At 40.4% G+C, this 257,149-nt stretch overlaps 4 protein-coding genes across 5 annotated transcripts; 3 read left to right on the plus strand and 1 right to left on the minus strand.

The window, feature by feature from the left end:
• Window positions 1-10,168: 10,168 nt before the first annotated feature.
• pskh1 (protein serine kinase H1) lies at window positions 10,169-21,690 on the plus strand. Its single transcript, XM_080504351.1, has 4 exons — window positions 10,169-10,374; window positions 12,393-13,086; window positions 13,511-14,440; window positions 17,678-21,690. The coding sequence occupies exons 2-4, from the start codon at window positions 13,018-13,020 to the stop codon at window positions 17,993-17,995; spliced, it is 1,317 nt and encodes a 438-aa protein (XP_080360477.1). The 5' UTR covers window positions 10,169-10,374; window positions 12,393-13,017; the 3' UTR covers window positions 17,996-21,690.
• Window positions 21,691-23,150: 1,460 nt separating this feature from the next.
• On the plus strand, window positions 23,151-50,556 carry mbtps1 (membrane-bound transcription factor peptidase, site 1). 2 transcript variants are annotated; one of them, XM_080505139.1, is made up of 23 exons: window positions 23,151-23,302; window positions 30,435-31,004; window positions 32,285-32,551; window positions 34,556-34,771; window positions 35,968-36,078; window positions 36,321-36,430; window positions 36,567-36,683; window positions 38,025-38,092; window positions 39,063-39,165; window positions 40,325-40,476; window positions 42,192-42,353; window positions 42,867-43,011; window positions 43,202-43,390; window positions 43,634-43,806; window positions 43,914-44,029; window positions 44,590-44,746; window positions 46,650-46,774; window positions 46,869-46,946; window positions 47,252-47,392; window positions 47,525-47,656; window positions 48,342-48,468; window positions 48,938-49,068; window positions 49,733-50,556. In XM_080505139.1, exons 2-23 carry the CDS (start codon window positions 30,827-30,829, stop codon window positions 49,951-49,953), a joined length of 3,219 nt encoding a protein of 1,072 aa, XP_080361265.1. In that variant the 5' UTR covers window positions 23,151-23,302; window positions 30,435-30,826; the 3' UTR covers window positions 49,954-50,556. The 2 variants fall into 2 exon arrangements, with proteins under 2 accessions (XP_080361265.1, XP_080361264.1); XM_080505138.1 differs by having other exon boundaries at window positions 23,151-23,293; window positions 30,427-31,004.
• Window positions 50,557-57,732: 7,176 nt separating this feature from the next.
• On the plus strand, window positions 57,733-73,985 carry slc38a8a (solute carrier family 38 member 8a; the record flags this gene model as incomplete). Its single annotated transcript, XM_080504268.1, has 10 exons — window positions 57,733-57,930; window positions 62,856-63,054; window positions 63,357-63,513; window positions 64,419-64,523; window positions 65,961-66,018; window positions 68,243-68,357; window positions 68,534-68,681; window positions 69,636-69,838; window positions 69,920-69,971; window positions 73,883-73,985. 10 exons carry the CDS (start codon window positions 57,733-57,735, stop codon window positions 73,983-73,985), a joined length of 1,338 nt encoding a protein of 445 aa, XP_080360394.1.
• A 5,876-nt stretch (window positions 73,986-79,861) lies between these two features.
• necab2 (N-terminal EF-hand calcium binding protein 2) lies at window positions 79,862-209,994 on the minus strand (the record flags this gene model as incomplete). The annotated part of the gene is made up of 13 exons (XM_080505106.1): window positions 79,862-79,890; window positions 80,547-80,638; window positions 81,319-81,396; window positions 89,839-89,951; window positions 110,395-110,451; window positions 117,559-117,638; window positions 129,821-129,945; window positions 130,315-130,451; window positions 155,611-155,708; window positions 156,180-156,205; window positions 162,510-162,618; window positions 203,820-203,844; window positions 209,668-209,994. 13 exons carry the CDS (start codon window positions 209,992-209,994, stop codon window positions 79,862-79,864), a joined length of 1,296 nt encoding a protein of 431 aa, XP_080361232.1.
• Between the last annotated feature and the right edge of the window lie 47,155 nt (window positions 209,995-257,149).

Genomic DNA, 257,149 nt, shown 5'->3' on the forward strand with positions numbered 1-257,149 from the left:
GATTTATCAGATGCATGGCCTTACTTTGTTATTTCACATCTCATTTATCTTGCCGTTGTACAGAAAGCCCAACCAAATAAACAGTCTTTTGAGTATTGCGTCAGGATAGCAGGTCAACAGTTAAACAGCCGGTATGTCTCTGATTGGAAACTACAACCCATACCTACACAATGGTGAACCTCATTCAACATTCAGTGCTGATACTTCCAGCTTTCTCTTTTAAGGGCAGAATAATTTACTTCTGTTTATGTGTTGTCATGTGCTGATCTCAGAGGCTTCGTAAATCCATCAGCAAAGATTAACTTTGCATCCTTGCGAGATATGTTTATGCATTGCCTGTGCTGTACATGGGTCAGGTGGGATCTCGCTGCTGCTCGCCGGCTCTTGTATTAAGACTGTCCTCAGCAGAAGAGAAAGAGAGTTACTGAATGCGGCACTGCAAGGGAAAGGCTTGACATGGTGGGAAATGTGTTTATTTGCTTAGATTGATAGCAAATTAAGGTTTGTAGTCAATTTTATTTTATTCAAACAGAAAGAATAAAAGTACGACAACTTTTATGTAAACTTCTGTGTTTTTCTGTGTTCTATGTGTTCCTGTGATATTCACATTGTTTACAGTTCTTCTTTGGTATTTTATGAATTCCCTCATGTATCTTGTTTCATTTTATAAAGTTATTTTGTCATGATCTGGAAAACGTCACTTTTCTGTGGCGTTTTTTGTCTGACGTGACTTATAGTCTGGAAAATCAGACAAATATACGTCCTTATGTGCCATTTATAAATTATACAATTCATTGAAAATTATTAAAATCACAGAAATCACCTCACCTCGTCTATGTACAACATCAAATCAGACAAATCTGTCACTGGAGTTCTGACATTTTTTTTTTTAGACATTAACATATACCACTGTTCCAACATAAAAATATATATTTTTTAAATCAAGATATAACTTTTTAGAAGCATGAATTAAAAGCAAAATTACTTTGGTCACTAAAAGGTTCAAATATTGTGTAGCTAATCTATGAAGTCGTGCAAGTAAGATGTAATGAGTTACTTGTGAAACAAACCCTTGCATTACTTCCCCTTAAGAAGGTTTGCTTTATTCATTTACGGTGTAGTTGTTGCCATGACAACAAACGAGTTGGCCATTTGCTTGATTAACTTGAAAGTGTTCATATTTGCACCTTTTTTCATCATCCTAATTATCATTTAAACCATTAAATTCATATACAAATTGTTCTTTTCTGCATGCAATACAGGGCATTTTAGATGATAATGATAAATTAAACATTAATAATCACATGCTCTAACCACACTCTCATTTACTCACAGGAGGCAGCTTAAATTAACATTTGCTTCTCATTTAGCCAGATTAATTGTGTCATCGTTGCTGCTACATTACAGCCTCCTATCAGAAATGGAATTCTATTCCAATCAGATGTCAGTGATGTTTGATATTTTCCTTATTATGCATGTATTTGTGTCTCGGGTTGTGCTGGCTTGGTTATGAGCTTGGGGGAAAATTTGTGTTAAACTAGTTCAGATTTGTTTCATGGGAGAAAAATAGAATCGTAAAAACCTTGATGTGTCCTGACTGAACTATTGTTTTGTTATTGTCTTTATTCAAAGCTGACAATATCCTTTCCAACTCTAGTTATTCATCTTCTGACTGTCAAACACCCCCCCACCGCCGCCCCGCCCCCTCCTCCCTGTTCTACTTCGGAACAGAGCAGAGCAGCCTTTATTTGAACCATGATGCTTATTTATCAGCTTTCGTTCAAACCTTCTTGCTTTCTTTTTTTATTTAATGGCTGCTTTATCTTTTATTACACGGGGAGGAAAAATGCACAACTTTCTTTTATAGGTCCAATTTGTGCTGCTTCTTCGATTTCCACTCATTAATGAGATCATCCACTTATAATGGCATTCTTCCACTCCTGTGGGGAATCCGCTCCAATCAAACCTCAGCACATTTGAATCTCTCCATTCAGCAAGACAGCGTAACTCAGAGCTGCAAAAAGAATGGAGTGTGAACTGTTCCCAAACAAGTTGAAATAATCATTCTCTAATCTCACACTAAGCTCTGTGTTTTGCACTCTCCTGATAAGTTGGTGCTCCTGGGTCTGGCAATTTGTACAACCTCGAAGGATTACTCTTTTACATCTAATTGGCCCATGAAGTGAAAACAAGAACGGGATCATCATCAAGCAAAAATAATCCTTCCTTCTTACATCTGCAATCACTTTATTGCTGGTTGATAGAGCAAAATTCATCCCCAAGCTTCTTGTTCAGCTCTGCTCCCCACTTCCAGTCTGGGAAAAGTTCATTTGGAACAGCGTGCATTTGAAGTTATCGTCAGACAGTTCAGTGTGACAGTTGTCCTGCTCGGCACCTTCAGGAATTGGGCGTATGGACCAGTGGTGCAAGGCCATTGTGGCTGAATGCTTCTAAGTCAGAATCCCACCGCGACATAAGAAGACAGAAGAACTTCAGGCAGTGTTGAGGAACCACAATCAGACCGGTGAGGAGACGTCGGGCTGAAGCCGGGTCACATGATGGTTGCTCATCTACATTTGTGAAGAATCTGGTGCTAAATCATTTGACAGCAAAGCTCCCTCGCTGAGTTCGAGTGAAAATCATCCTTGAATCCAAGTCTTTGTTGTCCTCAAGGTACTGGTCCCACAAATCATTTTGAAGATTGCAAAACATGTTTTGTTCAAATCTTTTGGTTTGGTGGGCTGCAACAAACCAAGAAAAAAAAAAATTCTGGTTCAAGTCAGGGTGTAAATACCGCATTTGTCCATTGAGACATGTTCCTTTGCGGGTCACATTGTCACATGACAGTACAAGGAATAACATGTACTTTTTTTGTTTGTTTTGGGGTTTTTTGCATGATTCTCCTTGTGCTTGAGTTTGGTTAGTTGGTTGGTTGGAATGTGTGGTCACCTGTCTCAATGTGCTAACATGTGAGCAGTCCAGGATTAGCTCTACTTTTTCTCCAATGTTAGTTATCTTAGCTTCCATCCCTTGTGATTTGTAACCAGTACTGAGAATGTATGAATTGAAGGACTGTGTCATGTCTTTTTGTTAGAATGCAAGCAGAATTTAAAAAGAAGATATAAAAATAAAAGATACGCTCAATATTTTCTTAGTCATCATGTATTTTGTATTCTTTAAGGAAACGAATCTAAGAGTTAAAAAAACTAAAAACTTAAAAGGATATTATTTAGAATATTTTGACTTTGATAGTTCACAAAAGGGTTTCATGTGAGCTTTGAGGCTGTCTCTGAGAGTAAACTCTCCAAAGGAAGACAATGTCCTAAGTCAGACATGATTTGACTCAGTGGGTCGCTGTGGTGTTAACAGAATGACAGATACTGCTTCTCAGAGTTTCATTTACCACCTCAGCTGGGAAACAGTAAGGGGACAGAAATATTGATGGAGGCACTTTCTGAAATACCCTGTCGCACCTGACTCTTCGCTCCAAGTGTGGTTGTGGATTGTGTTTGAATGACAGATAATTTCACCCGGTCTTACTTCAATTTTCGACCTTCTTGCAGCGCCATCCACATTGCGGTTCACCTGTTTCTATTTGGTGCACGCACTGATAAACGTGTGTAGGTATTTGTTTTTAATAAATCCATTTAAATTCCAGATGTTAATCCAGTCACTGTGAAGACACAAAAGTAAAAGTTTGTGACTGTTTTTTTTCCCCAAGCTCTTCATACAAAACTCTCCAAACTGCACTTTAAGGAAGCAGTGGAGCTGATGTACGAATACCTGAGCAAACGTGTTCGTTCCACACATTTGTTTCTGTAAGGCGTCTGCTCTATTTATCTTAGTCTGCCTGTGGATCCCTCTGTGACCGCCTTTCTACTCCTGTCTCCTAAGCCGAATGCTAATAAATTAACACCTACCCACTGTGCACTGCCTAAGGACTTCTTAAGTACTTCATCACCACAGTTGTTTCTCATTCACTTTTACGAAAGTGATTTATCAGGCCTCAAGTTTAACTGGAGTACCTTGTTTCTTTTACTTAAGGGCATCCACGGTAGTGCTTTGTGCAGCTATTTCCTCTCCGCAGAGTTATTATTGGACGGAAGTTGGCTCAGATTTGGCTGCAGATGTCACTGTGTCTGTTAGCTGCATAGCCAATATTTACCCTCAGCATTAAACCCTCATTCACCCGTTGGTCTGTAAAGAGTAAATTATCTAAGTCGCTTTTGAAATTTAGCAAACAAGACATTTCAGTGAGTGTATTTGTTGTGTCATTTGAATAAGTCAGAACAAATATGAAGAAGATACTGATGCTTTCAGCTCAAAAGAAAAACAAAACCTATTCATGTGTTGTGAATTTCAAATGTATCTGTTGTTTGGCTTCAATTATCGATACAGACATGGGAGCTTTAAAAACAGGCCAGATCCAGATTTCTTGTTAACTTTTGTTGACATATTTAACCAGAGGTGTCTAACTACTCCAATTGATTTTAAGTGCAGCAAGATTCGTCAAATGAGAGTTACTCATCCTTATGTTTGTGCAACTCCAAAATGTCGCTTTGTTTAACTGCAAAAAGGAACAACATAAAGAATATCATTACAAACAGGTGTCTTATTTTCAAAGACTTTCTTTTGAATTCTGCTGCATTCAAAAATGCAACAGTTCACACTGTGCCGCAGTTTTTAATCTCCTATTTCTATTTAAAGATGTGAAATCTACTAGTGTTTCTCTACAAACTGATGTAATAATGGCAAATCCTCTTGCTCATCAAGAGACACAATTTCTGCAGCCTCCAGCATGCACATTTTTTTCGAAATCGAACCACATAGCGTGGCTTTGATGGTGATGCTATTTCACGAGCAATGAAATGACTTTCAGTGCGCTGTCACCAATTGTAAAGCTGGGGTCGCAGTGTTGTTATCTCAAGTAACTTTAAGGCATTCCACTAAAGCAGTCAGGAAGAAAAGCTATTTTACTGGAAATTTATTGTTTGCTTTGTTTTTTGTTTTTTTTATGTTTTTGTTGCATACTTTTGATTTGAACTGGACTTGAGTAACTTCTGGAACAACTTTGAACTTGAGAGGAAAATTTCCAATCAACCTTATTAAAGTTCATGTTGTCCTGTATCTGCATACCAGTTGTGTGCTTTGGTACTCACGCTGTTGTCTTTTCCCCGAGTCTCTGTGCAGTAATTGTCATAATTGTCAATCGATTGACAGTTCTGATTGTGTATCAAGAAGAAGTTGAAGTATTCACCCAGGTACTTTAAGACATCTCCAAACCAACTGCCATAAAAATAAGTGAATAAATAAATCAATGACTGCAGCAGACATTAGCATTTATTTACTATCGGCAAGATTAGAGGTTCCCAACCCCGGCTCTGGGACCCCCTTGGGGTTGCTTGAGATCACAGGAGGGGCCTAAGGCTGTTCCTGCTCTGAGGTTGTCAAAATTTAATTTGCACATGTCAGAAAAAACGCAGAATAAGAAGCTTTCTAGACAGGAAGGCAAACTTGTGAACCTGCTGCTTTGATATGGCGCTGCACTGTGGTGTAGAAGTTTGCATTCCTGCCTCACATTAAGAAAATCCTCGGTTTGAGTCTGGGGAAGGGCGGGGCATCATGGTCCACAGTTTGCATGCTGACCATGTGTGTGAGTGTGATTTTCTCCACTTGGATCAATGGCAGTCCCCTGAGACTTGGTACAGACTGAAGACGGATACATTTCGGGTGTATCTGCCTTTGCTTGGCTTCACTGTAATGTTCTGGCACATCAGACATTGAAGAGGAGCCCAGAGCCTTTCTTGAGGGCGATCTGGTGGGACAAAGGAAAAAGAAGAAAGGTTGCGACTGACTCAGCAAGATGATTATGGAAGATATCAAAGGTGTTTTTAGATGTCTGCAATTCAACAGGGACCAAATAAGAATGAAGCTCTGACTGTATCTGTGACACCTGCCCTGTAGATGCAGAAATAGAAAAAAAACATAATCTGCTCACAGTATTCCCCTAGAAACTAATAGCTTGCCTGCGGTGGTCATAATATCCTTACAAGACGCGAGTTGTACCTTCTGATAGCTTTATCTCCTGTGTTGCCAGTATCATGCAATATTCCTTGAGGGAGTAATGCGCCTTTGGTAATCAATAGTAAGTGTACTGTGACCTGATTGTACTTTTGGCATGCAGCAGCGGTGTCTCTCTTTTTTGTTTTTTTTACCTCTAAGCCCGACTCTCCTGGGGAGTACCCTGCTGCAAAGGGGGGCAGATAAAGGAGAGGAGAGGGTGCAGAAATAGCAATATCCTTGCGCACAGATCGTACCTAACTCAGGATTGTCATTTTCTAGAGTTCTTCGTTTTCGTCCCACAGCACCGGACTGCCTGTAAAGACTCGCAGTAAACTCACATTGGCTCCGCTCACAGGAGCACATGGCGCACACTGGCACACACCAGAGCTGCTCTTCTTTTCCACAAGCATAGACGCACAAATGATGGGCGAACCATCATGGGGATATTAATGGAGTTGAGGACACAGATGGAGTCAATTGAGCTTTTAATAGAGCGCCTCCTCTTCCACTGTACGGATAAATAATACAGCAGTCAGCAAATTTAGATCTAATAGATGATACTGACCTTTGTGAGCGGGGAGGATGGAGAGTGAGCAACGGGACAGAGGAGGCGGAAATTGAGGGAGATGCGGGTAAAGGTGGAGGAAGTGGGGTAGGAGTGGTGATGCGGTGAGGCGGGTGGTGGTGGGTGGATACACACAAGTGTCAATAGAAGCGAGGTGCTCAGACAAAGCATCTTAATCAGAGTGCGACAAAGCGGTGATCAATCACAGGGATGACGATGTAGCAGCGAGTTGCAGAGCCAGAGAGGCCCTGACCTCAGCTGCACTGCAGATGGGGCAGGAGCGGGAGAAGACAGGCAGCACGAGCCCTCTGAGACTCCCCTCCTTTGCCGCTATCTTCTTTCTTTGTCTCATCTTTGTCTCTCTATCTCTCCCTCTCGGGTGCCTTGTGTCCTCCTCCATCGCTCTGTATCTCCCTCTTTCCATTTTGATTACTCTCTGCTGCTTCATCTCTCTTTCTATCGCCCCCCCCCCCCCCTCCCCCTCCTCCCTCCCATCCTTTCTTCCTATATTTCTGTCTGGTACCCACCATCTGTCATTGGTTGTCTTCCTCCGTCACCCCCACAATTCTCCCCCACTCATTTTCACTCCCTCAATCCAATTCAAGGAGCTTTATTGGCATCATAAGATGAATTTTACTGTCTCTCTGTCTCTCTTTCTGGAACATTTGTCTTCCTATTACTAATCCTCCACATTTAACGCCACTCCACAAAATTCTGCTGCATCCCACACTGTGGTCGGTCCGCATGAGGCCTGGGTGTCGTGTCACATCCATATTGGATCAAGGACATGTCTATTTTATTGCCTCGCTCATGAAACAAGCAGGGTGAATGTTGCTCACCCCAGTATAGTGGACACATGCAAAGGCATAGTCAGTGCAATAAAGACTCTTTAAAAAGTGACTTTACAGTTTCGAGGTGGCCCTGAAGGGACTTTTATGCATGCAGTGACACCATGTGGAAAAACTTTGCAACAGATTTGAACATCGGCATGTGAAGACGTGCTGCTTATGCTGCTCCAACTCCCAACTTCAAATTGATTTTTTTTTTTTTTCAGTGAGCCTTCAAAGTAAAGCCAATATCTAGATTTTAGCTTAGAACACACCAACCCCCATATAATGGAAACATATGTGAATGCAGAGAGGCAGTTGTGAAAACAAGGCCTCCCACTGGACTCTTTTTTCAATTTCATATGCAAGTCTGCATTACATAAAGTGGGTTACTTGAACCCCAAAAGAACCCTTAAGTCTACCAGGGGTCCCAAATAGTTGCCCATTGGGACCCCACCACATTAAGAACTAACAAAATAAGCTATAATCTATAATATTCATTGACGCAACATCACAATTGTTCTCAGATGTGCAGGGAAGGCTTGAAAACTGGAGCTGGAGCATCACAAATTCTCTAAGAAGTTCTGACTTAAGGCATGATCTGTTAAATCGAAGTCCTCCTGTGTCGAACCTCAACTTGTAAATACACCTCTCAGATTTTCTAGTAGTTTTCCAAGGCAGAAGTCAGCAGTTTTGTCAGAGTGACTTCTCTCTGGATGCAGGAAGTGACGGTGAGGGCTTAATGGGGTCGAAACAAGCCAGGGGAAGGTCGTACAATCTCTCTCTCTCTCTCTCTCTCTCTCTCTCTCTCTCTCTCTCTCTCTCTCTCTCTCTCTCTCAAAAAAGGGAGGGGGGTTAGTTGGAAGAAACACATGTTCAGTTAGACACCAAGACACAGGAAATGGAAGATTTGGCCTTCAATGTAAAATAATCGCAAACCATGCACTCTTGAGCTTGGAATTGACAAAAAGTCCCACTAAAAGTAAGCTTCTAAATATAAGCTTCTAAAAATAGCGAGCCCATGGACGAAAACCGGCCTGTAAGAGGCTACAAATGGGCACACCAAATAAATGCCAAAAATGTCCAAAATACGTAAAATATGGTTGTTGTTTTTTTTTTTTTTTATAACAAATTTCTTAAGAGTCGTGGACACAACACAGCACTGAGAGCAGAGCTGCGAAGGTTTGATTAAAATTGGATTTATGGTGACATTGTAGTCATTTCCCAGAGTAATTGCTTGGTTTTGTGAAAATATTGACATTTGTGCCACACCAAAGAAAATCTTTAAAGTTTAAAATTAGATGTTATTGTGGCACTATATCAGACATTTTAGATTTAATATCTTTGTGTGATTTATGTGATATATTGCTTGTTTGTGTTTTTGTCACATAAACTGGGAAATGGGTTCTTCCCAATTTGTCACTATTCCTGTTCCCAGATGGGTGGTTGCAGCAATACAACCTCATGAGGTTGGCTTATTACACAAATACTAAACGGATTTCACTTATATAACACTTTTACTCTGATTTAGCAGTCCCCAAAGTGCTTTAAATTGTCTGATTCACCTATATGATATGTGAACATACCATTGGAGGTGGCTGCCATACAAGACGACGAGTCCGTCCAGTGGGAGCAGTTTGGAGTTCAATGGCTTGCTCAAGGACACTTTGTCAAATGGACAGATATGTGATTCAACCTGGAACATTCTAATCGAGAACAACCTGCTGTACCAATTGAGCCACCACAAAAGCTTCACTACAAGAACCTCCCAAGTTTAGGTCCTTCAGTTTTCCAGCCTCCATTCACAGAACCCCCCCCCCCAAAAAAAAAAAAAAAACAACTACTCAATGCAAAAATTTCTAACACTCACCCATCAACGAATGCAATATAAAGATTATGGATTTATAGCTCAATATCCTTAATTCTGAAGCAAACTGCATTGCTGTGACTTTTGAATTAATGGTGAATTTTACTGCTAATGAGAGGTGGCAGCTCTGCTTTAATTAGACTTGAAGACATTTGATGTGTTTGGTCCAGTCTGCTGATGAAGTAGCTTTAATCACTATGTAGATTAATTTTTACTCTGTAGGTCATGAGTGTCAAACCCATTTCAGTTCGGATCGGCATACAGCCCAGTTCTATCTCTAAGATGATTGGATAATAACCTTCAATAACGATAAGCCAGATTTTTTTTAAATCTTTTACTTCACTGCAAAAAATATGAAAACACATAAAAAGTTTTTCTTGATCAGCTTATTTTGAACATGTAATACAATACAGAAGTGTTGACAGCTTTTCTTAAAAAAAATAGATATCAAGTAAACAAACGATGTTTTAACAAGTGTTCACAGCTTTTCTATAGATATGAGATCACATAGACAGGTAGATAGATAGATAGATAGATAGATGGATATCAAGGGCAGAATACATGTTTACCAAGTATTCACATCTTTCTTCTCATCTATATCAAGTCACAAAAAACAAAAACAAAACTATTATCACAAGTGTTCCCAGCGGTCTTATTGTGAATGCGAGTAGCCGGAAGAAGCGCGCCTCCTGCGAGCTCTTGCCTCCTCTCTCTCCCCGGCTGTGGGAAGGTGGTCCTAGTTGGGGGGAAGAAAAAAAAAGTCACCGACTGGGGCAACTCTGATTGTTTTTGTTAAAACTCCCTTCACAGTTTAAAACTGTGTTACAAACAGAAGACGACGGAGTTTGTTCTGGAAAGGAGACATGGAGCTTTAGCTTGTCCTCCGGAGCGAAGTTGGGAAAGAAGGTGAAAATGGAGAGGCCAGCTGAGTGAGTGAGGGAGAGAGGGAGAGAAAGAGAGAGAGAGAGAGTGGGGTGAGGAGGCTGGCTTTGGGAGTCCTGCCCTGCTGCTAGCAGGCTACTTAGCATGCTCACACTCTTCTCGCTTCTCCGGTAAGTCAACAGGTCTCATTACGAAACTTTTAAATATTTTTAAAGTCAAAGTTTGTTTGTTGAAGTCGTCGGGAAGTGATCATCGAAAAATATGGAGGATCGCTAAAACAAAGGGGAAAAAAAAAAAAAAAAAAGCTTCAATCTGCGGGAAAACATCTACATGAGTAAGGCCTGTTGGTTTCTTAAAAAAAAAAAAAAGCAGTTGTTATATATACTTTCTGTAGTTTCTTCGGTATAAAAACTTCCAGCTCGACATTGAAGTGACCATCTGTGACAGTGCTAAAAGCATCTTCTTGTTTTCTTGGCCATTTTTAAACATGTCTGATCACTTTTTGGCTGAGACAGTCACACAATCTGCAGTCAGCGCGTGAATCCCAAAGTAAATCTGTGTGTTTGTCGAGATTTAAGATTTGACTTTTAGTTTGAAAAGCTAGGTAAGAGCACTGAGCGCTCTTCCTCATTGCTTGGTGGAGTTTGCATGTTTCCCCCATGTGTGTTATGTGTGGGCAAGTTTACATTCCCCCAGGCATATTTGTATTTGTGCAGGCAGCAAGCGTCCCAAAGCAGTTGAATCAGTAAATCTTTTAGCTCCTTTACTTAATGTGGCTTCAGGATTCCACAAGCCAGCCTTCGCAAAGGAAAGACTGATTAGATCCAATTTTATTTCTAATAGTGCCAAAAACAACTGCGTAATTTCAAGGCACTTTTACAGAGAAAGACCTTGCAATTCCAAATGTGCAGGTTGAGGCGATGGACTCTTTCTGGGGTTCAGGGATAGAGGAGAGGAGAGAATAACAGCTTGTGGGGAGGGATTTTCTATTTAATTCAACATTCACAGGAGGCTTGGACCAGAAACTTCCAATTCCACTGCCATCAATGAATTGATAAGGGATGAACTGTTTGAAAAAATAATAATAAATGTAGAACCCAAATCCAGTCGTCCAGATTCAACTGGTATCGACTCCAACCTCTTGTGACCTTACGTTGGACTTGACAGTTATTCAATCAGAGCTACATAGCTCACAATGTTGTGTCTTCATTCCGTGAGATTTACGTCCGCGAAAATGTTTCCATACGTCAATTTCCAGCACTTTATTTGTCCCTGAGGGACAATGTAAAGCATATTGTGCAGCATGAAATTAAAGATATAACATTCTAGACAGACATGTAACATTCTGGATATATAAAAATACAACATGTAAACATAAAAAAAACAATATTAAACCAACATATATACAGGGCATTTTTTTTTCTCCTTTTCTATTGAACCCATTTCTATTGAACCTCCCAGACTGGGAAAAGTCAAATTTATATTTGGCTTGAATGGAGTACCGCATCACTTTTACAAGCATTGTGTCCTGAAATGCTTGTAGTTTTACATATATTTCGATTTGTAGCGTTTTGGATAAAACACATAGGCAAGAGGGGTCATTGGGTCGTCATGAAAGTTAAGGAATGAATATATCACACCAGTATGAAATGTTCTTTGATTTCAAGAGCAGTTTGAGAACAAAGCTGCTAAAAAAGAGTGTGTGTGAGAGCGAGATTGGGCGGGATGCTTCGGTCGCGGGACGACCGGTCTTTGAGGATCTTGGTTAGGTTAGTTAAGGTGGCATCATCACACCTATTACATAGAAAAAGATCTTGCAGCAGAGTTTTTTGTTTTTTTTTTGTACCGAAATGCTTTCCTTACGGATCCTGCCCAGATAAAGGCTTTCACATTCAAGACCTGAATGACTTTAAGCCAGACGTTGCTACAACCAAAGTATAATGGACCCTTAGACGCGTCTTTGCGAGAACATATAGGATTTGGGCGTCCCAAGACAGATTGGATGAAATCATTACACCAAGCAGTGTCGAGGGCAGAAATGTGCCAAGATGAGTCTGCTACTGTCTGTAACTGCTTTCTATAAATATTTCTATCTTTCGTTATAAATAACCTGCTCCTGCCATGTTTGCTTTGGGGGTATCTACACAAACTTGGTTTCATATTTTATCGTGCGTTTTGCATTTCACAGCTTCCCTCCGCCGTGCGTCTCCAGCCTGCGAGTCTCCAGGGGAGCTGCTTCATCTGTGGCAAGACCGCTGCTGACATTGCAGCTTTTCCCCAATGGATCGAAGTATAGTTGATGATCTTCTTTTCCGCTGAAGTTCTGCAAGAGACCCAAGGATAACTTCCCCTTTTCTCCTAAAGGCACCCCCCCCCCCCCCCCCCAAGTTAAGCTTGTTTTACCGAATCTGTGTTGCCCCCGGGGTAAAACCACTCCCCCCTCCCCCCGATCAATCAGTTCTCTGAGCATCCATACCGGCTGCATGTAGTCAGCTTCCCTGTCTATTGCGCTGTGTGAGATGGGGCCCCGCTAGAGGGTCTTCAAGGGGCGAGAGGCGTTGGAACGAAATGCATTCATGAACTCTTGGGGAGTTTTCAAAGTGGACTCTGTCGTCTTCATAAACTGTGCTTGCTGATGCCAGCTCGCCGGAACTCGAGTGGGTGTGATCAGCGTTCTTCACGAGCCCCCTGTCGCGGCGCGGGCACGGCCCGGATGTTGGCTGTCCTGAGCTCGTCGAGTCGGCTGCTGCGGTGATGAGGCAGGGCTCCTGGTGGCCTGTGTGGCTGGCTGGGCAGCGGCCCCGCGTGATGTGATGGGGTGCCGGAACAGTAAGGTCCTCCCTGAGCCTCCAGGGGACGTTCAGTTGGACCTGGTCAAAAAGGTCAGTGAAGAACACCGTCACTGCTCATACCAGCACAAACACAATTCTGTGAAGTGTTTTACACATCACAATCAATACTATCCTTCTAATAGTGTTTCAATATAACTTAAATGGCCATTATTTGGTCTTCGGGCCACGTGGAGCTGGTTTGTTTCTGTTCAACCAACAGAAAAGCAGGTTTATAGTAAAAAAGAAATTGAAGAATGTACAGTTTTTGAATCGGATGTGCAGAACAAATTGCTGTCTTCTTCAATTGAACTTTAAATCATTATTACCAGACAAAACAATACAAAAAAAAACGCCCAAAAACTAATTTGTGATGCGGTGAAAGATTGATCAAGATCATGCAACATATGTCTATTCTAGGACGTATGAAGATCGAGCAAAGTTGATCTCAACTTGTCTGTCTTCTTTTCTTCCCCAGGTTGATCCTCCCCCACCTCCTCAGACTGATATCTATAAGCACTTCATACGAGGCGATGGCACCGGGAGCAAGGTGGGTGTGGTTGGCGGAGGAGCTGGGGCGTGCGACAAGGCCGACTTCGCCTTCCCGCATCAGGCCCAGGCGCAGGCTGCCACTCCCACTGCTTCAGCCCCGCCACCGAAGGACCCCTCCGAACTGTCGGACCCGCAGCGGAAGAAGGTGGCAAAGTACCGAGCCAAGTTCGACCCGCGGGTCACGGCCAAGTACGACATCAAAGCCCTGATCGGCCGCGGGAGCTTCAGCCGGGTGGTCCGCGTGGAGCACAAGAGCACGCGGCAGCCGTACGCCATCAAGATGATTGAGACCCGCTACAGGGAGGGGAGGGAGGTGTGCGAGTCGGAGCTGTGCGTCCTGCGTCGGGTTCGCCACACGAACATAATCCAGCTGATGGAGGTCTTCGAGACGGCGGAGCGCGTGTACATGGTGATGGAGCTGGCCACCGGAGGGGAGCTCTTCGACCGCATCATCGCTCGGGGCTCCTTCACCGAGCGCGACGCCACGCGAGTGCTGCAGATGGTGCTGGACGGCGTCAAGTACCTCCACACCTTGGGGATCACGCACCGGGACCTGAAGCCCGAGAACCTCCTCTACTACCACCCCGGGGCCGACTCCAAGATCATCATCACCGACTTCGGTCTGGCCAGCAGCCGGAAGAAAGGAGACGAGTGTCTGATGAAGACCACCTGTGGCACGCCGGAGTACATCGCCCCCGAGATCCTGGTGAGGAAGCCCTACACCAACGCTGTGGACATGTGGGCTCTGGGCGTCATCTCGTACATCCTGCTGAGTGGGACCATGCCCTTCGAGGACGACAACCGCATGAGGCTCTACCGGCAGATCCTCAAGGGAAAGTACAGCTTCTCTGGAGAGGTGAGGGCTTAAATCTCGATAATGTTTGAAATCGATCCCTCACACATGGCGACAGATTTTTCACGTGACGTGATTCAAACGTTTGTATTATCGCTCATTTCACGCCCAACTTACACATTACTTTTCACTCTTTTAACTTGTCTCTAACTCAAAAGTGTGCGCGGAATAATGTATCCTCTATCCGTTTATCCAGTTGGGAAGAATGCTGAGTGGCCAATTCCTTTGTTTCATAGCGTGGGATGTTAATGTTGCCAGTGAGGTTTTCAAAGAGGCCCTTGGTTAATGTTTGCCCCACATACAGCCACTGGAGCGCAAATAATAGCTGAGCAGTTTTGTAATATTTAATGAGAAGCAGTTGAATCATCTCGAGTTGTCCCCGGGACGGGTCCAGATTTTTGACATCTCCAGTGTCCTGACAGGTAAGAGAAGGTCGGATCGGACACAGTGAATAATTGAAGTCACTTCCAGGGAAGCCAGAGTTTCAGCTGAGGTCCGCACATACTGGAGCAGGGCTGCAGGATATTCTTGGAGTTGGTAAATAAGAGCTTTTCACTACAGTTGACCGTCACAGGGTTTTTTCAGGGTGATGCAGTGGGTGTTGAGTTAAGTTTGCTGGCTTTGGTGTTGCCCGAAAGACTGCAGATTGTAAATAAAGGAACATTATGTCTTAAAACAACAGAACAGTTACTATAAATATTAGACAAACCCCCAGAAAGCAACACTTTTACCAAAGAAGATTCAATAACTTCTGAATGTCAGTGAGCATATTTAAGGTCTCCTCACGCACCTAAATAGACAACAGACTGAGGTAAGCTGACAGGTTGTAGGTTCAATTGCATGCGTTAAACGCCGAAACCTCACACTGCTCCCAATGGGTGGCTGAAGTGCCCCACCATTGGTGAGCGAGTGTGTGTGTGAATGTCATTAACAATGTAAAGCAGTTCAGACTCGATGAAAGCCGTGGAAAAAAAGATGCTACCTGAGTGAAGTTTACTGTTTGCTGTGGCATCCGTCCTTGAAAATCCGGATTATGATTCCTCTTCGCCCACAAACACGTTGCATTATTTATCAATGAGCAGCGGCTGCCCTCCTGTCTGCCCTAAGTAGTGGAGTCAAACCAGATTTTAGACGGCAAACTACAACTGGAGCAGCAGGAGTTTTTAAACTTATCGGGGGGCTTTGGGGTTTTTTTTTCCCCACTTTTTGCCAAACAGAGTTGCTCACCGCAGGTATTCGAACTTAGAAGTAGTCCAATGTTTTTTCACCCCCTGATTTCAGCTGCTGGTGTGTATTTTTGATTGATCGTTGGATTTGACTTCATAGTGTTTTATTATGCTGGTGTTGGTTACCTATAACTGGCTTCACTCCCATGTCTCACTTCAGGTTGAAACAGTTGAGACATTATTATGACACTGCCATCTAGTGGCCCAAAGGGGAAACACTTAATGAATAACCATAATGAACGCTGCTGTTTTTACTTTTGTATTTGCAACGGAGCCGTTTTAATAATTCTGTCTGCACAAAATATGTATCTGGTATTTCGAGTCACATTATGAGACCAAAATCAGAGATTTAAAACAACAATGCATGCTTCTTCCAGTATTTCAAACATGTATTGAATCATCCAGCAGATGAGCAGATATTTGTTTTGTCAAAGCCACAATTCCCTCATATTGTTTTATTCAATGTACTTGCGATGATGTTGGTTTGCTGCGTTTTCGTCTTTGCCTTAATCGATGCATCATATTACCAATTTCTGGCACATAATATGCTTAAAGCTGGTCTCTACATACATAAACTATTGGCTTCTATTTACTTAAGGCATACAATTGTACAAAATTGACATTTTAACTTGGTTTGGTGACGTTTCATGAGAGAGTCAAACCTTTGAGTGAGATTTTCCCATTTCTTGCTTCAGGGCAAGAGCAGAGGAAGGGAATAGAGCCAACGAGGCTCTATTCTGACCTGCATTTGGGTACATCTGTATTTTCCTAAGAAAGGCCTTTTAGAGAGCCGTGTCCTGAGCAGAGGAGCTGCGGTGGAGCCGGCCTGAATGCTCTTTCCTCAGGGACGCCGGTCTTTACAGCCGCGATAAATAACGTGCACATTTACAGCTGCAGATAGAAGTGATCACAGCCCGGACATTGTTGTAGGTGGGGGGGGGGGGGAGAAATGTGTGTTGGAGGGTTATATATGTGTCATGTATCTTTAGCCAGTGCTGGTGATTTACCTGCTGTGTGCAGAGAAAGGAGGGGGGATGTTGGGGGAGGGTTGTGCCGGTTAGTTTTTCGACGGGGAGACCAAAAAACACAGCTGGTTGCCAAGCAGGACATCATGTACAAACTGTGTGTGTGTGCGTGCGTGTGTGTATTCCCAATTCCTGTCTCGGTAGGGGGTCGAGTTTGACTCACTACCAGTCGCTCGCACTAAATAAAGAGTTAGAATCGCAGTGAGACTCGGCAGCAGGTCACTCTGGTTTTTGATACGAAGCACACGCGACGACGTGCAGACGAGACGCTTCCAGGCGGTTTCCAAACTGGACAGAAATCAAGTTGACGAAGGACGTCTGTTGTCGATTGCGAGCCCGTTAAAGACTCAAACCTCTGACGTGGGCAGATGACCAAACTTTTAGGAGTTCAGAACTTGGAGTACCATCCATGGCGAGTACAGCACGTCCTGAGCTTCAGGCTTCTGCTGCCATCTTGTGTTCACTCATTGAAACCAGCGGTTTGGATTTCAGATGCAACACAGAGTACCATAGCTGTCTCATAAATATTAGTTTTGTGTCGATATTGTGAAGTTTAATTCTTACCAACCTTCTTCTGCGTAGCAAGCATGATGAATTTTGCACATTTCACCATTTTATTTACTTGCTGGCTTACACTTTTGAGCAGACGGCACAACAAACTTGACAGTTTTTTGGATTTTTTTTTGTCATTTCTATATATTCTGCTTAATATTGTCACAATATAGAAGTTAAACCACCATTAGAATTTCAGAAAATGGTGAATTATATTGTTTCTCAAAGCAATAGGCTTCAGAAAGTGTTTGGAAAAAAAACAGTTCACAACCAACAAAAAAATCAAGAAAAGAACAAAGTCAACTAAGTAAGGGAATAAGATAATAAATTACAATGATGACAAAAAAGGAAAGTTCTCCTCGGTTCTACTATTGTATACATGCGCTGAATTGTTTTGCGGTTGTGTGCTTTGACCGCCTCTCTTTTCCGCCTTCCAGCCGTGGCCCAGCGTGTCCAACCTGGCCAAAGACTTTGTGGAGCGCATCCTGACGGTGGACCCCAGCGAGCGGCTCACGGCCGGCCAGGCCCTCAAGCACCCCTGGGTCGTCAGCATGGCGGCCTCGTCCTCCATGAAGAACCTGCAGCGCTGCATCTCCCAGAACCTGCTGAAGCGCGCCTCGTCGCGCTGCCACAGCACCAAGTCGGCGCAGTCCACGCGCTCCAGCCGCTCCACCAAATCCAACAAGGCCCGGCGGGTGCGGGAGAAGGAGCTCCGCGAGCTGAACCGCCGCTACCAGCAGCAGTACAACGGCTGAACTCTCGCCGCCGCGGCGACTCGCCGCTGAACGGTCACTGAACTCCTCTCCCGACGCACCCCAAGAAAGGGTCACGTCCTCTTTCAATCTCTCCTTCACTTTATTATTTTAATTTTAATTACTTCAACCAGGACGATGCCTTCCACTTCTTTTCCTCGTGTTCTTCCAATCCCTGTGTTGCTACGTATTTATTTATTATTGTTGTCGTGATTATTAGTCTTCATACAAATGGTCACTGGATAATGGCCTTCCACGAGGATCTGTTGAACAGAGTTCTGGATGCTGACATTTCTTACCGAGAAAAAAATGGATTCTTTTCGAGGAGGGGAAACAAACCGATCCTTCCCTACTTGGCTCATTTCTGATGGGGACCAAAAAAAAAAAAAAAAAAAAATCAACAAATTGCTGTGAATTTCTTGTACTATTTGTACAGACCGTGTCTTAAGATATGAGTAATCATATCACACTGCTACATAATTGCACCCTCGACGGCCAAAATGAAGGCGTATCTCTGTAGGTTATGCTTTTCCTGATCTTGCCATTTATTTCTTCCGTTTGTGCTCAAAAAAAAAAAAAAATCGTGGGATGATCATGAAGCCATTTGGTTGTTGGTGTTTAATCCTAAATGTGTCACGTTGGACAAAAGTAAGCCACGCGCACCAGTGATTTTCCTTCCCTTATGAAGTCCCAGATGTTAGTCCGTCCTGATCCTCCCTGTTACTGCGGTGATTCATTAGACTGCACGGTATGTAGCCGTCAAGTTCCGCTATTGCTTTTAAAGGCACTTTTCTTCTTTTTTTTTCCGGCGGGGAATTACCTGAAGAGAGAAGAAGTTACACAATTCTTAACTCCCATCAATTTACATCCGATCATCACAGTTTGGGTAAAAATAGGTCCGATTGAGGATATTTTCTTCCTTCCGTACTAAAATAATTCATTCATTTAGCAGCAGTAGTGGTTCAGATCACAACACTGCTCTTTAGCAGGCACTCATTCTTCAGCTAAAATGAGAAAAGCTTAATGCACTCTCGCCCAACAGTCAAGAAGGTGTCTGAAAAATATATCGCAACAGAAGAGCGTTTAAATGCCGTCTTCACGCTCTGCATGTCGACACGTTTGGCCGCGTACAGATGCACTTAAATGCCTCTTGTCGTGGAGAAATCTCGGTGTGGAGTTGAAGTTGGGTAAAGGTCCTCCAGTTTCAATAAACTCGTTTTATGGTTATTTTGAAACAAAATAACTTCCGAATGTGTTGGTATTTAGCATCCCATAAAAGTCATGGCAATTTAAATTTCCACAACACGAAATGCAAAAGCCACAATGACGGTGAGAAAACTGCAAGTTGTTTCAATGGACTCTGACAGAAAGAGCTTTCTCTTTTATTATCCAGCGTCTAAAAGCTAGCTAATATCCTTCATCTTGTCAGTCCTGCCTCATAATTGCATTAACATTTAAAAAATGTTTTAATAGTTTTTAAACTTTCCTCCTTTTCCTGTAAAACCAGTGACTCATAATCTGTAAGAAGCTCCAATCCGGCCAAACCACCAAACAAATTTCTTATTATTAATAATATGTTTGCTAGTAAATTATAAGAATAATAACACTGATACCCAAACTGAGATATTGGTGACTCTGCTATTGTAAGCTAGCTGACTAGCGTTAACCTCAAAGCCATGAGTTTCTGAAAACAACAAAAATGCAATATTGAAACAGGTTATTTTGAGATCAGAGGTCGTTTTGGACATTTCACTGTATTTTGCAGATTAAAATGGGCTCCATGTTGATATTGTACTCATTTTCAGTTGGAAATGTTTGGTTTTGCAAAAAAATATTGACATTTTTATCAGATGCACTCCACACCACAACAAAGAAAAACTTTGAAATTTAAATGTTATTATGGCATTATTTTACTGATCTGGTTCACTCAAGAAACAAAGTTGTCTGTATATGACCCCCTAACTAAAATGAGTTGGACACCCCTGTTCTAATGGTTTGATTGTTTTTTAAGCCCCACCCCCACCTTTCTAATGAATATGTAATTGTCATTCAGCCAATCGGTTGCTATAAATGCCATACTTGAAACACTCCTTTTAGTTTGAAGACATTTCACCAGGGAATGCATAAACAAATATATTAATATAATTTCACTGTCTTTATAAGTGCAATATGTCATTTTTTTTTTTTTTACCCAAAAGTGTTAAAACTGTTAAATGAGAACATTTTGGAAGTTTGTTTAACCTCGTATTCGGCTTAGCTCATCCCACAAATGCACACTCTTTACAAATTTGGCACCATGTTTATATCTACTAAAATAAACCAGCTTTACGATTGTATAGGATTTATTCCCATGACGCCAGTGATGTGCGATACCACTTTCCAGTCCGAGACCAAAATGCATGAAAATCGGCCGAACGAGCGAAATGACTTCACTTTGATGAATAAATAGAAGAAACATTTCACAACTTGGACATTATTTCAACGTCACAATCGACTCATAAACAAACATGTGCTCTCAGATGTTCTCTTTCACTCAAGTTGTGGCTTTTGCATTGTTTGGCCCCTTCTGGGCCACCGTACACCATCAGTGTTGGGAGATATTGTGACAACTGCACAATTCAGGCACGTGCTGATAAATTTCCCTCCGAATATAAAAATCTAGTTGTTTTTTTTTAGTAGCTGGTTGCTTTAAAGATGATTTTATCCAATTGGGTAAAAGAAAAACGTTTTAGGAGGTCAAATACAGATTTTTTTTTTTTTCTTTTTTGCTCAGTTTTTTCTCTGATGAAGCACTTCATGTACAGCGTTTGATTGAACTTTGTTTATTGAAACCTCACTGTGGGGTTTATTTTGTGTGTGTGTGTGTGTATTTTGGTCCTTTCAGAGTAAATCCAGTGTTACAGAGCCACCTCTCTCCTCCCGTTGCTTCATTCGTATTTGTCTGTGATCTTTTCCGCGGAGACTAAAAGTGTGCTGTTGTTGTGAACTTTTTAACGTGTACTGGAAGCCCAATCGAGCCATGAAAGCTGACCTCAGTTTTTTTTTTTCTTTCCTTTTTCATCTTTTGGCTTTCTTGTTTGTTTTCTTGATGTTGTGCCTTTTTCCTTTTTCTCTCCCTTTTCCTTTGTCTTACTGCTGTTGTCTCCTTACATTCCACCTCCTTGGATTAAATTAATCTTTCTTTTTTTTTTTTAACAGACCTTAAAATGTGGCGTTTTGTCAGTGTGCTCAGATTGTGCCAAAAATGTATTTTTTAATTATTAAATTCACACTGCAAACTTAAAAAAAAAAAAAAGGTTCATGGACACTAAGGAAGCAAATTTAAGGGGGATTTGTCTTTTAAAGGTGCCTTATTGTCTGCAAAATACACTCGTAAATTGATTTTTGTCAAGGGCCTGATAGTGTGTAAGATAAACCTCAATCGCAGAATTGTAGTCATTGGAATTAGAAGGAATTTCATGGAGTGCCTTATCGTGTACCATGTTCAATGAATAACCAAATTTACCGAATGTCAGCACACTCGTGTAAAAGTGTCTTCTTTTGTGTTTTTATATATTTTTGACATGTGATTTTTTTTTTTATATATATCTATATATAAAAATGCTGTTGTCCTAAATGAAGTAGCCAACTCAACACTGTTAGCTGAGAACAGTTGTGTCATCTTGTTATTGTGTGTCGAAATAAATGATAACACTTTGGATTCCCCTGCCATTGACTTCCTTTCTAAAAAAACAAATGAATTTTGTATGTCAATAAAGCACTCAAAACCTGAAGTCTTACATCAAGGCTGTCTAACATACGGCCTGAGGTTTAAACCTGGCGGTCTGGATGTTGTAGCTGACCAGTCCAATCAAATTCAAATTGAATAATATTTAGTACACAAACCAAAGCAATGCAACTGCTTTGTTGTTGTTTTGAACTATTTTAGCTCTTTTAGCAGTTTCAGTTCATTATTTTTTTCCCCATTTTTAAGCTTATTTATTTCAGAAATTTAAGTCATTTTAACTTATTTAAAGCTTTTTCAGCATTTCTCCTTTTTGTTGTAGTGTTAGCTATTTCTTCAGGACTAAAGAAGCACGTGTGGCTCCACAGCCACAATCTGCAAACGCCTGCTTCAGATGGACATTCTCTGCAAATGGTAAAACAACCTTTGCACTGATTCCCAAACCTGACTATAACCTCTATTAATTCATCCATATCTTATTAATGCCTCATCAGACTCCTGGTCATGGGGGACTGAAGCCATTATCTGGGCAAAAGCAGAGTATATATGGACACACAGAAGCAACAAATCTAATTATAGAGCATCTAAACAGGAAACACTTTTAATGTCGCTTCTTTTTTTCTTCTTTGAATTGATTTGCATACTAATTTTTTATATTCATTTTCCAGACTTTATAACTCTGAGGTAAGAGTAATAGCCACTTCGCCACTGTGCAGCACTTCAATTTATAGACGTTTGTATAATTCATGCATGCAATCTAATTGCTTTGCTTTGACTTTAAATCTGGCAGATTTGTTTTAACTGCTCATGGTTCAGACTTGTGGGTGTCACTTTACCTGACATGCAGAGGCATAGGCAAACTCGACTGGGAGAGAGCAGAGATGGTAGATTATAGCACACTGCTTTTTTATACCAATCAATAAATCAATCTTTACTCATAGAGCATTGTTTTGTACAGTAAAATGTAGCACAAAGAATATGATTATTTACTGAATGTATCCCAAACATTTCTCAAGGTTACATTTTTGTGTTATGTCCTCAGTCTGATCTGCATATAGTCCAACATAGAACATAATAATGCTCCCTTTAATTGCCATGTCTGTAATGGCCAGGAACAGCGCCTCCAAGTGGCAGAAACGCTGAAAAGCCGCGGAGGATGGGCTGAAGTTGCAGCTGAAGGCCCGCTGTGTTGCCAGGTTTGAGAATTAGCGTCGCACAAATGCACATTAGAAAACACTGAAAACGCATATTATAAATACTTTAACATTGTGTCACTTCATAAAAGTCAGTAAAATAACTTTTAAAACACGATTAAAATAAAAGTCTTATTTCTAATTGCTGGAAGAGTGATTTCGACTTCGCCAAGAGCGCGATATTTTTCCACTAACCTGGCGCCCCCGCCGACCTGAACCAGAACGTCAGTGGTCTGCGGCTGTAGCGTTTTTCGTGAGTTTGCTGTTAGCTTTTGTTCGAGGGGATCACACCAGCCACCAGGTAGCCGCTAACACCTGAATCCTCGGACATTATACGACACACAAGCGCGGACAAACGTGAAGTCCGGGACACAGCTGAGCTCGGTGAGTGGAGTTTACGCACAGAACCAGCAGCAGACAGTGTGAAGATACTGCCGAGCTAGCATGCTAACGATGCACTACATGTGATACACGGGGGCTGGAAAATAGATCAGCACGACTGATTTGTTTACGAAAATCATTTCCAGGGGCTGAGGTGTCTCTTTTAAAGGCATTACACTTCCCAAGTAAGCTCATTTATTCGCAGCATTGCTTGTATCTTTCAGCATCTACTGCTGCTTAACGCTGATCAACTCGAGGGTACATATCTTTGTTTTTGCCAGCTGGTTCCGTTAACTAATGTTGTTATTCAGGTCCCTTTTGTCGATATTTTGTCGATCGAGCTTCATTTCAATGCTGTCTAACATTTGAAAGGATTATTATTATGTATTTCAATACTGCGGACGCTCCAGCTGTTATACCCCTGCAATGTAAACTACAAGTGTGTGTTTTGTAGTGTGTTTGGTTTGCTTAAGGAGTTAACACGCGACGTGTGTGTCATTAATAACAGCTGTGGGGAATTGTCAAGTTGTGGGATGTAAAATGCAGCAGATTTGCAGCAAAGGAAGCATGAAGAAGTCATAACACAAGATGTGATGAACTTCTGCATGTTCGCACTTGGCATGTTTTGTTAGAACATGCCAAAAGCCTCATCTGAATATTTTAGTCTGTATACTCCAGATTTATTCTTCTCGTGTGTGGCTTATTTTTTACTCTAGTTTGATGCTTTATAGGGTAGAGTCACACATGTTTTTGTCAGCAAAGTACCAAGAAGCACAAACATGTGGAAGTTCAGATTTTAGAAAATTCATATTAGGAAACTCTGAACCTTCTCATCATATTCAAATAGTAATCAAATGTTTTAGCTTTGCTGCTATTTATATTCATATTAATATTTTATCTTTTTGTTAAAATTGTGCAAATTCAGTTTTCTAAACAGAGCATTCTCTGAAATTGTGCAACTCCTGCCTTCAGGGCACTTATAACATTTAAGTATGTGAAGCACATTTTGTTGCAGGTTTTATTCTGTTTATTTTGTCGATTTCTTTTACTAATTTATTCCACTTGCACTCTGTAATTTTTGAGTCAAGGTTTATGTGATCCCAGTCTAAATCCCATCGGCTGTATTCGTGCAGTGATGAATCATAACTTCCAGTAAATCTCACTGATGGATTGTTTGAGATCTTAATTTTTTCCCGAATGTGTGTGCCGTTTCTTCTTATTTATTAAGCTGCTAATCCTTTCTGTGTTTTCATGCATTTGTTTGGTTATCATTCTTCTGTCAATTTGGCCGAGTTATGATCTGTGAGACGAAGCAGTACAGATCCGTGCACGCTTTCAGTACACTCCCCGGTTGTCATAAAATAACTATTAAGAATTCACAAAAGAATAAACCCCGAAGCTGTAAAACTTCCTCAGTGCAAGACACTCATCACATTTAATAAGTCATGCTCTTTAGTGGCTGTGGAGTACTTTATCCTTCAGATTTTATTCTTATGACTTTCATTTCTTCTCAAAATGCCTTGGTTTTCTCAATGCAGTGTGTACTTTTTGTGTTAAACCCACTCAAATTCCCTTTGACTGTTTCCATGAGGGAATGAATCATAACCTACAGTATTTCTCTCAGGTGGATAACAATATGCTAAATCTGTCTTCTTTCCTTTGTTTGTGGGATGGGTTTTTTTCTTAAACATCTGATCTTTTGTCTCGAGGATGCACACCGTTTTTTGTAAACGATTTTGAAAGTTGTGTGGTTTGTTTTCATCAAATCAATAACTACAACTCATAATAGAAGCACAAAGACCTGAAATAAAAAAAACACAGAACACAATAAATCCTGAAGCTGCTCGATGTCCATCACATTCAGGTCCTGTTTACATGACAACGTTTCCCGTGAAAACACACAGTCTTCGACAAAGTCAGATTCCGGGTGACTTGTTCACATTCCCCTGTTTGATCCGGACCAAAGTCCTCTTTAGGAAAAAAAAACGCTTCATTTGGGCAATGTGAACATGCCCACAAACTTCAAATACTCTGTCTTGGTTTCTTTGCAAATGATCTTTCTCTCAGAAGCGAATGTGAACGTCACCCGATCCAAATGAAGGTGTGAAAATTCTTGGCTCCCCTCCATCCCAAGTGACCCGAGTCCCGGACTATCTGAATGTGAAAGATGCCAAAATACTATACTCTGGAGGTCGCCAATGTTGTTATTGTTCATCTACTCTCACATTTGCAGAATAACTACTTATTACAGTGGTGGTGTGCATGTGCAGTAGCAGTGTTTCACAAAAGTTGCATTGTCCACCATCTACACAAAGATGGAGATGGAGCATTCAATATGTTGGATTCACTCCCGTTTCCAGGGAACTTAAGCATTTTGGAAAAGTTCCACCTTGGAAGCCATTGTCAAAAAGTTGCATTTTCGATGGCTTTCGATGACACCTTAAAACACGACAGGTTTTCTATTTTTAACTTGAACACGAGGCCTCAAAGGAGTAATGCAATTTGATGCTACTGATCCTCACCTGGATGTTTCATTTAATGTACTTTGCTGTCACGTTTCTGTCAGTTTGGCTTTTATGTGAGGTACTGTGCACCCCTGTGTGAGAAACTATTGATCAGATTCACGCTCTTTTATCTGAAAAGTAGCTGCAATTCACCAGAGACTCATAAAGACTTTAAAATTCTGAAAAGAATAAAAAGAGAACCTTCGTAACTTTTTGCCGCAGGGCATGCAACATATTTACCTTTTGAAGCAGGTTTGACTGTTGCATATTTGAGCAATTTATTCAATATATTACATTACTATATTCCATATATAGCTCACGTCCATCCCCATGAGCTGCAGTGACGCTGATGAACGATTGATCTGCGCTTGTTTGGGGGATGGGTTTGCTTTCTAGCTCCTGATCGTTTTTCCTGGCACTTTCTTGCCATTTTTTGTGGTATGCTGTCATGTTGACACAAGTGGTCCCAGCCTGTCTTTTACAACCCAGCCCCTAACCAGTGGGGACTATTTTTACAGCCCTGGGTCTGAAACCAGGAGCCGTTGGGACCTGCATTGTTGTTTCATACAGATCCTGCCCTGAACCGGAACTGGTGATTGATCCCTCCCTCCTGTTGGACTAGACCAGACAGAAGGCGTTTAATTATATTGTCCACACCCATATCATTTGCGTCTTCTCATATCTGAAGTGTATATTTGCTCTATCATTACCACTCGGTGGGGGGGAGACTTGTGACCACACACATACAACAAAAGGATGTGTGGGAGTGGAAAGTTTGGATATTGTAAAAAAGATGGAAATGGGAGACTTAAGCTGGCTTTGTGTTGTTGGTATGATACTGAGAAGGTGTAGCGATGTCCTTTCTCTTCAAAGCACTTATTTTGAGGCTTTATACATATTGTGTCCGGATTTTAAAGATTGAAACAATAGAAGAGCTTCACTCCAAAGGTGTAATATTATATTATAAGTGTTTTATTGTCCTGCAGCAATATACAAGGTTAAAAATACTCAATTCAAAACATTTCCGTTGAAAATGGCTAACTCCTGAAGCTTCTCTTCCATCTGAACCTAGGGCGACATTGAAAGAGAGTTTGTGGTTTGATAATTAAAAGCATTTAGAGTTACGGTCTGAATTTCAACGTGTTTACATGCTACCGAGTCACGGTGTTGGTCCGTTTCTGCTTCTTTCCTTCACTGCAATCTGAACCACCTTGTGTAAGGGCTGTCAGGCGGCATTCAAACGTTTCCTACAGACACGTTGAAGGTGTTTGACATGCTTTCATCCAACGACGACAGCAGTGAATGAATTCAGGCACGTGGGCTCACAATAGAGCCATGTCAGTCCTGAGGATTATGGATATACAGGCACATACTTCTCACAGACGGCAGAGCTGCAAACTCCTCAGCAGACATGTTGCACACGTGCTCAGTGCAGGAATAAAGCTCTGCAGTCAGGGAGCAGCCGCTCTGGGGTCATTGGGTGCTTTACAGGAAGGCTTATTGGCAAAGTATAGCCTGAAACTGAGGATGGGCGGGTGTTTATAGTTTTGTAAATAAGACGCATCTTGTACTTTGTTGTTGTTGTTCCAGGAGTCACCTGTTCTGCAGGACGGGAGCAACAACCTGAGCTGTGGTCATCTCTGGAATTTCTGTGGGGATTTTATGATTTAGTAGATCGTGTTTTTCTTGCTCCTAATTTACTAACTGGGCTATTTGGTTTTTGGGGGGTTCTTTTCCTTGATTTTTCTTGGGCTTGAACATCAACACATAATTTATCATGCTTCTATCCGATTTTTGTGACAAAAATATGTATGTATAGAGCATGTTGCTATCGGGACAATGATAAATTCTGATATGGGGTGCAGTCTCATTGTCTTACAATCTCAAGGTGTGTTTGAGTAAATATTTCATGGATGATGTCAGGTGTGTGAAGACTGGTCACATGGTAAAATGTGCAACGTAGGGATAAGTCATTGACTTTAAGTAATTTTTTTGTGATTGAATAAACTAAAACTATGTGAAATTACATCAGTATTCATAAAAAGTGCAGAAGATGGAAGACATGTCTTTACAATTATAATTGCACGCTCTGGTTTTTACCCCGCCGACACAAAGCTGACTTCAGCAAGCCGGTGTGTGTTTAGTTGGTTTCTGTTGATGTGTATTTCATTACTGGGTTGTCCAAGCCTCAGGCCAGAAGGAAATGGTGGTGTACCTTCCCAGAACTGCCCTTTTGATGCAGTCCAGGTGGAGGCAGGAGGAGGTGTGTGAGTGTTTGAAAGTCATATATCTTGCGTAGTTTCAGGTGAGACCGGCCGCCTCCCTCTTTCTATCTTTGTTTCTGTGAATCCGTGTTGTGCGTATGTAATGTGTTGTGTGCATGCCGTGCCGCTCCCGGGGAGGTGCGTGGAGGATGGCATTGCAGCTCAACATTGTTCCCAATCGGGCTTTGCAATGTCAAAGCAGCTTATAGGTTGTTTGTTATATGTGGAGTCGCTTCACCACATCTCTGATTGCCGTTTCTTTGTGGCCATGTCCACCTCGTAGGTTCGATAAGGGTTTATCTTGGTGTACGTGCTCTATCTAGTTACAAGGTTGTTCCCTGCGCGCGGTGCAAACTCTCCTCGAGCGGCTCAATGGGGAGTGCGTGGTCAATAGCGCATTGTTCATCTCTGCATGTGCCCTTCCTTCACTGTGGCACAGCAGCAGTGGAAATACTCCTCTTTATGAAGACTGCAAGATGGAATAAATGCGGAAACAAAGCCGGCATGATGCCGTGTTCCTAAATGTAAACGGACAATATAAACGGTGAACTAACAAATTTGTCAATCAAAAACAGGTTTCAAAACTATCTGATAAGAAATGAAGTGAATTTATGAGGCAGATGGGCCCGAAGCCAATGAACAGCTGAATAGACAAAGTGTGACTGGCGTATCAGAGCAGATACTTTCATATCTGCATTGCATATGTGTTATGAGATACTGTCCATCCCATCATCTTATCTTGGAACCAGTCTAAGATATTCTGCAGGAAGTAGAACAACGTGATCGCACCTCGTCCTTCTACCAGCAGGAGGTGGAAAAGTGCCTTTGAAGGACATAAATAGCTTTCTTAATAATTCTTTTCCCGTTGTTGGTCAACAGTCTCACCAGTGCTTCAGCAGACGTGTTTGAAACGTATGATCTCTGTTTCTACTGAATGAGTTTGTGTGACTTGCAGCTCAAGTTTTCCGGATGGTCACTGTGTCACTACGTCCCTGTTACCTGTGAGAACGCCTCATTCTTGAAACACTTTAACACCAGCCTATTTCCACAGGACTGCAAAGTGTCAATCACATTTACTTGTACACACGGAAATTCAAGAAACGTTGATGATACTCTGGTTTGTTTATTCTTTATTGAAACTCTGTCCAGCTATCATTGCTGTCAGGTTCCTTCTTGACTTGTTTGTCCCACAGTGCAGCATCCTCCAGATGCAGCATTTTAAAGTCATTGAGTTAGGGTTGGCGATTGACGGAATGAACAGTAACCTTTTTTTTCCTGCTTGGTGAAAAAGAGGGTTAAGAGCTGGCAGCTGTTTTCACATCGTAAGGTTTTAAAGTGCAACCAGTAAACGTTCTTTTGGACGTTTGGGGCTTTCCTGTGTCTACGATAATGTTTCAGGTGAAAAGAGCAACGTTTTTAATGTAATGTCCGTTTACACTGAGACGGCAGAGTCGTAGTTGGCATGCCAGGACACCAGTTTTTGCTGTTAGTTGAAACCACACTCATAGTTGTGCAGAGAACAATACACTCTAAACATTGACAATGGTGAATATGCAGACATTTGTATGGGCAGACATTGTTATTACGGTTGACTCTCGTGTCATGCCACTCTGGAAGGCGCCATTGTCGTTATTGTCCAGTGACCTGTGCATGTGCAGAAGAACTATTTACTATGACCATGGTGCGTGTGCTCAGAAGCAGCGTTTCAGAAAAGTTGTTTTCCCTCGTTTCCACGGAGACAGAGTTTGAGTACCCCTGATGTTTGCAGATCAAATCCAGCATGTTCCTCTTGCTCCCGAGGCCCCCGTGTTGATTGTTATCATACAGAACTCAACATAACACCAGGAGTCGAATACGAGACTATAGTAAATAAGACGATTCCTATTTTCCTGATCTCGTTCCAGGAAATCAAGCTTGTCTTTATGTCTCTATCAAGTTGGAGAATTGTATTATTACCATCTTCCTCTTTTCACCTATGAAACTTGGATTTCACACATCTTTGGAAAATAGCTTGTGGGCTATACCTAATGTGGGTGTAATGTTTTAATGTATGGTTGTTGCACTTTCCTCTGGTTCTTGGATTTCTGCCATCAGATCCAGATTGTTTTGCAGCTGCTGTGAAACTGACGCTCGTGTCCGTTGCTCACAGTATTTACTCGGTCGGTCACAAAATCAATTTTCCATGGAAGTGATCAAATGAACATCCAGCTTTGATAGTAAATCTTACAACTCCTCAATCGTTGCTACAAATTGTTATTTCGAAGCACCTTCAAGTGATTCTGTGTTGTGGTGCTGTTTGAGTACTTTTATTTAAATGTCAACATGTCTTGTTCAATCCTATTTTTGTGCATTTTTCTTTATTCTACAGATAAAAAGAAAAAAAAAGGATTGCAGAAGAGTTCCAGATCGACTCGAGCATCTGTCACTGCAAATCACCGGCGTTCCTTACAAACCATCCGCCGCTCCTGATCGCTGCCCGATTCCTCCAGTTTTCAACATGGCGCTCATGCTCCGGCTCCGGCAGCACCACTGAACCACCACCCTGGACCTCCACCATGGAGAGAAAACGCAGAAAGAAATTAATCTAGCTGCTCGGGCCATTTGCATTATGGACTCATTTTTCGAGCTGTGGACCTGAAATGCTCTGTCCCAACCCCTGACCCCTGCCCCCCCCCCCCCCACCCCTCACCTGGACAGCCAAGGTTTTTTTCCAGCTGCTGCCACAGTTTGTGCTCAGACAGTTGGCTTGCACTGTTTCAAAACTCAAAATGCTGCTGCGCTCTGTGTGGGTGTCCATGCTGATGGCGCTGCTGGCAGGTTTTCTGCCTGCAGTGGGGATGGAAACATTGGGAGGGGCCAACAAGGAGCCCCACCCCTCACCTTCTGGGTCCAACTGCTCCCAGTTAACGCTCAAACTGGAGTTCTCCTCAAAGGTGGTGGAACACGGTAAGGTTGTTTTAACGTTTGGACAAATTACAGGAATTCTATCCGATGCAGCTGTTGGTGTTCTTTATTGTCGAATTAAACACTTTTGTCCCACTTTTAATAATGAAACTTTGTCTGGTGGTACAAAAGATATTTAACCTTCAAAATCAAGATAAAATGGTAAAATGGATTTGGCTTGTATAGCGCTTCCAAATCATTCTTTTCTTTAAATCATCTAGTCTTTGTCTTTGTCTATTCATTCTGTTTAAAGCAATTAGATACTTAAGAAGCACGATGCAATCCAGTGCATCTCAGAGGAAACATTTTGGGAACCACCAAGCTATGAAAGACGGACATCGCCCAATCTTGTTCTGACTTACTGCCCGTCGATACTCCTTCAACTGTGATGTCATTTATGGGTTTGAAATTTGCCCATTGTGTAACAGTAGCAGAGAGTGACTGTGATTGGCCGAAGTAGAGACCCACAGTGGAGTCAACAACAGAAAACCTTGAGAAACGGAGTGAATTACAGTGAAAACGCGTAACATATCAAGAGGTTTGAAGTTTTTGAAGTGTTGTATTAAGTAGGTCTCATTTACAGTTCAGCTTTATCACTAACCACTTTAAAATTACAGTTATTAAAAATCTGGATGCTGAATATTGAACATTGAACATTTCTCCCCCCAAATCCAGACTTTTGTTTTACTTTCATTACAAGCACAGCTGCACGCAGCACAAAAACTCAGTTATATATTAAGCATCGAAGCACCCAAATGAGTGATTACAGTTTTGAATTCTTCATTGCCACATTGGGTCATTGGGAAAGTTTGTTTACACCAGGAGAGTTGATCTCACCTTGGAGTGTAGTTGTGCCTGCATTAACATATTTTAAGAAGTACAGAAACATTGGCTACAATATAAATGTGTCCTATTTTGCATTGCAAAGGACCCCCCTCCCTCCCCATTGTTTGATAGTCATAATATGTCCCTGATGTCGCTCCGGCAACGATTTCCTCCTGATGCAGAAACACCAGACCTATTTGTCTATTTTGGAAAGCAAACAAACAACTTGGTAGCTCTTCCCCGCTCAATCAATTGTCTTTGAATCTTGTCTTTTGTGAAGTAGCTGGTGCCAAATCAATAACGAAAAAGACGTTTGTTTTCCCAGACATTTGTCATAGAGTCAAACCGTTTCCATTACTGCACCAACTTCACATTTAGTCACAAAGTTCTGAGACGGATCTATAATTCCCCACTTGACGCATACTTTTTCCTCTTCTCTCCCCTCTCTTTCTTTGCAGAGTACATCGTCGCATTCACAGGGTATTTCTCCGCCAAAGCGCGCAGCCTGTACATTAGCAGTGCCCTGCGGGGCTCCGGGGACGATGGCGCGCTGGACTGGCACATCGTTCCCCGAGAAAACCCGGCTTCCGACTTCCCCAGCGACTTCGAGCTGGTCTACTTCCGCCAAGCTTCTCCCAGCAGCCTGCTGACCTTAGAGGACCACCCGTACATCAAGAGGGTGACGCCGCAGCGCAAAGTGTTTCGCTCGCTGAAGTACATTCCCTGTGAGTCCGACAATACGGCGTTATTGTGTGGTGAAATAAAGATCACAGTGTTTCGCGGTTTGGCACATCCACCCGAGAGAGGACAGATCTGGAAAGATGGAGGACGGCGCTCACAGACCGTGTCTTTGTTCAGGCAGGAGGATGTGTTTTCCCCCTTCACAGTGTTTGTGGTGCACAAGCAGATTGTACGTCTTAATGTGAGGTGCAGGCCAGCTCGGGGAGAATTTGTGTGGCGTTGGGGGAGGGGAGGGGAGGGAAGACAGAGAGCGTCTGTTTACTCACCCTGTGTGGGAGTAGGTGAGTCGGTGCTTGCCTGTACAGGGAGGGGGGGGGGGGGGGGGGGGGGGCGCCACACCCTATGCCTGGCACTGGATGAAAGACTTCAGTGTGCCCCCAGCCCTCATGTGCACCATAGTGTACTGCTATATGGCTCTTCTTTTTTTTGTCAAAGGTAATAGATTTAACCCAATGGGATTCTGCATGGGCTGATGAATAGTGGGCTGCACTCTCAGTCTTGAGTTTGGAGGCCTCTCTGTGTGGAGTTTGCTTGTTCTCCCCATGATCTCATAGTTCAAAAATATGCATTTCAGGTTCATTAGATTCTCTAAATTGCCTTGAAAGTATCACAGAATATTGATGGATCGATGGGATTTTATATTAAAAGTCACATACCATAATACGAAACTTTCAACTTCCATAGTTTAGAGTGAAGTATGACTTCACCACATGATCATTTTCAAAATGTATTAATACTGTGATTGTTTTCTTCAATGTTCAGTGGACTGTTTGGTCAAAAAAAAAAAAAAAAAAAGCTTAATTCCTCGTAGGTGTGGGATTATGTGAAGTCTGTGATGGACTGTTGAGCTGTTCAGTACCTACACTGTCCTTCACCCACAATCAGCTGGGATCAGCTCCATTTCTTCATTTAAATAAAGCTGGTATAGAAGATGGATAGATTGTTGCATTTAGCCAGACTCCCAATGAAAGAGTAGAATATTTGACATCCAGTCATCCTACACATAAAATTTTAAGTAGTCGTCACTGTTCACCTTTTGAATTGTACTTAGAATAGAATATAATGTGAATAACCTTTAAAGTCATTCATTTTCCACCTTCCTTTTCACCCTTAATAATACATTAACTTCGAAGCTTTGTTGGAACGGAAAATATTTCAAGGACATGTGTGACTCATTATTTCATCTTTTTGTGATCTAACTTCTGGTTTCAATTACCTTTTTTCTTTTATGTGTGTGATTGAACACCATTTTCTCAAGTGTCTCATCAAATTCAAATTTTGGGCAATTGTATAAATATTTATAGCAAGATGGTCAGTTGTCCAGGTCATGTTGAGTCTAATGTTGTGACAGCAACAGTGTTGCACACACAGGAGACCATTTAAACTCCACAAAGAAAGGCCAAGCCTGAATTTGAAAGGGGGATATTGTTGCTTTGAGCCATGAGAGCAAAACCACTATTGAGAGCAAGTTTTTGGGGGGATGAATGAAAGCTGCCCTTGTATACCATGTTAAAAATCATAGGGTTAAAACTTTTATCGAATGAGAGTATTCTTATTGATAAAAAAAAAAAGCGACAAACCAACGGAGTTTGAAAACCAACGGCTGAATACCTGAGTCAGTGTTGCCTGTTTGTGATGCAGGAACCGTGGTGACTCTGAATTATTAGAGAAGACAGGAGTAGAGAAGCCCTGCAGGCGTCTCTCCTTTCACTCTGATCACTTTTCCTGTCCCAAGTAATTCCAGTCGTCTTAAATTAGACTGCTGTGATCAGCCTCACATCAGAGCTAATAGATGGAGGGAGGAGCGCAGGCGGAGGACAGATGTAAAGAAGTCACTTGCAACGAGGGGATCAGAGCGTGATGAGTGCGATTAGGTTAACGAGAAGATTAGGCTGTCTGAGGGAGGTGCTGCAGTAATGAAAAATCCGACTCTTGTCGACTTGTCTGTAATGTAAATAAGTTTATTAACGCGTTCTATCTCTCTGCAGCACCGGAACCTGCTGCGCCCTGCAACGCCACACGCGGGACCCAGAAGTGGCAGTCTTGGCAGTCGTCCCGCCCTTTCAGACGCACCAGCCTGTCCCTCGGCTCGGGGTTCTGGCACGCCACCGGGCGCCACTCCAGCAGGCGTCTGCTGCGGGCCATCCCCCGCCACGTCGCACAGATCTTGCAGGCAGACGTGCTCTGGCAGATGGGACACACTGGTGAGCAAGTGACCGCTGACTTGTATCATGACACGCAGTGGAATTTTAAAGCAGCGGTGGGCTAGTTGAATGTGCATGTTCCAAAAACGCATCCGTCACTACTGGCAGGTAATCTGCTTCTACCGCAATGTTATGCGTTCAGTTTCTTTTGCATCCTGAAGAATGGTATTGATAAACTAAGTTGAAGGTGCAACAGAAAACGGCCGCAAAACGTCAAGGTGGGCCAAAACAACAACTTCTTCAAAAGCCCAAACCTTCGATTACCTTCCCCTCTAATTCAACATGCAGCTTGCTGAAGGTTATTTCATATGTAAGACTGTATACTGAGCTTTTGGATTTTGAAACGATTCGTGGAGAGATCAGAGTCCTCTTGATTTCAAGAGGTACCGCATTTTTAAATGTTTTAGCAATAAGTGAGGCATCATTGAATTTATTTATGTCACAAAACTGCTCATTTTAAGCATTTGCATTAATGGTATATCATCTATGTAAAAAAAGACCAAAAAAAATAAATTCACCAATTAAAAGTTTTGTGAGCATATGGGCCGGTTGAATGTGAACATCCTGTCTCAAATATATATCTAAGCTTGTAAAGTAAGCAGCAGAAGAATAAATGGTGGAGCGTCGGGCTGAAGAGGAAGATGATTGGTCAAAATGACCAAAAAAATCTATAAACAGAGTCGCATAGGATTTGCTTTATTGGTGCAATAGACACAATTACAGCTGAATGCATAGTGTGACGAATGAAAGTTTGAAACAGTACACCAAACACCCCGAAATAGTATGACAATAATATAAAAAAGAAACTATCGCATGTTACTCTTTTTTGTAGTTGCACATGGTGTGGATGGGTTGCCCGAGTTGAAAACAAAAAAAAAATTGGGTCGTACAATAAAAAGACTGGGAACCACTGTTCTATAGGTTTGAGGAAGGGTGTGAAATAATGCTAAGCTGTAGGTTCTGATTGTGTGTAGGAAGTGTATAATTCAAACCTTATAAGGTAGAATATGCATAGGAGTGGCCTTTCCTAACGTGTGTGTGTGTGTGTGTGTGTGTGTGTGTGTGTGTGTGTGTGTGTGTGTGTGTGTGTGTGTGTGTGTGTGTGTGTGTGTGTGTGTGTGTGTGTGTGTGTGTGTGTGTGTGTGTGTGTGTGTGTGTGTGTGTGTGTGTGTGTGTGTGTGTGTGTGTGTTTGCAGGTTCTGGTGTGAAGGTGGCTGTGTTTGACACGGGGCTGAGTGAAAAACATCCACATTTCAAGAACGTGAAGGAAAGAACCAACTGGACTAATGAGAAGACTTTAGATGATGGTAGGAATGAAAACTAAATAACATGCTTCTGTGTATTTGTTTGAATGCGTGGGCATTTTCTTAATACCTTGTTGTACTTTATGTCTTCAGTGAATTAAATTACTTATTATCCAATATTAGTAATGATTTCATGTGACTGGGGAGTTTGAAGCCACTCCATGAGTTATTGATGGTGTAACATTAAGAATGGATGGCTAATATGATCATCTGCTTGTCCTGTTTTGTTTTGGGGTTTTTTTCAGGCTTAGGCCACGGTACGTTTGTAGCAGGAGTGATTGCGAGCATGAGGGAGTGCCAGGGCTTCGCTCCAGACTCGGAGCTGCACATCTTCAGAGTGTTCACCAACAACCAGGTACTTACTTGCTCCATAAACCTGTGTATTGTTTAATGCAGCACATAAGAACCAAGCTCCCTCCATTTACAAACTCACATTAAAAACTGTTATTATAATGGTCTGTTGCTTGTATTTGTCCCTCGCACTCTCCCAGGTTTCGTACACCTCGTGGTTCCTGGATGCTTTTAACTATGCCATCCTAAAGAAGATCGATGTACTCAACCTCAGCATTGGGGGACCCGACTTCATGGACCACCCTTTTGTTGATAAGGTGATACACTCTTCTTTGGATTAACCCAGAAACCCTTCATTTTGTCACAGTGAGACGCGAGGGAAGGCTACTAACGTCTGACCGGGTGGATCACGGCTGTTGGTAGATGTATACATGCTTGTTTGAACGTGAAAATGGCTCCTCTGCGTCACACGTCTTCCACAGTGCGTTAATGAGGTGGAAAATCAGCAGGTCAGCTGTCAGCGCGAACGGGTCAGAGCAGCTCATCAACATGTTCACTCTGCTCACAGAGGAGTACAAAAGCAACATGCTGCCTGCCATCGCAACTGTGGAATAGAGAAAAATCAGCTTCCCCCCCCCCCCCTTTATTATGAATTATCAGCCCAGAGGCTTTTCTGTCCTGAGACAGGGTGTAATGGGTGCAGTGCATACCATGATGGATTGGCTTGCTCTCACGATTAACGTCTGCTGTGTGAAAGGAGCGGGAAGGTAAACCATTGTAATAAGATTCATGTCTCTGGAATCTTTCTGGCAAAGAACTAAAGTCCATCAATTCTCCTGCACAGTCATCTGGATGTGACCTTCATACAATATTATCTCAGATTTAAATAGTGAATGGACTTCACCTACAAACAGTTTAAGCAATTTCAATGCTCTTTAGAGCGGCTGTGTGATTTTGGCAAAACGCCTTCGACTGCAGCTTAAAATAACAGATTGCTGTCGTGTGGCCAGATTGGAAATTTCACCGCCACGAGCTCCATTCATGCACTGATCAATCCAAAACTAACAGTTTGCAAGTTTCCAATAGAGTTCTGTCCACATTCTCTGTCCACTTCCATATCAAGACTTTTTCTTGCACATTATTGTGAGCAAGTTAATTCTTGGTATTCTGTGCATTGATATTAATCATACCGATTACAAGCTTCTAACCACACAATGTAGAAGAGACTTTACAGTTTTATTTATTCCTCCACACACAGTTGCACACCAATGGGCTACCGTGCGAGGCACTCGCATTCCATTGTGAGCAACATCAGATTTAATCTCGCTCAAGGGCATTTAGATGTAGGAACAAGCAGAACAAGGGCAACGACTTTTTTTTTCTTTCGTTTCTTTTTAAATAAGAATTGCAAAGCAACCCGCTCAACCACCTCACCCACAGTTCAATAGTGTCGTTTAACCAGTGCAGCTCAGTTGTTAGATGACAATGTAGGTGGTTCAATTCCCCATCACCGTAGCCACTGTGGTATGTTTGTGCTTTTGGAAATAAATTAGTGATGGTCACTCTTCACAAAAAAACATCTTGAGAAACTGCCCAAGTGCTTTAGATTCTGTCACTCATCAGGAATTATCATTGTGGATTCATTTCTTCTCTGACAGGTGTGGGAGCTGACGGCCAACCGAGTGATCATGGTTTCTGCTATCGGAAATGACGGGCCTTTGTACGGGTATGGAGCCCTTTACCTCTCCCAACAGGACTGTTCTATTTGCCCAAACAAAAAGCAAATCCTTGTTGTTCTGATCAAATCACCTCTGTTACTTGTAAGACCACATTTACGAGTCAATTTTTATTTTATTTTTAAGTAGATTCAAATACTTTTAGTTTTTCAAACTTGGGCACAGTATTTCATTTTAATGCAATAATATCAATTTTTTTGTTGTTTCACATTAAACACATCACTAGTTTAGATGTTAACGTTGTCTCACTTGATAGAAAAATCATATTGATAGTTGACTGTCCTTGTTTCATTTCAGTTTTTATCATGAACATATTGCTGTGAAACACATGCATTGAGTATTATATTACTTCATGTAGCCACTTTCATGTGCTTGTTGATCATCATAAACAGTAGATAATCAGTTGTGTGTGAATAATTTACATCCAGAATAAAAGTGTAAAATAATATACTAACAAATGAAAAATATCATGATGTTACACATGTAGTTAAGCAGGAATACCTTGGCTAAAATAATATACGGAATGTGATCTACACATAATGTACGACTATATGCAGAGTATTTTTATTAGTGTTACACTTTCGAGCACAACCCTGAAAAATAGACTTGTTTTCGAAAGACTGACATCAGTAGATGGAAAGTGACTGACTGCAGCTGCAGCCTGGATGAAAGAGGTCTAAACAAATCAAACTTTAGACTAAAAATGCAGTTAAAAGAAAACGTAGTGACGAAACACTTCAGAAATATATCGGAAATCAAAAATATGAATTAAAGGAAATACAAATGATTTAATAGAAGAATGAAACAATGATAAGATGATGCACAATATAAAATTTTATATTTTTTGCTATTATTGCAAAATAATTGCTGATGTCAATGCAAAGAGCTCAAGGAGCTCCAGCCAGTAGAAAAATATGAAGTTAAGCAGTTTAAACTAATAAAGGCCTGTCTTTATGTCAGCACCCTGAACAATCCTGCAGATCAGATGGACGTGATCGGAGTTGGAGGAATCGACTTTGAGGACAACATCGCACGGTTTTCCTCCAGAGGCATGACCACATGGGTGAGTTACAGCGGCGATACGTACCGACACTGCGGGGAATAAAGAGACTCTACAGGTGAAAGAAAGCAGTCCTGTGGGTGTTGAAGGTACAAACAACCTGGAACCATGAGATGTCACTGTATAACAACAAAATGCTGCTACAGTACCACAGAAAAACCTTCATTACTGCAGTTTTTGTCAGCACAAGCAAAAATGCTAAAGCGACACAGCAGAACTAAAAATGTAGGAAAACATCCAGCAATTACTAATAAATTCTTCTTTTAATGCAGAATGACTTATGTTTTCTTTCTTCTTCCCAGCACTTTTTTTTTTAACAGATGTGACTTACACTCAGGTGCAACCTATATTCTAGAAAACATGGCAACTAGTCAACTAGTTACTGTCAGTAACTATTAAAGTAACTTCACTCTTTCAAACAATTTTACATGTGGATGGACCTCTAACCCAGAGATCTGCCCTCAGATCTTAGAGCTAGTCAACCATAATGTAAGCTTCCTTATCCCTCATCCGCATCCTATCGTCCTATTTTTTTTTTTAATCAGTCATAGTCCACAGCAGATGCAGGCTTTGGGATCTGATAAACACTTCCTGATGCCGTCAGGTTCCCTGCCTCGTCGATCACCGTCAGCCAGCCATGAAGAAGCTCCAACTTTCCCACCATGAAGCTTGACTTTCTTCCTTTCTTTTTCTGTCATGATGGTTCTGTTTTTGTTTTTGTTCTGTTTTCACATTCATCACCGTCCCATTCACTCCCATATTTTTAACTGCAGAAGAGCTATGTGGGAGAGGCACAGTGGCTAAAAAAAACCGCTTGTTTGCCCACAGTGTGACTTCACGGTGTAGGCGGAATGACACAAAGTCAAACATGTATTTAACTTATGAATCAGAGCTATTTTGATTTTGGAATTACAGCTTTATGCCTGTGTGTTCAGAATGCTGCTCTTGTTTGTGTGTAAATAGATGATTGGCCGGAGCTTCACATTTCATAGTTTAGGATTACTCTCAAATGTTTTTTTGTTGTTTTTTTTTTAGCTACTTGCTCCGTAATAAAACATAAAGATTAAAATAACACAACTTGTCTGGAAAAATGGGTTTTATTTTCTGCTTTGACGGCAGCATCTGCTCTGTATGCATCTCACGTCATGTCCCATCTATGCAGGAGCTGCCAGGGGGTTATGGACGAGTGAAGCCCGACATCGTCACTTACGGCTCAGGGGTCCGCGGCTCAGGGATGAAGGAAGGGTGTCGCTCTCTGTCCGGCACCAGTGTGGCTTCTCCGGTGGTGGCGGGTGCTGTCACACTTCTGGCCAGGTGAGTTGAATAAATGAGAGACAAGGGAACAACAGTCAATCTATTTCTGTGCATCTTGTAGGAGAATTTCATGAAAAGTTTAGTTATATATGGGTATTATTCATGATGCACATGCTAGGAACATGAGGAACATGCAAACTCCACACAGTGTTAAACTACCTAGAGCCACCTAAAGAAAGATGGACTTTGAAAAGCTGTATAGATCTGATCTGCAAGCTTCACCACATTATAAGATAAGCTTCTTCTCAGAGTTGTTAAAAGAAGTGATTTTTTTTTTTTTTAAACCCTGAGGTAGATCCGTTTATGCCAAGTCCTTTACTTGTCACAAACAATTATACACAGTATAATTTACCATGAAATGTTTTTAGTACTTGTTCCACACCGAAACAACAATTTTAATAATAAGGGTAAAATAATAATAATCAAAAGCACACAATAATGTTCTTAATAATAATGAAAATTAGACCTAAAGAAGCATTTATCATTAGAGCAATGTCAGAAATGCATACAATCGGTTTGATCTTTTTTAGTGGTGAGAGGTTTTCCGGTAGAGGGGAAACTTTTTTTCACAGATGCATAACAAAAAGGATTCTTAAAAAAACTGTAAAGATTTTGGATTCTCTCTCTTTATTGCTCTCTCGCTCTTGTTCCGTCCATCTCTTTCTGTGTACTTCCTACACTTTATTTTTCTCTCATCCCTCTCATTGTCACTAACCCTTCCTCCTTGTCTCTATCTCAAGTCATGCCATCTTTCCAGTCTCTCTCAAACTCTCTTCATCTATCTCCATTTCTTTCCGTCTTCATCTTTGTCTCGCTCTCGGGTTTGTCTGTTTCCATCCCTCCTTCTCTGCGTCTCACCATCTGTCTTCGTTTAGTCGATCCGTGCCTCTTTATCTTTGTCTGTCAGGACAATAGAAAATTGGAGTGGAAAATATCACCCATTAACAATAATTATATTAATACCGTTTAGTTGCAGTGCACTTTGCATTCAGAAATATCAAAGTCTGACAATATGCAAATTAAAAGAAAAATTGAAAAAAGCCAAACACGTTTTTGAAGGTTTCTAGAGTCTGCCAGGTTCCGGCAGTGAACGTCGGTCCATTTCCTCTGTGAGAGGAAACATCTGATGACGTGACGTCTTGCTTGTCAGTCACGTGGACTCATAAATCTGCTCTGAACCAAAAGTGACTGAAATGTTTCCATCATCAAGCAGTCGTAAAAGATTAAAATGTCAAGTGTTTGTGTCTGGAAGGATTATTCTGTGGCAGAGCGGTCATGAAACGTGTCACATGTTGCCCTGAGTAGTTTGAGATAAAGTGCAGAGCTCTGCAGTGAAGCCGCTCACTGACCCGTGCAGGAGTTTGACTTCAGAGGATGTGTGTTGCATAATACTGAGGCATGATATGGTTTAATTACCTCCAGTTTTGTAATCCTACATGAGCAGGCGTTGAAATGAGTCCCAGAGGACGGAGGCGTGTCCCTGACTAGTGTTTGATATTATTCTCACTCTGTCACTTTCCCCTCTCCGCCTGCTGAAACTGAGCCCGTTTGTTCCTCATGGTCTGTGGTTAAACTGCGTCCCTCGTCTGTCTCGCGATCCACACTCGCCACACCCGTCCACCGGCTCTGCTCCGAATAAAAACAAGGGAATCCGACACCCACAGATTAGCTGGTGCACGATGAGCTGAGCCAGACTGTCCTGTTCTGTCCCGCAGCACCGTGCTGAACCGGGAGCTAGTAAACCCGGCCTCCATGAAGCAGGCGCTCATCGCCTCGGCCCGCCGACTGCCCGGAGTCAACATGTTTGAGCAAGGCCACGGGAAGCTGGATCTGATCAGAGCCTACCAGATCCTCAACAGCTACAGACCTCAAGCCAGGTATGAGCAAGAACAACTAAACTGTGGACACGAGTTCGTGTTTAATGAAACCCAACACGATCAAAGTGTTTAAATGCTGTCCTGCTGCTCTTGGAGTGGTATATTAATTACATAACACGATAATAAACATCCTCCCAGTGGAGTCGTTCTCCTTACTCGTGAAGGGAAACGAGCAGGAATTAAAACAAACAGTTCTTGAAGGGAACACAGAAGTGAAAATTCATTGAGTGAAGACTCACAGGGAACCTTCACCATACAGGCCAATGACTACACAAATTATTCATGATCACAGTTGAAAGTGGCTTTTTTTTTCCTTGGCTGGCTGAGTTATTGATATACAATAAGATCAATGTCTATTTTAATAGTTTAACTATTGTTGCATACTGGTATATATACTGTGAATTACCTAAACGACATATTTTCAACAAAGTTTATGACTTTCTGTATATTAGTGGAATAGACTCACTAAGTTTAGAGTGAGGACAGTCGTAACAGGTCCTTGTCCCCTCTCAGTCTTTCTCCCAGCTACATCGACCTGACGGAGTCTCCATACATGTGGCCTTATTGCTCTCAGCCAATCTACTATGGAGGAATGCCCACCATTGTCAACGTGACCATTCTGAACGGGATGGGCGTCACCGGCCGCATCGTTGACAAGGTGAGCAGACGAGATACCTCGGATAAAGAAAAAAAACAGTCTTTCCCTTTCCCCGGGACTCGATTGCTGCCGTCAAGACGAGGCGCTCGTGTAATGAAGGACGAATGAAGGTTTACTCCTTCTCTGACCCGCTTTTTGCCGAACTGGCATCTTCCCTTGGAAGCTAAAGTTCACTCTCTCTCCTGTTCAGCCCATCTGGCAGCCTTACCTCCCCCAGAACGGCGACCACATCGACGTGGCCGTCTCCTACTCACCGGTGCTGTGGCCCTGGGCCGGCTACCTGGCCGTGTCCATCTCCGTGGCCAAGAAAGCGGCGTCGTGGGAGGGGATCGCCCAGGGTCACGTGATGGTCACGGTGGCGTCGCCCGCAGAAAACGACGTGAGTTTATGCAGCCGCAGCCAGTATTCAGCTTTTCCCTGTTCTTTACAAGAAACTCGTTACTTGGTTGATATTGCAGATATTGAACATGACATCTAATTATTTGTGCTGTTATATCTCACGCTGTATTCATTTGACTTTCATTTTGTATTTTCTGGTCTGCTATCATGAATTACAATCTACCCAGGGTCTTCACTGTTTAACTGCTCCATCTGTCGTCTCCATGGTTTCCCCTTCTTGCAGTCGGAGGTGGGAGGCGAGCTGACCTCCACGGTCAAGCTCCCCATCAAGGTGAAGATCGTGCCGACCCCCCCGCGCAGTAAGAGGGTGCTGTGGGACCAGTACCACAACCTGCGCTACCCACCGGGTTACTTCCCCCGAGACAACCTGCGCATGAAGAACGACCCCCTGGACTGGTGCGTGTGTGTTTCATGAATTCGGGTTAAATTGTTCACCTTCAGCTTGTTTTTTGTTTTGTTTTTTTCTTATTGTCGTGTTTATTTAATTGTTTTTGTCTTCTCAGGAATGGCGATCACATCCACACTAACTTCAGAGACATGTACCAGCATCTGAGGAGTATGGGGTACTTTGTGGAGGTGCTGGGAGCTCCCATCACATGCTTTGATGCCAGCCAGTATGGTACGAGCACACGGCAAACTGATGTAATGCATAATGTAGTACATTTTCAACTCATTGTGCAATTACGCTACTCGGTTCCATTTACAATCTGGCACGATTTTCAAGAAAATACTGATTGGCTTGTAACTTTAAAAAAGTTCCAGCCACAATGGTAGGTAATCTAAAAAGTTAAACCTGATTTTTTTTTTTGTCATTATTAAGCATTGAGCCATGTGTACATAAAAAGGGCTAAATGTATTACTTAATGCACCAAATTCCATTTTCCAAAAAAAAAAGAAGTAGGATACCCACATTTTCTAATAACTGTTGCAATATGTAACAAGTTATTAAAAATGCAGCAAAGTTTGTTACAAAATGCAGTAGATCATGACAACATGTGGCGTTATTACATGACGAGTTGAAAATGTATTGCATTATTACATATTACACCATGATGCGGCGCTACAGGCTTCTTCATCAAAGTGACTCCGGGTCTTATTTCCCCCCCTCCGAGTCTCAGTTGCTTATGGCTGAGAGGAAAATAACAAACAGATGGACTATTTCCGTCCGTATCCCTGCAGGCACGCTGCTGATGGTGGACAGCGAGGAGGAATATTTCCCCGAAGAGATCACCAAGCTGAGGAGAGACATCGACAACGGCCTCTCGCTCATCGTCTTCAGCGATTGGTACAACACGTCGGTCATGAGGAAGGTCAAGTTCTACGACGAGAACACCAGGTATCCTCCCACTCGTGATAGAAACCTCATGTGTCAAAGGTCACTGGAACCTATTTTCTCAGGGCGTGAGATGATTGATGGGGTCACATGTAAAAGCGCAAAATGCTTCAGCAAATATAAAAAAATGCCTTTTTCTCGATCTACAAAACATTTTTAAGCTTTACGTGAGGAGGACGCAGCTTAGAAAGTTCAAAGACCTTTTTTCATACAAAAGCTACATCGTAGGTTAGGTCATAACTCTAATTCAGGATATTTTGTTGACTTTTTTGCTGCTTTTTTTTTTAATTGTTAATCGTTTCTACTGATTTGAGCTATTCTAGAAATATTGATGATTCTTGTTTTTTTAATCATTGTATTTGTTTTACACTTAGACATTTTTACCTTTTTACCTCTTCATAGCTAATGGCTATATGATAGCTAATTGTAAACCATTATAGCTGTTTAAACAGTAACATTTTACTTTATTTTAAAGCGTTTTTACCAAGACGTGGGATTTTTACTACTTATAGTCAAAGGTGAAGCTGCACGCTGGGCCTGTGGACCAGAAAGTCGTGTTTGATGACAATTTGACAATGTGACCGAGCCACGTTTGGATTCCGTGCCCTTCTTACAGATGCTGATCAGAATCTGAGCTACTCTGTGACGTAGTGGGCTCCTGCTGATTAAACACATTCACACTAATTGTTGTTGGGATGAGTGGGTGGAAACTCCAGTTTTTACCGCATATTAATCAATAAATTCAATTCGTAGCACGCATTTGTCACAGTGGCTACAAATCAGCAAAATTGCTTCATGTTTTTTAAGTATTTCCTTCGGAGCACATTTGTATTTTTGGGATTCAGCCCACAGAAGAGCTCGGTACCCTGAGGAGGAATCAATAAGTAATGCAGAGTGGTTTTAGATTAAGTTTTCTCTTCATGGAGCAAGTTGAAGAAACTGAATAGAAATGTATTGTAGTATGCCAATGTGCTCTCGTCTGTTTTTCTTTCCCCCCCATTTAAAATGCTCTTTGTGTCTAAATGATCCACGTGACACTTCAGTCATCTCGCCACAACGCAGTGCACCGTGCTATCGTGGAGAGTTTCCGTCTTCAGCATTAGAGTTTTTTAATGCATCTTCGCGCCGTAATAAATCGCATACATCACGACTTCGAGGAATCGCAGCTCCTCGTGAAGTGATAACAATTACTCACCGCTCCATTCATATCCAGCGCAAGCTGTTGCACAGCATACCAGCAGATTAAAAGACTTGAATACAGTTAAATATAGTCTCTGCAGCTTTGGCGTATTATGCTGAGTAATTCAGTTTTAATTGAATGGAGCCAGTTGGTTTTGAGCGTTTCTCATTTAGACAGTGCAGCAAAACAAAATAGCAAATTCATTCCAGTTTGTTCTGCGAGTGCACTGCAACTTTCAGGGGTGTAAAGTTACCTGCTTGACACCCTGATGCTATTTTGAATGAGATTTGGTTGGGATTTTCACCTAGATTCGTTGCTTTGCGTTAAATCAAAGCAGCATCTTTCATGCAGGACAATGACATTAACATGAGAAGTATTTTATATTATATTTTATATATAAAACACAAACAAAAATAAGAAGCTTGAGCAGCTACAGGTCAACCATATATAATATTATGTAAAAGTAATCCAACTGATGTACACTAGATAAAACTTAATTTCATCAAATAATACCAATCGGATAAATAAATATAATTAATGCAATGAACTTGCAGGTTTCTAATCAGATGGTATTGTTCACATTTCTTAACTAAGAATAATTTGTCTAACATACTAAACCTTAAGTTTTATGAGTAGAGAAAGCACTGGCATAGTAATGAACTCTTTAATATTGTTTTTCGACAGATAACTTGGTAATTGATTTGAATATTTCTGTTGGACCTGCAGGCAGTGGTGGATGCCGGACACAGGGGGCGCCAACGTCCCAGCTCTGAACGACCTGATCTCCGTGTGGGGGATGGCGTTCAGTGACGGACTGTATGAGGGAGACTTCACGTTGGCTGATCATGACAGTGAGACACAGCTGCTCGCTTTCTTGTCCCTCGTCATTCCCTGTTGTGTTTCCTGGAGAATAAAGATGGCTCCTCTGTCTGCCTGCTCTCTCAGTGTACTACGCCTCCGGCTGCAGCATCGCCCGCTTCCCAGAAGATGGAATAGTGATTGCTAAGAACCTGAAGGACCAAGGTACCTGCAGCGCTCTGTTTAAGTATTAAACAAGCACCTTGTGGCTGTGTTGGCTGGCTGCCACATGCAGTTCTAGTTATAAATCAGTCGAAACAAAGTCTGCAGGAAATGAATGTACGCCGTTGTAAAGTCATTGGACAGCATGAAAAGTGTGTTTACATGTTTACACATGTGTATGCATTGGTCTGTAGTTGTGTACTCGATTGTGTAGGCTTACTTGTGTGAGTGTGCACATTTGCATGTTTCTGTGTGCGTGTGCGTGTGTGTGTATATCCACAAGTTTGAAAGTGTGTGTGTTTTCACAGGTCTGGAGGTTTTGAAGCAGGAGACTGCGGTGGTGGAGGGAGTTCCCATCCTCGGACTGTACCAAACTCCATCAGACGGGGGAGGTCGTATCGCTCTGTACGGAGACTCCAACTGTATAGATGACAGTCACAGACAGAAAGGTAACGCCACTGTCGGCCCTGATGCACATTCCAGTTTAATCCTACAGTAACTTGAATGTCATTTTTTAATGGTTACTGTGTGATTATAACCCCCACTGGCATTTTAATCCCTTTTTTTGTTTGACCTCCCAGATTGTTTTTGGCTGCTCGACGCTCTGCTTCAGTACACCTCTTACAGTATGACCCCTCCCAGCCTCAGCCACTCCCACAGCAGAGTGGCCCCGCCCACAGGAGCTGAGCGCCCACTGCCACAGAGACTGGAAGGTAAGGAGAGAACCAGTATTTTACTCACGCATCAGTGTTTCGATAAAGTTGAATTGAATTGATGCTGTGAGTCACGTTTCCTGTCTCTGCGCACTGAAACCTGCAGAAATCTCACATCTTGACGAGCGACATCGCTCTCAGTACATGAATTAGTTGTAGACTGTTTTTGTTAAAGGAGCATTGAATGTGAACATTTTACTGGTTCGGTTTTGTCTTCACAGGTTTTAGGCTGTGTGCATGGTTGTGTCCTGTAGAAAGGAAGAACTTAAGGAATAAAGCCATCAAAATAATTGCCAAAAACGTATTTATTTGTTTTCACTTTGGTCATTTTTTGTCATTTATAATGCTTCCTTTCGGTATAGCAAGTGGGGAAAAAAAGGAATGAATATCATTACTGTCAGACTCACTCTGCAAACTAAAGGCGAATCATCAGAATCATATCTTCACCTCAACCTTCACCACAATAATGCTAAACGTTGAGGATTTATCCATGTTTTACAGTTACTTTTCATGTTTCATGTTCCTGTTTGGGTAAAAGTTGATGTGATGCCACTTTTAACACATTTCATTGATTCATTCATCAATATATTTTGAAAATACAAGAATTCAGTCAAACTTGAAGGGAAAACAGACCTTCATTCCCCCAACATGATAATATACGGGAATCTTCCTTCTTTTCTTCCAGGTAACCATCTCTACCGCTACTCCAAAGTTTTAGAGGCCCACCTGGGAGACCCGAAGCCCCGCCCCCTGCCTGCCTGCCCTCACCTGTCCTGGGCAAAGCCACAGCCAGTCAATGAGACGGCCCCCAGGTATTATCCTCTCCTTTACCGACTTCAAATTAGATTTCTGCTCGTAAAATTTGAGTTTCACAGATTCAGTTGTTATCGTGGCAGCCTTTATTACTCGCATTCAATTCCAAAATGTCTTGTTTTTAAGCTAAAGAGGATCACAGTACATTTTTTTTTTTTTTTTTTTTTTTAACTTTCTGCCGTTGCCGGCGTTTTCATCATTCGTGTCCTCAGTCCGGGAGCTGCACTGAGGAAAAAGCTGTCTCCCAGTCGGAGTGTGAAACTTTGAAGCTGTCCTCTTTGCACTCTTGTTTTTGTTCCGTTTCTAAACCTGTCATCAGAGTGAATCGGTGCAAAATGGAGCCGAACCTCAAACTAACTGATGTGGAACAGACGTTTCCACACATGCTGCCATCACACTCGCGCCCTCACTTCCTGTTGTTTCTGTGTGTCTGTCCTCCTCCCCTTCCTCCTCCCTCTCTGTGCTCAGTAACCTGTGGAAGCACCAGAAGCTTCTCTCTGTGGATCTGGACAAAGTGGCTCTGCCCAACGTGAGGGCGTACCGGCCCCAGGTCAGGCCTCTGTCGCCCGGGGAGAGCGGCGCCTGGGACATCCCTGGAGGTAAATGAGGACCACAGCAGCTCATTTACATGCTATACTCTGTGCAGTGATCTTATGATGACAGAATGATAGAAATGATAGAAAATCGTCTTTAAGGCCTTTGAAAGAGAGACGGATACCTGCAGAGGGATCCACTCACACTGAAGATGCTTGAAGACATTACAGATATGATTCACAATATGGAGATTCAGATTGTGTCGCTGTGGTCCCTAAAAGAGAAAGGAGAGGAAGACAGGGACTCATTATAACTGTGTATTAGAATCAATCAACTGTTTTCTGGGTGTTATTGATCGAACCTTATTTACCCTCTTGGGTTTAGCCAATCCCAGTCAGGGTCGGCCCTCCTCTTGATCCTCCCACAATTAGGCAGTTCTGTGGGGTGATGTTACGACATCATACCACCAGAAGAAGTGCTTCCTCCTCTTCCCAACATGGGAAGGTGTGGGGGCGGAGCCAGTCCGGCTCACACAGCCACAGCAGATTCTGAATGCAGCTCATATGATCCATTATTCAAATGGTTGAAAATCAAGGAAAAGCTGGATTTGGGGAAATAAACTTTGAATTCAATGTTTTTGGACCAACAAGTTCAAAGTTCAATAAGACACATGTGTAAGTGTTAAAAAGCCATATAATAGTTTATATATATGCCCCTCCCCCTCTGCAGGGATAATGCCCGGCCGCTACAACCAAGAGGTGGGTCAAACCATCCCAGTGTTCGCCTTCCTGGGAGCGATGGTCGTCCTCTCCTTCTTCGTGGTCCAGCTCACCAAAGCCAAGGGCAAACCCAAGCGCAGGAAACCGCGCATCAAGCGACCCATTTACCTCCAGCAGCAGACGACGACGACGACGACGACGGCGGTGTCGGGGAAAAACCCCACAGTGTGACCGTCGCCTCGGACTGCTCCCCGTTCACCGGCAAAAACAGTGTGACGAACTGTTGGTGCAGACTGCTTTTAGACTCCAAACGTCCACCGGGCGTCTCGTGGAAACGGTTCTTGTGCCTCTCGTCGTGGGTGTTTGTGTGTGTGTGTGTGTGTGTGTGTGTGATTGTGTGATTGTGGACCAATGAACAGTATTAGTGTTACACACATGACTATGAAACACACACACACACGCATGGCCCTCCTCATAGAAAGACACGTTGTCAACATTTCGTTCTCTTTCTCCCCCCCTTTGACCAAACTGTTTAATTTTGAATTACATGTCTGACTTTTATATTTATTGAATTTGTTTGTACCCCAACACGGCGTTCTCAGAAGGGCGTCACCTCAACACACACACAAAGTACTGTAGTAACCACACACGCACACGTACGTCCCAGGTTTTTACAAGTCCTGCCCGCATCATTGAAATTCATATTCATTGTTTTTATATTTTATATGATGAATGAACTCTGGCCCAGCGTCCCGTTGATGTCATCCATCATGAGCTCGACAACCAAGTAGCATCGACAGACTTGTTCAGATATATCTCATCAATTAAAAAGCATAATCAAAGCCGACTTGCTCATTTCATGTTTATTTTCACGTGCCGGTCGTTTGTGCGTGATTCTGGCCTTTATAGAGCACTGATGGAAACGTTTTTCACTGAAACTCCCCGGAGCCGTTTTAAGGGATGTAAGATTTATGTGCTGCCAGGTTTGTGGATGGGCTAGCAGCTGGGGAGATTCCCGGGATATTTCCCTGTCGACTAAGGGAAAAAAAAGTATTCAGACTAGTGTCGGATTGGATATTTTCACTGGAATATTTTGTGTGTATTAGGAGCCATTTGAATCCTTTCATCGGTTTTCAACGACCATCTTGGGATTTTAAATTCCGCGAAGGCACCAATCATTTTCTTTCTCAGTTTGTTCAGGCTGAACTTCCTGAAGCAGATCATTGTGGTGAGCTGCATTACCTTTTCAAACTCGGAATATGCAAATGGTGGTGGTTATGAGGTCAGTTGGTCCAGTGGAGTGAATACATCTATTTTTTTTTTTTTTTACTTGCTTCCTTTTTTATTTTGTCTCCTACCTGAGCATTTGGGACGTCGTCTCCTTTCTTCCCACAGCGGTTTTTAAAACCATTGTTTAGAAAGGAAAGAAGCTCAAGTGCAGGTTTCAGTCTTAACCCACAGAAGTTTCACTTGGAACTGCTTCATCTTACTTCTTGAACTTTGGTTCCGCTCTCTCGTCACCTCACTCTCTTCAGCATCATTGTAGGCATGTGGAAACCTTTTCGGTTGCTGGTTTATATCGACGGGAATAGAAGTCAATGACCATGAAAGCATACCTAGTTTGCAAGTGCAAGAAACTTTTAGCAATTTGGACCAATAGCAGAGTGCAATTCATAGTAGTTTTAGTAAACTCTTCCCCTCTTCAACCGAATTATTGCTCCTGGACGGGATCCGAGGTTAAGCTCACAATAACTCTTCTCTTGGGGGGAAAAGGGTATTGATAGTATAAGTGGTAGTTTGAGGCTTTTGAATTAGTTTTTTCTGCTTTATATAAGTGACCGGAATGACCTAAAATTATATTTTAGTGATAAAATGATCAGAATGAGAAATGTTTTTTTTAAAAGTGGTTTCTCAATCAAGTTAACAAGTCAGCTTTGTTGTTCAGCTCTAACATTCTAAAATAGCTTTATACAAAAAAAACAAAAAACATACGTGTCAGTCTGTTGGAGCTGAATGCATCGCCAAGGTGAGAAAAGAGGCAAAACACATTGTGGTTTATGTTAATATGACGAATGTCGGCATTTCCACTAATTCTTCAAATTCAAAAGCGGTGAAACCCGTGTCCTCGAACTCTCAGAAATGTGTCAAGTTTAAAGAAACGAGAGAAAACCTGGACACTTTTCACATTCGATTTGAATGGTTTTAAAAAGGTTACAAACTATGTGAAATTGCATGAAACATCCCGTATTTATCATGTGGAAATAAAACTCCATTCAGGACTACACAAAACTGCAGATAATGTTGAGCATTGCAATCATATAATTTGCCATAAATACAAGCAGCATTTCAGAGGGCAAGTGGTTGTTTTGGTTTTTTTGGGTGAGGGGGGGCTGTCATTTCTTTCAAAAGTTATTTTATATTGAATTTGTACATCGAAACGTAATTGCAGTTCTATCGGGTTTTTCGTATATTGTACATTTGTCACATGTGAATATTATGAGAAATTTAAATTCTACGGTGAAGCCTAATACACATCTAGTTAAGAACAACAACATATAATATGACATTTAATATTAATCAGATTATTTCCAAACAATACAACTAATATAATAAAGAGGACGCTTCATTATAGAGTCAAAAAGATTTTCCCTCATATCAGAACTCCATTACCCATAATTAGCCCACCTCAGCGGGGCAGTTGGTGAGTGTCCAGCCTGCAGCAGATGGTCTCATAATCTCAGCCACAGTTCATCATTCCATTTCCAGGCCTGCAGCCGTCGGCTCAGACTCCTCCAGGCAGTTTATCTGTGCAGAGCTGCAGAACCACTAAAGCTTCTAAATAACTTTTTCACAAATATTCAGCCGTGCTGCCATCACCTGTACACAGGGGCCCTCAGCCCATCTCCTTCCAGTTATTTTTGGACACTGCAAGGATTAGTTTGCTTTTCCCTCCTGAAGGTGTGTGTGTGTGTGTGTGTGTGTGTGTGTGTGTGTGTGTGTGTGTGTGTGTGTGTGTGTGTGTGTGTGTGTGTGTGTGTGTGTGTGTGTGTGTGTGTGTGTGTGTGTGTGTGTGTGTGTGTGTGTGTGTGTGTGTACGTACACATCAGGATGCATTTTTCTTTTAATAAGGTGTGATAAATGGATCCACTTTGATTGGCACATTGCTGGTTTGGAAATAATTTTATGTAATGAGCATAATCATTATTTGTTTTAATAGTCATCTTTTAATGATACAACTTACCATTAAATGTGTGTGCTCAGTCTTTTGAATGTTGTGTTAGATGAATCAAATTCTAACAATTCATTTAGGCAATACTAGAAATGTATTGTAATATATTGAGAAAAACGTTCAAATAATTACTTTCACTCAAACTGATTTGTAATTATTGCCATGAACTAGCGATGCCTGTCAATCTTGAAAACCGTTATTATTCACTTTTAAACTAATGTGGTGCTTTATTGAGCACAAAATCTTAGCCACTTGATGTTTGAAATGTGCATCATCATCACAGCATTACGCCAATTTAACAGCGGGGCATCTGAAACACAAATGTGCACTTTCATTTATCCATAAATTAAATGAATGAAGCCTCTCTTGTGCAAGCTGAGCATCCAGGATTGTGTCTTTCAGACACCTGCCAAATATTCCTACTGAGCAAAAAGTGGTCCAAAACAGATCTTCTCTATACATCCAGAAGACATCCTCAGAGGAGCCATACATCTTATACGTCCCAAGCAAAAAATGGTTGTAACTCAAGACATTGTGCAGTCTCCATTAAATTTCACATGCCGTCTCCTCATGTCTGTCATGATCCACTTCCCTCATTATTTTAATGACATATCAATAATTATCCAGACAGTTGGACTTAACAGACAGCTTGTGACCTGTCTCTTTCAACTGATTCTGGGTGTCTTAGATGTCTTTAATTTTTATGTGTCGTTTGTCGACTCGTACTGGCTGTCAAGTAGATGTCCAGATTACAGCCTGGATGGACGTTGTTTGCAACATTTTTCACTGTGCTGGTTCATTCAATAAATTCAACAAGTTATTTGGAAAATTAGGTTTTAAGTCTTTATAAAAAAGTATTCATGCATTGAACAAAAATGTTGTGGGGGGGGGGATCATCCCTGACAAGACTTTCTGGTACGAGAGCCCTTCAGAGTGAGAGACTGGAGGTCAAAGTTGTGAGGTAACTCCTTCTGCAGGTTACTAAAATGCATTTTGTTCTGGCCTGGCTGAGGAGAAGAATTAATTGCATTCCTTTCTGAAGAGTAATTCCACATTGAAGGGACTAATTCCATCCCGCTCATGAGTTTAGCGTTGGCTGCGGGCCGAATTCAGTGATGCAGCTTGATTTCATCAGAGGTGATGTGCGCCGGTGTGCTCGGGGGTCTGAGCTTTGGCTCTTGATCGGGGCCTAATAATCCAGATCAGCCTGTGAATCTGTCAACCGTCCTCTGGGATGACGGCCGCGCGGCGGAGCTAATCTCCCTCGGAACCTTGGGAAACTGGGAAATGACCTCGGAGCCAGCTCGCTGCGCTAACAAGATTTGGGAAAGCTGGTGTTGAGTGGAGGTCACATGCCCTCTCTCCCTCCACGGTTCCCAGATGCCGGGACTTCCTTGTTGAGCCAATCAGGTCGCCCCGCTCACTTCCTGGACGGGCAGTTGAAAGAGACACCGCGGCGGCTCGGGGCTGAACTCTGGACCCCCTCGTCGTCTGTTACCAGGCTGTACCACTCCCCATCCATCATCTGGGCTCACGTCAACACTCCAGCGTCCCTCTCCTGTCCCGCTGTACAGTTTCTCCTATTCGATCTGGCATGTTGATTCACAATACACCAGTCTAATGTCCTCAAACTTCAAAATAGATGCATCTTTGACTCAGGATGTGTTTCTATTTGAGGGAGGAAACACCTGCTATTCACTGCCGGCACTGGCACTGACAGTTGAGCAAATAAAATATCTTTGTCCTCATTTCTCTATAGAACTATGCCACTGCAAATACTTTTTGAAAGGTACATCTTCTGCTTCTGTTTCGTTTTTTACTCATTGTAATTTTTTTATTTAAACCAGAGGAGGTCGAGGCCCCTGACAAAAGGCCGATTCATATTCCATAAGAACAAGAAGAAAGTTCGGCACTCCAGAGCCCCGCTCATTAACACACTGAAGGGTGGATTTACGTGATGCACCTGAACGCATCACTCAAAGCCGGCAGCTCCTGCAGTTATAACCAGACCAACATGGTGGCTCGGACACAAATGTTCTTTTTTATTACTAAAACAGTTCAGCGAAATGTATTTGTGAAAAACATTTAAAGCGAGAAATAAGCTGTGCAGTTGAAAAGTTGGCCTGCGAGTTTGACAGCTTTTTCTGGGGAGCTTCTTCTGGCTGACGTCACAGCCGAACTTTTCTTCTCGTTCTAATGGGGAATATGCAGGGGCCACTGTCTAAGGTCAATTTTAGAAAATGGTTTTACCAATAATTTGTACGTTTACTACACCATCATCTGCCTATGGAGAGACACATTTCTTACATTTGATCCCACAGGACAACTGTTCACGTATGAACAGCGATCATTTTCAAGAAGTTCAAATTGAAATGTTCCTGAAGGAAAAAGGCAAAACGAGTCAATCATTCTCGTGAAGAGCCACTCAAAGTTAAATAAGGATTTTTTTTCCTGAAGTGTATGAAGCTACTCTGGAGAAAACGATCATAGTTTGTCTCCTTTGAAAATCTGTCGTCTCTTCAAGTGGCAATCTCCTAGACTATTATTAAAAGTGTTGCAAATGAAGCTCTTTGCGCTCCCGCCGCGTCCCGTTTTATTTTTGCTGCTTTTTCCTCCATATTTTCGATGTGCTCTGCTTGTTTTCACAGTGTTTCAGCATCTGGAGAGCGTTCAGCCCTGCGACACCTAAGCAGCGAAAAGACCCCCATTAACACAGCTCCTCTGGCTCATTATCTCTGCACTCTGTCCCATCAGTGGGCTCGTTCGTATTCAGAACGTCTGCGAGAACTATTTGCTTTTTCTCTGCCCGCTCTCCTTCTGAACTGTGAATTCAAATGTCATGCATACAAATCAACAAACTGCTTCCTGCTCAATCTGCCTCTGGTTTTTATTCTGCCGTTAGAAAGTTGGTTTTAACCTGCAGGTGCACTTTTTATTTTTGTTTTTTACTTGCAAGAAATTCATTTAGAATTTTGATTTCAATCAATTAAAAAAAATTCCATAAACACATTAAGTGTATATATCAGTGGAGAATTATTTTTGAAAACATTTTCCACTGATATAAACACGAAGGGAATGAAGTTGACTCAAACCTGTTGGCTGATTGGAATTTCTGGTTGAACTTTGCAAGTTCTCCCTTGGCCTGTATTTTGTTTCTTGTCAAATATTGATTATGTTGACAAAAGCACACAGTGGGGGTCTTGTCGTCATTTCCAGAGACCATGGTTTTTATTTACGCTGAATGTATGTTTCTATTGAAAGACTGGATGCATAACATTTCATAGTTAGATTTGTGTATCATCTGCGTAGCAATGGAAGTTAATGGAGGGTTTCCGAATAATGTTCCCTCCAGGAAGCATTGATAATATAAAAAGTATGGATTCTAACACAAAACCCAGGGGAACTTGTTCGAGGAGTTGATGTAGTCACAGGCTAAAGTGTAATCAGACTATCATCATTGTTCTGAATTTTCTTAGAGAACCTAATTTGGACTCCCCTTGCAGCCTCCTTTCCTCCTCCTGGTGGACTTGGCTGCATGTGATGACCTCGCCAGTCTCGACACAAGACGTCCCGGCCCCACAAAGACCCCAAGCTCCTCCTTCAACGTCCTTCTCATACTTCTCCCTCACTTACTGACATCACTGCTCTTGACAGCGAGCCAGAGCCCCCTCTGACATGCCTCACACACCCCGGCGCTCTTTAGTTTGTGTGCATAGATTCAGGATAATGAGAGAAGGTGCCAACCTTGACTTTTATTCTACATAATTAGTGAAGCAAAGCCTGAATGGATCATCACACTCGGCTGCATTTACTGAGCCCACATCACTGTGAAACCTCTCAAGACTGAAGCATGTGTTGACTTAGTGTAACTGATCACAATCGCTGTTTCAAGGCGACAGAACATTTCAAATCACACACCTATACATGGGCGAGAGTATTTGATTTCAATATAATATGTGAGACAACATTTCAATTCACAATTTTCAATAGTTTATTTGATAAACAGAACAAAAACACGTTTAATTCATGAACTAAGTATGAAGTTATTTTTTTAATCTTGATTTTTCATTCACGTATTTTTGAGAAAATTACACACAAGTCAACAAAAAGGCAATAATGATGAAAGTAAATATGTCATACAATTTATTTCAATTCAGCGAAAAAGGCAAGATAAGATGTAAGATAAATTCAGATTAGATTGGATAAAGTAAAGTTATATCATGCATCCATCTTCACTGCTTATCCTGTATCGGGCACCAAGGGGTAATTTTAGTGTCATATTTTATATTATATTATATTATATTATATTATATTATATTATATTATATTATATTATATTATATTATATTATATTATATTATATTATATTATATTATGTAAGATACAAATAGTTTAGATTAAGAGAGGTAATTTTCACAAAATGTATGAAAATGATAATACAGAATAACAAATAGTATGGTAAGAACCATATACGATACAAATAATTTACAATACAAAATAGTACAAGTCAGTATTTAAATAAATAAGTTAAAACATTTTTTTTTTTAGATACAACGTAATCTTATGCAAGTTTACGGAGCCCCTCTGGTGACATTGGTGGAAAAAATTTAAAATATCTTTAGAGATCTTTAGAATTTCCGAGCAGTCCATGAACTCAGCATTGGACCCACCCTTCCCCTGGCCCCTCCCTCTCCCCGGCTCACCTTGCCTGGTGGGCGGCTTCATGTCGCGCTGATCCCCGGTGGACCTCCGAAGAGTGAGCGAGTCAAGCCGGCAGACGCATGGAGGAGTTAGCCAGAGAGAGCATCAGCCTGCTGGCTTCAGCCTCGGCCAAGCCCTCGCTGCACGTGGGGCCCCGGCTCGGCTCCCTAGGGGCCATTTTCATCATGCTGAAGTCCGCGCTGGGGGCCGGACTCCTCAACTTCCCCTGGGCCTTCGAGAGAGCCGGCGGGGTCCGCAGCGCTGTCACCGTGGAGCTGGTGGGCCAATTCTCTTCTATTTCATTTGAAAAAAAAACCCAAACAAACATATATATATATATATATATATGTGTGTGTGTGTGTGTGTGTGTGTGTGTGTGTGTGTGTGTGTGTGTGTGTGTGTGTGTGTGTGTGTGTGTGTGTGTGTGTGTTCAGATGTATAGGAATAATTGGAAACAACTTTTTATTTATCTTTTGTTGATGTTATTTATTTCAAAGCAGACTTGTGAGAGTTTGATCAATTAAGTTGATTATGATCAGTTTCACCTGACAGAGGAGGCCAGGATGTTCTCACAGACTCTTTTCATCACCACCATGACCTGAACTGCACAAAATGTCTCTTCCATGGGATAATGCTGCTGTCCACTTCAAATCCCGTTGTCCCCCCCCCCCTGTGCAGTGTCAGACTCATGTCCAGAGTTTAAATCAGTGCTTTATGTTCTTGCCGCTGTTTGCACTCTTTACTGGCTTTGTCATTTTGAGTAAATCACCTTGCAGCACAGACACAGGATCCATTACACTTATCTCTCTGCAAAATCTTTTTTTCTTTTCTTCTTGCAGAACCATTTGTCTCCCTGCAAAATGAAGCTTATAACGTATCTTTTCACAGTCTTTCAAGTTCACCTGCTTATTTGAAACTTTTAGGAAAAGGGCACTTTTCTTGCATAAAGAAAAAATGTTTACTTATAAAATTAATCCATTCTGCCGAGTTCTCATGATCCCTGTGAAGAAAGCAACCCTGACCCTTGTAAAATTATAAATTCTAATATTTCTACCCCTTTTTGAACATTGAAAAGCCAGATTGGTGCATATTGAAAAAGGATTCTGTTCTCTTCTACGTCTGGTTTACTTATTTGGATGATTTTCTCTTTACATTGTTTTCTTTATTAATTTTTTTTACACATTCGAGATAAAGATACATTAATCCTCAGACTTGTTGCATAATGTTGATCTTTTATTAATTCAATCAGAAGCTGAATGTTTTAACATAAATTCAAGAGTTCTTCTTAAACACAAACATTTCAGGTTTAACTATTTGTAATCAAGTTGCACTGCAGTGAAATCACTATTTCTTGGTTTATTAAAATGCCTAAGATAATTTAGTGACATTTCTTGATTAAAAAAAAACAACAAAAAAAAAACTAACATTTTAAAGGGACATTGTGTTGGTATCAAGTCATTCTATTGTACCCTAGATGGCAGTATTGAGTCACAATCCAGTTTCTCTCACAATGACGTTAACATGAAAATCTTTCTATCTCCTAGTCCTAGCGACGGGGGGACCTTCTCCCTCTCAGCCCCTCCTACCTTACCTCACCTTACCTCATTCAACAATAGGGGCCAATGGACGGGGCCTAGGGTGGGGGGTCCAAGCCACTTAACTGTGGTCTGCCCCTCCCCCGACTTTGCGCCGCCCACAATTTTAACTACACTTAGGCACGCAGGGTCTTGAGGGGATCAGCTGGCTTTCGGGGTTCTGCCGCTGGGCAGCGGTAGAACACCCGGGCCCCCGCTACCCCTCAATTTTAAACCGCACCCTAGACACACACATTGCACCACCTCTTCAAAACACAAATACATACATCCACATGCACCCAAGACCCCACAGGGTGGAGGGGGGGGTGGGGGCTCCCCCCAGCACCTCCCGCTGTGGTCCCGCCGTGTTCCGGGGTGAGTGCGGCTGGAGTGCGGGGGGCACGCTAGCTCGGGCGTGGCACCTCCGGGGGGGCTGGGCAGTGGTTCTCCCTCCCTATTCACGGTTGGACTGGTGGAGGACGAGATCCCGTAGTGGCCTGGTGGGGGCCTGGCTGGCGGCCTGGGGAGTGGGGGGCACCCCCCTCCCAACCAAATAAATGTATGTACGTATGTCTGTATATATGTAGATATGTATGTCTGTCTGTGTATGTGTATGCTTGGTGTGTGTATCTGTGTGGGTGTGTATGTATGTCTGTGTGTGTGTATGCGTATACTTGGGTGTGAGTGTGTGGGTGGGCTGGGATTAGGTGATGGGGTGGGGGTGGCGGCTGTCATCCGGCCGGCCCTGGCTGGGCCTTCGCTCTTCCTGGTCTGGTCTGGGGGGGGCTGGTCTGGGGCTCGGCGGCTGGGGCCTTCTCTGTCCCGCCGGGGGTTTGGGGGGGTGGTGGGGGGATGGCCCCCGGGGGTGCGGCGGGCTCCGCTGTCGGGGCCGGGGGGGCTCCCTGCCCGCGTGGCCTGGGGGCGCTGCGCTGGCCGGTCCCGGCTTGGCGGCTCGGTCGGGGCCCGGGGCTCTGCACCCTTTATCCTTCTCCTGTGGGCCCCTCTGGCCTGGGGGGGGTCCTCTCTGCGCGCTCCATCTGGTGCCTTCCGGGTTGGGGCGTGGCTCTCCGGGGGGGTTTGTCGGGGCCTCCCTGGATCCGGCGGGTCGCTGGGTGCCGGAGTGGCGGCGTCCGGCCCTGGTGGCCTTGGGCTCCGGGGTGGTGCTGCGGCCCCCCCCACAACAGTTCCATTCACATCCAGAGGACAAACCACACACACACACACACACACACACACACACACACACACACACACACACACTTCCACTCCTCATTGACGAGATTGTTCTGTTTAATTATCAAAACCAAGTTGTTGTTTGCTTTTGTTGTTGTTGTGTTTGTTTGTTTGTTTTATTTATTTATTTTTGTTCTATGTCTTTTTTGTTTTTGCTTTTGTTATAATTGCTGTCATTATTTAGGTCTTTTGCTCTGTTGTTGCTCAGGCTGGTCTTAATCTCATGGCAGTTGGAAAATATTTAGATCACTATGGTTAATGTATTATCAAAAAGAAAAAAAGAAAAAAATAGTATGTAGCACTAACAAGGGTATTGTATGTATTTTGTATTTTGTATTTTTTGTATTTATTTTGTTTCACCAAGCCTTTCTCTGTCTCTCCTCTCCTCTCCTCTCCCCTATCCTTTCACCCCAACCGGTCCGCAGAATGCCGCCACCTCTGAGTCTGGTTTCTGCAAAGGTTTCTCCTTGTTGAGGGAGTTTTTCCTTTCCACAGTCGCAAACACACCTGCTTGCTCATGTGGATATGTTGGGCTTTTCTATTTTCTCTATAACAGCAAATTGGAATGACTGTAAAGTATTTAAAAATAATTAAAAAAAAAAAATAAAAAAAAAAAAATAAAATAAAATCTTTCTATCTCATGCATTTAAATGTCTGATCCAAACAGAGCACAGATTCACGTTTTGTTGCAGTTATTCACATTCCGATAAATATGATCAGACAATAAAGATTTGCAGGTATTTGGATTATCCTAAATTGCATGAACAATAGATTTAAACGTCGGTGCAAAGTGAATGTAATTTCAGATTTTTTGGAAATCCACCAGGAGTTTATGTCTTGATTTCCCCAAAATCAATTGATGGATAATAACTTGTATTGAGACCCAGACTAAGGAAGGTCAACAGTCGTCATGAGTTTCTTCCATTTTCTAATTGCTGATGCCTTCTCACCAAGCCACTTGTATTTTATCTCTATTATATCTACTTCCTGTTCTCATTCATCCATGGGGGGAGGTGGGGATTAAATTGGTTTTCTTCCCCGTTATTAGTTTTCTTTGGGATCATTTTTCTCTTTGATCGGGTTCCTTCTTTAAAGTGCTTTTCATTAAAAACACTTCTCATGTTTTGCAGCCACTAAATGACAAACATCCATCCAGGCATTCAGTGATTTTCTTAGTGACAGCCAAGTTATCCATCAAAGCCGCTTTAAATAAGAGGCGACGCAAAACATTGACCGGAGAGTTTTGCAAACGGAGCTCTATGCTCTTCTGGATGTGGTTCAAAACATCAGAGGCCACGTTTACACGTACCCAGGTTTTTTACAAAAATGTATATTTCCCCCTCTATGTTTACAAAAATAAAGTCTTCATTTACACTGACCCACATATACACCTGATTCTACTATCTAATATGAGCATGCCAAACCTGTAGGGGGCGGTGTAAACAAGAAGCATGAAGTCATGATAGCCAATCAGAATTCTGAGGGAAAAAAACCACATAAATATCTACGCGCTCCCTTTTAGATGCAACCGGAGAATAGCCTGAATAGTCCCTATCTCCTTTCCTGTCCACGTTTCCGTAACCCTGTGGATGATGTCACAGGGTTAAGGAAAGGTGTGAGGAGACTTCTCAAAAGAGTTTCGTAAAAGTGATCACGATGTTGTGACAGTCGGACCGCACTTCGACAAGAAACAGAAATGACAAGATAAGAATGGAAAAAGCATGTTTTAAAATTGAGAGAAAGAGAAATAGATAAAAAATACAATCAGCATTTAAACATGTATAAAAAAAAAGGGACAGGGTGCTGCCTTTTCCTCATATGATGTTTCTGCTTTCATTTTTGTGTAGGAATTACAAGTTCAGGATAACATTTGTAATTATTTGAGTGAACACACAGGTTAAGTTGTGACAGTTAAAGACTATAAATAAAAACTTAAGCATTTGTTATGGATCTCAGCAGCCATTGATTAAAAAAAAAAAAACCACTTGGAAGTTGTGAAAAAGTAGATAAAGTGTCTGTTTTTAACTTTTAATAATACCACCTGTGTCCTGGGAAATTGTTGGAGGGTTTTATAAAATTTTAAATCTGATAAAAGTATAAAGTGTGAAGAATACTGCGAGTTACATTCCCAACAAACCCACGTTTGTTTAAAGTCACGTTCACCCTCAAGTAACATCACTTCTTTATGTCGGGAGTCAAATTGTCCTGTTTCTTGTCTCATGTGGGATTGGATCTGCTCCGTTTTGCTTTTCTGTGTGTATCGGGTGTGAAAATGTTTCTAGGTTATCGTTTGGTTGTGGTTCAGGACAGTCTGGACGCTCTAATGATAACAATCCTCGGTCACTTTCGCCTCTTCTGTCTGCAACTCGAAGCTAAAATATGGTTTCCCCGCTCAGATCTCTCTGGTGTTCCTGATCAGCGGCCTGATCATCCTGGGCTACTCGTCCTCCATCAGCGGCCAGTGCACGTACCAGGCGGTGGTGAAGGAGGTGTGCGGCCCGGCCATCGGCCAGCTCTGCGAGATCTGCTTCGTCTTCAACCTCTTCATGATCTCCGTGGCCTTCCTGGTCATCGTGGACGACCAGCTGGAGAAGTGTGAGTCTGACAATTGCTGCTTTGCATTTCATTTGAGGGATTAAAAATGTATTTATATTTTTTCCATTTGATAACTTTGTAGCACTCGATATAGGCCTGGTCAAAAAAATGTATTTAATCTGTCAGATTTGTAGCTAAACGGTTTATATTTTGAAAATTCAAGTCGTCTCAAATGGGCAAAAGTAAAGGGGATGGATTGACCCTAACTGTAAGTATTCTGTCTGTTTTTTAGATTTTTAATGAATTTGATGGCACAGCAGAGGATTTCACGTTTCCTCATGTTTTGTGTTTGTGTGCGTCAGTGTGCGACTCTCTCTACGAGCTGGTCACCGGCCTGCCCAAGTCTGAGATGCCGTATCACTTCTACACGGACCAGCGCTTCGCCCTGCTGGTGCTCTGCGTGGTCTTCATCCTACCGCTGTCCATCTCTAAAGAAATCAGCATTCAGAAGTACATCAGGTCAGCTGCCGCAGTTTTATTCTCCATTTAAGTGATGGTGGTCATCTGTTAAATGTTTTCCCTGGGGGAAGAAACGGTGTAGAATATCAATGTAACGTTTTGTTCAGCTTCAAAGTCTTCTGGAAGAATCAACTTGATTTTACACCCCAAATCTTTTCATTTGTAGCAGCGTGTTTGAAAAAGAGCTTTTTTCCCCTCGTACCTTTTTTAAAACTTGCCTTTGCAGTGGCTCCGACCACCATTGTTGCATGAAAGGACACCCAAAATGCAAAAAAGGTTTAGCATTTTCACTAGTCATAGTTACCGTAAGAACAGTACTTTGTATAAACGTCATTGTGGTAGTGTTAATATTTAGAGTTGTACGAATCATAACAAGAACTGACTTACTAAATACAGTGTTTTGTAAGATAATGGTGAGTGCAAAAAGAGAGTTCGAAAGATTTGAACTATCCGAGGAGTATTTTCTATTTGATAATTTTCTTTCCACATTTGAAGTGATAATGAATCAAATGGAGATCTGAGCGATCATTCCTCAAATTCATGACTCATTGATTTGTTGGGTTTTTCTCTTTTCTTTGTTATATGCACCTAGAAATTATGTTGTATTTGGTGCTATATGAATAAAGATGAATTGAATAGATGGTTTGCTTCAAACAGACTAAAACACTGGGGGGAAAAAATTGAGAAAACAAACTCAAGAAACGACATAAAATAAAAAAAAAAAGAAGTAAAATTTCAAGTCAAAGTTGAGATGTTGCCGTGATGTCGGCTCCCCTACCCGAGACATTGTGCTCCGTACTTGACAGATGTGAACTCCAGTGGGCGTTGTGACCCTGGTGGTCAGTTTCAGTTCCTGTCTGGTCCATTTCAAGTCCGTCTGTTTCCTCCTCTCCGTCCTCGAACAGTGTTCTGGGCACTCTGGCGGCGACCTACCTGACGGCCGCCATCATCATCAAATACCACACCATGCCTTCTGTTCTGGTTCACAACACCCCTCGCTACGTCAGTGGGTACGTACACTGTGTGTGTGTGTGGGGTAAATGATTGGATTCTCCTAGCAGCCCGTTCGCTTCACTGCTCAAGTTAACTGCCTGAAGTCTGAATCGGTCGTCGGATAAAGTGACTCCTGAGAGAGGAGTGTTCTTTTCACAGCCGCGGTGAACGGTTTTCAGGCCTCCAGCTGAAATGTTGAAAAGTTTTCGGTCCAATTCTCAGTAGTGCAGGAGAATCGACTGATCAGCCAGAACATTATGACCATGTGCTCACGACACCTGTTGTGTGCGTTAAACATATCGTATCATATAACGGCGAGTGAACAAGTTGATGTCTTCGAAGAAGAAAACTGGACAAATCTAGTGATTTGAGCTAAATAGACAACTTGCCAAGTCAGGGTATCCCCAAAACTGTAGCTGTCCTGGGGTGTTCCCAGCATGAAGTGGTCATTATCTATCAGTAGACGGTCATGGACAGCCAAGGCTCATGGGGATCTGGGGGCAAAATGTTCCCGAAGCTCAAATTGCTGCTGATGTTCATGTTTATTCTGATGGAAAGGTGTCGGAATACAAAGTGCGTCAGTTTGTCTCCGGGGCTGCAGACCAGTCAAGCTGTCCACTTTAAACACTGTCTTCTGTCAAAAGCACCGTCGGTAGACTAGGATTGTCAAACCAATCCTGGTCTGACATTTGATGTTTTATTTTTCACAATGTAGCTTAATTTAGCAGTTTAACGCCCCACTGTGGTACGCAGGACCAAGTGGATCACTTGCAAACAAAGTGCCAGATATCAGAGCACACCTTCAGAGGTCCGCTGGAGTTCCGCTGGGGGGAGATTTAACATTATTGTGCAGGTGGTTATAGTGGTAAGCCTAATTGATATAATTGTCCAGATGGACGTAAAGATTCCGGTGTTTTAATGCGTGCAGTTCATGGTAGGTGAATCGCTTGTCTTTTTATCTGCCAGTTTGCACACCTCACGCGATATGAAGTTTATCCCATTAGATCTTTCCCGTGAATCTGTGAGGAATCCAGGTTTGCACGACGGACTTCGTCCTCTCCTTGAACCCCGCTTCCAGATGAAGCTCCGCCACATCTCACCTCGGCTGCTTCCGTTGGCCACGTGCCTGTGATTGACAGATGAACTCTTTAGTGAAGTGACTGTAAATGTCACGACATTATCAATCGTGTCTTCATAATGGCTCCTATTTTCTTGCGGTGGCATTTGGCGAGCGCCAGAGAATGACTCCCGTGTTTCCTCCCGTGTGTGTGTGTGTGTGTGTGTGTGTGTGTGTGTGTGTGTGTGTGTGTGTGTGTGTGTGTGTGTGTGTGTGTGTGTGTGTGTGTGTGTGTGTGTGTGTGTGTGTGTGTGTGTGTGTGTGTGTGTGTGTGTGTGTGTGTGTGTGTGTGTGTGTGTGTGTGTGTGTGTGTGTGTGTGTGTGTGTGTGTGTACAGGATCAGCTCCTGGGCCTCCATGTTCAGCGTCATCCCCACCATCTGCTTCGGTTTCCAAGTGAGTGCAAGACATCCAGACGAGTTAGCATATGAGCGCCGGAGATCTGGTTAACATGTGTTTGCAGCATCATGGTGCTGGAGGCTCTCTGTGGGGGGAAGAGTTATGCATGTATGTCTGCATGCTTCACCAGGGATAAAACCTGTTCAGTAATGACACATGTGTGCCGACATGTAAAAGTCCTTTTCAAGCAGGTGATGCGTCTTTTCAGGGAAATGTGACCTTAAAGCCTGAGTGTAGAGTATTTTGTTTTCCCACAGATACCGGTATTTGTGTTTGGTCTGATACGGTGCACAGGTTATCCAATAGATTACACTTTATACCTGGAGCTGGAAACCATTGAAATGAAGCAGCACGTTGAGCAGCTAATCCAGTTAAACACGAGCAGCATGCTAAGTAGAAGCAATATGAGATTTTTTAATCAGTTTTTTTTTGTTACTTAACTTTTCATTTAAAATTTTATACATGTTGCTCACACGTTTGTGTATGTGTCACCACTCTCTTACACTTGAGTGGAATAGTGAAAGGTGAAATGTATAAATTAAATTCAGTCAACGAATAAACAAAATGTAAAAAAGAAAATAAAAAAATACCTATCTTGTACACAAATATCTGAACTTGCAATAACAATAAAAGCAATCCTAATAATCATAAATGAATACCTTATATAAATAGACAAACAATGATGATTATAACAGGTTTGTATACTATACAAACACTATATGCACATTTCCCAAAAATAACCGACTGCATATTTATTCCCTGTAATCGGCACCATAAAAAAATGGTAACAGATATGTGACACTGATAATGGTAAATGTCAAAGACATGGCTTGCTGCATACATGTATAACATGGACTTGGAACAGTCCATATACTGAACCAAAGAACACAACTAAAAGCACAACTGGCATTCGCCTCACTCAGAGTGAGTTTATAAAAACATAATCCAACAGCTATAGGAGAAGTTGGTTTTTTTTACATTTCACTGTGTTTTGCACCCACTTTAAAATTGGCTTTATGTTAAGATTGTAGTCATCTTCAGTAGTAATTGTTTGGTCCGGCCCACTTGAGATGAAATTGGGATGCATGTCTCCCCCGACGTAAAAGGTGGCTGAGCTGCATTTAATGGTGCTAAATTCCCACCAGCCATTTGTGGGATGAGCAGCAGGTAATTGTCTTCACTGTTAGTGGTGACATTAAATATGTCCTAGTATGAATAACATTACTTTGTACGCATCATAGCTGCGATTACATGAACAGTCTTAAGCGAACATTTGCTTCTCTCTCGAAGGTCAGTGCACTGTATGTAGGTAGCTAAAATCAGTTACTGAAGAATAAGTGTTGTTGATAATCGTCGGGGCTCTCGGCGGAGTGTGTGCTTAACTGTAGTTAAAGGTCATCAGGCCGACCCTCACTGTGCTCCACAGGGGCTCCACAGAGTGAGCTTTTCATATTTAATAGCAGGGTAGAGCGAATAGAAAGAGATCGTTCTATCTAAAGCAGGACAGTCTGATGTGTTACTTCCCAAGTTGCCAAGGTAACCCCCGGGAGGCTGCCTTCGGGATCTAATAATAAAAGGAGAGGAAAGTGTGAGCGGATTGATGCGTGTCCTCTCACACAATTTCACTTGCACACGGCCCGACGTGCTCCCCCGGGGTGAGTGATTGCTGAGCAAAATGGTTGCAAAGAGAGTTTATGAAATCCTGGGATGAGTGGGGGGGGGGTGGGCAGGGCAGGGCAGAGGTAATATTTAAAAGTGAAGAGGTCAAGTTGGGACTGTAGGTCTTAAGGCTTTGCTTCTTTATCTCCTTTCTCAAGACAGAGAACACCACAAAGAACAGTTCTTTGTTCTTTGTTTTCTTCAAAGTTTTCTTTTCAGTTTTCGTTGTCCGAGCCTTTGTTTCTTGTCTTTGTCCCGAATGTCGTCTTTGTCCAGTTTGTCGTCTTTGTCTTTTCTCAGTTTTCATTGTATAGGACAGCTTCTCCTAGTCTTCCTCATCATCATTGTCCTCATTGCCTCCCTCTCTTTCATCTTCTACTTGTTGGTCTTCTTTTCTGTCTCTGTCTTATTTGTTTTGTCTTCTTTTGTCTTTGTTTTTTTTAATCTCCCAATTATCATCAACTACATTTTTTTTCCCTGATTTCCTTCATCTTCTTCAATCTATTGCTTTGTTTTGTTCCTTTTTCCTCAATCGACACAAAATCTCTCGTCTATGTTGCAGTGCCATGAAGCGTCCATCGCCATCTACAGCAGCATGGAGAACCAGCGGCTCTCCCACTGGGTTTTCATCTCTGTGGTCTCCATGTTCTTCTGCCTCATTATTTATTCCCTCACAGGTTTGACAAGTCTTCTGCTTTGAATATTTGTTGAACAGCTGTTAAACCTTCACCTCGTTTCTTTCTGGCTGGAAATGATAGCCAATCGTTGATCGATCGATCGTATTACTTTGAATGTGTAGTTTACCATTTGCCTCTCGATTCTGAGGGCACATGAGCTCCGTATTCTGTCTCAGGCGTTTACGGGTTCCTGACATTTGGCAAAGACGTGAAGGCCGACATTTTAATGTCGTACCCCAGCGACGACATGCTGATGCTCATCGCCAGGCTGCTCTTTGGAATCTCCATCATCACCATTTATCCCATCATCCTGCTGCTGGGCAGGTCAGAGACGAACCTTTTACAGGGTTAAGATAACTTCAATGGAGTCTTTTGACATCTTCGAAATGAGATCCTCCACACCCCTGTGAAATGGCATCGCTCATACATTAAGATGATTTTGCATATTTAGCACATTTGAACACCTCAACGTGCTTTTACCTCGGTTACATTTATGCATTTGCAAACCATTTGAAGCAATCTGGGAATCATTTTATTGCACAAAGACACTTTTTTACTGTCCACACTGCAGAAGAATCATATCTCGCTCTTTTCAACCCATTTTCACATTGACTGTTACAGATAAATCGTCATGACGCAAGAAGCTGTTATTGATTAAAATATTGACTCTCACGCAAACACTTTATGGACTTTGTAACACTAGTAGACATGTTCGTTTTTCAGATCACTATGCACTATTTGACACAGACTGGGATGGGGGGGATTGAAACTCCAATATTTTGATTGGAAGGCAACCCACTCTTCCAGCAATCCTGCATGAGCTTTATGTGACAGACTTTCCTTGCATGTACATCTCCTCACATCACGAGTTATGATATCTGGTTTGCATTGATGCATCTTGAAGATATTTTGCAACCAATAAAGTAATGAAGTCATATCTGCTAGTGATTTTAGCACTCAACTAGCAATCAAACTGATCAAGCCAATTTCACAACTTTCTCATAGTGTAGCGTTTGATACGGGCAGCATATTTTTCCAATTATAAGTTATTGCATTACTGATATAGCTTGGAGAAAATAATCCCTTTAAAATGTAGTAACTGCAGCCAATAACATAATGCATAAATAGGACTGCATTCTCAGACAATAATGTAACTTGCTTGTCACCTTGTGACAAGCAAGTTACATTATTTGTATTTGTTGTTGGTTTCTGGACATTATTACATTATTGTTTGCTGCACAGTAGGAGCCACTCATTTCTGTGCTGGTCTCCTCTCAGGTCGGTGATCCAGGAGCCTCTGCTGAGCTGGCGACGGCGATGCTTCGGCGTGGTGACGGCGGAGTACGAAAGCCGCAGCCGCTACTTGGTGACGGTGCTGTGGATCGCCGTGACCCTGCTCATCGCCGTGTTTGTGCCGGACATCAGCAAGGTCATCAGCGTCATCGGAGGGATAAGTGCATTTTTCATCTTCATCTTCCCAGGTAAGCGCTCTGTTCGCCGCTGCACAGGCCGTCCACCCGCCGCTCGCCTCCCGCTGAAGCTTTGTGTTTGTGTCTGAACAGGACTCTGTCTGATATTTGCCATGCAGTCTGAGCCAGTATCAAGTAAGACCAGGTGAGGAATAACCTTCATTTAGATGGTAATGTAACACAAACACACATCCAGGTGGTGGCACGAGGAATGAATGTATTTAAGGAGAAAAGTTGAACTTCCCAAGTGTGTATTTTTTTTATGTATTCATCCTTATCCTTTGACTGCAATTACTTGTTTCTCTTAAAACCAAATTAATGTTTGTAGCCTTGTTTTGGAAAGACAATCATGCAGCTGAATAATAAGCAAACTGATGAAGCTCTTTGTTTAGCAAGTGGCAGAAAGATGTCACATATTCTGACGTTTACATAAAAACACATGTAGGTATATTATAGCAGTTATCTATGTGTGGACAGAGATGTTAAGCAATCCTTGTTGCACACAGTTTCTTTTGAAGTGACACATCCTTGTTTGACTTGCTGAGTCTGCAACATATTTGCTCTCTTTTACATGTTTGTATTGTCAGAAGAAATAATTCTCCCTCACAAGCTTCAAGTGTTTCACTGCAATTATTATGGGTTAGAATAGCATGAAAGAGGTGATGGATTTTCAGGTTTTTTTTATACGTCAGGGTAAAAACATCAGCATTTTGCAAAGTTGTGGCCGCCATAAATCCAATTTTATGAATTATTGAGTTTATTTGAAAGACGGTATTCTTGATTCCCATGACTTTTAAACTAATATTTCAGATTGAATCTAAAATAAATTCGACTACATCAATATCAACTATAATGTTTCAGTGCATCAAAACTCGGTGACCTGGGGGAACTGCATGTCCTGCATGTTTTATTACCTCTTTGTATTTGTCATCAAAGGTTTCAAAGAAAGTAGCTTCTCATTGTAGCCAGGTTTATTGCAGCAGACCTTAAAGACACGCAGGTGGTCTATTTTACCTCGGCATGTTCAGAACGTGTTTAGAATAAACTGATTTGCCAATCGGGCCAAAGTAAAAAAAACAAAAAAACTTTTCTGTCTTTTTTGTCAACTTTATTCCAGAGAGCAACACCACAAGGAAGCATTTTTCTTGGCAGAACCTTTTGTCTTTAGGAAACTTTTAAATAGTTTCTGCCTTCCAAACTCCATGCTAAAATTGGTGTGTCAGAGGAGAGTAATCTCCTCTCCTGTCAGATCGCTGCGTTTCTCCACCCACAGACTTCCATTCCAGCGTGTCCGTCACTGTCATGGTCTCGGTGGGATTTTTCATGAGGTGTCAACCTTTCAGACCTCTTGTGTTATATGGGCTTGAATCTAATCCTCCTTTACAAAGAAAAGTTGAAAGTATCACAAAGGTTTTTAAGCCAATATTTTAATAAAGTGAAACTTTATTATTGCCTCAATGTTGAGATTTCTTGTCAGCAGCTCAGTTTGTTTAAAAAAAAAAAAAAGATGTTTCTCTATTCTCTTTGCATTTTTTCTGTGTACCTTTTATTAGACATAAAAAGTGACATGAGTGAAGGAAGGAAACAGTTTCTAATATATAAAGACAATACAAACAATTTGAGGCCGAGTTTGTCAGTGGTCTGTAATTGAGAAAGTGATTTTTTTTTTTTTTTTTTTTTTTTTTTTTTAAATTGAGGAACTCTGGCTATGAGGCCCAATTTACACAACTACATTTCCGGTGAAATTGTTTTTGTGTTTTCCTCTCAGAAAAGTTTTGCGCCAACATTTTGAAAGCAATGTTTAACACGGGAACGGCAGAAACGTTAAGCGAGGTTGTTTTCATGTTGGGCCACTAGTGTGTGGTGCAGTTTATTTATTATCTAATGAAACCACACACACACACTTGCACAGTGAACAATACGCCATATGGCATTTGTATGATCAAACTACTAAGTTGGATTATTCTTATTGACTCGACTATAAATCGTTATTGTCCATCTACTCGTATGTGAAGAACTATTTACGCCGTATTTATGCACAGTAGCAGCGTTTTCAAAAAGTTGTGTTTTCAGTGGCTCTGAGCACCGTTGTCATGTAAACTGACCTCTAAAACACAACAGAAGTTCTGTTATCACTTTAAAATGTTGAGTATGAAGTGACCTTTAACATGATTTGTGCAGTTACGGATAAACTCTTTTTTTATCTACTGCATATAACCACCTATACTGTATTCTTTCGAGATGAGAGATATTTACTTTTGCTGAAACAGATAAGTGATCGTAAAAATGTATAATATCCAAAATGAAGTACAACAAAGTGTTTGGGATTGATACTTCCAAAAAATGTATGTACGTATGTCTGTATATATGTAGATATGTATGTCTGTGTGTGTATGTGTATGCTTGGTGTGTGTATCTGTGTGGGTGTGTATGTATGTCTGTGTGTGTGTATGCGTATGCTTGGGTGTGAGTGTGTGGGTGGGCTGGGATTAGGTGATGGGGTGGGGGGGGGGGGGGGGGGGGGGGTGGCTGTCCTCCGGCCGGGCCTGGCTGGGCCTTCGCTCTTCCTGGTCTGGGGGGGGGGCTGGTCTGGGGCTCGGCGGCTGGGGCCTTCTCTGTCCCGCCGGGGGTTGGGGGGGTGGTGGGGGGATGGCCCCCGGGGGTGCGGCGGGCTCCGCTGTCGGGGCCGGGGGGGCTCCCTGCCCGCGTGGCCTGGGGGCGCTGCGCTGGCCGGTCCCGGCTTGGCGGCTCGGTCGGGGCCCGGGGCTCTGCGCCCTTTATCCTTCTCCTGTGGGCCCCTCTGGCCTGGGGGGGGTCCTCTCTCCGCGCTCCGTCTGGTGCCTTCCGGGTTGGGGCGTGGCTCTCCGGGGGGGGTTGTCGGGGCCTCCCTGGATCCGGTGGGTCGCTGGGTGCCGGAGTGGCGGCGTCCGGCCCTGGTGGCCTTGGGCTCCGGGGTGGTGCTGCGGCCCCCCCCACAACAGTTCCATTCACATCCAGAGGACAAACCACACACACACACACACACACACACACACACACACACACACACACACACACACACACACACACACACACTCCCACTCCTCATTGACGAGATTGTTCTGTTAATTATCAAAACCAAGTTGTTGTTTGCTTTTGTTGTTGTTGTGTTTGTTTGTTTGTTTTATTTATTTATTTATTTATTTTTGTTCTATGTCCTTTTGCTTTTTGCTTTTGTTATAATTGTTGTCATTATTTAGGTCTTTTGCTCTGTTGTTGCTCAGGCTGGTCTTAATCTCATGGCAGTTGGAAAATATTTAGATCACTGTGGTTAATGTATTATCAAAAAAAAACAAAAAAAAAAACAATTGTATGTAGCACTAACAAGGGTATTGTATGTATTTTGTATTTTGTATTTTTTGTATTTATTTTGTTTCACCAAGCCTTTCTCTGTCTCTCCTCTCCTCTCCTCTCCTCTCCTCTCCTCTATCCTCTCACCCCAACCGGTCCGCAGAATGCCGCCACCTCTGAGTCTGGTTTCTGCAAAGGTTTCTCCTTGTTGAGGGAGTTTTTCCTTTCCACAGTCGCAAACACACCTGCTTGCTCATGTGGATATGTTGGGCTTTTCTATTTTCTCTATAACAGCAAATTGGAATGACTGTAAAGTATTTAAAAATAATAATTAAAAAAAAAAAAAAAAAAAACAATGCATCGAAATGAAATAAACAACTTTAATGAGCCAATTAATTTAACCAATGAATTAAAATCCTGATATGTAAAAAAAAAAAAAAAAAAGATACTTCCAAAAAAACAAAGAAATATAAAGCCATTCTTCAAGAAGCATTTCATGGTTTTTATTTGAATAATCCAACTCTCTTCATCAGAACAAATTCAGTTTGTATTAAATATAATAACTGCTACAAATATACAGCCTAAAGGGTAACAACCAGAAAAAAAATACAGAGAATTGGTTAATTTAGTCGTGCAGTTTAACGGTTGTGAACTTAAAATACTCAAAAGACAATGTGCACATGTGCATCATTTTCACTCCACCTGTCTTCGCCATGTCGTCTCCAGAGTCTTCCTCACTGGCTGGGGTGTGGTGACTCTCATTTGCGGAGCCTTCATCTTCGGCCAGAGCACCACCCTCGCCGTCATGCAGCTCATCGGGAGGATCTGACCGAGGACCAGGGCGGCTCCTCTGTGTTCAACAGCCACTATGAGCTCTTAAGGACGGATATTTAACCCCTGCTGCTCCAAACAAACCCAGTAAACCTTCTGGTTCAGCCGCGCGCTTGCTTTAGTTGTCGCTGTGTGCGGCCATGCGCTTTGTTCGACATCTGTCTGAATCCTCAGGTATTTTCTGCGTTCATCAGCACATCTACATGCAGTGTGTGGAGGAGGATCAAGAGCTTGAAACGGAGTGTAGAAGAGGCCTATGAACTGTTCTGACTCCTTGCAGTTTGTTCTTTTTAAGATGCAGAAGAAACCCGGCGCTTTTGGAATAAATCACGAGCAAATCCCAATCATTGTAGCCCATCTGTGGGCGGGGGAGCCAGGATAACGTGTTTCTGTACATTTAGAAGTGTTCATGTGTGTAAATAGTTCGTGTTTGTCAAAACAAGATATATTTGGATAAAGTCATGTTAACAGTCAGTATTAGCTTGATGAGGGAGGAAAAAATACATAAATAAAATGTTTTATATGAAATCTGTTGGTGTATGTGACTTTATGGTTAAAAGTTTGTGCATCTTTCAAGAACTGAACAAAAGATGGAGAATAATCCAGTGATTTAACCATTTTTTTGGAAGATGAGAATAAAAAGGTGTTTGTTACAATCGCCTGCGATGAATTGGGAAGTCTACAGGTTCAAAGAAACAAGCATCACCCTGAATAACCAGCAGCATTTAATAATGAAGACACGGCTTTCAGTTTTATACTTTTATTGAATCGCATCACTCTACATCATCTAGAATTTCAACAAGATATTCTTTAAAGACCAAATATAATACTTGCATCCCTGCAATAAGTCTCTACACTCAAGAGAAAGCAGTTTTACTGAAACATACATTAAGAATTATTTCATTAAACATTGCCATAAAAGTGACTGTTCATTCTTGTTTGCCATTTTTCTAGTCATATATGTAATATATATTTATATATATTATATAATAGATTTTAGTCTCGTCTCCTTCATAGGAATACTAGAAAAAGAAAGAAGGTAAGAAATGCACAAAACCCATTGAAGAGTAGCATGGCCTAATACTACAGCAAAGAAGTTACTGGACATTCAGTTGACATGCACTCAGTTGAGGGATAGAAAAGAAGACAGCCATAGAAGGGAGGAGTTACGGCCTTGGTCTCGGTCAGTTTTGGCAAATTCCTGATTATCACACTCGATGAGGTAAAACTGGTGACCACCGGCTGCCCGACAGGGGGTCCGATCGCCACAAAGACTTTACGACGCATGCTCCTCAATCTTTTTTTCTTTTTCTTTTGCCAGGAAACATTCAATCCAGACCTGCATAACTCTTTCAGTGTATGACCAAAGCACAGGCTGCACTGAGGGGGTAGGAGGATAGAAAAAAGAACACAGTCTGAGGGACATTCAGGAATGTATCAACAGGAAACAGTATTGGCATTTCTGACGGTTCAATTGCTATCTACCTCATGTACTCGACCCAGGCGGCTGGGCGCTGCGTACACGACGGGAGGAGCCTCCATTAGAGCGGGCAGGCTGCACTCAGCTGAGCTGGCACTGTAAAGCTATGGCTATAACACCAGTCCATGCAATATGGCTTTATGTTGCTATTTGAGGAAAAAACAAACAAAACAGTGGCTCCTTTATTTGACACTGTTCATTGTGGCACCGGAGTGTGAGAAGTATGAGTTTTTTTTTTTTTTTTTTAAGGTTTCAGGTGTCCTGTGGAGTGCTTTTCACATGTTTGGAGTATTTTCTGACTGGATGTGTCCACTCATTCTGAACTTTGGATCTTATTCTGCTGGCTGCCGGAATCTATTTACCTCATTTAAAGTTACTTTTAATTAGTACCTCTAATGTTTTAGAGGTACTTTTACCCTAAGCCATCTGGGATAGACCAAAAAGCAGGTATAGCCAATAAATGGACTATAATTCAATAGGGCATTTTACCACTTGAGCCATCAAAGCATGGTTTAACTGATCTGTTGGGGGTAGTTTGGAGTTCACACTACAGGTAGAGTGGCTAAAATCTGACTTTTTTCCTCTTATGCGATCCATATCTGTCTTAACAGTCTGAACAGCAGAAAACTGATTTCCGTGCTCGAGGGCAGCGTGAGATGGAAGGAACCAACTGAAAACATTACAACTGGAAGCCAATCTGCTCTACTAACTGAGCCACAAGAGAAATGTAGTCAATCCATAGGTTTTCATACTTGCATTGTTGGTAAATTGTATTCTCATGGCTCAGACGGTGACGTTTCAGATTATGAAGTCTGCACATGGTTGAAGTCAGATCACAGTATGAGCCGGATCACCTCGGATACTACCTGCCAACACTTGGGCATCAATAAGCAGATTTTGTTCATTCCACCATGATGTCTTTACTCGCTGCAGTGGCTTTCTTTACTCAAAAACAGTTTCTTATTCGCACCAATGCTTTTATATCCTGCTTTCTTATACTTCACACTTCCTACTGTCAGTCAGAAAAGAAATCCTTAAACTTGCAGAGTGGAAAAAAAAAGAAGAAAAATCCTCCACAGAACACCTTTAACCCAGATCTTTGCATGCCATCCACATACCTACTGTAATATGCATTTCTGTTACTGTATATGCAATAATATTCAACACGGCCACGCTTTAACACAGTCCCGCCCTGCTCGGTGCAGCCCGGCGCCCTAAAAACGAGGTTGCGTCGCCGGATCAACATTAGCATCGATGTAGCCTCGTTCCCACTCACTGCCACCGGCAGATGTCGTTCGGACGAAAAGAGAGAAGAATGGTGAGGTGTATGGCAAAGATGGCACCATTGAAAATATCTAAAGAAGAAGTGACTCATCAACAAGTCTTCAACCAGACAAACAATGACACTATATTTATATATTTATCTCTAAATACTCTCATTATACTCATCAACCTCTAATATACTGTATCTTTATGTCACAATATTCACTTTTTTTTAATTTATTTTTTTACATTGTGCTTTCTGAGCCTGATTGTTTTACAGTGGTGGGCATACAGTGGCGGGTGAGGTTGGCGAGGCATCAGGAGGATTTATTTTAACCTGAATTTGACCCCCAGGGTGAAGGAGTGGGGGGGGGGCTGCTAGCAAAGTACAACAAAAGCAAGAAAATACCTCCATGTGGTTGGATTATTGTTTGGGGCTTATTTTTTAATTTTTTGGAAAGCAATTAGTTGATGAATACCCATATTTATTTACTGGATGAATCTGATTTGAGGTCTCTATCAGCCTGTCTTTATATGCATTTATCCTTTGCTTCAGCTCAATGCTAAACACTCATCAAGAGCTCGTGGTGAACATTTGACCTGCATTTACCTCCAATATCTTTCATTTACATCAACTTTAAAATGTCTTTTTCTGCACTTTGAGGTGGGATCAATCGTGGTAACGTTCCTGAACTTGTTTTAAGAGTTATTGATTGGTGTTTTTCTTTTGTTTTCACTACAATATGCTAAGTGTTGTGACGACTGAGTTTGGAGTTATTCTATCAGTGATTTGTTGAGAGCTGAACAAAGTATGTTCTTGTGTGAATGCAACACAGAGACATGTCATGCAATTTACCTCGAAAGTGGGGGATTCCCTGCTTACTGGGAACGTACAAAAAGAAAAGTCGTTTTAATGTTTTGAACCTCCTTGAATGTGTGGTGATGTTTAAGGCTTTATATTCAGTGTCTTCTGGGTCGGGGTGTCTGTTTCAGCTGCTTTGATTCGAGAAGATGCAGCGCCTCTTGAAGCTACTGCCATTTACCACTGAGGGGAGGAAAAAAACAACAACCCCAAACTGGCACCATAGCACTAAAAGATGTCAATAAATATAAATAGAATCATAATAGAACATCAGTTTCTTATGTACAATCTCTACTAGACTCACACAGCTAATATAAGCTACCCATCATCAATCCAGACGATTAATACACAAACTGAAGGCAAAGATTTAACCGAGTTCGGCTGCATGGAGAACAGTGAGGTGCTTCCTGTGTGTCTCTACTCTTCTTTCTCAGTGAAGCAGGCGTGTCAGACAACCTCCCTTGACAGAAAAAACATCTGTTCATCTCGAGCGTTAAGTGACGCTGACGCCGACTTCAGGGGATTCAACTCTAAACCCCAAAATGCTGAAAGAAAACAAAAATAAATGAAGAGCCGAGAATGCATGAGTGTGTGCACAATTCTTTGTGAAGGCCAACTTCTACCAGCCCACCTCTACTGGCTGGCTACACCATATTTTTCTTTTTTTTTAATGTGATAGTTTTCATGCAATCAGTGGTAATGTCTCACTCCACAGAGATTTGCACAATCTGCTGCTCATGAAGAAAATGTGTTGCACCAAAAATACACTTTTGAGACATTACTCTCACAGCAGCCGATGTATATACAGTATCTGTACCTGTGGCGAGGAAAGTAAACAAGCTGACACCCAGAGAGTTTAGTAAACAAATGCATTTCATAACAGTGAAAAAGGTAAAGTAGTACATTCTTAACTGGGACAGACCTAAAGCTAAGACTATAACTGTGGCTTTATAGTGCAAACTACTTGGAAATTACTCTTCTGTTTTTGGCTCTTTCTTGGTCATGCAGCCGCCATCGTGCAGGGAAATGAGTCAATGCTAATTGTGTGAGTCGATTTATTAACCTCAGTCATTTTAACCCTTTGTATCTTTTGGCATCTGTGATATTTTTGAGTCAGTCTGGCCCTGATCACCACATGGCACGAGTGTCCTGTGTGTATCTGGAAGCTTTAATTAACAGAAAATGCTTCCTTTTTTTAAAAAACAAGAAAAGGCTGAACATGGTTTACAAGTTTTTTTTAGTTGGTCTTGTCTGAAAAGGTTGTTTCCCGCCACAAATTATTGACAAAATGTAGCTAATTAATAACTACATATGTATATTACCAAGTTTTATACCACCAGTTTCTCAAAATATACTAAATTGCTTTGTCATGCTTTACGATTTACATCAAATGTTAGTGTTTTAATAAGTGAGCTCGTATGCACAGCAGTAAATGCTCGCTCCGATTGGTGGAGACAATCTTGATTCATTCCCTACTTGCAAGACCTTCACTTTTCTTTTCCCCCATTTAAATCCCAGTTTAGTATTTTAGGGACTACTAAGTTAACTTAGTGGCTAACCAGCTTGCAGTCAGAGCCTTACGTTTCCGTTTTCCTGAGATTGCAAGATATTCTGACAACTAGGCGTGCAGGTAGTCCTTGTTTCTCATCACACATCTTGGTGATGTTCAGAATGGCTGATGTGAGAGTAATGTCGTCACAAACAGACAGAATGCTCCGACAATTTGTTTTTTTCCACAGACACTACACAGATGAGCCATCTGTGCTAATGCAACCATAACGTAAGTGTGGAGGGACAAAAAAAGTAAAAAAAAATAAATAAAAAGATTTCTAAATGGACTACCGAAAAAGAGCAACTGCTACGTGGAGAACTCAACCTCAGGGTCCTTGCTACATGACAAACTGCACCTTAAAGAGGCTCGAAGCTACTTGAAACACAAGCATGAAGTTATCCCCCCAAAAATCCTAAGCCAGCAAACTAGCAGGTGATGAGATGCAAAAACATGTTAATCTCGTAGTCTCAGGCTGTAAAATGCACTGTTTGTTCAATTTTCACTGCAGTTGACACCATTCATTTGCACTATGTAAACATGTACTTACAAAAAGAGTTGAGGGATGTGGGGGGGTAAGGGGGGTAAAGAGGAGAGGGTGAGAGCAGTTGAAACGCGAATAGGACGGAGGTTACGGTTTGATTCAGAGGAGGAGGGAGGGGTTAAAGATGAAGTGGGGAGTGTCCGGGAGTCTTGGCGTGTAGTTGAATATCTTCATGCTCAGTCCCTGTTCACACTGCACCAGGCGGCTGTGAAAGAAAAAAGACAGAGAGAGAAATGAGTAAGAGAGAAATTTCAAAGAAAATGAGCCCTGAAGGGGAAGACGGTGCAAAACGACGTGCGGAGAAATGAGAGGAAGCAGGCGGAGGGGGGATGAGGCGGAATGTGTCAGCTCAGAGATGCAGTGTGACAGAGGAGAACAAGAGAAAAGCAGAGCGATGGATAAAAAGTGAGCATCAGACAACAGAAGTGGCAGTCGGCCAAATGTCAGCTCGACTCGCCCGAGAGTGTCAGTCTCTTTAAATGCCGTCATTTTCAATGCCAGGTTGCGTTAGCTGTTATAAAGAACGCCAACAAACCACTAATCACTTCTCAAGATAATGAAGAGTCTATTCGGCTCGGTGACTTCGCACCACAGCATCACATCTTCATGCTTTTTTTGTCTGATAAGTGTTTCTTCTTTCAGCTGACACGGATTTATCACCGACAGTCATTTGACTGAAAGAAAGTAGGGCTTAGTTTACATAACATTTTGAAGTGAAAATGGAAAACTTAGGTTACGTTTTCACTGTGCATTTACAACGGTGCTCAGAGCTACTGAAAATGCAGCTTTTTGAAGTGTTCTGTAGAAATTCTGCTACAGCACATACACAATACATAAATAGTCCCCCCCCTCCCCACTGACCTGGCACGGCTACAGAAGACACGGCCTCCGGCTGGCACAGTGTATCCACCTTCACATGTTGAAAGGCTTTGTTGGGGGCCGACTGGAGGTGCCTGGAAGAAGGGGAGAGGGTAAGAGACTGCACACGCACGCACACACACACACACAAATCACACGTGTTAAGTGCACATGTCTCTGTACAGTCGCCCATAAAAGCACACATGGCCTCAAACCGCTTAGCACGGCCCTTAGCCTTTACTGTACGAGTTGAAATATTAATGGCAGCGAGATGCTGCGAGCAGCGGAGCAGAAACTGAGATCAGCAGGCAGCTACATCAGCAGCCCCTCCATCGTGCCCAGCGCCGTCGCTAAATCATGATGACCTGACGTAACTCGAGTGCTTTAGCAACGCCGGGGTGAAAGAATGGCTGGAGAATTAAATGTGGCTGGTGGGTTTTTGACAGTAATGGAATAAAAGTGAGCGCTCTCTATATTCGTCAATCACCAATCAATGGGACCAGGAGCAGGGGATGAACAGCACGCTCAGCTCCAAAAACACTTTCAGGGGAGCCACTGTGCTGACTCGAAAGCATTTTTTTTTTTTTTTTTTAAAGAAACAATGTGAATGTCCTCACTTGGTAATGACTTTCAATACTTTCAAAGTGGACCAGCGCTGGGAATGAATAATTTTTTGCAGCAGCAGGCCTTAATCAGCATTACCTCATTCTGTCTTTAAATCAGTCCAGATAAATCAAGAACCCAAGAAGTGCCTGAACCACAGCTGAAAACTCACCTCTTCCACTCCTCCTCTCCATCCCAGAACTCGTAGACGACGAAGGACAAACCATCCGGCAGGCGCACCGCGGTCACACTGGAGCGGAGGCGGAGGCGGAGGAGAACAAAGGAGGGCGAGAAATGCCATGGGCGAGGGAGGTAAGCCAGGATGTGACGAAGGGTCATGGACACATGTTGCACAGTGGATTTATGATAGATGGAGTGGATGAGGTGGAATAAAAATAGTGGTGGAGGGGAGTGAAGAAGATGAAGCATGAAAGGGATGAAGGTTGGAGGCAGAAAGGGGAGAAAACAGTCACAAAGAAAACACATTAGAGACATAAAACACGGCAGCAGGCACGGGACAGTATACGTCTCAGGAAACTGCGTCTTGCAGTCGAGATGTGCGCAGTTAGTTGGTTCTTCTTGAAATATTCACGAGTTAAAACAATGATTTACTTAAATCCTGCATAAATCCTGCTGCAGTGCACATTTAAGTAAATAAATTGTGCTTTTAACCTTGTGTGCATTTCGCAGGTGATTTATACGAGTAGAATCGTGTGCAAACAGGTTCAGCGTCAAACGTCTCGTTTTGGTGGCGTGATCAGACGGAGCGCCAAGGCCCCGCAAACAAACGTGCAGTTTGTTCAATATATCGGAGGAGCATTATTGCAAAAATGCGATGCGATACAACACAGAAAAAATGTCACGATAAAGTCCACAAACAAAAGTCGTGAAGGGGCAACTGAGGAAATGCCTTCATCAAAATCTGCTTCACACATGGGAAAAACAAACGACTATAAGTGAGCATTTTCACATTATTACGTTTACTGTCATTCTTAGATCTGCAAAGCTTTTGTTGATTTGGCCCATATTAATATATTCAACTTGTATCGTATACAACTTTGCCTAACTGTCATGCAGCCAGTCACAGAGCCATCAGGCAGCAGGAGATCACAGTTTTAACACAGCTGGCAAAACGCTGTGTTATCAATACTTTTTTTTAGAAAATAAAAGTAAGGTATCATATTGGCTTTTTCCAAAAAAAAGGCTTAGATCACTGCACTAGACCATCTACATTCAACTCAAACACTTGGATATTAACGTGCATGCAGCGATATCATTTACCCAGAGACACTGTAATCTGCCCCGTCTGAGAAGATTATGCATTTCAGCACGACAATGACATGATTGTTCAAAATTGTGATTGAAGGGCTGTATAGACAGTGTTTAAAATACTGTCTTTGAGGCATTTTTACTTCATAGACTCGTCTTGAATTCAAATTATAGTGTACGGAGAAATTGTTCGCCATGAGCTTCAAATTCCAACACCTTCATGTCGCAGTTCTGACCACTGAAGCGAGGGAGGGAGGGAGGGAAAATGACTCTTGTGCAATCCGCAATAATAAAATGGAAGAGAGTGACCAGGTCAGTGTGAATGGTGGATGTTATTGAGGCGGTTTATAAGGTGCACGGATCAGTAATGAACTGAGGCTTCACCCGATTGCCTCAAGAGGTGCATGAACGTGCTGAAGTGCATTTTCAACAAGGTGCAGGGAAGAAGAAAAAAACAACACATGGGAACTTTGGGAATTGTTGACCTAATGGTGTCACTCAATTTTCTTGGAGAGGGCTGCGTTTAAGTGCTGCACGAGTAAATTGGAAAGAGCTGGTAAGATCATGACACATTGAGAGGGTTTTTCTTTTTTTTTTTTTTCATAATGAACCTGAAAATGTGTTTTCCGACCAATGCAGCTGGTCTGCAACTACGTTTAGAGTGGAAACGAGAGCAGACAAAGAATTCAAATTTAGCACGGTGAAGAGACATTTCTTGTGTCTATTATTTGCTTTTCCTCCTGTGTGGTAATTTTCTGGCTCTAAGGTGGAGCAGCTGGGGTTGTGTTTATGCAAATCAGACCACGGCGTGCAATTTCTTCACTTTTCTCCGCATGAAATTAGACTTTCATTTACGCCTGTTCCGGGCCACTCTTATCACAAACAGATTTCATTCCCACTCTTTAAGGATTTCAATTTTTAAAGGCCCAATGGCTATGGTTCGGACCCCCTGATGCCTTTCAGAGACATTAAATTGACTTTCGTTAATTTCCAGCAGATTTACTCAATTGGAACCACTCGTTGATTTAATCAAACTTTCGTTTCTATCTAACTTCAAAACATTCACTCGTCATACCATCTTCAAAACAAGCTTTGTCCTCTATAGAGATGTGAGCAAGGTTTGGTTTTGCTTGTCTCCATAATTCCCCATTCTGCTTGATTATTTTTAAAGCACAGAGGGGAAAACATGCGTGTTTCTCCTGCATAGTGATTAAAGGGAATTTATCAGAAGATTGGACAAAACTCATCAAATAAATGGAACTTAAAGTCTAAGTGAAGCAGTTATTTCTCTTGGAATAAGAGTGAGACTCAAAATACGTTGGTGATGCTGCGATTAACAGCTATAGGAGGTTATTTTTAATTGGATATTTTACTGTATTTTGACCAGAATTTATCACTAAAATTGGCTTTATGTTGTAATAGTAGTAATTTTTTGTAGTAAAAAAAAAACACAGACATTTTGATCACGTACAGTCTGCGTCACAACAAGAAAATATGCTCAAGGTGATAAATATATCACCTTGAGCTAAAAAAAAAACTATTAAAGTTTATGAACTAAATATCAATATTAAAAATGCCACAGAGACCTAAAGAAAGAAAATGAGTTGATGAAAATCACTACAATCACAATGTCAATGTCACATGATCCATAAATGTAAGCGCAATCAATTCAGTTGAGTTATCTTTAATAATAATAATAATAACAAAACTAAACTCTTTGTGTTAACATACAGTGACGCAAAAGCATTCCCTAAACTTTCTTTATTCTGTGTTTTATTTATCAAGCAAGTATTACATTTTGGTTGAATTCTCTAAATATGGTCGACAGCAGTTCCAAAACATAAAGAAAGCTTAATGGGTGCAAGTGAAGGCTTTTTACTTTAAAAGTAAAAAACTAAAACAATGAAAAACCACACAATATCTCTGCAACCAATGCACCTGAAGAATTCATGCAAGTATTGATTCATTATTTTACCAATTTCACATATAGTTGAAAAAAATATAAATAAAAGCTCATGAGTGGGTGCAGTGGAGACGTTCAAACGAAAACACAGTCCCCATATGACAGTTATATAAAAACATACCCAAGCCCAGAATCTTCTTCATGTTAAACTAACTGCAATTTCTAATCAAAATCTAGTAGACATCACTGAGCTTATACGAATATGTTGAACAAGGCTCAAATCTGAGCTTGAATAATAAACATTTTATATTGAAAATTAATTTTTTTGATTGAAAAAATGTTGACATGAACTTCAACTCAGATCCTTGTCCAGCTAATATTTTCTCCCACGTGGACAAATTAAAATATACACAAACAGCATGTCTTAATCTATATTCATCTGTAATGAATGTAAACACTGCAGGAAAAAAAATCTAGGATATTGTTTGTCAGTTGTCATGCTGCAATAGCTCTTTTGTGTAACGTGTGGCGGGTCACTGCAGTTCCAGTGTGAACCTGTGGAGGGCACTAGTAGGATAGCAGCTTTTACACCCTGCAAGGGCTTCAGAAGAAATGACTGGAGTTTTGTGGACTCTGTTGGAGTATGTAATGAAGTGTTTGTGCTCAAAAGCACATGGGCGTCCTAAGAAATAATGAGCAGAGAAGGCAGAGATGGAGCAAACCTCGTATATTATTACAGTCAGTTTTTGAACAATCAGAGGAATAAGGAGCGAGGAGTGAAGATGAGGACTGTCTGTTCACAGGTAATGAGTAGAGCTTTCGCTTTCAACAAACTCCACTTGCTATAAACACACCTGCAAATGCTGCTAAAAAGAAACTTAGAAAAGTCAAGTGTTGTGGGACATTCACAGTCAGTCCTGCTTGTCCTCCAGCAGCATTAAGCAGGTGAGACTTTTTTTTTTTTTTTTTTATCATTTATGAAAAGCTGCTGTTGTAGTTTGCACAGGACTTGGATTAAAATGACGTGAGACAAATGGATGAAGGATAACCAAACTCTTCAGTTTACCTCTTCAGTGAAGTATTAATAAAGGCCATTTCTACACTCCAAGTCTTTAAAGTTCTAATATAATATACCATAAGATCACAATCATCCAATCAAATTCCTCACATAAAACTCGCACTTGAAAGTAAGTCTATACATGATTGAGCAGTGTCTATAACACAATGTGTTGTTTACAATATGAAATATTGTAAATATGACTCACTGTGTGTCGAAAAACAATGCAAGTAGTTTGTTGTGTGGAGTGAACATGTTTCATGTTATTAATCACAAACTGTGATTAGGACCAAAACACTGACTGGCCTTTATGTTGCTTTAAGAAATGCTACAAAGATTATGGCTAAAACAACAGAAGCAACCAGTCTGCATAACTCTACACACAGAGAAGCAAACAGAAAAAAAAAGCTTCTGGGTGTCAATGCAGTGTTGAACACAGTTATATAATTAATGCAGTGCAGTTTCATAGCCTGAAAGCATAAATATCTATTTGAAATGAAGAGAAAAACAGATGTGGGATCTGATTCACAGAAGACCAAACACTCAGTGTTGACAGGAGGGAGGTACTTGGCAGAAAAGTAGATTTTGATTGAAAATTCCCATAAGTAAAGATACACATAGACACACCGACATTAAATACATAAAAATACACATGAACGTGAACAGGCATGACCCAAGCAGGTCTTATATTCAGACTACCACGGTAACTGCAGTAGTATTGTTTGTAGAAGTAATTGGTTACAGTGACAACAGTAGCGGTGATCAGTAATAAATGCCTTTGTATTAGCAGGAATTGTTGTAGTTGTGGTAATAATTCTTACAGTGGTATTATTTAAAAATGCTGAATGGATTTCCGATATATAGCACGTTTGGTGTGTGTTTTTTTTTCCTCCTTGCATGTCATATTTCCAGGTTATACAAGAAATTATAATACAAAAAGGAATAGGTGGAGTTTAAAAAAAAATACTTGTTTTGTTTATAGAACACAATGTCACATAACACTTATAAGCTCAAATCTATTTTTTTATACCGCTTTACCCAATTTGGGGTTACACGCATGCACACACAAACTCTTTAACCTTGTTAGATTAACCTGGAATAAAAGGACTGTGGAAAGAAATCAGAGTATCCAGAGCAGATTTCACATTTATGTATGGTGTGTATGTAGAAGATATCAGCTTTATGTTAAGGTCTATTTGCAACACACACACGCACACACACACACACACACACACACTGAACAAAAGGTGACTCTTGAACACCTTTTTTATAATTGACCGTGCGAGCTGAAGGGACTTTTAAACACTACTTCAAAGGTCGCCACATCCAATTTGAAGTTTCTTAGCATAGCTTTTCCCGCGAGAGTTGAGTGTGAGAAACTTTTCAGTCACACAAAAAAACAACACTCAACAACCTTTGGCCCGTTCCACTTCTCAACATCTCGCAGCTTTAATGAATTTAGGATATTATTTGCTCTAAAACAGCCACTCCCCAGAGGCCACATTTTATTACAAGACAAGCTGCCACAACTCTACTGGGAGGTCCATGAATGCATGAACTAAATTCAATTTAGGACCTAGAAATATGAGATTTGTTGCATTTGCGTGGCTTGGTGTTATTCTGGAGGATGTGTTGAACCTACTGTGCTTAGTATTTAGCAGGAAACCTTCAGCACGGTGATGAACAGGGGATCATGGCCGGATAACAGGGGGATCTTTATTTTGATTCCCTGTGTGGCTTTTCTCTCTGGTTTCCTCGTAAAGTTCAACAACATGGTGTTTTGGGGTTTATTGCTAACTCGAAAATTGACTAAAGTGTAAATGTGTGTGTTTGTGTTTCCAATCTTTTACAAAAATCCAATAAGAAGTGCATCCACTGTCAGACCTGTTAATGTCTAAATGCCAACCTATGCAAGATTTTGGCCAGTACGATTCTTTTCAACATGTTTCATTGCGAGTTAATGGAATAATATCCTCATCATAACTCCTCAAAGTCAGAACAGACTTTTACTATATATTATACAAACAAAGAAAGAAGAAGGGTGTAATATGTGCTTTTAAATTCACTTTAGTCACCAATTTATGTAATAGTTTCTGATTTTACAGTATTTTACATTTTCCTTTGATTTGTGGTGATTGAAGTTCTTGTGTATGTGATTGGAAAATATAAGAAACAAAACCACGGTACGGAAACAGACCGACTGGAGAAAAGGTCAGTTTTAATAAGCGTGTGCTTCCTTCTGTTCATTGTCAACCATGTTCGCTTCATTACATCCATTGTTTTTTTATTTACATTCTTTGAATGTTTTATAGAGAAATCAAAATTATTTTTAGGTTTTAAGATATCTTCCATTCATTCCTAAATATTTCAATGACTTCCTTAAAAAGGGTTAAAGTGTGTGTGTGACAGTCCTTCGCCCACAGTCCGCTGGGATTGGCTCCAGCACCTTGTCATTTGGATAAAGTGATATCGCAGAAGGATGTAAGGTTGAATGCATGAATGGATCTTCAGCCACATTTGTTAATGCGGGTACAGTTTTTCCACAATACACTTTCTCTACCTTTTCAATCCTTGCAAGCCTTTCAAGACGATACCCAGTGAAAAACCCCCCACAACTACCAGGCTTCACTAGGTTGAAAGACGTTAATCTTCAAAATACTGTTTAATATGGCCGTGGAAAAGCTTACAACAGACTGAAGAAGCTTCTTTGTAGCACATTCAGAGAGCTCACGGACGTCTTTGGTGGTCTTCCTCCTTTTTTCTTCCCTCACACAGGCTGGTTTTTGAGGTACTGTGCTTATCTCTATATTCCAATAAGTACTTTGAGGGTTACAGAGAATAATGTGTCTCATATTTGTTGTAATTAACAAACTGTAGCAACTAAAACTTCATTAAACAGAGTTTCAGTCTTCCAATTCTGAGAACAACTGGCAGCATCAAAGACAATCTAGATCATCAGTAAACCAGTGCACTTAATGAATCATTCGTTCACAACTTACCAAATTCTTAGACATAATCACAATTACTATTAATAGCCTTGCAGTTTTTCACTTTTCACTGCGTCAACATTGGGACTGAACTATGATTCAGCGTTTTCAAAGCCAAACATGAGCAGAAATCTAACAACGTGGGAGGCCTCTGCAGCGGGATGCGAGGCATTTGTCTTTTCTGACACATTGCAGCTTTGAGGTTTCTATGATCAATACTTTTATACAGCTCAAGTAACTTCATGGCTGCGTTTCACCTGATCAGGAGTGTGAGTATCACACTGCACTGCGTCACCTCACAGAAAAGTTTGAGCTTCTTTTTGCTTATAGATCCAGTGACGGGCGGTAAAACAGTCTGAGTAATTTCCAAGCAAGTTAACTTTCTTGGCTTTAAAGCAAGGGCGGAGAAACCAGGTATATATATCGTATAACCACCATGTCCAATCCTAACAGTATTGGTGGATGAATGAAACAGGGTTGTGTGCAGGATATTTGACCAATATGCATTCATTCAAGCACTTGCATTCTTTTAACGACCACCATAGGATTGTATTTGCAGACTATGTGGACTAGGTACTATGTGAAAATTTTGCATGTTTTCCACCTCGTTTTGCTGGTCTCACCATGCTAAAGGGTGTCCACTTCCACCTATATAGACTCAGGGATCCTCACGGGCTCATCTTATGTGTTTTAAACAAACATGCATGATTAGATCTTTAGTGTAATTCTCATGTCTGTTGAGATTTTGTCAAGTATCAGCTGTATTTAAATGCAATAGTCTGCAGATCTTCACTTATTATGCAATATGCATGTTGTACTAAGATTGGTGTAGTTGTTTGTACTGACTCTTGTCTCTGGCCCAACTGCAGAGCCTTTACCTTGGTGCAAACAGCTCACAGTGGTGTAAAAGAAAAAAAAAAAGAAAAGCAAAACAAACAAAAAAATGCAAGAACGAGAACCTTCAAGTCCTGCCAAGGGCACACACAGAAATACCAAAGTGGACTTGTGCATCTTGCATACTGAATGTGGGATTTGGTGAAATCTCTCCACATATTACGCTGTCTCAGAGCACCCTGCGGCTCAGAGTGGGAGGCACAAGGGGTTCGTGATAGCTACAGCATGTGTATATTGGAATATATTACAGGTACAATATCACATGCATTGGGTATGCAGCAGAGTATTAGCATTTCACTGATCCAGACCACCTGGGAGTTGCAACAGCTTTTTCGGGTTTCAGAAAGATAATGATGAAATATCCACTCAGAGCTGAACTCCACCTTTTCTGAGCACACAAGCAGGAAGCCTGTAAAAACACGGTCATAATCCAACACCAGACGAGGGAGTATCAGAGGTGGCTGGTAATAAAGTGGAAACAACAAGGCACTGAAAATAGAGAACTTTAAATATTCACAATGAATATGGTGACGGCGCAATTCTGTGCAGAGGCAAAGCGTGCAGATCCTGAGTGAGACTCACTGAAAGCAGTCTCTCTGAGCAGAGACGTTCTTCAGGTACTGCTTCAGAGCCTCGCAAAACTCGCCGAGCTTCTTCTGGGATACCACCATCTCCTGACGAATCAGCAGCAAGGACTGAGAAGGAAAGAGAGAAGAGAGAAACAAGGAGGTCAGAGGTGTGGAATCATGAACCTTTAGAGGTCACGGGCCTGTGGGTTTGTAATGACCAGCTCATTAACAGGCTTTTTGCAGAGATTCACAATGACATATTTATTCATTACAGGAGGGCTGGAGCAGGGAGCAAGTCAACCAGTTGTAGGGAAGTAGCTCTGCAAACCAAAGTTAAACACTTTTGGATGTTTTCCAGCCAAAGCCCAATTTCATCGTTTAAATTCTACATTATTTTCTAATGTGCACCTTCTCCATCAATACATGTAAATCAGTGAGCTCGTGCAGCCGCACTCCTATATATTTATATGTATGGTGTGGATGCGGCCTTCAGTAGAGGCTAATGAGGAGATTACAAGAGCACTTGCAGTTACCAGAAGCTTTCTAATTTAATGCAAATCCTTTCTTCATCAGTGGCTTAAGTGTTATGCATCTACTGTAGCTGCAAGCGATTGCTCTGATACCAAATTGCAATGTGAAAGCGTGACGCACTGGCCTCATATAGTCTCTGTCTACTGTAGCTGAAAGCAGTGCTCATAATCTCCTAAAGCACATGGAAATGTTTCCATGGGGATGCGAGAACCAAGCCATCTGAATGTGCACTTTTCATACATGACAGTAAAGAGGTCCTTCAAAATAGGTGTTTTACTCATTCGACCGATATTTTGCCAGGAGTCTCATCAATACCTCTTTTGCAAATGAGACATCACATGCAAGGTATGTAAAAATTCAAAAACATGGATTTACAAAAGGAATTATACATTTAAAAAAAGTAAATGGAAAAAGGTGATTTGATCAATAAAAAAGTATAGATAGATAGATAGATAGATAGATAGATAGATAAATACATAATTGAATGATTGATAGCCCTAATATATTTACACTTAGCTGCCACAGGGCAGAAGTCAAGAGCCCAAACACACAAAAATCAAGTAGATTTTAATTAAACAAAGCCAACAACCTGCTCTGATTCTTGAACACTCCTGACACAATGTACTATCTTCAGGCAAAAATACATTAACATCATCTACGTACATCTTCTAGGCGGTAATACATATGATGGTATTTATCAAATCTTATTGTTACCCCAAAAATACGACTGCATATTAAAGGTTATCCTGTTATCTTGAACCATTATAGTGGCTTTAATGGCCAACAACTGGGACATATGGGATATAATCTGCTGTTATGGGTTCAAAGCCAATATCTAGTATGAAAAAAGACTTTAATGTCTCTGAGAGTGTGCGTGCGTGTGTGTGTGTGTGTGTGTGTGTGTGTGTGTATTTATCAGATGAATTTTACTGCAACTATCCTCATGTGCAACTCTCTCTCCAGTACAATTAAAAATTAATCCACTATGACCTAGATAACTCCTGCAGCGTCTTGCTCAGATTTCACTACATGCTGTCACACTCACACGTACATACGTGAAGTTACACCAGCTTTCACCTCAGTCGTGGTCACACCTCACACCCACCCACCCTCTCTCTCTCTCTCTCTCTCTCTCTCTCTCTCTCTCTCTCTCTCTCTCTCTCTCTCTCTCTCTCTCTCTCTCATGCAGAGATGCACAAAAATAACTGTTTAAGCCAATATCTCAAACAATCTTCCCTCGAAGCAGAGAAAACACGACAGCGTGGTACTTATCTTTCAACAGCTGCTTCTATGATATTTATTGCAAGCAGACTGCAACATTTGTAGCAACAGAGACAGTTGAGCGATGAATCTATTACAGCATGACCAAACACTATATTTATTTGAAGAGTATTATTGTCAGTGAAATGTGTGCAGCACTATGCATCTTCTTCTGGGTTTACTTCCAGGAAGCAATACGCTGTAGTGCAACACCCACCATCTGCTTTGTGACAATATTTCTTGCAGTTTTCCATGTGCTCACATGGTGTAAGAGCAAATTATTTTTCTTTTTGGGAGAAAACATGATCTAATATAACCAAACAGCTGAAAATCAAAATAATGTTACCCTATTGTGGGCATGGCATTGACATGGTGATCGGGTCTTACACCATAAATAACAATAGTGATTTTCTAGCTTGCCTGCTAATGCCAGAAGTCACCAACACAAGGGATAAGCCACTCACAACAGTTTTAGTAGTATTGAAGCAATTAGTCAGCTTTATCATATCTAAGGTTTAAAGGTGTAAAAGGATAAATAGATGAGTGCACACCTTTAATTACTGAATTTAGGTGCTCCAATCAGACACCTTGTTCCAGATATATAAATATAAAGAATACATCAAGACATTTTGGACACTGCTATGCTTTAAACTTTGTGCCAACTTTCTGGAAAAAGATCTTTTAAATTCCAAGAATGACTGTGCTTCAGGACACGGACCTCCAACATTTCCAATAAAAGTCGAAGCTGCTTCTATTTTAAGAAGGGGGGCATGTTAAAGTGGGTGTGACCCTTCCTGACTGAACTGAATAACAAGCATCCCGATTGGACTCCTGCAAGCAACGTCACAAGTCCAGTGGCTTGGAACGGACAAATAGAACAAACACTTGACACAGCAAACTTTGTCTCTCGTTTGGAAAAGTTGTTCACTAACTGGCGAATGTGTCAGAGGGAGAGCAGAATACTGTGTGTACGTAGCAGCAGCCAGTCAGATGACTCACAGGAAACCTCTGACTCGTGAACTCTGATTCAGTACAGAGTCGAATCATTAACTCGGATGTGTCTGATCTGTTTATTCACATCGAGACTACAGACTCTCGAAGTGGAGTCCATTCAATACAACTGAGTCTGATACTAGAGTTAATGCACTCACCAGTCCAACATAAAAAAAAAAAAAAGCTTTACATAAACCATCATTCTCTACCCAGATCAATGCTTGTTCTTCATTCAGCAAACACAGAATCTACTTATTACAGAGAGTAAACCTTAGGGCCCGTTATGCTAGGTCAATGTGAAATAAGGAATATTCATGATTCTTTGAGGAAACATTATTGCTTCTCTCAGGATACTAAATATCAGATTATGCTAGTGCTCACTAGCTGGAAAGAGCTCAGTATCCAACATCCTGATAGGAACACACTCCATTTAGCACATATTAGCTACAGCTCTTGTTTATAAAGCACAGGCCCCAAGTATAAAACATCTGCATTTGTGTGTCAGGATGGTTTCACTGCTTTTGATTGTCTGTTTTATTGGCATGTAATGCCTGTTTATCTCTTGACATCGCTGCTTATGGGCTGCCATTAACTAAAATTACTGTCATGAGGCCGTGGCTCCGCTGCAACACTGAGATGCGTGAGTGAACACCTGGCTGCTCCTCGGTAAACATGTGCGTTAATATGTGTGTGTGATTTATGGGCCAATGATTGCATGGGCATGTAGGCATGAAGCACCCATACCTGTGATAAAAGAGAATTATAACCCACTCTGCTATCCGCCTGACGACAGAAGAGCGCACACGTAAAATACACACAAGATACCCAGCCGACTCAATTAGAAACACTACAATGGCCAGCAGCCTCTTTTAATCTAATCACTATCACTCCATTAACCATCCTGCCTTAGCGAGCGAAACGCTACGATTACATTTGCTCCCCTCTGACTCCACGGCCCTGCAGACGCCATAAATCAGGAGCCTCCAAACTCTCGGGCTCCTTATTCTCTTTCGCGCGAACCTCTCAGTTACTGGTCAGCATCAAAGCTGAGGTCATGTTGGCAACAGTCCAGGAAAAACACATGAATCATGAACACCTGAGAATCTGCTGGAAAACTCATAGACTGAGAGGATTAATCCAAAGTCTCATTTTATGTGTGAAAGTGAAGTTTAAATTCAGTTCTGGGGGCTGATTGCTGGCACTTTGTGGATTTCGTAACTGACGGTGGTGGGGTTGGGTGTGGCGGGGGGGAGGCCGGGTGCAACAGACGTTTAACAATTAACTACATTTCTTTTCTCTTAATCCTTTTAGTAAATATCCTTAATTTGCCCAAACAAAGTGTTACAATTAAACGCCTGATTAGAATTTCTATTATTCGTTATGTTCATTTAACACAGTGTCAGCTAATGGATTAGTTCCTGACAGGAAATGTTTTTTTTTTGTGGTTATTTCTGGACTTGATTCAAACAAGTTCCCACAATAAACAGCACAGAAATGCAACGAAAGACTACATAAGATGGGTTAAATCAAAGTGGCATACATATGAAATAGGAAAACTAGCACCTTTTTTATTTTAATGAATGAAAGGTGAATTATAGTTGGTTGGTTTTAATACACTATAATTACCTTCTAATGCTAAAATACATTGTTCAGGCACTTTTTGTATCATCTAATATTATCAAAATAATTTACAATTGTTAATAAATAATTCTTATATGGCATAAACACATCTCTTGAATAATAGTATTTGGAGTAGAACATACTTGAACCTTTAGGTTTAGCTTTATGTCAGCTGTATTAATGGATTTTATCGTGTTCTGCCACGAGAGAGACGTTTTATTGCAATATGTTAACTGGTTAAAAGAATGTCTTAAAAACAATTGTAAATCCCCCGTAAAGGATATTTGATGCTCACAGACATGTCGTTTCTCACAGCTCTACACTATCTCTCATAGTTACAGACACTGGAGACTGTTCATTATCTGACCGGCTTGTTTGATCATTTACATGCCTGAGATTGATTAAAAACAACACAGTTTGTTCCAGTCCCCGGTGACATGCAGATGTAGGAAAATGACTAAGTAATTACGTGTAATTGAAGAGCCAACCTCTTCAATGGGTCCGTTGAGTAGCTGTGTGGAGCTTTTGATTGTATCCCACAATCAGCCTGAGAAATTGGATTTATGGCTGCCACTGAAAGTTTTGCACCTCTGTCACAATGTGATTCACGTTATTAATAGTTGAATAATACATGTGTTATAGAATTACGGGTATTACATTGTTGAGGATATAGCAATGCAAGGAATATATTTAATAATCTAGTGAAGTGGCAATGTGTACACCTTCACTGCAGACTTGAAATATGGCCTCCTGTCAGCTTTACATCATGTTAAACTGGCCTTGAGCTATTAAAATATATTACATAATGCATCTGCTGTGGCAGCAGCTGCTCAGGCTGTGTGTAAATGTGTGTGTTGCATCAGCAGGAACACACTTTTTCTTGCACCTTTTAAACCTGTTCAAAATTGCGCACAGTCTGTGTGTTTATTGGACTTACACGACTCTATGAGGCCATTTGACTGAACTCTGACTGTCGCCATGTTGTAATAACATGAGTGTGGTTCTCTTCATAGGGCTGTAAATATATTATTGGTTCTCTGCTCGTTTCTTCTTCTGAGCATTTTCACATCACAATTTTGACCTCATAAGCTGAATTGCAACTGGGCATCACAACCACAGAGACAGTGCGAGTGATAGATAATATACATTTTATAAAAAGTCGTGCTACATACCTTCGACAATACATCATATAGGTGGAGATTTCTATTGCTTTTTTAGCTTTTAAACAGAGATATATTATATGCAGTCAACTTGATTTTTGATACAAAACACCACCAGTGAGTTTTACTACCATTCTCAAATGGTAATAACAAATCAATCCCGATGTGAGTATTTGCATAGACAATAAAGATACCATACTGTAAACCGAGTGTACATCACAGAGCATTAAAAAAAGCTTTCTTTCTCACATCTGTATGTAACCCCCTGGTGAAGCTCTGCACCGACAAATGCATCAAATATGCAGAGGTCTCACCATCTGCCAAGGACACACACTGTACACTGCTGCACTGTGTGTGCTAAGCATGTGTGAGTCTTAAGTGTGTGTGTTTTGCATGCTGTAGTGCGAGTGGGTAAATGGGAGCGGTGGAGGGAAGTGCGTGCATGTGTGTGTGTGTGTGTGTGTGTGTGTGTGTGTGTGTGTGTGTGTGTATCATCACAGTGTTACCATGGCAACAGGGAAATACCCGTTACCCAGATACAGGTCTTCCTCTCATCCCTTACTCTCGACCCTTCATCTCCCCACACACATCCTTTTCTCCTTCTTCCTCAGGGTTTCCTCACACTTCACCTCTTTTTTTTTTCTTTTTTTTTCTTCCCCCAGTTCCTATTTTGGACGTCTCAGAGCCGTACAGCCTTCGATTTCCTCCTGCAAACTCCCAGCATCCTCCTACCTCCTTCCTCCTCCTGCTGCTCCTGCGTCTCGCTCTGGGCTTAAGAAATCTCTCATTTATTCAAATGAGGAAGAAAAGAATCGGAAGAAAAGAAGCCCTTCATTAGCCCAGGAATCATTTGCATCTCTCCTTGGGCTGCAACATTAGATGGATGACTACGATATGGCTCAAACTGACCTGCTGACTGCAGCAGTTGGGCAACAACAATAAATATCCAACAGTGAGCACCAGCACTTGGGTGACATGGTGTCTTTGTTTTTTAGTGATTGAATCTGATGAATGTGGAAGGTGGAAAAAAACCCCAACAATATAACTCGTAGTTATGTAACAAGAAAAGACCACAACATTGATTTTTGCTTTGTGAAAGCAGTAACATTTGTGAAAATTAAGTTCAGTTACTAGTTTTATCTTAAAAAAAGAGTAGTGGAGTAACTAGTTACTAGAAACATTGAATGGGCTCTATTGATTCTTGTTGCATCTTTTGGATTTCGCCTCCTCTTTTTTCTCTTGCGGGTATTCTGTCTTCGTTATTTTTCTTACTATAATTATTGTATATTAAAGTGGTTTGGGAGTATTCATTTTAGAGTACTAAAGATGTTTGTTAGTATTTATAAAAGACCTGTGACGCTGCCCATTTATTTCAATTTAGAAGCTCCTGAAATTACTTTTCTGACAAAAATTGTGTCTCCAACCTTTCTCGGTGGCAATCCGAGAGAATACAAAAAGAATACTGAGCTGTGTGGACATTGTAACTCTCTACATATAGCAGTTATCATGAGCAATATCCACAGTCATCCCTTTAATGAATATATGTGAATGGATGTACCTCAAGTAAAATAACTTGCTGAAGTGCAGCACTTCCATCCCAGAAGCCTTTCTTTCTTCCCTGCATATAAACTCCTCGAAGCATTTACGCCACTTCTGGCTTTTCCATCTCTCCTCCAAATGATGCCTTTCGTCTCTTGGTGAGGGTTTCATTTGCTGGAGGACATCTCTGTTTACATCTCAGGGCACATTCACGGATATATATTTGAGCACAGATGGGTTTCCTCCTTTAGTTCAAGTTTGTTTGAGATTGACGTGAACGGAATTTAAAGTGGACGACGAAACACCTGAAACAAAATTTAATATACATAAATCTAAGTCTGGCCATATGGGATGTTGAAGACATCCCATATGTGATATACCATGGGTGATATACCATGGGGGTGATATTGATGATTAGATGACTTTATGACTTTACAGAACTTTGGGCCTGATTCACTGAGACCCTGCATGAAGCGCGTTAAGTTGCACATCATAGATTGAGGTTTCGTTTGGTTGATTTCCAAAAAAAAAACACCATTGAGTGATGTCACTCACAAAATCTGTGATATTTTTGGATGGAAAAGATCCTTAGTATGTCCCATTATTACATCACAAGTTTGCACAACCCTTTGAGATCAGGCCAGGCTGATCTGTAAAGATGAAAATGTTCTGCCTATGCATGTGTGGGTTTCCTCCGGGTGTTCTGGCATGTGAGGTAGATTGGTGACCTTAAATTGGCCCAAGGTGAGTTGTTGTCAGTCTCTCTGTGTTTTTCCTGTCATGGACCTGGGATCTTAGTCAAAAACAAAGAAAATAATCCATGGCATTATTGATAATCTCTGTAATTGCATTGCTTGGCGTTTTTCTTCTTGTTTCAGAATGATGTCACTTTCATTGCATCCAAGAGCAAACATATTTCCTCTTACTTCCTGCTTCCCTGAATCAATATATTGGACGAGGTTCTTTAATTACTGGACTCTCCCTGCCTTTTGCCTCTATTGTCCTGTCGGTGTCCTTTAGTTCTACTGACATTGTGATTCACGTTTATTGAGCCCTACATGAGTGTGAAATAATGCTGTGCTGACTACGAGAGACAAACCAAGGCACAGGAATTGACTGCAACAAAATAAACTGCTGACACTACACTGTGCATGCGAGCGTGGAAATGTGTGCTTCATGGCTTTGATCCTGAAGTTTTGCCTCTTCCTTGGGGCAATTCTTTTATTTATTTGCTTTAATACCCCCTGACCTTCGAGCGGTTTTACCAACACATTCTTTCCTCTTCTTTGTTAGCTGTATTCACTGTCTTGGTTATTTTGAATGATTAAATATGGTTCATAAAGTGTGTTAAGGGAAAAAATATACACAACGTGGCTTTATGTTGAAAACCGTCTTTCAGTATGGTTAAGTGAGCAGTCGTTTGGATAAAAGCAACAAAACAGTCAACCGGGTCAATTAAAGAGAGGAGAGAAGCGGTGAAGGCTAAGTCATTATGCGAGGCGGCGAACACGAACAGGAGCAGATACAGTGAGGAGGCAGGCGGGTTTGCAGGCTAAGTGGACTAAACAGAGTAGACAGAACGGAGGAGGCAGGAGAAACAAACAGGGCAGAGAGGGGTGGCGAGAAGGGCACCGTGGGTTGTGCTTGATTAATGCATGTGGGAGCACTTATTGAATTTGCAAAGAAAATCTCCTGTGCCAAGAATACACAGCGAGCTGCGGATGGGACCATTCGGAGAATGAGTGCCGCCATTCATATATCAGGAAACGCATGAGCGAGATGAGCCACAATAACATAGTCTTGTAATCCACAGACCTTTCAGACATGATGGATTTCTATCCTGCAGTGATTTGAAAGTCGATAAAAGTGCAGTACTGGATAGTACGACAGTTACTTTGTTAAAAGTCAGAGTTACATATCATCCATCCATCTATCCTCTGTACCACTTCATTCAATTGTCTGAAAAGGTCACCAGTCCATCACAGAACAAACTCATAGAGACAGACAATCACATACACTGACTTCACACAGACAAAAAAAAAAGTCCAAATAACCTTGCAAGAGCCATGCACAATGAAAATATGCAATGATACACACAGAAATACCCCCAAACATCCAATTGAGCAACAGTGCACACAACATCCCACTGTGGCCCAGTCACATAACTTGGTAAGAGATAAAAGTAATTTGTTAGTTATGGGTTTAGGAAGCAACATTTTGAAACTGATGTCCATTTCCACGGAAACAACAGGAATGCTGAAAACAATGTATGTATGGCCACTAGACGATGCTGCTGTTTTTTTTGTGTAATAAAACCACAGTTTTAAAGGTGCGTCCCCCCCCCCGTTCACAGGGAATCAGCATTTTCAAAAAGTTGCGTTTTCAGTGGCTCTGAGCAAAGTTATGGGACTCAAAGTGACATGTGACAGCTGCCGTACTGCCATTACCAGAAAGCGATGCTGAAGTTGTCGTCACTTTCCTCACAGAGAGTCAATGTGCAGAGTTTTTGTGAAACTTTGGTTTGGTCTGATGACTGACTCACCCATTAACCTTAGCTGAAGCATCAGTATGTATCAGTTAGTAGGAAGTCAAATGTTCAATTACAATAATGAAATATATAATAAATAAAATGTTTTAGTAACCCTCACACCCCATTTATAGACATCTTTATCGCTGAAAACAAACAGAAAATGTTTCTTCTGGTCTTACGGGGAAAAGCTTTTCTCAATTTATTTTTCTTCCCCTACTAATCCCCGTGGCTCTCGGAGCCGAACCATGATACTTTCTGAGAACATTAATATTTAAAAAAATAAAAAAACAGTTCACAGATGCAAGAACTCTTTGTAGAATGGTATTTATCTGGAACAGCTGGGCAACTGTAGTTCTCAGTACAAATAATTCAAACAAGAGCAAATCTCAAGGGATTATTTTTCAACACACATCAACTGGAACCAGAATGAACTGCAGCGTTCAAGTTATTATTTTTTAACGGATATACGACTGAGTGGCACGGAGAAGTGACGCGCACAGACTTTGAATGCACATGCAAAACATATTAGTATTTGTAAAATAGTTAGACATTTATTATGTGTAATACATAACAATTAAGTCTGGCCAACTCAAGATGAAATTGGGGTGTATGTGGCCCCTGAACTATATGTTTGACACTTGTTGTCTTGTGTAGGCAGTGTTTACATTGCTTGTCTTGTTATTTTGTGTACATTTTCATCTCATGCCATGCGACTATGCCCTCTCTGATGAGTGTCAGTGTTTCCACATGCGTCACTTCAGACGTGTCTCCCGTCAAGCAGCCTCTAACCTTATGTTCCTCCGATGCGTTAATTTTGGAACATGACAACAAATTGAACTAAATCTTGCAGCAGGTTCGCACCGATCAATGATCTTACACGTTTAGTAGAAAATGACTTGTAGCTCCCAGAAGGAGAAAGTCTCGAACTCCTGGTCATCGATAAGTCTGAGGTCAAACTCTACTGCCAGCAGGGTTTCGTACGGCTTTAGGACTCGTCAGCGTAGGGGGAAAGATTCTTAGAAATAAAACGTCCTGCAGCTAAACTCCTCCATTAGGCCAGCTCAGCACTCTGCCGCCATCCTGCCTCCTTCAACATCTGATTTGACCCGAGTAAGTTCCGACCAATCACTGCTCTTCCCAGTATTCTGAGTATTCCTTCACCCGGGGTGAACCTTGCCTTACAAATCCTTTATCTCTAAAATCATTCAACCCTTCCCGTGTTGGAAAGCCGGATATAAACATTGCCAAGTTGTCTTCCTCTTCAATACTCGCCGTGTTGTTTGGTACTGGAAACTTCAATCAGAATAATTAATAAGTGACCATTCTTCATTCTCTTTCCTCATATCTTTTCTCTGATGAAACCTTCAAATATCTGCTGTGGTGCTTCGTCAAACTAGAAGTGGAGTGTAACTGAGAGGACACTGTGGCCACTCTACCTCGTATTCATAAAAACGTCCCCAAGAGAGCATCTTTGGAGATGGTGGGGAGGAAGGGAATCTGGGCGAGCTGCAGGCAATGGAAGTGGAGGGGAAGAGCTCATTTAGAGCTGAATAAAACAGTTAAAACTGACTGAACCATCATGTGCAGCCTTATGAAATGAGTGTGGAAGTTGAGGGCAAGGAAATGGATGTGAGGAGCTTCTGCTATAGAGAAACAACCGTTCCCACCGATTTGCGAAGAGGCTTATATCAACCGGCTCACTGGAAGCCCGTTGGCAGGCTTCAGTTTAAAAAACACATTTAACATACATTCAGCGGCATGGACGGAAATTATGTATTGAATTAAATAGTTAGATTTTTAAGGTAATCTGCATTTCTGATTTTATTTGTAGACAGGAAATGATCGTGAATTTTGGTACCATAGTTTTATGATAATAAAAAAAAAAAAACTGCAATCCAGTCTTTCCAATTTGAATAAAATGCTATAAAAGCACAATATGACAGTCTGATTAAATGAAGAGTATTGAATGAAGCACCGTTCTGTGCAGCTGGCACATGTTGGCTGCACACTACAGCTGAGTCAGCACTGATGTGGTTTGAGAATTATGCGTCCATCCGAGCATGTGCATGTGACCCGTTCACACAGTAATATCCATATTTATAACCTACTTAATATATTTTTCATAATGGTCTTCACAAGGTCCTGAATATCCCCTGGTGAACCCTACGTTCTCCTGTAACCTCCCGGCTGTCCGTTCCAGTTTATCGACACCTTACTGGAGCATGTATTATACATTCAAGCTGTCCATGCGGTTCGCACACTGTCTTTTCTTTTCACATCACTTTTTTTCCCCCCTTCAAGCCCTTGTTCTGTGCCAGTTTACATTTCTTACATTAATTGATAAAATTTAATTAGCTTTGCATCAATTCAGAGAGAAAAAGATCATGTTGGTTTGTTTCTTAATTAAATATGTCGAACTGTTAGAAAATGTGGAGGAAAAAACTAATTGGATTACGGTGTTAGTTGGATTGTGTCTTTATATCTCTGTGGGTGACAGTGTTTATCACTTTGATCTAGACAGAAAGATCGACTTAAATCCTGCATGGATTAGGTTCAAATCTTGATAATCAATAGATGGTGGTGGGATATTATACAGAAATTAAGTGGAATTAACTCATTTCAATTTATTAACTCAATTTAAATATAATCCTGGCTGTACAGACACATGTTGGTCTCCAAATTATATACTTGCACTTTTCATGAAATGCTTGGTTATAAACACATGAAATGTTGAATTGTTATATAGGTGATAGAGATTGATGGCTTTAAACATCAGCCACTAAGCAACAGTGTCAGCGATTTAGGTGCCTACTACTTTTCTAGGGACATAAAGGGGATAAAAGAAGGTGTTACTGGAGTAACTGTGTTTAGATCTGTGTTGTTGCAGCAGCGGTAGTATTAAGGGTGGCGTGAATTCAAGGCTAAAGGAGTAGAAAGAAGCAGTAAATGTATAGTTTCAGCTGCAGCTGCTAGTGAATAAATGCTGCCAATCTGAGTCATAAAGTTCAACTGAACATTTAGGCTTTGAATACATCAGGGCACTTTTGAAAAAGTCTAAAAACAGAGACAGTTAAAATTACCAAATTGTATTGTCAAGTATATAAAACTATTCCTGAAATATTTTTGCCGCTATGAGATTGGGGTGGTACTCTGGAGCTTAGCGTTCAAGATTTCCCATTAGTTTCCTGAAGATTTTACCTTTAATAAAGTTAGTTGATAGCACATTGTTCAAAGCAGGATCGATAAGAGAAGAAAAAAACAAACCCTTTTCAATCATAAGGTTTCTATTTATGTTTGAGTTTAATGTTCTTCAGACATGTATGCCTTTTTTAGGTTGAAAAAAATCTAATTTCTGTGCAGTTGACGACATGCAGGTCAGCTTTTAATTAAACTAATCGCATTTTCTTGAAATAACAAAACGTCGAAGACCTGATTTTTTAGGGTGTTTTTTCCCAGAGTGCAGCCTCGCAGGAGGAAAAACAGTTGAGCGTTGGCGTCGGCTTGTGGTCTCTGCTCTGCGCCTGCTGGTTAATTATGTGTTTCATTTAGATAAACATAGCTTTGCAAAGACAGTGTATGCACTGGAAAAACACAGGAGAAGGCGGTGGGATGGGGGTTGCTGTTGAGATTCAAAAAAGCACCTTGGGCTTGATTCAAGACATCTGTAAAAGAAACAAAAAACAGGGAAAAAGAACAGAGCCGTGCTCATATTCCTGTGGTATTGCCTCTGTCACAGTTGCCCTTCCTATTTCTATTATCTTTCTTTTATTGCACTGTAATCTGCTCCTATATCCCACTCCTGCCTTTACATTTTCCTTTGGTTTTTCTTTCCCCTCCTCTAAAGCCATATCTTATTCTGTTATTATTGCCTCTCCTCTCTTTCCTGACACGCCTCTGGGGGATAAAAGCACCGACAAGATACAGTAGCTGTGATTGATTTAGCTACTTCACATGACAGAAATCATTGGCAGCGAGATGCCCGTGGCCCACAAGTGTCCGCTACAAGTGCACATGCAAATGCACCTGCGGGTTTTAACGCATCCCTCATGAGATATGCGATACCATTATGATCCGGCGGGGTGATGCAAGTCGCCGAGCGTCTCCGTGCAAAGCGAGCGAGGGATGATTGGTTTGACAGAGAGCTGAGAGGAGATGACGGGTAATCACGTCTTTCTCCCGGTGGAGGCAGGAAGGTCGCCGGGGATACGCCGACCCGGCCATAGGAGTAAGGTTTGAAAGCACGACCTTGTTAAAAGAAATAACTGTTTAGACATAAGAGGGCGGCGTTAGCGAGCGTGAGAGGGATCGAAAGGTGACGGTATGATGAGAGGGTGAAATACAGGGGGTGGGATGAGAAGGGGGAGATGCGGCGGTAGGAATGTTGCACTTAATTTCACAAGATGCGTTTCTGTGTCTGGGATCAAAGGGGCCGGATTCATTATCACCTGGTTTCGTAGGATATCTGCAAACGTATTTCTCAAGCAGACGCTTCAAGAGGGAAGGAAAATAAGATGAGAAAATAGAATATGTCGGTCCCGCATTTACTGAGGGTTCGTATTATTATCTAGAAATATTCAAATTTTTGCAAAATAAACCCTCATTCATAAAAGGATGAAGGAATAAAGGGAATAGAAACTTTGCACAAATAAAGCCTCCCAAATGAATACGTTGTCGCTACTGCTATTTTGTGCACGGTATTGGTATATCTCTCTTATTTTCCAACAGAGTCTCTTTGGAAAAATTGCTTTCCTGAGAACATGTTTCAAAATAAAGATACAGTTTTATCAGCTAAGTGGTTCACAAACCTGATTGGTGAGTCACACCTTTAATATAAAACACCCTGTATGATAAACTGTTAACAAAGAAGTGAGGACTCGCAGCAATTTGTTTTCTGTTTCCTTCTGCTCAGAGGTTTAAAGCATCAAAATGATGGAGACAAAGCTACATAAGTACTTTTTTCCCGCAGCCAAACATCTCTGTCAATACGGTGTGGTGGCATCATTACATATTTGTTACCTTTTCACATTTGGAGGTGTTACCGAGTTGCTTTTTGGTTGTTTTGTATCAAACTGAATGCTTTGAAAACAAATGTTCTAAAGGGCATGAAAAGAGGGGCAGAGCAGCAGCAAAATCTGGGGTCATGTCTATTTCATATACATTTTTAATCACCACGGTTCAAGCTCTCACTTTGAAAACCAGTGATATAAACAAACCAACTAAAAATAAATCACTGACTTTAGAGTTGGAGGTTACTTACATTTTGGATTGGTTATTTAGTTCATGTTATTGTGCGTACGCTGAAACAGCAGTGTGGGTTGTTTGGGACTGTCCACACTGTCTAATTGTCCACACTGGCTAATTAGTAATCATATGTACCCAAATTACATCAACTGTAGAAGATGCATAGATGACATGTAAGACAAAACAACAAGTTCTGATATTTGTTTGTGAAATTTCTCAAAATCTATTTACACATCGAAGTAAAAGGTGTCAGTTATCATATAATAGACATATAACAGAGAACACACCTTTTAGTCAGATTAAAACTATCATACTGTGCACCAGAACAGGAGCTCATGTTGACCTGCAAATCCTCAAAAGACTGAGCAAAGGTGTTTTTTTTTTTTTTTTTTTATCCTACCAGGATTAAAAAAAAAAAAAAGCTGAAAAGACAAGCTCACAATGGTATGAGTGCAGGTGGTGTGATCCCGTGTGAAAATGTACGACCAGTCAGTAGCATCCCATCCCCAGGGGAGGAGTTTGGTGTATGTTAGGCTTTTAAGGTTTAAATGATTGTGCAGAGAAAGAGCTTCTCTCTTCACGAAACCATTAGAATGTCAGATTTGTACGGATCTTAATTTGAGTGTGCAGTATGGTGCATTGTTCAGAGGTTGTACGTGGTCCTCAAATTAATTACAGTTTTGTCATCTCCCACCCATCCCTGCTAAAAGCCTGGCTGTGCCTCAGCAGATTGGTGTTATAAGAGTGGATTAATATTGTCTTGCAGGCTTGTACACTGCTCGTTCTGTCTTTTTTTTTTTTTTTTTTTTTTTTTTTTTTACAGGAGTATAATGACGTTACTGCAACTCAATGTTCTTGCAAACTGCTACAGCTTTGACACAATACCTACTTTAAGTTGATCACCTGACACACCGATAATCTCCTTCACTGCACCCACCAATCTTCTCTGAGGTCTTCTTTTCCTGCTCCTGCTGGAGAATCTCCATCTCCAACACCCAATAAATCCTCCATCTCTTATCAGCACATGCTCAAATCACCTCAACCTCTCGAACTTCACCTCTAATCCACTCAACCTTAGCTGTTCCTCTGATCTGTTCAGTTTTAATCCTGTCGATCCTGCTCACTCCCAATGAAATTCTCAGCATCTTTATCCTTCAGCTTCAGCTTTCCGTCTTTTGGTCATTGGCACCATCTCCAAGCTAAACATCCTAATCGATATTGCAGCTGTCTTATAAGCCTTCCCGTTCACTCTTTTCCTATTTGCCCCAAAACTGATCTCCACTGAAAATATCTCACCAGTACTCTCTTCGTCACCTCTTTCATCACTAAATTCTTTAAACTTTAAACATCAATGTCTAAATAGAAAACACTTGCACTTGTGCTTTGTAATGAGTTTAACATTGAACCCACTGCTGTTGGATGAGCTGAAATTACACAGAATTTTTTTTTTTCACACAAACTTCATCTTCTTAAGCGCTCTCCTATTGTGCAGCTGTTCTATGACAAATACTTGGAGTCACAATTGATATTGATGTTACTGTACAGAAAGAACAGTAAATCTGGCCTTGGATCTTACAGTATTTCCACCAAATTAATAAAAAAGTATCAGCTTGCACAGTTACAAAAGAGTTGTCTGAGAGAAGGTTTCACGATAAGCATGTTTTATACAGAAATGAGTGATTACATGAAGGACAAGTTTAAGTGCAGGTGAGGAGAAGATGTTAAAGTGCAGCTCTAATATGATGACTTCCATTAGAGAGGTGGATTACACACTGCTATGGTCCAAGGACACAAAAACTGATATGAAGGCTGAAACGCTCATCAGGTAGGAGTCACTGTAAGGAAACGGACAAACAGACATGAAGACAAAGACAGTGAGACTTTATTGATTATTGATAGGTGAGTGAAAGGCTGGACTGGAAAACACATGAAGACACTGAAGGAGAAATGGAGGTGAGAAATGGGCAACAAGGGAACCATCCATTTATGAAACAAACAAACAAAAAAAACCCAAACCCTCAATCTACTGAGATGATTTACAGTTGAAGCGCATATTTTTGAGGCGGTGAGTTGGTTTTCAGATGAAGCAGAGAGGGTTAATTTTGGGTGCTTTCCTTCAGAGGACACTTCACATTTCACAGGCAATAATGTAATGATTTTGGCCATTCTGAATGTAATAAAGCCAATAATGTAATAATTTGCCAATAATATAAAAATGAGATGATGATGACTGTGAGAATGTTGCTGAGGATGTATCCTCAATAAATAAAGATGATTAGTGTCCCGCCACTCTAGCTTTTTTTCAAAAACAAACTACATAAAATATGTTATTACACAACAGGTTTTATTAAATGAAAAATAGTCAGACTTGTTAGTTTTACATTTAATGCATCTTGAGAAATTCAAAGCAGAAAACATGTGGTGAAAAAAAATTGCTTCTCCAGCTTTTCGTTTACCAACATTGCAACAGTTTTCAGATGAGAACTATTGTTTAAAAATATATTTTTTTTAATTGTTAGTTTGCAAATATTTAGATTTCACCCATAAATTAGCAGGTGCACATGACGCAATGCAAATATGTTCCTTGGGGGCAGTGAGAGATTTCGCATTTAAATGGACTGTTTGTTTCATACTTTTACACACACGTTTGGGAGCTTGGCGGGAGACACATGAAACCCGTGCTGCATTACCATGGGAACTGTAGCCGAGTGTTTTCTCAGCCTGTGTGAAAGCACAAATATGATTACCTCAAAGAGCAAAAAAAAAAAAAAAAACGTTGTTCCCCACCGGATACTGATTACTTTGTTTTGTGAAGCAGCCCACCGACAAACAGCCAAATGGGCCCTGCAAAGCGGGGTAATTGCCGACAGTGCCTTCATTAAATGCCTCAAAGTCTTTGAAGACCACAGTAACAACAACTTCTCTGTTGAATGTTTAATATATTACTGGTTATTCAAATAAAATGGCCGTTTTTTTTCTACCTGTTCCTTGTCTGTGTAATTGCACCTTGATGAGTTTTCTTTTTTTTTTTTTTTTGGAGAAGTGTTATTTTAATTTCAAATCAGAACTTGAAACTTCTTGTGAGTCGACTCTGAAAATAACCTTTTTGTGTCTGTGGCCATGACAACAGGACAATTTAGTCAGTGCGCTCACCATTTTCCCAGCAGTTAATGGGGAATCATAAGTGGCTCCACTGCTGTGGGCAAGAGTGCAGAAGGTGATTATTTCGCGGTTCTCCTGCAGACAGAAGATCTGCCTCTTCACTTTTTGTCCAAGGTTCCATGTTATATGCACAAAAAGCAGCATAGGTCACAGGTAGAGTGTATAGAGTAATTTTAGACCAAGGGTTTTTTTTTTTTATTCCTAATGTTTTCAATGTTATCCCTCTCGGCAATAATAAACGTGCCTTTATCGATCTTTTTCATCCGCTCTCAATGAACAGGGTTCAGCTCCAGTTCTGTGTGTTTTTCACAACAGAGCAATCACACTGAAGTTTGCTTTAATCAAACCATGTGTGAAGACGCCCCTGCTTTTAAGATTGCACGCTTTGTTGATTATTTCCTTAAAAATAAACCAGTGTTTTTCTCCATTTCATTGATGACCGCCTCATCCGAGAAGCGTTATGTGAAGGCTAATTTGATGAGAGGGATACTAAATGCTAATTATCTTTCCAGATTTTAGAAACGATGATTGCAGATCACAGGTAGATGGATTGAGTTAGAGGACTAACGGTTGGTTTTAATGACGGCTGCCACAGCAGCGCCAGAGGACTGATTGCACTTCTGCTTTAAGGTCTGATCACTGATGGAGCTTGAAGTGTTTAGTTAACCTATTTTGTAAATAGAATACAATCTCTGGGAGTTTCACAGTGATTTACATTTCTGTGTACAGCAACTTTAATTTAAAAACTGATTTATATCATTACTGACTGTCTACACTGCATGCACATGTTTTGCGTATCTTTATAATAATCATTTTGCGTTAATTTTTTTTAAAGAAAAATGCTTTATTGGATAGAATTTCTCACCTTGTTCTACATTTCTGCTTCCAGTGGTTAATGCTAATGAAAATGCACACTTGAGAAAAGATGAATAGTGATGCAGTATTAAATGAACAATTCTACTGTAAAAAATTACTGGATGGTTGTTTGTAAATGAAAAAACTTATATGCAATCTTTGCCAAAGTCAATTTAAGTATCATTGGAGTATTTTGTCATTAATGTATCACCTGGGAGCAAAGCTCCCGGTAAGCCTCCACTTGTGTCTTTACAGAGGTTTATGAGTCAGAATAAACACAATTTTCTATTTTAAGTGTTAATTCCAACTTCACAAACTGTGATTAATGGTCAATAATAAGTCCATTTTTAAATATAGATTCCTCCCTTAACAGAAATCATCTCACATGCTGAAATAAAGATATTTTATCATGCCATGGAGAATTTAGGCTCATTCAAGCAGTGTGTCATTAAAATGCTGAACACAAAAAAGTGAACAATTCATGAACTGATGCAAACATTTATGAGCTGCCATCAAATTAAAAATTTATATTTGACATAAAATGACAGTAAGTCTGAATGTTTTTCCGATTCTACTAGGTGTAAAATATGTGTTTTAGGACATTTGCAAATTAATCGATTTCATGTTTTTATTCACATTCAACCCAGCGTCCCACCTTTTTTAGAATCAGGGTTTTAAAAGGCATGTATTTCCAGCTTTATAAATCAGATAACTGAAATATGAAGGCATATCTCTCTGAGCAATGGTAAATCCATACAAATTTTAATGGATCTGACTGGAGCAGAGTGTTTTTTTGGGGGGGTGGGTGGGTGGGTATGAATAACCCACATGAGATAGAGATTTCCCAGGATTCATTTATCGCCTTTTCGGGTGTAAATGCACTGCAACGTTACACCGTCGTCAGTGATGCCTCTCAGCCTGTTTCATAAGCAGGAATCAATGCAGTAAACACACCTGACCCCGTCTCACTGCAGGAGGCTTCTCCTATCTGCAGGGCTTTCCTCCTTTTCAGGCAGGACTTTGTGTGACGACAATACACCAAAACAGAGATAGCCGTTGCATTTTTCCAACCTTTCACTTCTGTATGGAGCATTTGACAGATATTTATTGCTCCTTTGCACTCTTATCTTCACTTCACTGCAGGTATACTTGTTTCTGATAAGAGTCTTGGTAAGAATTTTATCTGAATGTGGAGTCAAATATTTGAACATAGGCAGCTTCAATCCAATCGCGGCTCGAAAGGAACACGCTGCTCATTTCTTTCTCCTGCGCATCACTGATGATTATCGCACGTCCTGGAAATGTTGCATGTCTCTCAGACTGCTGATATGCTAGTTACGCTTTCTGTGTGAGTCTTAGATATTGTAAGATTGTGTGTGGCTCTATTAGTTCTTCCGGAGAAAACTGAGCATCCATGAATTATTCAGCTCCAGACAGCCAAACAGATTTCGCACATTTCCTGAGAAATAATTCAAAACATCAATGAGAAGGATGCCAGAATTATTTTCAGTTGCCAGTCATTCATAAAGCTCGGCCCCATGTTGATTTCATCCCAAAGTTATGCCTTGAGGCACACAATCTTGGTAATGGCGGGGGGGGGGGTTGGCTCCTGTAGCTGTGCTGAACCTGCGGACCGTGTGTTGCAGGGTTAATTTTCAACAGCGTTCAGTCTACTTACTGCGCTGGTGGTGCCATCTGTGTCTGTTAGCCTCTGGTGCAGATCAAACCAGACCGTCTGCAAGGAGAAGCACAACAACAACAACAGCGGCAGCGTGTCAATCAACGGGACCAACGACAGCAACTACTACAAGAGCAGCTTGAAGCAGACAGAAGTCACTCACAGCAGGAGGGATCGGTCGACGGCGGAGGTGGGAACCAAGGCAGCGTGTGTGGTGAACTTAGAGGTTGCAGTGAAGCAAGTTGGGATGAAGTGAGGGAAAATATGGATGCGTGGGCGTGAGAGATGCGCAACACGAAACAGAACAGCTTGCGGCGGCACGGCACGTGGTTATTATTACACCTGGTACAATTGAGGTAAATCTTTCTCAAAATATAGAGTTATCATCGTTGAGCTTGGAAAAGTTCAGACTATCACCGAGTTTGATCTGGATGGATGGATGGATGGACCAGGCAAAAAGCCAGCATCCTCACCAAAGCCATTGAAAGACATGAAATTAGGGAGGAGTGCTGCCCACCATCACAAGGAAAACAAAGACTATTATGGAGGGCTCAATCATGACTTATAATCAATTCTGCTTAATATGAATGAATATCTTGATAAAAAGCATTATGTAACATGGTTTGGATTAGCTAATGTTCTTGCAGGGTGTCAGTTAATTTTCTTGTGTTTCTCTGCGTGTTTTGTCTGGTTATGATGATATAGAGTGCGATCCAAGAACACAGAGGTTTGTTTTCCACAAATGAAGTGCACAAATTAATCTTTTGCTTCGTGTTTTTAATATTCCCACATTTTAGTTAGAAAACATTCTGCAGTAAATTTAGTTTTTGTTCCACAAAGTCTACTTTTTGGTGTGATTGATCCACAAGCAGACGCAGTAAAGATGATAAGTAACAAACTAAACTACATACACGGAAAACAAATAAAAAAACAACAACACACATAGCAAATTAGATGTATTGCCATGCATCAACCACTTTGCTTCATCCAATCCGGGATCAGAGGGTGCAGCAGGTCAGCAGTCCATCACAGGACAAACGCAAAAACAGACTCATACACACTCACATCCATGACCTGCTCTGATGAGTTTAAACTCGATATTGCGCACACACACACACACACACACACACACACACACACACACACACACACACACACACACACACACACACACACACACACACACACACACACACACACACACACACACACACACACACACACACACACGAAAGTTCATCTGAGGATCATGTCTGAGAGAAAGTCACACGCACTACAGATGTGACCCAGATTGCACAAAATATGATGCGTCAAGTATTTAATGTATTTGAAACGGAGGCGCCAACCTACTCAGCCTTGAGAAGAGAGACTGCAGTTATAGTGGCGAGAGGTTTTTCTTCCACTGGCTCTCCAGGGTTTCTATTAGTGGACTTTATTCAAACAGGTCCAACAATCTAATCGAAATGTCTACTGCTGCTTTTGTTTTTCCCTGCTTCTTCAACTGTAACTGATCATCTCCCATCTGTTTATATTTATTTGCTATAAAAGTCCAGTATGTTTGATTCCAACACCGACACATTCGGCTCCAAAGTATCATATTTCAAGAACGACGGAGCATTAATATGTCTCCAGCCGATCTTTCTTACATAATTCATGCAAAAAAAAAAAAAATCCTCACTTAAAAACTGTAATTTGCATGTAATGTCACTCATGTTATTATTCTTAATCAGTCTACCCAAAAATACATAAGAATCTGGGCATCTTACTGAATCACACCCAACTGAGGACCTTCCTACTCTGAGTGCAAACTGGTACACCACTTGCATGCATTATGTATATTTTCGTTCCATTTATTTTGTCTTGTCTGGTGGACCAGTCAGAGACAACTAAAGTGGCACAGGTCATTCACTTGCCCCATAATTCCCAGGTCTGCTCTGGACAGAAAGCCACAGTAGGCTCTTGGCTACGTTTGAAATCAAAAATCAAGCTGACTCACCACTTTCACCTTTAAAACCAACGGAAGCTCTGCTGCGTTGCTTCAAAGGCATCTGAGATCCATTTTGAAATTCAATCAGTCTTCTCGAGTCAGGGTTGACTAATCAGAAATGGCAATTAAAGAGTGAATTCCCAAGCCCAACAATGTGTCAGTGACACTTAAATTTAATTCTTAAATTTTTCCCCCTCTCTTGTTGCTGCTTTTAGAAAGACTAAAAATAAAGGAAAAAGAAGAAGACCAGGCCCTCTGTGCTCCTACGATAATGAGGATGGCTCTTATTAGTCCCTGCTTCAGTGGCGGGGTTTAGCAAAAGGTCAATTAACTGAATGAAACACAATTTAAAAGTAAATTGAAGTTCAAATATGCTTTTCACACAAGTCATTAGCGGAGTCAGCTGGCCTGGTAGCGCAGTGACTGCTCGCGAAGATGATGAGACATCGATTTCCACTCGTTTCCCCGCTTCTCGCTGCCTGCGAGTCGGAGTTACAGAATCCTGCTCGGCTAAATCACGGTAAGTGCTGCGGGGTTTCTGTCGCTAAGGTGACTGATGAGGATCACTGTTTGAGATCGGCGTGTTCAAGGACTAAGAGGGTTAAATGAGACTTTTACAAAGCTCAGCAGGGGGAGTCGGGGCTGTGAGGCTGTGGCTTGGTGGTCAGGCAGCACACACGCACGTATGCACGCATGCACGGTATGTACACAGACACACACTTACACCGACCCCAAGGATGAAGAATTTAAGCTTAATGTGACACAGTGTGATGACAGCTGGACTGAAATGAAAGCTGATGTATGTTACTGGTTGTTAAACACAATATTTGCATTTTTAATTAAATTGATATGGTAGAATTAGGCAGACTATATGATAATGTGAATAGTGTTATTGCTTTAAAGTAAGAAGGCAAAGGGTTTTTCTGTGTGATGTTTGCATGTTCTATCCGTTACTACAAGGTGCTAGTATGTGCAGTTAATAGATTCTCTGTGTTAACCCTGGCTGGATGCCTCTGGGATAATCTTCAGCTCCTGCCACCTTAACTTGCATAAAATGTGAGCAAAGCATGGATGGTTCAATGAGTGGATGAATGAAATAAGACTTTTTGATGGATTCACAAGACACGCAGCAACACTAGCAGACTTTTAGGATGCGTTCACATTTCTCTGTTTGATCCGGATCCAGAGTTCAGGGAGTTTCTGGGAAAGACTGTTTCGTTTGGGCGTCTCGAACGTTCCCCCGAAATGGAGAATCAGGGTGTCTTGTTTAAGGCCCACCTTGTGTTAACACTCACAAGTACTTTATGGCCAAGAATTACGTGTGGCCTATATTTCATAGAATTTGTTGCATGCTAATTAAAATGTAACGCATGGCCTCAAATGGCCGGCGGGCTACTGTTTGGACACATCTGCTCAAACCTACACAACATAGCTGATCTCATTACCGTATGGCTTCAGGAGCCTCCATGACCCTAATGAAGAACAATATTCAACTTTTCAAAGTCACTGAACCACACTCATTTTCTATCACCTGGAACAGGCCAGGGACCCACTTTTGGGTTGCGAACCAACTTCCATGGCTTTGGAAGGCTGACCTCACACGTCTTTGTTACCTTCACTCCCAGCTCCATTTCACCGTCCTCCTTCCTCTTCAAAAATCTACTTGACTATTGTGTTTTAAAAAAAGAACAAGCTTGTTAGCATTCAGACACAGCATCATACAATCGAGCGTTCTCATCCCGAGACAGAGCAACATATTTTCTAGTCTACACAAAAAAGAAAGCAAGAAATAATGGTTATATTTTCAGCTCAGAATGGTAAAGACAGCTTTGCCGGTGAGTTTTCCAACACGTTATCACAGAGCAGTGGTGTCGGCACAAGGTACTGTTTTCATCTTGCCAGGTCAGGCATTTATCCGCGTGTGGCTGCTTTATTATTCATTCGGCAAACAATTTGCGTTTCTCCCTGACACAGCGTGATAATATCATTTCCTTTCCCAGACACCTGCACCATTCTTAATACGGAGCTCTGTGGAGGTAACACAGGCCGTCAACACAAAGCCTTGTTTTCATTTTGATTTGGTGTTTGTTGTGAAAGGCAGAAACAGACCATTCATGGGCTACAGCTCTCATTTTTCTAAAAACACACTCTCCAACATAAAGGCTTGGTGACCCATATTTCTTTTTTGATATGTGATGACTTTTTTTTTTTTCTGTGGTTCTTGTGAAAAGGTGATTTTAAGGGCAATTTCGCTTCAGACAGAAACTCTGCAAGCCTTCCAAATAGAAAGTCATGATATTCGATGGAAAATAAACTGTATTTCATGAATTTGTTTCTTTCATTTTGCTTAATGTCTTTAAACTGAATGAGGATTGAATCATTTACCTCAATTGTTAATTAATAACAAGACATTTTAGTGGAAGCCTGGGGAAACTGTATTAAGCCTGAGTGTTTTACCAGACAGATATCATCACGAAGGAGCTTTAAGTTTATTTTCTTGATCAATCAAATCACAAAATTCAAGCGCACATATTAGTAATTTAATCACATATTAGTAATTAAAAATAGAAAAGAAACATCAGAGCCTGGGTTTTGGGATACTTTATGATCCATCCATCCATCCATCCATTGAGATCAAACTAACCCATTAAATTTAGCGTATTAAGCAGATGGAAAGGGAACAGACTCATAAATGTTCCGTCACTTTTGTCTCCAGTTTTCTGCTGGTGCAAATTTCAAGCTTCAGTTGATCGCTGGTTAAGCTCCACCGCTGTCAAGGGAACATAAATTATTTCTGAGGAGTTTTTATTGCTGTCCAAACAGGTAAAAGTCAAACCCGAGCATGCTCAGTCGACTGTGAGGAGATTGTCTTTGCGCCGGAGTTACTGTAAACAAGGCAGCCGCTGTAGAGTAGATTAAATCACTCTAAATTAAAAAATACTCTGCTTTATGTCGGTTTTACCTTTTGAAACATGTTTTATTCTATAGTGATTGCCTTAAATAGCATCCATGACTTAAAATCATGAAAGAAACCTTCAGTTTCATTTATTATTGTTACAAAAGGTGTTTCAACAAGTGCCTTGTAAAGGGTTAAATCTGAGTGAGTTATTACTGCAAAAGGCTGAGGGTTGTTTTGTAAAGTCGGAATAGTGGTAGGTGAGATACACAAGTTGTTTCTTCTTCTTGCCTTCCCCTTTTCCCAATGTGATTCACCGTCTCTCCTGCCATACCTTACCTGTCTTCCTCCCCCGTGGCAGGACACAGTGCTTAGATATTCTTAGCTCTTTCTGCTGTAGTGGCCTGCTCTTGCAAAGACAGCTGAGTCTGCCAGGGCTCCACTAGCCTGAACATGTTCAGTACTGGATGAGGTGAGAAGCAGGGGTGAGGTGGAGGGCAGAGGGGGTCGAGAGGGAGAGGTGATGGATGTGACAACGAAGGAAGGGAGAAAGGATGAAGCAGCTTCTCGAGCTTGAGTTCTGCGAAGAAGATGAAAAACCGAGGAAGCAGTTCGTTGCTTCAATGAAATCCATCACTTAGTGTTAATTAAGTGCTACTACTTTTCCACCCCGAAACTCCTCATTAAGCCCCAGCATGCTTCATTTTCTGCTTTCTCCTCTTCCTTTCTTTCATCCTTTGTTAACCTTTAATGTGCACAATCTCCACATGCTGCCAAATTGCAACCAACCAACCAACCAGCCAGCCAGCCAACCAACCAACCAGCCAACCAACCAATTAACCAACCAGCCAACCAACCAACCAACCAACCAACCAACCAGCCAACCAACCAATCTAGCTTATTAGGGTCTGACAGAAAAGAGGTTGATGGGCAAAAGTGATCAAAATCTCTCGCAAAAGTCTTAGGGCGTGGCCATGACCATCTCACGAAGTTTGATGTTTTGCCATGAAACAGGAAGTGCAGTGTAAATCGGTTGAATGAGGCCAGATCGGCCTCAAATTTGACACATTGCATCAGAGTGTGTATGATGACACTCAGTCGTGATGCCATTTGAGCTTGGAAATGAGGTGTACATGCTCCATTTTGGCTGAAACTTTACAAATTGCATGAGAGTCCACATATGGTCATATTACAATTGGTGATAAATTGATTCAAGCAACAGAAATAATCTTGGAGTCACTCTGTTTTTAGTAAACTGCACAGCTCTCCTGTAAATCCCATCACTATAAGATCACACAGGAACCGCCATTATCGTATTAACACTCACTAAGTAGATACACGATGCAAAAAAAAAGTATGATCTATGCTTGATAGAATATATTATTTTTAGACTAAACAATTGCATCTTGGCATTAATCTCATACTGTTGTTTGTTTGTCTTATAAATTATGTCAGAATTTGTAAGGAAAATGCATTTGTGGGAAGATTAGCAGAGCTGAAAATACCCCCCCCCCCAAAAAAAAAAAAAATCTCATCAAATGCAAAATATGACCCCTCCTGCTGGTGCTGATGTGTCACATAGCAGCACAGAGATGTCTGTTAATGCATTGAATCACACTGTGGTGAGATCCACTCAAACACAAATGGGGGATGAAGTTCTAATGAGAGAAGAAAGAAACATAATTTCAGATGTCTCATTGTCAACAGATCTTGTACGGTAAATAAGTCCCAATCTCCCACACAGCAGTCACAAGATGACACAAAGAGGTCATTAGATGATGAATAAATTAGACGAGATGTGCCCCTTTAAGACCTCTACAAATTATTAAAATCAAACAAGTGCTCTCGGCGCAGGAATATGTAACCTTTTAAATGAGGGTACTCGAGCTGATAAATGGTCACAATCTATAATGGGTAGAAAATTATGAACACGAACATTCTTCTGAATTGAAATGCTTTGTTTATGGTATCACTCGAGAGTTGGAGTTGAGAGTCGGAATGCCAGCGATGTAGAAACTAATTTATCTGTCGAATATTTCCTCGTAGTTGAAATACTTAAACTAAGCTTATTAAAATAGAGTTTTCAATAGATTTTGAGATTAAAACGTATTTGAAATGATCCAGATAAAGACTGAATACCCCTTTATATAAAAGCATTGGTGTATTGTCGTTACAGTTACAATAAACCTCAATGGGTTTATTGTATATAAAAGAAATCGATTCCCCAAAAGACCTCAACTGGTTTTTTTCTTTTTCTTTCTTGCTTGTATGTCTTTCTTACCTTGTTCTCCAGCCGTCCGATCAGTTCAGCCAGGCGGTTGATCTGAGCCTCCAGACCTTCTTTCCTCACTTCCACTGCACCTGCGACACACACATACCAGCACAGCGTGAATCAAATCGTAAGAATGTACATCACTATGCATCACTTGCACCTGATTTGTGAGAACACCTGATGGAGCTCGATAGCACTCATTCAAATTCAGCTCATTGAAATAAAGTCACCAGACTGCTGATGACCTTGTCTGTCATTGTTGCAATATCCCATATGGAGCAGAGTATAAATAGATCATTCAGGTCACTGCTGTTTAATTTCTTACTCGATAGCTGTTGCAACATGTCAGCTTTAGTGATTATTCTGGTAAGCAAGCACCAAACCAAAATGAATCCTCACCAATCCTCATCACAACCATATGACAACTCTCAGTCAGGGAACTACAAAAAAAGGAATGGGCGTGGCCACACCACCAACTTTGATTTTCACCATCAAACAGGAAGTGCCTAATAACCACTCTCAAGGTGGTCTGACCTGGCTCAAACTTAACAAGTTGCATTAGAGTCCAGAGCTGATCACAGCCAAATTACAATCATGATCATTGGCCATCGCGCCACCTGCTGGAAACAGAGATGATATGGGGTGTACATGCTCTAATCTTGATCAAAGTTTACACGTTGCATGAAAGTTCATATCTGATCAAAGCCATTTGATGATAACGATCATAGAACATAGCCATTTGGAAGGTTTCATGCTCAAGCACTTCACTACAGCTTTTTATCCTCAATGTACGAAAATCCACACTTTAAATATTCCGGGTCATACCTGGACTTCATGTCTTGCATCGAAACATCAACACAAACTTAAAATGAACATAAATCAAATGATGGTTACTGTGAAAAGCTCTTGACAGGCATGTAGTAGAGACGTCGCTGTTACATTACATTTTTTCAGTATTTTTAATTATATTCATTGCATAAAATATGTCATGTAAATGACAATATTTTGTATTCCATAACTGATTTTTATGGATAATTAAGGAGCGACTCTTTGGACTTCAGGTTTAACTAATTACCTGAAAACAGTGCCATAAACAAAGTTATAACATGAGCTGTGCTACTGTATCTTGAACTATTAAACCAATATTAAAATGTATCGGCTAAACTGTTCACCACTTAAAAAAAAATCTTTCATCATGAATATTTCATGTATAGTGGGAGTTTCAAAGGTAAAGATAAACAGGCAATTATATGTGTGTATCATAAACAAACCCCGGCCCGTTCAAAGACAGCGAAGAAATGTATGGCTGGGGAAGCTTCTTTGAGGTGTTCTGTATAATTGGTGCTTTGTTCCAGTGTGATTATAAAGTAGCTAATGACACTGGAATCTAACCCTCGAAAGCAGCTCTGGCTTTAATATGCTATGATCAGATCAAAAGTATCGACTTTGTTTTGCACATTACAGAGTGGAGACTGTTTATCAACAGTAAACAATGACAATGACGATCCAGTGAAAGTGTAAACTAATAAAGAAATGCAGCAAAGTAACAGAGGCAACTAGATGTGTGAAGATCTCTGACTATAGCTACTTTATATACTTTATACTATAGCTACACAACTCAAAACTCTTAAACTCAGAGTGCAATAGTGTACACAGAAAAAAGTGACTTTAATTGTGTGAAAATATAAATAAAGAGTGAATCAAGAAAATCTGAATCCGGATCCCCGAAAAATTAAGTTGTTTACAGTGACGACGTACAAATCTTTGATTAACTTGCCACATCTGCCAATGAGTTACAGTAAGTAAACTGACCATGGTGTGATGCAATATGTAACATTTCTTTTTACTGTTTGGTGTTTGAAATAATCTAGCACGTTTCATTTAATTTCATTAGCCTTTATTTAGTCAGGAGAACCACACTGAGATTCATAATCTCTAGTGTGTCCATACTTTGGTCTGTGGCTTGTTTTCTGAGTGGGAAAACTCCTGTACCACTATTCTGAAAGATCAGAAAAGCAATGCAAACCAGTGAGGCACGGTCACAATTTCATCACTTTGTGATTAGAGAGGTGTATTTAAAGTATTTGAAAGCACTTTATAAAATTCCTGCACGTTTTGTCAAATCTGACTCGTAGAGAAATACAAAGTGCAGAGCCTCTACCCTTTGCTGCAGCACTCTGATGTGAACTAATTATTTATATGTCAAAATGCTTAACATGGAGCTTTTAAGTATACGTGATGTATATTTTTCTATAGTGATGTGGAACCCTGAGCTGGAGTATTCCTCTTTTCCTTCACTGTCTTTGTTGATGATGGTTTTCGATTTGTGTGTCTTCGTAAAGCATGTAATTGACCTCTCATTTAATTCAATTCAATTCAACTTTATTTATATAGCACCAAATACCACACAGTCATCCCTAGGTGCTTTTAACAGAGAAAATAGAAAAACCCAACAAATCAATAATTTACCCCATATTTGATGTATACATGACACCCGTTCACCTTCTTCCCCTTCTGCTTCTCTCTCTTGACTCAGTTCCTTCCTCTTTTCTCTTCCTCCCGGCGGCTTCCTCCTTGCCACCCCCCTGAGCTGTTGGCCTTTTTTCATCCCCTGATGGCCCCCTCACAGCTAATTGGAGAGCGGCTGCCCACTCTTCATTAAAAGCTTTAACAGCCAGTCAATTAGGAGCTACCTCCCTCCATCCCGAACACACACACACACACACACACACACACACACACACACACACACACACACACACACACACACACACACACACACACACACACACACACACACACACACACACACACACACACACACACACACACACCAACTAAATTACAGCCCGTAACCATGGAAACGGTTAGAGATAGAAGCCTTGTGGTCATTTTGATGGACTTAGGAAATAAGTGGCCTGGCCAATTATAGAAGTGTGTCAAGAATTACTGTCCTGAAATTTAACACAGTGGAGTGTGTGTCTATTGACTTTCTTTTTAATTATAAAGCTGATTTGAATTACTCCACATTCACATAATTGGTGTTATATCATAATATATATATATCACGCCTTGCGTGATGGCCTTCTCCATTGTTGTGTGTGTGAATGTGTTGTGTTGACTGTGAATGGGTTGACTGTGAATGGGTCCATCTGCTTTACAGCGTAAAGTGCTTTGTGGGCTGCTCATACAGTGAAAAAGCTGGAAACTCTTGATGTGAAACCCATTTACCACATTCACAGACTTATTAACTAGGTTAAACCAGTGTACAAACTTACATACAAACAATGTTTCACAGCAAAGTAGCACAAAACTTTGAATTGGAAAGAAAGTGCTGTGCTGTTTACAGTGCACAGTGCACTGTTATATCAAAAAAAATAATACATGGTACACTAAAGTCCAAAAATCCACAAAAAAGAGAAACTGTTTGCTCACATTAAATGGTCAATTCTTGGAAATATTTGCATTGCTCTTGTCAGATAGACAGGATGTGGGTGATTATATTATTCCTTTCTACATTATCTGTTTGAAATGTTGGTATTTGCTGTAATTGTTTACTCACATCAGACAGACAAGCACATTTGGCATTAGATTTGTGTAAAATCACTTCTCTCTCCATTGCAGAAAATTGGATTTTGGCTTTACAATTTCCAGACAGCTGCTGTTTGTAAAATTAATATGTGCAAAATAGACGTGGCGAGCATTTACTGTATGTACATTAACAGGCTGCAGGCTTTTCTTCTGCCCTCCTGACACTGGCCTACTCATCCACTTCCACCCACTCAAAGGCTGTCTCGAGCTTTTATCCATGACGCCTCGTCATGGATAAAAGCATCATTTGTTATTTGATAGTTTGTGACTTCTACTTCTACTACAACTCCTTGAACCAAGGAGAACAATAAGAATCGTTGGCCGCAAATGCATCAACTGAAACATTTACCAGTGCAGAAACTGTCTGAAGTCCAGTTTAGCTCACCAGCTTAAACAGCCAGTGCATTTCAAATGTCTCCAAGCCTTTATGTTTTCAACAGGATCAGCACTGAATAAAGTTTTGCCGAAAAAAGCTGCTGAGAGGTGGTTACATTCTTCAAAAATGTGCTCAACGACACATAAAATCTGTTACTTTTTGTACTGAGTCAGACGTACGTTTACTGTATCTCCATAATCAATAAACAAGGTTACAGTTGGAGGAAAAAAAATGACAAGTGGCTAACAAACCCCTTTACATGCTGTTTTCACCTCAGTGCATCCTGCAAGCCAGAGCTGCCTAACAAGACACACAGTGCAGCGTGTTCGCCTTACTGTACTTGTATAAAGTGTGAAATTGACTGCTCACTAAAGCCCTCCCACCTCCAGCAATTGCCCTCACATAACTGCACAGCAGGCCTGTTGGGCTGGGGATTTCTCTTCATGTTAAAGTGGAACACACAGAGCAAGGGTAAAAGAGACACTCTGCTTTTTTTTAAACCACTCCAAATGCACAACATTAAAATGTAAGGAATTAACTTCAGACTGAAGTTTGTTCATCTGCTTGCTGCACATGTTTGCATCTTCTGCTCTATGAGGAGGAGCTGGAGGAGAAAAGAGACATTATAACAGCTGTGTGGTAAAGCTTTGTCTTCAGTATAAACCACACAGCAGTACACATGTACATGACAATTGGTACTAGGATTTAAATTTTAGATTTTGTTCGGGTTTGTTCTGGAATGGATCAATGGATGAAAACCTGGACAAGCAAAAGAAATGAAAAACATTTTTTCTCACTATTAAATCTTACCTAGGGTCAAAATCTATGATTTTTGTTGATTCTGCAGTACAAAAAAATAAAATCTGATGCAAGAGAGGAAAAATATCAACGACTGACAACGATAAACTTGCTGCAAGATCGGTGTGAATAAAAAACATCTATTGAACGATGTAAAACCCATCCAATGACTTATCATGAACTGAGTCCAAAACACAATTATCTTAGTTTCAGCTGATTAGTCTTTAGTCGGGGACCAGTACCTTTAGTTGCAATAAGAGGGATCTGACCCCACAAGTGTGGTGTCTGCTCTGGGTTTTGGTCCCCACAATGGCAGTAAAACTAAAACACACCATTTGTGGCACAAAAAGGGAGCAAAATAAAAACTTCAAGGCTATTACCAGTGTGCGCGTACAGCTGAAAGTGTGGTATAGAGGGTTCGGGAGCCATTAATCAATCGACTTGTCCCGACTGAAGACAAAGCACAGTTGACGTCAAGGACCTCGGTTGTCAGTGTTGCTTTTACAGCCCACAGTATGAAAGAGGGGGTGGGGTGGATGTGAGGGGGCGCTGGGTGAGAAAACAGAACCGAGGGAAGGGGAGTCAAAGGCTGACAAAGAGTACAATAGGTTGGTGTTACATCTTTGACTTGTTTTACAGTGAAGCTGCATCAAAGTAAATATTAAAAGAGAAAGGGCTTGTTGATGTATACTGTATGTATTTAAATCATTCCTGCTTCTATGAAACAATGATTAATGTATAAAATCTATGAAAAATGCATAAACACAAACTTAATATTTAACAATAAATTATTAAAAAAGAAAAATCCCACAGAAAGCCACTTTTATGAATATATTTTATTCATTGCCTGCATTAGTTTTATTATATTGGCATAATCAAAAATGTGTTTGGATAACAATGCTGAGAGTTTGCTGGTAATTCATGTGCTACACTTGTTTGATTTGGTTTAATAATCAATTTCTTTGAACACACCATGATGGGGGCATTGAAATAAATCAAGTGAGTCAACCATCTCCTTACTTTGATAAAGTGTAGTTGCAAGACAACTTCCCATTCGTAAAAAAAAAGAAGAAAAAAAAAAAGATTAACAATCATGATATGTGAATGTACTCTTTGACTCCATCTAAAGGGGTGAAATCAAATTGACCTGAAAAATGTTTAGTTTTTGTCTCAAATGCAGGAATATTGGAGTGTCTGTCAATGTGGTCTCGGTTATTTTTTTGCATTCCTAGATGTAAAGGTACCATCGATAAACCTCACCCAGGCCCTGCTGTTCCTGCGTTTGTGTCACGTTGCTATGTAGAAGTAAGTCTATAGCCATAAGAGTCATAATCAAAAAAACATTTTGTGAAAAACATTATGAAGTCTGGCAATGACTAAAACTTCCTCTTGGCATAAGACAAAATGTGTGCTTGAGTTTCACTAAAAGGATGAAAATGATCATCAGATGGAAAGGACATGAACAACAGAGGGTGATTATTGCTCTCCGAATCCAAAAAGTCCACATCTCCGGCACGAGTTCAGAAAAAGTTTTTCAAACTTCACATCAAACATGTATTTTGCGCAGCGTATGGTGACACGCTGTAAGAATGTTTTCCCTGCGTTGTATCGAGGCTGAACAGTGCAGAGGAATTAAGTGCAATACATCAAATTCTTGTGTGAGTTGGTTTGTCCTTCAGCCACAGCCAATAAAATCAAAACTGGTCGTGTGCATGGCTGCCAGGCATAGTCAAATACAAATGAAATCCCCCACAAAACCTCAACTCTACTTTTTTTTTCTTTGCAACACAAACGTTTGAGTTTGAACTTGACAATATTTGCTGAGATTATGAAGCAAATGACCGAAACTCAAAGCGAGTGAACGGTGCTGATTTCTAGGGATTTATTTATGGTGCATCAACTTGCAATAAAATAATGAAATAACATACAGAGGCTGAGAGACTTCTGACCTAGCTTTAAACTAAATTAGATCCTCAATACATTCTCCAGACAAGTGGCAGATGTCGGACTCGCAAAGCTACAGGAGCTGAAAATTGGACCATTGAACTGTGATTTATGTACAAGTCAAGTATTGATTTTGTTTCCATGCAGCGCTGCAGCGAAGGAAACTTTTCAGGGTCTTAGGAACAGAGTGGAGCTTTTTCGGTGAGTGTCATCCCACTGTAACCTCATTCTTCTTCTGCAAGAAACAACAGGGGGGGGGAAAGAAGGCTGCGACATTTCAAAGAAGCAGCATTAAGTGTCTTTAATGCGAAGATATGTACAGAACGCACTGTAAATAACAAATATTACAAAGCAGCACATCACAGTGTGTTATAGCTTTAATAAGGTGTTTGTCTTCAGGCTATTGTATCTCCTGGAGATAGTATTTGTAAATCGATGAGAAAAGGCCTCACGATGCAGAAGTTTCTCTTCTCTTCAGTGCAATGTTTGGTAAAATACGTCCGAAATGTTTCATTATTTAAAGTGTTTAGCTTTTTTTTCAGTCAAATAACAGCAGATGGATTTCATACATTTTTTATGTGCCACATAATTATATATGGTTTGCACGTTGAGCCGGCCTTTGAACATTCACTTCCAGTTAAAGCAACAGAAGAGAAGAAAACAAGAAAAACTGAGATGAAATACAATCAGATGCAGTCAGTTTTTGCTTTTTAGTGCAGACTCTCATCATTTACTGAGGTACTTTACCTGACATGCTTTCTAATCATAACTTGTTATTCATCTCAGAAGAACATAATGCTTGTCCAAGTTAACCATGCACCATTAACAGCGCTGCCCAAACTATTTCATTTCACTTTTAATGAAAACGAGTTTGACTTTTTAGGAAATTCATACGTTCACTTTCTTGTGGAATAAAAATAAGGAAAGAAAAAAAAGATCATACTCTTGTATGGCCACTTTCCATTTCCTCTCACACATACAGTTCATCCTATCAGACACAAACTTAGACTAATCACAATTTCTTGGGTTGTGATCCTTCAACTTAAACTGCAACTGCCAGATAGCTTAGGATAGTTTTAAGACTGAGATTGTAAGCCTGGCTCTGTTTGATGGCATACAAAGCACATTTAAAACTTTAATATTAGATAGTGCATGCACAAAGTAGAATTTGAATGTAAACAAACAAAAATAAGCTTTCATTTCAGACTAAGTGTTGGTTTTAAAAAGAATGTCATGCAAGGGGGTGTGCAACATTTACCAACAATCTAATGCAGGAAATACAAATGCAATTCCTATATTTTAGCAGCATTTACATAACTATTAAGAGTTTTTTTTAATGAGCCACAGATAGCTGTTTCTACTATTCATGCTGTTAAGATAATAAGCCATTAGTTCTTGATTTCATCTGAAATTCTCTCCTTGAAAATGATAAATGGTATTAAACTTCAGAAAACACCATTTCTAAACTGTGTATTGCATTTCTGGTTTTGCAATACAGCTTATTGTGTAATTTCAATTACTACATCCAGTCTAAAAATGTATAGCTTAAGTGATAGTTTCCCTCCCCAATGTATTTATTTTCATTGCTTTATCTAAAACATTATGTAGGGAAAAGGCATCTGCTTGACCTTTTTTTTAACAAAATAGCAACCAATGAAGAACATTTTTGGTTTAATACTACTGTAAATAAATATTAAATGCAGTTTCTACTCTGCAACCCCCTGGAAAAGAAAATCAGGTTTCTGTTCAACATAAAGATTCTAAGATACCCACTGAAAGCTTGTTTACTTCATTTGAAGTTAATGTGGATGCATCCAAGAACATTTAAAGTGCATTTTTGCAGGGAGAAAAAACACTGAATAGAAATGCTTTTAGAGAACAAGAGACTGCTGCCACAAATGGATTTTCCATTTTCTACCGGGCTGTTTATTTATAGCAGAAGACACATTTACAGTACCTTCATGATTTAACTTTTTCATGCAGTCACAAAAAAATTGCTTACCATCCCAACCAATAAATCCACCAAATTCGAATTCACCTTTTTTATGTGTATTTCTTTGCAAAGGCGAGCAGCTTTTATCATGTACAAAGATAAAAGAGAATCCCTCCTTCCTGTTGTAAGGGTAGAATGTGAGTCAGGTATGAGGAGGATGTGTTGCTCGACTTACGGGACAAACTACAAACTGCTTTTAGGCAGCGCGCTTTTGGAATAAAGAGCCATCAGTGTTGCGCTCCATTTGATCTGACAACACTGTAAAAGTGTATACATCTGTGTGTGTGTGTGTGTGTGTGTGTGTGTGTGTGTGTGTGTGTGTGTGTGTGTGTGTGTGTGTGTGTGTGTGTGTGTGTGTGTGTGTGTGTGTGTGTGTGTGTGTATAAGCCATTCCCCATGAAAAACAAAGATGTACAGAAGCCAAACAAAGCTACTAGCAAAGGTTCACTTGGTTAACTGCATCCCTGGGGCCATAAATCAAAAAGTACTTGCATTTTATGTTTCCTCAGCACAAAAGACTTCCTTCATATTGCTTAGCAAATTCAACCTTGTAATAAGAAAAAAATATCCAATGTGGGAGCATATCTTCCCTCTTGAAGGGAAGGATAATGGCTTTCTGAATGGAATATGTGACGGGTTACTCAAGCAGGCCCATGATTGATTAAGAAAAGTGAACATGACCCTTTGAATTGTAACCTATTCATACAGCTAGGAGCTGGGAAAATTAATATAATGTTTGGATTCACCATTATATATAAAACAACTACAAACTGGGAAAATGGCTGTTTCAAACCATGAAAAATAGAAAACAACAAGCCTCAATTATCAGCTAAAATGGGATCAAATAAATCTTGGGACGTACAATTCAGTTTCATTACATTCATGCTCATGTGTACAGTACAGCTGTGCCTTAGTTGTTTTTCTTTTCTTTCGTACTCAATCTCTATTGAATCATTACGTCTTGGTATCAAAAAGACAACAATTAGATTTCATAAAATAACAATAAAATGATTAATTTGACAGAGAACATTTATGCCATGTTGCGTGTCACGAGGGGGGCTCTCCAAAACATTCCATTGTCCTCGTGGGAAGCTCCCATTTACCTGTGTTCAAATGCTGTTTCCCAGATCCTGTGACTGGGAAAAGGCGGGCTGTCGAACCCAATATAATCATCATTTGGGCTGCATTATTGAGAAAGTGGTGCCACTTGGGATGCATATAGATCACAGTCTGACTTCTTGTCATTGAGAGCCATTATCTACAAACTGCAAAGTCAAACTGAGTGAATGCAAAAGTTTAGTCATTGAAGGCACGAAGACCAGACCTGCCTGAGAATGTCAAACACTTCATTTTTATATTCATCTTCATCCTGTGCAGACAATATGTGCCATTAAAATAGTAAAGTGGATGGAAAAGCACTGTCAGCCCGATCGACTCAATGAAAAAAAAATAAAAAATACAGAAACAAATTTGATATTGTGCACACGCATGAAAGCTGATTTACTAACAGGGGACACAAATATTGTATCTAGTATATTGTATATTGTAACATGATGCAAAAGTAATGGAGTGTGTTTGACTTCATAATTATAAAACATCAGGCAGTGAAAGAACTGTGAGGAGCTTGAGGTAATGGATTCATCTACCATGCACATTGTGATTTTACACTGTTGTTCATGATTGTTTCCTTTTTTAACAAGCTTAAAGAAGGAGATGAAAATCGCTGCTCGTATCGTGACGAGAAGCGTTTCCTCAGCCGCCTCCCCATTGGCTTTTATTTGCAGACTTCACGGTGAGATATTTTCAGTGGTGCGAGCCTTCCAAAGTCCCTCATTTGAATACTTCGGTTTGCGCTTCATGTCAAAATGTCATTCTGAGTTGATCAACTTGCAAAACACACACAAAGTAAAACGGCAATGTGTATGTGTGAGCATGAAATTTGGCACGCTTTCAGGCCCTTTGTGGTTTGGATCATGCATCGTAAATAACGACCCTTAGTCTAGCTTGACACTGAGCGGGCAGCCCTCCATTCATCAAGACCTCCAGCTCAGGCAAAATGACACATTGACCCTTGAAAGGACAACATCCTTCACCTTTAACTGCCGCTTGTCAATAACATCTCGGGTGACCGAGTCATGTTACCTTTGCGTTTTAAGCCTTTCATCCCACCTCAACCTGAGCAATTCCTTTTTACTCTCCTCCAATGAGGTTTGTTGTTGTGATAAGTGATGTCATTTCTCAACAACACGTGAAGTGCGTTTTCTTCAGCGAGCCGTTTGACGGAGGGTCGCAAAGCCTGAAGGTGAGCATGCAATAAGAGTCTTAACCACCAGATGTTACAACACTACAGAGAGAAAGAGGCTGTAAAAGAGTAAAATTGCAATAGTAAGAGATCATAATGAGGGTTGTGGACATCCTCCAAGAAAAGAAAAGAAAAGAAAACACAGCCAATTAATCAATGTGCTGTTTGTTTGAGCCACTTTGACTCCTGCAATTCACAAAAGCAGCCCGACATAGCACATTTCAAGAGTTCAATGCTGACTGGACAGGTTCACTTCAGCAGGCTTGATTTGCAACAGTTTCAAGGATAATTTAACCACCTGTCAACATTCTCCCTTTTCTTCTTCCCTCATTTATTTTCTGCCTCTTACAGCCCTTCACTTCTCTGAGCCGTTTTCCACTACCTCCTTTTGAAATGAATCTGCGGTGCCCTTTTGCTACATAACGACACATCAAACCTGTGCATGCAGCTAAAAAAGCTGTCTTTCAGTGATGGATAGAGAGAGAGAGAGAGAGAGAGAGAGAGAGAGAGAGAGAGAGAGAGAGAGAGAGAGAGAGAGAGAGAGAGAGAGAGAGAGAGAGAGAGAGAGAGAGAGAGAGAGAGACATTTCGAGAGCCTTTTGTTCTATGAAGATCATTCTTTTTTTTAAATTATGGACTTTGGTAACATTTACTGTTGGGCAATAATAATATCTCATGTTGAGTTCCCGGATGAATTTGCAGGAAATTGATGTCAGTCAATGCAATATCCCTTGAATTATACATATGACTTTGTGTGCGTGGTGGTTTTTTTTTTTTTTTCATGGGGCATTAAATTGTATTATTTATGGCACCCAAACACAGAGCCCAAGCTCAATTCTTCAGCAAATTATTTAGGAATAAATTCAAGTTTAAAGTGCAAAACACATTCGATGGTGTAGAGATCAAACATGTGTCACAGGACACCCCAAGGAGAACGTGTGTGTGTGTGTGTGTGTGTGTGTGTGTGTGTGTGTGTGTGTGTGTGTGTGTGTGTATTGACTATTAGTCAGAGTTTGATTTAGTGGCCATAACGAGTAATGTAATCCCATCAAACGTATAAGACATGACGTTAAGCATACAAAGGCTTGACAGAACGGTCTCCATAATCATATTACACTCTTCTGTGTGTGTGTGTGTGTGTGTGTGTGTGTGTGTGTGTGTGTGTGTGTGTGTGTGTGTGTGTGTGTGTGTGTGTGTCTGTGTGTCTGTGTCTGTGTCTGTGTCTGTGTGTGTGCGTGTGTGCGTGCGTGTGTGCTTGCATTTGTCACCTGAGGCAGTGTTGATGGTCCTGACAGCCTCCCTGGCGCTGACTCTGTTGTTAGGTGGGTAGTCAGGGACGGCGTTTTCTTGACGCTTCTCTGACACGCGTGGGCTCACTTTGGCAGGTAGATGACTGAAGTAACACGAGATGGAAGCGAGAAAGGAATTAATTACAATGAAGGAAATGGAGACAGGGTTTTAACAACTGGCCTAAACCCAAGGGAGGGGAAAAAGACGAGTGAGGACGAGTTTGAAAGAGATGAAAATGTGATAAAGGAGATGAAATTGGTTTCTGTTTGAGAGCGACAGATGTTTTAACCAAAGCAGATTTGCGCTTGAAGCGCTGTCTGGTTACCATTTGAGTCGCTGACACGCTGAGTTTAACGGACAGTGCCATGATACAAGTGCACAATCCTAAATGACACACACACAAAAACAATGGAGCAGATGCACACACACTCAATTTCACACACAGCAGCCAGCTATGGACTCGCCTACTCACCCTGTTTGGCTGTGCTGCTCATCAATGGCGTCCACTGCGCTTTCCACCGAATTCAGGAGAGACTGGATCTGATTGGCCGATTCCTTCAGCAGGAAACGGGTCACAAACTGTTCCACGTTGGTTCCTCTCTCGTAGACCTGGGAGAAAACAAAAAGAAACTTCAGAACAACTTTATCATCCTTCCAGCCAGTTATCTTTTATGCCCACTTATTGAACACGTGGTCCTGGAGGGGCTGGAGTCAGTCCCAGTTCTCCTTTAGAAAGAAGAATGAAACATCCCGCATGGGGCTATTGCACAGAGACAGACAGCCGTGTGCATTCCTAATTTAGAGCCATCGTTCACGAAACCTAACATACATGTCTTTGACTTGACCAATATAAAACAGTCACAGAAGTCATGCATTCCTACTATTGAGTCTGACTATCCCACAATAAAATGTGCTATTTGCAACAAATATGCCCCAAAAAATGTGTTAACAGATAACAAAAGGAAATATTACAGAAGAATTACAATATTTCTTCAATTTAAACAATACGAGAAAAAAAATAAAGAAACAGGCTTATAGATGGTAACAAAAGGCAAACAACTGTTTTACAACGGCAATTTATTCTCAACATAGTTCCTCTATGAAAAGCACTATGAAAAAATATATGCTTTGTAGCACTTTATAAGGTTTGAAGTATTCCCTCCTCATGTTTGGTCATTCTTGAAGCACCATTCGCAAATGGCGCTTTAAAATATATCATTAAGTCACCGACGTCCACCTTGAATACACTCGGCTCCAACTGCATTTCTTAGTAAAGAGAGGAGGTGATTCTGTGGCTTCATCTACACTTGCAGAAATCTGTTTTAAGGAATGCGTTTGCTTGCAGTGTTTCCCTAAAACAGACTCGCACAAGCATCGTCCTATCAGAGGTCTCATCACAGTCATCAAATCATAGATTTGAAGATCTGGTAAGAGAACATAACCTTGCTTTCATGGCAAAGTCCCTTATAACATCACAAGCATTTTACTTCATAATGCCTTTTACACATCACAGTGCAGCAATGTAGCCAGCGTTCATTCGCCTGAGAAGATTTTCCAACAGAAATCTTTCCGTGAATTTGCTTGACAGCTGAAGTGTCTCTCAAAGTGGATGGGCAGCATGTAACGAAGCAAAAAAAAAAAAGAAAAGACAAGCATCTTCTATTTACGGCGCATGTTGTAGATCTAAAATGTTTGTGCCGGACTCAAAAACCTTTCGGCTTGAGCTTGTAAGCTCCACAGGGATGTAAAAATGCAATTTTGTTACTGTATATTGTTTCTGTTTTGAATCAGTGGAAAAACACGAGTTCAGTCTAAAATATCATCTATCATCTTCTTATTCAACGCAACACCATTTCCCTGAAAGAGCCCAAGGACCAATAAAGTCCTCTGCTGTCTTCATCAATCACCACTCTACTAAAATACCAATTAACACGGACATATATGAACTCTCTAACTCTTACGAGAGCTTCAAGAGAGCTTATGGATCCATTGGTAATCAATTATCACAGAGTTGTTTTCAATTGTCCCAAGTGCTGCTACAGATCCATGATGGGAAATCTATGGAAATGAGAATTTATTGATTTAACAGCTGTAATTTTGAAAGGATTCATTGTAATGAAAACAAAAATCCAGAGTAGGGAGAGTATAAAGAGAAGGGACATCCTGACACAGGAGTCCCTGAGCTGCTCTGCTGACAGTGTGAACATATTCATCTCTAAGAAGAGTTGAGTGTTTCAGATAAGACGGGCTGCTGTAACTCTGATGACCTTATCACAGCAACCGTTCAATTATTGAGGGGTTCAACTGATGGCTAAGAAACAGGCCATCTTTCAGAAAGTGCCCAATCATATCGAGGCACAGCAGACCTGTCTAGCTTTGGATTTATTTCAATCCGCATGCACTAGGCTCTGAGTGTTATCTATTTCTGGTTGGCTTTATACAGCACTGAAACATATGACCGTACTGTGATGGTCTCTTGCACTTTTCTGGTTAGTTTAGGCCGAATTTACAAAGCTCCCGTGTCATAACAGGGGAACATTGCAGGGTCATGCAAAAAGATTGCATTGGTGGTTTGCATACATTTTGTAGGTGACCAAATAAGAATAACTGGGGAATTCAAACTTGAATTCTTGCAGACACAAGAACAAGAAAATGTGTTGTTTTCTTTTTTTATTTGCTTGAGTTTACCAGAGAGGAGCACTGCAATCAAATGCAATACTGTGGATGTTGGTGTAGAAAGATATAAAAAAATATTGTGTTCTTCAATAGGTTTAATATATCGAAGTGTTGCTGTAAATAAAAAATAAAGATGATCCCCTGTGGGCAAAAGAACAGTAACAGAAGAGAGATTCAGAAAAAGACAACAACCATTTATTGAAGTGCTCATAAGTCAGCTCATAAAAATCATGGGAAGCCAGCCGAGGAAAGATAAGGCTGAAGACAGAGCAGATCTTTCTTAAATGTTTTTAAAAAAAACTTATTAAATCACATTGGACGTTCTCCATTTATCTATAGGAGACTTCTATAGGATGGAATGAAGAGACTTTTTCTTAATTATTCTATAACATCAGTTGATATAGATAAATATAGATGAACATGCCTTATTTGTTTGTGTTATTAATATTATGATATTATATTATATCTCCCTTTTTATACTCATTTTATAGTCAAATAACTCAATAAAGTACAAATACTTAGCAGAAACCTAATGTTCTTTTGGAAAGCCTCATCCATTATTGTTATTCATGCGCTGGACAGATGCTTCAGTGATTCTGCTCACGCAGCAACACTCCAAAAAAAGGAACCAAATAGGATCTACAGCCTGGTCCTGGTACCTCCAGGGGTGGATAAGTTCAAACAAGTGAAGCGGAGATAATTCAGTCAAGTGAAGGTTGTTCTCAATGAACTTGTGGTGCTAATGGTGGCTTAGGTCAGTGAGTTTTCAAAGAGCTTCAGGGTGAGCAAGCCGCAGGAGACCTTTCCCCAGGAGATGTTATTTGTTTATTTATTTTTACCATTAACCTCAGGGAAGAAATCCTGATGAAAAGAAATAATTGGAGGGTAAACCCTGGGATGATTTAATAGGAAGACATATTTTTCACTGCATTTCTTGTCGGTGTTATGGAAGGGAATACGAATCATAAAATGACTATAACAGTAGTCATAGTAGGTAAACAGATTTACCAGATTTTTCAAGCTGACATGAGAACAGTTGAACTTTGTATTGCCTAAGGATCTCAACAGAAGTCAATGGTAATATATTTTGATGTTGCTACTACCCAACTGAAACGCCATGTTACAGTGGGGTTGGATGAAGAGGGTGTGGTGAGACATTCCACAGTTGTCTATGCCACTCCAATGAAGCATATCATTTCATTTTCTGTTAAATATATCTACAACTGCTCGACTGACAACCATAACTAACACTGTGACTCCATGTGAGACATTTCACATTCAAAGTAACGTTCATGCACCACTCAAGACCTGTTTAGGGCCAAACATCAGCCCGAATAAAACAGAATTCCCTCAATATCAAGTACCCTGCCATAATTGACTACACATGTACTCCGGAGAGTGGAGTCAGTCGGTCATGTCAGCTTTACTGTCAGAAGTCATAGTGCAGTGATTCAGGGAGGCAATTAAGGTTCCTGTGCAGTCAGCCATTCTCCACTGCGCTCTAATCAAAGACAAACGCTCCCGCGGGACACCGAATCACACATGCCGTATTGACTTCCATTATCACAGTCAATGGTTTCCACACGTGTGCGCACGCGGGTCTGAAAGCAAACATGCACAACACTCAAATGCACAGATTCTTCATGTGGAACAGTCCAGGGAGGTTTGTCCTGCTTTTTGGGAGCACCCGATAAAAGCGCCAAGCAAATACTGTATTTACAGCGCAGCCCAGAGAACAAAATCTGGGCTTTCAGTACAATTTCAAAATGTGTTTTTTTCCCCAAGAAGCATCGATGACATCTTGCACCTGTTCTATGAAAGGTTTTTGCAAATATGATACTGCGTGTACACCAATGTGGAAGCTTATCTACACACAGGACGCATCTGGAATACACACAAATCAACACACATATTCGACTTACATGCTTTCACCTTCATGACTATGGAACATTGGGTGTGTGTACCAGGTTGTACAAAATACGAGGAGTTTTTGATGATTTTATTTGATTTACATCTGAAAATGTTTGCGTTTTGCATGATTTCTTTTTGTTTTCAACGTGGTGCAGCTTGGGCACGGATGCTGTTCTTATTGTGATTCAACAAACCATGACAAAGCATTTCTAGTATCAATGCAGCACAAACTTAAGTCAGCTGGCATAGTGTCCTTTAGTTAATTTGTTTCTGTAACATTTAAACACAAAACAGTGTTTGGGTGTGGGCATGGATGACCTTGTGCTTTACATTTACTCTGCGCAACGTTTTGTTTTTATTTGTGAAATACACCTCACTATTACTCCTATATAAAGTAACCTTTATATAGGAGTTGTATGAAGCTTGATGACATATTTTCATTTCAAAGATTTCATTTCTCTCCCTGAAACATATTTGTCATCAAAGCTGGTGAGTTGAGTTATTTTTGGCAAATGAGCAGAATCTGGTTGAAACACGATAGTCAAAGCTGGCATGATTAACACTATACTTATCGACCTATCTACTCATTGCAAATCCTATCCTTTTCGGATAATTTTGTGCAGCTCCTGTGTCTATCTTACTTTTTCTTCTTTCCCCCTGAGTGTGTCCCATGGGCCAAGAAACAAAACCCAGGGAAGAAAAACTGTGATCTATAATTCACATAGCTCACTGACCCTGAAGGAGGCAGCCCCATCTCTCTGTACACAGCCTGCTGATTAGCCAGTGTGTATTAGTTTTAGAGAAAATCTGTGATGAGTGTGTGTGTGTGTGTGTGTGTGTGTGTGTGTGTGTGTGTGTGTGTGTGTGTGTGTGTGTGTGCGTGTGCGTGTGCGTGTGTGTGTGTGTGTGAGCTCTTCATCTCCGCTCACCTATAAATCTCGCTGTGTTTTCACTCATCACCAATGTCATCATAAATGAAATAGGGCACACGGGGAGCGCTCTCAAAGTGTCCACGTTTTTGTCAACACAAATTGGAGTGGACGTGCTTTTTTTTTATGAGACGAGAAAAAAAATTAATGAGGTGGGAGTAATTGACTGAGCCAGCAGGGGGTCACACAAGCCCACGAGTGGGTGTGTGTGCATGTGTATGTGTTTCGAGCAGATCTTACTTATTTCATCGCAAAACTCCTCATTAGCCCTGTGACTGAAACACGCACGCACGCACGCACGCACGCACGCACACACACACACACACACACACACACAGCGTCTTTTGTGATAAGATGGAGGTGGCTGATTACAGGAGATTGTAGAAGGTGGTAATCAGTGATTACAGAGGATGGGCTCGTTGGGGGAAATTATTCCGTCTTCAGTGTCTAAGCACGAAAAAGCTTTGTTACAGGGTTTGTGTGCCTCGTGTTTGACTGGTACAACCATCTGATTGATGCTGCGACACAATGAATTTCAACAACATGCAAAGAAATTACTTTAGGTCTCAGTTTGCCAAGAATAAAACTGCAATTCCAATTAAAGATGATGTGGGTTGGGTTTTTTTTTTTACCATAAAGTTGTGAGCTTGTCGTGTGGACAATCCAATGTTTTGTTTTGCCATTTGCTTAAAAATCTATTAAAATCAGGGCAGACAACAGGGGCTCTACACATTACATGACAGACATTTAATTATACTGTCAAAATTAGTCAAATATGTTGGACAACACCCTACTCATTCATTATGAATTATAGCACCACCATTTTCTTTTTAGCAGAGATTCAACTGCCTTCTTTTCTGAAAAAAAAAAAAAAAAAAGTAAAGTCATTAAAATCACTAAAGCTTCAAAGGCAGCGCTTCTGTCTTTCCAACTGTTTGTGTCAGCTTCATAAAAAGCTAATCAGTTATTATTTCACTAAACTCCTATTCACTACAGGGGGAGAGCTTCAATTATTCAGAGATACATAATAATGACAGTCTGTATTCACAGTGTCAGTGATGCTAAAAGCTGTTTCTTTATGAGTGCTGGCAGCTGTTTCTCTGCTTCTTTTCGTTGTCATTAGTGCCTGTTTCTTACAAGGATCCAGATTTTAGAGTATCTTCCTTGTACTAACTGATGTAACATCAACTGAACTTAAAGAGTAAACCAGTTACTAAACTGACAATGCTGCTAATATGCCACAGGAACAGGTCTGAGATTAATTTTTTACTTTTTTGTTTTGTAAATTTCTTGCCATCCTGTTGCTCTCCTTTTCCCCACAGTTTTGGCTTTCTTATGAATATTCTCCTATTCTAATTTTTTATTTTAATTGCATTTTGGGAAAATCCAATCACGTTTTGACAAAACAAAGCAAACCAGCATGGAAACGATTCAATTTGCTGCAGATGGTTCTTGTATAAGCAGGTCTTAAAGCACACAAAACAACCACATCAATTCTCCTGTTTGCATGCATCACTTATGCTAATATTCTTAGTTGATCACCTGCAAACTGCACGTAAACTGAAAGCACAATCAATGTGTCATTGCGCAACCTGTATTCAGTCTATACTTCTCTCCTTCTACAAAGTGTCAGGCCATGATTGGCCTTTAATTTTCTCACAGCAGTACTCCAAACTCCAGGATGGTAAAAGTCACCATTAGCGCCCATCGCCAGATCTGGTAATTAAAGGGTTCTGGATAAGGAGACAGTGTCTCCTTCTCATGTAACCCACCAGTTAAGAGAAACGACTCTGGATCATGTCATGATTGCAGTGCTGCTATGTCTAAATAGCATGACAACAGTCTTTATAGTGTCAGAAGTAAAAAAAAAGAGGAAGGTGTGGCAGGCTGACCATCTCTCAGACAGACTGGGATGGTAAAAGTTTGTATTGATTCACTGATAAATCCTTATATCCTTCAGCTTAGTGTGAAGAAGCCTGGTCAGCCTCAAAGGCCTGAAATGGAGCTTGAGCTCTCAGAGGGGAGTGGACGAACTCTCTGGAGGAGTAAACAGCCTAAGCACAGACAGGTTGATGGATTCATTTAAGTCTCTGATGTTAATCGGCAGCGAATCAATTATCAATTTCAGTTCGGCAATTTCATTGTGCCGCTCCTATCCAAAGCTAACCAGCTATGCTGCGTTTCCGTCAAAATCTTACATGTCCTGTTCGCCGACTTTCCTCCTCCTCAGCACTCCAGTCAGGTATTCCCTCTTACAAACATCTATTAATAATTTTCTTACAGACTCTGGACTTATTGTTTTCACCGTTTTTCTGCGCCATCTACCGTAATCACCGGAGTACAATCGCTAAAATTCAAAAAGATATTACATTCTAAACTTGATCTCTCCATTTAAAAAAGTATTTGAGATCAAACGACATTGAGGGAGATTGACAATCCCTGTTCTTCCTCTCAAGACAAAAGAGAAAAGCTTGTTGTGTCTTTTACATTTTTTTTTATTATTATGTAATCTGTGAGTTTGCTGTTCCTGCACTTCCTTTCAACTGCTCTTCAAACAGCATCGGGGTGTACGACGCCCACAGCTCAGCCTGCCAACGGTGCGCTCCCTGGAGGATACCCAGAGCGTCCTATTTTTAGGATTTTTTTATTACTTTCTATTGGTTTTGATCTTGCTTTCCAAACCAACCAATATAACTCGTTTTTGTTGCAGCCGGTGTGACTTGTTTCCCTTAAGAAGTTGTGGTTTTGTTTTACTCAGCTTTTATTCAAGCACATCCCTCTGGGGTGCCGGCACCTGTTTCATGACCGTGGGTCTCCACGTGTGCCGGGATCACAGAGGCTTGATGTGCTGGGAGGCTCGAGCGGAGCTCCCCGGCTGGTGCCATACCTCTGAAGACCCCCACAACCCTGCTTCAGCTTCACACCACACATCCACTAATTAAAATGGTATCCTAGCAACCAAGTCAATATGTTTCTAAGCAACACTGAACACTGTGGAAATTACACAGAGCAGCCGTAACATTATGACCACCTGTCCGGTGTTGTGTAGGCCCACCTTTTGCTGCCCTGAACAATCCAAGTATGGAAACCACTTGGCCCTCTGAAGGTGTGCACAAGTATTTGGCACCGAGTTATGGGCAAGCGGATGCTTTAAAGTTGGCCACAAGCAAACCCTGTTCCCATACTTAGGTCCATGAGTCAATTTGATAAAAAATATTAGTTTTAACCACTTGAGGAATGTCGTCCCGAGGACGCTACATTTATACTAAGGCAGTATTGAGGTTTTCATATTTTTCGCTGTATGCAAATTATATCTTGTTAGGTGTTACTCACACGCATCACCAGAAATGAGAAGATCTTAGCATTAAGTTCATGTATAGCACAGAAAATCAATTCAAAATAGCTTGTCCTTCAGAGGTTTAGAATGATATTCATTGACATATCAATTGTATTATTACAAATTACTGCATTACTGTAGATTATTTCAAGGTTAGAATAAAACAAATCAATAAACAAAATGAACACGTGGATTGAAATTAGAGACACACTATTAGTCCTTTCCATTAAATAGGCATCATTCTCATAAATCCCGGGGGGAGATGTGCTCTGTCACACTTTGGTCTTTTAGTAAAGATAAAAATCTTTGCCACCCTCACAATGATGAAAGCTCATGTCTCGTGATCTGTGACATTAAGATCACACTTTTTCACGTACATCCCAACAGATGTTCAATAAGAATCAGATCTGGAGAGTTTTGAGGACAAGTCAGAACCTCAAAAATTCGCTCCTCTAAATATTCCTGAGGATTTTGTGCTTTGTGTGCAGAGCATCACTGCTGAAAGAGGCCATCAGAGAATTCTGTTATTACCGTTGTAAAGGATCTGCAATGATGCTTTGGCAGGCGCTGTGTGTCGGAGTGCATTCACATAATTGACAAGGTTTTCCAAACAGAGCACTGCCAACGTATCACACTGTCTCCATCGGCTCATCTTCTACCCATAAAGCATTGCGGTGCCAGGTGTTCCCAAGGTAAGCTGCCAACATGCACCATGTGATTGAAAACCTTGATCTCGACCAGGCCATCATCTTCTTTGTTTCAGTTCTCGAGCTGACATGTCCATTGTTGGAGCTTTCTGCAGTGGACAGGGGTCAACATAGATCTACGACATATCTGAAGCCATGTAGAATTATATGCAACAAACCGTGATAGAATTGAACATTGATTTCTGTATCTCATCCATTGGATTCAAGCACTCATGACACTATCATGTTTACTGCTTTTCCTCGCTCGTACAAATTTTGGAAACACCTCACAAGTCCTTACAATATGCTATCAAATAATAAGTGTTCTTCTCTCCTATCAATGTTTTTCACGTCATAGCTGAACCCTGTGCATGTATCCCAGCAACAAACCAAAACAGAAGAGAAACATGGTCCTTTCAAATGTCTTTTTCTTTTTTCTTTTCTTGGTGACACTCTCTTCCTCCTCAGTTCTTTCACATTGTGCAATTTGAGGAGCTTCTTGTGATGAATGAACCCCAGCTGGAACAGTATCCAGCCACTAAGAGTTCAACCAAGTGAGTACACTGTGCAGATGTGAGCGCGGAGTCAAGCACTAATGGTGCAATAGGATGGCTGACCACCCTCTGCTCCTTCTCTGGAGACATGAGCCGGGCCATTAGCATGACACTAACCCGAGTATGGGACTTGTGCGCATGCATGCACACTGCACTGCAAGCATATATTCTCTGCAGGGGTTTTTCAGCCATCATTTGTTCTATAGTTACTTAAATATTTTTAGACTTCTGCGGCTCTCACAGTTACATAAAAGACAATGCTTTCAGACAAATTGTAATTATGTAAAACATAGAGAAATAGTTGCTGGATAAAAAAGCTTGACGTTCAGTGATTAAAGCAGAGGAACAACACAAACACAATTTATTATGTGATGCACAACACTTTTTTTTCCTGGCAAGTAAAGCTTAGTGCATCTTTTTATTACCCAAATTCAATTCTATATTATAGTCAGTGATATATTATATATTCAAGTTTTATTCTATCACATCATGAAGTGTAATCCAACAACATGTAAAAAGCATATCCAGATAACTAAACTACTAACTGATATCCTTCAGTCAATATCACAGATTACGTCTTTTGACTGAGCATTCATATTTAATCATCAAAACAATCTCTTTTTAAACACTAAGAGTGAATGCTTTTGCTAAATTTGGCTACTGACACAGAAAAAAAATGTTATAATAAAAAATTGTATGGTCTCACATTTAGCATATGTGCAGCATAAAGAAAAGCGAGTCAATAACACTAGAATATTAACAAAATAAAACAGAAACAAACATGCTGAATTTAACACTCATTTAACTCATTTAACATAATATACACCTGACAGCTTTAAAGATGTAAAATTTAATCATGCCATGATTGTACTCTGGTGGTGATGTTGAATCACTCCAGCAGCAGCCCGTAATGCATATTACTTTCTGAAAAAAAATGCATTTAAACAGGTTAAAATGCTCACTTTATGTCTTCAAAAACCTTTGTTAATACTGTTGTCTCTTCCCTACTTTTTACATTAAACCATGGGCCAAGAAATTTAGAGACCTGGTGTAAACAAATTTTTTTTTAAATGATTTTCTGCTGTCTTCTTTAAAGATGTTGATCTCTGTGTTATTCACTTTATTTCAATCCCACTTGTGTTGCTTTCATAATTTGTACATGTGCTGTAGAATATGTTTTCCTTGTTAAACTTGTTGGGGGGAAATCACAAGCAGCCTGCTGATGCAACAGAGTTAATGTGAAGATTGATTCCACTTGCCAATTAGCATTCTCACATTCGACAGCACGAGTGGGTATTGAAGGCACCATTAAGTGCACAAAACCCAGTCTCTGCTCATCTCACACACTGAATGGAATGACTAAATGGGTGGAACAAACACTGATTGTATAACTATTGAGCTAAACTAATGCTATATGGTTAGAAATGACTTGCTGTGACTCAGGACTGAATTAAGCCATTATTCTATTATTTAGAACAGAGTTTTCTAAGCTTTTGTGGCCTTTAGACATGATATAGTGTAGAAGGGCAAAGAAAAATCTGAATAACTATATTTCTTCCATTATTAGAATAACTAAAAAAAGAAATGAAAAACTTAATATAGAATATACAGGTTATTCTTATGAGCAATGTTCAAGTAACATAAAAAAAAAAAACAACTTAATTGGATTAATTCATTAGAGATGCATCAGGGGAGTGTTTGGTCAGTTTGAAGGCACAGTGCAGGTATTACTATATTACTATCAATCATAAATAATAACATGCTGTGCTTTTGGTGGTGTTTTCTTTATAAGAAAGGACTGTTAGTGGAATTTAAAAGAAAATCAGATGACGGGATCAGGACCCATTATAAGAATTTAGCCTATAGTTTCTCAAATAATTATGAAAATTATATTTATTTAAAGCTTCATGAGAATCACCCATAGTCACTTGTCCATTAATGAGTTAATGATATTGGGAGAACAGCGACTGTATAAAAGCAGATGGAGAAACTAAACAGTTTCTATGGCAGGAAGTAGAATTCAAAACTTTTTAAGGGTCAATTAGGAGAAACATTAAACAACAGAGCCCACGTGCTAATCTATCACACTGAGAACGTGTGTGTGTGTGTGTGTGTGTGTGTGTGTGTGTGTGTGTGTGTGTGTGTGTGTTGCAGGGCAGTGAGGATTGAAAAAAGATACATTTGGCCTCACTGGTCGAAGTGGCTGCTCAAAGTGCGGGAGTACTTAACAGCAGGCAGCAGATCTGAGTTAGTTTGTGAACAGAAGGCGAGCCCATGAAACAGACTTCAGAAATATACAGACCCCTCAGATAGCACGCCAGCTTCATCGGCCCAGAGAGCGAAGAGAGGAGAGAGCGGCAGGAGGCGAGGAAGAGAGCGGAGAGTCGAAGGTGGGGGGAAGGAAGAAAACAAATTGGGCAATGAATGCAGCGAGGAGAAAGCAACAGATTTATGTTGTGCTTTTTGGGTTCATTTGTGTGTTTTACTTCCTTGTTGCATGAACTCTGCATTATATCCCAAAGTCGAGCTTGTCTCGTCTCTCTTCTTTCACTCAATTACCCATCCAGCGCTCCATCCCTCTGTTACTGCATTATTCATGCTTTGAATGTAACCTCATCAGTCAACACACACACACACAGCTGACAGCACAGCACAACACAACACACAATTATTCAAATCCAACTCAGTCACTCAGTTGTAAATTCGTTGGATTTCCTTCTTTTTGAAAAAAATTCTACATTTCCTTTCAACTGAATACAATTCTGAAAGACAGACGTGACTTCTGCTATGTTACTAACTTTGGGCTTCATGCCACTTGTTAGCTTTACTTCTGACTGGACTATATTAAAATAATCTCATTATGTTGCTTCGACAGAGACATTTTCTTCCTGAGGCTCCACCTCTGGACTCTGTTTGACCAATCAAATGGAGCCACAGTTATAGACGTTTTTAGTAAATGGGGGGAAAACACAACTTTCTGAATGTGTTGCGACTGTGCATGCACACCACTGCCCCAGTAAAAAGTTCATTCACATATAAATGCTCAGGAAATGGACAACAACAACATTGTTTCCTCCAGAATGACTCCCAGTCCATATTGTCCTGGGACTTGGCAGTTTTAAAGTTGGAAGTCACCTGGAATAGCAATCCAACTTGGTTGTCTATCCATACGAATGTCTGTGTATTCTTCAATACAATGTTGATGTCTTCACCTCACATCCATAATGCTTTTCATCTGATAGTAGTGACAGAGTTAGCAGTTACTCTTTGTCTCTGTCATACCTGTATGCACCACATCTTTCACATATACCGTGTTTTGGTGAGTATCAGTGGAGGACTGCACAGTGATGGTCCACTCCCGAGCTGAACGATGAAGTGAAACCATGTAATCAGTAATCACTGATGGGGCTCCTCCTCATGCAGCTTTGAAAGATGTCTGACCTCCATCTCCTCGTCCTCCCACTGTGTTCGACGTCAAGTGGCACCTCCTCCACTCCACTCAGCTCCTTCTTTTTCTCCTCTTTTTCCCATCGCCTCTTTCCTCCGTGAAATCTCGTTAGAAACTATTTTTCTCACCCTGTCGTTTCGCCATCACTTACCTCCTCCTTCCTCTCTTCTTGCATCTTCAATAAGCGAGCATGCTGGATTTTGCACCTACCTATCTGGTTACAGGGGGAAACGGTTTCCGCGGCTACCAGGTGCCTGAAGCAGGAAGGTGCATTCATTGTTTTTGACGCCACTAAGTGATGCACATGCGATGATTATTTTAGTAGTATCTCTGTGCTGCAGTGATTTCAGGAATTTCCTTCGACAGTCAAACCCGAACACCCTGCACACTCACTTCAGCATATTCAGCACTAGGGCAGCAGTGCACTGCAGGCTTCCAATAGTAGAGGGTTTATTGACGAGAAATAGAAAAAGAAAAGCCTTAAAAAGGATAATACAAATAGTGATCTGTGTGTTGTTTATTGAATGAAACCAAGGTCCGGTTTACACAATGTTTCAAGTGAAAACTCAAGTGAACATTTTTGTGTTTTACTTTGAGAAAACTTTTCTTTCTTTCATTTACACGGCAATGTTTTGAAAAAACCATGTCTGTTTCCACGGAAATGGCAGAAAAGCTGAAAATGATGTCGTTTTCATATTGGGCCACTAGTGCGTTATGTTGGTTGTTATTGGATTACTGCCACACACATGCACAGAGAACAACGCACCATAAATATTAACAATGGTAAATACGCAGACATTAATATCGACAGACGAGGAAGTTTGATTGCTATTATGGGTGACTCTCAACTATAAAACTATCGAGTCCCAGGAGTATATTAACTGGGAGTCATGACACTCTGGAGGCTGCCATAGTTGTCATTGTTCATCTACTAATGCATGTGAAGAAGAACTGCTTAGAACAGCCATGGTGCACATTCCCAGTAGCAACATGTTCAAAAAGTTGTGTTTTCCCCCCCGTTTCCATGCAGATGGAATTGGAGTAGTTTTTGAAGAGTTTCGGCTTTCTCCCGAATCAATGCAATAATTGGCTGGTTAAAAGATAACATTCTATGTCTCATGACTAGTTATTAATAATAACATCATTATTTCATGAGTTCATTGTGCTTGGCATGTCTGATAACCTTTCCCTGTCTTCTCTCGATTGCGAGGCCCCGCAGAAATCTCGCTCTGGTGTTTGAAAGTCAAACGTGCTCTCAAAGGGCCGAGACTTCAAGGGTTCAGTGGTGAAACGCTCCACCGCTGCGATTTCCAGCATACTGTACTGCATATGCAAGTCTCCATCCGAAACCTCCATTAAATCCTGATGAATAAATGATGAATGCTGCGCAAACTACCCCACCAAGAATCATATCTTACCCCGTGACTGAGTCAGCTGGGATGTTTTACACACTTCATTATTTCATTCATTCAACCATCCTCACTTTGCGCCACACCCCCGTTTCTTCAGCTGCTCCCCCTTTGCAATGTTTCCTTCTCCTCTCTCCCCTGATGCCCTTTCTCTTCTCCCTATTCTCCTCCGCATCAATCTTCCACGCCTCTTACTCTCCTCATCTTGTTCAGACGTTATTGTGTACCGACCAAAACGCCTTTTCTCTCTCCCCCATGATCCGCTTCACCTTAATCTTCATGAAGAAAGGAAGGGATGAAGAGGATGAGGAGCGGGAAGGCGGTGATAGCTTGGAGGGGGTGGGAGAAGACAATAGAGTGCAGATGAAAGAGGGGAAGACGAGAGAGGTGGAGGTGGACGATGAGGAGGAGGAGTCACAGCTAAAAAAATCATAGATGGGTCACTCACCGGCATGAAAGTTTTCTGGACTGATTTTTTTTTTTTTAAGACATGCTTAACAAGATTTAAGTCAATGACAAACTGTGTGTGTGTGTGTGTGTGTGTGTGTGTGTGTGTGTGTGTGTGTGTGTGTGTGTGTGTGTGTGTGTGTGTGTTTTCAGATGAGAGTGGTGGCTTGTTTTGTGAAAGCCTGCAGATATGAAGTGCTAATGAGACGGGCTCATTAGATACAGCATTTATACAGGACAGGAGAGAACAGGAGGTTTAACGAATTCCCCTGCTTTTTTTTTTGTCACCTACATCAGATCTCATCACGTAACACACACGCACGCACGCATGCACACGCACACACACATGCACACAAACGCACACACACCTCATGGGAAGGAATGTTACTTATCTCCACCTGCTGGAGAGCCAATTAAAACTGTTTATTGGAACCACTTCTGACTCTGATAGTGCCATAAAAGCTTGCACGAAAAGAGAGAAAACAAGCTACATAGTTGAAAGAACAGTAGATTTGAGGCATTTCAACACATTAGATTTATCCCTGCGGATTTTGTATTTGTTCGCTGTCTAAATCGTGGCGTTCAGAGGTGTCAGCAGGGAATACAAGGATGTAGAGAGACATGGTGGAAGAGGGGGAAGTGGAGGACGAGGATGAGGAGGAGACCGCTTTAACAAAATCATTCTTGGCTAAACAAACTTGCTGTCAGCCTTTGCTGAGCAAAAGTTTTCCCCAAAACTTTCCATGCCAATTTATTGTACTTGATGGAATTAATCTTTGATATTGTTTATAAACCCAGGAGCTGACGTTGAGAAATGAGAGGCGCCACGGGAGCAGCAGTGAAAAAACGACCAGTGAAATGGAGCGGTGGTCCTGCGTCCGAAAACACAGGAGGAATCTGCTTACAAGGTCAAAATCCTACGCAACTTGGATCACATGGGATTAAGGACCTGGCTGCATAACACTGACATCAACTCAACCCATATCCATGGCAACAGTCCCCCCAATGCATCCACCCTCCATAGCAACGGTCACCATAGTAACCTGGAATCACTTATAGGGGTGATGTCATTCTGAATGAGCTAATATGGGGGAAAAACGAGCGGCACTTTGATTATTAAAAAAAAAAAAAAAAAAAAAAAAACATCATTATCATCCTCATCATCAGGCTCAAGACCACTACCACTAACATCTTTGTCATTGATTATATGTTTTTTTGTTTGTTTTTCATTCAAGTTCAAAATAAACATGTAACCATATCCATCAACAATTCTCTATTTAGGCCTGTGGTATCCTAGGCTCAGTTAGAGAAGTGGATTTCTGTACTGCAGGTCACCACTGTGGGTCCCTGAGCCAAACCCTTGACTTCCATCAGCTCCACGGAATGCCTCCATGTGGCTGCACCTCCATATTCTCGAAGAGGGATGTGTTGATGTAGAAAAAGTAATTTCCCCAAATAGATTAATAAAGTAAGCTTTCTTCTTCAATATCTGCTTCATCCATTCTCAGGTGGCTGGAGTGTATCTCAGTGTGATTAAGGTAAAACTACTTCTGGATTCTAGTCTTTCTTCTGTGACATCTGCATTTCAACACTGTGATCTCTGGCAGTATTTCATTTCTGAAAAATGTCTGAATCGAGAGTTCTTGAAGATTTGGGCTTTCATGAGTTTTGTCAGAGATTTGAATCTGGCAGGAACGTGTTCAAACAGTTCAGTTTGATCCTCTGTCAAAAAGCACAGCACAGTTAAACCATTGATGTCAAAACGAACATTCAAACTGCATCCAAAGTTTACCTTTTCCACTTGAAAACTGTCTCTTTCTCTGTTTCTCTACCCCTCTCCCCTCTCTGTCTTGCTCTGTCCCGATCACCAAGCAGAAAGAATATTATCAACATTCATGCCTCCAATCTTTAATATAAAATCAAATCGCCAGTTAGCACAAGCCCAAGCAATGAAAACAAAACAAAACTGACTGATGGTTCGGAAAACAGAATCATGAAACTGACAAGCAAGTGTATAGATTTTAGAAGGAAGCTGTTATACCTTGAAAAAAAGCCTGAACAAAAACCACATAGACAAATAAAGAAAAGGCAAAGTTCAAGCTCTATTTTGCAGACAGATTCAAGCAAGAAACATTATTGCTATGAGGCAACCTTACTTACCACTTATGTTTTATCTGCTCACCATCTGAGACTCTAATTCACAAAAGTGAAACATGGTGAGAAATATGAAACAGCTAATAAAAGAGTAGACCTGCTTCATAGGTGTTTGACGTATGACCTGTAGGCCTCCTGTCTTCATGAAGGCAACTGCCCAACAAAACAACACGATATAGCTAAAGACAGCAGAAAAGCTCGCTTCAGTGTGGAATCCTGTCTTTGGGATATTTCTGGACACCCGCAATCTATGAACATGTAGCAGCTGCTTTATTGATGAGATTGACGAGACGAGACACATATGCACTATCTGCAGTGAATTAAGGTTACACTGGTACAGTACCAGTATGAGGTATCAGCTCTAATCCAGTGCGTGGGTAATTGTAATTACACCCAATACTTCTCTTGCATTACCTGGCAACGACTTTTAGCAGAGCAGCTGATCAGCCAAGCTGCTAGTGATCTGAGCAATATGAGTCGCGTGTAGGATTTTTAAGATGAATGACAGAAGCTTTTTAAGAGCTGTAATTGCATTGCTAGATATTCTTATCAGTTCCAGCCAGTGAAAAAATTGGTAGATTTGCATTCCTTATGTTAATACACAAGAAAACTTTGAAATTGTGATAATTATATTCAGCATCAATACATGCTTGTTAATTAAAGGTGTACAGGAGGATGTTATACTTCCGGGTGGATCATTAAAACTATTGGTCCTCCCAATTGTCAATCATTCTGGTGACGTAAGGCCGTCGTACGTGCTCGTCCCCAGGTAGCGTGGATCTATTAGTTTTCACTTTCTGCGCATGCGCGCTTTCAGGTGTATATGGTGAGCTACGCCTTCAGCTCGCTCGCAGTTCTCACCGGGTACTTTGAAAATGGCAGAGGGTCGCAAGAGAAAAAGTGTCTTCGAAGTGTATGAGAAGAAGAGAAAGGCTTCGGAGGAGAGAAGCAAAACCAGAGTGTTTTTGGGAGATTCTTTCACACGATGGCGTGCGCTGAAAGCCCAGGTTGGGCTTCCCACTGATGCTTCAGTCGCGAAGTTTCTACTCGACAGGTAAAGTTTGACATTCTATTTGGAGAAATCCATTTCAAATCACTTCCAGTAGAAGTTATCTACGTCTATATTGCAACTTTCCAGGGTTGATTAGTTTATTTTATAATTTGCATCGTCAGTAGTTATTACGGTGAGCGATGTGAGCGACGCCGACTTGTAAACAGAGCGTGCACGAGGAGAACTGTGCTCGTGCATGTCTCTCGCACACGTTTTAGTAGGCGTTCCGTCTCGGGAGCAGGTAGAGCGTTGCGCATGTGCATTTTTTAAAAAGGTGGAGAGGGCGGTTCTTTCCTAAAATTCGGGAAAATCCTCCTGTACACCTTTAATATCTCCAAATTGAAATTTCATGAGTCTGGCTCAGTAATAAAAGGATATATTTGCTGATTCCTACTGGCATGATTTCACGCTCACATTGTCATGCAATGACTAGAAGTGCTAATAGGATGGAGCGTGGTATTTATCCATTTTTAAGATGCACTCGTAATCTCACCATCTAAAGATAATCACGTCTTTGGAATACCCCCTCCGCTGCACTTTGTGGACAGGCTGGATAATTCCCATTAATACCTCCTCTGATTTGATATGGGGTCAGAGGTGATTAAAGTTTATTAATCACCGCTAATTACTTTGGGATCGTCTCATTTGCAGGAACTCGTGAGCCTTTTAAGACTGGCAGCTCCTACTAATTGATACCTTGACAGTCAAAATAATGAATACTGCATGAAGTGGACGGAAATATCACATTTGCATGAGTTATTAGCGTTTTGGCCGTCCCTCTGGGAGCAGGAATGGGAGGACGATGAGTGATTGTGACACACAGAGTATCAGTATCCCCCAGCCTGTCCTGCTGTATCCTTCATAGCTATAGATTTCAAACTTTTTCCCAACGGGGATGCACATTCACACAGTACGATTCATACCCTTGGGTGAAAACTAATGACCATGAACCTGATCACATTGGCTACTATAGCACATGCAATTACCGCAGAGTTGAATCTTTATTTACCACACCTTGCATTGCAAAACCTTGGTGAGCTCTTTTGCACCCTTGCGGAGCTAGTAATGCTGGGGCAAAAATCTCAGTTGAATAATCTGGAGATGTTTTTTTTTATGTAATTTTTTTTACTGCAAACCAACCTTTGGATGCCAAACAAGCACTTGCAATAGGGGAGAAAAATAATGTGTACAGTCACTGGGTAATTGCAGGGTACAAACCTTGGCTTCCTATCCCACACACCCCCTATTTTTAAGGCTCATATTCATTGAGGTGGATGGAGAGCTAATCAATTCTCACTGGGCTCAAAAAGGCCAGTGCTCAGGCTACAGCCTTCTGCTCGGGGTAATATCACGCTCTGTCTTTTGGCTTCGCTCAGTTTGCCTCCTCACATCTGCCCTAATATAGACATTTTCTCCAATTTCCTACGGGTATTGCCTGGAAACCTCTTTTTGAAAGGCTCACTGGAGGTTTTGTTTGTTTCTAAATCAAGGTATGAAAACTACTGCATCTCCACAACCATAATATGCCCATTATGCTATATTATGTTGAACAACATAATATATCATGATGTTCAACATAATGATTATAGAAATCATGATTAAATAGCTTTTTTTAAATATTTTTTTAATAAATGGAATAGTTCTGTTTAATTTGAACTCAATTATCATCAAATAATGAGCAAAATCAGAAAAAGCAACAGTCATAGCATCGCATCGACAATCCAGTCATTTGCTGCTGGTACGTCTACCAAAATCACCAAGTTCCACTGTTTCAGCACGTTTAGACCTGCAATACAATTTGTATCCACCAGATGGTATGTTGCATCAAACAGATACAACAGGAGGAAGAACACACCAATAGCAGGAGTAACAAGGAAGGAGAAAACTAGGAACAAGGAAGGAGCGCCAAACAGATAAAACTTGGGGCAGAAAAATAGACTGAAGTAACTCAACATTTACACCCAATGTACAACAGTTATGGCTTAAGTTTACTCAGTTAAGATTGAACTGTTGAAGAGGATGTTGGAATTTTGGAATATGAACACTGTGAAGTTTTTACTCTTTAAGTGTTTGCAAAATAGTCACAGTCAGAACAACCAATAAAGAGAAACAGTCACAAGCTTTTCTATAATATGCACTATACAGATCAAGTGATTTCTATAAGAGACTTATGAGGTCCTTAAAATGTGTAGCCAAAGTAATTTTGAGGGTTTTCTTCTGCAAACAATACATAATGACATTATAGAACATTAGTGCTCACAAGACCCTTTTATGGAAATCGAGTGTGACATTTAGTCTTTTTACAAATTTTTTTTTATTAAATATTTAACATTTAAAACTGTTTTACAACTTCATTTTTTTTCTTTTATATAACTGCCACATAATTGTCTTTTCTTTTACCAACAAGCACTTCAATGAGTGCACTTGAATAGAGACGTATATAGTTACTGCTGCCGGCTCAGTCACTTCAAGTCTCTTATCCACTCAGACTGTTGCTGGAGAGCTGATAAGCTCCAGATTCCCATTACAAACCAGGAGCGCCGAGACTCAAATCAATGGAAATGTAGCTTGAACAAAATGAGAAGTGATTTTCTTTTAATGAATGCGAACTTCTATGTGCATGATTGGACAACTTCTTTTGTCCTTCCTTCAGGCTTCTGACATTTTCAAACAAACCAAAAGAGCAGAAATCACATTCTCATTTCTATTCAGTTGCCGACTTTACATCTCTGGTTGTGACTGTTTTTTTTGGGAACTTTTTCCTCAGACAGCATTAGAAAAATGCCATATTTGTTTGGAAGAGTTACTTGTTTGCTACATAACCCAATTTATTGTGCAGGATGTGTTCAGAGGAAGGACTTTATGTATGTAATGTGCAATATAGTCCATAATAATAAGTGACAGTAGGTGGGGATGGACAAGGAAACTGATCATTCAGAAAAATTATTGATGCAAACAAATATTCTACATGACCAAAGAATCTCAGATTAGAGCATATATTTGCATAATTTGAATGAAATATATGTATAACTAATTATCATAGAAGAAATATCTTACATGATGTGGTAAATGTCATTGTCTGAAACTATGTTTCAATCCTGACATGCAGGAACAGCAAATGTTCATGTTTTCTTTTTATTGCTGCTTTTCTTTGACTATAGATAGAGTGACACAACATGGGCTTTGGTATCATTTCAAAATCCAGTTCTTGCTAATATGAAATATTAGTAAGAGAAAGACCTTTTCATACCAATATGGACAAAAAAAAAACAACAACCCAAAATGAATACTAATCCAGTGTTCTCAAACTTACCACCCATTCATCCATCTGACAAGTCTAAATTATGCATAGCTGCAGGGGCTGAAGCCTTTCCCAGCTAAAACTGGGTGAAAGGCAGCACACATACCTGGATGAGCTGCCAGTCTGTGACAGGACTAACACACACAGAGTCACACAAATAACCGCATACACACATTCACACCAATGCAGGCTGAGATGGAACTTGTAAAACTGGCTTTAATAACTACATTGTTGTAGCAACATCTGAAGGGTTACTGGTTTTAAGAGGACTGTTACAATCTTTGTTGAAGCAACGTCAAAGATCCCCACGAGTTCACCACACATTGGGTCTGATTTACTGAGAAGCTACATAAAGTCCTACATAAACTAGCATAAACTCCTCCCAATATTTTGTGCAAGAAACACCTGATATTCCATATTTATGGAATATCAGATCATATTACTTATGGAAACACTCTGTGCACACAACATCGCATTTGTGCCTGTTTTTATATATACAACCCTTTTCTGGATCAAGCCCTTAGATGCTACTTACTTAATTAGGCTTGAGTTCAATTTGCACATTTGACTGGAAACATAAAAATGCAAAATCTGAGTAAAAAAAAAAGAATGAAAAATGTCGAAGAAATCTTCAGAGGACAATTAGAAATGGGAGAAGAAACGCCCTTCAAAGTGCATTTTAAACAAAACACTTTGGCCACCAATTTTTACTTACTTCTTTCGTTAGTAAAGCCTGCCACGGCTTTGTTGTTTTCAAAAAATGCACGCGCACAAAATGTTGGATATCTGACTTGTCAGCAGCGTGCGAGCTTAGTCTCAGCTATCTGACCGCTTGAGCTGGACAACTCCCTACATAGCACTGTGGGAAGCCCCTTCTCACTGCTTGCAAAAGACAATATAATGATATCATGGCATGTGTGTGTGTGTGTGTGTGTGTGTGTGTGTGTGTGTGTGTGTGTGTGTGTGTGTGTGTGTGTGTGTGTGTGTGTGTGTGTGTGTGTGTGTGTGTGTGTGTGTTAAAAGGAAACTGACAGTATGAATAGGATGAGAAGAAGGGAGAGCACTTGCGATACAGCAGCAGAACAAGAGAGACATTCGCCTGATTGATTAAACAATGGCTGCTCATTAGAGAGAAACTAGCCTCGGGTTGTATGTGAAGAAGTGTGTGTGTGTGTGTGTGTGTGTGTGTGTGTGTGTACACACGTGTGCATGTGCTGAATGGCCTGCAGCTGAAAGAAAGATAAAGACAGAGCTGGTGGATAGAGATATACAGTAGACACACACACACACACACATACACTGGAAGAACACATGAACATGGATATAAAACCATGGCTGTGAACCAGCTGTTATATATATAACACATGGAAAAACTGGGGTAACACATTACTGCTCTCCAACTGCCTCACACACATCTATATGCACGCACGCACCACACACACACACACACACACACACACACACACACACACACACACACACACACACACACACACACACACACACACACACACACACACACACACACACACACACACACACACACACACACACACACACACACACACACACACACACACACACACACACACACACACACACACTGAGCCAATGGGCCGAGCAGCCAGAGGCTCTGTACAGGAGCGGAAACTTGACATACCATTATTTTTGCCTTACTACGCACACACACACACACACACAGAGGCCCACATATGCCATCTAACAAACAACGTGTACACACATCATTACGTCTGATCTATGGGAGCGGGCTGAATATGCAATATGCCGCCATATGTGTGGAGAGACAGTCAAGTGCGAACTACACTGCTTCCACTCATGCAGGGGAAAACACACATGTCAGTGTGGACAGACTGTCAGGGACTGCAGTCTAATAGAGCCAAACAGAAATATGACAATATGTCATTCTTCTGCCAGCGGCATTTTCACGTCTGACGTTTTTCCCGGCAACAATACAAGTGGAAAAAGCTTCCACTGCTTTCACCCTTGGCATTCGATAATTGCACAAACACGCTACTTGCCACTGAGATAACAATGGGCTTTAACACAGCAATTGTGATATCTGCTTGCTTTAACCCATTAAGATCTGGATTGGTGTTTATTTGCAGCTACCTATAAAAGCAGGTGTGAAAAGAGCAGATTTTAGATGAACGTTCCATCCAGGGTCAGGAGTCTCAATTTTACTCTCAAAGCACATTTATAGCCGTATAAATCAGACACACTGACAAAATTAAAGTTTCCATTTTGTTTCCGTGCAAAAAATAGATACATTTGATGCATTCTTCACAAAGTACCAGAAATTCTTCAAGAAAACAAATGGAATCTGAATGTGTTTTCTCTTCAGACCGACGCCCGTCACTTCTCAGAGCACAGAGTTTCTGCAGCCTTCGGCACACGTTTTCACAAACAAAACCTTCAAGGTACGGCTTTGATGCTAACGCTATTTTGCAAGCAACAAAGTTGCTGTCTGTCACAGCTGAATTATTGATATCTCAGCTGTTAGCATCGCTGTCATCGGCTCTTCAGTTATTGGTGGGATCAGCTTGTGTCATTTACATGTACACGGATTAAAGTGATCAGATTGGTATGTGGGTCTGAATGCAAGAGGAGTATCAGCTAAATCAGTCAGTGGATCCAATGCTTTATACCGTGGTGTTGGCTCCGAGAGCACATGGATTTTACATGGAACTACATTGCTTCTCCTCCAATACTTTCATTCAGACAGGGGAAATCTAATCACACATACCTATGATCCACGTGATCACAACTATTGTTGCATTATGGTCTCTACTCCTACTAATACAACACATGAATGGCTGTTATTTAAAATGGCAAAGTGTTTCTTTTTTGGTTTGTTAGTGTATGATTTACAAAGTCTGCAAGAGTCCCAAAAAATATGTCTATTGTTTGATCCAGCATTTTAATGTGCAAATATGTGTGTAATAGCAGAAGCCACAGTTGGAATAAAGTTGGTGTAGAAGATAAATGTATTTCCTTCATTGTTGAGCTGATTTGTGATGATGGATATTTCTCAAAAATAGAATAGCTGTCATTTTAAAGCAGACATGTGCACAACTCTGAAGTGAAAGTTATGGTAAATGGTAAATGGTAAATGGTCTAGATTTATATAGCGCCTTCTAACTACACTGAGGTAGTCCCAAAGCGCTTTACATATCAGCTCATTCACCCATTCACGCTCACATTCACACACCAATGGGACAGAGCTGCCGTGCAAGGCGCTAGTCGACCACTGGGAGCAATTTAGGGTTCAGTGTCTTGAACTTGTTATTAAAAGAGTCATTGCACAGTTTTTCTAATTCTTCCATTATATATTTTTTGGGTATAATTTCATTCAGAAGGTGTACTCTGCCTTTTGTTGTTTTAACTTAGATCACTTCACGGCAAAGTTGGAGGAAACACTTGCCTGGATAAAATGGACAACCTGATGTGGACAGATGTTAGTTTCTATTTCTGGAATTGATATGTTCATTCATGATGTGAATCCTTTATCACGAGTAGAACGGAGTGGAACAGCATGCATGGTATATTCTGGAGTGACAAATAATGACAAGATACCCAGATATTGAAAAGAGTTGGATCGATTAACTCTAACAATGGCATCAGGAACACAATGCTACTGGAGTCAGTGAATTTCAACATTACAAATTCATCACAAATTAACAAAAGAGTGAAAAGCCATGGGAAGATATGAGGGATATTACAGCTCTAGAAAGATGAAAAACTGGTATTACAAAAAGAGCATTCACTGCTTTTTGCATGTGGAAAACTCCAGGTACTTTTAAGAATAAGAAAATATCTGATTGACAGATCTGCATTACAATCTTACCTTTTTGGTGAAGTCCATAGCTTTGAGGATGGAAAGGTTGAGTGTTTCCAAGGAGGCCAGAACTCCCTCGTAGTCCCCCATGTGCTTGGCAAAGTAATCTGTCACACGCATGCACACACAGATAAATGAACAGCAAAACACTTTTGCAGCCACAGAAGAATAAAGTGGCTGTATTACTATCTCCTATATACATATATATTAAAGGAAACTAATTGCATTTCAACAGAGAGGCACTTTTTAATAATAGATAAGAAAGGAAATGAGGGCAGTGGCAGGCAGGGAAGCGTGCGTGCGTGCGTGCGTGTGTGTGTGTGTGTGCGTGCATGTATTGTTCTGTACTGATGGGGACCTAACCCATGACAACACATGGAAACTGTGAAGACAACACTGGAGGTAACAGTTTTTTGGGGGAATAAACACATTTTGAAGTGAAGATGTATTTTCTGGTCAGGCTGTTGTTAGTCTGAAGTTAAGTTCAACGTGAGAGTTAGGCAAGGGGTAGATAGTAGTAATAATGAAGTGAATTAATGTAAGTCAATGCAGTGTGTGTGTGTGTGTAGTCTACTTACCGCACAGTTCCTTAGTGTCAACATTACTATCACATGATAGTAGAGGAGCAGCAGAAGGAGACAGACAAAGGGTCGGGAAGGACGAAAGGAAAGTGGGAAGGAAAGGGTTGAGAAGAGCAGGGTCAGAAACAGTGGAGAAGTTGTTTTTTTGTGTGTGCATGCAGTAATACAGAAATGCGCACACACACACATATCGTCAGAGTTTGGCAGGCATCGAACGATCTAACAAGACCCTCTGACAGGCCTCTGAATCAATCCACTGCCATCATTCATGCTCTGCTCGCTGTGTGGGGACTCATTTGGCAGCAAATTCTTCAGCGGTGTAAAGGAGACTTTCCCTGCTTGACTGATCAGAAGAGAAAGAGGAGAACAAGTGAGGAGAGGTGGACTGAGGAGGGAAGACAAAGGAAGGGATGGATGGAAAGTAGGAAGGAAAGAGGGGAGAATGATGCAGCCAAAGAAGGGGTGACATGTAAGTAATGATGAGAGAACTGTGAAGGGACTGGAAGAGGAGATGGGCTGAATCATCTCATCGGGAAGCTGAACTACCGAGTTTTGTTCATTAATTCAGGACAAGTTCGTGAACATTTTATTTTTTTAAATCTGCACAAAAGCATCCACTTAGTTTATACTCCTTAGACAGCCTGATCTAATTAATTTGTTAAACATTTTGTAAGCAAGGCGTCTGCCAGAAGGAATCCAGATCTTTTACTGTGACAGATGTCTTTAAAAAAAAAAAAAAAGAAAGAAAGAAAAAATCCACAACAAAACTGTTTTTGTCCAAGGTAAAATGCGTTCCAGTGTCTGCTAATAGCATATGGGGATTCAGCAGATTTTGAATATGTGTGTGTGCATAATGAGGGTCTAAAACTGCTCAAAACTCAGCAGATCATTAAAAATTAAAATGCAGGTTCAAGATAAAGGAAGTAAAATGATAATTATGTTGTTTACAGTCTGTTTACAGTTTCAAGAAGCACCACAGAAACCTACTTTTATGACCTTATTTTTTCAGTGTTTGGTTTCACTGCTTTGATTTTACCCCTTATTCAGCTTTTATTGTCTTTTACTCACTTGTGATATCTTAACCGATATATCCCGTTTTATTAAGCATGATGGTAAAAGGGGTTTTCCTTATACCAGTGTTTTTCAACCACTATGCCGCGGCACACTGGTGTTCCGCGAGATATAGTTAGGTGTGCCGTGGGGAATGATCCAATTTCACCTTTTTTTCAAAAAAAACATTCACTCTCACAGCCGACAGTGTGTTGCAGAGTAATCATGTATAAATACTCTTCGCCAATAGATGGCAGCACAGTACTTTGCCGTTGAAATCGAAACTGAAAGACGTCAGTCTCGTGAATCTCCACCACCTGCGGCTGCTCCCATCTTATATCAAAGTACTGTGTCAGTGACAGTGATGGAGAAGTTTTTGAAAAGGAAGAATGCTAACCAGGATATCAGCTCTGTGTTCATCCAAGCAGGCCCAGGTTTCATACTGAGTGAGTAAAAATAAAAAAAATAGAAATTGGGAAATACTTTTTTTCTGTATTTATTTGATTCCTGTTGATAAAACTTTGATGAGGACGACTTCATATTGTTAATATAGGCTACAGAGTTTCAAATTTTAAAATTTTTGGGTGGTGGTGTGCCTCGAGATTTTTTCCAAAGAAAAAAGTGTGCCTCGGCTCAAAGAAGGTTGAAAAACACTGCTTTATACTAACATTTTACAGCTTGAGCCATCTCAGCATGCTTTATGTAATCAGACATAATAATAATAATAATAATAATAATAATAATAATAATAATAATAATAATAATAATAATAATAATAATAATAATAATAATAATAATAATAATTCATCGTGCATGGTGCACTGGAAACAATGTGAAGTTCCACATTTTCAGTCAACCGTCACACTGGAAGATGACCCACATTACCAAATTACTAATATATTATTTAAGTTGTTTACAACATTTTCAAGTTGAAAACGGAAAGTTTTTGTTGTGTTCTGGGTGTTCGTTTACACGACAATGGTGCTCGGAGTCACCAAACGCGCAACTTTATGAAAACGCTCCGACTCCATCTCTGTAGAAACGGGAGGAACACAAACATTTTTTGAAAATGCTCTGACTTCATCTCGGTGGAAATGGAGAAAAAGAAAAAGGATTCGGGAGCCTGACTACGATTTCATAATTATTTCTAAAATTTAGTGCCAACCGAGTCAAGCCAAGTCAAGACTGGATGGATGTGAGAGCTTCCTTTGATACCAGCTGTCAGTACAGGATGTACTCTGCCTTCACCCAGAGCCCGCCAGGATAGGCTCCAATCCCCAGCGACCATAAGTTAGTTCAATCATTTACAAAACATACATGGATGGAAAGATTATTATTATTATTCAGTGTCTTTATTCAGTTATGTTTAACTTGTTGTCAGAATACCATCAAAACTGAAGCAATGTGAATGAGTGCATTTTTCTTTTCAAACATCCAGTCAAAGACCTCAAACAATTTAAAAAATACTGTCCATCACAATCAAGACTTAACAACCGTGAAACTTTAATACATGACACTTGATTTAAAATGCCAGCTATTGCTTCTGAAACAGCATTTGAGTCCCTTTACATTACCTGAGCTGTCAGCAGTGAAGTACATCAATTACAGGCAGGAAACCGAATAATGTAGAAGTAATTACTTAAAAACCTACCAACATGCAGTACAGAGTAGACTTCTCTCAGAAAAGAAAGTGTGTTTATTTGCAGAAAGATAGAATATAGCAAATGTAATGCTTTTGTATCTTGAGGAACAAGTATTAATGTGCAAATGCACAAATATAATTTGTTTAAGTGCTTGCATTCATTCCTCTGAATCAAAACTCTGAATAAGACCAATTTTGCTTCATGCACAAGAAAGAACCATCCATCTATCCATCCATCCATCCATCTTTACCTCTGTCCAAATAACTGGCATTGCATCCAGCGAGACATACAATCTCCACACTCACCTATACAACTAGTCACCAACTAACATTAAACACGTTTTTCTGATGTGGGAGGAAAAAGGAGTCTAAATGTGGCCATGTTATTAAAACCATCATTTCAGTGTATACTGGACGAGCCAAATAAGTGAAAAGTTAAGTAAAGTGCAGTCAATGTACTTTTGAGTGAAAAAGGACACATTTGAGTTCATTGGACAGCGAATCAAACAGCAGCGACCACATTGGACCATATTGGGATTTTTGCTGATGTGTCTTGTTGTACACAGAGAGAAAACTCCCATCAAACAGACAGCGAAAAGCACGAGGAAGATCTGAAGCCAGATAAGGCCGAGGAGAGGAGTGAGTGACAGATGGAGAAAGGATGAGGAGAGAGCAGCGATGGATGGGCTGAGTGATAAAAGGAAGAAAGCAAGAAGAGCAACACAGAAAGCTCTGAGATACGGTCTGTGAGGGGGGAGCAACTGAAAGAAGACAGGGGGGGGGGGATGAGAATGACAGACGGATGAGTGAAGGCAGCACGGCACTACATCTCTGCCGGCTTCAACCCTCCTCTCCATCCATCAGCTTCCTGCTCCACACAGGAGATGCTTACGCTCCTGTTTTCTGCCTCTGCTCGGACCAATCAATAACCTTATCTGTCGTCACATGATAGTGCCGGGGCCTGGCACGTGGCTGCCAGGCCTACTTAACTCTAATGAGTAGAAACTTCTCTGACTGCAGCTGCAGCAGTAAAAAAAAAAAAAAAAAAAGCGAGCCCGCCGACAACGGGGGCTTGGTTCCTGACGTCTAAAGAGACGGCAGTTGTTGCAAGGTCCACTTACTGCACTGATTTAAAAAAGCATAAAGGAATAAATAGTTTTGAGCCTGGTGGTGGATTTATATATCAAAGCTAATTCAATTCTACGACGTCTATAAAAGGTCAGCTTTTGTTCTGCTCGGTTTCATTTTATTTGAGAGCCCACAGGAATCGGAGGTTGTGTAGATTAACTGAGTCCAGGCTTCCGATTACTCAGATCCCACAGCGTCAGCACACTTCTCCAGGCTGCAGGAAGGATGAGCTGATAGGTTGATTATTAAGAGTCAATAAACGGATTTAATGAGATCAATCAGAACATGATGTCCAAGGAAGAGATGGCTGAAGCGAGATTAAAAAAAATGTTCCAGTTCGGTTTAATCAAGCATACTCTCCAATAGTGTGGTTATTACATTTCGGAAATGTATTGAAACTTTCCAAATGGCTATGGTTAGTCCAGCACTCAACAGCTGTCAAGACCTACACATTAATTTCAGTAAAGTAAGTTGTTGTTAAGAAGATATTGAAATAAAAGGAATTGCCCAACAGTATGGCCCTGTTGACCTCATTTACCTTCTAAACCTTGTCTGAAATTCTACGTATAAAACTTTGTTTTCTGTGGCAAACAAATGCAGCACAGCCCATTAAAAACAGCTCACAAGCATGGAAAAGATTATTTTTGGTGTGTTTTTATTTATTTTTTTCCTTGTTTGTAGAACGATTCTCCCTGATTGGACTGCCATTTCTCTTTTTGTTTTTTGGCTGACATATTTCCTATAAAAGTTGTATCAGTCTGTTTTGTCTGTTGAGTCTAGGCAAGGTTCCCTCACTCCCTCACCTCACAACATAAACTAAGAAAAGAAAAGGCAAAAAAAGGAACTAAGGAACAAACGAAAGAATATGGAGATGATCAAACTTGCATGAAATCCACTCTCCCAAATGCAGTAGGTAAAAGGTATTAAGTTTGTCGGAGCCTTAAGTCATAATTAATCCATTTAAAGAAACATGGCTGCCCTGCAGATGCTTGATCTCCATTGACAAGCTCCACTGGAGATGACAGCAAGGAGGAGAAGAGAGTTTGAACCGTCAAGATTGTTACTGGACAACAATCCACTCCACCAATAGACTCACCCATCAATGTAATAAAATTAATGATAAGTGCATATATTAGTGGCATTAATGAAGCTATATCAAGAGAGGAACTCAGTGGATTGTTTCCAGTCCCACGTCTCTCCCAGTCAGTATATCCTCAAGCAAGACACTGAGCTCAGAGTTAGGTGCCATCATCATTTGTGTCTGTGAAGGAGTGAACTGAGTAAAGTGCTCCGGATCTACTGGAGCAGTAAAAAAAAAAAAAAAAAAGTACTACATAAGCAAAGTCCTGTTGTCACTTCAAATTGATCAGCTTCATTAAGAGATCCAGAACAGGAAATATATATATAATAAAGATTTAAACAGAGTGAAATGGATAAGGCTCATTTAAAGTTCATGAAACAATAGGAATGGTTTGGATGGGCCATTAAACATTGCATTGCATTGGTTAGCTGAATAACTAAATGAAAATGTATTTGAAATCTCATCTCGTGGACATTTGAGTATCTGTAATCCTGTTTCATTGTGGGTTTTTTTTTAACTTTTTGCTCATGTGTTCTTGGTGAAAAATTTTCTTTTTGGACAAGAACATCAAATAAAAATAATATAATAATTTCATTGCGAAAACAACAAACAGCACAGACTAGTGGCCAAACATGAAAACTACATTGTTTAAGGTTTCTGCTGTTTCCCTGAAAATGGACATCATCTTCAAAACATTGTCGTGTGAACGGGAAACTTCTCTGAAATGGAAAAGCAAGAACCATGAATTTTCACTTCAAATGTACTGCAAATAGGGCCTTAGTCTAATGAGTGAACTGGACCCAACTGGAACAACCACAGAGAAATACAAAGTCACATTTATATGTTTGTCATGGTGACTAGCATCAGAGTTCTGCGGCTTTATGAAAAATTCACATCAAAGGGAAATGCAGAAAAAAGCTCTCTGAAAATATAACTAGTTGAAATAAAGCTGTATTATTTCCTGATGTCCTGGAGGGGTGGGTGATGAGGAAGAGAAGGATAGTGGTTGAGTGGGTGTAAAAACAGGTGAGGATGTCTCTCTGCAGTTCTCCCCTCGGCTTTTAGAATTTGCTTCCTCTGTATTTTTTTTTATTTTATCTCATCACAGGTTCAATTTTTTGAGGATATTTTCATAGCAGCAGAACAAAAAGTGTGTTTATCATCAATATGATCAGAAGTCATGGCAAGGTGAGTGTGCACGCATGCAGATTTGTGTGCCTTTTCATTTCTGCATGCTGCAGGAATATATGCGCGCACACACACACACACACACACACACACACACACACACACACACACACACACACACACACACACACACACACACACACACACACACACACACACACACACACACACACACACACACACACACACACACACACACACACACACACTCAGGAAGAGGTGTTGCCGTAGTGCTGACCTGGTGTTATCAGAGTCGATGGTGTGAAACAGCTTCTCCAGCTCCTCCTCGTTCAGCGTGCCGTCGGAGAAGAAAGCCTGGAACTCATCCAGAGACAGTTTCCCGTCATCTGCAGGAGAGACGAATGCACACATCACTATAAAGCCATCCGGGAAGAGACGCCATCACGGAATAAATCCATCACAGCTCCCTGAACATTCACTCCTGACAATTAACAAGTGTCTCTCAGTGTGATTATGAAGGCTTGTCCGATTAAACAACCAGGTAGAGTGCTGCCTTAAAAACAGATGAAAGAGAACCAGGTGACGGTGCAGGTCATCATGGAAACCTGCAATGGCTCTGCACAGATATAAATGCTCTCAAAAAAACATTTGTTCTCCTCAGTGGGGATTACATTTGACCAAAGACATATTTATTGTCGTTAAACCAAAAAGTTTTGTAAGTTTCCCCAAGTCTAAAGGCAATATTTTCTTCTTTGAGAGCATGACTCAAAAGTGCCATGGCACCGGAAATTGCTGGTTTTGGTTTGCTGTTACAATCTGAACTAGAATATTTTTACAACTGTTGAATATAGTGATTACATAGAATCTGCAGAGAAGAGGTCCTGCTGAGTGCAGTCATTTGGCTTCTTCCTTCGAGGTTATTTTTACCTTAAATACTATGTCCTGAAAAATGTTTACACAACCACCAGTCGCATTTGCAATAACTCCCTCCTATCTTGTCCGCTTCTTATTTTGCATAACCTTAACTCCCAGACCATCGATGCTAGATAAAAAAGGGAACATTTTGCCTGATAGAAGAAGACCTCCATACATATAGGGCCTGACTTATTAATAAAGTCTGATAGATTACATGCAAATAGATTGTGCATGTGTTTTGTGGGTGATTTACTGAAAATGCTCACCAACCACTGATTGAGCACTGGGCGTATTGGTGAGGAATGTATATATACTAAATATATCAGTACACTGCAGCAAATAAACCTGAATGTGGCAACCAATAAAAAAAGAACGGTAAAGGAAAAAAACAACAACACAGAAGATGTTTAGTCATGTCTGAGTATTTGTGAGGCCATGCTAAGAGTAAAGACATAGTAAATGTGCTACATCACAGTGGTGAAAAGACGCTTCCCCCCAAAATTTAAACATTCTTCACCTTTAAAGATTTATGAGTAAATAGACCAATAAGAAACATTTCAACAGACAATATCATCAGCAAAATTCCAAAAAGTACTATTCCACATCAGCACGTGTTAGCATGATGATCAAATCTTCCTCAAAACCTGCACAGCTTCACAGACTATAATTCAAAATAACCCCTGTTGAAGAAAACCCCATGTATCTTAGCTTGGCATTTTAGTTTTTTATTGTTAGCAGTGTCTCTATTATCACCCATATTCATGCCAAGGAACTTTGGTGCTTTATTTAAAAAAAATAAAAAATGGACCAACGGTGAGTAAAAAAGGCTTTAAAGCCTTATCTCCGACAAGCAGGTGGGCCTGATCTTTGTTCAGCTGATAAAAATCTGTAAAAGTCAAAGCACTTCTCGCCTCTACCGACATGGAGAGACGAACTCTTTATCTTTTCCCTCCTGTAACAGGGTCCACTTCAGCTTTTTTTTTTTTTTATCAGATCTGCAGCACGAACTAAAATACAACCAGGAATGATCCACACGTACTAAAGTTTCCAACTTTCTTTCTGACTCTGCTAATGCCCATATATAATTCAGAACAAGTTCAATACCCCATTGCCTTGCTGTGCCGTGTTCTCATCCTCACAAACACGAACGCTCGCTCAACGCTCAGCGCGATGGCTGTCTTCAGTGCCTTCTCAAGCTGCTGTGAAATCAATCCTGCATGCACTTCAGTCTGCCACAAACCTTTAGCTGAATCCCCGCTGTTTGCCTGTGTTGCACTTTGGTAAGCACACAATGCCGATTATGTTTCTAAACCCAGAGGCCTTTTGGGAGCGCACTGATAACCGGCACGCTCAGGAAGCCATACTGGATTTCTCATCGTCTTATGTAACATCCAGAAAAAGAAAGAAAATACAGCTCTAAGTATTGGTAGTACTGGTAAGTATTGAATTTTTTCAATGCTAAGCTGAACACTTGACACTTTGGCTGTCTCATTATCTGACTGAGAAAGACAGCATGGCTTCAATTATCATACATTTGATGTCTTTAATAGCTTTTACCAGACTTTTCAATGATGTGCAAGCACTTGAAAGCACTATCTTAAAAACCCTTTATTTCATAACAAGGGCTAGCCAATACTGATGGATATGGATATACTGTATATCTGATGAATTAAACTTCACTATTGGTCACATTCACCCAAACACATTAATGGTGACAGCAGCCATGCAAAGTCTTCGACCTCTCGTGGGAGTAACTTGTGGCTCTGTGTCTTCCAGACAAGTTTTGGGCGTCCGTTTACACAAGAACAGTGCAACACTGTAAATGGAACTTTTCTATAACACTGCGACTGAGCGTGTCAAAATAAATAGTCATTCTGCACATGTGCTCGTAGATGGACAACAAGCGTGAAGTGACTCCCAGTCCATATTCTCCTGGGACTTGGTCGATTTATAATTGAGAGCCAACCATTGTTAATGTTTATAGTTTGTGTGGTTTTATTACAAAAACAAACAACAGTACCAACTAGTGGCCTAACATGCTGAACTCCAACATTTGTGGCGTTTATACCATTTTCTGTATGGGACGCGTTTTTGTATATTGAAAATGTTGCTGTGTAAATGCAAACCTTTTCTGGAATAAAATTGGAATAAAATTGCATTATAAAAACAGTGCATTTTCACTTGAAACGTCATTTAAACGAAACATTTGAAACATGCATTGGGTGAAATGGGGGAAATGATTGGAAGATTACTCACTGGTCAACAGTCACTCTTCATGTCTGTTTTCCCTCTGACTGCATTCACATCATGTGAATTAACGTAATCGACTCAGTTTGGTGCCACGTCCTTAGAAGTTGAGCTAAAGCGCATCTTCTCACAAATTTAAGCTCAGTGGGTCTTCATGTATGGACGTGGGATAATACAGGTATTTTGTTTTTGTTTTTTGTTTTTTTTATTGTTGACGTTCTTCATTATTTATCATAACACTGTTACTGTTTTGTTATGAACAATATGGATTTTAGTTATTCTTTGTCATAGTGACAACACACGTCATCACAGTGCCTCAGTTGCTGTTTGTTTAATTACATATATATAAAAATTCAAAGTAAGCTCCTATCATATGTCTATGTCTTCTAGTGTTTTCAGTGGGGGCTATAAAATGATACTCCTGGAGTGATAATAATGAACTTTTCCCTACTTATATATTTCGCATTGATTCCTTCATAACTATTACAGCCACTAGAGGTCCCTCTAATGTAACCTAGGAGAAGCAGCTCTTCATCAATGACACTGATAGAAACGGATTAAAGGGCATTTCAGTTTGTAGGATTATTGAGAGGCAGAAGGCTCACATGTCATTGACCAGACCTCATAACGCAACTTCATGCAACACTTTGAACCTCAAGAATCACACAGCTACAACGTATGTCAAAATATAAAACTAATATCACTTTGAATGTCATCCACGTATGTAGCTGGAGCAATTGGAGTAAAATGGTCAAATGTTGCGGTGGTGTTTATACACATAGGGCGGGAAAAAAAGGAGAAGACGGAGCCATCACACTGTGGGTTTTTGCAAGAGCGCTATCCTGAATGCACAGTTTTATGAGACAACAAAATGTGCTTGCTCCTATTTCATCTGGGACAGCTCAAAACCTAACCACACAAACCACAACAGTGATCACATACTATACAAACGCACCCTTGAGCACACTTTTATACCAATGCAGTAGAATAGGAGCCCGTCCAATGGAGGACACCTTCCCAAAGAAACTTTACCTTCTTTACTTCCATCCTTTGAAAGATGATTTGTGTAATTTATGGGTCCTGTGCTAATCACGTGGAAGTTACATGGACACTGTTTTGGCAGAGTGCATTTACCTTTCATACTATACAGTCCTTCTATTATGTGTCAGTATACAAACAAAAAGCTTTAAATCATGTTTCCTTTTGGCAGTATAAGTAACTAAATATTAGAGCTACAAAATCTAAATTTCTATTACAGGGTATTATTCGAAACTGGGACTACACAATATTACATGAACGTGAGATTTGCGAAAAAGTGTGTTAAATAGATTATGTTAATTTCTTTGTACACAAGATTTTGTTCTTTAAAATTAAAGTGTTTTTTTTCTCAGGCTTGTAATTTATATTAAATCTGCATCTGTATTTCAGATCGGCAATATTTCAGTTGTGAATCAATTCTGACTTTGCCCATGGTAATTTTTTTTTACTTTGATTTGTGTGTTTATGTGCTTCTCACGTCTGTCCAATGGGCAGCAGTACACAAACTTTCTCATTTTAAAATAGACTGTGCATTTCATTCATCTTAATAATTTTGTATTTGCAGATCATAAAGGCACAATACATGAAAACACAATTGTTCTTTTTTTTGCAATATGCACATTGTTAATTTTGCTATAACAATATATTTGCAACCATACTGGAAAGTATCACGTTTTCCTTTTTTCATTCAATCTATTGTTTCTGCGGTGCAGCTCACAGTGTCTGCACTAGGGAGTGCTTTCTCATGGCATAGAGTCCATTGTCCATCTTTGTTGCTGGTACTGGGCTTGACTGTCTGTCCCACCACATGATGCAGAGCTGGATATCAAATATTAATTCCCTTGCCCTCAAAGACTTGTTTGTCCTTGAGTGTGGCTGAATGGATGCAGCGGGTCGAGCTATGGGATGGCTGCAGAGCACTGAGAGACCGCAGGGACAAGAGCACTTCAGCCTGACAGAAGGTTTGAATTCACATGGCAGCCTTCTGCTTAGAGCCTTGTCTCTGTATAATCTTCAAGACTTCCAAATGTGAGCTCATTTTGATATCAAGAGGTAAGAGCAAAGTAAGTTTTTCATTGTAAATGTCTATTTTATCTGTATATATTGCAAATAAATATCTTGAAGTGAATGTGCTTTATTTTTGTTTGTTTTTTTACCATTTCTTCTGTCTTTCTGAGAGCACATCTCAGAAAGAAGATTTTTCAGGTTTTGGAAGCAGACTAATAAACTGTCAAAAACCAAAACCAAAAACAAACTTCCAGGAACTTCACAAGAAGAGCACATCACACACGTTTTACCTCCCCTCCCGCATCCTGCCCACCTTCTGTCAAATTTCTCTCCCATTATTCCTCCCTTCCTTTCTTCTAGCCTTTTGTTAGAGAATCACAAAGTGGAACGTGTCTTTCGGATGCTGTGCCATGTTGGTTTCCGCTGCACAAACTGATGCCGAGTCAGAAAACGGCTTTCCAAATTGCTCTCTCTTTTGGTGACGCTTGGCATAACCTTTCCACGACAGAAGGCGTGTTTGTTTGAGCGGGACTTCTGAAATGACACTTCCCGTGTCGTGTTGGTGACTCTCTCCCTCCTCGTTCCCCCAAGCCTGACTGTATGCGTTCAGGCTTGCTGAATTTCTAACCTGGCCTTCTCTGCAGCAGTGAGGCAGAGCTGTGTGTTTAATTCAGCAGTGACCCAATTTGCCGCATGCAGCCGGCTAGCCTGGTTAGACCCTCTTAGGAATTCTTCGGCGACACACCACTCAAGCGAGGCAGATAGCGAGCTAACCTAATTTCCTAAAGCATGAAGTCCTGCCAAATTACATATGTCTGACAAAAAACCCCCACTATAGTTTCTGTAGTTCTCGACCTTTACTGCACCACTTTCACATACTCAAGTCTGTGGCATTGCAGTCACAATGTGTCGCTTTCGTGATCTCTACTGAGTTTCTCCTTTTGCGCCCCCCTAATGGGACAGTCAAGCCTCGCAGTCTGCTACTGAGCAGCATCCATGGATAATTTCAGCTGCTTCTTATTGTTCCAATACCAGAGCTGGCAGTTCACCCTGAAAACCCAACGATAAGCGACGCGCAACACCCGTGACATCCGCTCGCCCAGAGAAACAAAAACGATTTGCTCGAATTGCCCTCGAAAATCAGGAGAAGGAAATAATTTCAAATGTGCAGGAAATGACCCCCACTTGAATATAAACAGCAGGGATATAAAACTGGATGAAATGATGACATGGTAAAGACTTTTACCATGGAAAGGAAATTGCAATGTTTTCATTTGAGCAGTCACATTATGTATCCAGAATGAGAATATGCTTTTAATATACATGCACAATTTTATAAGGAAAGAGAGAATATAGGAAGGAAATAATATAAGCGCATGTAATTTCCTTTTGAATGAGAGATGAAAAGTGTACGGAATCTTAACATATAGACTGGATGATGAATAATTTCTTAAGCAATCAGCAAAACACAAATTTTGAAAAAAAAAAAGGTTGGGAACCACCAACCAAAACAACGAAACCTGGTTATTCCACAGAGTGAGAGAGACTGCTTGGGAAAAGTCCCTCAGTTTGATTTTTTATCAGCTTTTATTGGAGTAATAGTGGTGTTTTGTTTTTTTTCAGTATCATTTTTAATTATAATTTCAGAATGTTATTTTTAGCTCATTTAAAATTGCCTAGTCAGTTGAGATTGGCTCATCAGCAACCATCATCGTGTTGGACAAAGTGTGTTACAAATTAAATTAAAATGGAACATTGATAAATGGTCACTCCCATTGGGGTGTTCCTGCAAGATACTCATGACATTATGGTAGTGTCCGGCAACATTTGCATGGAAACTAAAGTACACTGTCATGAGTTCAATCAAGTCAATAGTAGATCATTTGTAATTCATCATGCAAAAATGAGTAATAGATGTGTGATAGAGCATTAAAAATATGTTAAGTTTCAATGTTAAAGGGTATTTTTAATGGCTTCACTGCACTAAAGCAACAGACGGTCAAATGCCCAAACAGATGAACACGCATATGGATAACACATACAAAGTGAAATTAGAGGTGGGACAGGCCAGCTGCTTCACCACTTAATTCATTGCCCTCTGCTGTTCGGATCCCGAGCTCAGCACACATTATCCAGATGCTAAAAAAGTGCAGGTTTGTGTTTTTGTGTTTGACAGGGACATTTACATGCTTAAATCCTGCTGTGTCAAGGTCCTGTGCATTAGCACATTATGTTGCTAAAACAAACAAACAATGCAAACAGTGGCTATGGTGCATTTAAGGGGAAATATTCTGAAATTTAAAAAAGTGCAACGGCGGAATAAAGCAAAGGAACAACTGTTCAGCAGAAGAAAACTGTGAGAGTGCTAATTGGCAAAAGGTGATGGATTATGCAGCATTTCTTTCCAAGTAGAGTGTCAAACAGTCACAACGTACTGCATTAACAGTATCACTGATGGAGAATTTGAGGCCAAAAGCACAAGAAAATCTTTTCATACATCTTGGTGGCTCAGTTGTTCACGTTTCACAAAACAGCACAAGCCTGTGTCGTTGAAATCTGCTGGACAAGGAGGATTTTAACAACGCATTTTCTCTATTATACCAACCTGCAGTAAATGTTCTTCGAATGAAGCTTAATTAAATGATATTTGATTGATTTCTGTGTGGATTTTCCACATTCTCCCATTGACTGTGTGACACAAATGTCAAAACATTGAAAAAAGCACAAGTTATTAAAATGAGTTTCAGGTTTAACTAATTTGGTTAACTTAATACAAAAGGTAATATTTTCCTGATCATGCTGTCATCATCATCATCATCATCATCATCTCAATTGTTTGTGTTGGTATATTGTATGTTTGCAGGTTAAAGCTGCATAATATCTCAATCTTCTTTCCAATAAGACATTTATAACACTCCTAACTCCATATTGTACATTCAAAACAAGGTGAACACTCTTTCAAATCCACAGCTTGGTAAAACTCAAATACAAAGACATATAAAGTGCATGTTCTTGATCACAATAGTTTTTATAGGATATGAACCAGAGCAAAGACACAACTTCAGGTGCAGAAATATTGATTTATTTTTTTTTTAAACATCAGGAACCTTCAGTGGGTCTCTGCAGTTACGACGTAGCATTTTACAAAAGAGAGACAAATTGTAAGGAAATTGTGAAGAGATTGAAAAATATTGATTACTGTAATCGCAAGATCGCAATTTCCTGGTGACTCTGATATTAACATATCAATAACCTGAATGCGAATCAGTAACTTTCACTTCTTACTTGCGAGTAGATGTGTTTGATTAAAAAATAGCTTCTGTGTGTTGGTGCTTTACATTCCTTAAGATCATTAAGTTGATTGAGTCACCTCGGGGCTCGATTCACTAACATCCTGTATAAGCATACAAAAGTTCACACAAACACACTGCACTTTCAGGTTTTTACTTTACATGACAATTATTTACTGGAAACTATCATATCATCAGGATTTTACACGTCTGTCAAGCTCTAACCTCAGAGATCCTATCGGGCATTGAAAGTGTTGAAACATTTACATGGATCATTATTTACACGAATAATCCAAACTCACCTTTGCAGAGGCTTAATGTCTCTTATCTGTATTATATCGACATTGCATTTTATTTTCATAATATATACCTTTTAAAAAAAAATAAATGTATGATTCCTGGTAATGTGTATTATTCACTGCATAATTCAAACATTAATAGAGTTTTACTGCTAACTATCTGCATTTTGTTTTTTCTTTTTGTCATTTCTGAAGTGGATGAGGATAAGAGTAGAGGTCATTATAGGATCAGCAGTTTGATTTTTGAACTACTGTTAAAATGTCCTTTATGGAGACACCTGAAGTTCTCCCAGAAAACTGGAAAGAGCTTCGCTTTACAGCTTTGCTTCTTATGGCATGTGTGAATGGTTAAAAGTGGTTGAAGATTTGAGGCCAATACACAGAATGTCCATTTAGTTTTCTCCAGTCAAGAAGTTCTCACCGTATTCTGGTCAAGGGAGAGAATTTGCTTGTGACCTGTAGCTTTGATTTTATTTATCATGCTTCCTTCCTTCTGTGTCCGTTCCAGTTTTGCACAAAGAAAATCTTATGTGCTGCTAACGAAACGCTTAAATCGGGGAAATACAAGCACACAAGCACAAAGTGTGCCAAATCAGAGCGAGGACACAGGTAGAAAGCGCTTTTCTACCTCTGATTTATTTTCCGCAATTCCTGTGTGAGTAAGACCTTCTTCAAAGACTTTTCAAAATGTAATCCCACACTGTTATTGACAGCCTATTGTTGCACAGCCCTGCAGCTTTGTTGGAAATGTGCTGTGTCGTCCTTGACACATCCTCGTGCTGAAAAGTGAAAAGGACTTGAATATTATTCACTGCCAAAACAGCATCATTAACGCACACTCTCTGAAGGACCAACCCATCATTATACCTCAGCAACAACTGTTTGTTTGACTCTGTGACAAGACAAACCGTCCTTAAAATGTTTTATATCCGTTTCATCTAGACTGGGATTATGTGGGATGGAGCTCAACCGTCCTAACAGGGAGGGAAGGCAGACGATGTCCAGAAAAGTCTACACTCACCTGTGCACAGACAGGCCTTAACCCTCCTCCAACTGGAATCTTCTCAATGTGAGGCCAGATTGGTCAATTGACCAATCACATTGCTCATTATTGGCCGTAGTACAAAACCAGAAGTCCAAAATCCGATATTTCGCTATATTTCAGCAAATAAAGATAATTTCAGGCAACATTAGACACTGGCAAATAGTGATAGCGATTATACACATATTTTAGAGGCTTTGAGCAACACGTCCGCTATTTTTTGGCCGACATCTCCGAAAATTGACCGTCCAAATGATGGCTCGCTGCCTAAAGCCATGGGCTATACTGAGTAAGGAAGATGAATGGATGGAGTAATCATTTCATGAACTGCAAATAATAGTGCTTGTCAGACTGGATATTAGAAGTGAACTAACATGACTGAATTAGGAATAACATCACACACATTGAGAATTGCCTCATTTCCTCGTAATGCCATTGGGGACTCAGTGCAGACCCGAGGAAGGCACATGAACAGGGTGGCATTTACAAACCACTTCTTTCATTAAATTTCTTCACTTTGAAAATAGCAAGAAGGAAGTCAAGCAGCTAAAATCGTCCTGTTCAGCCAGTCATGGAAAAAAAGTGGGTCTGCATAACATCTGTTGAGGCACAAATTGCAGGTCTGGTAAATGCCACCAACACACCCCTTCATTTTCCGTGCTGTCTAACCACAATACATTGATTCTGGAGTAACTCAAGGTTTGATTCACCTTCGGAAGTATTTCCTTCCTTCTTGTCTTGCTGGAATAATTGATTTAACACTTTTTTTTCTGGTTATCAAATTAGCATACAAGTCCCGGTAGTCACTTTGGGTTGACTTTTAAACCTTTGAGTCTGCTGTCTGATGTTGTGCTTTGACATTCAGATCCCAAGAATTTAAGCTATTTAACCTTTCAGTATCATTAAAATTAAACAAATGAATTGTAAATTAATTATGACTAACCTTTCAATTCACTTTGACTGTGTGCATCCTGCTGGGGTTAAAATCTTCAGATTTTTATATTTGCATGACACCCGTTTCTTTATTGGGATGCCACTTATCGAGGACAAGATGGTTTGACACATGACCAGGAAATACAAAAACAATGAACTGGACTCGGTTGGAGAGTAAGTTTTAAGATATTTCAAAGCAAAATTCTAAAATGGACTGTGCCGAATCCTGGCACATATTTCTATAAAGTGAACAGCATTCACAGTCTGAATCACAATTTCTGTGGCAACACTGAACGTAAATCCTGCCATGAGCATTTTTTTCACCTCTAAGTATTAAATGCAATGCATAAGCTATGTAATTCATTCTTGTGGTGTAGTTTCTTGGTCTAGATTGAAACAGAAAAAAAAAATATTGTCACATCTTGCTCAGTCCGCTTCATTTTGCATTGATTTTGAAGAGATGACACCAAAAACAACAAATATTATCTTGCTTATCTGTGCTTGCAATTTCACCCGAATGTGCTAAAGTGTCTCAGAGAGTCAAAAACAAAAACAATGATTCCTCATTTGCACGCACCATCCGGAATCTGCTGTCACATCCCATATCTGGTCGGCGCTGATGTCTTTTATATATGCTGTGTTCAAACTTCAACAGAAACACATCAAAGTTTATTTGGAAGATTGCTTGGTGCCCATGGGCATTCGGATCAACTTGAATCAGACTAACAAAGTAAATTCCCCAGAGTTTGTTCATTTAAAATGTAATCTCTGAACCAAATTAAGAGAACGCTTAAAGAGAATAACGTTGTGCATTACATTAAAATACAATGCATTGTATTTTATCAACAGTGATAAGAATACTGCAGTCATGAAGAGCAGAAATAAGAAAAAGCTGATCAACCATAACTGTTTTGTATCAATCATTTTGAAGCAATGTGATACTGTAACATCAGTTATTTATGTAATTTAATGTGTTAGAAACAGACTACCATTATGAAATAACTAAGTAAGAGCGTGTCTGAGGTTTCCGTGGGCTTATTACTCATCACTTGTGTTGTAATTCAGTTTCTAACCTGCTCAGCGAGTTACCCAAAGCAGCCATCTCTGCTTAAAAGCAGACTTGATTTCGCTTAAGTTCACCAAGTCCTGTTTACTGAGGGAAATGCACCCCAATAATCTTAAACGAAGTCTCTGATTCAGATTAATAACTATAACCAATTTAGTGCGAATAGCTTTTAGTGCTAAATGGTTGGAGAAATTGCTGATGCAGCTACTCTGTTGGTCCAACCTGTGAAAAGGGGAAGGAGATTTATAAGAAGTTGAACATAACAAGAGATTGTTTGGCCCATTCTAATGATTCCACTCTGTTGTGTTTTTGTTTCATTTTAAAATATTAATTATACAGCTTGGGATTAAAAAACCACATATTTACTGAGTATTTTGGCCCCTATCAACAGTCATACTACTACCACACATACTTTATTGTATCATTGCAGGCTGCTCCCTTCAGGAGTCAAGACCTTAGTGAAACATCTTTCCCCTTGTCTTTTCTTGGAAGGACAGGGATGGAAACTACATCTTACTCTGAAATCTTACCTATGTTTTTGCATCAGTGAGCGGAGTCTCTGTCTGACTAGTGCAGGGGGAGGTCATGTCTCCATGATCAGGAAGATACAGGAAGGTGTTGAGCGTGGCGGCACCGGGGTGAAGACGTCAAGATACAACACTTTCACTGCTGCAGACCTCTAGTGCTCACCGTGCATGACAGAAAAAGAAGAAGGGGAATAATGGGGGGACAACCAAAATGGTGAACCTACTGTGCTAACTGCTCTCTCCTTTCTTAGTGCATTATGAAGACAAGCAATTAGCACTTCGCTCATCCTGCTGGGCTCCACATCCTGCTCACAGCAGCAACACACTGCTGCGAGGAGGAAGAGAGCTCCTGCATGCCTTCACTGTCTGAGACACACACATTCACCCAGTATACTCATCCCTTTCTTTTTTCTTACTTTCACTATATGTATTTTTAAAGAGGACATTTGGTTTCCTTCTGCAGTCTCTCCTCTCTCTGCCCTGCTTGCTGTTTATCTTTTTTTTTTTTTTTTGGGGGGGGGGTGATGGGTTGTCATAGCAACAAGGAGGAATTGACCCTCCTTTCAGGCTCGGTATATTACCTCTGCTTTGTCTCCACACACACACACACACACACACACACACACACACACACACACACACACACACACACACACACACACACACACACACACACACACACACACACACACACACACACACACACACACACATGCATATTCTGGCTTCTTGCCTGCAAGTTCTACAAATATCCTCATCTCTGTTTCCAAAGTGGAAAAATGTTGTGATCTGCTAACTGCTAAGGTCACAAGGAATTTTCATTCATTTGAAACCAATGTAGTTGGGACAGTGGTAAAGTGGTGTACACCAAAACTGCCATACAAACTGCTAATTGATTTTGGACTTCTCCCATACTGGACTGTTTAATAGCAGTGAGATCACAATGCAATTCGGCCGCATGAATCACTTAATAATTGTTACCCAAGCAAGTTTCAATGCACTTTCATTTGTTTTTGATTATGACTGAAAATCTTATAAAACTGATGTTTTCATACCTGCTATTTTTAGGTTGACCCAGTTGACTGCTGTGTGACAGGCTTGGTGTGAACATAACTCTTGCACTCAATAAGACAGCCTCACAAAGACCAGCCTAAAGAGGGGGTCTTGGTTTGAAAGCAACAGCACCTTGTGTGCATGTATTCAAGTACACAAGTTCAAGATAAAAGAGCTCCTGTAGTTGGATTAGCTGTGTGATGATGGACCTCCCAAAGTGTGGCCGCAAAATCATGGAATGACTTGCCTTTCTTAATAATCCTAATATCTAATAGATGGTTATCATTCTGGTCTAAATGTGAATTCCAGTCTGTACTGCAGTAGTGAAAACACTGTGAACTACCATAAACAATTTTAGAGACAAGAAGCAGTAGTTATTTCCTGCTCGCCCTCTTTTTAAACCAAAAAGTAACATATAATAGTGTGTAAATACTGAGCTTTTAATATCTAAATCAATTGCAACAGATAGCTTAAGTATCCGAATATCCATTGTTTTGTATTGATCTGCACATCTCTAAATGGAAGCTCAAATTTGAGCTAACTTGATACCGTCAGCTAATTTTTTCAAATGTGACACATCTTCCTACTCAGCTAAAAGTAGAACGGTTAGATTACATTCAATGTTTGTAGCCAAAGGTCAAAGCCAGAAGAGGGAACTTTACACTTGACATTATATTCGGTAAATGCTGTCACCACATACTGTATACAATACAGCTGGTTGGCAATGGCAGGACATTTTATTCACTTTGCCAGTATTACCTTCATTGTCTGAATTATCTAACTTTTGTGAATAATATCAGTCAGGGGAACGAAGGTGTGTGTGCGTGTGTGTGTGTGTGTGTGTGTGTGTGTGTGTGTGTGTGTGTGTGTGTGTGTGTGTGTGTGTGTGTGTGTGTGTGTGTGTGTGTGTGTGTGTGTGTGTGGCCACCAGTGAGCTGTTTCATCTGATAGATGAGGAACAGGAGTGATTTTCACTGAGCTGTCAGTTCCTGTCCTCAGACCCAATCCATCACGGCAGCCCACCTGGAACACGCATGCACACTGCCACAAACACACATATATAATAATTTGGCACTTCGCTTAGCATTCTGTCACATTTTTGTTGAAAGCAACAGCAGTGTCTTCCTTTATGATCGGTTCTGCTATTGCAATATTGCTGTCTGTAGCGCTGGATTAAAGGATCACGTTGTTACTGACTGGGCTGATGCCACTATAAGCACAGGCAGATGTTGTCATTCGGAGACACACAAGACGGCTCAATACCAGTGATTAACATGACACCATTAGAGCAGGTGAAGCCACAACATTTGGCGACAGTCATATCTTGAGATTTTACTCAATATCCTTCTTGGCAACCGCTTCATTAAAACATGAGGGAGGCTCTTTCTTTGCATCGGGAAAAAATCCCGACAACCAGGTAGCATCTCTACATCATGATGCCAGTGCATTGAAAAGTGGGTCATCAGTGACCACAGGGTACTCAGAGTTGAGGCAGTCGGCCACATTTCCTCATCATGTCTTCCTCTCTTGGACAATACCTCAGAGGACAAATGAAACATACATATCACTGAAATGAAAAATGCATTTGCATATATATGATAAATTTGACATGCTTGGAGAAAATTAATGTTTCTGAATATGAAATGTGACGCTCCGAGTTGTACTGTGACTAACTTTCTTTCTTTCTTGCTTTTGAAGGTCACAAGATTGAATGATTCAGAGAGCTCGTAGCTACTGTATTCCTCTAAAAGTATATGAAGTATGAACCCTGTCAGGGACCATCTGATCCTCTACGTGTCATACCGTCAGTCCTTGATGGTTCCCTTCCAAGCGGTTCAGAAAGTGGCTGTGCTCTACTTTTCAGTGAAGGTTAGCAAGTTGCGCAGACCTTCACATGAATCAGTCACAGTTTTTCTTACACAGCTGCCATCTACATTTCTGATGTGTCTTTCTTAGTCTGTACACGAGTTTATATGATTCCACTGCAGGGGGAAAAAAAGGTCCACTGCTTGGCAAAGCCACCTATATATAAGATGCTGCAGCGTAGTACACCTGACTCCTTAAAGGAAATCACACAAAGTTTTGAGTTTAATCTAAAGTACAAAACATCAGTCCACTAGACTGCAATTGTTATTCCTCAGATTTCCCATCAGCACACCCAAAACATGTCAAAAGCTTGTCCCAGAGCGAACACAGCCGGACACACAATCATGAATGTAAATGGCGTTTCTGGATCATGACGAACAGCCGGAGTACTCCCATCCCGGCACAGCAATACCACGCAAACTCGATGCAGAAAGTTGGGAATCAAACTTAGGTACTCTTTCCATGATTTGACAGGGTTAAAGTCTAAACCATCTTGCCAACCAACACATCCGCAAAACCTGCTAATAACGAATCAGTAGGCAAAGAGTAAAGGTATTGGCTGAAACAGCTTTGAAGCTCTATGTTAAAAATTGGTTAAAAATACACTTCATCTCACAAGGTGCTTTGCGTGGGCACCTTGAGAACAAGGGAACTCCAAACAGTAAGTGCCTGAGCCTAGAATCAAACAAAGGGCTGGTTCTGTTGTTCTGAAATGAGAGTGATATGAACTAACAGCACAGCCTCCCTTTAACCTCTTCATCTTCTGTTGGTCTTTTTCTATTATGGGTTTGCCACAATGTATTGATTTCTTCCAATGCCTCCTATCTTCTATATGTTTCTTCATCACGTCATATCAAGCTGGTCTCTCATATTCCTACCAAACCGTCCAACACAAGTTATCCTTCTAATGTACTCTTAATCCTGTATCCAATCCATTGCGGTCGGTCCCAGTGAAAACTTCAACATCTTCAGGTCAACCTCCTATAGACTTTCCCTTTAATCCTCGCTGAGACCCTTCTACCACAGATCTCCACACTCATCTCCACCCTGTCTACCCTGCCTGTACTGTCTCTATGTTTCTTTCACACCTTCCATGGCTTGGCAGCCCATGTACTTGCGCTTCAATGCTTCACTATTCACTTTCGCATATGTGCCATTAATGTGACTATAACAAATCAATCAATATTATAACATTCTCAATACTTGGATAGTGCAAGCCCTTGCAAGTCATCAAAAGAGAGCCAGTAAAAGTTAATCTAAACATCTGATAAAGGTCAGAACCATGTCAATATATACATATATATATATAATCACTGTAATAGCCTAAGGCCTCTGTCCAACATCGAAGCCTGAGGATCTTTTACGATACATGATGATAAATCATGTCCAAGTTAATGAGCCACTGCAAGAGAATCTGTACCATGGACTTCTCACCCAAGAGGACTTCATATTATCAGGTACTGTTCCAAGATCTCAGTGGATGAAATTCATTGTAGGCAGCCTGAGATGTGTTGCACGCTCTATTCTTAATAGAAACCAGAGATCTGGATCATAATTTGTCCTAATGAGAGGGATACTCTCTGCCGTCTATGCCCCTCCTCAGTGACAGACGATCCCCTGGTGGAAACAATAATCCATGTGTCTGTCTTGAATGAAGTGATGAACCACAGTAGATGATCATCAGTGACTCTTATCTATTTTCTGTCTCGACGGAGAGTGGGATGATGTGTAATCATCATCAATCTGCTGGCTGAACATAATAATGTTATTATTAGAGGGTGTGTGGGTGCACATGGTACAATGGGTGTGACAGTGTGGAAACAATGTGCGTGTGTGTGGGGGTGTCTATACAGATGAAGACTGCCTATGTGTGTGTGTGTGTGTGTGTGTGTGTGTGTGTGTGTGTGTGTGTGTGTGTGTGTGTGTGTGTGTGTGTGTGTGTGTGTGTGTGTGTGGGTGGGGGGGGGTCTATCCTAATGATGAGTAATTCTCGGCGATGGTAGATAATAGCGGCATGTCACATTCAGGTGCCTGACTGCACTGCAGATCAGACCATTTGAAGTCTATTGGCAGCATCTGCAGCTCCAATCAGCCATTTGGGGAGCCCTCATTTGCACAAATGGTGTGTTATGGTTCCTGTTATGGCCAGATATGCTCCTTCCCAAACCAGTAATTGACTACCATTGCCCACAATGTTGTGTTTTAATACGGCGTGATGGTGTTTAATGGCAGATAATAGAATGTCAACACGTCAAACAAGGTCAGTCCTGCATGTCATGTTGGCCCTCACTGTTGTTCACGTTAGCAGGTAGCACCCTGGAGCATCGATGGATTAATGAACTCACCAGGAAAGCCATGGGTATCCTACCTCAAATTTACATCTGTAAATTCATAAAAGTGTTTTCAATATTTTGTTCAGAGATCATTTCAATAAATAAAGAAACAGGATCCAGACTAGGTGATTTTCCAGCGTGGCATCTGACACTGTTATTTACTGTAATGGAGGGAGGAGCCGTGCCCGCCCACTCCACACCAATTTCTACCAACCATGGATGACGGTGGCGAGTGGAGAACGTATGAGAACGGATCTCATATGTTCTGCAACAGTAAGACCATTCCATCACTCATGATGGAGAAGTTCACTTCTAAAAGAGACTTTTGGACTAATCTATGGTTGTGCACAACTAAATTAAGGGGTCAAGGATGCAGCAACCCTTTATTATGGCCAGATTTTATTTTCTTTTAGCATTTTTTATTGGGGGGGGTGAGAAATCAAATGTTTGTATTCGTCAATATTTGTTCCAAATGTATTTGGAACATTGAAACAATAATTTTGTTTTTAAAAAGATAAATACTCTATGTGAAGTCCTTCATTTTTTACGGCTTAAGACTAATTAGTGATTCTGTGTGAATATGAGATTTTTACCCTCCAACCAGGACATTACTCTCGAACTGTGGTGATCCCAGACCTTGAATTTTATTTGTTGCAGTTTTGTATAGATGCATTAATATATTTGTTCTAATTTGGAGCATCAAAGCAATTAGCTTTATTCCAAAGAAAATGCTTTATATATGGGAATAAAGACGCAAATTACAAGATGATATGCTTTGACTGAAAAAACGATTATTTGTCTCAGTTGCTTTGGTTTCTTTACAAATCAGAACATAAAAAACTAGACCAGACCTTCGTTACATTAGACTGAGTGCCAATTTGCAGAGGATGAAGAATGGGATTGATGTAAAACTCAGTGCATAATTCATTTGTCAAGGTAGGAGGTCCTGGAAGAGTCTTGGGAGGCGCTTCACTCCTTATCCAGGAGGCAGAATCACCAGGTAATTTTGAGAACTAGTATTGTTGCTACTACTGTCGAGTGCATTGTATAGCCCTGGATCTCAATTCTTTTCTCTACATTTAGAATCTTACTGAAACCCTACAACTCCTACTGGACAAGATAAGAATTTCAGGTACTTATCATTTAAAGAATTGTAGCCACTGTCATCAACTTTTACACTTTTGCACTTTGCACGTTGCACTCAGCCTGGAGGTCACCCTCGGGGTTACATATTTGAGACTTTTTTGGGCATCCAGGCAACCAATTATTATCATGTTACCACATGTTTTATGTTTGCTTTTTTTGTGTGTTCATGGCAAATAAATTCTGGTGTAAAAGTGACTATCTGTTCCTGTCTGCGATAAGTCTGTTTCCTGTCCTCTGAGTCAGAACTGAACACTGAGAAGCAGCATTATTATGCACCTAAATGCCTAAAAAAAACCATTATATATTTCTATATCTACATAATGGAATCTGGAACAAAATCAGATATTTGGGTGAAACTGTCCCACAGCTACTACATTTACAACAAACAATAACGGCAGTGTAGTTTTTACAGATACAATGTGTTTTGTCTTTTTTTTTTCTTTGTTTTATTTAAGTTAGATCAACTAACCAAAAATGAATAATTTGACCAGTTCACTTCAGCCTGAATGGAATCTCTCCCTGCAATCAGTCCAAGAAATAACAAGGCAGCAGATTCTGATACCAGTGAAAACAGGTCATTTGATGCATCCTAAAGCTCAAAAGTGACTCAGAGTTGCCGCCCGGGGCACAAAAGAAGCATTGGTTGACTCTTACGAACTGTCCCTTTAAAGACAATCACATGACTGGTATACCTGTTGTCATGGCCTCCACTGAGTAATGATTAATGGAGCTGCCTGACAGCTAGAAAGAATAAAAAAAATAGCTGCTGTGTAGTGGAAAAAAGGAGAAGGTTAGGCAACGACATGCTTGAGAAGTTTGACTTGAATGTGAGAAGAAATTGAGAGAAATGAAGATGAAGAGGCAAAGAGGGGAAAGTGAGTTTTGAGTGTGTGTGTGTGTGTCTGTGTGTGTGTGTGTGTGTGTGTGTGTGTGTGTGTGTGTGTGTGTGTGTGTGTGTGTGTGTGTGTGTGTGTGTGTGTGTGCCTGTGTGATCAGGAAATGGTTTTTAATCATTGTTTGCTCCCAAGTGCTTCCTCTAACCCCAGGCTTTTCTTTCTCTGCTCTTTTGTCTCCTCCTCATCCATCTGTCCTTCCTCCTCCCTCCTGCAGAAACACTAATGAAAAAAAAAATCCCCCTTTTATTTCCATAGGGGACTAAAATGTTTCAATTATACTGCCACTACACCCTCTTTTCCGTCTCTCGGCCTGTGAAGTTGGCATCCGCATAAGAGAGAAGATAAGAGAAGAAGAGAGTGGAAAGGAAAGGAAAGGGGAGAAAAGTTTCCCTTTATTCAGTTTTAGATGACAAGTGAAGCCGATGGGCTGCAGGAGGATGAGAGGCTGCCAGGCGGAGAGTTAACAAGACACACACACACACACACACACACACACACACACACACACACACACACACACACACACACACACACACACACACACACACACACACACACACACACACACACACACACACACACACTTTCAGCAAATCTCACAAATGACCTCAGAGATGCATATATTTCCGATAAGAAGAAGAAAAAAAGCTGAATTATTAACTGTGCTCAAAGCTATATTGCAATATTGTTCCACATGGAAACTCACTGCTAAAGGCTTACGTGGTGTGATACACAGAGATCAACCTGAATGACACGAACGCTAGAGTGTTCGTGTCAATGTTTATCTGACCTTGTCAATATTTCTGTCCGGCTAGTGACTTACAGCAACACAGATACACACTATCGAAGTAATACTCACGGGAGACGTGGGAGGCAGTGTTGAAATTAGAAACAAATAACAAATGAAAGAATTTGAAGAAATGCAGCTGGGCGACACCTTCAAGTCTAACAGCATCATTAACCGACCGCAACACTGACTTATCATTATTATCATTATCATTACTATTATTATTGTATTATGATAGAATGTATTATTTCACTGTAGCTATATCGAGTTGCACAGAAAATATTAAAAAAGATTAACAACCATCAAGCCTTACACGAAGATCCCACTCAAAAGGCATTGATGGTCTTATTTCAGACCTGGGGTTCACAGGGCAGAAGTCAGGTGCACAACAGTCAATTAAAAAACATGTCCAAAACCAAAAGTCAACAAACTCGCTCTGCTTCAGAAAAGCTTCTGGTGGAAAAACCTCGAAAGGGATAAACATCATCTGCATAAGTGTCTGTGTCTATCACAAATCATGACGTTATAACAATATGGAACAACAATATAACTCGAGAGGTCTTTTGCCACCAATTATTCATCCTGAAGGGGAAAAAAAAGAAACTGAATTAATCATTACCGCTAGCACAGGGAGGAAAATCTGACCTCCATGCTCTCTGGGTTAAATCTCCATCAAAAATCACTGAGTGACGCCATGGTTACAATTTGGGAGGCAATTTCTCTCAGGCTGAAAGGAAGAAAGGATGAGCTGCAAAACAATTCTCTGGGTGATGCAATGTGGGTGTTCGTCTTTCGGTAACAGATGTTGTACTAGATGCCAGCTGCGAGGTGAATATTAAATGTAACTCCGCAGTAAGTCGCTCAAGCGTGTCGGTAATACGATAGCAGCTGTTTTGTGACAGCTGAAATGTGGATGCAGGTGTGACACGAGGCAAATAAGATAATACAAATTAAAATCACTCAATCACAGTAAGACTCAAGACTGGCGAATAGTTCCACAAACTACAAAAGACGTGTATACAATATTACAATCATGCATGTCAGACTTCAAAAAGTTGGAAAGAAAATGTGTTTGAAATGTTACTTTGACTGAAAAAACCCCACAACACAATGACCAGTAACGGATGCAGTCAATAACACTTATTAGTGAATATGGGGAAATACAGTCATCAAAACAGCTCCACGTTGCAAAAAAGAAATTCTCAGATGATTAAAAAAATAAAGAAATATGAATTTACAGTGTCATACATCAGCAAATTATAGAGCGAGATATATGGACTTTAAGTAACTCGATCAGACCTGATTAAAACTGCCTCATGCTCACATGATGTGGAGTCATGTGCACACATCACCAACAGCCACGGTTCAAAGTGTGAAGTATCATGAGGTTGATCCATGAAGTAAATTGGATTCTATTTTTTAAAACACGGATGTCAGTCTGATCAACTTATTCGGTGTTAATGAAAACAATGACAATCCGATTTCTGAAAACATTCAATCAGATTTACAAAAAACGTGACCCCAATAAATGCATCTAGTGTACCCCCTCCTTTAAGTTGCCTCTATGAACTCTACTCACTATCCAATGCAAACATTACAGTCAGCCTCGGGTTCCCCCGTTGTGATCTATTGAATCCACCCAATGGGGTCCTGGTGCTAATTAAATCAAATCAGCATAGGTAAATGTTAAAAGGTATCAGCAACAACCTCCCCTCCCACCAAAAGATTAAAACATTTAATATTTTTGTAGACTCATTCAAACCACCAGAAGTGAAAATGAAATGGTAGCAACCAACCGACTACGTAGACCATAGTCCCATGACTTCAATCCTCCACATCACTTGGCTTCCAACTTGCAAGTCGAGAATATCCAAAACTGCCAAATCGACGGATGGGTGATTCTGAGTTTGTTCTGTTCTAGGAGCAGTCACTGACAAAGGATTAGACATTCGTTAACGAACAACTGTTAAAAACATGCTGAAGCTTCAAAATCATGACAGCAATGTTTGCTGACATATTGCATATGGTATGTTTCTTGAATTAAATTCCACATTTTATTGACTTTGCACTTCTGTTGGGAATTTTCATTCAAAAAAAAAAAAAAAGGACAAGGCTCGGACAAGTGCCTCAATGGTACACATGGACATGGAGATATTTCACGGTCAATCAAAGCAATGAGTGGGCTCATTTCTCAGGTGGGATTCTTCAGTGTCAAATATTAAGAGCTGAAGACCAACAGTTGGAGGAAAGTGTATTTTGGGAGCAGATGAGAGTTGTGGTGACAACAGCAGGCGACCAGTCCTTGACGCTGCACCCACTGTGGTCGCCAGCACTGTAGCATCCTTCATCTGAGCAGAGGTAAACTGGCATCGTCGTTCCAGGATGCTGGAAGACAGCAGGGAGCCGCTCACTTTGGCTTAATGAGCCGCTGTTCAAGCAGAATGGATTGTCACTGGATTCTCATTAGTTAGCGGATCATTTTGGTCTTAATGAATGCGTACCATTAGCTCAAGACCATGCTGCTTCGCCATCACACTTGACAGTAAGAACAAAACTACAAAGCAAAGTCCAACCGATGTTGTGCACGTTTCTCCAAATTACAACTGTATTGTATTGTTGTGTGACACTTTAGTTGTGCTGTCAGGACTATGTGGGTCAGTGTAATCATCACTGTATGTCGTACTCAAGTATAAGTCGCATCTGTTATGAATAAGTTGCACATGTGTATAGAACACATTTATTTTTCAGGGTCAAAGGACCTCAAGCAGCAGCTGCTGTTCCAGAACCATCTGTGAATTTGTTCCTTTAGCTCTTCCAGCCCATGATTAGCCTTCTTTCGTTTCCTCACCAGTTCCACATTCTCTCCTTTTCTCCGGTACCTCACAAGCTGTGCTGACTGTCGAATGCAGGAGATGGAGGTTTTTATGGTTTTTCTTAATATGCGTCACACTGATGAGCCAACCAACCAAAGAAAGTTGTGGTATTGTCTGAAAAATACAGTAATATACTCAGGTTCAGCTGAAATACCACCAGCTAGTGGGAAGAAGGTGCTCTATAGTTGACAACGACTTGAAGGAGCAGCTATAACAAAGCTAAAATAAACATGCCGGCAGTAGATGAAGCTAGGAGTAAATTATATAGAGAGGATTAATGCGACGGTGCTAAAGCACCAGAGCTGTGATCGATACCAGTGTTACTTATAGGTAGACATCTTCAATGTTGCTGTCGGGAGGACTCAGTTAGTTTCAAGACCATTCGGCTCATAAGACAAAGAATGACAGCAGCTCTCTAACAGGTTAGCTGAAACTACGGTGATTGTGACCACTAATGTTATGACAGTACATATTTACTGACTTGTTAGTGTCAAAAGTGGTCATTTTTCCAGTAAGATATCGCTTCATAATGTGATATTACCAACGCTTGTTATAAAGCAAACCTCACTCATAGATCCAGAAACACCTGGCGAGGCCAACGTGTTAATTATGCGGCATGTAAATGTCATGTCTGAAGTGCCCCTGGAGCATAACAGGAGACCCCTGCTCCCCTCATAACACACATACAGGTGGCATTCACAGGAACGACGCAGATAGTGCACCTCCACCCCTGTGTGGAAGCTCTCTAATGTGGCTCATTAAAAGAGAAAAAGTCAGGATTTAGCAGCGGCTGATGGATTCTTCCCCCCTATATGAAATGAAGCATATTGAAGAACAAACACGGAGCAGCTTTTCTCCCGATCATCAGCACTGCCAATCATCCCAGTGTGGCTGTGCTCACCATGGTAACCCTGCATCTATTTCATGCCATGGCTCCCTCTTTCAAGTGTTACGGGGAGTACTTCCTCGACTCCTGATGGTGTAATCCAGCATCAGGCACATTTCACAGCAAGATAATGACTGAACGCCACTCTGTAAACCTGCAAGGTCACATTTGAAGAGCCTAATTGGTTTTTATTTTGAAAATCCAGACCGTCGGAGCGGGTTGTGATTGCGACGTGCAAAGATGAAACATATGTTGCTGGCAGACTTCCGTTCCCATCACTGGGAACAAGCGTGTGAAATGAATATAGGGATTATAGAAAGGATTACAAGGTCCAGGTTGAGTGCGAGCCTGATAGGCTGACTGTGCCATCATTGTTCACAACTTCTGCACTAAATGAAGAATTTGCAAACAATTTAAATTGCTGTGCAGCACAAGTGCAAAAAGTCAAGGCCGGTTCTGGGTCACTTTGCCCCGCAATTCACTCCTCTGAAACTACCAAAATACACTTCATCTTTACAAAGCACACAGCTGAAAACATTTGGGCAACTTTCCAAAAACCGCTCCCAAGGTGGAACTTTTTGAAAGTGTTTGACTCCTTGTCGACAGAGAAAAACACGCCTTTTCTAGAACACTGCAACTCTGTATCCGTGTAGATGGGAGATAACACAGCTTTTCATAAACGCTCGAATCCCATCTCTGTTGGAACTGAAGAAAACACAACTTCTTGAAAATGAGCCAACTTCGTCTCTATAAACGGCACAAAATGCTACTTTGCTGAAATGCTGCTACTGTGTGAGTTGGGCGGGATCCACATTTTGATACGGTTAGACCTTCACATCTTCCCAGGGTATACTACTACTATGGGTATTACCATCACTTATTAAAAATCAGTTATGTGCACACAGTTTCAGAGCAAAACATTTTGTGATTTAATTTCAGAAAACGATTAGTTGTTTTTTTATGCTGTTGTGCAAATGGGGGCTTTGTTTTTTTATGCAGGACGAAACATGTCGTGTTTATATGTTCTTCCCATGCTTTTATAGGTTTTCTCTGTTTTCCTCTCACAGTCCGAAAGGCTGTGATTCACTGAGATCTTCGGTCTTCAAACCAAGACTCCATGATTCGTGAATCAACCCCAACCCCCGACCCCCACCCGCCACCCCCCACCCATGTACCTAAACCAATCCAAACCACAGCACACACAATCCTGGAGTGCGATCCATTCAGGACACAATAACGCTCTGATCTCATCACTGCTTGTTTGCTGGGATCCCAGAGAGGATTTCTCCCACTGCCCCGGTATTTGTGGGAGAGATTGGTTGAAAAGGTCAAGTCAGTGAATCAGTGATTGCTTCTTGGGCGACGAGTCTGGTTTGAGTGATTAAAGGTTTTACTTCATTCCCGATTGCTTGTTTAGACTAATAATTTCTGCAGCTTTCCTCAGTTTCTCATAACATCAATCAATAGTTCCAGGAGGGCTACAGGTCCTCGTGTGTTGATTGAAGAGATTGAAAAAGGGAAGGGGAAAAGCAAAAATTTCACGATATACAGTAGTTTGTTTCTCAGAAATATGAGCAAGAAAGGAGCATGGAAGTGTGGAAGAATGATCTCTCCCAAAGAACCACCAGCATGAAGACTCTCAAATCAAATTTTTACGAGTTTTTCCAGTTTCTCTAGACTTTTTTCAAAAATTTTGAGTTCTTGAATTTTCAATTAGAATTTTCACAATCACACTCTTTTATAATTTCAGTTATTTTTACTTAATGCAGTTTTAAAGGATATGTGATATTCTAACTAGTTTTTTGTTTTTAAATCAAATCTTAAATTCATTAGGGACAAGAAAAATCTAATATAGAGCTCTTTCTGCCCCTTTTTAGTGCTGCAACTTCATCTAACAAGAGTATATGCGGCACTTTAACTGGTACGGATGTGAGGCATGTGTGATTGGCTGCAGGAACTGTCACTCATTCATAGCATGACATAGCGGTCCTTTGCTCAGAAGAAAAATACAAATATCAACCAATTGTAGAGCAGTCTACAAACATCCAGCAACCCACTGTAGTGATCCAAAATAAAATACAGGGTCATTTGTAATTACTTTTCCTGTGTAAAGGTGACCATGCATCAGAAACCAGATGGAGAAATATATTTCTTTTAAATCTAAAATTAAAAATGCATCGATGTGACGAGTAATGAACTTTTATGAAAGACTGTAAAAAAAAATCAGCGCTGGCTTAGATAACTCTTCAGGTTCATTTCAATAGTATAAAAGAGGGGTATCAATAAGTATGTCTAAGTGTGATTTTATTTTTTCTTCTTTCAGACCCATCATGCAAAGCTTGAAGTTTTCTAAGCTGAAGTGAAAGAGGAGACTTTGGTCTCATTCATTTTACATCTTGGTTTATGTGATTCAATTAAATTGATAATATTGGGTGTGAGATCTCCTCTTGAAACCTAAAATGCTCAGTCGAAGTGAGATAAACTGAGATGAAGGGAAATGAATAGTCTTTCAACTGGTTGAAAAAAGTCTCCCTCTTACCGTTTCAGTCACCTGCCTTTCAGAATCCCTCTTATCAGTTAAATTGTTCCTTCGGTTGCTGCAGGGATTCCTGCACATGTCACTGATAACACACATCTCTTTTAGCCATCACCTATCCCACACATGAAGTCATTATTCTTTTCCCCATTAAAATTCAGGGTTTGACTTTTTTTCTTTTATGAGAGCAGCTCTGAATTAGACGTCTTTTCTCCTTCTGTCACAGACCCCTCCAACATGGCGTCTCATCTTTTTTCATTCACTTGCATGGATCAAGTGCAGTACAGATGGATTGATGTTGAACTTTTAACTTTGCAGATTCTCATGTTGCCAGAAAACATTTAACGTACTGAAATGCTGTTCACTTGAAAAGGTTGATCCATAATGATTTTATGTCAAAGAGCTTTTGTTCATTATGCACCTGTTACATGGAAATGCAAGAGGAACCAAATACACATCTCAAAACACATGTAATAGGTTTGGATCGACATTTTCATTATTTTCTCTTGGTTACATTGAACAAACCAACACAAATGGATTGGATGTGGGTCTTGTTAAAATCTTCCATTTAAACTAGACTTTGCAGCGTTTTCACTGTTTCTGTCTTTTGTCAGTCACACACTGAGAGCTCAGTTGGTTTGACAGAGAAGATCCAGGGATGGAGGAAGGATGAGCGATAAAAGCGACAGCATAACAGACACGATTATGGCAGCAGTACCAGCTGTGTGAGACATCAAAGGAGGGACAGCAAGAGACAGGTAGTGATACTAAACCAGGAGAAAATAAAGGAAAAGGAAGCTGAGTGAGAGTGAAAAGACCCCCCGCTTACCCACACGCAGCTCAGCTTGTATTTCAGCCAAAATGTGGTTCGGATGTGGCGTCCCGCTACCAGAGCGCCGAGGCCTCAGTGCAGATCCCACTGAGAAGTCGGGGGTGGGTGGGGTGTATGTGTGTGTGTGTGTGTGTGTGTGTGTGTGTGTGTGTGTGTGTGTGTGTGTGTGTGTGTGTCTTTAGATGTACTGTATTTTGAAGGTTTTGAATATTACACAAAAGCTAAGATTGAAGAATGTCACAGAAATTTGATCAAAGATGACTTCCAAATCTTTGATTATGACTGAGTCTTTCCATCAATCCCATTAAGATCCCTGCAGCATCAGACAGCAGCAGGATCTCTGCTTGTTTCTTACCTACTACTTGAGCACATCCTGAACCATTTGAACTGATTTCAAAGACACTTTTTGTTCTGATCTCGGATTATCTAAAATAAATGGTACACTCTATGAATTGTAGACAAGGAAAATATTCTGGAAAATCATACTCTAGGATATCACAATAATGAATTTTACAAAAAGGAGTAAAACACTTGAAATTCTGACAGAACGAGATTAAAAAGGGAAAGAAAGTTCACCAGTGTATGATGTGCTACATGGGGGCAAAATATGAGGTTAATTCACAACAGAATTGTGCATGACGATGATTCGAAATAGGATTAACTGAAGACAAATGTTAGAAATGCAACAAAGGAATCAACACATTTCTACACACTCAGGGGGATTGTCCGAGCAGGGCTCAGCAGAGCAAGTGGAGAAATCTCTAAAGACCAGATAACCTTTAAAGAAGATAACCTCAATCTAATGACAGTGACTGCGTCTAGTGAAAATTACAACCATGCCAACAGCAAATCATTTTCTGGCTTGGATTACAGGAGACATGATACTACTGAATAATAGTTGAAGGATTAAAGGCTTGTTTGAATGCTTTTTTAACAAATAATGTGCATGTTTAAAGAAATATTTTTAAAAGTCTTTCATTCCAGAAAGTTTAAAGTGCCTCAAATCAAATAATTTTCTCCTCTTCTAGTGTTAAAACAGGCTTATGAAAAAGAGAATTATATATCTAAAGGCAGCGGTGAGCTCCTGTAGGTTTCCATAACACAAAAATATCCAGAGTGAACAAGTCAAAAACAGGGCACATTGATTTTAACCAGGCAGAGGGCAGAAAGCGTCAGGTGAGGCAAGCGTTTTCAAAGGCCGTCTTAACTCGCAGCCTTTGATCCAAATCCAGAAGACCAAGACGGTGAACAAAGAGACTTCAATCCCCTCCGCTCTCCTCCCTCCCTCCTCCCTTCTTTCTTCTACAGGCCACCAAAAGAAACCTGCACTGGGTCCTTTTATGCTTTTCACTCCAGTGTTTCTATCACATCACTCCCGCGACATTAACTCCTTCACAGCCACAGACGGAGGAACTGATGGCTGCAGGAGCCATGTCACGGTCAGCAGCACACCTTTATCCAGGCCCTGCAATCATGTAGAATTTCTAGTGAATGTGGTAATTTTTCACGACTTCCTCTTGTGGATGAGATAAAAGATGCTTTTTGCATTGTTAAATCCAGCAGCTTTTGGTGGTTGGAGTTTCTGATAAACTCTTTTTAACAATATAATCTTCTCCAATGGTATACTGTAGAAGTCTCAGATAAATAAATCAGTTGTTCTCAGCGAGTCCAGGATCCAGACCCTGAACATCGAACATTCAGGGTCGAATACCAGGCGAATATCACTGGGGGGGTTCGAAACCCCCCCAGTGATATTCGCCTCTACGAGTAACAACAAGTAGCATTACTGCCTGCTGGCTTCAGCTGAACATTTACCACAGAGGTCATTACCACACCAGGCAACCCTCCAGCAGAATGTCTGCATGTGTGTCTTCATCACATCCCCCTGCAGAAATCCCACCCTTCTTCTCCCTCAGCACAGCCAACTCTAAGCCTGTCACATTAACATACTCCAACCCCAAGTAATATCCCTCGCCCTGCATTCTGGAGTGGTGTTGTTTTATATGCATGTCATTTGGTTATGTACTTGGAATTCATGTAAGCAATCATCTAATGTATGCAGATGACCTGGTTCTCTCTGGCTGAAAGTATCTTGACAGTTGCATGCAGTTTGTTCCCAATTGTGCGCGCCAGAATCCACATAATTACGAATCACACTATGCATTATTTCGAAGGGAAAAAGCCAAACTGTGTTGGCCACTTTAATCCACAAAGACAACAGCCAAAATGGCAGTGTTTTTATCTTGCATGAGAGAAACCTTTTGGATTTGGAAAACGCATTCGACAATCAAGACTGAAAGACTAACCATCACACACGGAGAATGTCAGAAACATGTTCAACTCACAGGAATAACATGCAAACCTACTCAGAAAGACTTTAACAAACAGAGCAGCTGCAATCCCATCACCTTCCTGGGGTGAAGCAGCATGCTGCACATACTCTTGGTAAACAGAATCAGTCAAACTCACTCGCTTTATTAATTGCATCTTTGAGGCTACAGGCCTCTTTTTTATAGGAATCAGGCAACGCGCTTGGTCAGGAACTGGATCGATTGTGGAACTGTAAGCAGCAGAATTGGGACTCCCCGCACCACACAGAGATTCGATCAAGTCATTTTAGAAAAGCCGGCCACCTGTCCAGAACCCTGCAGTCAGTACATGCTGAGAGACAGAGACAAAGCGAAAGAGGACAACAATCACTCACTCTCAGCACAGCTACTGTCGATCAGGCCACCTGTGTGTCATTAGAGTCAACACAGTGGTTTTGTCTGGTTTTCAGAGAGTAGAATTACCACTTGAATGTGCCTCAGTGCAGCACTGATGAGATTTCACCCTTGTGCCCTAATAAGATCATTTATAATATAATAATCATGTTTATATGATTAAAGCCAAGGAACACCATGAGTGACATCATGCAATCAGGTATATTGGTAAAAAGACATACACATAAAGGTAATATGGAACATGATCCATCAAAAAGTAAGCTATTGTATCTCTTTTGAAGGAAAGTGCAGGATTAAAGCCCTTCACATCCACTGCTTAAACATCAAGGACAACTAGAATGTACTAGTTCTTCTTGTGTTTTATTTCTATAAACTGTTTTTCCAGGTTTTCCAACTCAATCTTAGATCACTGACAGCTAAAGTAGCTTAGAGTCCCAGTATTGACAATTCGAGCTCAATCTCAATCAGTTTGTTCTAAGCAATGGTGGATGAACACACAGTATGACAGTCCCCATCGGTTAAGTTATTTTGGATGAATTGGTGATCGTGACCATGCAAAGCAATCAGAGAGTGCCAAGGAAACAAAATGTGCTATAATGTGAACTCAGTTTGCCATTTTAAATCATAAGTAATGTTCTACTACAATAAGTAGGGTTCCATTTTCCATTAAAACAGGCAGATCAGACCAGAGCATTGGGGTAACTTTAAACACTTTACCCCTCTTTGTGTGACTGACAGAACTTCCCCTCTTTCTTCTCTCATCTTGTCTGTCTCCCTCGGCATGCAGCACTCTGGGGCTTGTTAGCAGCGGTGTCAGTGATTAAAGACTGCAGGTAATTAGATACACATGACACCATTCTGACTGACTGCAGAGCTGCAGAGCCGTGGATCAACAGATGAGCTCGGACCTTCCTGCGACAATTAGTTAATGGTATAGTTCCCCATAGATAATGACTTGTAATAAAAAGGGAAGAGATAGTATTTATACAAGTGGTGGACAGTGGTGTTATCAAGGGAATTCTGCATGGTAACTGCCAACTCTTTTAGAAATATGTTAGCACAATATTTAAGACACAGTGATTTTGTGGACAAGGGTTGCTTTTGGTTTTTCTATTGTTTAATGCTTTTCCTTTGGATCATAAAGAAACTTAACAAAGAACAATGGAAGTATCAAACAGTATGGTCCAAATTTTAACAATACTACTTGTAAAAATAAACTCACAGTGACATTATTTTATTAATTCATGTTTAAAATGCCCAAAGTTTGTTGGCAATAAGGACCTGAAATTGTCTTTTACTGCTTGTACTCAGGGTTCAATTTGCAAAAGAATTTGGGGCCAGATTGAGTGAGGGGGTTGAATGAATAGAGATTAAATCTTACATTTAATTTTAGAATTGTTTAAAATTTACATAGACACATCATACAAAAAACTCTACCTTCTATAATGGCAAGTTGAGGTATGGGCTCTTGCTCAAGGACACTTCCAAACATGGATAGAATGGGATGGATGATCAAACCACCAACCCTGGGATTGGAAAACAACCAGCTGAGTTAAAGACATTAATGTCCAGTTCCCATTGACCTGGTCAGTTTTGTATGTGATCAAACAGCACAGCAGGTTTACTATAGATATTGTAAAGCTGTGATCAAAACTCTTTGACACCATAGCATTCATCAGATTCAAAAACTATATATACTATATATTATCTGTGCTGAAATTATATGAATTATAAACTCAACTCAACTTACTGCAATAAAATCTGAATATCTGCCACCAAATGTTGTTCACATAATGACTCACATCTTATCAAGATAAGTTTGAATCGTGCTTCTAATCTTATTATTATTTTGTTTAAAAAACATTACAAAGGTCCATTTGCTCATTTTAAAGGTCACAAAACAGAAACATATTTTAATATTAACTTCCTGGGCTACCGCCAGAGTTTGTTTCATGTGGCCATGTGCACAAGTGGTGCAGTACAATCTTGAACCAAAGAGCAATTATTGACCATCTCGAACTTACAAAAATAAAAAGAACATTTCAGTACGAGGAAGTATGTCCGATGGGGAAATGAACCCAAATAACAAACCTGTCTGACAACCATCTAAACCCTGTTCATGTTCTCTATTGGTGGGGTAAACAAACAGATCCTGAATTCTGCTTGAACATGATCAGAACATTTTTGTTTTTAAAAGCAACCAGGCGTTGAATGCTTGGCTGCTCTGATAACTGATCAACTTAGTTGTTGCCAAAACCCCACCTAGTAAAAAAAAAAAAAATCATGGGAATGACAACAGACCCCTAAATCCATGTACCAGATTTCATCTGCAAACTATCTGCTCTAAAAACAAAAGAGAATTTGTCCAACATGCGAGGGTTTTCAGCCTCAGATTAACTGGTTTGTATGCTGACCGAACACAAACTGTGAGAAGCCAGCTGGTTCATGTGAAGTCTGTTTGCCCGAAGATCCTTCGCTGGTGTTTCACAAGTTTTGAGTTCTTTGGCTGCAAGTTATATTGTTCAGACGTGACTGAGCAGCACAAAGAAATACACTCAAATGTACTCAGGGTTCAGCCAATTTCACTGCAATTTGCTCACCTGTATGTGTGTTTTCATGGACTTCCTGAACCAACCTGAGGCAGCTTCCAATCACGTGTTGAGGAGTCGGGAAAATAGTCATGTGACCACACCAATGCAACTGAAAGGTTTTATTCTTGTTTTTAATTAAAATATAAAAATTAAAGAATAAAAATTGTCTTGGCTTTGAATTACTTGATGTCTCGCTTTAAAAAAAAAAAAACTCATATCAAAGACAAATGTAATGTGTCTAGTGGGAGGGGCTTATTGATTTAAGGAGGCCATCTGAACATTGGTTGGTCATTAAATTAGTGGATGGGAACAATCAGACAGGAGAAGAAGAATCACTGTAAACGGATTCAAATCCCACTGCTGACGGGTTGCTACTGTGGGTCACGGCCCTTGACCCCCAGCAGCTCCCTGCACTGCACTGTCCATATAGATATATATTAACTGTAATTCTACTCAGGGATCAGTAAAGTATCTAAATATAAAGGATCAGCGTCACTCGACCTGCTACTGTGTTTTAAGGGAGCCAAAGTAAAGTCCATCACAAGACAGTCTGTTAAGTTGGAAATCCACTCCTAAAAGGTTTGTTCCTTCTCTACAGAACTCTACAGAACCTGACGCTTTATGTTTATTCGTCACCAACAGAGACACTTTAGTAAAATTGGAGTCTTCAGTAACTAGGGAAGTGACTTGGTTGAAACTATATCCCACTGACTTTTATTGACTAATTTTCATTAAGTTGACTTTCTATTGAGGCCCTTATTCTTCACATTGATACAGCAAATGGCTGAAGATCTTTTCAGCTTTTATATTTCATTTCTGAATATTGTGCTTTATTTATTTTGTTTGTAAGTGGTACAAATTTGATGTTAGTTGATATTTGATTCACTGAAGTTAGAACAATAAATATTCAAATGACCTCCACTTGAATTTGAAATGACTGACGATTGAATTGTTTGAGTTCATAATGATTTTCAGCAATCAGTGTGTTGGATCAACTCATCAAGTTTAGGTAGCGTAAGGATCCACTGAGCAATATTCAAACAGGATTTTAAATTGTCATTAAATCTAAATATTCCAAATAAATAATAGAATACAGTAAGCAGAGATACAATCCATCCATCCTCTTGTAGCAGTGAATCAACTGGCTGCTACTGAATAAATCATGAAGTACAGTATATGCGCCATACTGGCCGATCCTGCTGCCTATCAGCATCAGCTCATACCTCCTCCTGCTGCCTCTCCATCACGTCTGCCACATGTCACTTTGTCCATCTTCACTGACTGACATGCTGTTTTGTTTTTCTGCCTTCGCAGTGATCTCCTCTCATCTTCTGAATCTCTGTCCTTGTCTTTCACTCCTGCTCCCGCTCCTTTGACACCTGCTGAAGCTGTGTTGCACTGCTGTCACTTTCTTTTCTTTACAGCATTCTCAGTTCAAACTTCTCCTCCTTATGACTATTTTGGTCTGTTTGATCATCACTTCTTGTTCTTTTCCCTCCAATCTCGCACACATTTTCTTGTCTGTCGCATTGAGCTTTGTGCCCCGGTAAAGGCAGTGCACTTGTGCTAGAAACGTCTGTAGCTGAGTCTCGTCTCAACGTGAAACGAATTAGAACTATATATACACAGAATGTTCATTCAGGTCTGAGAAATGAATTATTATGCCTGCAGCAAAGCAAAACACAATGCTACTAAGTGTTTTTGGTATTTTCAGACTGATGCAATTGTCGTTTTCCGATACCTCCACTGATTAAATAGCAAATGTACCAACTTGCACTTGTGCATCTTCTTTGTGAATAAATGATAGTATTAAAATGAGTTGTGGTGAGTCGATTTGCTGTGCTGAAGAAAGAAGAAACCACCGCGCAATTAATCTTGTGAAATCCACAACGTCTAAAACAAGATTGCAACAAGAAAATGAAAATCTTCCTGCAATGCAGCAGAATGTTAGCACACCACAAAGGTACGATATATATTATCCTTTGATGCAAGTATAAAAATAAAATATTTTCCCAAAATGAGACAATACGACAACACGTGTCATCTCGAAGACACTGTATACCTACCAAATTCAGCAAGATATGCAACTTATCCTGACCTGTTTAAGCCTTGCAATACAAGTCTGTACCACTAGGTGGTGCACACTTTCATTCAGCGAAATCGCTTGTTGTCAAGTGAAAATGGTAAACTTTTGTTGTGTTTTGGATGTCCGTTTACGCGACAAAAGTGCTTGGAACCACTGAAAACACAACTTTTTGAAAATGGCTCCCTCGGTGAAACATTTCAAAAAACACTGCTAATCTGTTTTCTTCCATGTTAACATCTGGAAATGCAGCTTTTTGAAAACACTCCAACTGCACATGCACACCACGGCCGCAGCAAATCGTTCTGCACATCTGTAGATGTACAATAACAAAAATGTTTGCCTCCAGAGTTTCATGACTCCCTATACAGCTTGGTAGTTTTATAGTTGAGTAACTTCATTCTCTGTCCATACAAATGTCTGTGTATTCGCCATTGTTGAATCACATAAGATGACGCTGCACCAACAACTCCAATAAGAAAGTCGACAGCATATGAAAAAAAAACAAAAAACGCCAGGAGCTTCTCAGTGTAATACTGAACTCAAAGTGCCTGAAATTAGAAAACAGTCAAGTGATGCATAAGTGTTGATGAGTAACTGCAGCAGAAAGTAAAGAGCAACATTTCAACTTTCAAGCAAAATCAAGAGAAAACATCAACAGTGACGAGCATCAGAGCACAAACCAGGTTTGATCTTCGAATCAATCGGGGAGCAGACACGCTGATAAGTTTGCAAAACAGCATCAATGAAGGAGGACGAATCCACTCCTGTTGCTAAAAGTCACATTTTTACAAACCTTACATTTTTTTTTAATTCTTTGTAGACATTATCATAATGGTGAAACCTTAGAAAAATGTTCCACCATGAAGCAGTCCATTACATTATCAAACCCATAAAGTGAACATAAAGCAGAATTATCAAGTAGATTTAAGGCAGATGTGTGTATTGATTGCACCAGTACTCATAATTAAAACTGCAATAATATAATTTATAGCTATATGTGCCGTCTATGTGAAACATCATTTTACATTAGCAGTAGTAGAAACAGATTTTGTTAATTCATTTCATATTTGAGTATAACTAAATCTGTTTTCAATCTATTCAATAATTTAACGCCACAAACTAAAAAGCAAAAACTAAAATATAAAGAACTTAGCCCCAATCTCCACGGATAAAACTTTTGAATAGTTGTCAGGAATTAGTTTATGGCCTTAAGCATTATTTGTACCATTTGGGAATCCACCACAGTCACCAATTTGATAATTAAACAGTTGGAATGCAAACATTTTTAGAGTATTTAAATGTAACCAATAATTGCTTGATAAAAAATTAGCTTCTGCTGCTCAAATCAGATTTAAGTTGCATATGAGTGGGGAAAACCACAGTTTGGATAATTTTTGTGGCTTATATTAGCTTGAATTTGTTAAAAGAGGAAGAAAATTAGTGTTTCACCAAATCACTCCAAGAAAAGTTCAACTTGCATGTAAACAAGTGAGTCCCTGCTTTCTGAAATGAGCCTGCTTCTCATTGAACATTTAGACTGAGACAAATCTGAGCATGAGGCGTGACAGAAAACAAGCAAAGAAACCCGGGACAGATCGGCAGGAGGAAACGAAGTGCACAGCTGAGGATGCTCAGGCACCAAATCTCCAGACAGAGTACAAACTGAATGAGGAAGTCGGTTTAATTAATGTATCTGAGCTGTGTTTTGGCCACACTGAGCAGAAGCAACTGCAGCCGCCTATTTGCTTTAAGCGGCAATGTTGTAATACTGTCGAGTCCTGACAGCACGGGTAAACAAGCCTCCCTAAACTCTGTCTGCTTTCTGTCTTTATGTCAGGCGCTGTGACGATAATTAGCAGATGGCTGATGAGTCACGAAGCGAGAAGCAAGAGAATTAAAAATACCCTCAGTGGTAATTGAGGAGCGCACCCAGACGTCAAAAAGTCATTTTTGATTTGTTTTCGATACAACTTGGTGACACGCCTCCGCTCACCTGCACAGGAGTTTGCAGCTAAAAATAATGACTTCACAGGATTTGAAGTGGGTTTCCACTGGGTGGCGCCAAAGAGCTTTAAGGTGGGTGCCGCTGCAAGAAAAATCTGGATTGGAAGCTAAAATTATCAACTATATTATTAAAACACTTTTTATAAGTACAGCAGAGGTGATTTTATAATAAAAATGCATTTAAAAACAAAAAGTAACTGGAAGTCAAACTTTTTTTTTTACTGTGGATTCATTTTGAGTAATCACAATTAAATATAACTCATTTTAAATCTATATTAATTGTGTTTAATTTTGCATGGGCATAAAGACTCAAGATAGAAGGGAATATATATGCACTTAATGCAATTATTAAACACCTTTAACAGGTCATATTAACATAAAACCTCTCTTTTTCGAAACAATCGTCCACATTAATGTTCCTGTTACTCATTTTTCAGCCAACTACTCAGACAAACTAATTTCTTGAAATCGCCCGAGAGGAGAGTTGACTGCTTCTTATCTACAACACTGCCTGCAACTGAGAACAGTCAGCAGATTCCTCGACGTTGATGTGGTATTTTAAAATGGACATGCTTCAGTGAAAAGAAAACGCCCTCCCACAGAGTGTACATATTACTGTTGGGAGACTTTTGCATCTTGGGTTTTTTTAGACTCAAATTCCCATCGAGGGGGCCGAGGCGCTGTTTAGCATCTTCCATTTTGAATTGGTTCTATGACTTGTGGAACAACGTGGCGTTCCATTTTGAACGCCACGGTAAGTCTATTTCGACAAACTGCCCAAAATGCGTTACCAGAGTCACTGTATGAGAACTAAATGGGTTGGGGTCTGACCTTGTTCCTGCTGTATTGTTAAACAAAAGGAAATCTGCTAAAAGTAAAAACTGAACAGCATCTTGATCTAAAAAAGAATAAATCAAAAGTGTGTTTACAGATTAAACTGATCATAAATCACACGTCTTTGTGTTTAAGAGCTTGAGGATGCCAAATAAAACACATCTTAGTACTTTATAATTTACAAGTTGTTCTTCTGTTAGTTCACTGTTGCTTGCTTAAGTTTAATTAGCTTGACAATTGAATGGGTTCAATTTTATTGGGTCCTTAAAATGCAAATACAAATCTGGCTAATGTCAGGCAGCGTTTGCACAAAGTATGGTAAAAGTTGTTAGCATTTTATAGCTTTTTTTCCCTTTCACTTGTAAAGATTTTGTCTTAAAACTGCAGCAGCTTGTTGGATTGAGGAACATTAAAGATGCTGCAGCAAGCGCAAACAGTAAGTGCTGTCAAATGATGCAATCATTTCAGAGCCGCCCTGGCACAAAAACACACCACCAGCTGCAGTACTGTGTCTCTCTGTTAGTTGCGCTAATCACCACTACATACCTACTCAATAGAAGCTCAATATGAAGCCTACTTGAGGAAAAAAGCACCACATGCTTTATGCACAGGAGTACAAAACTACACAGGTGACAGTGTCTGATTTGTGAATTCCGAGCCATCATGTCAGCCGATAATGCTAAGATGCCAGCAGTTCACATGCAGCGTTTCTTCATTGTGCATCTCAAACGATGATTCAGTGCCTCTGCTGAGGGACTGAGCCTTCTAAACGTCTGTATCACTGTTCAAATCCACCAACAGAGAGAGAGAGTAATGGGCAGCCATATTTCAGACACTGATCGTATAAGGTCTGTCTATGAGGAGGAAGATAATCTGATTTTCACTTTGTGACTGACTGTTAAATCTGTCAGTACTTTTGTTTTGTTGAGAAAAAAAAAGTTTCAATGTCTTTTCATTTGTTCTCTTGCAAACACACACACACGCACGCACGCACGCACGCACGCACGCACGCACGCACGCACGCACGCACGCACACACACACACACACACACACACACACACACACACACACACACACACACACACACACACACACACACACACCAGAGAGTCTCCGGCTTGCTGTTTCAGCAGCTCAGGGGCATCAGGACCAGCCCAGCCCTGAGATCTGCAGCGTGAATGTAAAGACAGAACTCAGCCAATTAAACCTCAATTACTGCCCAGTTGTCAGCGATATGATCCTCTCTTACACCCTGGCTCCTCTCTATGCTCGCCTTCTGCAACTGGCCTGCGCTCCCTTTTAGGCTCTGCCACCTCCTGCCTCTCCTTCTGTCAATCGCTGCCTTCCCTGCACCTTCTTTTCTTTTTAACAACCCCCCACCCCCACCTTCCCCCCGTCAGCATCTCCTTTCTCTTCTCTCTCACTCATTAAAACAGTTCCCTGGTCTGCTCCCAGGAGAGAGGAGGAGGAGAGTAAAAATAGCTCCTCTCCAGCTTTATGCTCACTGGTTCTTTCTCTTCAGCCTGTGTTCCATACATCAAATAACAATTTCTACATAATAACTACCATCTCTGCTTCTCTCTCTTCCTCCCTTCTGCAGCAGCACCAGCTTACTTGAATGCATGCTTTATGGGTGCTGCTTGGTTTTGCAGGTGTGTGTGTGTGTGTGTGTGTGTGTGTGTGTGTGTGTGTGTGTGTGTGTGTGTGTGTGTGTGTGTGTGTGTGTGTGTGTGTGTGTGTGTGTGTGTGTGTGTGTGTGTGTTTCCAGCTACAGTGGCTGAAACACCCCAGGAGACTGTTTAGCAGAAACTTTCACACAATCTGAGGCCGACTAAAAAAAAGCTGCAAACACAACTGGGCCGTGCCGGAGGATGAGATCAGCGTGAAATGAAAATGTAAATTTGTCTTTACCGCTGTTCTGTATCAGAGTGGTGGGTAATTAAGTTGTGCAAGCATTTAAAAGGCTGACAGCTGATGCCACAGCCTGCTGTAAAGCCACAATCAATTTGAACCCCAAGTGAGATAAAAGTGTCATGGTGGCGTTGTCATCGTGACATTCTGTAAAAAAACAAAAAATGTTTATGTTCGCTCCGTCTGTAACTTCAGCGATGCGTCCCCACAACAGCTGAACGACGACCACATAAAACGTCATCACAGTGTGCATTAAAGTATAACAGATACCTTCGTCACAGACATAAATTTGAGAAGTGTGGCTGTACGGGACAGAGAGCAAATGAGTAATCAGCTGAGATAACAGAAATCAATCCTACACACATTCATGCGCACAGAAATACTGCTTTCATGCAGTATGTGCATGAAATGCATTGCATTGACTTGCATTGATATACTGCAGACTTACTCTAGAGTCAACCTTAACTAGTAGTAACTTTGTTCAGAAAAAATATGATTTTACTTCAAATCCACATGTTTTTACATGAAAGAATTGAATTTTGGTCAAAAAGTTGTGGGGGTTTTTTTTCCCTTTTTATTTCCATTCATTTCCTGTAGACTAACTCTAAAGTAAATCATAACTAGTTCTTGCATACCTGTAGTCCAACAAAACATGTTTAACATAACATGTTTCCACAAACATTTGTAATTATTTTCCTTATTTTGTTGTGTTTTCATGCTTCTGGGAAACATTTCACAGCTTGACTCGAAACGTTTTTTGGACATTATGTTGGGTATTGACTTGCATTCATTTCTGGAAGACTTAAATACATCGGATACACGCGCATGTATACTAATGGATACCTGCTAATATACACATACAGCAATAAATAGTAGAAAAACACATGGCCATCTGGCCGCTATGAAAGCAGAGCCTTTTTTTTTCTTGCTGTTTCCTCATTAGTTAAATAGCTTTTGCAGACGCCGCAGTGACAGGATAAACTAGGCACAGAGGCAAAGGCTAGGGAGGATGGATGGATCAGGAGGAGGAGGAGAAGAGATGCAGAGAGAGAAAACAGCGCTACATGTGTTGCCAGGAGGTATAAACAAACCGCTCACTGGCACCTCTTCACAGTGATGTAAACTTTCCCCTCTGAAAACACTTTAATGCCTCAACATGCTAAAAATACTGCAGCGGAGGCTCAGACAGACACAGACACACTTCGCCACTTCCTTGTTTGACAAAAAGCTAAATAAATAAATCTCATGTCAGGACTGTATGGAAACCATCGAGGACACAATAACTCAGGAAAAGATTGTTGTTCCACCGAAATTTTAAAAAGCAACTGAAAACTATCAGAGCGTATGTATTTTTGCAAAAGCCTTGAAAACTACTATCTCACTAGTAAGCCCTTCTTACAGTGTGCACAACAACTGAAATAGCCTATAAATCCTATGAACATTATTGACTTTGATTAATTGTACAGTATTAACAGTATATGCATAATTAATTTGTGCATAAGTTTCACAAAATGAAAATATTCTTATTTTTAGTAACTTTGTAAATAAATGAAGTCTTTATTTCTTGCGTTATGTTGAACATAAATCTCAATGGTTGCAAGAAAGATATCCAATAATGTCAACAAGACAACATAATAATGTATTAAAGAGTATAAGATCCTGGTAGCCTGTATGTGCTTGTGTAAAAGTGTGAAATCTCGAGACACCAACGCAATCAGATGGAAAACATTCCATTTTGAATATTACATTGAATATCTGTGAACATGCTGCATTAACGGAACACATAATAGAAACTTGCAGTTCCAGCTGTGTTTTCTCTTTAAGTCTGCAGAGACCAATTAGGAAAGTGAATATTTTCTCTCACCGTCTTTGTCGGCTCTTCTGAATATCTGTGAAGAGAAAAAACAAAAACAGTGCAGTTAGTGTCACTTAAAGTATCTGAGACAAGCTGTGGGAGAGTACTTAAGATGAAGGTCAGTTTTCAGTGCAAAGCTGGTGTTACTTTGTTCCATAAATTCGACATATTATTAGATCGAATAATATGAAGTGATTTAAATATTGATGCCACAGAAAAATGAAACGAATCACTGAATTCCAGGATATATTATTCTACCTTTCTTTGTGTGGGTTCAAAAGTATAGTAGTGCGACGTCTAAACAATGACACATTATTTTTCTACCCTACAGTGTAAAGTAGACCAAAGACATAAAAAAAGCAAAACGGACCCAGTATTGAAGCCTGGAGAACACCACAGCCAACACTTGTCGTCATGAATATGTCCTTTTGAAATAAAAGGAAGGATCAAAAGATTTGAACTTCAATAATACTGACTGATACAAAGCTGTGATGATCTACTAAAAAAACATTGGTTCACTCTCTTGTCATTCATCTGCTGAGGAGCCAGTCGATTGTATTAGAAGATAGTCCGAATCAATAATTAAAGCTGCAAGCGGGTCCTCGCACATCCATGAACGTTGGAGCGGGGTGCAGCATGCCGGGCTTCCTGCAAGTCAGGGTGCGATGGAAATGTGAGATAACTATATGACATGAAAGGGCAAAAATGTCACATTTCTGATATGCCGTTGAAAATGACCCTGCGTCAGATTTTTGTCAGAGAACAAACCAAGGTTCAGAGGGCCGCCCCGGACTCACCCTTTGACAAAAAGTCATCATTTTCATTTTGAGTCATCATCGACATATTTTAGACTCATAACACCACAATTAAGATTAATGTGGCAACCTGTTAATAATAACACATACAATTGTAAAACGTGCTCTTTCCTGTTGCTGCACCACTGGTCCACCATGCAGCCCTATGTTTTTGGACTATTTGAGGGAATCTGCATGCACTGGAAGACCAAGCTTGGAAAATCCTGCAGTAAGGCAATGGTGCAAACCACTACATCACCATGCAGCCCATTTTAGATATCCCAGATTGAAACTGCAGTCCTCACTTTGCACAGGTTTAATAGAGGAAGGGTTCGAGCACCCAACACACAATGTAAAACACTGAAGCCAAAGTTTTCCTCAGAGTCATGATACAGATAAACCCTGATCATGATCCCGTTGAACAAAACTCACTAACACAGGAGTGAAGCTGGAAAAAAAGCAAAAAGTTATCTTATACCTTGCACTACTTCCATTCATTTACTCTCATTTCTTCTTCATTGGTTTACTTTGAACCTTGGTGCAACAAGTCCGCCAGCTTCATCTCTTCTAAAGTGCCTGATTTTCCTCAGACAACTAGACGCTGGCTGCCAATGTGTGTTTAGTTTTGGAGTTATTTAACAAATCTGCAAGCAAGTCAATGCGTTGCACTCTGAGCCCGAAGCCAACTCAAATGAGATGTGCACATGGATATCCTAACATGTACAAAAATGCATTTACAGCTGAGGTGACGGATGATTAAAGACGATTAATACTCTGAATCTATTTAAGTTGAAGAGAACAACTTGTTCTTGGGAATAAAAATGGTCCAAGAAATAGACTGGCTGTTAATGGAAATGACCAGTCTACCATGCACTTCACAGATTGAACCTATACAGCTATACAGTGAGGCCACATGAATACATCCGGAGAAAAAGCATGATGGGTGATGGTGTGTGATAAAAGTTTGTGTGGCAGGAAATTAAAAAAAATAATCACAGGCAAAACAAAGCCACTGATGTACAGCTGAATGATGATTACTCGCTATGCGTGCCTTCGCCACACTGAGCTAATTTAGAGCTTCAGTGAAAGTTTCCTTCCCTATGGATCAGAAAATGTCAGGTTGAATACTTTCCTCGGTGTGTCAGTGAAGTGAGGAGTGTCGGAAAACAACACATGGGTGGAATACAGAGAGAAAGGATTCAAAATGAGCCGACACGGGGACAGTCAGAAGTGAATTGGGAGACACGTGAAACTCAAATGCATTGTGGGCAACAAAATGAATGATTTCACATTTTTTTCACAAATTTTTGATATGTTGTGTCAGTGGTTTAAAAAAGGAATGTGAGCTGTGGCCCCCCGGTGGTCTCTGAAAGTATTGCAGGTGGGCTACAAACTACATGAGAGGTTTTCATTTTTCAATATTGGAACTATGGTTTGTATTACAACAAAAATAAACACAGATACATTGAATAAAATTGACAATATAGAGTCAGTAAATAATTTCTCACTGTTAATTTTTTCTGACATTCATTCGGTTTTGGTCTTGAAGTTGATTTGCCATTGAAAGGTGTGTTTGCCTCTGATAACTTACTGTGAATGTGAAGCAGATGATACAAGTTGCAGCTTGTCACCGTTTGCACATAATTTCTTCCATGTGTGCTTAAAAGAAGTGTTGCAAAACTGAGTGACTATTATTATTATTAGTAGTAGTAGTAGTTGTTGTAGTAGTAGTAGTAGTAGTAGTGGTAGTAGTAGCAGTAGTAGTAGCAGTAGTAGTAGTAGTAGTAGTAGGAGTATTATTATTATTATTGTTGTTGTTATTAATGTATTTTTATTATTATTTTTATTATAGGTTATCTAGGAATTATTCTGTGGAATTCAACTCAATCTTGTATTTCAATACCATTTTTAAGTGAAGTTTGGGAATACATGAGTAAAAAGAGAATGGGTTTTCAGATGTTAGCTATTCACTAGTAGTAAGAGGTAAGTCAGTAGTACTCGAAACAGAAAAGTATGAAAATAGCATAATGTTAAATTTGATTATTTGTTCAAGTTTAAAAACGTTTGTTCTAACAGTTGTAGAGTTTTCTGTTATATTCGCAGCTCTAACACAAAAAGGAAACATTTTGAGTTCCTGAGGTCTGCCCACTCGAGATTAAATCGGGGCATATATGGCCCGGAGCTGAACTTGACCCTCCTGCAGTACAGGGTAGGACAATGCACCTGAATGTATTTTGAGGAGTGGTTTTCCCATAATGTCCTAAGGTTTATAAGTGGTGCATCGAGTCACTTCATCACATTCCCAAAGATTGTCAGACACAAGACCATCTCTGGTTGGAGTAGGAGGCTCTGTGACTTTGCAATTTTGCAGTTGTGCAGCCATAACTTTGAGGCAACAGTGCAAGATGATCAGGAAAACTGCTTACACAGCAATTTTTCCACACCAATTATGCATTTGTGGAACTAACTGTGCAAAAACTGCTGTGGAGATTCTTGCACTGCAAGTTTATGGCCTGCCAAACTCAAAATAAGCATTGCATTTACGCAGCGGCTGCAGCCATCTGCGGGCCGGAATGAAGATCATTAGCCAGTGAGAGCGGCCACGTTTCCAAATGACGAGTTGTTCTGCATTGTTCTGCTTTCCAGCGGCACCCTGGGGTGCACTCAACTTCACAGAACAAGAGCCAACTCTGGAGCTGCTTCAGAAAGACAAGCCTGGAGAGACGGGGGGGGGGGGGGGGGGGGGGGCATTGCAGTGAGGAGGCAGCACGTGTTTGAGAAAGAGTTGTAACAGAAACGGGGAGTGGGGAGGAAACGAGAGGCAGCAGAAGAAAGGAACTGCAAGAAGTCGACAAAATAGAAACAGAGGACAGAGACAGAGGAGGGGGTGGGGTGGGGCTGCAATCCATCTCGTAACCTTATTAAGAATGGATGTTTCTGAGGAGAGAGTGAGGGAAGACAAGAAGGATATGGAGGAAACAAGGAGAGGAGAGGAGGGAAGGAGAGGAGAGGACAAATGATGAAAGGAGTTTAGAGGAGGAGCTACGGGGTTAAGATGAATATGAGGGGAGAAAGAGCAAAGGAGAAAAAACAAGCAGGCAAAGGGTCTAATGAGGGAAAAATGCAGCCTGTCGATGCAGAAACAGACACACACACACACACACACACACACACACACACACACACACACACACACACACACACACACACACACACACACACACACACACACACACACACACACACACACACACACACACACACACAGAGAGAGAGAGAGAGAGAGAGAGAGCAATCACTCTAAGCCCTTTGGTGGAGACTTCCTCACCATGATAATAATGCCGGGGGTCAATAATATTGGAAAATGGCAAAACGATTAACATTTCAAAGTTCAAGGCGAGACAGAAAGCGAGCTCCGAGAGAAAATACCAGGATGAGCCCACGGCCGATATCAGGGGGTGTTTTTTTCAGACATCCAGTGTGAGTATAGCTCAAATGTCATGATCAGGGCGTGAGGCACAAAGGCAACAAAGAAGAAAGAATAAATAAACTTCACCAGAAATGGAAGAAATAAAGTAAAAGAAAAACATGTAAAAAGACACTTCGACTCATCGAACAAAGCAGATATGTATACCACAGGACTTACACAGACATGTTCACTTCATAATGACCATTTAGCCTCAAGTGGGAGGAAACACAAGCATGCACTGGGAGAACATGCAAACTCCACAAAGACCAGGTCTTGAACTGGAATCATTCTGCTGCACCTCAAGCAGCTTTGATCGCTCATCCTCATCACCAGAAAGCCAATATGACCAAGCACATCTAACATCGGAATCATTGCAGCTAATTCAATGAAACGGACCAATATTCTGTTGTTTTGATGCATTTAGTATTTTTTACAGTGTAGTACATTTCGTTGTGCAATAATGTGGAGTAATTTCAATTAATTCTTGGTTGAGATACTTATTTGAGGTCGATTCTTCACTCAGACTTGAATTGACAGGTACATTTTTCCCCTGGGTCAACCAGCTGCCTTCTACACTGTGTGGACCTCACTTTTTGTCTTTTAAAACGTGAATTCAATGCATCTGGATTGGGCAATCTTTTTTTTAAGGAGAGATGCTTCAGCATCATCAAATTAGGCTACACCTCTTCCACAGGCTCACAGAGAATTGGTTTACTAGGGTACTAGTATTAGCCCTCTGGTCTAATTAGTTTCTTATGGACCCCTTCCTTTATCACCCAATCAATCTAACTAGGTCGTGGTCAGGGTGTGGGTAGGCTGAACTACTTTCTCTTTTGTTTTATACCCCATTAAAAAAGCATCAGCAGATCTCCAGGGACGACGTTTAGAAGGGCTGTGATGAAAAATCACCCAATAGTATTGATGAGTTGACCTAAATCAACGCTGCGCTGCCCAAGTGCCACTGCCAATGCAGAGATCACCCACTGGAGAGCGCGTTAGATAGAAATAAATACATTATTGTAGGATGAGGGGTGAGATTTAGCTTTGGCTGTCACGCAGGGGTCGATAACAATACGGCAGAGAGACGTTTTCATTAATGATGAAATAGCTGTGATAAAATTGGCACGGGTTCAGTTGCTGTGCGTAAAAATGGGGAAACTGTAACTCACGGATGTGCCTTTATGATGGCTGATTTATCGATATGGAGAAGTAATTTACAGTCTGATTCGATCTGGAGACTCACCCGAGGCTCTTAAAGTGCACTGATATTATTTTATAATTTTATTTTTTTTGTGGGGGGGTTGGGGGGGTGCAGAAGGAGGGAAAAATGAAAGTGCAAAATAAGCGGAGACGAACTGGAGAGTGACCAGCTGGACCCACGTGCCACGCGAGAGTGTCAATTAACCGGGGTATGTTGTATCTGCTCTGCCAAACAGGAGTTTACGAGCTCAAATCGTAACGTCTCCTTCGTGCGTAAGTGCGCACTGCATCGCGCTCCGCACGCAGTGCAACCACACCGCACCAGCAACCTGCAGGCTGAAGCCCGGCACCGGCACCGGCACCGGCAAACCGCCCCGTGCGTCTCCATACTCACATCCAGAATGACGGAGATGCCTCTCCGCGGTTCCGGGGCGAAGAACTGCTCCTGAGCCACGGCCACCTCCTCCTTGCTGGAGGCGTACTCCCGGCTGGAGATGTTCTTGTTATCGCTCATTTTGGTGACGATCCAGCGGACGAGCCCGTCGATTCCACCGGGCTGGGCGCCGCTGTTTCCGGACTGCGCTGCCGTCGCGGACTCGCTGTCCTGACCGGCTACGGGTTTCGGCTGTTCGCGGCTTTCCTGGGCTCGAAGTTTGGCTTGTTCTTTGTTGAGCAGTTTGTGGACTCCGTCCCTACAGTAGCGCGCTGCCTGCTCACACATCCTTTTGCTGCGGAGCGCTCATGCTGCGCTCTATGGGGGAGAGAGAGAGAGAACCCCCCCCCCCTCCCCAACTCCCCTCTTACATCACAGCACCCACTCCGAAACACACCCACCCTCCCTTCATACCCTACATATCCAACATCAACCGAGGAAATAAACATCATTTAAATTTCTGCACACTTACTATGAGTGTATTGCGCTTTATTGAACTTACATCTCTTCTAATACTCCAAGTGCTTTGAATGTTCCTGGAGAGTTGTGAATGTTGTCAGTAACGTGTGCCCTAAAATGCACAAGTTATTGTTTAATTATGGGACTCGAGTGAAGGAGACATTTACTCTTATCGCAATAAAGCTGCACATCACTTCTTTTTATTTGAAGCCCTTTTGTCTGAGCTCGTGGCCCCCGGCTGGAGGCCCCCCTGCCCCGTTTATTTTCCAGCTTCACTGCGATCAGGCGTGTTGCTCCCGTACAAACTGTGCAGGATAGATAGGGGTCCACCAGGACCAGGATTGGTAACACCTTGAGTTATAAGACAAACTAACTTGTTAGGGTGGGGGGGGGGGGGGGTATATCTATGACGATCCAAAGACAATAAAGTCCTAAGACAATAAAGTCCTCCCTCCCTCTGAACACAGCAGGAGAAGTGAGCCAGCAAGTTTCATGTGGCTTGCTGTGTCGCAAAGGGAGGATCAGAGGATTCCCTCCAGGAGTTTAAAAAAAAGGGGAGGTGGGGGGTGGTGGTGGTGGTGGCGTGTGTGTGTGTGTGTGTGTGGGGGGGGGGGGGGGGGGGGGGGGGGGGGTGCTGGAACTGTCACTCCAACACCACATTAGAGGCTCGCGTGCGCACGCGAGATATCTAACCTTTGGTAATGAGAGGCTCCCCCGGCTCTGCCCTTTCCGCCCGGTTCCCGCGTCTCTCCTTGTACAACAGCACACTGGGTGGTTTGGACAAATTAACTCCTGGTGGAAAGTTGGCACTTTAACACGGAGATTATCACGATGACTCAAAAGGTGCAAAAAAAAGAAAAGCCAGGTACATCGTGCGCGTTCCACGAATGGAGGAGTGGATGGAATCACCACGAATGGAGGAGTGGATGGAATCACTTGACGTGATTGCCCCCATGTGGAAATGAGCGTGCTACGACAGGCAGGGGCAAGTCTGTTTTCTCCTCTGCAGGATTTATTCAGTGAATTATTAAATATTCACAATCTCATTTGTGCCAACTAATTATTCAAACCTCATAAATACACACGATGCAATCCTGTTTAGTATTTTTCTTTTGGGCATTGATATTACAGTTAAAGCTTCGGATAGAAAATTTGTCGACACGTGCAAGTGAAAATTCAGGTCTGAAAGGACTCCCATGAATATTATTTTGACGTACGTGTGTGCGTGTGCGCGCGCGCGCTGCCTTCTGTGCTTATTTGTGATTTGACTCTGGGTGATGGGCTTGGTGATGGTGATGGTAGTTTGGGATCTTTAGGTTGTCAGCCGATGACACATTAGGGTGCATTCCCATTTCATTGTGTATTTATACATTTGAGGAAATGAATAATTCACGTATGAGAACCAAAGATGAGAAGTTGTATGCACACTGAACAGGAGAAATGTTATTATAAATATGGAAGTGGAAAAAGTCAGATTGTGTAGACTGTTCCAGGCTAAATTTAAATAAGCCTCCTTCGTGCAGGATGGCAGTCGACCCACTGTAAATATTGGAAAGTAAACCAGCCAATGCTTTCTTTCTTTAATAAATGGATTGCATTTCAAGCTCAGTGCCAGTATGATATTGTTCTTATTCTGCACTATTTCCTGAAACAATAGATGTCTTCTATTTCTTGATCTTTTGGACTCCCTGAAGAATCCAAATATGAGAGTCAGGTGACATTTTGTTGGGGGAAGATGTGTTTGCCAACAATCCTTCAGGACGTAATGAGTTGACCGCCACCGGCTGATGAAGGTGGAAACAAACCTCCACACTGACCTCTGACCCCTCATCAGTACCTGGAGACAGACTGTCACTCTGGGTTGACCACAGTGAAATCAAGACAATCCGACTGACAGATATTTACTGATAAGAATATTCTATTCCATTTAATTAAAAAAAACTTGCTGAGACTGTTTATTGTAGACAGTGCTTAATTATTTATTTTATTTTTTACATGAATAATACAATCCAAGTCAAGTGAACTTCAAGTGGTTACTAATTTTCTCCTCCCCGGGTTATTATATCCAACTGTGGCGCTTCGAAAAGCTGATGGATTCTGGGTATTGTAGTATATGGCGTTTTGAAACACTGAATGAAACATAGTAAAGATAACAAGATTCTTTTTGTTATGTGGATGAATTTAAAACATTGGTTCACGTTACATTATTCGTGTTCCAAAAAAACCCCACCCCTCACAGTATCTTTGAGTTTGAAATGATATTTTGGACTTCAGCACTAAACGTATTTGTGTAAAAATACGAACTTGAATTTTTTTTTTGGTGATGTAGCAGATGAAATGAAGCAAAATTTGCTCCTCGGATGTCTTTTTCTCAGCGTATATTCTATACACTATGTTATTCTACATAACACAAGCTTTTTCTCTTTTTTCTTTTTTTTTTTTTTAAACTCAGATAATTAAAACTAACTGAAAGCTGTTTTTTTTTCTCTAAAGTCTCTAAATCTATCAACAATTGCTGCCTCTTCCAAATGAGTCAAATCAATGTCTCACATTAACTAATGCTGGCGTTTAACCATGCCCACAATGGGAAGCGACACTGCTGACCAGGCTGTTTTTTTAGGTTTCATGCCTTCTGGATGAGGTCTCTGTGCCAAAATCCAAATGACTAATTTTCTGGTTTCGTCATGTGTGAAAACCTTTCAGCCTCATTGCTGTGTTGTGTGTAAGTCATAAATACACAGTCGAGAAAATGTCATATTTGATTGAACATCACATGAAAATAGTTGATGGATCAACGTGCCATTTTTGCTTAAATTAAAAAAAATATATATCAGGTGAAAATGTCCTCTTCTAAACATCCAATGTATCAAATACAACAATTTGTAATGTCACCGAGGAAGTGTGGATTTTTTCTTCTATCGACTCAAGTATCTTACCACAGTGCAAAAACTGCGGGTTTCACAATAAGTGTGAATGCTTCGCTCTTTGTTCACCTTATACTGGACTTCGACCACTAATCCATCCTCATATAAAGAATATTACATAGTCTCTATAAGCTGTTCCTGCACTTTATCAGTAAATCTTTTATGTTTCTTTTATGTTTACAAACTATAAGAACTTCTTTGTCTTTGTAAAGGCACACCATGCATCATGTGCACTCCATTCTTCTCTACCGGCGTAAAACATCGAACTTACCAAGAATTATGCTTTAACTTTTTCATATCTTTTATACTTTTGTAAATATTTCAAGTTCTCTTTTTCTCTTTTAACATAGAAGTGAATGGAAAAACCCATCTCCTCAATGGTGATGTCATTCCTTTACAGAGGTTTCACTTGGACATTTCAAAATGTTGTGATATAGACTAGTTCCTCATATTCTTTTAATGTTTTATACAATACTGAGCTCTGTGTGCTGTGGGGGTGTCTGTGTGTTTTGAGCTGCTTAAACAAAACAATTGTCTGTAAAAGATTAATGAAGTGTTTTTAAAAGAGTGTTATGTGAATTGAGCACAACATCCAATATGATGTCAAACAGACAAATTCTATATACTTCTTCATCTGTATTAAAAAAGTGCTCCAGTCATATCTTTTTCTAGTTGAGGCTGAACTGCAACAGGCTGTGACAGTCAGTGTAACCTGTGAAGTGGCCAAAACAGCGATTATTCTCATAATTTGCATCATTACTCAGCTCTTTGGGGTTTTCGCACATTATCAAATTATTTCAAAATCTCTGAGTGATGATGTTTGTCCTCTGTATATTTTGTACTTCTGATGAGGATATTGGGTGCAGGTTTTTTCCTGTTAAAATTGACTTTTCAATTGCTCATGTCTTTGCAAAAGTGATCGGTGTTTCAATTAGGTGCATTTAGAGATTTATGTTTTATAAGCACGGCTCTGCATGCAAAATAATGTCAATGTGACCATTTTCAAGTCAGTATGGAAGTATTTTCAGATCTATGTAAAAGAAAGAAAACATTTTAAACCAACACGCTGTTTGACAGAAAAATAGCTCAACTTCGACTTGCCCCAAACAACCAGTGTGTTTAAGGAGGATGACATTACTTATATAGAGTATAAATCAGTTAACATTCTCGCTGGATGGCTTCAAGAAGCTTCCACAATCCTGACAATCCTGTTGTCTGTACCATTCATTAAACTCAATTCACTAATGTCCTGCAAAACATGTGTTTCTATAAGAAATGTGATATTAAGACAAAAACATTTACTCAATTAACAGTCATACTACATCTCACAGCCTGACTGGCAGAGGCAGATGCAGAGGCAGAGGATCGTCAGCAGGGGGAGTAACAAGCTTACAAACCCAGCCCGTTGCTCAGCTGTGAGAAAGGAAGTGTGGAGAGAGAGAGAGAGAGAGAGAGAGAGAGAGAGAGAGAGAGAGAGAGAGAGAGAGAGAGAGAGAGAGAGAGAGAGAGAGAGAGAGAGAGAGAGAGAGAGAGAGAGAGAGAGAGAGAGAGAGAGAGAGAGAGTTTTAGTCTCAAACGCTTGTTCTTCGACTGGAGGGAAACCAAATTACCCAGAGAAAACCCATGGGTGCACGTGGCAGAACATGCAAACTGCACACGGATAAACAGATTAATTTACAATGTGATTTCCCATGTCTGAAAATGCATAAAACACAAATTTCAGCATCTTTTTCTGCTGGTGAGTTTGTATGGTGGAATGACTGTAATGTGAGATGAGACCGGGGGTCAGAGTCAAACTGTGGAGGCTCAAATATAAAATTAGCGGGTAAAAGTTACATTAAAGGACAGTCGATTTTTTTCCTGGTTTGACAGAAGCTCTTGGCATAATTTCCTGGTCTGAAGAGCCCTGCTGATCCTAAAAATGCTGCTTCCACAGTAAAACTCTACATTTGCATCTCACCTTGCTATTCAGCTTGACATCCTGGAGGTGTAAAAGCTCCAGGGGTCAAAAGAACCTCTGTGATTGCAGATATTTGTGGCTTTGCTTGCAACTCTTTTGGACAAAACGTTCACTTCCCTCACAAATCTTACCAGATTGAATATCAGGGAATTAAAGGAGGATGGGAAAATCCCACCTCGGAGCACGAGAACGATGCTTTGAGCTGGCATGTGGGGGGGAAAGTGAGTGTGCACATGAATGTCCGTGTTTTGATGTGTGAGAGTGTGCTGCTGACCTTTCCAAAGTCAAGAGTTTCTTTGTTGTTCCAGAACGATCTGTTCGAGTGGGCCCCGTGTGACTTCTCAGATTGAACAGATGCACTCGTGGAGAAACAATCGGCCTTAACTGTCAGCGTGAGCGGCACTTCTTCCTCTTCATCCTTGGAGCCGGTCTGAAGCTCACGTCTTCCTCCCGGGAAGGCGTGAAGGACATGGACAATGGGGGACCTATAATAAAGAGTTCACAACAGTTGATAGATCTGCTGTTTTCTGTGGTTTTACTCGAAAGTGAGGAGACACTTGTTCTGTTTTAACACGTACCATAAGGCGTCCATATTTTTATTTCCAACAAAAGAGGACACTCAACCCAGCCTTGAGAGACACTTACATCAAGTGTATCATATGTATTTTAACTAAGGAATCGAATAGAGCCACACAATAAGATGAGAAAAAAATAACTTGTAAATAACTCAGAGAACTTATAGAAGTACACGTTTCAGAGAAAATCTTTTCCCCAAACTTTTGTTTCAGGCTTCATCTTCATGAGATACCTGTGTTAGTGTCATCTAAAGACACGAGGTGTCAGCATCTGACCTCTCAAACGCTAGAGTGTTGCTTGGTGTACTTTTTCCACTCCTTAAGACCTTCCTCCTCCTCCTCCTTCTTTTCCTCTTCCTATTTTCTTTTGAAGAGCCTCTCAAAGATACACATGGTCACATAAAGTCATCAAACTTCCCAAATATACAAAGGCAGCAAACATGGAAAACATAAGTCTAACTCATGCAAGATCTGAGAGATCATTAACAACAAAGTACCTCCATAAATTATTAATTGTCTCACAGCTCTTCTGCATTTTGTCTTCCATTTATGTATATGGATTATATGTTCTATTCTATTTTCACTGCGTTATACACTCTTTAAATTATACATATACTGTGCATAACATTGCACTAATACACTGCTAGGCCTGGGAGATAAACATTTCATTCTCTTGTGTTTTTAAAATGTCAAAAACAAACTGAAGTTTTAAAAAAACCTAAACAAGTTGTACCTTTTCAACAATGAATGAAATGTCAGCATTATGCTATTGACTGACAAGAATATTGGTGTAAAATCAATAAAAATGTCCTTCATTTGTGGGTGCGTGGGTGCCGCTTTCAGCATGCATGAATTATTTTTTTTTTATTGTTTTTTAACCACTTGACGCCTATTGTTGTGAATTTGCGTCAAACCACTTCCATTCCAATAAATAAATATAGATTCAAGAAATAAATTCAGGCGTCAAGGGGTTAATAAATTCACTGTGTAGCGCTGATCAATCAGCTCGTGTTTTCCTATGAAAACTACTATTACTAAAATTCTGAAATTAACAACAAACTAAATTAGAATTTCATATAAAGACCAAATATGATTTTGACACAAATGTCTTGCTCTGCTAATCTCTGGATGAGCACAATTATTCTGTTTACCAGAGTGTCATTGTGCTCTACTTCATCTTCATATGTTGCTTCCAGCTCTGATGCAGGCACAGTAGATACTGTCGGTACTGAAAGTTGACAGCAGTGTGTACCCGGAGCAACCATTGCCTTTCAGCTGGGAGTAATAGTCGCCATAGTTGTCGAGCTATTCTATAGGAAGACCTTCTCCAGTGCTCCTGGGGGGAAAGCAGCAATATGTTGTTTTCATCATAACCCTTCATCAGACGGAGGGAGCTGCATGGAATAAAGGTATGGGAACATGCAAGGGAAGAAAAGAATGAAAAGAGGGGTTAAAATGAAGTGCAGGTACGAGTGGAAGAGACAAGACAATAGAGAGGCGGCTCACTTTACAAGTGTTTTATGGTAAAGAGAAATTACATTTTAAAGTGACGTAAACATGAAAATCAGCAGTGATGTTATGCAATTGCATTTGAGGTTTTCCCTTAATTATTGCTTCCAGAAACTCATACAAAAACATAGATATTATGTAATTCAGGTGGTTGTCGACATGCTGAAGATGTGAGTATATTTGATATTATTGCTTGATGACATCTAATTTGTCCCACAGGATGACCTTTCATTACAAAGAAACCATTAACTGCTTGTCTTTTATAGGCAAATGCTCCTCTCTCCGATTAATTTACTGGGGATCAAATTGTGTTATTGAGTGTAGTTGGCAAATGATAACAGTGAGACCCAAGCAGACTGTGAGGGTTAATTTGTGAACACATAAATACTGAAGGCTGAAGAAATTCTGCAAAACCAAGAAGTGACAGTCTTTCACATTCATAAGCATGAAGAGAAAAAAGAGCATTTATGAGTTGATTTTTCTTACAGAAACCCACAAAATCTAACTATTTGTTGAATTTTTCATTGCAACATAATGAAAAGTATAAATATACTTGGGATTTTTTTGGACATTGTACTGTATGTTTACATTTAAGTGTTAATTTATTAAAATCCACAGTGGTGATCATATGACTTACAAAAGATTAATTTGAGTCTGATAAAAAGTATTTGCAAATCATCCACTTGACCTGATTTTACGGCAAATAATCACAAGATGGCACCACAGCGAGAGAACATACGGCTCCTTCATTAGTGCCCCTGATTAGTCTGCCATGCACACACTGAGCAATGCTCACAGTGAAAACATTAACCTACTTTCTATTCTATTACCGATGCGTGACTTCATGACTTTATTACACAGACATGTAATGTAACCAGCATGAAATGAAAAATGGGAGATTACATAATTCTGTTTACATTTTAGCTTCTACTCAGTCATAAAGTATGGTCCTGAGGACATGAAAGGTTAAAAGGGTGATTTAATGTACACCCATGCAGTGCTTAATATAACATGTGGCACACGACACTGCTAATCTGCAGTAATCTGGTACTACAGCACACAACACAGCTACACTGAGCCCCTGTGATAATCATTTTATTAAATTATTGACTTGCTGTGCACTTGTAATGTTGTGATATGTTTGCCTATTTAATGTGCATATGTATCTTAACAGGGGTGTCAACATATGACCTGGGTTTCAAAACTGGCCGTTAGAGGATTCAAACTGGCCTGCACAATGACTTTTGCTCGTGCAAAAATTGTAAATGAAACAATAATTAAATTTTGAGTGGAAGTGCATGGTTATTGTTTCAGATTTATTTGCTCAGGTCAGCAAAGTAGCATTAGCATCAAAGCTACACTGGTTGATTTCTGAAAGATGAGACATTATAACACCAACGTATTGAGCAATTATGTGAATGCACCTAAGATATATAATGTAATTATATTACATTTATATTACACTTCAATCTCATCTTTTACTGTCTTCATCGCTGTATTGTAGTTTCTTGCACGAAGTGGCTGATGTTGGCCTGTCAAGAGTCTGAGATGGGAATTCAGCTTTGGTTATGTAACCAGTGTTCTTTTTAGTTTCTGTTGGGTTGTGGTTAGGGTTAACGCGTTGTGTCCCTTTCTTTTGTTAAAGATCATTGTTTGTAGAGTTTGGAGATGGTCATGTGCGAAACATCCAGTAGATCAGCACTTTGAACATTCATGGTTGTTGGTCTCCGTATTTCAAAAAGTCACGGCAGTCCTCTTTCTTTCTCCTTCTCATGCTGACTTTGAACTTGAGCAGCTCATCTTCACCACGTCTCCATGAAAAAACACATTGAGTGGCTGCCATGTTGTCGGCCGATGCATTGAGTGTACCTTATGCGATTTGTTATTAATTTGCACCTTTAATGAACGAAAACATTTCGACTTGAAGCTGTTTGTCCCTACAAAGTTTTCTTCCTTTTTCTATACACTTCAGCATTCTAACAATAATAATTAACACTTATGGACAAAGCTGAACGCTCACCACGCTACCATCAACATGCCCAAATACCTCAGAAATAAACATACCCGGCTAGAAATGATACACTTATGAAGACTCTTTGAAATCTACAGCACTGTCTCACACGACACTTCCTCCAATCCTGTGAGTGGACCATCTGTCACACGGACGAGTGTGTGTGTGTGTGTGTGTGTGTGTGTGTGTGTGTGTGTGTGTGTGTGTGTGTGTGCGTGTGTGTGTGTGTGTGTGTGTGTGTGTGTGTGTGTGTGTGTGTGCGTGCTTGAACGCACTTTCTTGAGTTTGTGCCACCTCCTCGAACAACCCCGCGCGTCTCTTTGCCCCAGCAGGCGACGGGACACAGCCAGAACATTTCCTTTGACCGTTTGTCTCTCAGTCTGCATGTGAAGCAGCTCTTCGTACGGCAAACATCAGTTAAAAGTTGAGAGAGAGAGAAACTGGCAGTAAATTGAAGTCGGGGTGAATAAACACTCAAATGTTACTGAAAGTATTTAAGGCTTTTGTCACCAGGGGAATCTCACTGATAAAGTATTTCCACATACATTTGACAAGCTCCCTTAAAGAATCTGCAAACAATTGATCACACATATTGGATGATACTCATGTTTTAAAGTCAATGACCATGTAAGAGCTCGTATTCTATGGTATATATGGTGATGAAGAGGTCTGATATTTGCAGCTTCAAAATGTTCTACAACACACCCAAAGCACTGAAAAGATAGGATGCAGGCATTGTATCCAAATGTGTTTTCATCTGGGGGATTATGATCAGGAGAACGAGAGCACAAATGTATGTATCAATGTAACTGTTTATATTGTGTATTGTCATTTAATTGCATTTCATCCTACTCAATGTTTCCCACGCTTACATGCTAATTACTCATTTACAGACTGTAGAACTGCAGGTAGTCTCTGTTGTACATCCACCAAAAGCTCTCCTTGGACTCTATCTGCCTTCACAGCTGTTCTGTGCAGCTCCACCACATCACGGAAGCATTTCCTCTGCTGCAACACAATCACAGTATTGCATTATTGCGGTAATGAAGGGCTATGTCTCAAATGTGTGCCGGGATGATAAAAGGACCATTGGGGAGATGTCTGCGTCAACCACAAGATTTGTGCAAAACAAAAGGGGATTAGAATGAAAAACAGAGAAACACATGCAGTGCTGGAGGCTAAATGACTACCCAGGGAGGCGTCACTGTTCTGCAGTCGAGGATCAATGAGGTGGGTAAACAGTATGTTGCAGAGCACAAAGCAGTTTTCTTTACTGGTAGTACCTGACAAGACAAGCATCATGATGCCTTAACTGGAGATCACTGGACAATTTACGCACCACATGCTTATCTGTGAGTGCAAACTCTAATCCTTGGGAATACTCCTCCAGTCATAGTGATGTCGTGTGCGAGGAGGAAGCGTCCTCTCATATTGGGCGTGCTGCAGAGCACGTGGAGACGATGCTCTGTACTAGTGATGTGGAGATCGATACCAAAATATTGACACTTTAAATGCTACACCACTCTGTATTTGGATCGATTCTCAAGTAGAAATATTGATATTCACAATGTAAGATGCTGTTTTTACATGCCTATATGTGTGAGGTTTTTTTTTCATTGAAGTTAGAATTGATCAAGACACTGAGTTCCTATTTCCTGCTGGTTTTAAAACTACTTCTTTCCTGTGATGCTAATATGTCTGTATAAATACATTTCCCAGACAAACTGGAACTTGAGATGGTCATATCAGAGGACCAGATTTGTTCAGATGATGTCTGACTGCTAACACAAAAATGTTTGGAGCCAAAATAAAGAAAAAGAGCAAATACTATTTGCCTCAGTGTTTGTATAATGACCATAATTTGACAATAAAACAAAAATAATAAGTCCCTTCTTCTTTGCTTGCCCTCACACAATAATGATTTGTAGAAAGTGTTGGCACTGCATATTAGTGTTGGCAATCGTTCATGCACCTAAGATTTTTCGTTTTTTCTCCAACTGGCTTCATCAACCCATGCCGTTCCCTTGACTTGACTGGCTAGTCTTTGATTTCATATCGGCATCAATGTAGCCATGACACACAATACATTTGATGAAATCACCCTCACATATACTGGATGACCTGCACATTTTCTCTCAAACTTACCTCAGCAGGGACAAAAATGTCAACATCTACAGCTTTTTTGATTCAGCCAACAACAAAAACAACAACAACAACAAAAAGTAAAATGTCATTGTATTGAACAACTAATAGCTTAAGAAAATCATGAAATAGACTAAAAGTCTCTCTGGATGTCTTCATAAAGTTGACACAATCCTGTTGTGTCAGAAAAGTAATTGGTCCCACCAATGCTTTTAATTAATAACAGTTAGTTTTAAAGAAACAAGAAAAAAAGTTAAAATGACCAGATATGTTTATTTCTCTTAAAAAAAGTTAAACAAGTATGTTCATAATGATAGCTATTATGAACTATAATTAATAGGAAAGGTGAAATGTGTTATTGTGCATGCTTGAAGACAGAACACAACAAAAAAGCTAATAAACCTTGGACTTTGTAAAGTTGCAGTTGTTTCAGAACATTTGAATTTATGTGGATGAATCTCAATTTTGACTAAAAGAGACCGAGATTGAGCAGCAAAGGGAAAGAAATGAACAGCAGAGAGGGAAGACTGCTGAACACAAAGGAAGGTCGCACACATAATCTGCTGGATAGCAGTTTTGTTTTTGTTTTTTTTTAAACTAAATTAAAAATCAATATGCCCTTGTTTAGAATATCAATGATAACTGGTCCCAATGACTCGCATGCTTAAAAAGGGAAAACAGACTGTGGAAAGATAGACTGGTGTCATTCAGAGTTCAAGTGTTTCCTCTAAACAATGTTTTTAGAGAAACAAAGCTGGGTAAAATATAGAATATTTTAAACTCAATTGTGTCCTGATGGCATCTTAAGGACATTCTCAAGTTTCTTCTTTCGCATTAGATTCTCAAAAGCGGAAAAAAGTGATTAGGATGAAATAAATTCAGCTTGACTTACATGTATACAGACAGATACTGTACATATGTGTAAAATAGATGCAAACGCAGATGATTAAAACGTGGACTCCGTGTGAATAAGACAAATAGACAATATCAGCATCAACAAATCAATGTGAAAATGTATTGTGGCTAATGATCTGAAGTGAAGAAAAGTCAGAGAAGTTAGAAATCAGATGTTTTACCTATAATCATACCGAAAGTCAGGATGAGCTCGGTATATGCAACCTATGACGCCAATTCTGAGGCACTTGTTGGTTCAGATTCATTTAGCCAGATAACTTCAGCATGGTAACCAAGTTGTAACTAACCATTTGTACACGTGGTACTGACGAACCCATCATATTTAGAAAGCACAGATATTTGCTTTAAAATGTAGGACTTAAAAGTAAAAAGTCATCACAAATATGAGTACTCAAGCTAAACACATGTACCTGAAAAATCTACTTTAGTATAGTAATGGAGTACAAATACTTTCAAATACTGAGATACATGTTTCTCAGGTATGTGATACGGATACATTTTTATGTGATCCGTCTATGATCCGCAATATAGTTCTCCTATGCTATGCACCAAAGGCACTCAATCCACCATCTTGTGGTAGAAAATGGACATGCATACGGTGCAAACAACAGATATTTTTTTTGTATCCCTGCGGCACTATAAACGGATGTCTTGAAAATGATATGGTCACTGTAATGTCTCCAAACTATGGTGGTTATCAAAAAATATGAACGTTTTAATCAAAAATATTACATAATATATCCTCATTAGTATATTTTTGATCATCTTGCTGAATCATGAATTGTCTATCAGTACTTTTTAATGTATTTGTCTGGAATATTAATATTAATATTTGATGGATTCATTTGGATGCTAAATTGTGTTTGACATTTAATGAAGCCTCATTATTTTCTCCTTCACGTATCATCATCATGACATGCAGCTTCACCTCAGACTCATTCAGCTGAGTCACACAGGAGCTCTCCGTGGTACTGATTCTTCAGTGCACAAAAACAGTGACCCTAAAACAAGTGGAAAACAATAACTTTCAGTATCCAATTATCACAGATAGCCAGTATATTTTGGCAGTTTGTTAAAACACCATCATTCTAACACATTTTAATTACTTCAATCAATTCAATTCCAAGCTGAGACTCTTTTCCACGATAGAGCGACCATCATTTTGTTTGTACTGAAACTTATAGTCTAAAGAAGAGAAAAACTTTGTAAGTGCTGAATCATTTCCACTGTTTGTAGATGTAGTGATGTGAGTGTGTGTGTGTGTCTGTCTTGTTGTGTTTGTCCTGTGAAGGACTATTGACCTGGCCAGGGTGTCCTCTTCCTTTGCCCCTTGTTAGCTGGGAACAAATCCAGCACCCTGTGACCCTTGACCGGACCAAGCAGCCTGGAAGATGGATGAATGAATTGATGTGTTTGACTGGTGGACCCTGCATTGAAAGATAAAGGTCAGGCTAAGTGGAGGGTGAAAAAAGCTGCTCATGCTTCTCCTCTGAGTTCGATTTCACAGTGACGCCATCTCTTTGCTGACATCTTTGGCACCATAAACAGGAGTTAGTCACTTTCTGCTACTCACAGGGTTGTAAATGACCGCTTCATGGAAAAATATGAAATATCTATTCACATTTAAAAATAAATACCTACATAAAATCATTCACTAAATTTCCTAGTTAAGGAATTAATAACAAGTTCAATTACTTTGGTACATGAATTAGACAACCAATTTGACATTCATATTTGTGTGTGAAGAAGTCAAACCTGAGGTTTAGATATACATAATATGAAAGATCTCCAAAGCTTGATGACTCCTGCAGATTTTTGTATTAACCTCAAGTCCACATACAATACCAAGGCTATAAATACGTGACTTTTATTGCTTAAGCCAACTATTGATGCTTCTCTCAACTTGCTTTTTACCAACTAATTAAGGGATCTCCTGAGATATTGTTGTTAACTTATTAATTGTCTCATTTGATTTTTTTAGTTAGACTCAAACAACATTTAAAAAAGTGTTATTTATCTCACTTGTAATTAAATTTATTTGGCCTGACAAATAAATGCCGAGGTTTATAGAGAAGAGGTTTATACTGAGTTACAAAAGTGTGCCAGTAAAGTATTGCAATTGTGCTAATATAATGTTTAATTTTGTTGGAGAATAGGCATTACAGGCCCAGTAAGTATACAAAGGGTACAATATCAAGTGTCCCAATAAATAAAATATAAAAACAATTATTCCTTTTCCAATATTGAAGAAAATATTTTTCATGAATGTATTAAACAGTAGGGAGTGATCTGCATATGTGTTTCGCTTTGCAGTACTGCAGCATGGATGGAGAATTGGAAAGATTCGTCCATTTGCTGGAGCCTATGCCCCCCCCCCCCCCCCCCCCCCCCCCCCACACACACACACACACGCACACAAACACACAAGGGATTGTTGTGCTCATCAGCAATAGGCCCAGGGCTGCGAGGAAATGAAAAGGAGAGCAGCTCCCTCCATTTCTCAGCTCCTCTTATTCCTCTATCATCATCTCTTCCAGGGCAGAACATAATGACATTAAACATGCTTAAAGTTAAATATTTATTTCGCCTCCAACAATAGTAATATTGCATAAAAATGGCACCTTGGGAAGGTCGTATATGAGTGAGGCTGCCTTCTTGAAATGAGACTAATAAAAGATCTGAGAAACATGATACATTTTTTACACAGGAACTACAACTGTGAGTAAATTATATTAGCATGTATTGCACAACCACTATATCATTAACACACAATGCAATTGTGGTGGAAAAAACAAATCTCCCAACAAGCACACGGCAGAGAAGTCTGACTCTCATTTCCTCTCTGTGTTCTACTCTCTCTTTCCCTGTGGGATCACACTGGGTGCATCCATCAAGTTAATTAAACAGAGTGTTCTATAATTAAGAGGAATTTTAATAGGCGAGCAGCAGGAAACAGGTCAGGATAGATTGCAGTGAAGTGCTGAATAAACATGGATGAGAATGAAAGAGATTTAGTGAGTGAAGCCATCTCAAAGCTGGACTGGACAAGATCTATATTAAATCACTGAACAGTGGCTATATAAGTGTGTGTGTGTGTGTGTGTGTGTGTGTGTGTGTGTGTGTGTGTGTGTGTGTGTGTGTGTGTGTGTGTGTGTGTGTGTGTGTGTGTGTGTGTGTGTGTGTGTGTGTGTGTGTGTGTGTGTGTGTGTGTGTGTGTGTGTGTGTGTGTGTGTGTGTGTGTGTGTAGAACTATAGGGTTGCCTCCATCTAGGGCAGCATTGAAGCGTGCATTCACAAAAGTTCTCCAGAATGCTTCAGTGCTGGTGCATCAGCTGAGTGGACCGCGGGAATGGGACCAGCAGGGGGCACTGTTGCACGACCAGTCTGTGGTAAATGCTCTTTCAGGGGACAAGCCGGCCTTATTGCCTCATAGCCTTGGGAATCACAAATTAGCACATTCAGTAATGTTAGATGTGACAGTGAACAAATACTGTAGGTCAGTGCTTTCAAAAAGGGGATGTGTTTCTGTGGATCAGAGTCCAGAAGAGACTGAAAAAGTCCACATGGGACCCTGCGTGCGCTTCTGAGTGAAGAGTTTAAAACCCACCGGTGTGGGCAGGGGAACAGATGGTGAGACAGCAGATGATGACTCTGCAAGAGCTCTGCTCAAAACATAAATACTCTCTCTCTCTCTCTCTCTCTCTCTCTCTCTCTCTCTCTCTCTCTCTCTCTCTCTCTCTCTCTCTCTCTCTCTCTCCTTCATACACACTGTGGGGGTGACTCCTCTCAAACACCAAAAACCTACACATCAAAGACAATCGCACCAATTATATCTCAATTCCAGCCTGGGTTTAAAAAGGAGGATGAAAACGATGAATCACTCATGACTGAGTCCCCTATTTGTTATTGTGTCATGCACATTGTTCTTATTTATTAGCGTCCGAGCAGAGCTAGGAAAGACCCTATTGGAATTCAAGGAATTCTTATTTTATTATTATTATTTTACTTTCTACTAATGCACAAACAAATGTTCAAACATTCATGAAAATGTGCACACGTCAGAAGTGGCGAACCATTTGATATTTAGCCAAGAAGTGGTTGTGAAAAAGTCTTAAGTGTTTATTCAACAAACAGCTGAAGATTTTTTTTAAGACAGGAGACCAAAAAGAGCCCAACCCCTCATGCTAACAGATTATTGGTTTAAAAAAATGTAATCCTCACAACAACTCCACGCAGCAGACTCTATGATTGATCAGGCTGCCATCGCTTTACTCAATAATCAAATCCATCCTGCGTGTAAGTAGCTCCAATGCAAGAAAGTGGAATAATCCGAAGCCCTCTAGTTTACTTAGATAAGACACCTACAGACAGAGAAGTCCAGAGTATTGACATTTATTGTCGCACCTCTATCTGTCAGTGGGACAGATGGGTAAAAAAGAGTAAGCTCTATTGAAATCCTTCTCTCCAAGGGCTGTGGTGTAATTACTGATAGGGATGTAATTAGCTGAACATGGCTGGATAGCTCAGGTTTTGTGTGAGGGAAAGAGACTTGAGAGCCAGTGTGTGTGTGAGGTCTCCATTTAATTAGTGCGACGGCCTTTAAGCAGGATTGTTAAGAGAGGTCACATTAAGCAGGAATGGGTGAAGAAGGAGAGGAGGAGAAGGTTGATGGGGATTAGGTAGAAAACATGAGAAGAGTAGGGGGAAAGGAAGGAGAAAATAACAAAAAAAAAGAGCTAAGAAGCACCTTATGATGAGGACAAGAAGGGAAGCAGAAAGGAGGAATACCAAAGTAGCGCAGTAGGAAGGGTAATGGATGATTGAGGGTGATAAATCTTTTGGAGCTGAGCGCTGGTTCAAGGCCATGTGCACAAGGACTACTATAGTATTCACAGTTCATTTCAGGATAAGGCTTGAAAGAAGCACACCGTAACGTTTATAAAGCACACAATCAGTAAATGTGTCTCCCCCAGAGAATTTATAATGGATTTGGCTCCCAGCTCAGAGGGTTAAATGTATAGCCACTGCACTGACTCATCCCACGGGGCAGCTTTAATGTATGGCCGGGATCCACTCTGTGCTGGGCGCTGAATCACGTCTTTTCACTAACCCACAGGTTGCCTTTTTGTTTTTTGTTATATTTGTATATCGCTCAGCTCTCTTTAATCCTGCACCATAAACAAAGTAAACTCAACCCTTGTACTGTTTCCCCATTTTTTGCACTTCTTGTACTAAATTCACTTTGTTTTGACTAAATGTTCTTGTATCACAAATTTGATTAAGCTTTTTAAACACATTAATACGTAATTTGCAACTTACTTTCATATTTCCTATTAATTCATTGAGAAGAGCTCATTTTAAATCATTTTCATCATTGTTGTGAGGAAGGTTCAAGACAATTAAGCTATTTTGTCTCAATTGGTTCTGTTGTAAGGGCCTGAACCAGTCCAAAGGGGTTTGATCTGATCTGAAAGTATTTGACCTGATCCAAACTGGTCTAACTTGATGCAATTTAATCTGGTCTGAATCAGTCTGAATCACTTTTATTGGGTCCGAACTGGTCTGAACTGGTCTGAACCATTGTAATCAGAGCCACACCAATCCATAGTGGAGTTTCAATGCATGAGAGGTGGAAGATCTAATTTACCATTTGGCCTGGTCTACTGATGAAGTAGCTTTTTCTACTGTGAAAGGGGGATACATTTGATCTGATTACCTTTTGAGACTAAAATAATTTGAAAAAGGGGGAAAAGTTAACCAGAGGGAGGGAAAGAAGTGGCAAGAGTCCCAGCCCATTCGGAAGATTTCCAGCCTGTTGTAGCAGTCTCAGGGGTTTTCAAGTTGTCATTGATGTCACTGATAAGGACCAAACGTCAGCCGTCTCTTGGAGGCCCGCTTCGAGCCACTGCACAGTGACAAGGAGGACCATTAAATGAAGCAATGCTGTGCATGATAATGATACATTTTTTTGCCTGAAGTCAATATTATTACAATGCACTTCTGCAAAAGACTATTTATTTTGTCGGGATACTTTTCTCAAAAGACACAGCTTAAATGAGTCAGACGATGAATAAAGAATATCAGAAGAATAAAAGCAATTTCTGCATTATGAACTGAATTATCTTGAATCAATATCATCAGCTCTCAGCAAGGATTCCAGCAGCTCAAATTAGAAAAGAAAGCGCCGTGTTCATAAAGTAATTTTACAATACCACATTAACAATCGATTTTACCTGATAGAAAACTGGATGGAAACAGACACACATGTGCACCCAATGCTTTTCGCCTCAAAGCTCAGATTGGAAAAAGACATTAAAAAGTCATCATTTATAACACAAGCTCATCAAACTTCTCATGCTGTCACTGCAACATTCAGGATTATAGCCACAGTGTTTGAACGAACCAAAACAATATAAAAAAGCAGTTCTTTGTTTCAAAATCAGATGTTTATCTGCCAAACTACGAGTTCATGACCTTTAAAGAGTACAGTCATGGCTTTTCAACTAAATTATTTAGCTGCCCTGAGAGCAATGCCTGGTAAATGGTTGTGCAACTCTTTAGCTTCGCTCATGATGCTGCCAAGTGTTTGAAAGACATTTCAATGGAGACTCCAATTCCACAATTTATCGCAGAGTGGAAGCTTGAGTTCTGTTAATGTTGTTGCAGAAAACACAGACCTGCATACTTTCTAACCACAACTGTTGTTTTTGAAGAGTTTTCACTACACTAATCTGCACACTTCATAATTGATATCTTCATAATTGATATATATTGATGTGATACATAGTCTATTTTAGTTGATGAAATACTGTACAAATCTTTTACTTAAGAGTCACATTGAAAAAGATTGCTAAATGCAATCAGTGAAGAGGGAATAAAGAACCCCAAGCCTCTGACCCATTGCATTGATAGTATTGGGACTACTCAAACTTTCTTTGTGGGAAAAAACTGAACAAATAATTTAATTCCACATGAGTAAAAGTCCTCAAAACTTCACTTTTACAGCTTATTTTCATTGTCCCAGCTGTCTGAAAGTGTTTTACACAATATAGAGGAGGTAAAGCAGAATTGAAAGCAAATATTCATGCCCACCTTATCTCTTGTTCTCTCACAGAGAAGTGTGAATGTGTATGGTAGCAGGCCAGAAACATTTCTCCACATAACACACAATTTAATCATTCTGTGATTCAATTGTCACACTTGTCCTGCTTTGGAAAAATATTTGCTCTCCAATTAAATTTTAGGCAAAACTCCTACATGCACACGATATTATGAAAGCTACAGGGAGCCTCTCCAGAGGTGCTACAGAGCCACGGATTGTTGTTGTGAACACCTGAAATAGAGCAATTTATCGACAAAGGTTGTGATCGTAAAGACAGAGAAGAGGAAGTTGCTGTTACTGATGCACTGATATCAATATTTCAACGATTAGTGCCTAATCTTAGCTGTTTAAGAAAGATAAAAAAAAAGTAGATTTAACATTTAAGATATAAGGTTACTCAACGTTTACACATTTTGAAAACCTGCCTTCCACATTCACAGAGACAGTTCTCACTGACATTTCCACCCCACCTCGTCTGTCATCCTGCTGCAGCTCCTTGTCACCGTCTAATTTTCGGAGGAGCTGTTTTCAAAGAGACAAAGAGTCTGTTTTCAAAGAGTCTGTGTTATCAGTTTAACCAAAAGACTGCCTGACAGCGACAGGCCAAATAATCAAGAGATTTAATATGTCAACAAAGACAAATACAACTTCAATTGTATTAAAATTACTATCGTAATAAATTGTTACATTACACTTGTGTTTTTGTTTTGATTTCATGTGTAGAAAACTCCTGTACAAATACAACTCAATTTTGAAGGTTCAACACATTTGATGAATTGGTTCTAAAAGTTACGGACTTGTCCTGTAGCGACCAACATCGCCACATTAGCCAATCACAGCAACATATATTTGAGTCAGTATTGTTTGGAATGCACTTGAAAGTGTATGAAAAGGTTAAAATCGGTGATTGGCTGTGGCAGCTGGAGGTCCTGGACGCTGTGGCAGAGGGACGGTGTGTTGTTTGGCTGTCCTGGAAGTTAAGTGTGTCCTTCAGGTGTGTAACAACCTTGAGCTCCAGCTGGCTCTCTTGGGGGGGGGGGCTCCCTCTCACCGGACCCAAGCCACCGGAGGGACGTGAAACACGATCTGACTCAGTTTACAGTCTGAACCTGATGAGCTGATGTGTTACCAGAGGATGGCTGCTTTTCACAACAGTAACTCCTCCAGAAGCTTCCATGAGTGAAATGTGATGGATGACAATTTCTCCCTTGTTGAGGCACTTTCCTCCCGACCGTGCACTGCCAGCCGTGCAGGCCGGTGCCACAGATGAGCATAAAGAGACAGATGTGTGTATCATGTAGCACTAAAATGCCATCAAGATGATTGTCGGGTGGGACTGCAGGTAAAGCAGAGCAGCAATCGTCACAGGAAACAGCAGGATGGTGACCAAAGAAGAAGAAACATTAATACTAAAGTATGGAGTACTGCAGTAATACATTACATCACTAATCAAGCTTTCTGTGGATGATTGTGATGATTAATTGAGTAATTGGATACTGTTTTTTGTTACTACTTAAGCTTCTTTAAAAAAGACTATATCTGAAAGATATTTTGGTTTTTAAAGAATTTGTTCAGATTTAAAGACATAGAATATACAGACCATAAAATAGATCAAAATCAATATTAAAATATAGGAAACAGGAAATTTACTCTCATCCATCACTGTGAACATTTTTGTTCATCTCCACAAATTTTTCCAAGTCATTCAGGACATAAATGTTCACTCACAAAACAACTGCTGTAAAAATTGGGCAGGATAATATTTCCAACTCCCCCTCCCCCCCCCCCCCCCCCCCCCATGATTTCTTGAACAACTTCAGCCTTGCTCAATACTAGTAAGCATTCAATCATTTTAAAGATTTCATTATTTGTTGTGGTTATTGATGATCAAATTTACTGCAGTTTTTATGTATGCGCACAACACAAGTGTTTAGATTTAAAATTCTTAAGTCTACTTCATCTTTCTCCACAGTTTATATCTGTTCTCAGGCCCCGTTAACACGACACCACGTTCAAGTGAAAACTGAAAAAATAAGAACATTTCTCAGTTTTGCAAGAATGAAGAATGCAAGGAAGCATTTTGGGCGCCCGTTTAAACAACAGTGGGACACGAGTCATCTGTAAGAGCGATCCAATTTTGTCGAATGTCCGTGTTTTCACCATTGTTAAAGTTTAAAGTGTATTGTTCTTTGCTCACAAGTGTGTGTGTAGTTGTATTACATAAACACCCATTAGTGGCCCAACATGAAAATGACACAATTTCCAGTGTTTCTGCTGTTTCCGTGTAAACATACATTGATGTTGCCATAGAAACAGGGATATTTTTGTGAAACAAAAAGTATGCATTTTCAATTGAAACATCGTGTGAACCAGGCCTCAGTCTGTGTGTAGCTGCAGCTATCAACAATGGAAGTGAGACGAGTGTGACACACAAAAATTATTTGTCATACATCTTTATTTTTGCATTTCTGCAAGACAAACCTATTTTCTATATTTTGCAAAATTAAGTCAGACATCAATCTGAGGCTCCTCCCCAGTCTTTGTTGTTCTCTTTGTATTGTATGCCTGACCAAGCAGTGGTTGGGATCAATGTTTAACCCAATACCTCTGCTGATGGATGGCTGGAACGTAAACTTTTAATTGGGATTTTAAAAGGAATTTCCTCCAGATGCAGTGAAGCTTGGACGCTATTGAAAAACGATGTGGATTGGCGATCAATGGCAGAAAACGATTTCACTGGAAAACAGCATCTGCATTGCCCTCCTGAAGAGTGAGGAAAGGAAACACGCACCTCAAGAAAAATGCCCCACGCAAGCAGGCATCATTTGACCAACGGGTCACTTTGGGAGTCATAGATCACTTTCTCAGCGTTCGTGGGGCGAAGGAGCCGGCAGGTCGATACAGAGTTGGGATATCACGGTAAAGACCTTAAAGGGGTGGGTGGAGTCAGAAGAGGAGAAAGAGCATGGGGCTGAGTCCCAGGGGCGAGAAGCAAGACGGCTGGAATCCTAATAATCACATCAAACCTGCTGCATCCCACAGCTTGATTAGCATTGATTGCTTTTCTAATGCGGCACAACTGAGAGCAGTTTAGAATTCAGATTTGCTGCTGTTTGCTCTGCAGACACCATCAGCGCATCAGAGAGAATAAATTCTGCGTTCATACTGCAATTACACATCAGATATCCTTTAATGTATGAGCATCAGGGAACAAAATGAATATGTAACTTGTATTTCTGAGTGTCATTTTGGCAATTGTTTCTAGAATAGATTGATAAGATTTTCCTTTGCATTAAGTTGCAAATTGAAGTTTACGCTTTATTACTCTTTCAGACTGACACGACAGGCGTGGACACCTTGTGCAACATTTCCACAACGTTCTCTCATCAGGTCTGTTTGTGTGGCTTCCTTCCAGCTTATTGAGCGAGATGTAATGTAATTCTTGGAGAATCTGCATCGATCGTCATCCTGAGAGTGCAGAGGAGAAACTCCTTCTCTCAACACTGCCCTAGAGGAGAGGCCAGGGTCACACACCTGCAGGTACACTGGGTTGCCTGTGTGCCATCGAGTTTACGTACATGCACGGTTGTGTGTATGCAGACCTCACAAGTATCGAGGTGCTGCGCCAGGCACGGGTTTATTCCCGGTGGATCATCATGCTATGCTGATGAGGCAATGCATAGCCAGCAGATTGCTGTCAGGCTGTAGGTGAAACAATAAACATAATAGATCGAAGCTCTCGAGTTGCTCAAGTTTTGGTTCATTTACACCGAATCAGCATGATGATAAGTAAATAAAACACTAATCAATCTTACAAGAAAATGTTCATTTTCTCAAGATCTAATGGAAAATGTTGTAAAGTGTTCAACAGTGGCTTGTGGGTGTGGTGTCATGTCATTTTCTTGAAATCAGCCTCTAAAAACCCTCATGATAGTCGTAGCAGTGCTTTCTTACATCTGAATTTGCATGAAAACTCTCTCAAGGAAATGCTGCCGGCTCCAGTAAAGCCTCAGTTGTAATTCGGATTCATAAATTTATTTATATGTTCCTGTAAGTAATTTTTTAGGTGTACAAAATGGCATGAACTTTTATTATCCAATTCCTCATCTGCTGGTTTTCTTCTTTCACAGTTCTGCTGTACGAGACCCTTGAAACCGGCCCGTGTGCAGCACTGCTGGATTTAACTGTAAAGTGTCAGAATAAATCTATTGTGCAGTGAGGCTCGGCTCAGCAGTGCTGTGGGGCAAATGTCAGAGCTCCAGATGTCTGTAGGAAAAGTGATGTCTTGTTTTGAATTATCTTGTATGTCGTCATGTACTTTGTTGTCCGGCTCCATTAAGGCAGAGTCTGAAATTGAATGTGGAGATGGCAGAACGTATTGTGAATCACTCACATGGTGATGGACAAGACATTTTCTTTTTCCTTTCTGCAGATTGTTATAGGCAGCAATTAAGGCCCCGTATACATGACAACGGCGCAATTTTAGTGTTGGATCCATTGAAAACGCAACTTTTGGGCAGTTGTGGCTCAGTTGGTAGAGTGGTCATATCTCAATAGGAAGGTTTCACAGGTTTCACATGCACCTCTACATCCTAGAAACAGGAAGGGTCGATGCGGGAAAAGACATTTCTGAAACGATGCTACTGTGCTGCACTGCTGAAGTGAATAAGTCTTCTGCACATGCATAAGTAGATGGACAATAACAATAACAAAAATGGCAGCCTCAAGAGTAGAATGACTTGATATTCTCCTGGGACTCGTTTTGTGGCGGGTAGGCAGACATTCATATGGACAGACGACAGCAGTGTATGGTTGTGACAGATGGCAGGCATCGCTCACGCAGCCTGTACCTATGGGCAACATCGCTCATACATGAAGTCATGTGATACTTTTTGATTTTGTTTGTTTGTTTTTTACATAACACAATATTAAAGAAAAAAATATGGAACAGAGAAGCAGGACATAGAGAGAAAGATGAGAAAAAAAGATCAGAGGCTTGTTTATGAACTGAACAGTAACTACATTGCATCATGCCAAAACTGGTGTCTATTAATTAGAACCGATTCATAAATTTTCAATGATGGCGATTGCCGTGAGGAAGTCAGGCTGCTATTGCCCTAGTCTGAGGGATGGTGCAGGTGACGCTCCATTTTATTATGATGCAAATTATCTTGTGAATATTTAACACGTCCTCTGCTGGTTTGTCGACACCTGTACAGAAGTTCGATAGACCACTTTCACGGCTTGTCACAATATCCCAGCAGCCAGAAGGTTACTGCCAGACATTACTCCAATGCAGAGAGAACAATGATGAGGAAGAATTTGTTTTATGTAACTGAAATGTGGCTGAAGGAATAGTGGTGTAAATAAATGAATGCAGTAGTTACACCACTCGACGTACTGATATATGTATATTCGTAGTTGGTGATGCAACAAAGCTTCTGTTGAAACGTTCTGTGTGGCGTGAGCATGTTATCCCTGTGTCTGTGTGTTGGTTTTGTCCCACAATTTAAACAAACAAACAAACATACTTTTCAGGTTATGGATGACTTTAAAGTAGTGGGGTAAATATACTGTATATTGCATGTGACCTATAAGGATACTGTTGTGTAGCGGAGCTCATGCTTGACCATCAAAAAGAATAAAGAAGAAAACTGAACTTGGAAGATGACAAAAACAACAATCTTTTTAAAGAAAGACAGTGTGGGTGTATGTGTAAATACGTCTAATACAGCTCACCTGGACATTGGGACAAAGAAGCTTCAGGTGAGTTCTTTGAACAGTTTACAAATGTCTCTAATAGCCAAGTTCAAAATATATAACAACAAATTAGCCACAAAGACTACATTTTAATTACTACTAGGGACACAAATACTTATTTTTTTTACCATTTTTAATCTGTCAGAAATTATTGGATCAGAAAAGTTGTCCCACATGAAACCAACAATGTGCACTGCCTTCTACTGGTTGGTTCTGGTTAACAACCAAGGGTGGCGTGACAACGATTGAAATTCACGTCCATATTAGAAGGTCCTTCAAAATCTTCTAGAAAATGTTGAAGATATTCTGTGAGGATGTGGCGGTGAGCACTGTCCTCTATGCTGCTGCAGCAAGCCAGCAGGATGAACAGACTCAGCAAATGTTTACACGACATCATATTCAAGTGAAAGGTTTTCAAAAAAACAGAGCTCTTAGTCACAGTATAAACAAAGAAAACACAACTTTTCTAAAATGCCTTGTACTTGTGCATGACAGTCATAGTAAATAGTTATACACATATTTTAATAGATTGACAGCACATTTAGAATTTGGTATTCCTCCAAGTGTACATTTACTCCATCATCATCTGCATAGGTGAAGACATATTTTTCATGGAACATATACCAGATGGTTGATGGTTTTACATAAACACAGCAGCTACTGCCCTGACACACAAAACACATCATTTTCAACAATGCCGGCGATCGTTTTCAAACCGTTGCAGTCTGAACACAAAACTTTTCAGAAACAAAGACATAAACACTATGCCGTTTTTATTTGATCATCGTTGTGTTAACAGGGCCGCAGTAGAAATGCCAGTGATGTGGTGGGGATGGAGTCACCATATAGTCCAAACTGATGTCCATCGTGAGCGATGTCTCTCACTCCACGATGTCCTTCTCCACAGCAGGAGCAATTCCACAAACGATTCATCCATGCAGAGATGCATTACAGAGAACAACAGGAGATTCTTTCTTCCTGTGGCCATCAAACCCTTCTTGCAACTCTTCCTGATAAATACTCTTTTCTTCTCTTTTCTGTTTGTAGCGATGCTGTTGGGAATTTCCCCCTGCTATTAGTCAAGTGTTTCTTGTATATTCTGTCTAATGGATGGATGGATGGATGGGATGACTTTTGGTTTAGTTTGACTTCAGTCAGGCGTGTCATTGTCTTTACATAATTTGAAGAAAGACACATTTGTTCTTTCACCTTTAAAATCCCTTTAAGCACTTAATCAAGTACCTTGATTAGTGTGCACCAAGTCTGGGACATTGGAATGAACATGTTTCCATTATCTTATTGATCTGTAACCGTAACCTGAACGCTGCTTAGTAGAAATTGGAAACAAACACCTTAAATTAACTTTGGCAATATAACAACCCAATGTCAAGTAACACTTACACCTGGGATTATTGCATGCTCTCAAAAAGAAACATCAGACCAAAGGGGTCAAACTATTTTTAGTTCAGGGGCCACAAAGAGCCTGATCTCAATTGTGCTGAGCCACGGGGAGAATGGCACAATAACTGAGAAATACAGGCCACTTTAAATGACTTTAAATATTTTTATTGCAAAAAAAATCTATTGAGCATTTTAATGTCCTCTTATATAATATGAGAAACGTATCCATCGGACCTCTGAGTAAAACATTCTGAGCTTCTGCAGGGAGCCAAGCTTCTAGTTACCGTTACTGAAAAGGCGCTGACATGACATCGGTGCATGACTATCTGTGGAACGCCTGTGGCGCCTCAAATTATAACATGTGTAGGTCAGACAGTAGTGTGTATTTAAGATGAATGAGCATTAATATAGAAGATTCTATAACACAAGTGACTGTGCTTGTTGATAAATTAATTATGCCACTAAATCACTAGATGTAATCAATGACTCATGCTGTGGGCTTTTCCCTGTTATATTGCTCAATGAAAAAATTGTGGACAATCATTTTTACGCTTTGCAGATTATGAAAAACTGTAAGCTATATAAAATACATATGATATACATCTAATTAATTACATTGGTTTTCCAAATTTATTCCATCAAATGTTAATCTGTAGGAAAAATTGCACTCAAACTTTTGCAGCCCAGTACAAAAAAAAAGAAAACATTTTCCTTAGGAACTTGGGTGAAGTACATTTATGCAAATTGTAAAAATTGAAATAGCAATCCTTGGTGCAGATTGTGGAGATTACTTCACACAGACGCCAAATTATATTAAACACAAAAGTGTCTTCACCTGCCAGCTCACCAGCATAACATAGAGTCCAATGTCAAAACATTGTTTTCACATTCAAGACTCATTTCAGGGGAACAGATTACATTTCATCGTACAAGGACAGAGAGATAATGATTCATTTTTATTCATTAATTTTTTTTTTTTATTAAGTATCCCCCCAAAGAGAAAATGATTAAACAGTACACACACACACACACACACACACACACACACACACACACACACACACACACACACACACACACACACACACACACACACACACACACACACACACACACACACACACACACACGGAGAAGGGGAAATGACCCATTGCACTGTGTTTATGGCCTTAATGTGGAAAGTTTTATCTGTATGCACCTTGTGTGGTACTACAAAGTAACTCAATGTATGGAAAAAGTAAATTAAATATTATATGCATGATTATGCTGATGCATCTAGCATTAAATATCCACCAGATGTCTGCATCATTGCATCAGACGTAAACAGGATAGCAGCAACAACAGTCAAAGAAGTTGGAAACAGTGAATGCATGACGCTGGAAAGAAGAAAGTTTCAGGTTCGAAGGGTTTCTGAAACTTGCAGTGAAGTAATTCAATGGTTCAACTAAATTACTGTTCCTTAACACAACCAGAGCAACGCACCACTCCCACAGCTTGGGCTTTGCTGGTGGTGGGCCCATATCGGCCTCCAACTTACCTAGTTCTGGCCAACCTCAGGGCAGCTGTGGTAAAGCAGTCTCTGTATTTCACTGTTGTTGTGAAGAGGAAGCTGAGTTGTAAAACAAGTTTTACCACTTAGTCTACATCTCATCTCTCTTCTCTGGCCATGAAGTTTATTTCACGACCAGAAGAATGACAATGTGGCTCACGTCACCTTCTGGAATAGAGTTAGTATTTAAATCATCCAGGAAAGACCTCAAGTCAAGTTGCTAATTGTCCACAAGCAAGTTGAGGCGGTTTAGGCATCTGATTTGATTCCCTATAGTCGCCTCCCATTACATATCTACCAGGCATGCCCAACTGGGAGGAAGTCCGAAAGTCCTTTCAGGACATGCTGGAGATGTTATAAAGAAGAAAACAGAATGTATATAGAAGACCAATTGAAAAAAGATATTGGTTTCTGGGCATTGCAATTCTCTGGCGAATTTAAAAACACTAGATTTTTATCAATAGTGATTAATCGATCACATTTCTTGTACAACCAATGCATAATATACTATACTCTTTGTATTAATCTAGTTTTCCTCCAAATGTTTACTTGCTGCCTGGTACATCCCAGCTACCAGCAGATGCCCTGATAAAGAGACAATCAGTGTTAGCTCTCAAAGTGTAGGAGAGTCGCAGAGCTCTGCTCACATTCCCCAGTCCCCTTCTTCTCAAACTCTCATACCAAGAGAATGTTAGTTGAATCTAATCCCGGTCACATTATAAGATACTGTATCAGGCTAGTGTGGTATGATGCAATGACAGAGAGTTGAGGTTGCTTTAATATCCACTCCTCCCACCACACGACAAATGCCCTGGAATCATCTGGAAACATACAGCCAGTGAAACACACTGAGAAAAGGTTACCAACTACAAAACCAGCCACATTAACAGTGCAACAATGTTTATAGTCAAGTTTAAGCTTGAAGATCAATGAAACAGTGGACCTGATGAATAGCAATTAATATTAGCAATACTATTCATGCACATAATATATTCAACCTGAACTAACTTGTCTTTTGTTTAAAACTTGCTGCCAAAGGCATTGTGGGAAATGTTGCATCTCAACAGCCACCACTTTCCAAAATGAATATCAACAGCTGTTGAGATTGACAGGCAATATAAACCTAAACTTTCTGAGTGCTAGATTGAAGCAGTTTCCGCCTTAAAAAAAACCCCCAAAAAACAAAACAAACCAACAACCATCAAGCTGACATTTCCTGTTTTCTGTCTGTCATGACAATCTGTTTTATTCATCACACTGCCACAACTTTCAGCATCAGTTCTTGCTCTTGCCAAATTCACCTGAAGGTCAGGATGAGAGGCTGAGGCTGTCCTGTGACAGTTAGTACCAAGTCCTCAGAGAACAAGCCCAAGATGAGACTGTGGAAGGTGACTTCTACAATCTGGCAGACCCAAGAGAGAACAACACCTTCCTCGGGTTTGAAGGATAAACTGCGGTACAAAGTGTTGTCACATGTCCTGTCAACCTGAGCAGGGAATCAATCAGCCTCTGTCACTCACCAAAATATGGCACCAGCACCAAGATATAATATTCTATCTATCTATCTATCTATCTATCTATCTATCTATCTATCTATCTATCTATCTATCTATCTATCTATCTATCTATCTATCTATCTATATAGACCCACATGGAGAGAACCTATATAAACATATGTATTTTAATATAGGTTTTGATATAGGTTTTTAGTATATGTGACATATTTAAAATTGCCCATTTTCCTATATTATATGTACAAATATGTGTACACATATACATGCATACATGTACCTATATAGGTACATATATGCACGTATATATGTGTGCATATATGCACCTATATGTTCTTCTTGCATAATTGTTTTTTTAGTTAGTCCTTAGTTATTGCCTTGATAATGTATGACAGTTGCCAAAGTGAGATATGAGCTATACGTATGTGGAAATAAAGAAGTAGTACAGGAGACCTATATGGCCTGTATATTCACATATATGCACCTCAATTTTGCCTATATCTGGCAGATACACGTATATATGCAGCATATATGTGCATATATGTGCATATATGCTGCATATATAGTCATAAATGTGCATATATGCAGCATATATGTGCATATAAACTGCTTATAGGTTTCATATATGCACACATATCCTCATATAGGTTCTTTCTATGTGGGGAGAGAGAGATTCCCATTCAATTTCTTTGCATGAGTCCCAGTTTTATTGCCAGTGTATAATTTACCGTATTATCTAGACTAAATGTCACACTAGCGTTGCGTCTGTCAGAAAATGCATCACTAAGAGGGATGTGGATTTATTGTGCAGTGCAGTCGTGTGTCGTCTTTGTCAAATGGCGTTTAGATCCTTTCACTGTCCATTCTGAAAGGTAGCTGTGTATCATGATCTAACAAAGGAGAGAAAGGGATTTAACAGTGGGGCAAGCGGTGTGACAATGGAAAATTAAAAGGGACTGTTTTTAACAATGATGTGACAGATTTAATACAGATTGATTGCTTGTTTTTAGTCTAAACCCCAACCCTAGTAAATCAAACAATTAACTGTAGTTTTTCAAGCCCTTATTCTCATGTATAAAGAGGCAAAAAATTGCATGTATTTTATGAGTTATAGCTTTAAAAAAATGTTTAAATGGTGTTTTGTTACCTCAAGGGATTCCTGTCAGAGATTCTGAACTCCCATTCTCAGTATGCTATGTTATTTGTTATAATATCCGATCAATAAGCTTTAAATGTGCCTAATTGGTCGTGTGATTCAATGTGGGTCTCACAATTTCCATATCTAATGACTTTTTCAATTGTACAATTTATAAAATGCTTAAAGCAAAAGTGTGGTATTTTGTCATTAATTACTCAAATTCTGAAATGCAATGCAAGCTCCATAGTGCCGGACAATTTTTTTTCTATAACAGTCATACCAGTTTGAAAGAAAGAGGAAGAAAAGTAACAGAGTTTAAAGAAATTAGTCAAATATCAGTCTGAGCATAAAATGAATTCATGTTTATTGTAACTTCTTTGCTGCATCCTGCTCTTTGGCTTCCTAAAGACCATGAGATGCATCACGATCTGACGAGGCTGCTGAAGCTTTCTGCAGGAAGACAAACCAGAGCTCAGTCATTGACCTGAGCTGGTCAGGTCACCAACTGCCCCCCCCAAAAAACATGCAAATTAATGTAAAACTGACGTCCGGCTCAGAAGACACACATCAAGGCCACATTCAAATATGCCAACAACCTGCAGCCGCCGACTTGAACTGCACATCACTGGACACTGTGAATGCATCGTCTGATATGTACATCAGATCAAGTGGGAAACATCCTGTATTTGAAGTATTTGTTTTGTTTGAGAGAAGTTTGGGGAGGATCAAAGAGAGCTGTTGTCCTCTGACGATTAGCAAACAGGCTGACTTGTCCGTCTAACCTTTGTGTGCACCAGCCCACAGAGGAGAGGAAAATCTTTTATGAGAAAACCAAGGCTATCGATTTACAGAAGTGGTGCGCTGCGTGCTTCAAGTTGTTATAACAATCAATTGCAGAGTGACACAAAAGAAAATACACAAAGCACAAGAGGTGACCTCTGGTTGCAAGAAGGGGACTGCATCAGCAAAGAAATAACAAAAAGTAAAACTGTGATGTTCTGCTGTCGGACTGTATGTATACTGCTTTCAACAGATAGAATTTTGCACCAAGGATTGCCTACAATTTCATTGTATTTCTGCGATGGAAAATAAATTTTCTATCTATCCAGATCAAGAGAGGACAATTCATTCTGCTGAGGGGAGCGACATGACAAAAGTGGGAAGAGAGTGGGGGGCTGAGTTGCACAGTTGTGACGGGTGTGAATACATATCCCTTAGTGGAAACTATGTTTTGTTTGTTTTTATTACCCTTTTGAAGAAACCATGATAGAAAGACCTGTGCCTGGTAAAACTAAATATCATTTTATTAAAACATTAAATTCTAGGACATAATTTATTATAACTGTAAATAATTTAAATAATAAAATAAGGTTTAGTGCAAAGCTGTTATAACAACATTACATTGAACATGATGTTTGTATAAAGACAAACCAATATTACATTTTTAAAGAATCTAATCAGCATGAGAAGAGTTGTACTTTCTATCTTTGTGGATCACAACACAATATCATCGGACACTTAGCATTAAAATAGAAATGACTCCTTGGTGTGAGAAAAAAAAATGCAGCATGAGAGTTGGCAGGCTTGGGGATACATATTTGGAGAAGCCCTGAGGTAAAACCTATGTTTCTTTTGTTGGGCAACTACCTGTACCTGGAGTCTCATTATTCTCTATGTGGTGTTGAAAAGTAGCCTTTGAATTGAAAACATTGAAATTAAAAGATTCTCTGCCTCACCTGATAGTAAGAATGTGAGACGAAGGTCAGGCTTTCTTCAGAGGAGTTTGCACATTCTCTCCATGCATGTGTGGCCGTTCCTACTCCTTGTCTATAAAGCAAAGTGTAGGTTCTTGCCTAATTATAGACTTTGGATGTACTTGTCTTGTGCAATGCGAAAGTGTGAAACAAGAGAAGTGATTTTCGGATGGGAAAGAGGACACCCATCAATGATTAGGTCGATACATGAAAGATTTTAAGGAAAAATAGGTCGTTTTTATTAAGGTCCATTTTCCACTGAAAACAATGTTGTTTTCATATCGGGCTGATTTTGCTGTTTGTTTATGTGATGAAACCACACACACATGCCTGCAGATGACAATATACTATAGTTTTCTATTTTGACTTGTAATCCAGGTCCAAATCTGCTTTTGTACTCGTTATATATTTTTTTTGTTTTGTTGTATTTCTGTTCTTTATGGGTTTACTGCATGAATGTGTACTTTGTGGATTACCTTGTCTCCAAATGTTGCTGTATTAATAAGCTTGCCTTTTTCCATTTTCTCCTACTGTCTAAAAACATGCATTTGAGGATAATTGATATCTTTAAAATTATAGTGGAAATATGAATGTGAGTGTGTGTGTGATTGTCTCTCCCTCTGTTTGGACCTACAACCTGTCCAGGGTGAACCCTGTCTTTTCCCATAGTCAGCTTGGATGAGCTCCAGTACCCTGCAGCACCAAGTTGGATATTGAAGACTTACAGATGGACCAAATGTGATTAGACGAAGAAGACAAGATCATGACTGCAAATGACAAGCAACAGGCAGGAAACACACGTTAAAGCTCAGCAGCCGATGAGTGAGGGCTGTGAGAACAATGTGACATTCTACCTGTGATGTTTGCTGCTTGCATGTCAGATTATACTGTCTCTCATGTGATGCCTACATGAGAATTGTTTTGTTCTGGCTGATCGTCGACCTGTGACTTCACTGTATATTGTTTGTATTGAATTGTGAAGACAGCAGTTTTGTTTTTGTTTTTTTAAACTTAGTAAAACTCAGTGAGATGAAATATTAGAAAAACAGACTCGAGCATAAAAAAATGACACGGGAGAAGATTGATTCTTTGGGCTCCTGTTTGTGTCTCAGTGTGTACGTGTGTGTGTTTATTTCTCTCAAATGTCCTCTTAAAGTTTGTGTTGTGACTGGAATGCAAACTGTTCTCTCTCTCTCTTCTGTGCACACGTTCTATCTCCCCTCTCAGGTTTTCATCCGCCTCCTCTATCCCACTTTCCAGGAAACCTGGCTGAGCTGAGCCGAAGAGACGCTGACGGAGAAGGGGGGGAGTGGGGCGGTGTCAGAACAGGTCAGGCGGCTTGAAGGTCCCTGTGCAGAGATGACACCGTGCGTGGCCCTCCTGTCACTGAGGAGTCAGACTGGATTTAACTGCACACTGCAAAGCCAAGAACTAACTCTCAGTGACATGTCTATATAGTAAAAATGCATGCGTTAATTTAGCATCCATATTGTTCATTTTAACACCACAAAAGTGTCTCTTTGTGTCCACACTAAGCATTAAAGTAACATTCCCCAAACTGTTAAAAGATTGGCACTCATTTTTTTCGATTGACTTAACACCAATGCGTGTCACATTTGCGTTACACTGGTGTGGGTGTTAAAATGCAATGTTAAGAAAAACACTAGCATGGTGTTATCCTGACAAGATATGGTGCTGGAAAAGTTAATACCTAGGACACTGACAGGTATTAACACCAACCACAGGTGGTATTTGTACCCATGACCTTCTCATTGTGAGACAAGAGTACCCCTGCTCCACTTGCCATCTGATTTACAATAATGAACTATTCTATTCTATTCTATCCCAACTCCTCTAGTTTGGAGCGAAGACTATTTTCTCTCTCCAGTGTTTGCAGGTGCTGCTCATGATTGTGGTTTTATCCAGATTTTCTCTGATAAATGTTAAAAAATTTCACTGTGAGCATTCAAATAAATACAAAAGCTTGGTGATGTAGAGTAACAGTAGTCGTTTCACATCCTGGTTTTCAATAATAGATCCAAGTAACTTCAAATCAAGCACAATTGATAAGGACTTATGGCTCAATCCACTGCATTATTCCCATAGTTTTTAATGTGACCCCCTTGGGATAATTGATTGCCATAACAAATAACCTTACTGGAAAGTCAAGGATAAGTAGCAGTGCCTTGATTAGAAATACTGGATCTTACACAGATCAGTGAGCAAAACTGCTCTGAAATAGTCCTGGAGAACTGTAATGAAAAGCAGAGACTGTGCTGGACCTTCTCAGTGGAGCAGCAATTACAAAATAACCCAGGTTCACAGTAATACAGAATATTTAAATTGCAATGTGAGGTGATATGCAGGTGATCTGTGGCAGGAGCAAGATTCAACAGTCAGACGAACAGAAACAATAAAAAGCATCAAAAATAAAATGCAAAACTAGGTTTTGTATAAAGCCAATGAGAATAAGGCCTCATGTAAATTTTATGTGTTTGTTTATATTCAAATCAGAGCCACTAGGCTTGAGCTTGTGGAAATGCCCTACTTCTCTGAAGACTGGCAATATTTACACTAGTTGTAATTTCAATATAAAGCCTCTAAACACACACCGATGGAGTTGTGTTCAAATAATTTCCGTAATTGTGCCAATTTCCTACTCTGATAATTGGAGAGTTTGTGTTTTGGGGTGTATGTTAACATGGCAAAAGTGCTTGGTGACACTGAAAACGCTTCTTTTTGAAAATGCTCTGAAAAGTGTTTTCTTTTTACAATGGCGACCTCCAGAGTGTCGTGACTCCCAGCCCATATTCTCCTGGGTCTTGGCAGTTTTAGAGTTGAGTCAGCCACAATAGGTACCCAACTTCATTTTCCATTGTGGCCATTGTTATTGTTTATTGTTCTTTGCACACATGTGTGTGTGTGATTTTGTTACAAAAACAAACAACTGCAGCCACTAGTGGCCAAATGTGACAATTACATTGTTTTCAACATTTCTGCCATTCACACGTAAACAGACGGCTACGGCTGAAATCTTTCAATACTTAGAAAGCACGTTAAATGCCAAGTTTTTTTTAAATCTTTTTTTGTTTTAATCTAATAAAGTCAAACTATGTTGAAGATCTTAGTTTCTCCTGGACTAATAACCAACACCATCCCATGCAATGAACCTCCCAACCTTGAAAGCAAAAGTCGTTTAATATGAAAAGAAAGACGAATGCAGTTCTTCTGTGGTACTATTACATCATCCTGTTGTCATGCAGTGACATCTATTCGTCACAGAAAGAATCCACAGTTAAAAATCGAATTGCTACTTGTAGCAAATATCCATTATTGTGTCTTAGCATTTTAATACACTGTCAAAACTGACCACAGATTTGGTGAAGAATTAAGAATACTGGTGGATGCAGGCTGGTGAAATGTTTACTGGACAGTACAAACACAATAGAATTCTAAGAGTACTTAAACTTTAATTATCAATCCCATCCACAGCCTGGCAAGTATGTGAATCATTTTGAGATATCATCAAATGAAGAAGAGGAAGAAAAGGAGAATAGAACATGAGTGATAGAAGGAAATGAGTTAGAAATAAGGAAGAACTGGTGGATCCAGAGAGAAAAGCAATTATCTTGCAGCATCCAGCTGCTGTGACAGCGGCTGACAGGCAGGGAGAGCTTCAGCTTATTGCAAGGCTTTCATCATCATCATCATCATCATCATCATCATCATCATCATTGGTCTCCACCAGCCCGTCCCCACCCCCATAATTTCTCCACTTGGACTGCTACAACTCCCTCTGCTTCCTTTTATTACAGCACAAACAGCAGATCTGTGTGTGTGTGTGTGTGTGTGTGTGTGCGTGCGTGCGTGCGTGCGTGCGTGCGTGCGTGCGTGTGACTAAAAGGCTGCTGTGCTTCAGTCCCCTCGGTTCTATCGTCCTGTCAAAGCAGATGCCTCGGTTCTCCCCCAGAGCTGTCCATCTTTTCCTCTAACTCTGATGCGTCAATGGAGTTGAGGGGTGGGGGGGTGGGTGGCTCAGGGGGGGCTCTGTGATTTGCAGTAGTGCTCATTTTTAAGAAAGAACAAGCATGAACCATCACAATAAAAACACATGCACTGAGCAAATTGTTTTCAGGACGTAGTGAATGTCCATATTGACAGACTGTAACAAACATGCACTGACTCATGGTGGCGTCTCTGTGGCTCCACATCTCCAGCCTCCCTTCAGCAGAGTGAAGCCTTTTGCGGCACACTGGCCTAAAACATACATGAGGGTGAGGAAGACAGGAAAGGTGCTAAATTAAAAATGATCGTCTCTTGATGGACTGTAAGTGGTATTCTGGACGCAGGGTCGGGCTCCCATTATAAAAGCTTAATGCTTCTACACCTTCAACAGACAGGCTTGTCACACTGAAATCCTGCCCCTTTAAGTTTTCTCTCTCTCACACACACACACACAGGCAAATAAAATAAATTTTTATACAATCTCTTTTTTCTCTAAGGAATAAGCTGTGCCAGCTCAGTACAAGAACTGTTCTGGTTTGAGTCTGGGCCAGGCCTTGTTTATGTGGAATGTGCATGTTCTTCCCATGTCTAGCATAGGCTTTCTCGAAATGAAGGGTCTCCAACCCCTGGCTACTCAACCCCTTGTAGTGCATTTTGTGAAAAGACAGGAGGGAGAGGTATCAGCAGGGGCTAGCAATGCCAGCAAGGTGGGCAGACTGGTGGCGGATGAACGACATCCAAGGTTATAACGCTTGGCATGTTGGTATACCACAGATAAGATTGCTCAGTTCCTAACATTTTTCATCGGCCTGGTCTGACGGATTTTGGTCCTACCACACGTTCGACTAAAACTGTGTTCACAAATGTCAAATGTACCAGGTGAAATCAGAGATCACATACTGCCCGTACTGCATAATCTCAATCAACTGAAGTGAGGGCTATGGGCACCAGGAGCTCAACATAGCGGCCCCGATGTAAGTAACCTCATGGTCTTCGAAGGCCTGATCATAAATGCCCGTCACCACTCGATCTTAAAGTGATTGTTTTTATTCTCCTTACAAGGCGACTTTGTTGAGCTTCCAAACAGCTGCTGATGAAACATGATCACAAAATGATCAGTGTCAGCATGCAACCAGGTTTTCCCTGCACCCCCTGGAATACCCACCCAGGTCAGGCATCACTCATAGGAGTAAAGTCAAAATCCTTTTTTTTTCTTCAGCCTGCCTCGCACAGAGCTGTTTTATTGCATTTTGTTAGACAGTCTGAGATTCACACAGCTAAAATTAGCTTTAAAGGAGATATGATGCGGCCACTTTGGGTCAAGAGTGAGGCTCATTTGCGTCTGATTGAAGCTTCCTAGTTATTAATCAACTGAGCTGCTCACGTTTGCTATTTTTAGTTGGCAACATTAAGCTGGCAAAGTTCTCTTCTTTTTTCCATCAAACACCACTGCATAAAACTGTTTCACAAGCCCATTTCTTATCAAACTGTATTAAAATCATGTCGATTAGATTAAAAGGAAACATTTTCACAAAGCAGTTTCAAAATTGGTTAACCTAAAGCATCTTTTTTTGGATAAAGTCCCAATCTATTCGCGTTTTGCTGAATAGCATAAAAAACTGTGAACTAATTTACCTTCTCAACTTTCTCCATTCACCTCTAATTGATCCCCCTGTGTGTCTGATGAGAAAAGTCAAAGCTCACTCATTATGTTTGATCTCACAAAGTCTGGCTAGTTGTGAAGCTCTTAAAAAATTCTAAAGTGTGACCACAGGGCACCAAGTTACTGTGTAGGTAAAGCAGACATATTATATATAAAAAAATACTGTTAGCAAGATTATCACAATTGAGCATATTCGTCATAAAAACATACATTTGAAAGTTGGATCAGACTGTGTATAAGCAGATTTATCACATATAATACAAAATACTTCATGAATAAACAAAGAGAGAATGAAAGATTTATTGGTTTGCTGCACTGATCTGAGGCTGGAGCCATTCTTTAAAATCTAAAGCTAATAAACACAATACACCCCACTTTTAAACAAGTATACTTCATTCGTTTGATTGAGTGAAGTGGAAAACACACTTCAATCCTGCAAAATCTCAGTGCTGCCAGTTTTTCTTTGCTGTCGAATGCTGATTATCAAGCATGCAATCGTTTTGTTAAAATTCATCTAATTAACCATTTCTGCAGCATTACACCTATCTAATACAAACTATCCCTGGAAATCAAAAGGTTAGGAAATCCTCCAGCAGGAGCCCAATGTGGTGCAATGTGAGAAGAAATGAGAGCTGCAGTGGAAAGAAGAGGAGCGATAAGGAATCCTCAGAGGAAGCAGCACAGAGCAGTAAATACAAAACGCCACAGCCATCATGAGCTGAATCCTCACAACGCTAATAACCCACATCCCCCAAGATGTTATAGACACACACACACACACATGTATCTCCAAACATCTTTTTAGTATCCACTCATCTGCTGCATATGACAGTTCTGAGAACATCCCCAGAGCAATACTCACACACAGATTCTTGATTTGGACATGCACAGGTTGAAATTAAGAACAAAGAAAATCAGTTAGGACAAAGACAATGAGCAGCTAATTGAGTCAGCTCGGGGAATCTGTGTGTGTGTGGTGCTGCTATCTCCCAGGATGGAAAATATCGACAAGGCTATGCACTACAATATTGAAAGTACATAATGACACAAAACGACCAAAAACAGCAAAAACCATTAAAATGTCAAAAACGAGCTAAAATAACAAAATTCAGCAGTGTTATGAAATTCCTATAGTCTAAACAGTTGAAATGATGAAACAGCTAAAAGATGCTAAACGGTTAAATACACCTAAAACCTTGAAAACATCTAAAACCATATGGACTGAGCGGAAGTGGCCATTGTGTTTGACTGTGGCAGCATTGAGCCCTACTTAGCAGGCTCTTTCTGCTTCAGGGTCACATTATTGCAGACAGAGAATCATATTACTGTGTTTACCTCAATGATGAGAGTAAACACATTTATCCTTTTAGTTCCGCCTCTGTTTGGCACCGCAGATTATGCAAGCGCTGCAAGTAGTGTGAAAATCTCTGCTTCCAATCTGTGTGCATGCATGCAATTTTGAATATCTGGGTTCACATTTGTGTGAAACTGTAATACACAGAGTGTGACAAAAAGCCTTGACAGAGGTTGCAGAGACCCAAATCATTAAAAAAAAAAAAAAAAAGAAAACAAGAAAAAAATGCCAGGGGAACAAGTCAGACAGAAAGATGGACAAACAAACATACAGGCTTGATGAGACGCAGGTGGAAACACTTAAGGGATAATCAGATGGAGCTCACAGGGGTGAAATGAGTGGAGAGGAAGTCCACAGGCACAAACACCCCAGACCTACAACATAAAAACAGACATGGCTTAGAAACAAAAGACATTGATATAAATATATAGAACACGTAGAACAAAACTGTTAATCTTGAAGTATTCCTATAGTATGAACGTGACAAGAAACGTCAACACAAGAAATGCAACCAGAAGAATAAATCAAACACAAATGACCAGAAATACAAGGAACTATGAGGGGAAGACACATTCAATATAGCACCAAATACATACCAAACACAATCATGTCTCTGTGCTTTTTACAGACATAAACCAAACAAATCATTATGAAGACACAGAAATAACAAATTAAAGGCTAAGAAAGGAACATAAACCAGGGCTATGACAAACTAGGGCCCCTCAACAGATTAATCGCAAACTTTCCCCCCCAAAAAAAACAGATGAGGTGGACTGAGGACAGGACAGGACAGGGCAGGGCAGGGCAGGAGGATGGCGTGATCTGACAAAAAACATCTTCAGGCCTGTGCAGGGGAATGGCGTTGTTGGATCAAGAAACCCTCCGAGGACTTGGCAGGAATTTGGGGTTGTTGAATGAAAGGCCCTTCCAGGAGTTGGGCAGGAGGCCAACAGCTATGGACGAAGGACCCCTCTGGTTGTCAGATAGGAGGACGACCTTATGGGATGAAGAGCCAATCCAGATGCCAAGGAGGAGGCTGAGAGTGTCAGAGGAAGGGTAGTTGTTTAGGAAGCAGGTCCCACACCCAATCAGTAGGAGGGGCAGATGAGGCGGATCCCCCCCGGACACCCTGGAGAACAAGAACATGTGGAGATAGATCCGCTCGGAACCACTTTGGAAACATGAACAGACAGAGGAGGATCTTCCTGGTCTTCCTCGTTCGTCATTTGATACATAGGTTGCTAATAAAAGCCCTGAACAGCTCAAGAACTAAATAAAGTGTGATTTATAGCGGGGAAAATAATGTAACTACTTAGCCCAGCACAAGTTATGTGGAAAAAATAAAGTCTGCTTCCTGAAAAAGATATAAATAATATTATAAACTATTCTGTTTTCCTGTTTTGGGGATGAAAATATTTTTAATAACTTCAGTATGATTAAATCACTGAATAGTTACCACAATTTTAACCCCTTTAATTTAAATTTTATACTATTTCCACTACATGATGCTAAAATCAAGAACGAAAAAATATTTCTTCAAGGAAGGTTTGACGATTTTAAACAAGAAGACCAACTTTGATCTGGATTCATTAAATGTGAGGCTACAGTACAGCCAGCAGTCGATTAGCTTTGTGTAAAGGCTGGATAAGTTTGGATTTCAAACAATTCAGTGCAAAGCCCTTGTGAAATGGTTAAAAAAAATAAAACGCTTTTCAGACTTTGATTTCCGTGTGGATAAAATAAAATAATACCATGAGACATTTATGTTGGGTGGTTCGCTTTAGAGGCTCTGCTGTGTGAATTTTGTTACCTTCAGAGAGAGCCAAGAAAGCAATTTTCTCTGTTTCTCGCACTTATATTACACTCAGATAATGAGCTGCTGGCTCTGGTAATCAGCAGGGCACAGAATAGGAAGGTTTCCTCAAACGTTGAACTATTCTTCACACTTACTTGCTTCTTCAGTTTTCAGAGAAAATCTATCGTTTTAATGCTATTCTTGACTTTCATCACTGCATTGGTTGCAGTGTGAAATGATCTTAGACTTTATATGCAAATGTGTAATCTAACAATGACCTATAAAAGATCCTGTGCCTGTTCCACCTGACTTGCAGCTCAGTCTTATCTGCAAGTCAACAGAAAATGTACACAAACTGCTGAAGTTGATCCACTTAAAATATAATGACAGGGCATTCATTATTTTTCAAAGACACCTTTTTATAAACTTTTGACGACATTGTTGGTCCCTGTTAACTCTGCCTCTCAAATTACACTGCATTAAGTAACATTGGTTGCCCTCTGCCTATCAATTAGAAACTGCTTACTCAAGGAAATTGCCTGAGTACGTTACAAATGCCGACAGCACATACTCTGTATTCAGGGAGCCAATTAAAAACTAACAAGAGGTGCATTGAGGGCATTGTTGATATTTTCATGACTGTTTCCTCTCTTTTCAATAATCTTACCACTTTGTGCTATTATTTTCACAGTGTACTTCATACCTACTTTGAATAAATGAGACAAAAGCATGGGATTATATATAGACACTCCAAATGTATGATTTTCCTGTGTTATTTTAGAACCTATAGTGAATTCCACTGAGGTTTTACTCCCATAAGGATGGAAACCAGCACCAGAAGCTTCTTCAGATCTGACAGCAAAGGCCTGGCTTACCGTCACCTTTACTGTAGACGGTTGTCACTGTCTTTGTTGTCATTGATGGTGCTGTACCTGTATCCTCCACATGCTTAAACTTCATTTCAGTTAGCTGTGCCAACCATCACTTTTGGCAGTGCCTGCACCATCTGCGCCTACTTGATCAGAGAACGTGCTGGCATTAACTTTATGTTGTGAAGTGCAGCTCATGTCATGTTGCTGACACTGGTCCTTCTCAATGACAATATCTCGATATCTCTACTTAGTTCCATATTTTCTGGACTATAAGTCACACCTTTCTTAGTTGTTTGGTTCATAATGTGACTAAAATCATGAATCAACTAATGCATCGAAATACAGCTGTACATTTCATCTCAGACCATTAGATGTCACTGTATGACAACAGTATGCTGCTACAACACAAGCACAATGTTACCAAAAAGAAAAAAGTGACACCATAGAATTTAAATGAAAAATAATCAAATAGAAATAGAAACAGAAGCAGAAGCAGAGTGACACAAGGAGGAAGGAGTCCCCGAGGAATTTGTGAGGGACTGATGAAGGCAAATAAACTGTTCCCCTGATGAAGAAAACCAAAAAAAAGCTAATTGTGATCTAAAAGAATGATGGCTAGAGCTGAAGAATAAACTCACATAGGCTCTTGAACATTGAACTGTTGGCTGAGGCTTATTGATAGTTCAGTTACATCTGGGCATTGGAAGTTTTACACCAATTACACTTTTTTGTTCTTCTTCTTCTTCATGGTGCTTTTTTTAATCGATGCAACTTATAATTATTACGTTCTGGGGAAAAAATTGTATTGAACAAAATCTGAAAACCATCCCCCCCAACCTGTCCTTGTTGTGAGGTGGTGGACATTTGGTTCATTCCATTGTCCTTTGGTATCATTGAAACATCCTTTGGCTGCAAAAAAAGATTGTGAGCCCCCCAAATGGAGCCTCAATTCTACCTGCTGCTGCTGCTATGAAAGAGCTTGAATAAGGAAGTGCTTGTATCCCTCAGGGTGACAGTTGCTTTTCAGCTAAAGGCTGATAACAACCTATTTAAGGTCAATCATGTGCCAGGAGAGGCTCACGGGATCGGCACTGTTTAGAATTGGCGTTTGAGTTTGAAGGTTTCTAAGATATGGAAGACATAACAAAGGCCTTTAAAACAGCCAAAGTCAGCAAACAGCATTTTTTTTTTTTTTTTTTTTTTTCGCATTGGGATTCAAAGTGTACAGGAACACCTCTGGGCAGGAGGATTAACATGTGGGACTGCAAAGTTTGCTGGACGAAAACCATAGCACCACAAGCTCATACACTAACGGAGCCTGTTTTCTGTCTCTTAAACAAGCTATGATGAGGTACTTACTGTTCCCAATGATTGAAAAAACAGGGAAAAGATAATGAGCCCCAGATAAAATCCACATGAAACTTGACACCTCAACACTCATAAAGGGATGGGCATGGGCAGCAGCAATACTCAGTTTGGCTGTGGTGTTTAAAGATGATCAGCAGATACTAAGAGTGCACCACGTGTACAAATATAAGCTCCCCCACACCATTACATCGGATGCAGTAAGATCTGTTTATACTAGGCAAAATGGATCCATGCATTCATGTTGTTTACACCAATGTTCTGATTCACATGAATGTGACAGCAGGATCTGAGACTTATCAGACCAGACAACATCCTTTCTACCTGGTCCTGTTCATCTTCTGCACCTCGGTTGCAATAACCAGTTGTTTGGGCTGCAGATGCTTTTTTTCTCATCTCCAATCAGTCTGTCTATTCTTCTCTGAACTCTGGCATCAGCAACATATTTTGGCTCAGGAAACTGCTGCTTAGCGGATATATTTTTTCATTTTTGGTTCATTCTCATTTGGTTGTTTGTGAAAATCACAGGAGATCAGCTGAACCACCTATATAACATTTCTTCCTCATTTTCCTGTTTGGTTTGAACATCAGAAGCTCATCTATTTTAATCATATATAGTAATGATTAAAAATATGGAATTTGCGTGTTCTCCCACTTGGATAGAAAGACATATACTTGTGAGGTCAGGTGCACCCCCCCCCCCCCCCCCCCCCCCATTTAATAAAATGAGAAAAACTCACTGCAGATGTTAGAGTTACTTAACTTTTAACCAAAGCGAATGTTTGCATTGCACACCAGCTTTTATACGATGCTAGACAAAAAGCACAACACAGTTTGTGGTGTGATTAAAAATGAGATATCTCCCAAACAAACGGTTGTCTTCAATACAATCAACTTCAAAGGCAGATAATCAGTTTTATGTGGATCTCGTTCTGACCTGACAAAACTGTAAGTGGAGTCGGAATGAGTTCAAATTGCTGAGCGGGGGTCAATGCAAAAAAACACACAGTCACATATTGATTTTTGCTCCCTATATGAAGCAAAGGCAATTATTAGGACAATCTGCCATTTGAAGGAGGATCTTTAAAAGAATGGGGGGGGGGGGGGGAGACAATGTCCAAGTAGTGGTGCATTTGAAATTGCACCCCCGCCCACCCCTGCTAATCTGTGGGAAAAACTTGGTTTTATCATCTGTCTGAGCCACTTGTAACAACGACATAGCTATGTCAGGATGCGTTTTGTAGACTATAGTCCGGCTTTCAATGCAATCATCTTGGACATTGTGGTCAGCATGGTGGTCAACTTGCTGTCATTTAAATGGTCAACCAAACAAAAGTTTTGCATTGTCAATTGAAATTGAAGTGGGGCCTTTGACTGTCTGCAACAACAATGACGTGTCGGGAATCCCCCTCCTGCTTGATGTCGCTGTGTCTTGGTTAGAAGGGAGAAGCCAACAAGTGAAGATGAGGTCCATATTGTTTTACTGTTTTGTTGAGCAAAAGTTGCTTCTTTGTATTCCTTTTTTTTTTTTTTGAAATATGTTAAAATAAAATATGTTTATTAAATCCTCCTCATCATCATCATTGCAAATGGTTACTGTTTAAAATGGGGGGGGGGGTCAAGGTTGGCCTCGCATTTGGAGCCTCCAGAGAGCCTCGAGAAATGCACTTGACCTCACAAGTATGTCTTTCTATCCAAGTGGGAGAACACGCAAATTCCATATTTTTAATCATTACTATATAACATGGCAACTAAAGCATCAAAGGAATATTCACGTGATCTCGAAAATATTCTATTTGGCTGAAACTTTGTATATGTTTAAATACCATTTGGAGTTAAACGTAGCTGTGCTGTGAGACAATTAATTCAACCTTCAGCACCATCAGCTTCTATTACTAATTCCAATCCTTCAAAGATACTTCCAATTTTCAATATCTGGCAGATATTATTACTATGTTGTTAAAAATGTAAGCGTGTCATATCACCAAAGTCCTGGGGGGGCCACTCACATATAAGCAGAAAGCTCTATTTCTCAGCCTTCTGGTCGTTTATTAACGTCCTCGATAAATCTATGAGACTACAAGTTATGGTAATAAGAATTTTTCATGCCAAATTCTGTTAGACAAGTCGCTTTAAAACTTTTCTTATTGCTGCTGAGTCCTTTTCACTGAAAATAACACATTCATTTATGTATTATGATTCTAAAAAGTCCAAAAACTCTGAAAGAACTAATCTCTATATAAGATCAAACTGAAATAATCAAATTATAATTAATCTTATGATCATGTAAGCATCTCAATTTAACACTTGCACTCCTAGCGTGTGTGTGTGTGTGTGTGTGTGTGTGTGTGTGTGTGTGTGTGTGTGTGTGTGTGTGTGTGTGTGTGTGTGTGTGTGTGTGTGTGTGTGTGTGTGTGTGTGTGTGTGTGTGTGTGTTTTCAAAAGGGTCATGAGAAGGGTAAGAGGGACTGCAGAAGGGATTTGAAAGCCCTGTGAGCACAGTGACAGGGGAGAGAGAAAAAATTCAAATTTAATCCAAAAGTTTACAAATCCACTTTTCCCCTTTTGACTTGTACGATTCATGACAGACGTACAGTAAACGACTTTCTAATCTTCGTCTTTCTCCTGCAAATGAGACACTTTGACCCTGATTATCGCTCATTAGAGTTCTTATCGGAGATCAGCAGCACAGTGCAAGAACATGAAATACCTGAAAATGCTTTTTATCACCACCAGGAACACTTTCCTTATGTGTTTGCTTTTTTGCACACAATACGGAGAAGTTATTCTTTCTGACAAAGAACATGAAAGTTAAATGAAATTGTATAAGCCTCACCTACACTACTGATATCGTCCAAATGGACCTGGACTCTATAAAACTAACAGACTCCTTGAGCCACACTTTGATCTTTTAAAATAGACATACAAATCACATGGTCCTTTTAAAATAGATGTACTTTATACTTGCAATGCAACTATAAATAAATCCCATCTGTAGTATTTTAATATAGACTTTCTAATTCTTTAATTTGCATCTGTAGTCTTAAAACCAAACCAATGTCCTTTAAAACAGACCCTGACCTTTTCCTAAGTTCAAAGATATACGTTTCTCCTGAGTTTTTCTATAGGCGAGAGCTCAGAAAGTAACAATGAAATTTATTTTACAGAGGAAGACTGAAATAATGAGTCTGAGTACAGTTAATTTATGCACTTGACGACTGGATGTTGTTTACTGGAACATTCTGTAGTGAGAAGATACAAGATATCTCTGCTCAGGGACAGCCTGTCCAGATATGGTGGAAACTTTGTGAATGTTGTAAACTCGGTGTAATTTCAAGATACAAGTGTACGTGATTACTGAGGCAAGCGTGTCCGTTCTATTAGGACAAAAAAATTCACAGAACACACAAAACATATGCTTTTTTTTTTTTTACTATGCCTCTTAAAAGAGCTATAATTGCCATCACAATACACCACAAAATTGGTAAATTAGCTCACACTGGCACTAATCATGACCAATAACCAAATTATATTGTTGAAGATGAACTGTCAAAAATGGTAACAGACGTTCACAGTAACAGGATCCATGCATTTTACGTTTCTCATTAAAAAAACATGTAACTGTTCTGACTTCACCTTAAAGCCCAATTGTTAATGACAGAAACGGATGAAATGAAAA

The sequence above is a fragment of the Blennius ocellaris genome (genome assembly GCF_963422515.1).
Source record: "Blennius ocellaris genome assembly, chromosome: 11".
Classification (NCBI taxonomy): domain Eukaryota; kingdom Metazoa; phylum Chordata; class Actinopteri; order Blenniiformes; family Blenniidae; genus Blennius; species Blennius ocellaris.

Bases quoted from the DNA above. Each gene is read 5' to 3' on its own strand.
- pskh1 (XM_080504351.1), top strand. From the start codon at position 13,018: ATGGGGTGCCGGAACAGTAAGGTCCTCCCTGAGCCTCCAGGGGACGTT. The intron at 13,087-13,510 runs GTCAGTGAAGAA...TTTCTTCCCCAG, and splicing joins AGTTGGACCTGGTCAAAAAG to GTTGATCCTCCCCCACCTCC. The intron at 14,441-17,677 runs GTGAGGGCTTAA...TCCGCCTTCCAG, and splicing joins AGTACAGCTTCTCTGGAGAG to CCGTGGCCCAGCGTGTCCAA.
- mbtps1 (XM_080505139.1), top strand. From the start codon at position 30,827: ATGCTGCTGCGCTCTGTGTGGGTGTCCATGCTGATGGCGCTGCTGGCA. The intron at 43,012-43,201 runs GTGAGCAGACGA...TCTCCTGTTCAG, and splicing joins CCGGCCGCATCGTTGACAAG to CCCATCTGGCAGCCTTACCT. The intron at 49,069-49,732 runs GTAAATGAGGAC...CCCCCTCTGCAG, and splicing joins CGCCTGGGACATCCCTGGAG to GGATAATGCCCGGCCGCTAC.